At 34.9% G+C, this 268,096-nt stretch overlaps 27 protein-coding genes, 1 long non-coding RNA gene and 1 pseudogene across 56 annotated transcripts; 14 read left to right on the forward strand and 15 right to left on the reverse strand.

The window, feature by feature from the left end:
- Positions 1-1,759: 1,759 nt before the first annotated feature.
- LOC122300933 (probable phospholipid-transporting ATPase 4) lies at positions 1,760-8,492 on the forward strand. Of its 5 annotated transcripts, none has more exons than XM_043111934.1 (12): positions 1,760-2,055; positions 2,234-2,400; positions 2,494-4,407; positions 4,496-4,606; positions 4,982-5,258; positions 5,349-5,437; positions 5,569-5,656; positions 5,743-5,952; positions 6,096-6,221; positions 7,030-7,128; positions 7,256-7,447; positions 7,571-8,492. In XM_043111934.1, the coding sequence occupies exons 3-12, from the start codon at positions 2,603-2,605 to the stop codon at positions 8,222-8,224; spliced, it is 3,651 nt and encodes a 1,216-aa protein (XP_042967868.1). In that variant the 5' UTR covers positions 1,760-2,055; positions 2,234-2,400; positions 2,494-2,602; the 3' UTR covers positions 8,225-8,492. The 5 variants fall into 5 exon arrangements, with proteins under 5 accessions (XP_042967868.1, XP_042967871.1, XP_042967870.1 ...); XM_043111937.1 differs by having other exon boundaries at positions 2,234-2,379; XM_043111936.1 differs by lacking the exon at positions 2,234-2,400 and having other exon boundaries at positions 1,760-2,085.
- A 476-nt stretch (positions 8,493-8,968) lies between these two features.
- LOC122300934 (casein kinase 1-like protein 1) lies at positions 8,969-14,816 on the forward strand. Of its 2 annotated transcripts, XM_043111938.1 has the most exons (14): positions 8,994-9,511; positions 9,591-9,631; positions 9,960-10,029; positions 10,140-10,288; positions 10,385-10,480; positions 10,573-10,643; positions 10,827-10,888; positions 11,027-11,090; positions 11,173-11,257; positions 11,337-11,463; positions 11,591-11,673; positions 11,760-11,823; positions 12,658-12,761; positions 14,196-14,816. In XM_043111938.1, the coding sequence occupies exons 1-14, from the start codon at positions 9,436-9,438 to the stop codon at positions 14,487-14,489; spliced, it is 1,386 nt and encodes a 461-aa protein (XP_042967872.1). In that variant the 5' UTR covers positions 8,994-9,435; the 3' UTR covers positions 14,490-14,816. The 2 variants fall into 2 exon arrangements, with proteins under 2 accessions (XP_042967873.1, XP_042967872.1); XM_043111939.1 differs by lacking the exon at positions 14,196-14,816 and having other exon boundaries at positions 8,969-9,511; positions 12,623-12,757.
- A 1,616-nt stretch (positions 14,817-16,432) lies between these two features.
- On the reverse strand, positions 16,433-17,082 carry LOC122300935. Its single transcript, XM_043111940.1, has one exon. It carries the CDS (start codon positions 16,954-16,956, stop codon positions 16,603-16,605), a length of 354 nt encoding a protein of 117 aa, XP_042967874.1. The 5' UTR covers positions 16,957-17,082; the 3' UTR covers positions 16,433-16,602.
- A 2,957-nt stretch (positions 17,083-20,039) lies between these two features.
- Positions 20,040-24,981, forward strand: LOC122300937 (glycylpeptide N-tetradecanoyltransferase 1-like). Its single transcript, XM_043111941.1, has 2 exons — positions 20,040-20,279; positions 23,456-24,981. Exon 2 carries the CDS (start codon positions 23,464-23,466, stop codon positions 24,766-24,768), a length of 1,305 nt encoding a protein of 434 aa, XP_042967875.1. The 5' UTR covers positions 20,040-20,279; positions 23,456-23,463; the 3' UTR covers positions 24,769-24,981.
- Positions 24,982-28,691: 3,710 nt separating this feature from the next.
- On the forward strand, positions 28,692-37,569 carry LOC122300938 (dihydrolipoyllysine-residue acetyltransferase component 2 of pyruvate dehydrogenase complex, mitochondrial-like). The gene is made up of 19 exons (XM_043111942.1): positions 28,692-28,867; positions 30,012-30,105; positions 30,939-31,015; positions 31,231-31,328; positions 31,459-31,502; positions 33,569-33,624; positions 33,707-33,781; positions 33,908-34,000; positions 34,551-34,796; positions 34,902-34,974; positions 35,109-35,209; positions 35,719-35,804; positions 35,886-35,961; positions 36,288-36,355; positions 36,446-36,512; positions 36,620-36,715; positions 36,805-36,907; positions 37,035-37,130; positions 37,234-37,569. Exons 1-19 carry the CDS (start codon positions 28,829-28,831, stop codon positions 37,302-37,304), a joined length of 1,659 nt encoding a protein of 552 aa, XP_042967876.1. The 5' UTR covers positions 28,692-28,828; the 3' UTR covers positions 37,305-37,569.
- Positions 37,570-39,223: 1,654 nt separating this feature from the next.
- On the reverse strand, positions 39,224-40,180 carry LOC122300939 (mitochondrial import inner membrane translocase subunit TIM23-1-like). The gene has a single exon (XM_043111943.1). It carries the CDS (start codon positions 40,033-40,035, stop codon positions 39,463-39,465), a length of 573 nt encoding a protein of 190 aa, XP_042967877.1. The 5' UTR covers positions 40,036-40,180; the 3' UTR covers positions 39,224-39,462.
- Positions 40,181-41,149: 969 nt separating this feature from the next.
- Positions 41,150-47,379, reverse strand: LOC122300940 (U-box domain-containing protein 52-like). Of its 2 annotated transcripts, none has more exons than XM_043111945.1 (9): positions 46,952-47,379; positions 46,543-46,640; positions 46,095-46,216; positions 45,520-45,741; positions 44,709-45,030; positions 43,752-43,850; positions 43,229-43,642; positions 41,788-42,558; positions 41,150-41,591 (listed from the first exon to the last, which is right to left on the reverse strand). In XM_043111945.1, exons 1-9 carry the CDS (start codon positions 47,130-47,132, stop codon positions 41,538-41,540), a joined length of 2,283 nt encoding a protein of 760 aa, XP_042967879.1. In that variant the 5' UTR covers positions 47,133-47,379; the 3' UTR covers positions 41,150-41,537. The 2 variants fall into 2 exon arrangements, with proteins under 2 accessions (XP_042967879.1, XP_042967880.1); XM_043111946.1 differs by having other exon boundaries at positions 46,948-47,379.
- Positions 47,380-49,986: 2,607 nt separating this feature from the next.
- On the forward strand, positions 49,987-54,110 carry LOC122300941 (protein phosphatase 2C 16-like). 4 transcript variants are annotated; one of them, XM_043111947.1, is made up of 5 exons: positions 49,990-50,166; positions 50,325-51,712; positions 52,334-52,681; positions 52,782-52,887; positions 53,398-54,110. In XM_043111947.1, exons 2-5 carry the CDS (start codon positions 50,873-50,875, stop codon positions 53,730-53,732), a joined length of 1,629 nt encoding a protein of 542 aa, XP_042967881.1. In that variant the 5' UTR covers positions 49,990-50,166; positions 50,325-50,872; the 3' UTR covers positions 53,733-54,110. The 4 variants fall into 4 exon arrangements, with proteins under 4 accessions (XP_042967884.1, XP_042967881.1, XP_042967882.1 ...); XM_043111948.1 differs by having other exon boundaries at positions 50,328-51,712; XM_043111949.1 differs by having other exon boundaries at positions 50,473-51,712.
- Positions 54,111-54,346: 236 nt separating this feature from the next.
- Positions 54,347-56,119, reverse strand: LOC122300942 (EPIDERMAL PATTERNING FACTOR-like protein 6). The gene is made up of 3 exons (XM_043111951.1): positions 55,354-56,119; positions 54,919-54,962; positions 54,347-54,823 (listed from the first exon to the last, which is right to left on the reverse strand). Exons 1-3 carry the CDS (start codon positions 55,460-55,462, stop codon positions 54,596-54,598), a joined length of 381 nt encoding a protein of 126 aa, XP_042967885.1. The 5' UTR covers positions 55,463-56,119; the 3' UTR covers positions 54,347-54,595.
- Positions 56,120-82,967: 26,848 nt separating this feature from the next.
- LOC122295324 (transcription factor MYB26-like) lies at positions 82,968-84,694 on the forward strand. The gene is made up of 3 exons (XM_043104345.1): positions 82,968-83,311; positions 83,501-83,630; positions 83,718-84,694. Exons 1-3 carry the CDS (start codon positions 83,179-83,181, stop codon positions 84,538-84,540), a joined length of 1,086 nt encoding a protein of 361 aa, XP_042960279.1. The 5' UTR covers positions 82,968-83,178; the 3' UTR covers positions 84,541-84,694.
- Positions 84,695-87,544: 2,850 nt separating this feature from the next.
- On the reverse strand, positions 87,545-89,931 carry LOC122300943. The gene is made up of 3 exons (XM_043111952.1): positions 89,612-89,931; positions 88,283-88,382; positions 87,545-87,789 (listed from the first exon to the last, which is right to left on the reverse strand). Exons 1-3 carry the CDS (start codon positions 89,877-89,879, stop codon positions 87,717-87,719), a joined length of 441 nt encoding a protein of 146 aa, XP_042967886.1. The 5' UTR covers positions 89,880-89,931; the 3' UTR covers positions 87,545-87,716.
- Positions 89,932-90,738: 807 nt separating this feature from the next.
- LOC122300944 (5'-nucleotidase SurE-like) lies at positions 90,739-95,785 on the reverse strand. The gene is made up of 10 exons (XM_043111953.1): positions 95,150-95,785; positions 94,556-94,650; positions 94,252-94,319; positions 94,127-94,170; positions 93,813-93,890; positions 93,569-93,722; positions 92,592-92,741; positions 92,281-92,388; positions 91,855-91,920; positions 90,739-91,221 (listed from the first exon to the last, which is right to left on the reverse strand). Exons 1-10 carry the CDS (start codon positions 95,452-95,454, stop codon positions 91,123-91,125), a joined length of 1,167 nt encoding a protein of 388 aa, XP_042967887.1. The 5' UTR covers positions 95,455-95,785; the 3' UTR covers positions 90,739-91,122.
- Positions 95,786-98,464: 2,679 nt separating this feature from the next.
- Positions 98,465-105,213, forward strand: LOC122300946 (serine/threonine-protein phosphatase 7-like). Of its 2 annotated transcripts, none has more exons than XM_043111954.1 (11): positions 98,465-98,636; positions 99,027-99,644; positions 99,725-99,775; positions 99,856-100,683; positions 100,976-101,443; positions 102,218-102,358; positions 103,290-103,394; positions 103,708-103,830; positions 104,481-104,717; positions 104,791-104,862; positions 104,935-105,213. In XM_043111954.1, the coding sequence occupies exons 2-11, from the start codon at positions 99,492-99,494 to the stop codon at positions 104,974-104,976; spliced, it is 2,220 nt and encodes a 739-aa protein (XP_042967888.1). In that variant the 5' UTR covers positions 98,465-98,636; positions 99,027-99,491; the 3' UTR covers positions 104,977-105,213. The 2 variants fall into 2 exon arrangements, with proteins under 2 accessions (XP_042967888.1, XP_042967889.1); XM_043111955.1 differs by having other exon boundaries at positions 98,467-98,636; positions 104,511-104,717.
- A 136-nt stretch (positions 105,214-105,349) lies between these two features.
- On the forward strand, positions 105,350-107,577 carry LOC122300947. Its single transcript, XM_043111956.1, has 2 exons — positions 105,350-105,942; positions 106,887-107,577. Exons 1-2 carry the CDS (start codon positions 105,492-105,494, stop codon positions 107,375-107,377), a joined length of 942 nt encoding a protein of 313 aa, XP_042967890.1. The 5' UTR covers positions 105,350-105,491; the 3' UTR covers positions 107,378-107,577.
- A 7,554-nt stretch (positions 107,578-115,131) lies between these two features.
- LOC122301893 lies at positions 115,132-120,174 on the forward strand (annotated as a pseudogene).
- A 1,778-nt stretch (positions 120,175-121,952) lies between these two features.
- LOC122300948 (beta-fructofuranosidase, insoluble isoenzyme CWINV1-like) lies at positions 121,953-125,606 on the reverse strand. Its single transcript, XM_043111958.1, has 7 exons — positions 125,375-125,606; positions 125,213-125,221; positions 124,188-125,050; positions 123,856-124,014; positions 123,474-123,712; positions 123,229-123,319; positions 121,953-122,201 (listed from the first exon to the last, which is right to left on the reverse strand). The coding sequence occupies exons 1-7, from the start codon at positions 125,547-125,549 to the stop codon at positions 122,022-122,024; spliced, it is 1,716 nt and encodes a 571-aa protein (XP_042967892.1). The 5' UTR covers positions 125,550-125,606; the 3' UTR covers positions 121,953-122,021.
- A 16,232-nt stretch (positions 125,607-141,838) lies between these two features.
- On the forward strand, positions 141,839-144,778 carry LOC122300949. Of its 5 annotated transcripts, none has more exons than XR_006240095.1 (4): positions 141,839-142,605; positions 142,723-142,826; positions 143,188-144,309; positions 144,512-144,778. It is a non-coding gene; the product is annotated as an uncharacterized LOC122300949 (long non-coding RNA). The 5 variants fall into 5 exon arrangements; XR_006240098.1 differs by having other exon boundaries at positions 141,843-142,118; positions 142,437-142,605; positions 143,188-144,778; XR_006240096.1 differs by having other exon boundaries at positions 141,844-142,287; positions 142,437-142,605; positions 143,188-144,778.
- Positions 144,779-150,075: 5,297 nt separating this feature from the next.
- Positions 150,076-156,719, forward strand: LOC122300950 (protein indeterminate-domain 11-like). 5 transcript variants are annotated; one of them, XM_043111960.1, is made up of 5 exons: positions 150,076-150,597; positions 150,629-150,904; positions 150,989-151,385; positions 151,841-152,868; positions 156,478-156,719. In XM_043111960.1, the coding sequence occupies exons 2-5, from the start codon at positions 150,697-150,699 to the stop codon at positions 156,573-156,575; spliced, it is 1,731 nt and encodes a 576-aa protein (XP_042967894.1). In that variant the 5' UTR covers positions 150,076-150,597; positions 150,629-150,696; the 3' UTR covers positions 156,576-156,719. The 5 variants fall into 5 exon arrangements, with proteins under 5 accessions (XP_042967894.1, XP_042967893.1, XP_042967895.1 ...); XM_043111959.1 differs by having other exon boundaries at positions 150,078-150,553; positions 150,642-150,904; XM_043111961.1 differs by having other exon boundaries at positions 150,560-150,904; positions 156,365-156,479.
- Positions 156,720-157,318: 599 nt separating this feature from the next.
- LOC122300951 lies at positions 157,319-161,419 on the reverse strand. The gene is made up of 2 exons (XM_043111964.1): positions 161,227-161,419; positions 157,319-157,786 (listed from the first exon to the last, which is right to left on the reverse strand). Exon 2 carries the CDS (start codon positions 157,772-157,774, stop codon positions 157,583-157,585), a length of 192 nt encoding a protein of 63 aa, XP_042967898.1. The 5' UTR covers positions 157,775-157,786; positions 161,227-161,419; the 3' UTR covers positions 157,319-157,582.
- A 2,600-nt stretch (positions 161,420-164,019) lies between these two features.
- LOC122295340 (LOB domain-containing protein 22-like) lies at positions 164,020-165,575 on the forward strand. Its single transcript, XM_043104346.1, has 2 exons — positions 164,020-164,876; positions 165,319-165,575. Exons 1-2 carry the CDS (start codon positions 164,167-164,169, stop codon positions 165,467-165,469), a joined length of 861 nt encoding a protein of 286 aa, XP_042960280.1. The 5' UTR covers positions 164,020-164,166; the 3' UTR covers positions 165,470-165,575.
- Positions 165,576-175,519: 9,944 nt separating this feature from the next.
- LOC122300952 (NDR1/HIN1-like protein 13) lies at positions 175,520-176,880 on the reverse strand. Its single transcript, XM_043111965.1, has one exon. It carries the CDS (start codon positions 176,494-176,496, stop codon positions 175,735-175,737), a length of 762 nt encoding a protein of 253 aa, XP_042967899.1. The 5' UTR covers positions 176,497-176,880; the 3' UTR covers positions 175,520-175,734.
- A 3,347-nt stretch (positions 176,881-180,227) lies between these two features.
- LOC122300953 lies at positions 180,228-187,720 on the reverse strand. Of its 9 annotated transcripts, none has more exons than XM_043111972.1 (8): positions 187,363-187,719; positions 187,191-187,240; positions 186,456-186,598; positions 185,742-186,146; positions 183,246-183,553; positions 183,086-183,142; positions 181,267-181,679; positions 180,228-180,713 (listed from the first exon to the last, which is right to left on the reverse strand). In XM_043111972.1, the coding sequence occupies exons 4-8, from the start codon at positions 186,143-186,145 to the stop codon at positions 180,447-180,449; spliced, it is 1,449 nt and encodes a 482-aa protein (XP_042967906.1). In that variant the 5' UTR covers position 186,146; positions 186,456-186,598; positions 187,191-187,240; positions 187,363-187,719; the 3' UTR covers positions 180,228-180,446. The 9 variants fall into 9 exon arrangements, with proteins under 9 accessions (XP_042967906.1, XP_042967905.1, XP_042967908.1 ...); XM_043111971.1 differs by having other exon boundaries at positions 187,191-187,259; XM_043111974.1 differs by lacking the exon at positions 186,456-186,598 and having other exon boundaries at positions 183,246-183,349; positions 183,449-183,553; positions 187,191-187,720.
- A 2,542-nt stretch (positions 187,721-190,262) lies between these two features.
- On the reverse strand, positions 190,263-195,456 carry LOC122300954 (protein HOTHEAD-like). Its single transcript, XM_043111975.1, has 6 exons — positions 195,280-195,456; positions 194,572-194,980; positions 192,139-192,449; positions 191,671-192,056; positions 190,792-191,360; positions 190,263-190,667 (listed from the first exon to the last, which is right to left on the reverse strand). The coding sequence occupies exons 1-6, from the start codon at positions 195,353-195,355 to the stop codon at positions 190,613-190,615; spliced, it is 1,806 nt and encodes a 601-aa protein (XP_042967909.1). The 5' UTR covers positions 195,356-195,456; the 3' UTR covers positions 190,263-190,612.
- A 5,267-nt stretch (positions 195,457-200,723) lies between these two features.
- On the reverse strand, positions 200,724-211,469 carry LOC122300955 (protein ROOT HAIR DEFECTIVE 3-like). Its single transcript, XM_043111976.1, has 23 exons — positions 211,264-211,469; positions 210,183-210,332; positions 209,648-209,714; positions 209,461-209,563; positions 208,709-208,779; positions 208,528-208,591; positions 208,375-208,440; positions 208,161-208,208; positions 208,003-208,065; positions 207,855-207,911; positions 207,455-207,613; positions 207,308-207,376; positions 207,126-207,217; positions 206,305-206,383; positions 205,489-205,654; positions 205,054-205,178; positions 204,081-204,343; positions 203,900-203,996; positions 203,647-203,811; positions 202,885-202,989; positions 202,615-202,709; positions 202,159-202,255; positions 200,724-201,439 (listed from the first exon to the last, which is right to left on the reverse strand). The coding sequence occupies exons 1-23, from the start codon at positions 211,265-211,267 to the stop codon at positions 201,212-201,214; spliced, it is 2,433 nt and encodes an 810-aa protein (XP_042967910.1). The 5' UTR covers positions 211,268-211,469; the 3' UTR covers positions 200,724-201,211.
- A 5,718-nt stretch (positions 211,470-217,187) lies between these two features.
- LOC122300957 (WD-40 repeat-containing protein MSI4-like) lies at positions 217,188-223,265 on the forward strand. The gene is made up of 15 exons (XM_043111979.1): positions 217,188-217,449; positions 218,300-218,363; positions 218,920-219,006; positions 219,130-219,192; positions 219,301-219,366; positions 219,532-219,606; positions 219,908-219,983; positions 220,311-220,536; positions 220,862-220,943; positions 221,170-221,243; positions 221,363-221,474; positions 221,558-221,632; positions 222,340-222,419; positions 222,595-222,694; positions 222,902-223,265. Exons 1-15 carry the CDS (start codon positions 217,322-217,324, stop codon positions 222,995-222,997), a joined length of 1,404 nt encoding a protein of 467 aa, XP_042967913.1. The 5' UTR covers positions 217,188-217,321; the 3' UTR covers positions 222,998-223,265.
- Positions 223,266-224,612: 1,347 nt separating this feature from the next.
- On the forward strand, positions 224,613-229,645 carry LOC122300956 (transmembrane 9 superfamily member 7). 2 transcript variants are annotated; one of them, XM_043111977.1, is made up of 7 exons: positions 224,613-224,864; positions 226,018-226,182; positions 226,304-226,413; positions 226,584-226,692; positions 226,766-226,878; positions 227,974-228,124; positions 228,221-229,645. In XM_043111977.1, the coding sequence occupies exons 1-7, from the start codon at positions 224,751-224,753 to the stop codon at positions 229,376-229,378; spliced, it is 1,920 nt and encodes a 639-aa protein (XP_042967911.1). In that variant the 5' UTR covers positions 224,613-224,750; the 3' UTR covers positions 229,379-229,645. The 2 variants fall into 2 exon arrangements, with proteins under 2 accessions (XP_042967911.1, XP_042967912.1); XM_043111978.1 differs by having other exon boundaries at positions 224,702-224,864; positions 226,018-226,153.
- Positions 229,646-231,167: 1,522 nt separating this feature from the next.
- On the reverse strand, positions 231,168-234,067 carry LOC122300958. Its single transcript, XM_043111980.1, has 6 exons — positions 233,292-234,067; positions 232,618-232,670; positions 232,189-232,276; positions 231,999-232,097; positions 231,554-231,678; positions 231,168-231,458 (listed from the first exon to the last, which is right to left on the reverse strand). The coding sequence occupies exons 1-6, from the start codon at positions 233,937-233,939 to the stop codon at positions 231,428-231,430; spliced, it is 1,044 nt and encodes a 347-aa protein (XP_042967914.1). The 5' UTR covers positions 233,940-234,067; the 3' UTR covers positions 231,168-231,427.
- A 1,064-nt stretch (positions 234,068-235,131) lies between these two features.
- LOC122300959 (beta-galactosidase 1-like) lies at positions 235,132-242,803 on the reverse strand. Its single transcript, XM_043111981.1, has 19 exons — positions 242,269-242,803; positions 241,971-242,066; positions 241,768-241,880; positions 241,599-241,665; positions 241,387-241,479; positions 241,088-241,231; positions 240,552-240,640; positions 240,306-240,411; positions 240,123-240,210; positions 239,027-239,145; positions 238,739-238,903; positions 238,352-238,530; positions 238,130-238,239; positions 237,871-237,980; positions 237,628-237,738; positions 237,442-237,552; positions 236,821-237,026; positions 236,297-236,633; positions 235,132-235,713 (listed from the first exon to the last, which is right to left on the reverse strand). The coding sequence occupies exons 1-19, from the start codon at positions 242,446-242,448 to the stop codon at positions 235,603-235,605; spliced, it is 2,535 nt and encodes an 844-aa protein (XP_042967915.1). The 5' UTR covers positions 242,449-242,803; the 3' UTR covers positions 235,132-235,602.
- A 10,539-nt stretch (positions 242,804-253,342) lies between these two features.
- Positions 253,343-260,302, reverse strand: LOC122300960 (mini-ribonuclease 3-like). 2 transcript variants are annotated; one of them, XM_043111982.1, is made up of 7 exons: positions 259,979-260,301; positions 259,472-259,602; positions 259,203-259,292; positions 258,627-258,679; positions 255,303-255,405; positions 254,823-254,928; positions 253,343-253,669 (listed from the first exon to the last, which is right to left on the reverse strand). In XM_043111982.1, exons 1-7 carry the CDS (start codon positions 260,193-260,195, stop codon positions 253,650-253,652), a joined length of 720 nt encoding a protein of 239 aa, XP_042967916.1. In that variant the 5' UTR covers positions 260,196-260,301; the 3' UTR covers positions 253,343-253,649. The 2 variants fall into 2 exon arrangements, with proteins under 2 accessions (XP_042967916.1, XP_042967917.1); XM_043111983.1 differs by lacking the exons at positions 253,343-253,669; positions 254,823-254,928; positions 255,303-255,405 and adding an exon at positions 255,616-255,748 and having other exon boundaries at positions 259,979-260,302.
- Between the last annotated feature and the right edge of the window lie 7,794 nt (positions 260,303-268,096).

Consider the following 268,096-nt stretch of genomic DNA (forward strand, 5'->3'; position numbering starts at 1 on the left):
TGGACTAAAAGGTAGGTTTAAACAGCATATATTGGTAAATAATGTTTAAATAATACCTTCTCGAAACTAATGGTCCCCAGCATTTCTCCTTATAGTTTTTTTTTTTATTTAGTAATTAAGTAAATATTTTTTATTAATATCGTTAAAAATATAAAAAAATGTATGGAAAAAAAAGACAGTATGCCTCGGCGAAAGAATCTCTCAGCGGAGATTCTCAGTAACTGTAGTGCCACCCATTAAGAAAACCCCGCTCTAAATTTTTTTCCAAGGAATAAAGATATTATTATGGTAAAAGAATATTATTTTTGGCATTTCCTATATCTTTTTGTTTTTAATTAAGAAAGAGAAAAATAAATGACACTTTTTAAAAATTTGATGATTTTATTATGAAGACAGAATTTGCAATTCGATTTATTGAATTGTTAAAAATAATATTAAACTAAAGAGTAAACATCCACTTGAGCCATGGTCCGGGTCTTTTAAAACGGTCGCAAATGTTGAATGAAACGTACAATCTTTTAATAATGCCAACAAAATATGAAAAATAAAAAAGAAAATCTTGTCACGTAATAAGAAAGAAATATCAGATAAGTTTGAAACACGTTTATCAGGTAAATCGCATTTGAGAAAATCAATGATTATTTTTTTTATGAGATTTTTGGGTGTTTAGCCAGTTTACGTGTACCTCGACTATTTCACGGGATCTTGAAGTTAACGACCAGGTAAACCTTCAGTAACTTTGAAGGGACTCGAACTAGTGACTATTGGAGAGCAAATCCAAGACCTAACCAATTGAGCTATCCCTCAAAATTAAATCAATAATTATTATTAGAAAAAATAACCCAATGTTAATAAGTGCTTCTTTTTTTTATTCTTTTTCTTTACATTATTTTTGTAATAATTATAAATATTTTTTTAAAAAAAATTCACAATATAATTAAAGAATATTTTCTTAATTGCTAAATAAAAAAAATTAAAAATAAACAAATAAGAGCGGGATTGGATAACAGAATTCCCAGCAGATCCCAATCGTTTTCCTTTTTGTATTGTTGCACACGCTTTCCATTCCAAATTGGCCATCAGAACACGTCATACATACATGGAAACAGAGGTGCGCAAGCCACATTATCATATATTGTTTTAATCACATATTGTGTGCTATATTTGATGCCCATTGTTGTTTTCTACTTCAAATAAATAATATTAATTAGAATTTGGATAGCATTTTTATAAAAGCGGATATGTAATTCTAAATTAATGTAATAATTTTTAGTAATGATTTATATTTGTATAAAATATACAAGTCTTGTATAGTTTCTTTATAAAATAAGAGAAATATTACAGTTATAAATAATTTTATAAACTGACATATTTTTATGTGATTCATTAAAATTATTTTATAATAAAAATAAATATATAATCTTACAAATTTTAATAAATTATGTTATAAATAATTATTTTTATATGATCACAAATAATAGACGCTATCTTAAAAAAAAATAAGAAAAAAATATATATATATTTTTACTATGAAATCCATTATTTTAGAAAAGTCTCGGCAACTTAGCAGGTAAGTATCATTTTTATTTTTTCCTCTGATTGGTGGGGAAAACAAGAGGTGGGAATGCCACGTGGAAAGAGATGGGACCATAATGTGGGTTTCAAGGACTGCTTCTCCATTGAGCTGTTTTTTTAGGGTTCTAGATCGCGAACTTTAGGGAAGAAAGAATTTAATCACAAAATAATAAAAATTATAAAGTAATAGTAATATTTACAATAATGTTAAAAATGAATCGGAGAGACCGGAAACATATAAACAGAGGAGAGGAGGGACGAGAGAATCCTGGCATTAGTTCGGACTTGCTTTCTTGGACGAAGAGAGAACCTTCACTTTGGTCTAAAACCCTGTCCTCTCTCTCTGCCTCTCGCTCTCTCAAGCTCTATCTTGATTCTTGACTTTTGTTGTCTTCTTCTTTGATCTGCAACTGTGAAGCTCTTTCGCCAGATGTGTTCTTGCTAATTTGTCTTCAACATCATTGAGGCTCACGTTTCCAGGTGCGCTTTCCTGTTTTCTTGTATGCATAGGTATGTATATAGAGCTTTTTCTGGGCTCTTTTTCTTTTTCTTTTTCTCCCTTAAGAATTCTTGGGATGTTTTTGGGTTCTTTGTGAATTTATAGCATCTGGTACGAGGAATCTGCACTTTTATTAGTGATTGTTTCGTCAATTTTTAGCTGGGCATTGAAAAGGCGAAAGATTAATTCGATCTGTGCTCACCGCGCGGCTGCTTTATTACTCAAATGTGACGTTTCAGATAATTTGCAAACATGGATGTGTGAAGCATTTATTTGCAAATTTGAATAGGAGCTCCTTATGGAATGTGGTGCTCTTGATCCTTGAAGTCCGTTTCTTTGTGTTATTCTAAGAATATTGTTTGCTGCCTATAGTCAAATTTATGTGCTTCTCAACTAATTCTCTTCTGCTTTGTAATCAGGCGTTAGAAGAAGAAATTGGACATAAGGGAAAAGTCATTAGCGGAAGATTCAGGTTTTCTCTCATTGATATGTGCCAATTATACTTGTTTTGAGCTGAAATTTGGAGAAATGACAAGGGGAAGGATAAGGGCAAAACTCCAGCGGAGCCATCTTTACTCATTCTCATGCCTCCATCCAAGTAACACGGAGGCCGAGAGACCCAATTCAGTTCAGGGCTCGCGAATTGTACACTGCAACCAACCACATCTCCATCAGAAGAAACCTCTGAAGTACTGCTCAAATTTTATATCGACTACGAAGTATAATGTTGTTACGTTCTTGCCCAAGGCAATCTTTGAGCAATTCCGGAGGGTTGCTAATTTGTACTTTCTTTTGGCTGCGGCTCTTTCCCTCACAGCAATTTCGCCATTTAGTGCTGTAAGCATGATTGCTCCTCTTGCATTTGTTGTTGGGCTTAGTATGGCAAAGGAAGCCCTGGAAGATTCACGTAGGTTCGTTCAGGATATGAAGGTTAATCGTCGGAAAACTAGTGTTCATAAAGGGAATGGTCTTTTTGGCTATAGACCATGGCATAAGATTCGGGTGGGAGATGTGTTGAAAGTGGAAAAGGATCAATTTTTTCCAGCAGACTTGCTTCTCTTGTCATCGAATTATGAGGATGGGATTTGCTACGTGGAGACTATGAATTTAGATGGTGAGACAAACTTGAAAGTAAAGAGATGTCTGGAGGCGACCTTGCCTTTGGAAGATGATGAGGCTTTCAAGGATTTTGCTGGGATAATCCGATGTGAAGACCCAAACCCCAGTCTTTACACCTTTGTGGGTAATTTGGAGTATGATCGGCAGGCTTTTTCTCTTGATCCTGGCCAGATTCTCCTCAGAGATTCAAAGCTGAGGAATACAGCTTATGTATATGGTGTGGTGATCTTCACTGGCCATGATAGCAAAGTCATGCAGAATGCAACGGAGTCCCCTTCAAAAAGGAGCACAATAGAAAAAAAGATGGATTACATCATATATGTCCTTTTCACTCTCCTCGTGGTGATCTCATTGATCAGCTCAATTGGCTTTGCCGTGAAGACCAAGTACCAAGTGCCAGATTGGTGGTACTTAAAACCCCAGAATACTGATAGTTTATTTAATCCTGGCAAGCCAGCCTTGTCGGGATTTTACCATCTAATTACTGCTCTCATCCTTTATGGATATTTAATACCCATCTCGCTCTATGTATCAATTGAGGTTGTAAAGGTTTTGCAAGCAACCTTCATTAACCAAGACATACATATGTATGATGAAGAGACTGGAAATCCTGCTCAAGCACGAACATCAAACTTAAACGAGGAATTGGGCCAGGTAGACACAATCCTCTCTGACAAAACAGGTACTTTGACCTGCAATCAGATGGATTTTCTGAAGTGCTCCATTGCTGGTACCGCATATGGTGTGCGTTCTAGTGAAGTTGAACTTGCTGCTGCAAAACAGATGGCTATCGAGGAGGAAGTAGACCTTTCCAGTTTTCCCATGCATAGAGATAATCAACAAAGTTCCAGGAAGAATGTCGGAAGAGTGTCGGAAATTGAACTGGAAACTGTCATTTCTTATAGTAATGGAACTGGTCAGAAACCTGTAATAAAAGGGTTTAGCTTTGATGATGGCCGCCTCATGAATGGAAATTGGTTGAAAGAACACAATACTGATGTTCATTTACTTTTTTTCCGGATATTAGCCATTTGTCAAACTGCAATTCCTGAGCCGAATCAAGAGACTGCAAGTTTTACTTATGAAGCAGAGTCACCCGATGAAGGGGCTTTTCTTGTTGCAGCGAGAGAATTTGGTTTTGAGTTTTGTAAAAGAACACAATCAAGTGTGTTTATCCGCGAACGATATCCTAATTCAAAACAACCAGTTGAAAGGTAAGAATATGACCGAGCTATAGATAATAGAGGTTTTTAGTTAAGCTTTTTCAGAGTTTTGTTGTCTTAGGGTGATTTATCTTTACAGAGAGTACAAACTTCTGAACCTACTGGAGTTCACCAGCAAAAGAAAGCGAATGTCTGTAATTGTGCAGGACGAGGAGGGGCAGATTCTGCTTCTGTGCAAAGGTGCTGACAGGTAAGGCTCACGAATATACTTCAAATTGTTGAATTTCCTTAAGAAGTATGATAACCATATATAAGGTGTAAATGACCTGTGTAGAATCTTCAATCCGCCTTTGCACGGTGCTGAAAGATAGTTATTTTTTTTCCCTTCTTGTTAAGTATTATTAAGGCTAAACTACTTATAAAATAAAATAAAATAAAGGTTTATGGAGGCTAAACTAAACTATTTGGTACAATATCTACCTTTTGATCCTTTAGGTTTATATTTAGTTGTTTGCCTCTTCTAGTCTTTCATCTAAACTTCTTTGAAATCTTTAATTGATTGGGAGACTGAAGCATGTTGATTTTTGACACACTGCATCCATCCATTGCTTTTTGTACCGTGCAGCATCATTTTTGATCGCCTTTCAAAGAATGGAAGAATGTATGAGGCAGCTACTACTAAGCACTTGACTGAATATGGAGAAGCTGGGTTGCGTACATTGGCACTTGCTTATAGAAAGCTTGAGGAGTCTGAGTATGCCACTTGGAACAATGAGTTTCAGAAAGCCAAAACATGTATTGGGGCTGATAGAGAAGCAATGCTTGAGCGTGTAGCAGAAACGATGGAAAGAGAGTTAATACTTGTCGGTGCTACTGCTGTTGAGGACAAATTGCAAAAAGGGGTAGACATACCCATTCTTTATATCCACATTAATACTAATGCATTGCTCTTTTGGTTTGCTTTGAATTAGTTACTATTGTCTCCTTTTTAGGTGCCCCAGTGCATTGATAAACTTGCACAAGCTGGTCTCAAGATCTGGGTATTGACGGGGGATAAGATGGAGACGGCAATCAACATAGGGTCTGTCTCTTTCGAATTGATGAAAGCACCATCCATTATACACACTTATTTTCTTAATGGGTTTACAGAAACAGGTTTTTTTACTTAGAAATATCTCGTGAAACTAAGGTAATCTTGTTTGCATGATGCAGATTTGCATGCAGTTTGCTCCGACAGGGGATGAAGCAGATCTGTATAATAACAACAAATTCAGACACATTAGCCAAAGACGGCAAAGAGGTATATCTCTTGAGAATGATTACAGGATTCACTTTCAGAAATTTGCCATTATTAGATTTTAGAAATCAATCTTTGTCATTGATCAGGCTGTGAAAGAGAACATTTTGAATCAACTCACCAATGCCTCACAAATGATAAAGCTGGAGAAGGATCCCCATGCTGCATTTGCATTAATTATTGATGGAAAAACTCTGACTCATGCTTTAGAGGATGATATGAAGCATCAATTTTTAGGGTTAGCTGTTGATTGTGCATCTGTCATATGTTGTCGTGTCTCCCCGAAGCAGAAAGCAATGGTAGGATCTTCTCTTGTTTGTTAATATGCAACTTTCTTCAAGTATTTTTCTTATTTCTTTTGTCATCAAATCGGTAATATTCTTGTGAATGTATACTTATGTATCTGTTGGTTTTGTTTTCATTTGTTTAATCTTGGCACCAGGTAACAAGGTTAGTAAAAGAAGGAACTGGGAAAACCACCCTTGCGATTGGTGATGGTGCAAATGATGTGGGAATGATTCAAGAAGCTGACATTGGTGTAGGCATTAGTGGGGTCGAAGGTATGCAGGTTGGTAACAATTCTGAGTGGCTTTTCTGCACAATTTCTCTCAAAATGTGTATGTACATTCTTTTTTTAAGTTCTGGAATTCTTACAGATATCAGATGTCTCAGACCTTTTTGCAAAATTTCTTAAATTTCTTACTGCCCGTGATTCCCAAATTTGGTCTAGGTTACTAAAATAGGGGTGGGGGCATTCTCGTTTCCTATATTTGGTCTCATATTTGACTCTAGCAGACAGTAACATGAACATTGAGCAGAAAGGAATAATGTGAAGGAAATTGGGGGACTAGTTTCTGTCTAGTCTTACACTTCCTCATTGAAGGGAAAAAAATCCACTCCCACAGAATTTTCCAGGGATTTGCCCTAATTTGCCATATGACTACTAGAACTCGTACTATCCAATTGCATTTTGATTATTTCTCTTAATCGAAGGTGGGGGAGGGGGCTGTTTCAAGATTATATTTCAGTTGCACATTATCTGCCAGCTGATCATTAGTGATGTATACATGATCTTTTTACTTATTTTTTTTTTTTAAAAAAAAAAGAAAAAGAAAAAAGAATTGTATACATGATCTTTTATGTGAAGGCAAAGAGATGTTGTCTGGCAGGTTCTATTCAATCCATCTCCACGGATGTTGATCGACAAATCTGAATTGCTTTTATTTGATATAGGACTAATTATCTAGTTTTTTTGTAATTATTAATGTCCGTTCTTGTGTGGATAAGTCAAGAAAATGTGCATGAGGTTTTTCCTTTAGAAGCATGTGTTTTCGTGCTTATTTAATGGACGATCATAACGGGCAACTTTTTTACAGGCTGTAATGGCTAGTGACTTCTCCATTGCCCAGTTTCGGTTTCTGGAGAGACTTCTGGTAGTCCATGGACACTGGTGTTACAAAAGGATTGCTCAGATGGTAACAGTTAGCTTTCATGTCAATGTTTGCTTATCATTTATTTGATTTATTGACAACCTTGTGCATTTTCATATGCTTGTTTTATCACTAATTCATCCTCGTTTAACCTGGAATCTTTTGCATTCAGGTTTGCTATTTCTTCTACAAAAATATAGCATTTGGTCTTACCCTCTTCTACTTTGAGGCATTTGCGGCCTTTTCTGGACAGTCAGTTTACGATGATTGGTACATGCTGTTGTTTAATGTTTTGCTTACCTCATTGCCTGTCATTTCACTTGGAGTTTTTGAACAAGATGTCTCTTCGGAAGTCTGCCTACAGGTTAGTTCTGTTGATAATGCAACTTATCAAAAAAAAAGTTCTGTTGATAATGCCCACAGCATTTTTCATCTATGTTCCTCTCAGCCCTGTCGATATACTGACACATCCACCATGCCTTTTCAGTTCCCTGCGCTATATCAGCAAGGGCCAAGAAATTTGTTCTTCGACTGGTACAGGATACTGGGTTGGATGGGCAACGGTCTATATTCCTCCCTCATTATTTTCTTCCTCAACATTATCATCTTCTATGATCAGGCATTCCGTGCTGGAGGCCAGACAGCTGATATGGCCGCTGTAGGTACAACAATGTTCACTTGCATTATCTGGGCTGTCAATTGCCAGATTGCACTCACAATGAGCCACTTCACATGGATCCAACACCTCCTTGTCTGGGGCAGCATTGTCACTTGGTATTTGTTTCTCTTGCTATATGGCATGATATCACCGCTTATTTCTGGGAACGCCTACAAACTTCTAGTTGAAGCTCTCGGTCCTGCTCCTATATATTGGGCAGCCACCCTTCTAGTGACAATCGCGTGTAATCTTCCTTACTTTGTGCACATATCTTTCCAAAGATGTTTTAATCCAATGGATCATCATGTCATCCAAGAAATCAAGTACTACAAAAGAGATGTTGAGGATCAACATATGTGGACTAGGGAGAGTTCTAAAGCAAGACATGATACCAAGATTGGGTTCACAGCAAGGGTGGAGGCAAAGATCAGGCAGTTGAGAGGGAGGCTGCAGAAGAAACACTCGAGCTCGGTTGCATCATGACCATATCCATGACTTTTAATTTTTGATATATATATTTTTTTCCTTAGGGTTTTTGGCCAATTGTAGTTTTATGTTGTGGCCCCCTCTTCTAATTCATTTATTTGCTTTCTTTTTATCTGGTATATTGAAGTTGGTTGGAGTTTGTCCATTCATTACAGAAACGTGTTAGAGCCTGTTGTATGTACAATATTTATTGAGGTGAAGAATGAATAGCTTGTGAAAATTGTTGATTTTTATATAAAAAGTTGCTCTGGGTAGCATTGACTAATGAGAGCTGTCATACATATCAACTGTGGCTGTTTATAGTTTCCACTTTGCACATCCTTGCAGTGTTGAGGGACAAATTCTTGGATCCAACTCTAAAAATGACCCTGAACTCAGCTGCCTAAACTAGCAGTCATCGAAAAGGGAAATACTCTAGTCACAAAAAAAATTATACAAAAATAATCCTACAAACTGACGTGGCTTAATTTGGTTTATTAAATTGTAAAGTTACTTTTATTATGAAGTAGAATATTTAACAGATCAGATGAAGTCACTTCAACTTGTAAGATTATTTTTGTGTGATTCATTTGTGGATGCAGCAGTAGTCTTGATCAAGCAAGTTGATCTTATGATTTTTCATATTTTTTTCTGATTGTTTTTTTTTTTTTTTTTGGTTAATTTTTATATTATAATAGTTGGTATTGTTGTTGTTGGTGTAACTGCTGTTGTTGATGCAATAAGTTTTAGGTTTGTTACCCACTCCCCTAAAGTCTAATATTTATTTATGGTAAGGGATTTTACCCAACTACGTCGTTTGGGAATTAACCACCTTAAGGAAGTAAAACAACGTCGTTTTCAGATGAGTTACACAACCAAAAGAAAAGGAAAGAGAACATTTTTCATTTATAAAAGGCCGTAGGAAATTTCGCTTTGATTGAATCAAAGCGTTAGAGTGAGCGATATCACGCTATCACAATGCCTTCACTTTCTCCTCCTCCTCCTCCTTCTTCACTCTAATCCCAATTTCGATTGATGTTTTTGCCACCCACTCTTTTCTGTTATTTGCTTCCCTGTCCCATGCCATCCTGACAGCTTTCGTCGTTGATTTTTATTGTTTGCCGAGACTTGGACTCGGTCAAGGCTCTGGAGGTCCCTATTTCTCCAATTTTCGTGGAAGGGCTTTGAGTTGGAGCTGGGGTTCGGTCTGATCGTGGATTTTGGGAGTTATGGAACCTCGCGTTGGGAACAAGTTTCGGCTCGGCCGGAAGATCGGTAGTGGATCGTTCGGCGAGATCTATCTCGGTCTGTAAATTTAATTTCTGTTTTTTTGGGTACTATTAATTTTTTTGTGGAATATCTTAATTTTTTCAACTGGTTTCAGGTACTAATATTCAGACAAATGAGGAGGTTGCGATTAAGCTTGTGAGTATTTTTTTTCTTTTTCTTTTTACTTCTTAGCCTTGTAATACGTTTGATTCTGTTCGTGGAGTTTTAGAATTCTGTACTCCTCTCGATCAATTTGTTTCTAATTCATAGAATTGATTTTTTTTAAGGTTTTTTGCTTGTAGATTTCTGAAGGTTAATGCTGATAACTTAACTATTTTCTGAGTCTCGTTTTGTGGGTTTTCATGCTGTTGAAACTTATTGGTTATTTCGAGCCAATGTTTCTGTGGGTTTAGTTAGTTTAACACCTAAACATTTTAGATTCCTATATGAGTGCTTTCTGAAACTCCTTTTATTTTTAACTCAGGAAAATATCAAGACAAAGCATCCCCAGTTGCTTTATGAATCGAAGTTGTATAAAATACTACAGGGAGGAAGTAATGACCTTTATCGCTGTCCTTTTTTTCCCCTTGAAAAATCTGAAATTATGATGGTACTCATCCATCTGAATTGTACATCGGTTGGAAATTCTTTCCTATTTTGGCAGCTGGAATTCCAAATGTGAGATGGTTTGGCGTTGAAGGAGACTATAATGTTCTCGTTTTGGATTTACTGGGACCAAGCCTTGAAGATTTATTCAACTTTTGCAGTAGGAAATTGTCCCTTAAGAGTGTTCTTATGCTAGCAGATCAGATGGTAGACTTTTTCCTATCGCATGCATGTTCTTCTAGAATTTCACCTGCATTACAGTTTTGGTTATCGATGGCAACCTAATCTTGATATTCCTGTCAGATAAATCGAGTGGAGTTTGTTCATTCCAAATCATTTCTGCATCGGGATATTAAGCCTGACAACTTTCTTATGGGTTTAGGGAGGCGTGCAAATCAGGTTTTACTGATGAGCCCTCTCCTTTCTTCAATTATCAATTTATGCTTTCATGTTAAATAATGATGCATTACCTGATATCTACTATCATATAGGTCTACATCATTGACTTTGGTCTTGCCAAGAAGTACAGAGACACTTCAACTCATCAACATATCCCTTATAGGTTAGTTGGTTTGCACTAGTTATTGATGACCTTAGTTGTTTCACCTGTAATGTTGTTTATTTTATTTTTCCGGTTGTCCGTTTTCTGTGTTTCTTTTGTATGATTTCCCCAACTCCCATCCAAAAATGCCTTGCAGTATATTCTCCATCTTTATATCAATTGACGTGCTCATATACTCTGCAGAGAAAATAAGAATTTGACAGGAACTGCAAGATATGCAAGCATGAATACTCACCTTGGCATCGGTATACATTTTAATTCCATTTTCTTGCTGTTTTTTTCCTGATAAATATGTGTTGATCTTTATAGCTAGCTTCCACCCCCTGCTTTTTCTGGGCCTTATGGTTCTGACTATTGACTCTGTTTGCTTTTGTGTTACATAGAACAGAGCCGCAGGGATGATTTAGAATCACTTGGATATGTTCTTATGTACTTCTTGAGGGGAAGGTGAGGATTTCTGACTGCCAATGTTTTCTTAATTTCTTGTTTCATTTCATTGGCTGTTTTGTTATGACCGTCTTTTTTATAGTCTTCCTTGGCAGGGACTGAAAGCAGGAACTAAGAAGCAAAAGTATGAGAAGATCAGTGAGAAGAAAGTATCAACTTCTACTGAGGTATGTTTTAGAATTTATGATGTTTTTATGTATGTAATTTATGTGTAATTGACTGGAAAGGTTGTTGTTTCTTCTTTAGGCCTTGTGTCGCAGTTATCCCACAGAATTTGCTTCATACTTCCATTACTGCCGATCCCTACGGTTTGATGATAAGCCAGATTATGCTTATCTCAAAAGACTATTCCGTGACCTCTTCATACGTGAAGGTTTGGACTTTCTGTCTTCTTTGGTTTCTTAGATATTTCACCTGTTCAAATTATATGACAATAATACTCCCAATTTTGCTGTCAACTTTAACAAATTGTCTCAAATAAAATTTTTCTATGGCTGAAGGCTTCCAGTTTGATTATGTGTTTGATTGGACTATTTTGAAATATCAACAATCGCAAATGGCCACTCCACCTACCCGTGCTCTTGTGAGTGACCCTCCTCAATGGCCTTTGGTTTTTTCCACACACACAAAGTAGTATGTTTTATCTCCTTTTCATTTGTCATCTCACAGGGTCCTGGTGCTGGACCCAGCTCTGGCATGCCACCTACTGCCACAATTGCTGATAAACAGTCAGGTAATTCTCTTGTTTCTTCCTCCCACCTCCCTTTCTGATGGATTGTGCTCATTTAGCAATCCACTGTATTTCTCAATCTTATTGGTTTCGCATATGCTTCCTTTAGTTGATATATACTGGCTATTCCAGTGGATATTATGGCTTCTCACATTGGTTATTCATTGAAACAATTATTTCTTCAACCTTCCTCCCCCCTCCCCCCCTCTCATGAATCCTCAAGGAATGTGAGGAATAATGGTAAAAAACTCCTCGAGAAATATCATTCAAGATGGCTGAATGATCTTATGATTGCACAACATGTTTTAATTTATTTAGTTAAGCACTGAAAACCCCAATAGGAATAAGTTAAGATTACAAAAAACCCTTGAAAGGTAACTAAACGTTCAAAATAAAGCAAAAGAACCTTAGCTTCCATAAATCTACGAGTGGGTTCGAATTGGCATTCAAACAGTGCTTCCAGTGGCACAATCTGGCTGTCTATTGTCCTAACGGTGTTTCCCTTGATGCATTTTATTTTACCACTGATCAGATCAAATACTGCTCAATTGGTCCTCTTACAGGCCCCAATCTGAGCCTTGTTTCTCTTAAACTAGTCCATAAAAGCTTGTGCAGCTTGTTCTACATCACTTCAGTCCTTTAAGTGAGTTCAAACAGATATGCACTTAATTTTTTCATAAGTTAACCTTTTTTGGTGGTCTATATATACCTTCAAATTTTATTTCAGTATTTTAAGAACCTTTTCACACTACCTACTTGAGTTGAGATATTTCATATGCTAAATTAATGCTGTTGTAAGTAGGGAAGAAGGTAAGCTGACTGGTTGGTCTTCTGTAGATCCCACTCGTAGGGGACACTCTGGACCAGTTGTAAATGCCGGAAGCCTCTCTAAACAGAAAAGTCCAATTGCAAATGATCCAACTGCCGCTAAAGATTCTCTGGTATGTACTCTCTGACTGATGCTAGATTTGAAGGAGTTTTTTTGCCTCCGGGCATGTGCTTACAGTTGGCCGGTGTGAGGGTTTAGGTTCACTATTGCAGAAACTTACATTTCATCCCATTACTCATTATGGCCTAGTAAACCATTTCAGATGCCTCTAGCCCCATGAGATGGATGGGTTTTTCTAGGATTTTGACTGGTGTAATTTTGTGACTGATTATCTAGGATAAACAATGATGTTTAAGATGAAGGTTATTTAGGCTGGTTAAGTGGGTGAGCTTTTTTTGTGATAAATTGGTTCTTTTAATGCGGAGTAGACTTCTTCTAGAAGAAAATTATAGACAGTGTTTGGTGGCTGCTACCAAGTACATCTAAGGGATGCAAAAGACCTAACCAACAGTTAAAGAAAATCAAAGAGGACAACATCTTAAAGAAGTATAAGAAAAAGTAGTTTCCACGCCACCTCTACGGCTCTACCTACCATTTGAACAAAGCTTGCTGAAAAGTTCCTTCAGGCACCATAATACTTCACCCTCTTCTTCGTTTTGGCTATTGCACTCCAACAAAGTGCACCACACACAAACGATCTCAGTTTATTGGCTGCAGAGTTGCCCCTCCTGCCAAAGTCCATGAAATTTGAGAAGAGTCTTGAGGACTGACTACGAACAACCCACTAAACCTCAAATAATGAGATTTTTTAACCTTCACATCAAGTAAGCTACTGGAAGATGAGATCTGCAACCAATTATTTTTAAAAATTTTGGGAAGGATAAAGGAGAGGTATTCTAATGTCAGCTTCTGTATGTTTTATTAAAGCATCTGATGAAGGGTTCATTTTTTCGAGTAATCATGTGCCAAGAGTATGTATCTTGAGAGCAGTCATTTCCTGCAAAAATGCTCAAGGTTGGCAGCATAACAAGATTTGCTTTTCAGGTTCCTACTTTGGTGGGACCAACATTTGGTGAGAGTTTGTTTTTTCGTATTTCACTCAGTTGCGATCAAAACCAGTAAAAAAAAAAAAAAAAATCAATCTTTTAAAATTGGTGTTTAATGGAATAGTTCATGAATTTTTCACCCTTCACGCTTGCAAATGTGTATCCACTCGTTCATCAAGAATTTGTCTTTGATGATTTGGAACCTCACAAAGACAAGGGCCTTCAGAACTGCCAGAACCGTGTATTATAAGAATTGAAGTGTCCTAATGTAGAATTGAACCTAGGATGTTTCAGTCTGCAGTTCATCAAGAATAATTAATTTTTTGAACCCTTGAGTATGCTTAATAGGTTTACTGTGTCATGGCATACCATTAGTACAAATGACTGCAAGCCTCTTTGGATCATCATAATGAATTGTGTTTTCTTTTGCATTAATTAAGTTGCAGTTTGGTTCTATTTTTTTACTTTTGTCCTTGCACTTGGTACTTGGGTTCATGCAGTTACAAAGTTCTAATTTTTTACGGTCAAGTGGATCGTCAAGGCGAGCTGCTGCTTCTAGCAATCGTGATGCAGTAATTATTAGCAGTGAAGCTGATCTTTCTCACCCTAACGCCAAAAATGTAAGCCCAGGAGCTCTTCGTAAAATTTTTAGTGGCCAAAGAAGTTCACCTGTTGTATCATCAGAGCACCGTACACCTTCTGTTAGAAATGCCTCAACCATAAAGAACCTCGAGACCACTCTCAGGGGTATCGAGAGCCTGCATTTTAACAATGACGAGAGGACCCAGTTTTAGCAGTGCCAGTTCTCAATTCCTTTCCCATAGAACGAACCAGGTTGAGGGGACGGTCTCGGGCAATCACCCTCCCTCGCATGAGAGGTTGGGAAAAAAAAAGGGAGACGATAACTTTCTGCATTATTCTTTCTTAACTTTCTGTTAATGTCTCTGTTTTTTTTTTTTGGGGGGGGTTTTCTGTCGTTTTTTCTTTTATTTGGTTGTAGTTCTCCCCAAGCCAAATACGAACCTCTAAATACAAAAAAGCTGATGTCTTTTTGTGTGTAAATAATTGTAGACAGTAACGTTAAAGATTATGAATCACAGGCAACGCTTTGGTGTGGTTCACACTTGGGGTTCTTTTGTAGCATCTTCCAGATTTAGTGCCCATTTCACCTGAAAAATGGACGTATTAAACTGGAAAAACAAATTTGCCATCATGACAAGAAGTTCTGAATATTGCCTCTGCTGCTCCGAGATATCAATAATTGCCTTTAGCAAAATGCCACCATAAATCAATTTTCAGGAACAGAAACCAAGTATGCAGCATCCAACTTTATGCTGCATTGCATACCAATAAAACCATGTTATTTTGAGTTTCTGGAGCTTCATATGCATGCACAAAACTATACAGTCACACACACGCACATCTGAATCTAAGAACACCCGACCTCGAATGTTTGAAGTAGTTGGTACTCCCGACCTGATGCCTAAAGGTCACATGATATGTTTTTGGTTTTTCGATCAATTTGAAGTAGGGAATATGTTAATAATTATTACAAGGGATGATACCCTTTTTCGTCGTCTGTCGATATGTATAATGTTGTTGATGTTGCAACAATCAAGATAATTTTTTTATGGTTAATATGATAGATATATCAATATGACAATATTTATCATATCAATGACGTTACGCAGAGCGTTGTGATTGTGATTCTATCAAAGGAAGTAGGAGAGGTATCTTCCCATGAAATTTTTTTGAAAATTGTTGTTAATGATCATTTCACGTTGAATTTTGACACAACCTTGTGTCTTGTGTTGGAATAGTACCCGATAAACAGCTTTTAACACCCGATTTATTTTTCTCCAGTGGGAAAACATTCCCTTGATGTAAAATCCTGACGAATGAAAACGTTAGTCAAAAGAAGCAGTGGAACCTCCAAGAAAAATTCCTTTATGTCTCCTGTCTTTTTGATCCTTCATCTTTCCAAGATTTCCAAATCACTTCCCTTTCTTCCCTCTGTATCCTTCCTCGAATCTAGAAATCATGAGCTTTTTATAAGAGATGTTGGTCGTTGTGCTTCTGAATGAAGTTGCAGAGTTCGTTCGGACCTTTATCTGAACCTTTTGTTATCGCTATATATCATAAATGATCCAGAGATTTAGAGGGGAGAGCCATAGTGAAATACCTTCTGATTTTACTTCATTCATAATGAAAGATAATCAAATTTTGAAGTACTTGGCTTCAATACCAATCCAATTTATGAATCAGAATCAATCTGGGGAAGATGCTGACATTTGTGGCAGTTCAATAAACAGGGAGAGTGAACATCCTAAAAAGATCCAGAAAGAAAATCTTCTCAATTCTTTTGATCTTTGATGAAGTACAACAAAAGGGTTGATTATCTTATATGTAGAGCAAAATTCAATCCAATTTAGTGCCCAGTGCTCAAGCTACCAAAACATGCAGCCCAGAACCGATTGAAGAAGAATTTACAGGTTTCCCCAGATAAATTATGCAGAAAGCCATGGCCAAGCAGAGTTCAGTGCTAAACTAACTCTCGATGATGATTGCCCACATCCAGATTGAAGTCAGATCATAGTATGGAAACTGTGATGCCTAAAAATCAAATCTTCTTGTTCATCTTAATGATATTAACTTGAGAATTTCAAGAATAGCACAGAATTTTTAGAGTTAAGCCTCTTAGAACAAAGAAAAACATGACAAGACTCTCACACACATGTAGTTTTAAGGTATTGCTATAAATAGTTATAGAGGACTATAGTCCCATGAGATTTAAGATTTTTCAGACACAGAATACAACTTCAAATCCGTTACAGAATTTGTTGACCACAAACCAAAATAAAACCTTAAATTGCCCCCCAAAAAAATGAAGAAACATGTACCCATCTGTCACCACCATCCATCCACCACTTGGGTGTATGATTTCTTGATCCACCTAAAGCTCTTCCTCAGGGACCCTTTCATCTTGCCCTCCACAGAATAGACCTTGTATCCAGCAACCCTCTTCTTCCTCTGCAATTCTGGGTCCCCGAAGCTCCAGCTTTTAGAAATAGACCCAAGACTGCTTTTCTCTTTCTTGATCTTCACTTCCTTTGCTACCTCATTCGGCTGTGCAGATGAACCAGCATAATTAACACTGAAAGACCTTAGATCTTGCATGCTAGTTGGGGCAGCCCGGCCTCCGTAGTAGCTCCCCAGCTGCATCCTCCCATCCCTGCACGACTTGGATCTGAAGTCCTCCATAGGGAACTGGCAAACAGATGTTGAAAGGTTCAAGGAGCAATACTGAGACTTGAGAGACAGAGGAGGAGGAGGAGAGGAGGAGAAGAACAAAGAGAAACTCGTTGGATTTGGTTATTTAATTCTTTATTTATTTTCTATTTAGTAACTCGGAATAGTTTAAGATTCGTTTACATTTAGGGTCGGTTGGGATATTAAATATAATAAATAATTTAATTTTTTTAATCTTAAAATATTAATATTAAAATTTAATATTTTATTTAACTTTCGTTTAAAATCTTTCCGTCTTATTTTAATATAAAAATTTAGCTTTATGTTATAAACAATTTTTAATTATTAAAAATTAATTTAATTTTAGTTATAAAAAAATTATAAAATGATCAACATTAAATTATCTGAGGTAGCTATCTACTTTTTCTTGAATGCGACTTTAAAGTTTCGGCTTCACACGGTGGGGTAATTGCATGAGGCTGCTGCTAGCAAAGTTTGACTGATTGCGCAGGCTTACACGAGTGAAACGGATAGCTTTGACTATTCAGATCGAATATATAAATAAATAAATAAATAAATGCTACCGCCATATTTTACAAAACTAATATATAAATTAATATGATTTTTCGATAATACATTAAATTTATTTTATAATAAATTAATATTATATTAAGTCTTTGAAAGTATTTTGTGAATAAAATATTTTTCTAAAAAATTAAAGAGTGTGACGGTGCTAAATCTTTGATCATGACAAGGAATAATATGATATTCTCTCCTAATTAATGAAAATAATTGGGTAGGTTGGGGGGATTTTTTCTTCTTCTTTTTTTTTTTTTTTTCTTTTTTATCTTTGAGAACAGATAATAGAAAATGTTTAAATTAAATTATAATCGAGGTGCTAATAAAAAGAAAAGATAAATTATACTTACAGTTATCGAGTATGTAAATCTCGTATAATTTCTTTAAAAAAATTAATTTTTTAATAATAAATTAATTTTTTTAAATAATTATTGTATTATATAACATAATGTAGCATTATTTAAAAGAAAAATCGTAAGTAAACGTTAGTTAAAGTTAGATTAACGAAAGGTTGGCGCATTGTCGACATCAATGGAATCCCAAATTAATCAGATGGGACTTGAAAATGAAATCAGGGATAATTTAGTTCCCATTTAGAAAGTGAAATACAGTTATCTTATCTCTAGATCTTTGTATAGATTGTATTTTCAAAGTTTCGGATCTCTCTTTTATTAATCAATCATTTTTAATTCTATATAAGTTTATTTTTTTACAATTTTCTTAATAGATAAAATATTTATTTTTCTCTATTATTAAGATGTTTATTCTAAGAAATATTGTTTACTACACTGATTCCACCTATGGGTGTAAAAAAAATATGGAAAACCATTGTGTCATTTTTGGACTGGTCCGGTCCAGGACTGGTTTCATAAAATGGAAAAGCGGTCGGAACCAATTCGATTTCAATTCTAGTCATTTTTAGATCGGATCGGTACTATTTAATATATATTTTTATTTAATTTTTAATATTAAACAATATATAATAATATAAATTATAATTATATATAAGATAATGTTATTATAATTTATAAAATAAAAGTTTAATTTTAAACATGAAAATTTAATTAATCATATGCTTTAAATATATAATATTATAAATATATATTATTTATTAATAACATTTTATCATATGAAGTAAGAACCAAAAAAGAAAGAAAATCACTCAAATATTATTACTAAATTTTGATGGCATAATAAACTTAAAACTCTCTGTATTTTTTTTATAAGTACATAAATATAAATTATATATATTAGTATATAATTTATATTAATACAATTTACCTTTTATGATCTAATACAAAATACTAATAGTCTAATACTATATTACTATTAGTATTATACTTTAAGTCTATATATAAATTAGTATATAAATCATTATACTCAATAATCACATATAAAATGATCACTATAGTCTATCGATAATATAGTTATAATAAACTAAACTCACTGTAATAATTAAATATTAACAAATACTAATTATAATTAATACTAATATTTATAATGATACTAATAGTCTAATACAATATTACTCTTAGTAATATACCTTTAAGTCTATTTATATTTTATAAATTAGTATATAAATCACTATACTAAATAATCACATATAAAATAATCACTATAATCTATCAATAATATAGTTATAATAACCTAAACTCACTATAACAATTAAATGTTAACAAATACTAATATATAGTTATTATAATCACTATAGTTAATACTAATATTTATAATGATACTAATAGTCTAATACAATATTACTATTAGTAATATACTTCGAGTCTATTTATAAATTAGTATATAAATCACTATACTAAATAATCACATATATAATAATGCTAATATTCTAATATAGACTATAGTTATACTTATACTAATATAAATCACCATAACTACTACTAATATATAGTTATACTAATAGTCTAATATTAATACTATTATATAGTCTAATATATTATATAGCTATAACTAATACTAATATATATATATACACACACTAATACTAATAGTCTATTATATTATTGAATGTATTATGTATTATATGGTCTATTAGTCTATTATATATATAGTCTATTATATTATTTAATTTATATATTATTTAATACTAATAGTCTATTATATATATAGACTAATACTAATAGTCATTATATTCTTTAACGTATAACTATGTAGTCTATATATAGACTTATAGTATTAATATCACTATATGTAATAGTAACACTAATACCATAATAGTATTAGTTATTGTTTTGTATTTAAATTGCTTTGTATTTAATAATATAATTGTTGTTTGGTTTAATCATTTTATTTTATTGATATTTAGTTTTAGTGTTTTTAATTGTCTTGTATTTATTTTATTGGACTCTTTATTTTCGGACTGGATTTATTTTGGGTGCGTTTTTATTCTGTTTTGGGCCAAGCAATTCCAGTTTTCGGGCCTAGCCCATTTTAGCCCAACCCTCTATTTTCCCTCACACTGATACGGTGCGTTTTGGTCTTAGGGCTTGTTTTGTTTCAATTTGTTTTCTTCCTCTCCTCAGTCCTCGTCTCCTGCTGCGCCGACCCGTGCTTCTCAATTTTCTTTTCTTCTTCTTCCTCCTGGCTCCTGCTGCGCCGTGCTTCTCTTATTTTCTTCTTCTTTCTTCTTCAGTTTCTCTTCTCTTCCGCAGCCCTTTCACGCACATATCCTCGGCCTCCCCTCACTCTCGCCGTGGAACCTCCCCTCACTGAGTCACGACTCACGCAGCCCCTCTCTCAAGGTAATTTATCTCCATTATTTTTTTTTTCATTTCACTTATTTAAGTTATTTGAAATTACTTTGAAACCTGCTATGAATCCGAAATTTAGGGTTGTTATTAGGGCTGCTGAATCTGAAATTTAGGGTTGTTATTAGGGTTGTTGAATCCGAAATTGAGGAATTGTGTTATCAGGGTTGTTAATCCGAAATTTAGGATTTGTGCTATTAGGGATGTTGAATCCGAAATTTAGGATTTTTGTGATTGTGTTTGTATAATTGTGTGTAATTGTAATTTGTAATTGTAATTACAATTTCTCTTGTACACTGGGCTAGGCCTATTATTTGAGTAATAATATTTTTTTTTACTGATAAAAAAAAATTGTAATTTGTAATCTGTGTGATCTGTTTTAATTGTGTGATTGTAATTCGTGTATACTGTGTGTGATTGTAATCTATGTAAATTGTAATCTGTTTTATAAAGTTATACTAATAGTCTAATATTAATATTATTTTTATAGTTATTGCTGCTTTTATTAATTTTATTGTTGTTACTATAGCAGTTTTAGTTTTTTTCTATAGCAGTTTTATTTTATAGCATAATTTTTAGACTTATAAGTTTTTATTTTTATTTTTTTATTTAATTTATTTTATTTTTTTATAAACATATTTTTGATATGACAAAGTTGTATTTTATTAAAACCGGAAAACTAGACCCAACCGGACTGGAAACCAGTAAAACCGGAGTACCGGTTTAGGAAGGTAACCAGTGCGTAATCGGTTTTGAAAAATGCAAAACCGGTGTCTACCGGTTCGGTTCTAGATTTTATTCAAAACCGGACCGAACTGGATCGGTTACACCACTGATTCCACCAGATAGATAACGGTGTGAGATAGCATTTTTTGTGATTTAATAAGTGATAGTTGGAGCTCACAAAGAAAATAATGGTAGTTGAGATTTTAGGGGCTGTTAAGGGTGTAATCTTCAATGTCTTGCATCTTTTTTTTTTTTATTAAATCGGATTTTTTTAATATAACGTATCGTATTAAGTAATATCAGTTTGTAAGTTTATTTTTGTTTAATATCTTTATAGATCAAATATTTATTTATCTATTTAACTGCACCGATTCTATCAGATATATAGTATACACGTCATATGGTACGATAGTATAAATGGTGTAAAATAGCATTTTTGGTGATTTAATAAGTGGTAGTTGAAGCTCCCAAAGATACAATGGTAGTTGAGATTTTAGGGGCCATATATTAACGTGTAATCATAAATGAAGTAGCATGTTTTAACCATGGGTTAGAAGAGAAAGTATGGCAGAGATGAAGGGCCACACTCCTCCATCCCTCCCTAGCCATTTGGTAAACACAGACAGGATTTAAGTTCTTTGAATGAAGTTTATTGTCTTTTTTCAATCAGAATTTCAGCCTTTATTTTTAGAAATGATATTTGCTGTCATGGAGTCTGTAAGTGCTGCGCAATTATTTTGAAAAAAGTGAGTAAATATGAGACTTACATAAAAAGAATGAATTTTTTAATAGTGGACCTCACTTTTTTTCAAAGCGCTTGCACACTCTATGACTGCACATAATATTACTCATTAGGATACTGATCCATAAAGTGGATGGCTTATTTTGCTATAAAAACTGAGGAAAGATCAGTATCATTTGTTTCATTTATCAGTTAGTTATATTAAACAGAATCCTGCAGTATCTTAAGTGAAATAGAGAAGATCTTATTCCCTCAAATAAAATACAACAACCCGGAACGAGCCATGCATCCAATCAACTGTTGTATTGATGAAAATAAGAAAATATTAGCTCGATTGATTACACAAAATCAAATCATCTTATCTCATCTCATCTTATCTTATATCTCATCTAATTTTTACAATTTTTTTAAATTTTCGCATAAAATATAATAAATAATTTAATTTTTTCAAATTTGAAAATAAAAATAAAATTAAAAAATAATATTTTAATAATATTTTATTCAATTTTAACTTTTATCTCATCTCGTCAATATAACCAAACGAGGAGTCTAAAAGCTTATATGTAAGATCAAGTAGAAAATTACGAATTCATGTTGATGAAGGATCGAAAAGGATCATATTCAGATACGTTTGGACTGGAAATCATTTGGCATTGGAAATAGGGAAGAACCACGTGTGCTGCTACCCATCTTCTTGCTGGCTGCCTTCACAGTCCCAAAGTTCACTCTATTCAGTCATTTCAACAGTCAAACATATATAGAGGAATTATATTCGTTATCTCACATTACACACTTTACATATTTTAAAATTATTTATTATTAATTTTAATTTTATTTTATTCTTGTTAAATTAATTGAGTTGTTCTACTTATCATGCATACACTACATATTTGTTATAAGAAAAATGAAAAAATAAAATAAAAATTGACTTGAGATTGGATGATTAACTAATTGATGGCTCAATAACTTGACTTGAGATTGGATGTTTAACTTATTCAGCTATTGAGTGAAGCTTTTCATAAAAATTGTGTTCTTTTCAGCGAGCTTGATTGAAATGGCATCCCCCCATCCAAACAGAACGGGAGAAATTACTTAGAATTAAACCATACTAGGGGCCTATGTAGCTCACAACATAAATAGGAAAAGCTGCTCTTATTTTTCAGTAGCCGTAAATATTGCTGTTAATTTACTTTTTGTTTATTTTATACTCTGGCTATGGAAAAAGCCGAGGGAGAGATTGAATGCTACCTTGAGCCAAAAGTAAAGGGGAGCCTCAGCTTGGCTGTGCCAAGATGGTTCTATAAAGCACGTTTTGGATGTAATTGAAGGTCAAAAAGAAAGATTTCGTGAATCTCCTTGGTAAACAAGTCTATTGTTCAGGCCGTTTTGTTATTGTTGTAGGTCCTCACATTCATCACATTGGTGTGGATTTCCTCACAAAATAGCGGTGGAACTTCACCGGCCAATTGTTATTCAGTGCCTAGTTAGACAACATCTTGCTTTGAACATAGAGCTCATTTTATAACTAAGGGACTAAGGGTGTACTATAATTATTTCTTGTTTTGCTTTTTGCTGCAGTCATACATATAGTTATGTTCCTACTTATCTAAAATTACTGTTTTGTTTCCACTTATGCTTAATCACGATTTTCTTAATAATAATGGTTTATCTTGTGCTGTCTTTCCATCTGCCTTGTAAAAAGAAATCAGAATGGTCGATAGCAATGCATCATCTGGATCACCTGAAGAAACTCAAAACCCTATTCCTGATGGGAATGAACCTTCCGAGAATGACCTCACACTTGATGCTCTAACTCGAAAAGTTCAAGAATCTCTATCACTTGGAAAGAGACATAAATTTTGGGAAACCCAACCTGTTGGGCAATTCAAGGATCGGGGGGACAGCAGTTTGCCTGATGGTCCAATTGAACCCCCAACTCCCTTATCTGAAGTCAAACAAGAACCCTACAACCTTCCCAGCGCATACGAGTGGATTACTTGTGATCTTGATTCTGATGAGATGTGCAGTGAGGTGTATAACCTTCTCACTAATAACTATGTCGAGGATGATGAGAACATGTTCAGATTTAACTATTCAAAGGAATTTCTTCGTTGGGCTTTACGCCCACCAGGCTATTTCAGGAGTTGGCACATTGGTGTCCGTGCCAAAAGTTCGAAGAAGTTGGTTGCTTTCATTACTGGCATTCCTGCCAGAATTCGGGCCCATGATGATGTTGTCAACATGGCAGAGATTAATTTCCTTTGTGTGCATAAAAGGCTCAGATCAAAGAGACTTGCTCCTGTCATGATCAAAGAGGTGACCAGGAGGGTTCACTTGGAGAATATATGGCAGGCAGCCTATACTGCTGGAGTGGTTCTTCCAACTCCAATTTCAACCTGTCAATATTGGCATAGATCATTGAATCCAAAAAAGCTGATTGACGTCGGGTTTTCCAGACTTGGTGCGAGGATGACAATGAGTCGAACTATTAAGCTTTACAAGCTGCCAGATTCCACAGTCACTGAAGGTTTCAGAAAAATGGAGCTCCATGATGTTCCTGCAGTGACACGGTTACTAAGGACTTATTTGAACCAATTTATTGTTGCACCGGATTTTGATGAAAATGATGTGGAGCATTGGCTTCTTCCAAAAGAGGACGTCGTCGACAGTTACCTGGTTGAGAGTCCTAAAACTCATGAGATAACTGATTTCTGCAGTTTCTACACGCTGCCTTCATCTATCCTTGGCAGCCAGAATTATACGACTTTGAAGGCTGCATATTCCTATTATAATGTTGCCACGAAAACTCCTTTGCTTCAATTAATGAATGACGCTCTTATTGTGGCAAAACGGAAGGATTATGATGTTTTCAATGCATTGGATGTCATGCAGAATGAATCTTTCTTGAAGGATCTTAAATTTGGGCCAGGTGATGGGAAACTGCACTACTATCTTTATAACTACCGGATAAGACAGGCACTGAGGCCACCCGAGCTTGGGCTGGTGCTCTTATAGTTTGATTTCGCAAATTTTGATTGAGGATTAGAACTGCTCTGCTAAAGTTTTCTGCTAAGTTTGTTTGTAAGTTTGCATCGTTTTTGGGAATCCACTTAATTTTATTGTGTCAATGAAAAAAACAAAAATTGTGGAAATTTGTAGGAATTTGTGGAATGCAATGCTTTCCACATTTTGTTCGGAAATTGAAAATTCTCAAAATTATTCCCAGTATTGCTGTCTCATCGTTGTATCCCTACTGAGTCATGTTTCTGCAGGTGGAAATTATCGCTTATAAGCTGCTCTAGTCTCTGGCGTTTTACAAAATAATGATCCTTGTGGGAAGCGTGAAAACTGAAAAGACAACTCCCAATCGAAGACGCTAAGAATGACTATGATGAGAAAATAATGGTTCTTGTGGGAAGGGTAGATGACTAGGATAAGAATGAAATTTATGCTTCCAGCTGTCTGTGGACGAGCCGTGAAAATTAATCGAAAGAGAGGCTATAGACGGATGCCAGTTACTTGTGCCAAACGGGGATGTCGTTTTGCTAGGTGGCTTGTTGCCGGAGGCGCGAGGCATAGATACAGTTGAGACACGAAAAATTTTAGACTACAGATTTCATAAATCATACAATCTCGATGTTTTTTTAATCAAGGATAAATTTACAACCTTTAACCTAAGCCAAGAGGACAATTTCCCCATGCGAACCTGCAATGATAAACCCAAGGAGACAGCTGAATATTTTTGTTGAATCATCATCATCATCAAGATAACCGGCAGAATGAGAATTATGATTGAGGAGGTATAGTGTCTTCAACATTACATCTTTGGTAAATCTCTTTCGCTAGCTGTAAGCCTGTAGCAATGTATCATTATCTTCTGCCATCTTTGAGATCCTTTCTGCTTCTTTAACCGCTTCGGCAGCCATATATGCTTTGTTTCCTGCATCAGCTACTCTGTAGACAGCAGCATTGGTCGCATCATCCACTAGTGAGAACCTGGAGCTTGTCGACTGCCACGGCCTGACATCCTTTTCTTTTGGGCTAGGAGTTTTCATTCCTAATACAGTCTGTTTTCTGATCTTGTAGAAATTTTGGACCTCCAATTTTGCAAGAAGAAAGTTGGGAGCTTACATAAGATAACAAATAAGAAAACAAAGTTCGATTCCAGAAACTTCATGATAGCGATGCTGACAGTAAACTGTATGCAATCAGAATATGGTACTCTACTTTTACCTCCTTAGAAGATCAGGAATGCCAGGCCTGAAAGTTGCTTCAACTAAGGTCATTTCACAACATAAATAGATAAATAAGAGAATAGAATTAAGGAAGGAGTAGTCATTGCCATCATGATTCAAAGAGTAAAAGAATGTTAGTTTTTATAAAAATTGAATTTATTTTTAATTAAATTACATAATTACATTGGTTGATTAAATTTATTTTATGCTAGATTATATAAGAAAATCACGTTATGAGAATTTTAGTCTAGATTCAAAGAGCAATTGGAGGAAAAAAAAAAAAACTGAATAGTAAAGAAGTAGTAAATGATGTGTAAGTGTATCATTACCCATTCTTAATTGAAGAGTGATGTAAGAGTTAGTACTTTTAACAAGAGTTTGATGAGAGGACTTGATTGTAAATTTAAGGGAAATAAATAGTAATATGTAAATTTTAAAAATTCAAAGGGTTTCATGTGAGCGAGTGAAAGTTGGGAGATTAATTTTCGTATTTAGCCCTTTTTAATTTCATATAAGTAATGTATTTAGCCTACATTTATTTCCATATGAGAATGTGAGACTTTAGCCTAAGGAATAGACCAAAGTGTCCTGGCTCCTTAAAGCTAAATAACTATGATCGCAAACATGTTACTCTTATAATCGAGGGGTATTCTTTTACTTTTATTGGGTTGAGAGTCACCTTTTTTATCTTTCAATTGAACTTAAAGCTAAATAATTATGATCGCAAACATGTTACTCTTACAATCGAGAGGTATTCTTTTACTTTTATTGGGTCGAGAGTTACCCTTTTTATCTTTTAACTGAATGAATTTTTGACAAGATTGGGATATAATCTAAGGGCTGAATAGTAAAGAAGTAGTAAATGATGTGTAAGTGTATCATTACCCATTCTTAATTGAAGAGTGATGTAAGAGTTAGTACTTTTAACAAGAGTTTGATGAGAGGACTTGATTGTAAATTTAAGGGAAATAAATAGTAATATGTAAATTTTAAAAATTCAAAGGGTTTCATGTGAGCGAGTGAAAGTTGGGAGATTAATTTTCGTATTTAGCCCTTTTTAATTTCATATAAGTAATGTATTTAGCCTACATTTATTTCCATATGAGAATGTGAGACTTTAGCCTAAGGAATAGACCAAAGTGTCCTGGCTCCTTAAAGCTAAATAACTATGATCGCAAACATGTTACTCTTATAATCGAGGGGTATTCTTTTACTTTTATTGGGTTGAGAGTCACCTTTTTTATCTTTCAATTGAACTTAAAGCTAAATAATTATGATCGCAAACATGTTACTCTTACAATCGAGAGGTATTCTTTTACTTTTATTGGGTCGAGAGTTACCCTTTTTATCTTTTAACTGAATGAATTTTTGACAAGATTGGGATATAATCTAAGGGCTAAAGCTCGTATGGATACACTACTTCGTGAAAATAATTCCTTGCAACTTTCTTATATCTATCTTATAACTTCACGTGAAATTGATGATATTTTTATAAATTTAACTTTTTTTAATGAATTGGTATCGTTATATTAGTTGATTATAAAATGAGTTATAAAGTAATTTATAAAAAAAGAGATATGTTATATATAAGCTACTATTCACCCCACATCCCATACCTAACATGGATTTTTTTTTTTAAATATTAGACCTATCATCACCGAACCTATCTCTCATCTCTCTCCTTTAACACACACACACTCTCTCTCTCTCTCTCTCTCTCTCTCTCTCTCCTTTAAAACTATTGTAGTTTCTGTCTTCCCTTGATCGCTCCTCACCAGAAGATCCTCTTGCACCAAATTCACCTCTAATATCCTCGTCGATTACTCTTGCCTATTTAGCCAAAACCCCCTTTTTTTTTTGAGTTTTTTTTCTTCTCCTTTCTCATCTTTTTTTCTTCTACATCCTCGTCAAGACCGCACAAGACTAAATCTCCGTACTCACTACTAAACTAACCCACCAACTAAATCTATCACCAACAATCGTTTGGGGTGAATTTTGAAGAGCGTGGTTTTTATCATCCTAGGTAAGGTATGAGATATAAAATGAATTAAGGAGTTGATAAGAAGAATAAATCATAAAAAGAATTATAAATCTATCATTACTCTTTACTTTTTAGCTCTACGAGGCAAGCACATACATGGATACATCAGAGTATGCTTAGTGCAAAGATCTTTTTTTTTTTTTTTTTTTAATAAAAGTAATGATCCATAATAATATATTTTTATCAAATTTTTATAATTTTGTGTAAAATAAGAGATAATTAAGTAAAATTTAATACTCAAATTAGATAAAAAAAAAAATGCTATTGTTACGTTGGCATGTAATAAAGTTAATGCAAATAAAGAATGCAAATTCAAAACACATTTTGGTTGGTCCATAAAAGTGGCCGCCTACCCGCTCGGATGGTCCGGGCGATTTTTCTTTTTGTTTTTTTAAAAAGGGACTAAAATTTATTTATTAACTATCTCTGTTCTATCACTTTAAATAAAAAATAAAAAATAAATATAAATTCAGTTCGTTTGACGGCGATTGTTCCACCTAACCAAACACGCGGGTAAGTACATCTTATGTATTCCGAATTTTGTTATATATAAATAAAATCGTTATTAATCTATTTATTTATTAATTAATTTATTTATATTAAAAATTTAAATTAATATTATTTTTAATAAAATTTACGAAGAATCAGATTAAATTGGTATACATGTTAAAATATAGTTGTGATTGAACTAGATTTTCCCATCTCACTTTGCTCTTCTCCTAGTCGCGAATCCTTTTTTGCTCAACTCTTCTGTTGATTTCTTTTTCTACTGAATAATTTCTCTCCGAGATTAGGAAAAATGGCTTACGCATCCCATATTATCAATCATTCCAAAAAGGTATGCCATTTCTTCCTCTTCCCCTCTATTTTCAATCTTCGTTTTTTATATAATATGTGTATATTTACGTATATATACACATATTCAGATTTTATTTGTTGGTTGTGATTGCATATGTGTTTGATTTTCATTTTCCCTCGTTTTATAATTGTAATTCGACTTCAATCCGAATCATAGACCCGATTACATTCTGTCGGTAATTTGATGTTGTTTGAGAGTTTAGTGATCTAGTTCTGTAGATAGCGGTGATCTCACTTGAAGGCTTATTTTGTAAAGAATCCATTTATGTGGTGTTCAGTTTTAAGTGATTCGACTTTAAATCGTGGACTCGGTTTTGTTTTCTGGGTAATCCAATTTCGATAGTAGTCGTATTGGCATCTGTTATTTTTCGCAGATTGCGTTTCTTATAGGCTCAATTCGTTTGTGGGTATTAAGGTATCCTTGGTGTGGATTTTCCTGGCTTGGAATTGTGGCTACTGCTTAATTGGCCTGAACCAGTGATTTATCTTGGTATAATTAATAATCACTATGTGGCTTACTGCTGGGACATCTTATAGTTGAGTTTTTTATGCGAGCTTCAATTTTCAGTGGCTGTTATGAAAATTTACCATGCACAATATCTCGAGAAGTTATACGGATCTGAATGGGTTGATACACTCTTTATTCAAGACCCATCCACGAATACAGAGGGGTATTATTTAATTTTTAAAATTTCATACAGGTTTCTTTACATGTAAATTGTAAACTCCGACTAAGTTTAATAAGCATGTTGTATCGTGTGAGGAGTCAGGAGTCATTATTTTGGTTATGAAGGTGAGGGAAAGCTTGTAATCCAGATTTCACAGGTTTAGTGAAAGTATCTCTCATCATTTTGGAAATAGTCTTCATTTTTCAAACCAGTTGGTTCCTGTGTTATTTTCTTTTATTTGCTTGCATCAATTCTGTCTGTTTTCAACAACACCAAGTGGCACCCTACCCCAAGATCACAATGTCATCGTCATCATTAGTTATGCTGCTTCATGCTCTTGACTTGACCTTGTTTTAGCACACCAAATATATAATTCTATGCTTGTTGGTTCTATGCTGTTTTATTTTACTTGATTTTACCTTACCTGTTCTTGTATTTTTTAATAACTTATTGCAGTTAAGAAATGCTCCAAAATTTCTGTGGCATGAGCATGCAATTTTGGTTCGGTGGTTTTCAAAGGATGCTCAGCCCTCTATTGGTAAAAGAGATGGTAAGTTTCTGTTTCTTTGGGTTTACTCTCTTGTTTGTAACCAACCAAGTATCAACTAGCATTTTATATCGTTTCTTGTTCTTTGCTTATCTTCAAACAGACCATGTCCATGAGTTTTAGATAATGTCTCAAACTTCCTGTCTTGCATGCATTTGAGAATTTGCTTGTTCTCAGCTGAAGTTTATAAGATACGTCTGAAATGGCGGTGGTGGTGTTGTGGTGGGCTTAATGAGGCTGATCCTTATCTTTCTTGTCTTTTTTTTCTAAAACTATGATGCGTCCCAGACCTATGCAGTTGCGATGCATTGATTGTGTGTATAAAATGTAGGAATGCATTCTTACATTTATCAATGCCGATGGTCCATTGCTTACATGGATGTGTTTGTACATCCAGGAAGATTACTATGAACGGAGTTCATGCCAAATATTTCTTCTCTACCACAAATCTGTTTGAATGAAATGAGGGAGGGTTAGATGACTATAGAGGTCCAATTAGTGTGAGGGTTTTGGATGCTTAATGTGAACAAGAGGTTGCTCGAGTTGAATTTGAGCTTTTCTGCACATGCTCTGTTTGTTTTGGGTAAAACTCCCTTAAAGATTTTAATCTCTTGGATAGATATCTTTCCACTGTTGTCTTGTTATGTAGTTATTACTCACAAATTTCTGTGTATTCTGTTGACGGATGCTAAAGTTGAGTTCTTTAGGTGATAGATAAATCATCATTCAGATAATCTACCTAACTTAGTGATTAGGTAGTATGGACTGGAAGATCCATATCTTGGTTTTTTGTACAAGAGATAAGGCATAACCTCATGTAGTTATTTTTTTTTCAGATATTTGGAAGATCCGTCGTCGTTGTTATTGGTCTTCAGAAAGAGAAACAGCTTCCAGATCTGCCACCAATGGCACGGTAAGTACAGCCAAATTTAGTTGCATTAAGGTTTTATACATCACTACATCATAGCAAGGCCTACAATCATTCTGTTTTACATTCTATACTTCTTCCTTCAAATTACTTCTGATATTGCTTCATGATTTCCTGTCAAAATTATTTATTTATTAAAAGAAAAAAAAAACTTAAAAGTCTAATTTTAAATGCTTATGGTCGCTCATAATGTTATGTAGATAGCAATGTTTGGCATACAGAAGAGAAATATGTCAATGATGCCAATGGAAGTGAGAAATCCGACTGTTGGACTGGCTTTCAACCAACGGTTTTCACGGTATGCTATCCACCCTGTAGTTCCCTTTTTATTTATTTTTCCCTCTGAACAGGGATTCCAGGTTATCAGATGTTTTCTTGATGATTAGAGTTTCCTGATTTCCTTTTTTTGTTTGGTTTTCCATTATCAGTTCACAGGTATACTTGAGAAGAGGTTTCTCATCTGATTCATCAGGTAAAGTTCAAGATATTCTCCTCCTAATTTTCGCAGCATACTTTTTTGTCTTATTTTTTTTTGTTAATAATGTCTTTTTCCCACAGTTTTCCTGCTTTTTTATTTTTTATTATCATATATGTATATATATTTATACACCTTGTGGCATTGGAAATCTATTAAAAGGATGTTGAGGGAGACCTTCCTAAGTACAGAAATTTGAGAGAAACAGAGGGAGGGGGGGGGGGGGGGGGGGGGGGCGATCTTCTAGTAAGGAAAAAACTACTGCTATAATCTGGATTCTTAACTGAAGTTTGTGTTGCATGCTATGAGCCTATGGCTCTTCACATTTTGTTGAGGGCTTCTTGAACGTCATTGCTGTTCTTTGGAGAAACATTGTGCCACTTCATTGTACCTCGTCCTTAAGAATTTACATTATCTCTGAGGCTCTTTAGATGGTTCATGCCAATGGTTTAAATACTGTACCGGCCTATGCCGTACCAGCCACTAATCGAGTACAGGTATTTTGCCCAATGTTTTGAATACTGTACCAGATGCCGTATTGGTCAAGGCACTGGAACGAAATATTTCGATACCGGTACCATTTCGTGTACCGTTTTGGGATAGTCGATATATGAATAAATTATATATATAAATATATATTAATTATATTCCAAAATAATAGTCTATATATGAATAAATTATACATAAATACATATATATAAAAAATATAAATAGTCTGGTCTGAATTGGGGATCAAAATATGAGTTTGTAGTTTGAAAAAAAGAAAAAAAAGTAAAGGCCGAAATACCGACCGGTATTTGGACCGGTACGAAACAAGTAAAATTTCTGTACCAGACCAGTGGCAGATACGGTACGAAATTTAAAATACTGATTTTACCTGTTTCGTACTGGTCTAAATACGGGCCTTACCGGCCTACGTTCCGGCCGGTATTTCGGCCTTTACTTTTTTTTTTTTTTCTTTTTTTCACTTCTTCAAACTACAACCTCATTTTTGACCCCCAATTCAGACCAGGTTATTTATAATTGATATATATGTATGTATTTATGTATAATTTATTCATATATAGATTATTATTTTGGAATATAATTTATATATATTTATATATATAATTTATTCATATATCGACTATCCCGAAACGGTACCGGTACCGAAATATTTCGTTCCAGTGCCTTGACCTGTACAGTATTCAAAACATTGGTTCATGCCCTCATCTGGTAGTGCTTTTACATTAGCATGTCATAGCTGTGACTATGGAACGAGTCTGATATTTTTTGTTTAATTAGTTTTTCAGATAGAAATGTTTAAATTTATTGTATTTTATTGTGTAATGTGTACTTTTTCAAATTTTGTTCACTTAGTTAATTATATATAAATTTCATGAATTATTTAATTCGTATCTATCTTGGAAATCTTTCTTTTCTTTGAGCTTGAATTTAGATTTTATTTTTAATTCTTGGGAATTTGTTAATAGTGCTTTTCAGAAAAGTTCAAATCCAATAGCTGATTTTACCCACAAAAATCCAGACCCCCAAGATTACATTCCTTGCATTGGTCACCTAGTTTTCTTAAAAATGCCTATTTCCTTCAAGCTTGAATTTGTTTTTATTTTGGAGAAAACACACTTTCTACCCTTCAAATAATACATGTTTTACGCTTTGCACCTTAAACTATCAAAATTGATACATTTCACCCTCCAAATACTACCAAATGTCAACTAACACTCTCAATCAACAATCAACATTGTCTCACTCACTTATTTTTATTCATCTTAATGATGAGACTTGGACTAAAATGGTAGTTGAACGGTGCGATATGTTAGTTTTAGTGGTTTAGAGTATGAGGTGTAAAGCGCCTATTAGTTAGGGAGTGAAAAATATATTTCTTTTCCTTTTAATTTTCAATTTTCAGAAAATTCGAATTCAGTAACTTCTCAGAAAATTAGGCATTGTGACATTTGAAATTATAAATACCCGTATCCTTTGTAATAGAGCTTCATTTTCATATGTCTGACCTTGCTAATAAATTGATGTTATGTTACTTTTTGATGTGCAACATTTTTCAGGCCTTCCTCCTCACCAAGAGATCGGAATGCCTTCTCTATCACCTACAATGACAGAGGTTTGCACCTTTCTGACATGGAAACATCACAACAATCTAGTTCGACAGTTTACTGCTAATTGATTCTTTTAATGGCATGTAGGGTAATATTGCAAGGTGGTTGAAGAAAGAGGGTGATAAAATCTCTCCTGGTGAAGTGCTTTGTGAAGTTGAAACAGTAGGGTTCTTGTACTGTTTGTTGGTTGAAGTCCCTCAATTGACTAAATGTTGGGTTATATTCTTTACTTACAATGGACAATGGACAATTGATAATTTTCTTTTTACATACATTTGATATTGAAAGGATAAAGCAACGGTTGAAATGGAATGCATGGAGGAAGGCTATCTCGCTAAGATTATACATGGAGATGGATCAAAAGAAATTAAAGTTGGTGAGGTATCAAGTTTATACCACTATATTTCAACTCAAATGCAGATTCTCTCTCTCTCTCCCTCTCCCTCTCTCTCTCTCTCTCTCTCTCTCTCTCTCTCTCTCTCTATATATATATATATATAATTGCATGACCCAAGGAGAGCCCAAACTACATATGGGCTTATATTCCAAAAAGACTAATCAGTGGTACGATTAGAGTTAAATTGAATTGTAAATCGTAAGGACGGAGATGTGGGATCTCATTCACCATCCACCCATAGATATTATGGCGTGTTTCAATGTGTGTCTTGCAGTTCTTAGAGTGAAAGTGTAGTAGGATGGGGAAGGGAAATACATCTTGGTCATTTCACCCTACTAATAATCTTCATCAGATTTTCTCATGCATTAGTACACAACTCATGTGCCAGTGGCCTTTGGCCTAGTGACACTGACCTTGTATCTCGGTGGCGAGATTGAGGGGTTGAATCCCCTCTCCCGTCGCCTAAAAAAAAAGAAGGGAGTTTATGTGGAGTTTTGTATTGAATGTTAGTCGTGTGTATATGCTTTTGTATAGGTGATTGCTATAACTGTTGAAGATGAGGAGGATATTGCAAAATTAAAAGATTACAAGCCTTCAGCATCAGATGCTGGTGATGCTGCTGTTAAAGGGTCATCTACCTCATCTCCCCCAAAAGAAGAGGTAGCAGAACAACCAGTCAGTTCATCAGAGCCAAAGACATCCAAGCCTACTGCAGCACCTCCTGTGGAAGATCGCATTTTTTCTAGCCCTCTTGCCAGAAAATTGGCTGAAGAACACAATGTTAGATATCATGAACTCTGTAACTGGAATTTTTGTTCAGTGCCAGGACTCTTTCAATCCTTTTCTAATTGACGTGTTGTTTGAATTCTTTTTTCTCTATTCTAGGTGCCTCTGTCAAGCATTAAAGGAACAGGTCCAGATGGACATGTTTTGAAGGCAGATATTGAAGATTATTTGGGTATTATGCTTATAATGTCTATTATGGGGGTCTAGTGCTGCTGTGATGTCTTTTTATATGGTCAGAAAGTTTATGTTGCTTTAGATAGTCCATTGATCTGATGATTAAATTCTCTTTCTCTTCATATGATGCAGCCTCTCGTGGGAAGGAAGCTTTGGCAACAGCCCCTAAGGCTAGGGCTGCCACACCTGCAGCATTAGATTATACCGACATCCCTCATTCTCAGATAAGGAAGGTAACATGATAACCTTCAGGGCTTTCGATTTGCAAAGTTGATTCTATAGATACTTTGTTTAAGCTCATAATGTAGTTTTCATGTTTTCAAAATTTATGTTTGTAATGTTCTCAGCTCATCCTATAGCCCAACAAAACGTGGAGTCACCAGTATTGAGATCAATTGCAAGAATTTAATTTGGTTGCTCTTTGTATACCTCCTGTGTACTTAGGCTATGCCTACCTTTCTATCAATAAAATATTATTTTACCTATAAAAAAATTGGTCATGTAGCGCCAATAATTTGCAATTCATGTGGCCACTTCATCTTGCATTATATTTACTCAAAATCTTTTTCTTTTGATTTGCATTGTGGCATCCTTCCCTTACGATATCAGTTTAAAATGATAGTTTGGTCATTTTGTCTGTCATTGGCATCACTCACTTCCATATCTCTGTTGATATAAATTCTGTTAATTTCATAATTGAATTTTGGCTTCTGCAAGCTTATATCTGGTGTTACTTTGGCAGATCACAGCTTCACGCTTATTACTCTCTAAGCAAACTATTCCCCATTATTATCTAACAGTAGATGCATGTGTCGACAAACTCGTGGAGTGAGTATTAGTTCCTTCTTCCCTTAAAAAGTGAGCCTTCAGTTTATATTTTTTTATGGTGTAACTCTTACTTTTCTGCAGTTTGCGAGGCCAATTAAATTCATTACAAGAAGCATCTGGTGGAAAGCGGATCTCAATTAATGATCTTGTTATTAAGGTGCATCTTGCTTCCAACATCCACATACTTAATGCAGCATTGGGACCTGCATTATTATTATTCTTCTGCTTTAGGGACCACTAAATTACTTACTATGGCCAATCTAGAAGAATTTCACACATATGCCAACCATCTAACTTGAAGTACACTTTTTCTGTTCCCTCCACAAGATTAGGGTGGATGTTGGGGTGTAGATGCAATTGGTTGGAACAAACATGAGCTCCATTCATGTGCCTCTAGCGTTTCGTCGATGGGGCTTTTACCACCTATTCTAGGTGGCACCTTCCTTTTGCCATTGATTGAATAAATCTAACCTTTTACTGCAGGCTGCTGCTTTGGCTCTTCGTAAGGTTCCTCAGTGCAATAGTTCATGGACAGATGAGTACATCCGCCAGTAAGTACATAATAATTGACATTGTGATGAGTTCTTCTATGAAATTTTATTTTTGACTCTATGACAATGCTTCTTTGGCTTCTTATCCAGGTATCACGGTGTAAACATAAATGTTGCTGTTCAGACAGATAATGGACTCTTTGTTCCAGTCATCAGGGTGAGTATTTTGACTGGTAGCATTAATCTAGTCTTGTTGATAAGTTTTGCCGCTGGAGTTTCATTTATAGTTCCTCTCCAGTGAATCCATCTATTTAAAATTTTCAGGATGCAGACAAGAAAGGCCTATCCAGGATAGCTGATGAGGTCAAACAATTAGCCCAGAAAGCCAAAGAGAACAGCTTAAAACCAGACGATTATGAGGTCAGAATAGTGTTTTGATGTTCTTTACTGCTCATTGATGGATGATCGTCTCATAAGATTGTTGCCGAGTATGTTTACTGTCTTTGCAGGGAGGTACATTTACAGTGTCAAATTTGGGAGGCCCCTTTGGTATCAAGCAATTCAGTGCCATCATTAACCCTCCTCAATCAGGCATTCTTGCTGTTGGATCTGGTAAGTCAGACACTTTCCTGATATATATATATATATATATATATTTATATTAATGTTTTGGGAACAATGTGGTCATCCTTTTCATCTTTCGTCATCACCATTGGAACTATTTTCTGTCCTTGAGCAGCTGAGAAAAGGGTTGTACCTAGTTCAGGCCCCGAACAATTCAAGTTTGCTTCCTTCATGTCTGTAACGTTAAGCTGTGATCATCGTGTTATTGACGGTTAGTAGTTTATACATGCCTTTAGTATATATAAAGATCAATCTAAACTAGCATTATTTATCTGACATGTGAGACACTGATGGCATGATTTACTCGTGTTTAGGTGCAATTGGTGCGCAATGGCTGAAAGCATTCAAAGCCTACGTCGAGAATCCCGAGTCCATGTTGCTTTAGAATGACGGCTTGCATGTCTTTCATATAATTCCTCCCTCGCACAAATCAGCCAAGAAGAGGGATTTGACTTGAATTCGGCAATTCCATATGGACTTGTAATATTGTAACAGTGAGCAGGTTTCTTCCTTTGTACCGTAGTTTTTAGTCTCTCAAACAAAATTTGCATACATTTTTTTCGGAAATAAAAGAGTGGTGGGTCAGGCATGAGTGAATGCACTGAATTTTGTTCAGGTTGTATAATGATTAATGTTCCCTTCTGTGCTCAGTTTGTTTGTCTTTCTAGATTTGTGCGCATCTTTTGAGAAATTTGTTGAGTCTGTCATCCATTTAGATTATCATGGCTTATCAAAATGCATTTCTTGTTCTGCCTTTATTCTACTTGGAAGCCGTCGAGGTTACCTCGCAAGCAGAGACATTTTGTTCAAAACTTGATTCTGTTTTTGCATTAGTTCCATTATTCTCCATCTCACGTTCACGCTTTTCAGATGAAGCAACACTCGTCAGGCAGTCAAAGGCTTTACCCTAATGTCATTATTGGCTTTTATCTCTAATACCCCGCTCCATCTGAAAGTATCGCTCAATCACATGGCTTCATAAATCAAATAACCATTACTCAATGGGTTTATGCCGATCAAACTTCACAAGAAAAAAAAGCACTCTTCTATTCTCCTATCCAGTTTATCTTGTAAGCATCCCCCCGATTTTCTTTTCCTTTTTCACCCTAGTTGATATGGGGATTAGCCCATACACAACAGTGTCTTGTAGCTCCTATCACATAGAATATCTCCTCACAGTTGGAGGAGAATCACTCATGTGAATTATGAGATGCCAAATTAAGTTTTTTAAGCATCCTTATCATCATATAGCATAAAAGAGACTCAAATCATTCTCTATCCTATATGCATTATTATTGCTAGCATAAACATGATCCTTTTCATCTGCAGAAGATTACTTTGAATGCATGCATGGCTTGTCCCCATCCAAGGTAATAAATACTACAGGTAATGCTTGCAGTAGACCTTAAATAAATTTGCTAGCCAGTTAGAAATCTGTAATAATGAAATTACTAAAGTCCTCCAGGATTTAGCACCAGACCACCAGTTAGTGAATGACTATTAAGTGAAAAAATATAAACACTAAGCATTTCGAAAAATATATACACACCAAGAGCTAAACCCCAATGATGCTGCTTCCACTAATAACTATTCCATCAATCGGAAAAAAGTTGCACAATATTATGTTAGATCCAAGTCCATATCAATCCAAAGCAATCATGATCCAACAAATCATGCCTAAGAAAATGAAGACATTCCCATAACCTTTTTCTCCTTGCACTGAATTACTTGTTATTTCAGTTGCTCCAAAACAGCATAAACTGTTTCACAAAAGCTTGGTCTCAATTCCCAGAATACCATTAGTTTTTCTTTTCGAGGCAAACAAGAGAGATCACAAAAAACAAGCCACAACACTCTACTCATCATGCTTACCCTTCTGCAATAACCACAGCCCACAAAGCTTACTTCAAAGACAGATTGCCCTCACTAAAAGCCCAACTCATGGTTGGTTAGTGATTCAATACCAACATAAATCAGCCTATTCGCTGGGACACTAAGAAATTCTACAATAGCAGAAAACTCAATTCATGCATGATGCAACTCCGTTTCAGGAAAAACTAGACCAAGATATGGCTAACATTCTTAACATTAAAACCCTTCCATATAAACAAGAAAAGAAGCAATCTGAATGACCAAATATCAAATGACCTGCGCACATATAACAAAACGCTATCATTATGTACCCGAGTCACTAAAGTATATCAGTATTAAGATTCTGTCTCAGACAACCGAAGCTATCCAATTTATATTGAATAACATAAAACTAATCATTTCACATAAAACACAAAATTATTGACTTCCACGTTAAGCCGAAGTTAGTATTCATTCCAATTTTTTTCTTTACCCGAAAATTCGACGAATTACAATAGTCAAGGAAATGAAAAATAGCAAGAGAAAAAGACCACAAAATACCGTCGCTCCCATGACTCCACTATCGATTACTCCAATCATTCAACCTATTGCCGCATATGAACTGTCAAAATTCCCAAACTTTTTATATATAAGATTTGCTCAAGCCAAAACAGAGAATCGAACCAGAATTCTCATATGGGCGCGTAACGCTTCATCGCCTGCTTTGCCGTTACGGCGAGACCAACCAATACTCCGCCGACGGCGCCCGCCACCGCTGCGGACCTCACGCCACGCGCCGCGCGATAAACGGCTCCAGTTCCAAGCCCAGCTGCCACGCTATTCCAAACGTCGTCGGTGTCCCTGAGGGCGACAATCCCGCTCTCCATGCCAGCGAAGATGAGGCCGATGATGCCTACTCGGTTGCCCCAAGCCCGGCCAGCGTGGCCCGAGGAGTTAAGGACCCGGTTGAGGCGGAGCTTCTTGGTGTCCTCAGGTTCAAAGGACCTGACGCCCGACACCAACCCGGAGGCGCCACCCCCGATAGCGCCGGTGAGGTAGCCGCATCCAGTGAGGAAGGTGATGTTGTCGCTCCAGCCGCGGCGGTTGCGGCGAGCCTCCTCATCGAAGAGGTATTGGGGTCCGGTTGGGAGCTGATAGACATTGCGGGCCGGGATGGGGACCTGGAGGCCGTGGTAGGGGTCGTAGAACCGAGCCTGTGACGATGGATCGGATCCTTGCTCGCGATCCGGGAGTCTGTGAGCCATCCTCTCTCCCTTTTTCTTCCTTTTTGGTCTCTTTCCGGTTATTAGGGTTTTGTGACTTTGTCGTCTTAGAGAGAGAGAGAAAGAGAGGGTTTTGGTTTTACTTCTGTTGATGCAGGCTTAAAACGCGTGCGTTGTGGAGATTTTGTTCGGGGTTGGACCGGTTTTTATTTTGGGTGGAGTAATATATGCAGAATTTTTTTTAATGATTTTTTGTATAATTATATTTTAAAAGGAAGATATTGATGTTATTTTTATAAATTATTTTATAAAAATATTTAAATAACAATATCTCTTATTTAAAAAAAAAATATTTAAGATATAATTATATAAATTACTTCCTAGTTTCTTTTTTGTGATTTGTGTTCTATTCTGTACCTTGGTCTCGTCTTCGCTTATTGCCTTGCCTGACATCGTGGGAGGAAGGTGTGGGCCGGATTGTTGGGCCTGAACTAAATTAGTGGCTTTTTTTTTTGGTTAATAATGTTATGTTGTAGAATTGTACAATATATAAATATTATATAATTATTTTAAAAAATAATAAAATCTGTTAATTAAAAAATTAATTTTTTTCATATAAATTTCGTATATATTTATTTTTTTAAATTATTGCAAATATTTACTTACTCACGATTGTAATTATTATTTTTTTCTCTTTTTAATTAAACATTTTTTCTTTCTTCAACCCATAACTGTCTTAAAACGCACAAATAACGCGAGTTTAAGCACAAAATAATGTAGTCGGTTACAACAATGTCAGGAACAGACGACACTAACGGGGGGAAATTAAGAGGAATGCTTAGTGAAATATGTAGAAGAGAAACAACTATTTCGAACAAATTTATTTATTTTCGTTCATTTTCCATTTTTAGATATTAATTTATTTAATAAAAGGTAGATAGGAAGTGGATGGGGGCAGCTTTACAATAGTCAATTGCCCATACTTCAGATATATATATACATATATATGGGCAGTAAGTATGGAATGAGCTACAAGAACGAGATAGGTGTCTGTGATTGAGAAATACCATATGTTAAAGAGAAATTATATTCGTAGTTATACAGTTCACAAGCATCGCATATTTCATTTGAAGAAAGAGTAAATATGAAATTTACATGAAAAAATTAATTTTTTAATAATATATCCTATTCTTTTTCAAAATAAGTGCAAAAGTATATAGCATTATTCTATTTTAAAAGTTTAGAAAACAAAAGCTCTGTACTTTTGCATAGTTATCCACATTCTACAGAGCATTCAGCTCCACCATAGCAAGAACGTGATGTTCCTAGTTCATGCAAACAACACCACTTTGTTTAGTTGAGTATTAGTTGCAGATCAAACAACTTACAAATGTCCAACAGCCGTCAGTATGCTCTTTGTTTAGTTTTCAAACTTGTTTTTGGCCAAGTGTAAATAGAATCCGACTCTTTCAAAGCTACTCCATATTTTTGGTGCTCTCAGCTCTACATTTTGGTCAAGGACTTCAAACGCAGCCACCCTTTTCTTATATGGATCTCCACTGCAAATCCACTTCTACATCGGGGTCAATCTCTCCGTCCTGGTTTTGCATAATCAAACACTGTTATTGGAACGGTATTTCATGGAGATTTTACACATTTTGTAGACAATGCCAAGGCATATTTCGATTGTATGCTTTAAGATTCCGCATTCATGATTCTTGAATTGAGAGCAAAGTTGACTGCAAGCTTAGATGTATATGTTAATGTAAACGGTAGTTCCAAATTGTAACTAACCTGCTTCACGGTTGGTCGAACCTCTGGAACTGAGTTATAAGGGCGTCTTACATCATCAATAGCCATATTTTTAAGGGACCAGTACATAATCCCAAGATCCCTTAACCGTTCAAGCTCTGGCAACAAATCAGAATCAAGGTCAGGTCTATCCCTCTTCCTCATCTCACAACATTTGAGAGCAAGTTTAGCAAGTGATAGAGCATCTTCAATAGGCCAATCTGTCACTGATGGATCGAGCATCTCTGGAAATTTGTCTTTCTTAATGGCCTTCTGGATCTGGTGAGCTAATCCAATTGGAGGCTTTGCTGTAAGGAGTTGTAACAGCATTACACCCAGTGAATATACATCTGATTTCACACCCAACAATCCTGTTTGTTGATACTCAGGGTCAATGTAACAAAATGTACCAGCTGCTGAAGTCACATGATATTGAGTGATACTATCAGCAACAGATGGTGGAATTAGTCGGGCTAAACCCACATCACTGATCTTGCTTCGGTAATTAAGGTCTAGGAGAATGTTCCCAGGCTTGAGGTCGCGATGAACTATGGGTTCTGGTTTTGTTTGGTGAAGAAAAAGAAGACCCGAGGAAATTTCAGCAGCTATTCTGAAACGGGTTGGCCATGATATTGGGGGAGTGCTGTCTTTCTGGAAGAGCCGATCTTCTAAGCTGCCATTGTCCATGTACTCGTACACGAGGCAACCATACTCTGGACAGGCACCTAGAAGCAGAACCATGTGGGGATGTCTGATACAGCTTAGAACTTCAACCTACATGGAGAAGATTGACAGCAGAAATTGTTCATATTAAGTTCGTTCCATATCAGTCTTAACATACTTCAAAAGAAATTTTTTTGATCATGCAATTCTTCCCGTTAAGTCCTTACTTCTTCTTTTTTTAATCCGTATTTTGGCAGAGAAAGGTGATGGTAAATCATCTGAAGGGGCTGCTAACTTCAGAGGTAACTTCACTTCACTTTTGGCATATAAATAATCAAAACGAATTTAGTTCCAGCTATTTCAGCATATTTATAAAGGCCAAAAAAAGATGAAATCATTTGAATTTTGCACATTTTCAGTTGTAGTACAATTTACAAGGTACAATGGGAAGTACGGACAAGAAGACAGCATTTCTCTGTAACTGTCAAGATGACAACTGCCGAGAACTGTGAGGATCCAGATTGTTTCATCACTAGCAGTCTTTCCACTTGCGTCTATTCATTTATGGTTCATTGGTGATGCGTTTGGGTGGGACTGGAAAATGTTATGTCTATTCTTCCAACAAAGGTTTGTATTGAAGAGGTTCAGGTATATCAAGTACCAATTCTCATGACCAAGAATTCTATTCAGCAAGAAACAAACCCACACAAAGTGAACAACATAAAATCTAATTAATTGCTATACCAAGTTTTCTCCCAAAACAACCAAAGAATGTAATTACCTCTTGTTGGAACTGTTTCTGCCCCTGTGATAAGTCTGGCCTCAAGATCTTGATGGCAACAGCAGTGTGATCAAGCAAGCCTTTATAAACAGGTCCATATCCGCCTTCACCGATCTTCAGTGAACTGTTAAAATAGTCAGTTGCCTTTTCAATCTCATCGATAGAATATCTTCTATATATGACATTGTTTTGGGTCAATGCATCCACTGCTCCCTTCTGCTTGGCCTGCATTTCTATATTCTTTCTCTTTTGTGTTTGCACTTCTGCTAGCCTTTGTTGCATCTTGGCTGCTTCCAAGGCAGCCATTGTCTTTTGCCTCTCGACTTTTGCCAAAGCTAATGCGGCCTCTTCAGCAAGCTGGGCCTCCTCTAATTGACGTTCTTCTACTAATCGCCATTGCTGAATTTCTCTTGCCTGGATAGAGAAATAGTGGCCTTCCAGGTTTTCATTACAATGGACTACTAATAGGATCAACGATGGATCAAAGATATCAGATGTAGGTGAAGCTATAACATTATCTTACCTTCTGTCTGGCTACAATAATTTCTTTGCAAGCCAAGTTATACATTTCCATGGCTTGTGTCAGTTCAAGCTTCAATCTGCTCTTCTCGGTCTCCAGGCCCTGTTAAGTAACTCATAAATCAGAACATAAGTTTCAATTATCAATTGTTTAACCATTAAAACAGAGATTTCTAAGATATCTCTAAGCCAAAGGCATACATGCACAACCTAATGCTGAAGTAAAGTTCTGTATGGATGTATGAGTACAAACTACAATGATAGCATCAGTCATGATTATTATTGGAACACTTGCTTTCATGCTTGAATGTTAAATGTGTGCAATATATCTAGCAGTTCTGAATTCTCGAGTGAAGAACAAGCAGAAAAGTGAATTTTCAAATACCTTTAGATGTAGTAGTAAGTTGTAAGAATTTTGAGAACATAGTCAACTAAGTCAGAACAAGATACAAACAAACCTTTCGTCACAAAAACAAGATGGGTCCAGTCATTGGTCAATGGGTACACATAATTCCATTGCTTGGGCACACTTGCAAGAACCCATCGCTTAAGAGCATTAATCTCAGCAGATACGCTAACTTCTAAATTTTATTTCTTTTGGTCATTCTGTTTCTGTATTATCCTGCCGGCCACGGTCATGTTCATGTGCAATATACACAACAATGCTTACACTATCAGAATCTAGATTTCTTGTATTTGGATTCCTAATGGAGAGAAAAAAAAAAAAAAAAACAGAAGATGAAAATAATTGAGCAATATGCACCATTGATATAGCATACGCGACTGTAAATAATCATATGATTGTTCAATTAGTAATTCACTTTCTCCAGAAAGATTATGGTTAAGCTAAAAAACAGACATAAATCTTTCTTTTTCCAAGTCCATGATCCTGCAAATGCACTAGTCAAGTAGTCATCATCTCTGTCGATGATAAGTGTGATCCTGCAATTTTTTCACTTACTGGGGTTTGTGACAAGGCAGGGCTCCTGGGACTCTCCGAGGCCACTGAAGATTCTAAATTGTCAGAGGATGCGGTGTTTGAGTAAAAGAAGTTAAATGGGGTGTCAATTGATGATAGAAAGCTAAATGCATCCGAAGAATCACTATTTCCTTGGGACGAATTTCCTGATGTGAAACTGTCTGCTGCTTTCGTTGGCGAATCAGTCCAGATGCCATACCCTAAGTTGCCTTGTGGTGTTATCTGCAAGGACTGATCACTGCTTCTGTCGAAAGATACTTTCTCAGAGGCTGTAATTTTCCGTTTCCCAGTACCATAAGACGTTCTGCACTAGAAAGCAATTGACAAATTCCAAGCAACACATAACTTGTAAGTTCATGGGAGTGGTAAGATTATCAGGCAATTACTGGACAACAATTTTCTTTGATTGACTTCAATGGCACTTTGGAAACTAATGCCTCGTGATCCTCTATTAACGTTTTTCTTAGCCCAAGAAAGGGAGAGAAATATGAAAAAAATATCGGGAAGAACTGGAATGTCTCATGGGGAAGAGAGATAGATGAATCAAGAAGAATGATTCTTCGTGAGCTACTAATAGTCAAATTCCTGTCTTATTGGTTTATAACGTAAAGCCACAAGGAAACTCTCCCCTCCCCTTCTTTTGCCTTAGGCTATTATTTCATTAGTTGAATTGGGTAAAAACTTGTGATTAAACCATCCCTGAGAGTTTTGATCACAGAAGAAATGGTAACCTTTACGACCCTCCGAGAAATTATGTATAGCTATATATGTCGTTTCCAGTTTCTAGGAGTACCTGTAAGTATCATCGGGGTCATGGGTATCAGGAGTAAGATCATCATGTATAACTTCCTTTAGAGAACGACTCCCAGGATTAGATGATGCACGAGCAAGTGTCTGAGGTTGATGATCTGCTATACGGACTGCCTGAACTTTTCCTTTTGATATGACATATACCGCACAGGATGCTGGTGCAGCTTTGAGTAAGGTAGATGGTACATCTGCATCTTTAAATTTCCTGCATGGTGACAATCACCAAGAACTTCTGTTAAGAAGGGTGGGGGGAAAAATACAAACTTTACAGTCGTACCTACAAATTAACCACTGGGAACCAAGCCACTGAACTTTGCCATTTATAGTTATTTCATTGAGACTAAAGAAACAAATGCTTCCAACCAAAAGTACTCTCGCAAAAAAGGCAGGAAAAGCTCCCAATATTTTAGCCACCGGACCACATGAAGGTTGTGGCCGCTTTGCTTATCTGTTTCCCTGGCTAATTAAAAGCTTTTTGTGGGAATTAAAATATGTGAAAGAAAGCCCGACATCGTGGGATTTTTGGAGAGCAGGAAAGAAACACACACACACACAGACCTCGTGAGAACATTCCGATTGGAAGCCCCAACGACAACATTGCTGATGGAGTTGCGAACAATATAATCGACTAGTGCGCTTGGAACGTCGATGTCATGGAGGATCACCTCCTTTGCTTCTATCTGAGATACTCGAATATTCATGAAAATATATCAGATCCACTTGAAGACGTGAAGGTTTGAAAAGGTTAATTATGATCTATCTATAGCCTTCTGGCTTCTCGAGAATTATATTTATATTCATGCATGTAGTTTCATGGTTCTGGAGTGAAATGATCATTGCCTCTTATTGAGGAACTTTTCTGCAGCACGTACGGGTTGCTGCCTCCCCAACTAATTAACCAAAGTGAGATCAGATCGATTCTCAATTAAACCTCGGAGATTCATTTGCATCTATTTAAATTTGTTTAGGTTGTCAAAAAATAAGGTTCTGGTTGGCTATAACTCACCCCTTTTCGAGCGCAAAATCCACGATAAGGAAGGAAGAATTGTTGCAACTCCTGTTCAGTTGGCGGGCGACCTTCTCCGTGGTCAGTTTCATGATTGTCTACGAAAATCAAATAGAAAACCTTAAACACAACGAAAAAGTGAAGCTAAATGCCCACGATATTGCATGCCAATCATAACGATTCATTTGAATTTTTGATCATGGCTAGGCCAAGTCAATCAAAGCATCTTGGAGGCGAATCGATGACCGGAGAATAATATGCATGGTTAAAGAATGAAAACGAACAACACGTACGTGCATCGATCATGAAATTCCAAGCGATTTAATTAGTTTCCCATGGAATCAAATCCTTAGTGAATTTATAAGATGATGCAGATCGATGATGATGTATGAAAGAGAAGGGTACCTACGAGGATCCAAAAAACTCTGATTGCGAACATGGACGAGAATGCAGTGAGAAGAATTGCTCAAAATGGTGTCGACTGCCCATTTAACGGCAAATTGGCTATTCTTAGTTTTGTCAATGGCGATGACGGTGGAAGAACCCACGTCTGCTATCTCCATTGAAGATAATGTTCGCGACAAAGCCATAATAATATTATTGCCGGCACCACCACACGGCGGCCAACCCAAGGCCAGTGGTCATGCAGGGGCCAACAATATTGATCAGAGATGAGGAGACGGGAAAAGAAAATTAGGACAATAGCCTGATGCTAATTGCAACGTACGGACGTTACTCTTTTCACCAAATTTGGAGAATCGGAATGCATGGTTAATGTTCAATTTTCTGATGACCTGGACGACGGACAATGGACATAAACTAACTAAAACATATCTCCTCTCCTCTCCTCTCCATGGATTCCGGAAACTTGAGCAATTATATATAGGGTAATGCTACGTACATTTATTTTTACGTATTTTTTATATACTCTATTGATATAATTGGTTGAATTATTTTTTTTAATACACAACCAATCATATCACTGGAGTGCACAAAGAAGTCCGCAAAAATAATTACACATAGAATTTTTCTTATAATATATATATAGATGTATTTCAGATTTTATGAAAATGAGCGATGATATTTGTAATTTTAAATTGTGCGAATCTTGCGTATTATTTTTAAATATTAATTTTCAAAACATATTATTATTTTTTTAAATGCAAGTATACACTAGCTAGCATTTTTCATTTCTTTAAAAAATATTAATTAATTAATTTTAAAAGAGTAATGTTACTTATTATAAAATAATGAGATATTAAATTATTAGACATTATTTATTATATTTTATTTATGAGTCAATCATTAGATGTTATTTCAAGATATATTAAAAGGATGATGATAAATAGATTTAATTTATATTTGTAATTTTTGGTTAACATTATTTGAAATAAATAATTCTATTGAAAATATTTCAACCACACATTATTATAATTTAATTTTAAAATATAAAATTTAAAACTTTAAATTTTATAAATTATATTATATTGTGAGCGATATATACCTATCGAGAAATATAAGAGAAATGATATATACATAACATATTTCACAACAATTTATCTAATATAGGTTGTAAAATAAGATTTTTTTTTTTTTGTAAAGTAATGTTAATTTTATAAGATAGTTTACAAAAATATTCATCTTTTTAAATATTGTTATGTAAAATGTTATAAAATGTAATGTGTATTTATCATTTTTTAAAATAAAAATTTTATTTATAAATCTTATACATCACATATTATTATTTTTGTTATTTTTTAATTTTTTTTCTTATTTAATGTTTAGTATATAGATAATAAATAAAAGAATTAAATTATTTTAAAAAAATATAATTAAAAACAAATTTATATAATGTGCGTTGTATGGTACTCATTAGGGGTGAGCATCGGCCGGTCCGGACCGGCAAAACCGACCGGACCGGCACTATTTGGACCGGACCGGACCGGACCGAATTGGGTCCGGTCCGGTCCGGTCCCATTTTTAAGGGACTGAAAAGATTCGGTCCGGTCCCGGTCCGGGAGTTTTTCACCCCGGACCGGACCGGACCGGACCGAATAGAAAAAAAAAAAAATTATTTATATATATTATTTATATAATAGTATTAGCATATTACTAATATATATAATAGTATACTATATGTATATATATTAAATATATTACAATATAATTACATAAATATTAAAAAAAATGTCATTAAATATTAGCATATTATATAAATATATAGTTATCACTATTACTATTATTACATATAGTTATTAGTTATAGTATAGTTATTATTACATATATTTATTAGTTATAGCATTATTACTAATAGACTAATAGTATTAGCATATTACTAATATATATATAATACTATATGTATATATATTAAATATATTACAATATAATTACATAAATATTAAAAAAAATGTCATTAGATAAAAAAAAAAAAAAAAAAAAATCAACCTTGGACCGAATGGACCGACCGGACCGAATAGGATCGGACCGGACCGGTCCTGATGGAGTTCGGTCCGGTCCAGGGTTGGAAAACCCTGGACCGAATAGGTCCGATCCGGTCCACAAAACCTTCCCGGACCGGACCGGACCGGACCGAACTCACCCCTATTCTTATTCATGAGTAGTACTCATGAATAAGAAGGTTATTCTCAAAACGGAAAATGAAAATGAGCTCATGACTCACGAGTCCACGACTCACGACCGACACCGTGAAGATGCCACGTCATGTTTGTATCGAAGAACATCCAAGGAAAGTCCAAGCCATTGTACCACGTGGGTACACAGAAATTATCGGTCTGCTGTCACTCATTAATCCACGGACGCGTGTCCTTTCCCAGAGCTTGCATAGTGAGATATCCATGAGAGGAGTAGTTGTGTTTAGGTAAGCGCGGTCCTAACCGTTGTCTTAAAACTTAACGCTCCGTTTGGAAGCCACGATTTCAGGAAAATCAATTTTAAAAATAGATAATACAAAATTAATTTAAAAATTTATCAGATATTTAATATTATTTAAAGATTTTAATATTTTCCATAAATAATAAATTTTATAAAATTCATTTTAGGGGTTTATCTTTTTACCTCTAGAAATAAAAACCTTTTAAGTCTTGGATTTAAAAGTTTGATATTATGAAGAATTTTGGTTCTTAAAGGAAAATATTTATTTCATAATTAAGTTAAATTATTTTGTTTATGAAAATAAAAACTTTTCTTTTTTTTCATTTTTTTTATAATTTTTAATTAAAATATTATGATATTTTTCATCTAGTCTTTCAGCTATAATATTCAGTATGTATAGAAAATAAAAACTATAATTTGATGTAATTTATCATAATTATTTTATAATTAAAAGGTTTAAAAATCTAACAATCATATAAAATAAATTTTTATAATTCTTTTTATAATCCTCAATTTCTACATTTTCCGTTTCCCAAGCAAACACAGCCCAAAGCCATTGACTGATGTAAGCTAATCGCATGTATACGTGTCCCCGAAAAGAGTGCATGGTAAAGAAGGATACAATCTCTCTCACTCTCTCTAAAGCGTCATCCAAGCCCAGAAACAAGGGAAACAATTCTAGGAAACACTCAGAAGCCAGATTTTCGGACAAGTTCTTTTTAGTTTCAACTGGTAAGTACCCTAGAATATGTTTTCTAGATATGTGTTTTTGTCCTTTGTTATGAGGGAATCAAAATCATGTAGTTGCGTACTCAGATAATGGTTTAGTTCTATATGTTTATGACTTTGATTGTTATTGACGATTTGGGTTTGGCTGTCTTCATTGGAAGAAGAAGAAGAAGAAGAAAGGTAAAAAAAACCCATATTTTAAGAGAGGCGGACATGAGTTGCCTCAGATCCAGGAAATCCCAGTTTTACAATTAAGGGTTCAACTTTTTAAGGATCTTGTGACTATATGGGCTGTTTCCTTTTCCCCAGGCTGTTTCCCATGACACCTTTAGCGTTCTCTTCTCGGATTTGTCGTTAAAGATAAGATTTTGGTCATTTTCATACGGGTGTTATTTTTGGGTTGGTGGTCTGGATAGGATTTATGAATTCTGTGGTCAGTTCTGTGCCAGAAGGAGAAGAATTTGGTAAGCTTTGGAGTCTTTGAGAAGTCGAAATAACTTGTGAAGGGTAGGAGTATTTATACTAGGAGATCGGATCCATTCATCCTCACTAGATCTGATCATCCCGATTTATTCTGCAAATGTTAGCTCATACCCATAATTAAGTTTATCTTGGTGGTGTGATTTGTGATCCAGACAATTAAAGTGGTTATCGAATTTCAACGTAAGAGTTGCTTGTTGATACACATTCAGGGAGAGAGAGAGAGTTGATGGAAGAGATGTCTCCAGCAGTTGCAGTGACTTTTAGTTTAGGTAATTCTATTTGTGATAACTCTGGAATCGCAACCCACGTGGAAATAACACGGCTCAAGCTGGTAACAGATGCGGCAAATTTGTTGTTGGATCCTGCTCTGTTGGTGTCTGCAGAGTCTGTTTCTAGTGGCAATGGAAGTTCCAATGATGCTAAGAGCATAGTTAACTTGGTAACCATGTCAACACCAGAAGGCAGTGGCAGAGAAGGGGTGGATTTGTTGCCAGAGAATGGAGTCAATTTAATTGCTAATGATATTATGATCCAGGAAAGCGGGGAAGATGAAATCTTGTCTATTGCAGATGACAGTAATGGGTTTATTAGTGAGGAGTTGTTAATTGCTGATGTAAGCTCTCAAATAAGCTTGCCAGATATTCGGGAAGTTGAAAATGTTGACCATGCTCAGATCGTTGCTAAAGCTATTATCTTGGTGGAAGCAAGTATAGGGCAGGTACCTTCCGGTGAACTTATTGTGGCAGCAATGAGCCCAGATTTGGAGATATCTCATAAATCTGATTTAAAGGCATCTACTGTGGTTTTGCATTCACACGTGCAAAAAAGTGTCAGCAAGGGAAGCACTCGAAGTGTTTTTGAGCTGGATTGCATTCCCCTTTGGGGTTCTGTATCTGTTTGTGGGAAAAGACCAGAAATGGAAGATGCCATTGCAGCTGTACCTCGATTTATGAAAATTCCAATTAAAATGCTTATTGGTGATCGTGTGCTTGATGGAATGAACCAGAGTTTGACCCATATAAGTAGTCATTTTTTTGCCGTTTATGATGGCCACGGGGGCTCTCAGGTAAATATTATTCCCTAATGCTATGGTTTTTTTGTTTGAGTCTGATTGTCGGTTTTTTTAACAATTGGATGTATTGTGTTGAGATCATTCTTCCTCAACTATCTGAAATCTTATTTAACCCCAAGGGGTTGGCCAAGTGGTGAAGGCCTTTGTCTTGGGGTATCACTCCCTTTAAGGTCCAAGGTTCAACACATCATGGGTTCAAACAATCCTTTGAGGCCTCATCCCCCAGTGAAAAGCCAGTGATTTAACCAGTTTCGTATAGGAAAACTTTTGAGGTGCGGTGCACGGGACTGGGGTTTACTGTGCAAGGGTGTGTCCGACCCCGCCTTAGAGAGATTCCCTGACATAAAAAAAAAATCTTATTATTTAAAGATAATGTAGAAACTAGCTTATTCAGCCGGATTTTATGCTTTATAGGCAAGGCTTAGAAGTCATTAACCTGATCAATTTCTTCAGGATCTGCATTGCCTTTTCTGTTGACTCACATGTTCCAATTATTACGAGGTTTAGATATTCCAATATTCTGATCAGCTTAAGATATAGATGTTCCTTATGGTGAACCATTTTGGACTTTAGAACATATTAGCTAGCTTGATTGGAAGGGTTCACCTCTTGCAGGTTGCAAACTATTGTTGTGAGCGCATCCATTTGGCTTTGGCGGAGGAGATTGGAGCCATTACAGACGACTTAAGTAATGTAATGATTGGGGAAAATCAGCAACTGCATTGGGAGAAAGCCTTTACGAGTTGTTTCCAAAAAGTCGATGATGAAGTTGGAGGAAAAGTTGGTAGAGGCATTGATGAAAGCATCCGAGATACTTCTGACCCTGTTGCACCAGAAACTGTTGGATCTACAGCTGTGGTTGCAGTAATCTGTTCATCCCATATCATAGTTGCTAACTGTGGTGATTCAAGAGCAGTCCTGTGTCGCGGGAAAGAGCCCATTGCATTATCAACTGATCATAAAGTAGGGCACATGTTTTTATTCTGCTATACCGTGATTATGAACCATAGTTTTCTTCCATGGAAACTAATGTTCTCTCATACTTTAATTTTATTTGTCCCAGCCAAACAGAGAAGATGAATATTCAAGGATTGAGGCAGCTGGAGGCAAGGTAATCCAGTGGAACGGCCACCGTGTCTTTGGGGTTCTTGCAATGTCAAGGTCCATTGGTAGGTATACTTTGCACCCAGATCTTGTAATCACTTTGTGTATCATTTGTTTTCTAAATTTGTGCAGAAAAGGGTAGGGGTACATTGTTATGAAAGCTGCTTATTTGGTGACACTTTAGTGTCCAAATTAACATGAATGTCAGTCTCAAATTTAAGCATAATTCTGAGAAAGTTTTGGGAAAACTTGTGAAAAATTAATATTTCAAAGTGCTCATTTATCAAAAATATCTCAAAGCCTTCATCGTTATTCGAAAGGAATGGATATATGAAATTCTAATTACTTGTTGAACTAGATCTATGAACTTAATTTCTTTATAATGACCTGGTTGTTGTAATAGTGGTTGTTTTGAATTTAAACCCATCTTGATTTCTTTGTCTGAACAAATGCATTGCATTCCGTTGGTCAGCATCAACTGTATATTGTACCAGAGTTTTATAAGTATCACATTTGAAGAAAACGAAATGAATAAAAAGGTGAGATATTTATGTTCTTTTTCCTCTAACTTACAGGTGATAGATATTTGAAACCATGGATTATTCCAGAACCGGAAGTCATGTTTATTCCTCGAGCTAGGGATGATGAATGCCTTATTTTAGCCAGTGATGGATTATGGGATGTGATGTCAAATGAAGAAGCCTGTGAAGTAGCTCGAAGGCGGATTCTGCTCTGGCACAAAAAGAATGGGACTGCATCTCTTGTGGAGAGGGGCACTGGAATCGATCCTGCAGCACAAGCAGCAGCAGATTACCTTTCGATGCTTGCCCTTCAAAAGGGAAGCAAGGATAACATCTCTGTGATTGTCGTGGACTTGAAAGCTCAAAGGAAGTTCAAGAGCAAGTCTTAGTGGAGAAACTTCACCATGACTGGTGAAGTCCATTATATTAGAGAAACTACATCTACTGAATACATAGCATGGTCCATTCGTTTTTCCTTATGGGCTATATGTGTGTACAATTATAGAAATGTGTATGTACTATAGCAACTAAGATGGAATGCCATATCTCTGTCTTGGTATGCATTATGCTGAGTTTTAGCTGTGTAAATTGGAGTTCGCTGCAACTAGGGAGAGAAAATTGATGTTTTGGAGGGCTTTTGGGTTTTCAAGTGGTGGTCCAGGGAAACTTGAATTAGACTAGTCAGGATGCTTGTTAAAGCTCCCAGCCTACTAAAACTCCATGTTAGCATCTTGAATCTGACAGATACGAAAGGGCATTTCCTGTCATACCGTCTTGAGCTGAAGACGGTGGGTGAAATCCTATAGCCTAGTTGGTTGAGGACACAGCATGTTGTATTTTGGATGGAAAATACAGTTCTGTGTCATCAGCTTAATGGTGGATTTTGAACTTCTCATTTTATGTACAATCTCCATCAGTCTGCGGCAACAGCCATAAACAAGAATTTTTACACATTCTCCGAAGTATCAGTGTGCCCAATGGGTATTGAAAATTGAAATTCGAAAACATATGGCATTTCAAGAAAGCCGCAATTACATTTCTCCAGCAAAGCATTACCATCCACTCAAATGTAATGCTAAAAAATTCACATTCTCCGATACTTCAGCAAAACCCATTTTCTTTATCAAAACTTTTCTTGCTCTTCTACTTTAATCTTTGTTCAGGCGAAGATTCTCTTGAGCTAATCTAGAAATAACTTTTGTACAATGACATTACATGTTAATGTTAATGGAATTCTTCCTCATGGAGGATTTCATGGGCTGTAAAAGAAGGGACCACATTTGCATTTCCAGCCCTCAGGCTCATAGTTTGCATACTGGATGCCCACATTGCTGTGTCTGGTTGTGGTGGGTACTTGAATGGCATCACAAGGAATACATCCACGACACTTGTGCTCGCAGCTCGGTGGAATTGACCCTATTTTGCTAGCCCCTTTGTACATTACTTCTTCATTTATCTTCGCTTTCTCGCTTTTGAAACCCTTTAAGAAACAGTAATTGACTGATTAATATCCATGGAGAGAGAGAGAGAGAGAGAGAGAGAGAGAGAGAGAGAGAGAGAGAGAGAGAGAGTAACCTCTTCTGCCTTCAAGGTAACGGTTGAAGACTCTGAGTTCTGGTCTGGCCGTGATCAAGTGATGGAAATAGCAGGGTTAGTTTGAGAAGTTATAATTGGTAAGGGAGGTAACAATAAAAGTAAGCTATAGCAGGAAGTAAAAGGTTTCCATTCAGATATCTAAAGCAGCTTCTCAGGTAGATGGCATTCAATAGCCGAAGCAAAATGTTGCCGTAATCATTCTAAAGCAAAACTTCTAGCTGTTCTTTTCATAGTGGTAATAGCAGTGAAGTCATGGTGGAGTCACGGGAGTAAACAAACAAGCATGAACCCGATGAGTTTTAGGGATAAGCTATGAAGCTAGTGAAACCAAATAGATATGATTATTGCAGCAAAAAGTGGACTTTTATGGTGTTGACTGAAAAGGGAGTCCATGAGGAAGGGCAAGTGGCTCACCTGGTTGATGAGCACCAACGCTATAATTTGATGGATAAGTCCTGCTTGTTGCAGATGCCCAACTCACCATCTGCAGAGCTATCATAAAACAACAAATTCTTCCCTTCATCTTCAAAGCTCAAGTGATGATGCCGATTGGCAATTAGAGAGAGAGAGAGAGAGAGAGAGAGAGAGAGAGAGAGAGATTTCGTGATCAATCCACTTTAGAAATGCATGATTGCCGGGATATAAGAAGGCGAGAAAAGCCAGCCAAACTAATTTCCATTTCCCTAAAAGCAAAAGCCAGATGCCGATCTCTTTTCTTGGATTTCTCCTACTATCTTGTGTTGGTGGAGAGATTTTGCTTCACAAGCAAATGATCTTCGTTTCTTGTCAATTAGTTAAAGACGCTGCTACGTCTCTCTGTCTTACTTCCTTGTTCTGTTTGATTTCTTATCTATCAACACAAGCCAACCCCTATCAAGCTCTTTCCTTCTCGCTCGTAGAAATCAATCTCAGTACCATATGAGGCAGTCTAGTACCCCAGAATAACAGCTGCTTTCTTGGGGTCTGTGCTAAAAGTCCTGCAAGCCTGCATGCATACTCACTGCAATCAGAAGAATAGCTGCATAGACTGCAGAAGGCCCCCATCCCGTTTTCCTTTTATTTTTTATGGTATCTTTCTATGTCTGACATTTTCATTGCTATAAAAGGTAGAAAAAATCCATTGCAGAGTCCTATTTGTACACAGTACATACTTGGAAAGAGCATCACTGTCTGAGACATTCACCACCAGCAAAATTTCATTTAGAAAAATGGTAGAGTTATACTGATACAATTATATTATTTATTTATTTTTATTTTTATTTAATTTTTTTAATTTTTTATTTTACTTAATAATTAAAAAAGTGATTGTTAATAAAATTATATATTTTTTAATTTTTTTTAATAATTAAAGATGTTAAAAAAAACTTTAAAAAAAAAATTAACTTTTTAATAAATGAGCAGTGATAGAATTACCTTTTAATTTAATACATCTGAATTATGTACCCGACTCACCTTTATGCAGGTTGGTAGGTGGAAACACAGGATTTGTACCATCATCCAATCTGAGCCGTCTATTTGTGCCATCAGTCGGATGTGCAATTAAGAATTTTGGTGGCCCTGATAACCTTTTTGGGGAAGTCCAGATGATCAGTTTTAATGAAGAATGGAATAGATTCCACCGTACATTATCAAACTACGTATTTTTTTGGCCTGCATGTTTGTTTTCTGAAAAATCATTATCATGGCCTTCACAAAATATACTATACATAATTTTTTTATTTTTTATTTATTCTTTTCTCTTACAAATGTTAAATAGAAAAATTTAATTAATTTAAAAAAATAATAAATAAAAATATAATATATAATATATAAAGATGATAAGTAACAAATCTCTTATTTTCTTAGGTGGTCATGGTTTAAAAACTTTAAACAATATTCACCCATTTCTTTTTAGATTAATATTAATCATCTCTTTTAACATCATTTTTTCATTATTTTATAATATATTATTAATAATTAAAAATTATTTATTACATTTAACTTGTGAGTTTATTATTTAATAATAAATATTGAAAGGATAATAATAAAAATAACGATAAATAAATTTTTATTCTTTTTAAGACTTCTAAGAGTGGATTAATGGATATGATCTTATTTATTCAAAATATTTTAACATTTTTAAGCAATCTTAATGTGTGTAAATTCAGTACACTCATATTAAAAAAGTACAAAATATTATTAAAAAATTAATTTTTCTAATATAAATTTTAAATTTATTTATTTTTTTCAAAATAAAAACTTACCATTTTAAAATTATATAAACTATTTTTCTTTTCATATTCCCGATGAGCTGGTCAATCTCTCTATATCAGTCGATATCTTCAAGTATGGCAGTTTCATCCTAAACCATTTGTTGCTTTTTTTTTTTTAATAAAAATTTTATGTGTAATTATTTTTATATATTTTTTAAATATTTTATTAATATAATTGACTGTATTATTTATTTTTAATATAAAATAATTATTTGAATTAATTATATAAATAAAATATAAAAAAATACGTAAAAAATAACACTATATAACATAACTTTTTTTTACTATTGTCTAAGAGTATTAGTGAGGCAAAAAGAAGACAGAAAAAAATGCTATACGAATATAAAAAAGCTTGATTACGCCATCCATTGCTATCTCTCTCAATCTCTCTCTATAGCTAGAGATGTAGGATGTAGCTAGGCATCGCTGTACTGAACTACTGGAGCCTCTGGCTAATTTGTCCTTAACAGCAATATTCAATGCTTTATTTATTGAGATATATGGTTGGGAAAAGTCGAAAGCTATCGTATAAAAATGGAACCTTTTACAGGTCAAAGGTTGTTGATGGATAATATAATCAACAAAAGCGAAATAGGAGTAGAATAGGGGATGGCATATGTCATTTTCCATGTTTCATACCTATAATGCCTTATCTTAAGCAAGTACAGACAATTGAAGTATTAGTTCCCCTTGGATTAAGGCTTATGGTATGAGACTGAAAACATCAATCTGATGAAGGAATTTATATGACATATAACACCCTATCAGAAATCTCAGCTGCCATGGATAACAATCCAGTATACTGAGGTTGCAAAGACATCACTAGTTCTCAGAAAAATTGATATTGCACATTTGATATGTTGGTGTCTGTGCGACCAAAATCTTGACAATGCCAACCACCTCATATTAGGTGGTGTTTTTACTAAAACAAGTATATTATTGTCACAAATAATTTATCATAAATGCTCGATGGATGGCACGTAAGTATCAGCATTTAACACTAATATTAGGTGGATAATGCCACCTGTGATGGAGCTTTGGCAAGGTTTGGCAATGTTTTGATATCTGTAACTTGCATGTAAGTGTTTATAGTTCCCATCCAAATATCCATAGGACCATAAACTATAGAATTTCATGGCAACATCATGATCATTTGAGAAACCTAGCTGCATTTTTCTTACATGGTTTCTCTCCAAATGAGAACTAGAAACATGTAAGAAAAGCAAGCAAATAATTCCAGTAGTCAAATTGAACAATGAAAGAACCAGGAAAACTTGAGCACAGCTGCACAATCGTTCAATTTAGATGGTTAAATCACATACATATATACATACGTAGAAACCAAGAGAAATTAATCATCATTCGATATTTGCTTCTCCAGCTTTCTAATCACATTGACTGGAATTTCTCAAACCTTCTAATGACTGGGGCTTGACCAACTTCTCACTTCTAAGATGGATCATGATTTTTGGATTCTTTCTTAGGATGAATTGTTTCAACAAGGGCCTCGACCTCTTCCTTTACTCGTTCAAACACATTAGGCCCTTTGACTTCATCAACCTGGATGTTCTTGTCAATGTCATCACTCCTTCCATGTGTTTCCTTGTGGTGGTGGGGTGATTTTCCAGTGTGGGTTATTGCTTCAGTCTCTTGCTCATTTACATCCTTTCCTTCTCCAAAAAAAAGGGAAAGAAACCAAGAAAAAAAAATGAAAAAAGGATCACACTTAATTATTTTACTCCCATATGTTAAATGCATGCAAATAAATAAATATATATACACGATTTAAAAAAAAAAAAAAAAAAAAAAGCAATGAAATCTAAAGCCCCTGCTATCCAATGGACACTACCCCCGCGAAGCGTTGGGCAAAAATATATTTACTATTTTTGGTTTACTTCAGCAAAATATCTTTTCATGGAACTCTTTCTCGGCTCTCCTTTTGCTTTTTGTTTTTCCCCATAGGAGTGAAAAAAGTATCCAATTGAAACAAATGGAGCGCATGATGCCGAGTTGAGTATTTGCATTTTCGACATAAATTCAACTAAAAATGGATAAAAACCCATAAACGCGTAAAGTAGATGTTTTCGATAAGAATCTCATAAACACCAAGAGCAGGAGACCAATGCAAATCCAATCAAAATGGAAACAACAAGGATTTTGAAGTTTATTAAACAAGGATAAGACATGCAAGTTAACAGTTTTACACAGAACCCTATTTCCAGAGTTAAGAAGATTGATGCAAATTAAACTTCTTCAAAGTAACCCATGTTGCAGATGGAGACAAAGAAGTAAACGGTGCATGGCTCACCGTTTACTATTTTGGCAGATTAGGCACCGAAGTCACCGTTCGGTGCTTTTGTTAGGCACCTCCCCACCTCTTCCTAAAATCATGCAGCAATTTGCTGCATAGTACTGATATGCTCTCCTATAAATAGGAGAGCTTAAGTGAGTATCTGAGTGCAGCAAGCGTGGAAGAAAAAAAAAAACAGAGAGCTGTGTGTGTGTAGACAGTGTAGAGAGTGGGTGAGAGAGTTTTCTGTAAAAATCATTTTATAGTGAAATTACAGCAGCTGTGGACGTAGGCAATTGCCGAACCACGTTAAATTTCGTCCCTCCTTTATTTAGAATCGTCTCTGTGTCAGAACAGCTCCCAACAACTGGTATCAGAGCACCGGTTCGAGCTGTCCGAAAATTCAAGTTGTTCAAAATCAATTTTTGACAACTCCACGGTGTTCTTCGCGTCGAGACGAATCCGTTGCCGCAAATGGAATCGAAAACGGAGGTCGGACGAGGCTACACGCGCCCCTAGAAGATAGGCGCGTGCATCTGCTGCAAATCCACGCGCCCCACGCGCTCCAGAGGTTGAAGACGCGTGCACCACACGCGCTCACGCGCCCCCACGTGCGCCAGAGGTTGAAGACGCGTGAAAGACACGCGCCCACGCGCCCACACGCGCCCTAGAGAGGTTCAGCGCGTGTAACACACGCGCCTCACGCTCCCCCCCACGCGCACAGCACTGTAGGCGCGTGTATCTCACGCTCCACGCGCTTGCCCACGCGCACTGTACAGCGCGTGTATCTCACGCGCCAGACAGATCAGAACCGTCCATTTTTTCATATCTGTTTTTGGCTAGATCTAAGCCATTCGGAGTCCAATTTCGACGATCAAATAGTGCTTTCCAACTATTTGGATCATTCCGGACTCATCCGTACGGTCGAAATTTTGATATTCGGCATCAGTATATTGGATCCGAACCATCCACGTGTTGCAGATCATTTTGGGCTAGATCACGCCAGTTGGAGTTCCATCGCGACGATCAAATAGTGCTGACAAACTATTTGGATCATTCCGGACTCGTTTCCAGCTAATTCGAGTATTTCAGACGTAACGGTGATCTTTGTTTAAATTTGAACTCATGGCTGGAGAAGAAGCTAAAGGTGCTGGTATCGAGAAATTTGACGGTACAGACTTTGGCTACTGGAGAATGTAGATAGAGGATTATCTCTATGGGAAGAAACTACATCTTCCACTCCTAGGAAGAAAGCCAGATGACATGAGCAATGAAGATTGGAGTCTCCTTGATAGACAAGTGTTGGGAGTCATTCGACTAACACTGTCAAGATCAGTTGCACACAATGTGGGAAAGGAAAAGACCACGGCGGATTTGATGAAAGCTCTATCGGACATGTACGAGCAGCCATCAGCCAATAACAAAGTGCATTTGATGTATAAGCTATTCTACTTGAGAATGGCAGAAGGAACTCCAGTTATTCAGCATCTGAATGAGTTCAACACCATCATCAATCAATTAGCTTCAGTGGGGATTGAATTTGATGATGAAGTACGTGCACTGATTGCTCTGGCTCAATTGCCAAAAAGCTGGGAGGCCATGAGAACAGCTATTAGCAATTCTTATGGCAAAACAAAGATGAAGTATCAAGAAATCCGGGACCATATTCTTAGCGAGGAAGTTCGCAGAAGAGATACAGGAGAAGCATCAACTTCCAGTTCTGCCTTAAACCTCGAGACGAGAGGTAGAGGAGCTAGTAGAAGTTCAAATCGGGGCAGATCGAAGTCCCGAAGAGGCAGAAGTAAATCTAGGTCCGAAAAACAAGTACAGTGCTGGAATTGTGGCAAGACTGGCCACTACAAAAATAATTGCAAGGAAGCAAAGAAGAAGAATGAGCATGACTCTGTTAATGCCACAACAGAAGATCTCCAAGATGCCTTACTTCTTTCAGTCGACAACCAAATTGAATCTTGGGTGTTAGATTCAGGAGCCTCGTTCCACACTACAGCACACCGAGAAATCATGCAGAATTATGTCACTGGTGATTTCGGGAAGGTGTACTTAGCAGATGGTGAAGCGTTGGAAATCGAAGGCATGGGAGATGTACCAATCAATCTGCCCAATGGAAGTGCATGGTTGCTACAGAAGGTGCGACATGTTCCTAAGCTCATGAGGAACCTGATTTCTGTAGGACAACTTGATGCTGATGGGCATTCGGTACTATTTACCGGTGGCACGTGGAAGATAACAAAAGGAGCTATGGTAGTAGCTCGAGGCACAAAAACAGGTACTCTATACATGACTTCAAGTATTAAAGATACTATTGCAATTGCTGATGCAAATGCCAACCTATGGCATCAAAGGCTTGGTCATATGAGTGAGAAAGGAATGAAAGTACTATTATCCAAGGGGAAGTTACCAAAGTTGGAATCAACTGATTTCGACATGTGTGAAGGTTGCATTTTTGGGAAACAGAAAAAAGTTAGTTTCCTGAAAAATGGTAGAACTCCAAAATCTACAAAGTTGGAGTTGGTGCACACAGATTTGTGGGGGCCATCCCCAGTCGCTTCTCTTGGAGGATCGCGGTACTATGTTTCATTTATTGATGACTCAAGCAGGAAAGTATGGGTTTATTTTTTGAAAAATAAATCTAACACATTTGATACTTTCAAGAAGTGGAAAGCCATGGTTGAAAATGAAACAGGCTTGAAGTTAAAATGTCTAAGGTCAGATAATGGAGGAGAGTACATCGACGGAGGGTTCAAAGAATTCTGTGCTGCAAATGGGATTAGATTTCAGAAGACTATTCCCGGGACACCGCAGCAAAATGGCGTAGCTGAACGCATGAACAGAACTCTCAACGAACGTGCCAGAAGCATGAGGCTGAATTCAGGATTGCCTGAATGTTTTTGGGCTGATGCAGTTAACACTGCAGCCTATTTGATTAATCGGGGATCTTCAGTTCCCTTAAAGTTCGATCTACCAGAGGAAGTCTGGAGCGGAAAGAAGGTAAATATTTCCCATTTGAAAGTTTTTGGCTGTTTATCATATGTTCACATAGATTCTACTAATCGTAACAAGTTAGAAGCCAAATCTAGAAAATGTTTTTTCATCGGTTATGGTGATGAAGAATTTGGCTATCGATTTTGGGATGATAAAAATCGCAAAATCATCAGAAGTAGAAATGTGATTTTCAATGAGCAGATTCTGTACAAAGCCAGGTCACAAGCTGAACCTGAGGAGCAGCCAAAGAAACCTGAGGTTGTTGACTTTGATGTTACTCGAGTCAACACTGATCAGAACGAGGATCAAGAGAATGATGATCCACAGATCGAACAACGTACACCACTCACTGTTATTCGAAGATCTTCAAGGACGATCAGGCCACCACAGCGGTTCTCACCATCTCTATACTACATCTTGCTAACAGATAGTGGTGAACCGGAAAGTTATGATGAAGCTCTACGAATTGAAGATTCGATCAAGTGGGAGAAAGCCATGCAAGATGAGATGGAGTCACTGATGTCAAATCAGACATGGGAGCTAACTAAGCTTCCAAAAGGCAAGAAGGCTTTGCACAATAAATGGGTGTATAGAATTAAGGAAGAGCACAATGGTAGCAAGTGCTACAAAGCCAGAATGGTCGTGAAGGGGTTTCAACAAAAAGAAGGTGTCGACTACACAGACATTTTCTCTCCAGTTGTAAAATTAACAACGATCAGGCTAGTGTTGGCAATTGTGGCTGCAGAGAATCTACATCTTGAGCAGTTAGATGTGAAGACTGCATTCCTTCATGGTGATTTGGAGGAAGACATTTATATGCACCAGCCACAAGGATTCTCAGTGAAGGGAAAAGAGAATCTAGTTTGCAAACTGAAGAAGAGCTTGTATGGCCTAAAACAAGCTCCACGACAATGGTACCAGAAGTTTGACAACTTCATGTGCAGTAATGGATTTACAAGACTGCAGGCTGACCATTGTTGCTATATGAAGAACTTTGACAACTCTTATATTATCCTACTGTTGTATGTGGATGATATGCTCGTTGCAGGGTCAAGCATCGAGGAGATCAATAAACTGAAGAAGCAGTTGTCAAAGCAATTTGAGATGAAGGATTTGGGTGCTGCAAAACAAATCCTTGGTATGAGAATTATTAGAGACAAGTCTAATGATACTCTCAAGCTCTCGCAGGAGGAGTATGTGAAGAAGGTGCTCAAAAGGTTTAACATGGACAAGGCGAAACCAGTGAGCACACCCTTAGCTAGTCACTTTCGACTAACTAAGGATCAGTCGCCAAAGACGGAGGAAGAGCAAGAATGCATGAACAGAATACCCTATGCATCTGCTATTGGTAGTCTTATGTACGCCATGGTCTGTACAAGGCCAGATATTGCACAAGCAGTGGGAGCTGTGAGCAGGTACATGAGTAATCCAGGAAAGCAGCATTGGGAAGCAGTTAAGTGGATTTTGAGATATCTACAAGGCTCTTCAGATATGTCACTATGCTTTACGAAAACAGGTTTAAAGCTACAGGGATATGTAGATGCTGATTTAGCAGGTGACGTTGACAGCAGAAAAAGTGCTACTGGATTTGTGTATACGCTGGGTGGTACAGCTGTATCGTGGGCTTCTAAGTTACAGAAGATTGTTGCTCTCTCAACTACAGAAGCTGAATACGTTGCTATAACTGAAGCAGGGAAGGAAATAGTTTGGTTGCAATCATTCTTGGAGGAATTGGGAAAGAAGAATGAAAAAGGCATTCTGCACAGTGATAGTCAGAGTGCTATTTTTCTTGCAAAGAATCCAGCCTTTCATTCCAGAACAAAACACATACAGTTGCGATACCATTTTATCCGATCTCTTCTCGATAGTGGACAGCTGATACTTGAGAAGATTCGAGGAGCAGAAACCCCAGCAGACATGTTTACAAAAGTAGTTACTGCTGACAAACTGAAGCTGTGTATAGCTTCAGTTGGCCTTCGTACTTAAAGGCATGATTTGAAGTTGCTGTGATAATTGCTATGAAGATATGTAGACTCATTTGTCTCCAAGTGGGAGATTGTTGCAGATGGAGACAAAGAAGTAAACGGTGCATGGCTCACCGTTTACTATTTTGGCAGATTAGGCACCGAAGGCACCGTTCGGTGCTTTTGTTAGGCACCTCCCCACCTCTTCCTAAAATCATGCAGCAATTTGCTGCATAGTACTGATATGCTCTCTTATAAATAGGAGAGCTTAAGTGAGTATCTGAGTGCAGCAAGCGTGGAAGAAAAAAAAAAACAGAGAGCTGTGTGTGTGTAGACAGTGTAGAGAGTGGGTGAGAGAGTTTTCTGTAAAAATCGTTTTATAGTGAAATTACAGCAGCTGTGGACGTAGGCAATTGCCGAACCACGTTAAATTTCGTCCCTCCTTTATTTAGAATCGTCTCTGTGTCAGAACAGCTCCCAACAACCCAAAGCGCTCTAAACGAATTAGATCTGAAATTAAACTCGTTTACATCAAAGCCCATCACTAAGATCATATTTTTATACATATTTAAGGGTACTCACAAAATATATAGCAATAAATACAGGTAATGAAAATTTGCAATAACTACAAAAGAGGAATATGTAGAAGTGGGTACATATTAAGATCGAAGTGAGATTTAGCTAGGTGTGGGCAGCGGAACCCCGAAACCCGTTGCTCCGCCCCGTTTGCCCCGCCCCCGCATATGCAGGGAGGGCATCCGCACCGCAAGGGTGGGGTATGGGGGACCCCGCTTGTATGGGACACCCCCAGCGGAGGCGGGGGATAGATACGCCGTGACCTCGGTCTGGTTTTCCCTCGCCCCGCCCCGTGTTATATATATAATATTATATTATATATTTATATATAATAAATACAGTTTATAGATGAAACAGTTTCATTAAATTTTAACCCTAAGGGGTTAAACCCCCCCCCCCCCGGGGGCATCGCCACCTCCCTTCGGCAAGCTTCTCTCTCTCTCTCTCTCTCTCTCTCTCTCTCTCTCTCTCTCTCTCTCTCTCTCTCTCTCTCTCTCTCTCTCTCTCTCTCTCTCTCTCTCTCTCTCTCTCTCTCCTACCCCAGTACCCCGTTCTCTCCTCCCTCTTGCAGTCTCGGTTGGAGACTTGGAGTCGCTCTCGTTCTCTCTTCTCTCTCGCACGACGCACGATGCCGAACACACGCCGCACGGTACACAGTAAGTTAGCTCGTATGCTTTTTCTCCGTTGTTTTTTATTTTTTTATTTTAGTTTTGATCGGAGATTAGAGGAAAGATGGGTTGAATCAGAAATGGAGAATGGGATTTGTGACTTGTATGTTGTGGATTCGTGATCATTGTGCATGTGCATTCAGTGTTAGGGTTTTCTTGCTGTGATTATTTCAGATTCCGTCTAAATTGACTGTTTTTTTGTAAATTAAATTATATTGAAAACCCCTAAATTGATTTAGGGGTTTCAATCATAAAACCTCTAAATCAATTTAGGGGTTAGGGTTTCGGATTGGAACCCTAAATTGGTTTAGGGTTCCAATCCGAAACCCTAAAATAATTGAGGGGTTTCATTGATTGAAACCCCTAAATCAATTTAGGGTTCCAATCCGAAACCCTAATTTTTTTTGGGGTTTGAGAATACAATTTAGTGCCCAAATCCTAAATTAATTGAAAACAAAAAAATTAGGGTTTTTTGTTAAAGTAAATTAGTTACTTTTATTATGATCTAATGTATCTTATAAATTTATTTAAGTTCGTAAATTTTGTTAAAGTATTTTTCTATATATAAACTGTACTTAATTTCATTTGGATTGCATATGAACCTTTTCATATAATATACAATCACTTGTGTGCATGTCTATAAGATGAAATGGTTACTATCATTTTATAATTTATTTATTTATTGGATCCAGCTCAATACATTTTGAGGCTTAAGGTTAAAATTTTAAATGAGATTTTTTTTTTAATTTTTTAAAAAACAAAATTAAATAAATTTATTTTATTTTTACATTATATTTTTATTTAAAATAACACCTATATATAGTTTTGCAAAGTAAAATTATTGATTAAGATTTTATACCACATTTTCAACTTATAACTAATTTTATTATAAAATTTTTTATTTAGAAAGGATTTTATCAAATCTAGTTTTACAATAGTTTTAAACTCTTAGAGCCTATTAGGGAACAAAACTCTTCTTAGGTATTTTCAAATATTCTCAAATTCAAATTTTGCTCTCTTATTTCACAAAATCTAATAAAATATCTTAATTCAAATTATTTTACTAGTATTTACAGATATTTTAAGATATTCTTAGTCTCCAAACAAACCTTAAAAGTAATTATAATCATTATTGTCAATAAAGTTCTATAAACAACCTATAAATTCAAGAAAAAATGGGCTCTTACCTAATCAAAGGATTATACAAAAAATTTTATGAAAACTCAAAAAATTAGGTTTTGCTATTTATGATTTTTATATTATATATTAAATTATTAATGACAAAAAGAGAAGTGTATATTTAGAATGAGAGTACCTGAAATAATTATTATGTGAGATAATTTAAAAATTAATAATGATATAATATATATTTAATATTTTTAGTGTTTTCTTATTAAGTTAATTAATTTTTTTAGTTAAGTTTTTAAAAGAAAATTATATTTAAAATTTTTTTTGGACCTTTTTTTACTAGGACCCCAGGCAATTATCTAATTTGCCTAAAGGAAGAGCCGGCCCTGGGTTGGGTCCTTGACTCCTTCGGCTTCAAGGAGCTACTCTTCTCGAGGATTGTCTTCTACAGAAGAACCACGTATATCAACATCATCGTTCTCTCTTTGATGTACAGTGAATCACTTAATAATTCCATCTCCTAGCAATCAGAAGAGAAAATCGACCACAAAATCATACTGCACGTGGAACTTACATCTCCTAACCAGCATCTTTCCAATTATGGACAACACAAGCAACTGTTCATGTGTCAATTCCAAACCAGAACCGAGAGGAATGCTTTGAGAGAAGTTTGAGACAGCGCGGACCCGTTGAAGTTTGACTTCTTTTTTCTCTAGTACTGCATCATGTACTCTACGTTACTCGTGATAGGAAATGAAGATGATTGTAATGGTAAAAATTAATTAGTATTAGATGATTATATGATAAGATTTATTTTATTATTATATTTAAAATTATTAAATAAATATAAAATAATTATTGATTTATTTTTAAATAATATTGAGTCTATCTAAAAGTCTTAGAAATTGTTTAGATAAGTCATTGAGATAAAAATCGAATTCATGAGGATCTGCATTTATCTAAAATAGAAGTTGAATAGAAATCAATCACTGCAAAAAATAGTTATCGCGAAATGTCAACAATTCGTCAAAAGATGTTCTCTCGACAGATTCTATCCGTCAGTAGAATCTTATTTCAATAGGAACTCTTTCCAGATTATTTATTTAATAAATCTATTAGTTAAGATCTGTAGAGATTCAGATCTACATATTTTTTAGAGTACTTTCTAGTGCATATTTTGGCAAAAAAATCTTTTAGTGAATTTTTATATTTGTGATATCTCATTGTGTGTGATCGTGCTTCAAGTGTGAATGATCATTGATTAGATTTCAGTCACGAGAGTTCTAGAAAGGAATTTAATAGTTTAAAGATCGTCAGACGTTCTGACTACTATTGCGATAGAAGAGAAATATGTCATTTATCTGGACAAGTAAGAGAGTTAAACTGTAAAAGTTTTGTAAATGAGAATTATTTGTAATTAATTTTTAAACAATAAAATTGATTTTCCTGCATTTGGCTGTCCCTTAAGATTTTATCTTTAATGAATTCTTTAAAAGATTTTCTTTCGTAAAGAATCGTTACGTTTTGTAAGTTTTGATTATTTTCTTTAAGTATTTCTTATTTAATAATTATAATATTGAGATCTAATCAATTTATTCAAGAAAATTTGGTGATAATCTCGTGATTTTACAGAAATAGGTTAGAAATTAAAATCGTCTATTCTCAGGCTTTACACGTGGGTTGATGGGATGCATTGCCGGCCTCCAAAAGCTGTAAAATTTGTTGGATGTCAATCTTGATGGGTAATTCACGAAGTGAAGGAAAGAAAAGGAACGGGAGGCTTTTCTTCAGTTTGGAGTAAATATGGGAGCTTTCTTTTTCTTTTTTCTTTCATTCATGGGGAGGTTGCCATGAAGAGAAGGAAGGCTGAGTGGGGTCTCCTTGGATGACTATTTTCTTGTATATCCGTCGACCTCCTTTCTATTTCTGATATGTGTGATAAGTACGATGTAGTTTTGTTTGCATCGCTTTATATGGATCGACTTTTGCTTACGGTTTCCCATAATTATTTGCATTAGAACAATATATGTTCTTATGTAATCAGTTTCTATGATTTATGATCGATTACTCATCATGAACAACCCAATTTGATATTTTTTCATCTAATTTTTGTATGCGCCATCAATTAACCAATTTTTTTTTTTTTTTTTTTTTTTATTTATTTTGTGATTGTCAACTCGAAAACAGAGCATGTCCTTGATTATTTCTTCTTATTCGTGTGAATGGCAGGAAGACTAGAGCTCTGCGAGAGAGGTAGAATCTTGTTACTTTCATGTCAATGTATGTACATATAATATGCATGAATGCATGTGCACATGCACTCTTCATTACCAAGAAAGATGTGCAGAATGAGCACATTTTGTAAGCATTCTTGTGATCTCTTGATTTTCCTTCGAAAACTCTCATGACTTTTGGGTTGCAAAAGATCAAGTCTTGAAAGAAATTGTCTCCCCTAAGTACAGAAATAGTCTCATGACATTTGTGAATTCTAATGTTTCCTCTCTCTCTCTCTCTCTTGAAAGTACACGTCTCCTTGTGGGAGACTTAAAGATGGCTTACATGTCACACCTTTTTAATATGTTTTATATATTTATGTTAATAGTTTTATATTTATATTAAAAACTCTGGGTAATTAAAAATAAAGATATTACTCATTTAAAACCTAACAGTTATATTTATTGATGGAATGAAGCAACTCTTAGAAAATAGTGAATAAGGGTCTTGGCCTATATATATATAAATGTCTGTGATTCTCTATCAGTCACAATTTTTCATTAACGTAAATAAAGATAGGCTGAAAACTCCTACCTAATACTCTCCATATAAAAATCTATGAGAGTTCACAATTCAAAAACATTCGGTTCTTGTGAATACTTTATCAACGATGACTAGAAGTTAGTATTTTAACGATTCTTTTATTATTAGATATTCTCTCAAATCTTACAATACTGATATTAGAGCCAACTCTCGTGCCACGTTGTTTAGTATAAATTTTGATAGTTGTGTGGATTGTTTGTTGAAAGACATACTAGGCATATATGTTGATTTCGATATGTGGGCTGTTGTTATTTGTTAGAGTTTATCAAAATATTTATGAATTTGTTAAAATAAAAATCTTTTACAGATCTTGTGATTTCAAAGATTTGATTATTAGGATCAGAACTGAATAAAGCACCGTGAAGATTTGATTTCGGATCGAGATCCTTAATAGATTTGATTTCAGTTTTTAAATCAAATTGTTTATTTCGATTTGTATTTCAAAAGTCCTTAGATCTGAAATGTTTGACTTTGCAAATAAAAAGAACAAAAAAATCCTAGTGAATTTGTTGATGAAACGAGATTTATGTTCAACATCTTATCTGTAATCTGGTATGATCTATCACAAAATCTTTTAAGAAGAAAAACCAGAATTTTTTCGTTTCTGGATGGAGGTTAGGGATGAATTTTTCATCTGTTTTCATCCCACTCACGGCGCATACAACGGATAGTTGGAATGAACCGATGCCTCATTTGGATTAAAAAAATAAATTTGAAGAGAACGAAAAGGTTTGGATGGAAGTTAATGGTGAAACGACTATTGGTAGGTGAAGCGGTTCTTTCTCCTCATGAACATGAGTTTTCATTAATTGGCATGAAATGATTTTTCTTTGCTTTTTTTTTTTTTTTTTTGAACATCTGACTGTGGGATAAATATTGGAGGCCGATTACCGCTCCATGTTAATCTTTTTAACTATTTGATGTTGTAATATATCATTATGTTGTGATGATTTTTTATTTTTTAAACGACATATTAGAGTATAAATATTAGAGAAAAATTTTAAACCGGTGCTTCCTATAAATTCTAGTTATCGGAGTCCAATAGCCAAATGATACGTATGGGCTGCAATTTCACAACCAAGAGCTACATTGTTGGGGATCGAATTAATCTCTCTCCTTTTAGAACTCTCTCTCTCTCTCTCTCTCTCTCTCTCTCTCTCTCTCTCTCTCTCTCTCTCTCTCCCCCCCCCCCCCCCCAAAAAAAAAACATCTCTCCTTGCCTGTACGAAAATCATCCCTAACCTAGGAAAGCTTCTCTCTCTCTCTCTCTCTCTCTCTCTCTCTCTCTCTCTCTCTCTCTCTCTCTCTCTCTCTCTCTCTCTCTCTCTCTCTCTCTCTCTCTCTCTCTCTCTCTCTCTCTCATGATCAAAGTTGAGTCAAACACAAAAAACTTTCGCGCGAAAATGAATCCAAAATCTTTCAAGACCTGCAACTTCACTGCCGAGGACCTCAATACTGGTTCACGACGAGGTCGATAGGTGAGTTATTTTCTGTGTTTCAGTTTCTCTAATCCGTAATTTTCTTCTCATCTCTAATTTGGGGAAAAGTATGATTTTGTTTCTCTAATCTCTAATGGGCACTTCTTGGATGATCATGAAAGCAAAAAAGATCCTTTACTTCCTTTCTTAAAGAATGAATTATTATTATTAACATTACCGTTACTACCTTGCCTATTGAATTTGGTCCTCGTTAAATTTTCTAATACATCTTCATCTTGGCTTACCTTTAAAGTTTGATTACCAAAAGAAGGGGTTCCTGTGTTTGATTGACTAGAAAAAGAGAGGAAAAGACAGAAAATAAAAGATAAACGAAACAATTTTCTTGCCTTTCTTGGGGAAAATATTTTCCCCAAAGCTTATCCCTTTTTGCACCAATAATTTGCGCCATGACCCATGAGTGGAAGGTTTTAACTTCAAACTACTTTCCTGCATACTGTTCTTGAAAACGAAAGCATTACAAGCTAAAAAATGGTTTTCATTTCTTGATAAAGAGTTTACGGTAAATATTAATAATGAATACAGCAAAAGTGAAAGTGATCTTAAAACAATTGAAGATTATCCAAAGATGAGTTTCGTTTTGAGGGAGAGGGAGGGGGAGACCCTTTTGTGAAGAAGAGGGAAGGAGAGAGAGAGAGAGAGAGAGAGAGAGAGAGAGAGAGAATTCGAAAGAGAGCAAAGTTTGGGAGGCGAGAGATCGAATTCGAGAGACCCTTTCGTGTAGTTTGATCCTCTGCTATGTTTCCAAAGCCAACTCTTAAGGAACCGTTAAGTGGCAGTTCTCTATTGGCCTTCGATAAAACTAATTTATAAGAGACACCGGTCAGAAGCGTTTATCTAAATATTATTATGAATTGAGAATGACCACAACATCTTAAGACATAACAGTGTTTTCATATATTTTTTTGTATGATTTTATAATGGCATGAGATTTCCTATACCCATAGGTGCAGGATCTCTTTTTCCTAAGTAATTGTAAAACAATAGTCTTATTATAAAGAAAAATATAAGCAAATCTTATGCATATTGCAATCTTTACCCACAGGAAGATTTAGATTTTTTTTTTTTGAATTAAACATTGGTCAATTCAAACTATAGTTATTGTTTGATTCAAAACATTGATATATGTTATTGGTTATGTTATTGCAGCTACTATGTCTTTTTTTTTTTAAATAGTGAATCTTCTAATATTCCAATTCTAAATGGGGATAATTTTTCAGACTGGAAAGAAAAAATTCTTTTACCATTAGGGTGCGTGGATTTGGACTTGGCACTCCGTGTGGATGAATCACCTATAACTACTGAATCAAGTTCATTGATAGATAAAAATACCTATGAAAGGTGGGAGCGATCTAACCGATTAAGTCTAATGCTCATCAAGTCACATGTGAGTAAGAGCATTAGAAGTTCAATCCCAGAGTGTGATAAAGTCAAAGACTACATAAAAGCTATTGAAGAGCAATTTGTTAGTTTTGATAAGGCATTGGCTAGCGCCCTAATGAACAAATTATCATTTATGAAGCATGGCAAATCCAAAAGTGTGCGTGAGAACATAATAGAAATGGAAGATATTGCAACCTAACTAAAGTCTTTAGAGATTGAGATTTCAGAGTAATTCATTGTCCATTTCATACTCAACTCTCTTCCTACAAAATATGGATCATTTAAGATTTTCTACAACACACATAAAGAAAAATTGTCTATTAATGAACTTTTAACCATGTGTGTACAAGAAGAATCATGTGTATACAAGAATAAGAGAGATTGAAACATGAAATTATTGATAGTGCTCATTTTGTTACTCAAAGGAATGGACAATGGAAGAAAGGCAAAAGTGTCGGTATTAATCAGTGGAAGAAGGAAGGGAAAGCGGCATTCAAATGCTATAAAGACAATGATACATGCTTCTCTTGCAAGAAAAAAGGGCACAAAAAGAAAGATTGTATAAAGTATAAATCATGGTTTGAGAAGAAAGGTAATCTCAATTCTCTTGTGTGCTATGAATCCAATTTTGTAGACCCTCATCATAATACATGGTGGATTGATTCGGGTACCTCACTTCACGTTGTCAATATCATGCGGGGGTTTCTCAACTTAAGGAAACTGATGGGAAGTGAATAAGGCATCTACTCAGGAAATGGGATGCGTTCGCACGTCGAGGTTGTATGAACTTTTAGACTTATTTTAAATAATGGTTATATTTTGAATCTTGAAAACACATTTTATGTACCTTCATTTTCTAGAAACTTGGTCTCTATATCTAGATTAGTACCTTTAGGATTTAAATTTAATTTTGTGAATTCAAATGTTTATGTATTTAAAAACTCCACATTTGTAGGTTCTGGAACCTTGGTCAATGGTTTGTATAAATTAAACTTAGATTCTATTTTTTAAAATAATTTATTAACTCTGCATGATGATGTTGACACTAAACGTAATATTATTGATGAGTCATCCTCTATATTATGGCATAGGAGATTGAGACATATCTCCATGGAGAGAATTAAAAGATTGGTAAATGATGAAGTCCTAAAGACTTTAGACTTCTCAGGTTTTGGTACATGTGTGGATTGCATAAAGGGCAAGAAAACCAACAAAACAAGTAAAGGTGCCAAGAGGAGTGAGGAAATTCTTGGGATCATACACACTGACATATGTGGACCATTTAGTACCCCTTGTTTGATTGGTCAGAGCTATTTTATCTCATTCATTGATGACTATTCACGGTTTATGTATCTTTACCTCCTTTTTGATAAATCTGAAGCACTAGTTGCTTTCAGAACATATAAAAAGGAAGTAGAGAAACATTTAGAAATTAAAATAAAGATCGTAAGATTTGACAGGAGTGGAGAATATTATGGTAGATATATAGAGTCAAGGCAATGACCAAGTTCATTTGCAAATTTTCTCAAGGAAGAATGCATTATTGGTCAGTATACAATGCCATGTTCACCTCACTAAAATGGTGTCGCTGAAAGGCGAAACCGTACCCTTATGGATATGGTAAGAAGTATGCTCAATAATTGTAATCTTCCTCTATATTTGTGGAGTGGGGCTTTAAAAATGGCAATGTATATCTTAAATAGGGTTTCATCTAAGATTGTTTCCAAAATGCCATTTAAATTATGGAAATGATGGAAACCTAGTTTAAGGCATATGCGCATATGGGGTTGTCAAGTTGAAATTACGGTCTATGATCTACAACTAAAGAAATTGGATCCAAGGACAATCAGTGGTTATTTCATTGGCTATGCAGAAAATTCTAAAGGTTACAAATTTTATTGTCCCTCACATACACCTAGAATTGTGAAAGTCAGAAATATAAAATTTATTGAGGATTTTGGAATAAGTGTGAGTAATGTTTCTCGAAATATAGAGTGTGAGGAAACACGGAATTTAGATATTACATCCGTGAATGGAAATGAAATGATTGTGATTCAAGGAAATCAATCTAATATTCTTGAAGATCAATCAATTCAAGAACTACCACCACCTCATGAGGAACATACCAACTTTGACTCTACATTACAAGATCTACATAATATGTGATACTCTGTTTTTACGTGTATTTTAACTGAATGAGTGTTTTTAATTTAATTAATATGTTAGCTCTTTTATTTTAAATTATTATATTTTAATTGGTTTTATTTTATTTGATGTGGTGTTTACTTTATTTTAAGTCGTTTTATGATTTTTTTTTAAAATCGTTTTCGTCGGATCAGTTTTTGGATTCCGGAAATGAGGACTGGACCTTATTTTCTTTCTCCATCTTTTCTTTTCTCTTTTTTCTTTTCCTTTTTTTTTCCTTTTCCTTTTCTTCTTTTCTTCTTTCTTTCTTTTTTCTTCTTCTTTTTCCTCTTCTTTCTCGTGCGCACGCAGCAGCCCTCTTCCCTCTTCCTGTCACCGATCTGTCACCCGTCCAGAACCGCCGCCACTGGCCGGCGTGGCTAACACCGCCCCCACCAATTAACTCCCCTCCAGCCAGTGAGCACCCCCACCGATTTCCAGCCTCATCCGTGCCGCTGATCACCTTCTATAGCCCCATCTTTTTGCACGGTTTTGAGCTGTTTCCGACGCCGTCGCTCCACCTCCGGTCACCACCTCTTCACAATTTCATCTCCTACCTCTTGCCGACCTAACCCACCTTGCCGGAGCAGCTCCCACGAGCTCAACTCCGTTCAGCCCCTTTTTGCACTTCCACCACCGTTTCCACCGCCATCCACGGCCAAAGCTCACTTCCATTAGCTTCATAAATATCCCTACACCATTCCCTATCAATTTCGTGTCTTGATTTGTCCCCGTTCAAAAGTGGGTAATTTATTACCCACGGCCACAATGTAAAATACACTGTTACGTTACTTTTTCTCCGTCGTTTGCAACGTCGTAAACTTTCAAAAAATACCTTATAGCGCTGTAAGTATTTTTCAAACTCTATTTTAGATTTAAATATATTTTTACTCTTATAATAAATTATTGGACTGGTTGGTTGATTCCGGACTGAGTTCGAGGAGTTCGGGGGTCGGATGGATTGATAATGGAGTTGTTTGGTTGATGTTGATATTTGTTGGAGACATTTGTGCCTTGATGATTGCATTGTATAGTGCACGCATGTTCATGTTTAAAAAAGGAAAAATCGAGTTTTCGTGCAATTGCATGCATGTACATGTGTTTGTAAAATGGAAACTGGGCTTGTAAGCGAGAAATGATTTATGGTATATGTGAACGGTTGGACTGACTGGTTCGAGTCAGAGGCACGTGTAGGGATGGTGGTAAGCAGGGACGGTGGTAGAATCCCGCCTGTGATTCTCGCCTACGGTGCACGCGTAGGGATGGTGGTAAGTAGGGACGGTGGTAGAATCCCGCCTGTGATTCCCGCCTACTGTGCACGCGTAGGGACGGTCGTGAGCAGGGATGGTGGTAGAGTCCCGCCTGTGATTCCCGCCTACAGTGCTTTGACGGTCTAGTTTTTGGGCCATTATCGGGGATAATGGCGAGGTTATGTTTAAAGAGTATGTTTTGGGCCAAATGGGATTTTTTGGCGTGCATGGAAAAATATGGTTTACAAGTCATGTGCATTTGCATTCCTTTATGCATATTGTTTGAGTTTTAATATACTTTTATCTAGTGGTGTTTGGATCTTACTTACCTGCGGCACCATTTTTGGTACCGTAAATTTTGATGCAGAGATCGAGGAGGAGGAGGAGGCTGAGCCTGAGAATGCGGCTCCGCCAGAGTTTTGAGTTGGAATTTATGCCTTGTTGTTGGGTTTAAAACTATATTTGTAACTTGTAATATTTTATTATGTATGTTTTGAACCGCTTAGTATTAAACTAAAAAAAATTCTGCTACTCAGTTATATGACTTTGCTATCCGCTGCGTGTTTCTTTTTGCATACTTGTTGCTTATACACACACTTGGTATTTGGCGATAGGGTGGTGACCTGTGTTGTCATCATCCGGACATCTCGATTTTCCCGTATCCGTATGTGGGATTTGGGGGCGTCCCATAATATGAATGAAAATGTAGAATTAAGAAGATCCTCTAGAACAAGGAAGCATGCTATTTCTGATGATTATTATGTGTACCTACTAGAGTTCGACTTTGATGTGGGACTTAAAGATGATCCCATCTCATTTTCACATGCTATGACCGGAGAAAATTCAAAATTTTGACATGATGCTATGATAGAAGAAATGGAATCCATGGCTAAAAATCAAGTTTGGGAAACTGTCGAGTTACCTAAAGGAGTTAAAGCCATTAGTTGTAAATGAGTTTATAAAACCAAAAAGACTCAAATGGTAATATCGATAGATATAAAACAAGACTTGTAGCTAAAGGATTTACACAAAAAGAAGGTATTGACTACCACGATACTTTCTCTCCAGTTTTTAAAAATGATTCATTTAGAATAATCATGGCTTTAGTAACTCACTTTAATTTAGAGCTACATCAAATGGATGTAAAAATAATTTTTTAAATGGGACTCTTGAAGAAGATGTATACATGAAGCAACCTAAAGGGTTTCATTCTAATAAAGGTGAACATTTAGTTTACAAGGTAAAGAAATCAGTTTATGGACTAAAACAAGCATCCCGTCAATGGTATTTGAAGTTTCATGATGTTATTACTTAATTTGGTTTTATAGAGAACATCGTGGATAACTGCATATACCATAAATTTAGATGGAGTAAGTTTATTTTTTTAATCTTATATGTTGATGATATTTTGCTTGCAACTAATGATTTAGGTCTAGTACATGACACCGAAAAATTTCTATTTCGAAGCTTTGAAATGAAGGGTTTAGGTGAATTTTCTTATGTTTTAAGCATAGAGATTCACCGAGACAGGTTTAAAAGAATTTTAAGACTTTCTTATAAAGCTTACATTGAAAACCTATTGAAAAAATTCGGAATGAATGAATGTACACCCAATGTAGCACCCATATTAAAGGGTGATAAATTTAATTTAAATCAATATCCGAAAAATGCTTTGGAAAAGAAAGAAGTAGAAAACATTCCATATGCATCTGCTATTGATAGTTTAATGCATGCACAGGTTTGTATAAAATCTAATATTGCATATGTTGTAAGAATGTTGGAATGATACCAAATCAATCCTGGAATATAATATTGGAAGGCTGCTAAAAAAGTTATGAGATATTTACAAGGAATCAAGAATCATATGCTTACTTATAATCATGTTGATTGTCTGGAAGTGGTTAGATATTTAGACTCAGATTTTGCGGGTTGTCAAGACTTCAGAAAGTCCACTTTAAGGTATGTCTTCATGTTAGCAGGAGGTATCATATCATGGAAAAGCACCAAACAGAAAATCATTACATCATCTCCTATGGAGGCAAAGTTTATAGTATGCTTTAAAGTAACTTCACATGCAAAATGGTTGATGAGTTTTATCACAGGGTTTCAAGTTGTGGATTCGATATCTAAGCCATTAAGAATTTACTGTGATAATTTGGCAGCAGATTTCTATTCTAAGAATAACAAGAGTGGGAGCAAAAGCAAACATATTGACATAAAATATCTTGCTATCAGATAGAGATTTAAGGAACAAAAAGTCTCAATAGAGCATACAAATACATCCTTTATGATTGCAGATCCCATGACAAAAGGACTCTCAATAAAAATATTTTTGAAACATGTAGAGAGCATGAGATTAATGAGCTCATTTTATGTTTGATTTAATTATTGTATACAGTACTTGTTGTTGTCAGTAATACTATTTTTATTTATGCATATAAAGTATTTGCTCCTAATCTATAATGTATAGACCCAGAATGATTAATAGGAAATCATTTGTAAAGATATATATCACATATGAAAATTTATTTAGAGAGACTAATACAGTGTAATACATGGAAAGAAATGTTACAATGTAATATATGGAAGGAAATGTTAATATAATAACATAACCGCTATGATTCATGTATTATATCTTTCTACTAAAGTTAATGGTTTGAGTAATTTTATTTGTGGCCATATTCGGTTTTGATTACCCAGATGATTTTAAATAATTGTCACGTAAGCCAAGTGGAAGAATTAAATAACACGCCTCCTTGTGGGAGACTTAAAGATGGCTTACGTGTCACACGCTTTCAATATATTATATATATTTATTTTAAAAGTTTTATATTTATATTAAAAGTTATAGGTAGTTAAAAAATAAAAATATTACTCATTTGAAACTCAACAGTCACATTCCTTGATAGAAGGAAGCAACTCTTAAAAAACAGTAGATAAGGGTCTTGGCCTATCTATATACAAAGGCTTGTGATTTTCCATCAGTCATATTTTTTTATTAACGTAAATAAAGATATGCTGAAAACTCCTATCCAATGCTCTCCATATAGAAATCTGTAAGTGTTCACAATTTAGAAATAATCGATTCTTTCGAATACTTGATCCTAACGATTATTTTATTATTAGATCATATTCTCCCAAATCTTACATCTCTCTCTGTGTTTTTTTTTTTTTTTTTTTGGGGTGCATTTTGTTGCACGTACGTGAAGGGATTATGCATCTATAAATTCATTTTCCCAAGGAAGAAAAAAGTCTCTAATTTCTTCAAACATGGAGTACAGAAAGTGGCCTATACCGAATCAATAGTCTTAAAGAAAAGACAAACAAATTTATAAATAACCTGGCCATTTCCTCTATGTACTTGTTTTGATTCCTCAATCAGTTGGGAAAAAACAAAAATCATTTGCATCTTTTGTCCTTTGATGGCTCAACAAATAAAGCAACCTGTACATAAAAGCTTGTATTAATGCTTGCATCATGTGCAACTACGTTAAATCAAGAATCTCGTTTGGTTCTATTTCTTCAATCATAAGCATTGCTTTTTCTTTCAGAAGCGGCAAATAGTGTGAAACCATAGATGCTTCTCACCCCTCATGTTTTCACTGCAAGAAATTAAAAGCTTTAATTGCTTGATGACAGACTGAAAAGGCTGGCAAGATCATGCATGAATCCCTAAAGTAGTGGGAAAGTAAACGTTTCAGATTTCCTGGGAAGATTGACAATATTGAGATGGCTCAGATGCATGTTTCTGGGAAATTTGAGATAAATTAAAGTGATATGTATTTTTTGGATACCTTTTCATGGTTTCAAATTTATGTGCAGGCCCATACACAGAAGGTTGTTTTACATCATGATCTTCTCCGATTCATGTCCCCATTAATTGATACCTTTTGGTAAAATGCTTTGTGTCTGTAACATTTGCGAAACTTGTTCACAATAATGCATGCCCTAGCTAGTTTTAGTAATCGATATATATAAAAAACAAAATTCATTGGCTAAATAATATATATCTTTAATGGCCGGGTAGCTCTACAGCTACTGCTGGTAATTACCGAGTAACTGATAACTAATGCTAGTTGATTTTGTATATGCTTTTTTTTTTTCACATATAGTTTTTTAACACTTTTAAATATTTTTCTAAACAAAATCACAACATTATTTAAAAATACTTACTTAATTATTAAATAAAATAAAATAAAAACAACTGGAGCTTAGGGGGGAGCTCCAGCATTTCCCATCTTTAATTTTCTCTAGCTAGAAAACATTCATGTCTCGAGACCGCGATCAAGATCAACTCAATTAATTGCTGTTCAATCCACAAAAGTGTTTGATTCAATTGTACTCATGCTGCATATATGGGGGAATCTTCATCTAGCTAGCTATCTACCTAATTCTAGCTAGCTGCATACATTTCAAATTAAAGCTTCATTTTTATAAAACCACACCATCAATAATATTGTACGCATGCACGTTATTATCGCCAATATAAATGTCACTTTCTATCTTTATTCTTTGTAATTATACACACACGTGGATAGCAATTATAATATTAATGCTTGAAAATCAAGTACTAGTTCTAGAATCACAAACATTAAAAAAAAAACAATTAAAAATATTGCTCACCAGATGATCATGATCATGATCATGTATCACGTTTTTCCCATGTAAAAGCCGCCTCTTATATGTAATATTAATTTATATATTTGTCATAAGGAATAATCATGATTTACAGATTCTTTCATCCACGATCATGATCCTTATGCTCCCCGGCCCGTCATATTCCTCGTCAAAATTCATAATCATTATCATGATCGATCGATCCCATCTTTCTGATTGATCATGTATTGGTGATCTTCTCCATCATCCTCTTGAAGACTTTCGCGGTTGGAAAACTTATTAATTAGAATGATCAGAGTGCATATATGCATCATTGATTAAAATGATTACGGATGGAAAGGATTTATTAATTTTACTATAAAAAATCTATTTATAAATAGATTTTTTATATATTGACTATGTGAAATTTTTTTACGTCAATATGATTATTGTTATGATTTTTTTAAAAATTATAATACATCTCACTATAAGGAATATGTTAATACATCGATTTATATATATCAAAATTCTTTTACTATATACATACTCATGTTTCATGTAAATCTAAATTTAGTTTAGCGAGAACATGCACGCACGAACCTCGGTTTTCCATCCTATCTTTGCAAAGATGAGCCGATTTAATAATTTGGTATATTATCTCCTTATTTAAATATGGTATACCAAATATCTATATGGATAGAAGAGAAATGGTCATTAATTGATCCTCATTATCGATATATATATATATATATAGAGAGTAGCATATGAAAGTAGTTCAGAATGCTTAGCTTCTCTGCTAGCTGCATGCCTGATTCTTTTACTAAGTATCTCTAATTGATGGGATGATCACCCGAATTAGTCTAGATTATAAACAAATTAATATGTAGCTTGAATTTAAAATACATATATATATATTGAATAAAAAATACAAAACTACTTGAAAACGTACTCATGTACGTTGAATGTCAAATCAATGTATCGATAAAACTCATCAAGCGAACATCGCGTAATTTGAGCAAACTAAAAGATGAACGTACGTACAGCTAGTGATTGACATGCGTGCACTCGTTTTTCACAAAACGACAAGGTTCTTGGTAGGTCAGTCTACCGGCTCAGCAGCGAACCAATGATGGAATATTAAACCTCGACTTAGGTACAATCACAAACCTAGCTAGGATATGATCATTAGATGCCTGGCTAGCATGCAGCTTGCATTGAAAGTTATGTATTGCTGTTTAATTCGATTGATCCTTACGTCCAAGAGGGCAGCGCCGCAGCAGAGAGGTTGAACCCTCCCCGATAACCTCGATCGATCTTCGTTCATCGGCTACAACTAGTACTACTGTTTAATTGGTTGATTAAAAAGTAATCTTTTATATATATATATATATATGTATGTATGTATGTATGTATACATATAGATAAATGTAGTGTCCAAATCTATTTCAATTCATTTTATATGATTATTATAATTTTTTTAAATTTTAATATAAAATATAATAAAAAATTTAATTTTATAAATAAAAATTAATAATATTATTAAAAATTAATATTTTATTCAACTTTTAACTTTTATCTCACCTCTACTCAATTAAATTCGATTCAATATTCAAACGTACCATAAAGCTCTCGAATTCGGGAGTTTTTTTTATATCATTTCTACTCAATTTAATTCGGTTCAATATCCAAATGCAGTATAAAGCTTTCGAATTCGGGAGTTTTTTTTATCGAATTTTTTTATTTAGTAATTAAGTAAATATTTTTAGTGATGTTGTGAATTTTTTTAGTGATGTTGTGAATTTTTTTAGTTTAAAAAAAAATCTTTAAAAATATAAAAAAAAAAAATGAATGAAAAAAAAAAGGTAACTGATTTGGTGAGAAATTGAAACCCAGATTCGACGACTGTAACATCGCTCATACATATGTATCCAAAGTGGGACCCGTCAAATAAGAAGCTAGGTCGGGTCCACGTACTCTTCTGCATGCATGTGTGTGTCAAAAGATTCCAAGCCATGCCCAAGTCCGTCCCGCTGATGATCAGTAAATGAAATTAGTCAGGTTTCGCAAACAATATAAAACATAAAATTTTTATCTTATTTTATTATTATAATTTTTTTATAAAATATAATAAATAATTTAATTTTTTTCAAATTTTAAATTAATTTTTTTAAATTTTAAAATAATAATATTATTATTAAAAAATAATATTTTAAACTTTTACCTTAAATTAAAAATTAACATCTCAGTTACCAACGGTCCAAACCTAACAGGATCCTTTATAAGCAATACAGCTGTAGAAGGGTGCTGAAAGTTTTAGCCCTTTGCGACTAACCCTATGTATCTGGTCCACCATTGTACAGCTCCAGCCTCCATCATTTAAATTCATGCATGGCCTCAGTCATTTACCCACGATCACCTCACTCCCATATCAAACATCATGTCTTCTGTTCTCCTAATCTTTTAACACATTTTTTTTCTTTTCCTTTTTGTTCTTTCAAAACCTCCCCTAGGCTAGAGCTAGTAGAGCTGCCTTTCTCTGTCCTTTTCTCGCTCTATTTCATGTTTTAAATATATTGATCTTGATTGCGCACCACTGCTTTTAGAGCGAGGGAGATCAAGGAGATCCATCAGGATGGGACATCACTCATGCTGCAATAAGCAGCAGGTGAAGAGAGGGCTATGGTCACCGGAAGAAGATGAGAAACTCGTCAATTACATTTCAACCTATGGTCATGGTTGCTGGAGCTCTGTCCCAAAAAATGCCGGTAACATTTTAACTGCACTCTCTCTCTCTCTCTCTCTCTCTCTCTCTCTCTCGGCCATGCATTTCATATCAGCTGCACTATTTTTCATATATATGTTGCTTCCTCTACATTGTAGGTTAATTTTCGTTGTGCTATTTCTACTGATCTTCCCCCTCCCCTTCTCTTTTTGTCGTTTGGTTTGTAACGCAGGCCTGCAGAGATGTGGAAAGAGCTGCAGATTAAGATGGATAAACTATCTCAGACCTGACTTAAAACGTGGGAGCTTCTCTCCTGAAGAAGCGGCCCTCATCATTGAACTCCATAACATTCTAGGAAACAGGTAGCTTTCTTCATGATCTTTTTCTTCATTATTGTGGATTATTGTAAGGTTTTCAAGCAAGACTACTGTACAATATTTTGTGGACAGGTGGGCTCAGATAGCCAAGCACCTACCAGGAAGAACAGATAATGAGGTTAAGAACTTTTGGAATTCAAGCATAAAGAAGAAGCTTATCTCTCAAGAGGTTTCTCCTGCAGCTATAACCACCTTTCCCGATACGTACTGTTATCATGGTAATTCTGATCAGGAAAGTTTCCTCTCTCTAAATGAAAACCCTAGTTGGATCCTTAGTTCTCAACATGAACAGAACCAGCTCTACCTTCCCAATCCAACCCCATTGTTACAAGAAGTAACCTTTGACCATGGAGATATAAACTTAGATCAGAACACCAATTTTGGTGCCAATTTGATTCATTTTCCTTTCCAAATAGCACCACCATCAAAATCTGTCTCTAATGAATCCCAATGGTCCCATCAACTTGATCCAAGTCATGAAGAACATAAGAATTTCAGCACAGGGGCAACAAGGCATTATCTCGAAGATAACCTTATATTGGATCCAACCATCGCAGTACCGCATTATAATCATGAGGATTCGTTAACGGTGCCTGCGATGCCAAAGCTTTGTGCGATCATTAATGGTGATGTTTGTAGCATGACATTTTCATCTGCTACGCAAGATTGTGAATTACTTGATCACCGGCTTGCTAGATCAGTACTTCCATGTTTTCCAACAACTGGTTCCAATTATCCACCTCATGATCCAGTACACATGATGTCCAATCATCAAATGGAGTACATCAACGCCATCACGACACCATCATCTTCTCTATCGGCATGTTCCTTCTCACCATTTTCAAGCGGCCAATTTGTCACAAACGCTCATTTTCCTCCAAGTTGGGACCCTTAAAGATATGGTACTTAATTGGAGTTAGGTACCATGCGTGCATGCATGCATGCATGTATTGATAAACCTATACATAATTGGCACAGTGCATTTATTATCGACATTTACACGAAGTAATCTGCATATATATTGGCTATGAGAAAGCCTAAATGTTTCTAGTTCGAGACGTTGATCAGTTATAATTACCTTCATGCGGCGCGCGCGCGCACACACACATATATATATATATATATTTATATATGCTAGTTGATCAGTTAGTTGGACACTAGCCGTTGACCCCAGATTTCACGGAAATATTAAATGCTTTAACGGAAATGTAATTGTTTAGTTTCTTTTATTTTTTTAACTTTATTCTATTTAGTCATGAATTCAAATCTGCTTCTATATATGGGAAGATACGGATTGTTAGATGTAGGAAGAAAAACTATACATGTAGGAATAATATTCTTAATTTATTTCGTTTCCTTTAAGGTTGAAAATGAGGATCTACAGTTCTCCGGCCCTTCTTGTAAGGCACTAGCAGCACAAGATGCATCCTGAGCTGATCGTTGGGAAGATAAATAGTGGCGAATCACCGGATTAGATCGTTTAAACATAATTTTTATGGCTGATTTCAAAGTCTATTGGAGCATATCTAAATTGTAATTCGTTATTTTCACATCTATCTTTCTATTTTTATTGTTGTTTCAAAAAAGAAGAAGATCGTCTCTTAAACGTTTTTTCCATAGAGGTTAAGTCCTTTCCTCATATGGAGGGTGGGGTATGAGTCCCTATTTTAGACAGAGTATTGTCTCTTAGACAGTTTGTTTATAGAGAGCTCTAAATGTAATAGTTGGCTTGTTATCTAAGAATTTTTTTTGTATACATCTGGTTATGGATGTAACTTTTCTTTAATGAATGAATGAATTCAATTTTCTTAAAAAAAGATTTTGTAAGGTGTTGTATATAAGTAATTCTCATAGATTGTATAAAATAAACTTAAATTTTATTATATTTTTAAGAAGAGGAATAATTAATCAAAAATGCTGGATACAAGCAGCATTTGTAACCGCGGCACAAGCGAGGCCTAGGTGGATTAAATTCAGCATGAAACAGTGCGTTTCATTTAGCATCCCTCAGCCTCCACTTCGCCCGTTCCCCTTTTCCTTCTCCACTCTCCTTCTCCCATTCTCCTTCACCTTCTCCACTTCGCCTCCACTCTCCTTCTCTCCTGCTCTTCAGACGCCATCGGCCGAGCCAATTACAAGAAGGCAAAGTAGTGTGCACGCTGCACGATCGAGCCACAAAATAATGGGGTTCTCAGCAAAGTTGAAGACGAAGAGCAGCACCGCCAGCAACAGTATTTGTATCCCAAAATTCCATAACCCACCACCATTTCCAGAACCCATCCAAACTCCCCGTGAAGATTCCTATCCCAAAATCCTCGACCTCCAAATTACATTAACAACCCCAAGTCCAAACTCAAACCCAAAATCAATACTGCCCACAAATCTATACTCAGTTCTTCATGGTTCTTCAATACGTTTACAAAAAAGTCATACAATACATCAAAGATTGCTCTCTTGCCAATTGCGCTACAAGGAATGGGAATTCTATATGGGCGAGGCACCAAAGCCATGAACAATCTTGTCATTGCTTATGTAATGGAGGATGTGATAGAGGATGACTTCCAAATGTTTTTGAGAGCTTTGCATAGGTCTGGCATCACAGCTAGAGCCCACATAGTTTTCCTATTTGCTTCTTTATCGTTTTCTTCAAGATTTGTTTCCGTTATTCAATAGGAGAATGACTCATTCTTGAAGCTCATTTTCCATTACAAGGACTCGAACATTACTACTAGTCCAAAGCGGAAAACGGGTTTTGATGTGACTCATTTCATGAAATTGAAAAAAAAAGAGAAGGAATTTGGGGAGATGAAGATGAAGCAGAAATCAACTCGCTTCAGATCGACGAAGCACACAAAAGGAGCCGTTGCCTGTGTTTCCTTTCCTATTTCAGTTCTTCTAATTTCTATTTTCTTTCTCATTTTGTTGTATTTCAATTTTTTTTTTTTAATTCAATTGACATGGCCTACATGTTTACCCCACGGTTACACATCCAACTGTGCGTAGAACTGAAATAATTAATTACTTGATAGAGCAAATGGCTTTGAAGCTTCTAAAATTTATTAATCGAAGTTCAAATTTGAGAGTCATAATTAAGTTTAATTAATCTTTAAGAAAAATTCTATTTATAATTTGGTCATGTGGATAACACGGCTAGTAAAAGTGCTTACATGCATAATTAAATTTAGAAGAAAATTTTTAAAATTTGAAACTTACAAATCAAACTTTATCATTTAAATTATGTGAAAAGTATAATCTAGACACTGAATTGAGAATAGAATAACTCAATCTTTAAACTTTTCAAAATTTATGATTAATTAGGAAATAACGAGGCAATTTTATGAGACTAACATTTCCTACCTAGGTCTAAAATTATATAGAGTACTGATTAATGCATAGGTTGGGTCTCAAGATTGCGTGATCATGTTTAAGTTTAAATCCTTATTAATTTACGTCCACAATCTACATATGATTTAGAAAATGACGACGTAGTTTTACATGAAAACAAGTTTCTTTACTCCAAAATTACAATATCGATTGATTATTTCTAGTTTTATATTACACCCATTTTCATTACTCTCTCTCTCTCTCTCGCCAACGCGTAGGAATTAATTTAGGCCATAAAGCTTTTAGCAAAGAGTGATTGCCACTTATGATGTACCGTACGTGTGATGAGTAAGATGCATGTTCGAATCATTACAATTAAAGCATACAGAAAAACAATCATTCGATGAATTTGTCTATGGTTTCCTATGATATCTTTAGAAAGAGGAAATATAAATTATTAATTAAACCATATACGTTTTCGGTTTTTTCTCCAAGTCATCTCTTTTTTCTTTTTTTTTCTCTCTACCTATACAAATTACGAACTCCTCGTAAACACACATAAGAAAAAGAAAAAGTTATCAAAATAATGTCAAATATTGCAAAGTAAAAGCTAATTTGTATTCCAAGGCTTTCCGGCCCATCTTAAACTACACGAGGTACGAAAAAAAAGAAGAAGAATCAAATAAAGCTACAAGTTCATCAATATTAGGACCTTATTTTACTCAATACCAGAGGCAAAGATGCTAGCTAGGCCGTAATTCTTGCCCGGCCTTTCGCTATTCTTCGCGCAATGACTCTCCTCCCACCCTTTGTTGCCTTGCTGTTCCCGTGATCAGCCAACATGCAAACAAAAAGTGAAACTTCTTCCTTTCACCATTCACAATTTTTCATACAGAAGTAAAAATAGTCATAAAGCCAGTACTTTAACACATTCCAGAAGCCAGATACTTGACCATCAATACGTGGAAAATTTTTCAAACAATATCCGATTTAGGTTGCAGATTGATCATATGAGCACTTGAATAAGCTCTATCTAGCAATAAAACAAACTGTACATGCAACACTAGCTATATATGATTTCCCAAGAAGTCCAAATATGGTCAACATGAAGCACACTAGGCCCACAGACCCTTGTAGTTAAAAGCTGATAGCCTAATGCGTGCACTATATATCTCATGTAATTAGCAAAACCACCGAATGTTTTTGATAAATATTTTATGCAGCGTCTTTTCTTATGTGGTTTTCTTGATTTTTCTTTCTTGGGGGAGGGGACTGGAAGAGAGGGAGAGATAGACAGAGATTAAGAGATGTACCGAGCAAAGAAGCCATGATTCCTCTTACGCCGGATGATGCTAGGTTGGAAAGTCCTTTTGGGAAATAAAAGCATTGGCTCATTTGAAGAAGAAACATCTCCTGCAGGACATAACACCTACCAGTTATGCAGAAACCAAAAGAGAACAGATAAAATAATGTAGATTACTAAACTTTTAATCCAACGCCCAATGAGTCTAGCCAATGTCTTATTGGGATATGACTTAAAAAAAAAATAGTTCCCATATCGCAACAGTTGCCAGCATGATCTAGTAATTCAGACCCTCACAACACGCACATAGAAATACAAACATAAAACGAAAAAAATGTTCAAAAAATATATTACAAAACCCTGCTTCTGCATTAAACTAGTAGTGGAAGCAATTGTTTATGGCAGAATTTTGAGATGACTTTGTACATTATTAATACTTAGGCAAATGTGTCCCCGCAATAGCCAACATCCTTCTGCCATAACAACAGTTCCCAGATACTGCACCATGACATTTGAAAATCTCATCGACTCAACATGTGTATACCTGCATGGCAATACCACTTAAATTCTGAACCTTGCCTCCAAATTTATTTCTCATTAAAAAAATGCCTTATTAGCTATCTGGATACATGACTATCAGCAGATCCATCCTTCCCAAAACCAGAGGAAAAGAAATTAAGGAAGAAGCACAATTGCAAATGATCAAAGTTGCCAAAGCGAATTCCAAGGTAAGATTATTACTGCAGAGTCCAAGAACTTTTCCCTTTACGAAAAAGTAACGGCAGCAGAGTCCAAGAAAGCAACTTCTAGAGTTTTATGGAAATTGGATCGTCTTGTTCAGTTATTAAAAACAAAATCAAAATTAATGGAAGAAACGTATTTGTTTTTTTTTTTTTTTATAAGTAAATGGAAGAAACGTATTTGTTGACGATTATATATCCAAATGCACTACTATTCTCTTTCCCTATCAGGGAAATGGAGAATTGCAGAAAAAATTAAAAATACTTTTCATTGGAGCACCATCACGATCATGCACTGTTTACATCGCAACCCCCACAAACCAAAAAAAAAAAAAAAAAAACAATTATCTCTTTAACACGGTAAATAATATCGGCAAGCAAACAGAACCCAAATCTTTCTTATTAACAAACTCTTCAAACATACAAATTCATCCTCCGATAATTTTCCGTATTAATTAGGAACTATAGAATCATTTGCAATGTACTCTGTTTCTCTGTTTATCAAGCAACCAACTGAGCATTAACAAAATCTACTCGATCCTTATACTTCGAAACTGAACACCCGCACGCACACGCGCACAGAGAGAGAGAGAGAGTACCGTCAGGTAAGAAGAGCCTGAGAGAAGGGAGGCCGCAGGGGTAAAGGAACCCCTCAGAGGTAGCTTTTCTCAGAGATTCAGCGTCGTTTTGCTGCGGCAATTGGAGGGAGATCTGGGACTTGGAGAGCGATGGAAGGAGCTTCGGACAGATATCGAGGACGTGAGGTGCGATTTGGTTATTGGGATTCTGGTTTGGGTGAAGAAACGGGTTGACAAAGAATCGGTTCAGAACAGAAGCTCCGGTTCGGAATAGGGTCTTGGAAGCCATTTTTCTTTCGCAAAGAAATGGTAATGGTTCTGCTAAAACCCTAGAGAGAGGGGTGGGGGTATATGTGGAATTTTAGCTGGGGACGATATTGGGCCGTTAATGATGGTGGGCTTGATGACAAAATGTGGCCGTGTTTGGTTGCAAGGGCTTTCAGAATAGTTCAATTAGTTAAGTTTTAGAGTTTTACTACATACAAATACAGTTACGCACTAATCTGTGTACCAATACTGATTTATTCATATTTAAAATTTAAATTAACACTGTTTTTAATAAAATTTACTTTTTGACCAATTACACCACATTGGTGCACAGATTAGTACACAATTGTACTTACAACTATATTTTTCCTAAGTTTTATATTCGATTGGGAATGGTATTTAAGTAATGCTGTGTATAGTTATGAAGTATACAAGTATCGTATAATTATTTTAAAAAGTAAACAGATTTGTTATTAAAAAATTAATTTTCTTTCATGTAAATCTCATATTTATTTACTTTTTTTTAAATAATTACGCGGTACTTACATACTCGTAACTGCAAGTATCATTTCTATGAGAGTATTACATCCTAAACTTAGAGAAAAATTTATTTTATAAACTTATTTATTAACATGCCAAATACAAGAAAAATATATTTGAGTTTTAAAATCTTTATTATTATCTTCGTTCCATAATAAATAATATAAATAACTTGTAAGTAGCAAAACTAAACATTATTAAATTCAATCATACTTTACTACTGTTCACACCAGATTCTTCCGTTCATTTCAAATCACTGCCAGTACTCAACAGGAAGTTGAATAGAGGCTAGAAAACACAAGATTCTTTTGTTTGATAATTCTCTTTCTGGGAAAAAGGGGAAAACACAAAAGTCAACTGTGTACTATATAAATAGAAACTAGCAGAAAGAAGAAACCGTCCATTTACAAGCTGATCCACAATTTTGGTACGGAAAAGACAACTGTGTTACAAAGAAAAAACCAACAAAAAAACAAAGAGAGATAAAAACAAGACACTCTAAAACATGCCAAAAAGATTACAGGAAGCATTTGCTTCTCACATCAGAAATAAGAGATTAAAGAACTTAGAATAATGGAGAGGACTAAGGGAAAAGAAAAAATACTGATAGAGAAGGCCAGCACAAAAATGGAAGTAAATTGTTCATCAAATGACTAGACTATCAGATCCATAAGAGTTTTTATACATCAGAATTCCAAATGCACACTGCTGGACTGAGGAAGCTTTTATTGCTCTCCATGAAGTGCAGCAGAGATCCAGTCTGAGGCGGCTGTTAGAATGTCCCTCTCAGTATGTGGAGAAACAGTAAGAGGAGTTACTGCAACCTGTCCCACCAAGGAGACACAAGAATCAGCAACCAAGGACGATAAAGGTAACAACGAAAAAGACAGAAAAGCACCCAAAAGAGAGGAGGATGCAGATGCTACAAATACTAAAATCTACCCCCCCCCCCGGCCCTTTCTCTCTCTAAACAGCAAGTAAAAGTCCCTCATGTCCCAAAGGAAAAATCAGACTAAAATTGATCATTTGTGTTTTATACAAAACTTGTAGAAATTCCTCACTGACATTTCAGCCAAGAAATTAAATATGACTACAGCGACGTTCATTCAATGATTATGGCAAGTAGGCCTGCTGTGACCACATGCATTACAACTTTTACCTGCACATGCTAAGAATAACTGAAGTTTTCTAGGATGGCTTTCCCGGTACTTTTTCTTTCATCCCTTTCCAGTACAATCGTACAGGCAAGTGGAATCCACTCTTTCATTGGGAGCATTAGCCATTTATTAAAATTGTTTGAACTGGAAGAGTTAATGGAGAAAAAAACAGTAGGGAAAGTAGCTGACCCTATCCAGAAGGTACTTGTGAAAATCTAAATCTGGTCATTTCATTTATAATTTATCAAATGATACGATAACATGAAAAAGAAAATCCTAAAATACATATTCTCTACTTACAAATCCACTTTCAAGTGCTCTGAAATCCAGATCGTCCTCAGTCTCTTCCTGATCCTTATCCAGGAACTGAAAATACAAGTATGCCCATGCCTTAGTTCATCACTTCATGAAACACTTCCAAATACTTTCATTGGGATGGACTTATTTATATATTTATTTTGGGTGGAAGTTTGAAGCCCTACAGAAACACGGAAAACTCCTTTCTTGAAAAATTTTAGAGACCTTTTCGACTATTCAACTATAATAATTATCAAAAAGCATTTTTTTTTATTAGTAATTATAAAAAAATCCATATTTTACTTATAAAAAAAATAAGTAATTATAAAAAAGCATTCTCTCAGCAGTCAAAACCACTTGTAAAGTTGCTTCTAAAAGTAGCCTAAAATTGATAGAATTTTATTTTATTTTATTTTTTTTTGTGTATACCTCGAGCCGGAAGTGCTTCTTCACTCGGTTGGAATCAGATTTTCCTGCAACTCCGATCGATTCAATCTCCACATTCTTCTTTTGTGTGGTCATACGGCGAGCTGCACCCTGAATTACAAAAAACAATAGTCCAAAAATGAAAACTGAAAAAAAGAAGTAGAACCCTTCCATTATTATTAATATTTTACTAATCCATTACCATTATAATTATTTTCCTTTTTTAATAAGTAATTTTCGTTATAGAGTTCTCGATTATAATAAAAATATTTTTTAAAAAAACAATTCCAAGATGCTCAATAAGAGCTACTGACTGCAGCAGAGGCATCTCGGCCAAGCTGTGCAAGCTGAATGCCAAGGCTCTGTTGATTGGACATGAAATGTCCAGCAGGATACCGGTTAGCTGAAACGGCTTGCCAGTTAAGGGTGGATCTCCACATACTTTGCTTGGTCAATTTGAAACCCTGTCAAAAAAGAAAAGATTTCAAGTAAAGTAGTTAACCAACCACAATAAGTAGTTCATCGGTCCTCCCTCCGACACCTCCTGTTCATCAAATATATTAAAAGGGAAAGTAAAATAATTAGTCCCAAAAGAATTTAATATCCTCAGGACCTCAAAGCAAGGATTTATATAAAAGTGACCGGAGGTGGGGGGAGCGATACTAGAACAAGTGACGAGAAACTCAATTGGTCATGGCAGATTAAGTCAGAGTGGCTTCCCAACAGAGGATCTAGAGGAATTAGAAGTGGCAAAACACAAGCAATCTAGCTTAGTTGATAAAGTTATTCCAGGGTTTAAACATGGGACAAGGGCTAATGTCTCGAGCATGGAGACATTTTTCTTTCAAAATTTCAAACATAAACATAAGGCTACTTCTCCAAGAATCAAGATAGGGCATTTGAACATCTGCTTCCACCAACTCATATAATACAATCAAGAGCACTTCACTGGCAACAAGAAGCAAGCATTTTGAACATATTTTGAATTCTTCTCAAGTGTTCGTTATACAGATTCATTGACCAATAAATAAAGGTTGCATCTACCATTAATAACAACTTTTTTCATACCCTTTCACCATATGATACGTGGTTCTCACTCCTAATAACCTCCCAAAAGAGTATACCTTCACCTTCACCTTAACTACAAAGACAATTGCCTAATGAAAGGCCATTTTCTTGAAAAGGGTTTCAAAATACACCTTAAACACATCTATGAAATGAAAATAACATACCAAATAAAACTTTGAATTAGAAACCTATATCCTTAATATGGTACTTCAAGGGTCCAAACCTTTTTTGACGAAGGAGAAGTAGGAACCTCTATATTCAGAGAGCAGCTTTTGGGGAAAAGCCCTTTTTCAATATCCCTGGTAGCAGCATTTATTAAAGGTAAGCAAATAGTAACTGCCTCCTTAAAATCAGTCTCTTGACTTTCATCCTTCTTCCTGCAATAGATTATACCACCAGAGAATTACTCTAACAACTAAATAAGAGATAAGAGCTCAAATTCCTAAGAGAGAGAATAATCAAGTCACCAATTCAGTGATATTGACAATGATGGCACACCACATATCAATGCCTCCCTAGCTCCAGCAACAACACCTGAGTAAAACCTGGTTGAAATTTCAGTTATTAAAAATCCTGGGTCTTCAGATTAGGGCTAGAAGCTACCAAGGAAAAGAATTAACACCAGACATATATACCTAGGGCAAACGTGATTAAATCATTAAACATTAATCCCAAACTTCACCCCAATTTAGAGTAAAACAGGATAAGACAAATAATAAAGAGGTACTCCTTCCCAACCCTGTCATACTAGGAAAAGGTCAGCTCACTGCTCTAAACTTACATGTGATGGCCACAGCTTGGTCCCCGATTAATTCCACTAATCACCTGAAAATCAGATCATTTATGAATCTTCTAGGCACCAGAATCTATATATAGTCACATTGACGATATCATATAAATGCTAACCAGAAGAGGCTTTGACCAAGAAAATAATGCCCCTGATAATGCTAATGAGACACAATCCACGGGAGTTCCTGAGTGAAAGAATCACGATCAGGCCTATTACCATCAGCAACCACGATGAAATCACAAGCCCACATCATGATTGCCCCATTTTTTAAGCATAAATGAAAGTAAACAAGCAAGAAATCAGAAGTTCAAAAAATATAAAACAATTTCAATTGTAGCATATCCGAAAAGATTGATTACAAAAAACTTGGGACAAACAGAACAAGGTACGAGAATATAAGGAAAAAATTATGCTGCATACCTGAAACTTCAAAAGCTGGAGCACCATCAAACTCGGCAGAACTCACAGAAACCGTTTCTCCAAGAGTCACAGAATGACCCGACAGTGATTTGTCCCTAAAGCAACCGAATCATAAACTGACAAATCATAATAGAATCCCAGCTTCAATACCAATACTCTAAACGAAAGAAAACCATATAACACTATAAAATTATAGGAATACGAAACCAAAAATAACTTAAAAACCAACATAACCTTAAAAGGCAATTAAGAGAAACAAGCACAGAAAGTAAAGTAAACCAATCAGTTAATCACCACAGAGAACCGCATGTCAAATGATTAAACTGACATAAATAAGCAACAGAACATAGAGGGAAAAAAAAAAAAATCAAATGCCGATGCCGAAAATGAAAGACGCCCACGTGAAAAAAGCGCAAAAAATATACTAATAAGCAATCAAACAATCAAAAGGAACATTCACATGCCATCGCCCAGATAATAAAATAAAGGAAAACAAGAAGTAAAATGAAAAAAACAAAAAATGAAGAAGCACGGGAGAAAATTAAGCGAAAAAGAAAAACAATGGAGAGCGGAAAATCGAAAGGGATAACCCACGATTGTGGAGCGCAGACATGGACATTGTATAACCCTTCACGAACCAGAGCTTCAACGAGGTACACAAGGCCGGGGGAGTCAATCCCCTCAGCATTGGTGACCAGCACAATGGGCTTGGAAATGTCTATAGCCTCCTCCGTGGCATCAGAAACCGAGGTGGAAGCAGATGGGTCAGTGGATTCGACGTTGTCTTTGGCTTGGTCGCTTTCTCTGTTGTCTTCATTGTTCTTCTTGCTGAGAACTTGTTGGAGATTGGAGACGAGACCGGGGGGGAAGAAGTTGTTCTTCGCGGAAGTAGAAGTCATAGGATAGAGACAAGAGATTCTCTAGAACAGAGGCGAGGGAGATTAGGATCTTTTGTGTCTAGACAAATGGAATCAAAAGCCTAGAGAGATATGCAGGGGAATAGGAGGAGGAGGAGGAGGAGGAGAATGATAAAAAGCGCTGAAAATGCACAGGATAGAATAGATGGACCGCTTCAAACGGAGTTAGTTTCGAAAGCGAAAGAGAGAGAGTAATTACTTGCAGTTGCAGTTAGTGTAACTTTTGCCATCAGTCAATGTCGGATTCAGATACCTACAACCTTTATCAATCTGCTCAGTGACGGCAAGAGATGCATCTGCAACAAGTTTCCAACTGTTGGAAGTGTTGAGCGTACTCTTTTGAGTGGCTCTACAGCTACAGCCACCGACTCGGTTCCGACAAGGTTAAAAAAAAAATTATGTATTTTTAAAATATTTAAAAAATAAAATAAAATTTATAATACCAATAAAATATTTACTTAATTACTAAATAAAAAAAATAAAAATAATCGAGAGAAATGCTCGGGAGCCATTATTTACGTCCCAAACATTTCTCTACTCTTTTATCAATATGGTTGTTATAAATAAAATTTAATTTTAAAGAAAAATACAAATAAGAGCATGTTATCACATGAACTTGTAACAAGAATGCTAAGGGCATATCATGACATATGTCGTGTAATTTAATTTATATGTTTTAAAAATAGAAGTATTATAGTCACAAATAAATTTCATAAAAATAAATTTATAAAGTAACATAATTTTTTATAATATCTTAAATATATTTTATAATAAAAATAATTTTACAATCTAACATATTATATCAAGTTATATCAGTTTATAAATTAATTTTTAAATTAGATAATAATAGTTGATAGTTTCACTTTTAAAAATATATACACAAGGGAAAGTACAATCGGGTTTGTGAAACTAGTTTACCAAGTTCGAGAAGGGATGCCAATGTGTATCAAAGGTGACACGTTCCGATAATAACAAAGCTATTGCTGAATTATGGCAAAACTTTCAAATGAGTTAATACACTATAAGAGGAGAAGCATAAATCATTGATTCATGAGTGGGATTACAGACAAAGATTGTTGAAAATAATCCATTGGTGTATTATTAACAAATGTAAGGATGTCAATACAACTCGTAAAAAATAAGAAAAAACCTGATTGTAAGTGATTTTACACATCAATATGCACACTCATCTAATGTGATTGGTCAGAAAGTCATGTTTTAATCAAAATAGTAAAAATTTAAATTTTGAATATGAATACAGTAATATTAATATGCAGATTAGTATGTAAATTCGCTTGTATATAACAAAATTCATAATAATAAATATTGTTGCAATTGGTAAAACAAGTTACTCTTGATTATTGAAGTGGGCGACGTTGAATAAATTATATGAAAAAACATCACTTATAAGTAATTGATCGGTTGGGACTTGGAAGTTGACATTATTGCAAGTCCCCAAATTTGGTTTTCATATATTATTTGTGATAAATTGACATTTATTTTGTTAGAAAATAAGAAATACATTTATTGACCAAGCCACGTTTTAAGATGTACATGTGATTTTTTCCCCCTATTTTTAATACAAAAGAAGTAGATGTATTCTGTATAAAAATTTTTATGATTAGTCAATTTTATATACTTTTTATATGTTCTATTAATATGATTGACTCTATCACGTTTTTAATATAAAATAACTATTTTAGTCAATCACATAAGTGGAGTACACAAAAAATACAAAAAATAACTGTATGCAGCAAAACTCTTTTTATATAGTACCTAGACTAAGGGGTCACCCAAAGTTGTAAGACAAAAAGTTAAGAGCTTTTAAGTCATTAAAAATTCTTAAAATAAAAAATCCAAGGGTTTTTGTTATTATTCGGCTGTAGATTTTATTCAAAAATAATACTATACATCGCATTATCATCTCACTTTCATCATATTATATAAAATATGACATATTTATCACTATTGAATAATAAAGAATTATTTAAAAAAATGTCATATAATGGTAATAAATGTATCACATCTTATATAGTGAAATGAAAATGAGATAGTGACGTGGTGTATAGAATTTTTCTTTTAAAAAATGTAAATAGTTATTCTCTAATAGCGATGCATATTATTCTGAAATTAAATAGAGTTGTATTACTAACAAGCTATTTATAAGAGAAAAACTTTAATAAAAGAGAGATCGTGTAAAATTAAATTTATAAATTGATATGTTATATTAGATTGTAAAATTATTTTTATTGTAACATAAATATAATATATCACAAGCTAAAAATGTCGGTTTGTAACATCCTTTTGTGATGGCAATATCTATCTTTTGTAAACATAATATTTATTATGGGTCATAGGCTTCTACGTTAAATTTAATGATGTGTTGGTGAAATTGATTACAAGGGGACTGTGACACAAAGGTAATAGTTAAAGTGCTATATATTATTGGTTGAATAATAATTGCTCTTAAGTTATGATACAGTGTCCTTGTCCCTCAACCATGATGCATTTGGTTCCAAATGTAGCATAGCTTAAAGAAACAAAGAAATCAGCAACATTGTCAATTCTCTGGCATTCAAAGCATTATCTCTCTCTTTACAGAGCTCTAAAAGGGTCTCTTAATACATTTTTTTTTAGATGAGATAACATATTTTGTTAAAATTAAAATAAAATATTATTATAATAAAAATTTTTAATATTATTTTTATATTATAATGATTATGTAAGATGAGATGTGATAGTCTAATTTTATGTAATCAAATCAGTTTAAATGATTTTTTGTAGCATGACTGTTTAGAAAAAAAAATGATCTTCTTTGTTCAATCATTTTTAAAATTATGTCTTAAATGAATTTAATTATTTAAAATTTTAAATTTAAATAAAAAAACTCTAATGACATTACAACATAATTAATTGTAAAATAATCATAGGAATAGGAATATCAGATAAATTGCTCCTCGGTTCAGCAAAGTTTGTAAAGCTACAAGTCGGCGAAGTTGCTGCCTCTTCAAGTGTTGTAAGAATTACAACAACAAAACATCAAGGGTTCGCTTGTCGTATTATCGTTTCTAAGTCGTAAGGGCCATTAATTTTTGAAATCCTAGGGTTCCAACGATCCCCAAATTCAATTCCTGAAGCGAGTTGAAGAACTAAAACCAGATCAGGTACATTTTCACTATTTTCTTCTTCTTCTTCTTCTTCCATGTTTGAGAAAAGAATTCACGGCCTTATTACTTCCACAATATCCAAACAACGGCTTTCAAAGGAAAGAAAGGGAGACCTGGATTCTGCAACATTGGGATCCGACGCTCTGTGCGATGTTTATGAAGCATCGTGTATATCCATTCAGATACTCCCGGAAATGGAGGGACACTTCTTTAATTTTTTTTTAATAATTACAGCTACTACATCCGTATCCTAGATTTTCAAGTATTGATGCATCACTGTCGTTATCATTATTGTATTCGTATTTCGTATCCGTATCCGCATCGGTGCTTCCTATTTATAAATGTAGCTTAGCAACCTGACGATGAACTGTGCGTGTCTAATGGCAGATTTGGATATGGCGGATCATAAGAAGCCTTACAGTAGAAGACTTGCTTGGGAAATCGATGTTTGAGTGGAAATTAAATTGGAGTCCTGATTTGGGCAATAAATGGGGTTTTAGCTGACATGAGATTTGTTCCTAGACTAATGAATTGCTAATGATGCATACGCCTAACACGTATTCATCGTCTTGAACGCGTCAAAGGGAATTTTGGTTATTGCCTTGTTCTTACGGGAGCACTTTTTTTTATCGATGAGTAAAGAAGAATTTTATTAAAATAGGTGAAGCCAGGTACACGGGACATTCACAAGAGCAACACCTGTGCAACTTACGGGAGCCTTTTATGATCTTCATAGAAGATTTTGTTCTATTCGTGTGAGCCATTAAACCAGCTTATCAGCAAGCCGTATGGGCGCCTGCGTTGAAGTGTAAATACTTTTGTCCTTATTTGGGTTGGATTACTGCCTGTGTCATGGACCGTGAAGGGAGAATTCAAAATGCATGCAAGAAGATTGTGGAGTGCATAAATGCCATGTCTTTTGTAAACTTAGATGACCAACGGGTGCATTCTCTAGTGTTAATGAGAGAAATAGCACGTGGGGTTGTTGAAAATCGAGATAGAAAGGTAAGGGAGAGAAGTGAGTATGTGGAATTTATTTGGTTTATCACACGAATCACTCTCATTAATTGTTTGTTGTTTTATAGGTAACAAAGAGTGATGTGACCAGGGCTTTGCACACTAGTATTGAGAATATTGTAAGCACTACTTGTACCATGGCAAGTTGTTTTACCTTTTTTCATTGTTACTTGATGATTGATTCAATAATGCCACGCAGGCCAGTGCATGCAGGGATATCGTGTATAAGTTAAGTAAGATGTCATATAATGGCTTAGATGACCAACGGATTCATTCATTATTAAGGGTGAAGGAGATTGCGGGTAAACATGCTAAAGTTGCAAGTGTTGGGAGTGACTTGTGGATTAGAGAAAGCTTGGCAAGTGAGGAAATGCGACCAAGTAACATAGATGTTCTGGTTGGAGGTGCAGAAATTCTGATGATTGAAGGGTCGCAGGAGGTGGAAATCGAGTTGAGAAATGAAGATGGTCATAATGTGGTGCAGAAAAGGCCTGTGACTAGGGCAAAACGTGCCAGCGATAATGACGTGCAAGATAGAGAGGGACAAACGAAAATGTTTGAACATGAGTCATTAGAGGGGGAAGCTCAGTTAAGAAATGATGATGCTGAAAATCAGGTGCAGGGGATTTCATCACGACCGCTGCTTCTGCAGTCTCTTATCTGGCCTCCAGATGACCACATTACCTTAGGTTGGATTCAAAATATGACATCCACCCTTAAGCAGTTATCACAGGATAACACCCCCTCTGAGTTTCATGCTATAATGCCAATCACTGTGGTGGACAAACTAATTGATAATGCTTCAAGTATCTTTTCCAAAGAATTAAACTGTGTGAAGATTGATTGTCAAAGAGAGGATTCGAAAGTTGTTGTAGTGGGTGATCTTCATGGACAGTTCCATGATTTACTCTATCTCCTTGAAAATGCGGGTTTGCCTTCCGAGAATCAGTTTTATGTATTCAATGGTAATTATGTAGATATAGGAGCATGGGGTTTGGAGGTATTTTTGCTCTTATTGGCTTGGAAGGTATGATGAAGTTAATGACTAATTAATTTGGTAGTGGTTGTCTATTTCTTTAATTTCCGTTTCTGTTCTAAAAAAAAAAAAAAAGAGCATTCTTATATTTTACTATTGGCTGTTAGCCGTTAAATGAGTTGGAAAAATAACTTTGCGATGTGCATTCTGTCTTGCTTATCATCTCATCTTAATAATTGATTGAAAATGCTTTAGCTGTTTTTTCATCAAAGAAATAAGCAACAGTACCGATTCTATAGCTTATTTATCTTTCACTTTTCATTTTTAACTTGTTGATGATTAGGTCTTGATGCCTCATAGAGTATATTTGCTCCGTGGGAATCATGAGTCAAAAGAATGCACATTGGCATATGGTTTTGAGAAGGAGGTGAAGACCAAATTTGGTGATCAAGGTGAATATGTCTACAGTAAATGTCTGGATTGCTTTAAATTACTCCCTTTGGCTTCAGTTATAGCTGGGTCTGTTTATACCACACACGGAGGGCTTTTCCGTAGTACACACTTTGCCTATTCACGGAGGTCTAGAAGAAAAAGGACACAGAGGCTAGAACTTGGCTCTTTGGAAGAGTTATCCGAGGTTAAAAGATCTCTAATAGATGCTCCAATTGAGGGCTCGAATACAATATTAGCTGATGTGCTATGGTCAGATCCATCACACAGACAGGGTCTGCGTAAAAATAAAGCTCGAGGACGGGGTTTATGGTGGGGTTGTGATTACACTGAGGCTTTCTTGAAAATGTCCAAGTTAAAGGTAGGACTTGTCTATATCTTATTTCGTTACAACGGAACTCATTTTAGATGTTCTATCTGTATGAAACAAATATCACATATTTTCTGATTTATCTTATTATTGCATCTCTCTCTCTCTCTCTCTCTCTCTCTCTCTCTCTCTCTAGTATTGGATTATGCCTTTTCTTTCCAAGCTTTGTGTTACTAGTGATGACACACTTAAATGGTCCCTGCTCAACAAATTGTTGAGACTTTTCTCAAATCTAAGTAAGGTTGAAGTTAAGATTGTTCTTCTGGAAGGAATTTTAGACCCAGGTTCTGATAAATTGGCAAGAAATAAATCCACTTGGTTTAGGACTTGGTGCAACCCAAGGTCATCATTCTCTTTGCTTTGTAGGGAGTGAAGTAAAGATAACTCTAGCAATATAGACCTGGCCTGTTTTCCATTCATTCTTTTATAAGGATGCTGGGCATTTCAAGGTTATGTCAGATCAAATAAAAGTATCAGGGTATGAAATGCTTTGAGTGTTCTTTTGGTTGGGACATTTATTGCTGCAAAATTGCACCACTTACAATGATGAGCTGCTCAGAATTTTCAACACTAATAACACAAACAATCGTGAGTACCTATTAGGCACTAAGCAAATATTTTATAAATTGCAGCGACTCACTAAACTTAGGTCTTGGTTCAATTTTCTTGCTTTAGCTCTCACGTCTCCTTGTTTCGCACATGGAAAGAGACTAACTCATAGACTTTGTGATGCTTGTATAACGCTATCTTTTGTCTCTACTGTAGTTGATCATAAGATCACATGAAGGCCCTAATGTGAGGTCTGGTCAGTGTCATCTTGGTGATATGCTAAGTGGGTACAGCATGGATCATGATGTAGGTTCAGGGAAGCTATATACCCTGTTTAGTGCTCCAGATTACCCGCAGGTTGAGATTTCTATCTCTAGCTTCCATTTTTCTTGTATTACTGATCCTGTGAGTAACATGCCATTGTCATATAGGGAGAACCTTTGCAACTAGCTACATATTGTATTTTGTTTTGCGAAATTACAAGCATGGTGTGTGTGGACGGTTTACATTTAAATTGTTTTAGTCTAATATTATGCCCATATAGCCAAGTGTAAAATTTTAACTGTGAACTTCAATATATAGGGTGCGTGAATTTTTATAATTAATTAATATTTGTCTGTCATCTAACTTTTCATTTGAGAAAGTAACTGTAGTTGTCTATAATTAGGACTAGAATTAGTGACTTTGATGTTGAAAGTAGGATGAAAAATTTTATGCTTGTCCAACTGGTTCCCGTGTTTAAGTTTATTTTACATGTAAAGTCCATCTTGTAGTCATGTTAAAACAAAGTTTGTCTCAATTTCAGCAATTGGTGAAAATCTAACACCTGGATGGTGGGTGGTGGAGGCCTATTCTCTAAATATAATGCATTGTGAATGCCTTGACATGTTGGATCTTGTCTGATACCGTAACAAACAATGTGAATGGACTTCCTTAGCTAATATTTAACTTAAAATTGCAATTGTGCTAAAACCATAGGGATATTGCAACAGTTAGTATGGCTATTTGATTAAATCAGTCTGTCAAGATTTAGAGGCCTCGTACTCATATTAACAGAAAATGATGAATCCAATGCAATCTTGTTCTGCTCTTTTGGTGTTCTTACATAACAATTTTTTAACTACATTCAACTATTCATTCCCATAATATTTCATATGTTGCTTATTGCTAGTTTTTGTGTATTCTACAGCGTGCATTACTAATGACAGCTACAACCTAAGCTGTAATATTTTTTGGTTTAGCACAGGAGTCGTATCCTATCTCATCCAACTACTTGTGTATCTTGCAGTTTGGTAGAAAGATGTATGCCAATGAAGGAGCGTATGCGGTACTTAGGTCACCTAATTTTGAGATTCCTTCCTTCCACTCATTCAAAGCTGTAGAAAGACCAAAGGCATGGAATCCAACCATTTAAGAACATGTGTACTTACAAGACACTATTTCTTTCTGAAGTGAGGAGGCAAGAAGAAAAAAATGAGGGAAAAGGAATTACAAATGGGAAAAAATATATTTATATTACAGAAAATAATGCAATAATTATAGACTGAAACTTTGTCTCTTGGGAGGCTTGATTTGGGCCTCTTGCACGCTAATATGTTTTCATGCTCAATGTGCATCTTTTAGTTTGAGGAAATGACCAATTAAAACTTTTTAAAGGTTCTTCCTACTTGAGCATATACTATTAACCAACGCAACTTGCTTTACAGGCAGATCCTTTTGTCACTATTGACGACGAAGATAAGAAGGCATCATCTAATCATGAAGATGAGATAGGATCATCGGATGATGAATATGAAAGATATTTAGTTGAACAAGATCTCAAACCAATGGTAAATTGTTATAGCTTCTTGAGGAAAATCGCGCATTTTTATTTTGTTTGGTTGTAAGTAAATATATGGTTCTGCGATTAACATGTATTGAGGCTTTTATTCTCTTAGTAGTTCATTATCACTTTTTTGAAATAATCTTTCCCTTCTTCCCTTGTTTAACAGAGATATTCGATAAACAGACATATTGGATTTACCTAAAGCATGATTGTGTTTTGTTAGAAGCACGAAGGGTAGGATTATTTGAAAGTAGAAGTAATTAGGTTCCAGTGCTGTTTTAAGTAATTGTACAATTAAGGACCGACCCCTGAAGACCTAACTACACCTTTTTGCTCAGGATGAAAGCGTCCAAAGTAGTTTATCATCAAAGAGTTGGGTTTTCTAAAAATCCATATAACAAATAGGTTTATTTTCTGTGCCCCATTCTTGTGCGATTTGTTAGAAAAACTAACCAATCTCAAGGTTGGTAACTCTTGCTTTCACAGATACAGTTTGAATTTGAGAGGTTTTTCCTTGTTTATTTTAAGGGTCCATTGCCTTCAGGCATGATTATGGTGCCCCTAGCAGCTGTCTCTCCTTTTCACCTATGATATTATTTTTTGATCGGAAATAAAAATATTTGTTAAACACCAATGTTATATTAATTAAATCAGATGAAGAAATGGACTTTCTTTGTTAATCAGCATGGAGAAACCTCAACTGCTGCCATCTCTCCATCTCAAGATTATTCTCCAGTTGAGATGACTTCTGGGGTTGACTTCAAGGAGCTGGGCATTTCTAATCCCCCTTCTTGGAGTGTTCTGTTCCCAGATGATGCGGGTGGCACCAAGCTTGTTCAAGTTCCCCAGGTTCCTGAGGTGGAAGGACTGCCGCTTCCTCCCGGCATAGAGGTAATTGCGTCTGTTTTTATTACTCATACTATACACTCCATTAAAGGTCTAGACATAAGGTGTTTCACCGCAGGAGCCTCACAAATCTGCTTATGAGTACTCTTTCAAGCTTATTGCTGGCCTAAAGCATATGCTTCAGACAAGGGTGAGTTTTGTTCACTTTTTATCTTCTCTGTTCGTCTCACTTGAGAAACTAAACCTGATTTTCATCGAGTAGGAAGCCGAGATTAACGGCCAAAAGAGGCGGCGACATGACTAGGTCAGCTCCGGGGTAAAGGCAGTTGTGTCACAGTGGCATGAAATGTCAGGCATCACCAGAATGAAGAATTTCTGGAAATGTAATTACATCACATGCCGATGAGTCTAGAGTACCAACTTGGCTTACTGATTCCCCAAAAAGTCTTTATTTATGTAATTAAAAATATTCAAACTAATTGATTTTGTATTTCTTATTCATTCAAATGGTTTACTAAGATCTTCTGTGGGTACTTAAAAATTCTCTCAAATTTTTTTGTATTTCTGTCCAAGTATGGATTAATCTATTATTAATCTCAATATTCGTGAAAAAAATAAAAATTACTTTCACAAAAAATCTAAAGATATACATCTGGTAACATTTTGGTACCAAGTATTTTTCAATATTTCCAAATATAAAAATATAAACATGTTGTGTTGGTGACACGACATCAAACTCGACCAGACAGCGGCGAAGGGGATGTAAAATCGAAAGGAAAACTGGAAAAGGCATTGCGAAGTGGAAGCCGTTGGAAAGCTATGGAGGTCGAAGGCGAAGACGGTTCAAGGATTGCACTACAGAATGCCCCTAATCACAAGACCTTTTTTGGACGAGGCTTAGGTTTCCACACCGACGACAGAACCGTGTCTCGTCGTCACGTTCTGTTTGAAGTTAAAACCTCGGACGACAAAAGCCGGAGCCAAATGGGGACTACGGTTTCGTTTGAGGTTGTTGGGAAGAACCCCATTTGGGTGAAGAAAAGTGGGTGTGGAGAGATTGGGGTTTATAGAAGCGGTGAGAAGGGTGAGGTGGCTGCCGGTGATTGTTTCTGCTTGTCTGGTAAGGTGCCTGTTCGGTTCAGTGTCCGGGGAAGGCAATTTGCAGCGGCAGAGAAGAGGGTTTTGGGGAGTGAGGATGAGTTGGATGCAAGTTTGAAGAGTGGGTTTGAATTTGATGGGATTGATGCTTCAGAGATTGACCCTGTTAAAGGTATGCCTTTTCGGATTCTGACATACTTCGCTATAATTTGGTGTGTTTGGTTGCTGCGAAAAATGTAGGAAAACAAGTCGATGTAAAGGTTAGGGTATCTGACTCGGGATTTTTTTTCGTTATTTCCAAATTATTGGGGACAAACTTAGTTTTTATCGAAGTAGAGAGGATCTATATGCTATGGAAAATTAGGAAATTCCGATTACTTCTTCGTGCTGGCGTGTGTCGTATCAACTGTCTCCCCATTTTGTAATACCGATATTTTCAGCAATTAGCTCAGCATATACATCTGAATGATCTTCTGACTCAGTAGCCGATATCTTTCAAGAGGTTAAGCGGTTTATGGCTACCCAATATGGGGTCGATTTTTGTTTGTCATCAGAGAATTTACATCTATACTTTTATTCTTTTATGCTAAATCCATGGCTTAACATTCTCTCCTACTTCTTCCGCTTAGGAATTGTATAATGATTTGAGTGAGGAAACGATCATTGTTGTTAATAAAGATGTATCATATATGTTAATTTTGCTTTACATTTTCATGGTGGCATGGATTCTAGCTTGGCAGTAGCACCTCACATGTCACTTAGTGTTACCGCCTCATCGCCATACATTCAATACGAAGCCTTCTTTTCTAAAATATTGACCTTAACGTCACCATTCAAGAAATATTTTTCCTAGTAGCTATTTCTGGCATCGATGCTTTTTTCTTTATAAGTGTGTATGTATGTGAGCACACGCATATGGAGAACCTGCGATTCCTACAACCTATCCGCAACGCTGAATCGTGGTTTGTTCTATTACCTTCTTAAGAAACATAATTGTGGTTCTGCAAATTTATTCTATTCAAGTGTCTGTAATGCAGGATTACTGGATGAAGTTATTTAAATTTTAAATTTTATGCCACGATGCTTTGATTAATTATTCTTGTCCGGGGACTGCAGAGTTCGGTTTTCTTATGATGGGGCATGAGTTTGATCACTATCCCAAGCAAATGATTCGGGATATAAAAAATTGGGACTGGTTTCTTGAGGAACCTGAAAGAAATAGTGATGACGATGCATATCTTGAGAAGAAGGTAAAGAGGGGTGTGATGAGAAAGAGAAGGAAAGCTGAAGGCTATGATGATGACAACTGGACTGGTGAGAGTGATGATGACGCTGAGCTTGTTGCAAAAATGAGAAAGGTTGAGAGACCTAAGTATCCCACAAGATCAAAAGAGTGTGAAAAATCTCGCAAGTATGCAAAAGCTAGCAGAAATTTTGCGCAAAAGAAAGCTATAGGTGATGCAAATGATGATGATGAAACACTTGGAGGCTTTATTGTTGATGATGATGATGTGGAACATGAAGAGGAAACTGATGAAGATGAAGAAGAGGGAGAGGAAGACTTTATTGAAGATGACAATAACAGTGACCAAGAAATAGATGATTAATGTCAATAGAAGGACCAGGTACATAAGTTTGGAAATGATACTCGGGATGAATAGTTGCTGTCAATTTCAAGGGATGAATAGTTTTGTATATGTAGTTTGTTTTGCATCCTGATTAGCTTGTCTGGAAAGAATTTCATTTTATGTTGTAAAAGATGGAATCTTTAAGGTTAAAATGTTGAAAGAGAAAGTCTTCAACATCATGCTGCATTTAGTTTTGATGTTTTGGTTAGGTGCAGTGGCTCCATCTCATTCTCTTTATGTGATATAAACTTATTATTCCTCAAATGCTTGATTGAGACATATTCTAGGTATGGCTCTTGAAAAGGTTAACCGTGGATCCATCCTTCAAAATCTTTGCACAGGAGTTACCCCACCCTTGTATGCTTTAGAACTTCTCATCAACGATATATCAACTCCTGAGAGCTCCATTCTGTCGATGATAGTACGAAGGGTGATCCCTGCCTCATTTTAGAATAGTTCCCCTTAAATAAATTGTTCCTTTTGGGATCTCCCAAAGAAGGTGGCATAATTCTTAAATCTTTGAATGTCATCAAGAGTAATGTTATATATAGTCATGGGCTGTGTAAGCATGACACTTTTTTATTTTTATTTTTAGAAAGAGCACAATACTCCAATTCTATTGATAGCTCTCACTTGCGGCGGAAGAAAAATCATGGTTACAACTTGAGGCCTGAGAGTTAAAAATATTAAAATAAGACCAAAACTCAAACCTAAAAGAAAATTCTTAGGAACTCAACCACAATACAATTGCCACAAATAATACAAGAAAATAAGATCAAAGCAACAACCTGCAAGAAAAAAAACTTGCACGAAAATAAAATAAGATTAGAATTAACCAATTGCAAATTAATACATACCTCATGAGGAAAACCTCAAGTAAGACCAATTCTATCTGTGCGAAGAATGCCTCTTAATTTATTGATCAACGAATCCGATCACCAACCCATTCTAGAATTAATCCCCTCGCTCTTTGATTACGCTCAAAGAATAACACAGTAGTTGTAATACAGCTTTGGGGTGTCGATTTCACATGGAAACAAATTAAAAGAATAGCAAGAAGAATAAAAAAATTTTAAAAAAATATTAAATAAGTAATGGAGAACAAAAATTAATTTTAAATATAAATTAAAGTGATTAACAAAAAAAGTATTCAAATTTGACGAACAATAGAGCGTCGGGAATCCCTTGCATAAATTCGATATTTTAATTATTCTTAATTCATTAGATAACTAATTAGGAACTCAATTTACGAAATTCTCAATCGAAAGGTATAGATTTACAAACCAAGATTAAATCAAATTTAACCATTTGAAAAATCATTCACCACTTTTAAGATACGTAAATTACTATCCCTATTGAGAAAATCCAATGACGACAATATACTTAGGGAGCGATATTGCAGCAAAAAATAAAATCAATATAGATAAATAATTGATCTAAATATAATCAAAGAACTAATCCATTCAATAAAAAAAGCATGACTGAATCCATAAACAGAATAAATTCTATGATTATTCGGAGAAAAAAAATCAACGATGAATTAAGAATGATAAAACAAAAGAGTTTTAGTAATTGAAAATCAAATACATAAATTAAAAATAAATTAGAAATATCATCTAATGTGCAAGTTCATCCATAACCTTACTTGAGAATTTAGTTACCTATAAATATACTGGACAACAAAAATCTCCAGAGAAAACTAAATCGAACGGTGACCATGGAAGTAATTTTCTCATCTCTTCAGATCTGTCTCTTGTGCCTCTTCCTCCTCTCTCTATTTCGTGCTAATGATATGCTTATATAGGGTATGAAAGAAACCCTAATGTCCTCTTAATTTCCGCATAAAACATTGCCTAAATTTTAGGACTTATCTTGACAGCCATGTACGCCCCTCAGGATTTTGAATTTGGAAATTCTTATTAGAGACGAAGTTATAGCCCTTTAAAATAGATTTCTAATGCATCAAGAATTGCATCAATATGATATGTGAGTAAAAATATACAATCAAAAGACTAAAGTATGTCCAGACTATCTGCTAACGAATTTCGGACTTGGACTTCTTGTGGTTTCATTTTGTGATTTTTTTTCTTTTTCTTTTCTTCCAAATTGCTCTCAAATCCCATGAATGTCCTCCTTTGAATTTGACTGGGCTTGACTGGGCTTGACTTGCTCTTTTATAAACTCTAAAATTAAACATAAAAAAACTGCTTAGGAGTATCCCAACGTAAATAGAAATTCAATTTAAGAATACACATTAATTCCTATGATTTCTATTCACATTTTAGCATTTTAGTCCAATAATAGGATATTTAAAGTGCACTTTAGCACACTCATCACTCCTTGTTTTGCAAGAAAATCTGCAACAACATTACTCTCATGAAAAATATGCCGCACTCTGTACTCCAATTGATCAAGACAAAGTTTAAGTTCATTCCAATAATCCTCGAGATACCAAACATTACACTCACCATATCTAATCCAATTAACAAGGATTTAAGAATTAGTTTCAATTTCCACCTGTTAAAAACCTTGTTAACAACACCTTTCAACCCCTTCAAACAAATTCCTCAATTCAGTAAAGTTATTAGAGCCCTGACCTAAAAAAATAGAGTAAGCTGCACACATTTGACCACCAGCATCACGAATGACACCCCAGCATCGGCAGGCCCAAAATTACCCAAGCTGTTGTTGTCCGTATTAAGCTTCAGAATCCACTTAAGCACAGAGACCTTATTAGCTTTAGGAACTAACACCGGAATATCCATCCTGTTCAAGATAACAATATCTTGTCTAGGGAGTCTTAAAGACTTTAAATCCAATTGCGTAAGTCTACGGATCCATAACTGGATGGCATGCCAAACCGACTGACTGGAGTCCATCTTGCCATCATACCTAGCTCTACACTTATGTTCCCAAAGTTTCCAAGAGACAATGGAGGGGATAAGTCCAAAAATAATCCGTACCTGAGACAACTTGTCAATACGACGAAACAAAAAATTAACTTGCTCCTGCCAAGTAAGGAAAACACCCATATAAACACCTAATTGAACCGAAGCCATCCTCCAAACTTGCCTAGCAAAGTTGCCATTGCAAAGAATATGATTAAGATCTTCAGTATGTCCAAAACAACAACAATTACATTTAGAAGCCATCGGGATGCCAACCATTTTAATCTTCTCATCCACACTCAAGCAGTTATTAGTGGCCTTCCACATCATAATAGAATTTTCTTATGGATAAGATTATGCCAAATCTAGTGAGCCCAGGGTAAAGGAGACGCCTGAACTTTAAACACTCCTAAGCACTTTTTGTGGTAAACTTTCCATCGTTCTCTTTCATCCAAATTAACACATCTTGTGTGACGTCCCCAAATTCAGTTTGGGATAGGACGGACATTTGAAACGTCGAGACATGCAACACAAGGTTACCTGCCCCCGTTCATGACATATATGATGCAATGTTCCTAACATGCATATAACATTATGCAATATTCGCAGCGGATAATTTTTTTCTTTAGCAATACTATGTACCAAATTGAAAATATCCCAAATGCTTAAAAGATACTTCATACATAAAAACCCATTGAATAGATCACAACACTAGTCCAAAATGGTTATGATCCAAAAAGAACTAAAAATGCAACTCCATTGTATAAGTAGTAATTTACGTTAACTACTATATTAACATTGACGTCGCACCGTCGCTTAGTCAACTGTGTCTAGTTGATGAGCTCCTGATTCTCCTTCAGGTCCTGTAACAAGATTTACCATTCGGGGGGAATGGTAGTTGGGACTACCAAAGTGAGATTTGATTACAAATCTCAGTAAGTTAACAAAAAACTTCCACACAAGCTAATGATGCATGGATGACAGTAAAAGCATAAATGCATAATCAAATTCATAAGTAATTAAAGCATAACTTGGCGTACAACATAACATAATTGACATAACTTAAATTGAAACATGAACTGAACTTGACTTGACATGAACTTGATCTGAAACTTGACTTAACATGAAAAATACATACTCCACAGTTGTTGTGGCCCCATGTATTCTACGTGTAAATACATACTCCACAGTTGTTGTGGCCCCATGTATTCTACACAAACTTGACTTAACATGAAAAATACATACTCTACAGTTGTTGTGGCCCCATGTATTCTACGTGTAAATTCATACTCCACAGTTGTTGTGGCCCCATGTATTCTATGGAAACTTATTCTTTAACTGCTTAAATACATACTCCACAGTTGTTGTGGCCCCATGTATTCTACGTGTCACAATTGCTGTGTCTCACGTAGTGTATGCGTCACAATTGCTGTGACCCCATACATAAGTAATCAAGATGAAACGTGACTGGAATACGAAATGACTGAAGTCCTGACGTAACATAACGTGACTTGAATATAACTTGAAATACATGACCAACTTGAGATAGAAATATTTCGTAACATTGCATAACATATAATAGACAACATATTTAACATGACATACTTGCAACAGTGAATATTACATGACTTGACATACATGTAATAGATGACATACTTAGCATGACATACTTGTAAGGTACAGTAATACATAACAGAATATATTATGTAACAGATAAAAATTGACGACAGAATAAATTCTGTATAATAGACAATTACGTGATAACCTGGCATGGCATGACATATATGATAACATACATACATACACTGTAGTTCCTTTACTTAGCACACATACACAGTAGACTGCTAGTAAGTTAAAAGCTAACTTACCTCGATCTCCGCGTTTCTTATAAAACTTCAAGTGCGATCACGAGGGACTGTAATTAGTGATTTTAAAAGTTAGAACTAAATCACTAATAATTTGAAATATGAAAAATACTAACTTAAAGAGTAAAATTTTCATTTTACTCTCTACATGTGAAAAAATGACCGTTTTACCCATAACTTAAGGATTTTGCATACTAACTCCAAAAGTTTTCAAAATTTACATTCCTCATGTAAATTTTGTCCTAAACTTAAATATCAACCCAAAAAAATTTAAAACAAAACATAACTATGAAAAACACACTATGGCTGAAACATCCATAGGTCATTTCCCTTGATTTTTGTTGCAATTCCTTCCAACTTCAAAACTCATGCTTAAACCAAAATTTTGCAACAAACATCTTCCAATCCTAAGTTCAAAACCATACTTAAAACATCCATTTAGAAAAAGCTAATAATTAACACCAAACTTTTTTGTAAAAAGATCCAAGCATTTGAATCACAAGTTTTGACATTAAATCAAAACATCTCCAAGAATTTCAAAAATCAAATCTTACTTCTAACATATTCATAATATCATCCTAACATCAACCATGCTTTAAATCATCAAACTAAAGTCACCAAAATCACAAAATAACATTTGGAGTTTTTGGTTTTACACTTAGTCCAAAAACAGAAACTTTTTCCTCAACTAGTTTTGATAAATCTCTTGATCTATGACTTATAAATATATGATCTTCAAACCAAACCATCACATGGTTTAAAAAGATGTCCTAAAACATATATAAGCTTCTAATTCAAGATCACATGGTTAGAAATTAACCAAAACATAAATTTAGCCAAGAATATCCACACTTTGGCTTATTTGAATATCTCTTTGCATAAAATTTCATATATTTGAAACTAACATCAAATATCTTCAAAATAATAATATAACATGTATATAAGATACTTAGGATCCTCCAATAAAATTATTAAAGTCATTAGAATAGGTTTAGACCACCAAATAGTTAAACTTTCTCAAAACAGAAACTGTTTTTCTTCTTCCAGTTTCTAAGTTTCTAAATCTAAGAAAATATTTCATCAAAATCTTTAATCATGAAAAAAATCCTCAACCAATAGTCACATATACATGTTAACAATACTCCATAAAAATTTCGGATCAATATCTATCCATTAGCTTGGTCAAAAACTCCAAAATATAACATATTCTCCAGTTTATCTTCCAGAATGACCTTTCTATAGTTTACACAATATTTGACTGACTAAATGATCTTCAAATGGGGCAAATAAGATATCCATGTAAACTAGACTAAAAAAAGAACAACTTATATGAATAAGACTTTATGATAAAACACTTACAAAAGCTTCGAAATGGGTGTGCAAAAGACCTCCTAAAAGCTGTCCGAGAGAGAGTGTTTGATATTTTTTCAATGGAAAGTGTAAATGAAGATAATTTCGTGGGGAGAGGTGGCTGGAGATACTTATGGATGAGATATGGAAGAGATGAGGCTGGAGTTGAGAGTTGAGTGTAATTTTCTCCTACCCAAAATATCTATAAAAGATTATCTCATAATATTCTATCCAATAGTATCTACAAAAAATCAACTTAAGATATTTTTATCTAATAATATCTATAAAAATCAACTCAAAATATTTTTACCCAATAATATTTATGAAAATTACCTCAAGATATTTCTTTTTATCCAATAATATCTACAGTTTTGAACAGACGTTTTGTCCAAAAATATGAAAAAATGTTATTGCGCCATAAGATTTTGAATAACCCTCCGAGTCTAATGGCACAAACCATAATACATTTTGACACTTCTAACTATCTCCAATAATCAAAAACACACTTCTGATACCATAGTAAATAATAACACTAACTATGTAGTTAGACAAAAACTTATACGATTAATGGATTCGTGAAAACTTATGAAATTTTCACGAGATTCCTAAAGTTAATAGAAATTTCACAATTGAATTTCTAGTAGACTGTTACATCTTGTCCCTCTTTATGTCTTACAAAAAATTGATACAACTCATTAGCTTTATCAAGTCCAATAAGCCTTTCTAAACAAGAAGTATTCCAACCATTATCCATGCAAAGCTCTTTAATTTTAAGCAAAGGTTGGTCAATCACAAGGAAATGCATATTAAGAGGACTCCCATCCTCCCAATTATCATACAAAAAAAAAAAAAAAAAAAAAAAAAAGAGGTTACCCTCATGAACAATCCATTTAGAATTGTTTAAAACATTTGGAATACTTTGGACAATCATCTTCTAAAACAAAGTACCCTTATTCGATTCCAATAAAGATAAATGATTATCCCTTACATACTTACTTCTAAATAAGTCCACCCACAAAGAAAAAGAATTATCTGAAATTAGATGCCAAGCTAGTTTTAAATGTAAAGCCATTTGAGTTCCCTCAAAGTCCTGAATACCTAATCCACCTTCTTCAATAGGTCTGCAAATCTTATTCCAACCCACCTATTTCCTTTTGTCTTTCCCCTCAAAATCACCCCAAAAGAAAGAGCTAAGGATTTTATTCAACTCCTTAAGCACTAACTTGGGGACATATAAGACCGCAAGGAGATGAGTGGCCATACTCGAAAGAACATGGTAGAGAAGAATAGTTCTACCATTGGCAGAAACATTTTCATCTTCCATCCGGTAATTTTCTTTTTGACCTTTTCAAGTAAATCACCAATACCTGAAACCTTCAATTTACCAATTGCGATGGGCACACCCAAATACTTAAACAAAAAAGAGCCTTGAGAGAAACTGGTAACTTGAATAAGCGATCGCTTTCTTACATGTCTGTGAGGAGATGAGTGGCCATACTCAAAAGAACATGACGGAGAAGAATAGTTCTACCATTGGCAACAAAGCATTTTTATCTTCCATCTGGTAATTTTCTTTTTGACATTTCCAAGTAAATCACCAATACCTGAAACCTTCAATTCACCAATTACGATGGGTACAACCAAATACTTAAACAGAAAAGAGCCTTGAGAGAAACCGGTAACTTGAATAAGCGATCACTTTCTTACAACTGAAATATGTTTAGAAAAATAAACGGCACTTTGTTCTTTGCTAAGAACTTGACCCAACCATTCTTCATAAACAACACTTGCATCAAACATCTCATCGACCCTTTTCCACCATTAACAAAAATAACAATGTCATTAGCATACATAAGATGGGAAACAATGAGAGTACCTCTAGTCTGAGAAAAATGTCCAATTTTTCCAATGCGAAAGAAGTGGTTTAAGAGACGAGAGGCAAGCACGGTGCTTGCATTTCTAAGAAAATGAAAATGTCAACATTACTTATTTAATCCGTGCATGACTGCCTTGCTATCATAAAAGAAAATGATCTATATATGGTATGTTACGATTTCACAAATTTTGATAAATTAATTTGATTTTATATAGTTTTCACACACTTCGAACATGTAAGCAGCTGAGCTCATCTAGTTGAGTTCAAATTTAAGTCTAGTCCAATATTCAAATATACAACTCTCAAATCACTAAATATCATTGAATTTAAGACTTCTTTACAATAGAGACCCACAACACTTTTCAATTCAACATTTATGCACAGGACCCACAATTTTTTTCAACTTCTCATAAATATATCTAAGAAAAAATCTAGTTGTAAGCGATTCTGTACACTAATATGTGCATCCATCCAAAGTGATTAGTCAGAAAGTCATACTTTAATGAAAATTGTGCCAATTTAAAATTTGAATATAAAGGCAAAAATATTGATATACAGATTAATACATGAATTTGTTTATATGTAGCAAAACTCTATATTTAAATTCATCTTAATATTTAAACACATTTAAACTTATTTTAAGTAATTTCATAAAACTCACTCAACCATTTTAACTCATTATTATTCATAAAAAAAAAAAAAAAAAAAACTTTACTTATTTTAACTTAGGCAAACTTAATATTTATAAAATTTTTATTATTGAAAATATTTTCATCGTACGATTGAAATTAATAATAGCGTAAAGAAATAAAAACAGTTGGTGGGGTCTAACTGATACCCACACGTAGTTACACCTTGAGTGGCCTGTGCACTGCACGCTCTACGTACGCACGTGACCCACAGTACCCTCATCATCATCGTCATCATTTTCTTCTTCTTATGAAACCCAGAGCTCCTAGCTCGAGTGGTTCGCCCCCTCTCTTTTTCTTAATAATCTACCCTCCCTCCTCCATATAAATTCCCTCGGTTTCCATCCCTTGGGGTTTGTTTTGTTTTTCTCGCCCTCTAAATCCCCATAGAAAAAGAAAGGAAAAAGGAAAAAATAATTAGAAATGAGTAACGACAACTTCGACTTAATTGTCTGATTTCGGCTCCGCCCTCCCCGCCGCCGCTGCTGGTATCAACCATCCCTGAATCCTAGTATCTCTCTCTCTAAGATGATTCATATAGCTCTCCTGTATCATTGAGTTGTATATTAGTTCAAAAACGAAAAGTTTATGCTAGCTTTCTGCTATTCAAACCGAAATAAGTTCTAAGCCACGTGTTTGTTGTTTTTTATAGCTCTTAGTGAGGAGGATCGAGCTGGTCTGGTTAATGCTCTCAAGGCAAGTTTTTTTGTGCAAAACAAACACGGTTTTGGTATAGTTAAGTTATTACCATGAAAAACAGGCTTGGTTTTCTGTTTTTAGCCTGTTTATGGCAAGAGGGTAATGAAAATGATGGCAAAAATATGTTTTTGTGGCTATTTTCACGAAACTAGTTTGTTTTAGCATTGAGAAAGTGGTCTTCAGCTTGTTCATTTTTAATGAAGGCGAATCAGGCCCTGGGGATTCCTTTTCGTTTTCAACGATCCAGTTTTAAATTGCAGTGCAATTGGGTGTTTTGATTTTGGTGGCATACTTTCTGATGGTACATTGTTGGATATATATGTTCTGATTGTTTTGCAGGATAAACTCCAGAGCTTGGCTGCTGGGCAATCAGATATTCTAGAAACTCTATCACCCAAAGTCAGGAAGCGTGTTGAGTTTCTGAGAGGGATTCAGGTTAGCCTGCCCCTAAATTCAATTCGTTAATGCTAAGATTAAGATTAATCAATATTCTTTATTGGAATTTGCATGATATGAGGTATGTATGTTATCCATATTTGGCCCTTTACACAGTTCCATGATTATTGAATTGGTGTAATAATGGGTTTGCTTAGCATGGTTTCTTTGACATACCGTATTGCTCCCTACCCACCCTGGCAAATGGGTCAATGTTTGTTAAATTATCATTTTATTTTTCCTCTAGACTTTGGTCTACAGAAGTATTGAACAAAGTCTAAGAATGTAAACCACACACTCAAGTATATCACTCAAATAATGTAACATGTACTTCGGTATAAATCTGGAACACTAATGTAAAAGTGATTAGAGTTGTTAGATTTATGCTTGTACCTGTAGTATCTGTACCAAGGCACTACTTGGCGCCGCTCTAAAGTTACCTCACCTCAAGGGTTTTCACAGGCACCCAGCTTTCCTTTGAACTCAGTGGTCTTTGTGGGTGGAGTGCTGGCTCAGATCTTCTAATATGGAGCTGAAGATAATGTTTCACATTCTAACTTTGCAGAGCCAACATGTTGAGCTGGAGGCAAAATTTTTTGAGGAGAGAGCGGCATTGGAAGCTAAATACCAGAAGCTTTATGAACCACTTTACACAAAAGTTATCTATTTATTCAACTCATATATAGTGCGTTACATTTATATATATATATATATATTTGGAATACTTTCTCAAAAAAGAAAAAAAAAACATCTGAATTACAAGGTTTTTGGTTTACAAGGTTTGCATGCATGTTCATTTGTTGATTTGATCTTTGCAGAGATACGAGATTGTGAATGGTGTAGTTGGAGTTGGAGTTGGAGTTGTAAAAGAGACTGCTGTGGATCAAGAAGGAGATAAAGATTATGAACGTGCTGCTCAAAACTTAAATTAATTTTCCGTTTACAAAGCAGAAAAAGGAGTTACCAGCCATTTGATTTCATCTGGAAATGCAGAGAAAGGAGTGCCTGACTTCTGGCTTACAGCGATGAAGACTAATGAAGCGCTAGCTGAGGAAGCGAGAAGGTTTGTTATCCATCTATTGAATCGATTGTTGAATTATTATTTACTGTTTCCTCGGGTAGATCAAGGAACGTGATGAAGGGGCTCTCAAGTACCTCAAAGACGTCAAGTGGTGTAGATCAATTGACAACCCAAAAGGTTTTAAGCTGGAGTTCTTCTTTGATACTAATCCGTATTTCAAGAATTCTTTCCTTACGAAAACGTATCATACGATTGATGACGATGAGCCTATATTGGAGAAAGCAATTGGGTAATTCAATCTCTGATTTCTTTCTTAAATATTTTGTTCTCTACTTTTCAGAGTCTCTATTTATGCCGGGGTATTTTGCAGGACGGAGATTGAATGGTATCCAGGTAAAAGCTTGAGGCAGAAGATCCTAAAGAAGAAGCCACGAAAGGGATGGAAGAAAGCCAAACCCACCACAAAAACTGAGAATTGTGGAAGTTTCTTTAACTTCTTTAATCCACCACAAATTCCCGAGGATGATGATGATCTTGATGAAGATATTGTAAGTTCGGTTTCCTTGTCTAGCAAGATGACTATGTAATTGTAAGTACTAAAACTAGTGTTCCGTAATTTTGTGATATATTGACAGGCTGAAGAGCTTCAAAATCAAATGGAGCAGGATTATGACATTGGGTAAGTCGTCTTTTATATTTTTTGCTTGGGCAATAAAACCTAATTTTTTAAGGTCTGAGAAATTGTCTCCCGGCAGCTTATCTATTGATGAGAAATCCTTTAACTTCAGTGAAAATATACATTTCAACATTTTAAGGCTTTTGCTGTACATGTGACGACCTGCTTGATTGGTTACTTTGGGAGTTTGATAGGCATCTTTATGAATCGATGTAATCTATAATGCTCTTTAAATCTATTCATTGCGAAGGAAGAGGATTGTACAAACATCGTGTTAAAACAGATTCCTGTATTTTCCTGATTGGTGACATAGTATGGTTTGTGTGCTTCACAAACTCTGAAAAACAAAGTGAATTAGGTAAGTGCTTAAAACAGTATATATCATGGGAAGGGGGGGTTTGTGTTTTGCCCATTGGTCTCAATGTATTATTGCTTCAGAAATGCTTGGTCTACAGAGTGATCTTAAAAAAAATTTACTAATTGTTGTAGCTTGATATGGTATGTAGAGTGTAAAGCACCTCTATTATAAAGTAGATTTGACATATTACATTGAGTCGCATAAGTTTGTAAACTTTCTTTTGTAAGATCTCTTACCTAGTACTTCTCTTATTTTTCTCCGAAATGACCTTTTGTTTGTGTTGCTGTGTAGATCAACAATCCGGGACAAAATTATCCCTCATGCAGTGTCATGGTTTACGGGGGAGCTGGCTGTACAAGGGGATGAGTTTGAGCGATATTGGAGATGATGACGATGGCGATGATGACGAGGGGGATGTTGAGTATGAAGACGATGACGATGACGATGAAGAAGAGGAAGGCAAGGGCAGGAAGCAGGCATAGACATCATCAATTAATATTTTCACTTGTCCAATACTGATACAGGTCCGGAATGGTGGATAAATGTTTGAAATGCTGATGCATTCTTTTCCCTTCATTTTCTTGATTATTGCAGTCATCTGCTGGACCCAAGGAGAGATAAGCTATCCGTATTTTCTGGTAATTTGATGTACAAGTCTGAGCAATTCTTATATATTTTGGGTTAGTGAGGGAGATAGTAACTTGTGTTAACGAAATGCGGAAAAGCAGAAAGCCTCAAGCTAGGGAGCAAGGTGAGCGCCCTCCTGAATGCAAGCAGTAGTAGTGTTATGCCTTTTTATTTCTGTATTTCTCTTTGTTCTTTTCACTTTAAGCTTTTATTGGGTCAACTGGGTTTATTACCTATGGTATATGTAACCTACACTAGACTATCAATTGATGCCGCGCCTCTTTTGATTACACATTATGTATATATATGATATCAACTACTTACAAAAAAAAATATATATATATATATATATATATGTATATATATGATATCATGAACCTGTTAATTTCCCATACAAAAACTCTTAGGGTTCAAGTTTACTAAAAGTGTGAGGTCTGCATGGCAATATCAAAAGCAGCCAGTCTACTTGTTTGTGAATGTTATGCTATCACCCTTTTTCAAATGGAGTATGCAAGACTTGCATATCTTAATTAAGATTGTATCTATTATTATTCTTTATAGAGTTGAGAAATTAGAGGCGTCATTACAAGTATCTTATGCTCTCGCTTCAAATTACGATGTACCCGCAGAGTACTTTATAGAGGCTGGCCTCTATCTCAACTCCAGCACCATTCATATAGAATCTTGTCCAATACCTCCCGCGATGCATTCGGACTCAATTCTTCCTTCATGATCATGCCCCTCTTTACCACTTTCCATGAATCATGATAGATATATATCCTTGCTGATACGGAGATCATGGATTTCCGATCCTCCAGTATCCCATAGTTTTGTCTTCTCTGAGAAAAATAGTCCAAAAGATCCGTACTGACAGTACAGATGATAAGAATACACACACACACACACACATATATATATATATATATATATATGTATAATGTATTAGCCATTTTCACAAAATGATCGAGAACCCAAACCAGACCTGACTCCAAATCGATTACACTGTAATGGGGCATTTGCTTTTTATAAGAAATCAATTAAAAGGATCGAGCATAGGAGACTATATATATAAGAACTCCGACATTTTTTTTTTCTCATGCAATACGAGAATGTTTGTTATGTTGCGAGTAGACCAAGTCATGAATGTCTTTGGATGGATCATGTATGCTTAAATATCATTCGTTAGATCATATACTGATCTCTATAACAAAAGAGTTTTATAATTTGATGCACCACAATAAATTACATCAATTTGTGAACTTGAATTTTATGAAATTTTTTTTGTGAAACTCACGTTTTCTCTTTTCTCTTATTAGAGATTGGAACTGATAAATTCGTCTGGGTACGTAGTTGGTGATAGATCGAGGAGAATGCCTTAAAACGATTGCCGTTTACGTACACGACAATGAATTTTGCAGTTTAGCAACTTTAGCTAGCTAGCTAACAGTCATCATGTCCTCTCTCTCTCTCTCTCTCTCTCTCTCTATATATATATATATGCATGGTTTGTCAAGCCATTAATTTGGACTAATTTAAATATCGATTCAGCAGAATCCTTCAGGAACTTGAGATCATGATCTCTCTCTCTCTCTCTCTCTCTCTCTCTCTCTCTCTACGTACGTACAACATATAGTTATCATCATGTATAGGGGCACGGGAATTTTTAATCAATTGATTTTATGAATAATTTTGCGATTTCACCTCGCTTATTTATTTATTTTTCTCATTTTTTTTTCCTGATGATCTCCTCCTCACTTTTCTCAGAGGTTTCTCAGCTTCAAGAAATTAAAGTCTCGGGCATCTTTGGAAAAAGTTTCCATTTAATCCTGTATCATCCAATCTAATCTCATTTCATTTTATTTCATTTTTTCAAAATATCATTTAAATAGAAACACATTTAAATTAATTATTATAACTTTTTCAAACTTTCAAATAAAAATAAAATTTAATTTTTTCAAATCTCAAAATAAAAATTATATTATAATAATATTTTAACTTTATAATTTTTTTTTAAATTTTTCTCTCATTTTTTCAAAACTCAATAAATACTTAAATCAAACTATTTTACTATTGATCACAAACTATTTTATTATTATTTATAAATTTCTTATTTCATCTCATTCTCCAAATATGATCCTTTTAATAGATTCGAGCCTTCTTCATGCTCCAAGCACTGAGTGCTGTGATCTGGACATTCTGAGTTCCATTGTTGAAAACATGCAAGTGGGCCTTGTCATCAATTGCCAATGTGGGGTAAACTCTAGCCGAGATGCAAACTTTTCCTTCTCCCCCAAAGCTCTCCACTATCGAATGATCAATCTGTGCATGGGAACAAGAAGGCTGGCTGAATAAAACTCTGTCCTACCCATCAAATGCATTATATTGGGACAAAAAGACACAGAGGAAATAGCCAAAAAATAAAAAATAAAAAGGAAAGGAATAATCAGACTAAAATTGGTATGCCTGCACAAAGCACAAAGTTTAACAACTCGTGCATTTGCTGTGCATGGGCCTCATAATTTTTGGCAAAATTTTAGTGCGTGGAACATGTATGAAAAGTAGCTGATGTGTAAAGAGGGATCATAAAATTCGATAGAGTACGATAGATAGATTGTAATTTTTTTTAATTGTTATTAAGTAAATATAATATATTATATTAATTATTAAGTTATTTAGATGTGTTATTTTTTTTGTAAGATCTATTTATAGAACTAATACTTCTCAACTCATTTATTCAAATTTAGTTGTCAGGAACCAGAACCTTATCACCTAATGAAAAAATGGGGTGGCCGAGACTTATCAAAATGGGACATGAAGGGAAGTCACCAGGTGGATCCTTTGATCTCTATTGGTATCTACCGTTCAGTAATGAGAAGTGCTACAACTATAAAGAGATTTTATAAAAATAATCTTACAAATTGATATGAATTGATACGATACATTAAATTAATTTTATAATAAAAATAATTCTATAAATATCTAAAATATCACATAAACTCACGTTATGAATTGATGAGTTTGTTTTTATAAAATCTCTTTTTGATCAGAATATTTCTTAATGTAGATTATTATAACATGCAGTCTTTTTTATCTTCTTAGATTAGAAAATATTATGTCCATCTTAATAATATATAAGACATATAATTAATGAAAAGAATTGTTATAAATATAAATAAATTATATAAAAATAAATTCATATTTAATCGATATAATTTTATATAATCTGTGAATATATTTTATCATAAAAATAATTTTATAAAACCACGTAATCATTTTTAAATCAGGCTAAATATCTATGAATTTGTAAAGTATTTCCGGTACAAAACGGAATAATCACCCAACTTACCAAACATCGAAGTGACAGTTTCTCGCGAACAGGGTCCACGTTCAGAAAAGCCCCATAAGTTGTTTTGTCGTTATTGTTGTTCAGGGAAGACCTGCTCACCACATAAAATGATCATCATGATCAAACAGATAGATCAAGTTCAAAAGCTCACTATGGAAGTTTTTGAAAAGGCATTGTAAATGGCGAAAGTAGCTAGAATCTGGGAGAGAGAGAGAGAGAGAGAGACTGCATGCGAGAAATTAAACCTGCTTTGGTCACTGCACATCAGCACTACATATTTGTCATGCCCTTTGAATATTCTAAAGAACACTGCCGTGTACTCTTGCATACCCTTTGAAGCCAAAGCCAAGACTCCAAATGGTCCTAAACTCCCATCAACCAATGCGCCCTTTTTACTGCAAAGCGCTTGCGGATTTTTCCAACTCGGATCCAGCACTTCTGCCTTTGCCAACTCACTTATTCCGAATGAAACTTCAACATCAGCCTGGACAAGACATTTAAAACAAAAACCAGTAAAAAAACACACACACACATATACGTATATATAGTACTAGGTCTATATATATATATATATATATGTATTGTGATTACGTGCATGCTGCAAAATCTATGAAAAAGAAAAATCACCTGTGATGCTGTGACACCAGAAACTTCAAAAGAGAATCCTCCCTTAAGCACTTGCTTAGGCAAGCGGACTTCATTTCCGCGCAGCTTTTCAATTTCTCTAATGGGCCATTGCACCAATTGTTTTTGGGATATATCAAGCCAAAGAGCCCTTGGAATTGCCTGCAAAATATGCCCAAAAAGAACAAAAAAGAAAACAGCTTTGATATATACAATATATATATATATATAATAGAACTCCAAACAGATCCTAAGTTGTACGTACGTGCTGTAGTCTAACTTTTGAGAGTTGCTAAGCCTAGACCTCGTTACAGCAATAATTCTAAATGAATTACCTGAATTCCAGCCCATCCCTTCTTAATATCATCGTTGACACTCGAAGACTCATTAATCCATCCCCACAAAATTCTTCTGTTCTTTGCACTATCAAAGAAAGTTTTTGAAGCATAAAACTTTCCATAATCGTATCTCAAGCCCGAGTCGCCGTCCACCTGGCCCTTGTCAGGAATATAGATATCCTTATCGATGTTATAAGTTCCAACAGTATAGTAATCGTGTTTAGTGTCATCCAAGCTCAACTTAAGCACATATTTAACATCTGGGCCCATAGTTGATGTGTCAACACCAAGTTTGGAATTAATCAAAACCGGGAAAAAGTCGGGGCATTCCCACATTCCGGTGCCTTCTGCAGAGTGAAGTGGGTGCTGGGATTTTACCCAGTGAAAGAAATCTTTAGACCTGTACAGAATAGCTAATCCACGGGAGTACCTTTTGCTTCCAACGATCAGTCTCCATGACCCATCAGGACCTAACCAAGCAGTGGTTGGGTCCCTGAAGGAGCTTACATTAATTTGGTTAGCTGCAGTTGGTGCCATTAGTGGGTTTTTGGGAGACTTGACCCATTCCCTAAGGTATGGGTCAGAGAGGTTTTTGGGCATGGCCATGTTCTGGACTTGCCTATTCTGGGGGTCAATTCCTGTGTAGAGGATGACTGGGGTGCCCCAGGGAAGGATTGTGGTGGAGCCCGACCAGCAACCGTTGATATCCGACGTCTGTGATGGGTAGATAGCCGGCTCGTGTGGGGTCCAGTTCACCAAGTCCGTTGATGTGGAGTGGGCCCAGACAATATTGCCCCAAGTTGCACCTTTGGTATTGTATTGGTAGAGCAGATGGTAAAGCCCCCTGTAAATCATTGGTCCTGCATGCAGACATGAATCAAAATCAATTCATTTACTTTAGAACAACATAGGAAAACGAGAGACGACCCCAAATCTTTACTAAATATATATCACATTTGTCGAGATTAAGATCCAAGGGGCGGCTAAAAGCCGTTGGGAAAAAAAAATAGAAATGAACTGACCATTAGGATCTGCATATATATCCAAAGCCATGCACCCATTTATCATCAGTTTCATAATCAGGCCACGTTAAGATGATAAAAACAAAAAGCAAAGAAACGGAGTTAGAGATATAAAGTACGAGAGTGAGACAGCCAAGAAAGAAAGTATGGTGAAAGGAATACCATTGATCCAGTTCTTGGGGGGTTGGAAGTGAAAAGATGTTCGATAAGGCTGATGTTCAGGAGGAGACGAAGAAAGCTTAAGGTCTCTGTAAACCTGGTGGGAAGCTTCAAGCTCAACAACACCATGGCCGAGAAAGAGAAAACAAAAGACTAGCCAAGCAGGAGAGATGGCCATGGTTGGCTTTTCAGGAATGAGAGGGAAGATAATACTTCTATGGCTATTTATAAGGAGAGTTTCGAACTTTTGAAGGCACCAGTGGTCCACTACCCTCACTCTCTTTACAAGGTTTAAATAATGGAAAAGCCTACAGCCACAGACTGCTCCCGAGACTCCATCCCGACTGAACAGCCACGTGGCTCCTTTAATATTCAAAAAATGCAGCCGGCTGAAAAAAAAAAAAAAAAAAAAAAAAAAACAGATTCACGTTAAAATAATGGAAAAGTAGTACTCTACGGCCGCCGACTAATTCTCCCGAAGACTCCATCCTTATTGACGTGGCTACGTGACTCTTTTATGGATGGTTTAAAAAGTGAAATGAGACCAGAATCTTATAAATAATAAAATAATTTATAAATAATAATAAAATAATTTAAATTAAATAGTTTTTAAATTTTGATAAATAAGAGAAAAAAATTAAATAAAAAATATTATAAAATTAAAATATTGTTAGAATATAATTTTATAATATATTTTTTTATTAGGGATTTGAAAAAGTTGTAATTGTTTTTTATTTAAAAGTTTAGAAAAGTTATAATGATTAATTTGAAAAAATTATAATGATTAGTTTAAAAATTTTGTATTTAAATTATATTTGAGAATAAGATGAAATGAGATCATATGAAAATTTTGTATTTCATCTGAGGTCCCAAACTTGCTCTTAATATTAAAAAAATTCGGCTAATTGAAATTAAAAAAAAAAAACAGATTTATGTTAAATAAAAAAGAAACGAAGAAGAATTTATATCTCAGATCCAAAGAAACCCTAAGCATCTCATCAATTTAATTTTCATGTTCCCTCCATTCCTCCCTCTCATCCACCCTCTTCCAAATCAAAAACATTAAAACCATCGTCGACTCCCCGAGGCCTGGAGGGTCACCATGAAGCCACCATTGCCACCATTGCCAATCCAAAGAAATCCCAACCGTCTCCTCTATCCCTCCCTCCCGTCCACCTCTCCCAAATCAGAAACCCTAAGCCATCGTCGCCTCCCCAAGGCTTGGAGTGCCACCATTGAGCCACTATTGCCTCTATCCCTAGGATTTGTAACTGTAGCCTCACCATTGAGCCACTGTCGCCCCATCCCAAGGCATGAAACCCAAGCCCCTCACCATTGAGCTACTATCGCCTCCATCCCAAGGCCTGAAGACTTTTCCATTTAATTAGTATACTGTTGCCTTCCCATTTAATTACTGGTATCATGTTGAAGGATGAAGCGTGATTCATGCTTTTCTTCTTTGGCATACTAGTTCAAGACTGAGATTCAACAAGGAGGTGTCATTTTTGGCAATCACAACTAGTGACGATGGTATCAAGATTTTAGCCAACAACAAAGGTGTGCGCTTGATAAGGATGTTGGACAGCCGGGCCATTGATAAGAATCAAGGGCCTTCTGAAGCCATTAACTCTAAGGTAGTCGAGTGCTTTGATTTTTTTTACTTATCTATATAGTAACTTTGGACAATTTCATGTACCCCAATACAGAGTAATGTTATCAAGAAAACCTTTGACCCGTGTGTTAATTAGACCCTACTTAAAGATGCAAGTCTAAACCCTAGTACCACTTAGGTTGTACACTTATGGGTGGAACGTCAAATACCACTTTGATTGTCTTGTATCTGAACCCAAACAGATTTTTTAACTAACAGAAGCAGTGTCAAACTTCTTTGATGATAGCTAATACAGATGGGGTATCTCAACCTCTTACAGAAGTCTCATAATTAATATATTTCCCAACTTATGATTTTGATTTGGTGAAAAGTCTGTAGTGGACCACAGGTTATAGTTAATATTGTTGATTACTGCCAATTGCTTTGTAATTTGATACCATCAACCTTCAATATCATTGCCTTTTGTATTCCAGTTTAAAAACCAATCTCAATCCTAGCTGTTGAAGTAGCATACAGATAATTTTAGGAGGCCTTTTTATTTTTATTTTTATTTTTATTTTTATTAACTAAAGATACTTATATGTGATTTTATTCAAAGAATACTCTATTAATCTTGAAAAACCCATGTTAAATTTTAAGCTTACATATGTATATGGTTTGGGGCCACCCCATTTAGCCACAGCTAGCTCAATCAAAAAGTCTATTTCTATGCTGGATTTACAGTGTAACATGGTTATTAAATTACCTTCACGCTTTTTGATTATGCGAGATAATATTTGAAATTTTCTTTTGCTTAAAGCTTAGTGACTGTTTACTATTTTTTGTAATATCCTCGTTGATTCTATGGTTCATGTGATATGTTTTTGGGTTTGGGAGTTTTTTGGTATCGTGCGATGGTAGGTGTTACACCTAAAGTTTGATTCAAACTAGTGAATTAAAAATTCAAATCAGTTTTACCTGTAAGTATATAAGTGTTGTAGTACTTAATAGAGTCGAATTCACATGGATTGACTTATATGATAAGGAAAATAAACTTAAACAAACAAAACAAATTACTAAAAAGAACGTGAAATCAAATAGAAAAGAAAATTATTGAGATGAAGATTTTTAAAGTAACAAGATACAATTAAAATGATAAAATAAATCGACATGGAGAACGACTAAGGTTTCAAGGATTCATATAATAATTTAGAATATTGTCTCCTATCGATTTATTTCAATTAAACTAGAATAATGATTCTATTTAGTTGAAAGATTTAATATTTAAAGTCGAAAACCTAGTCACTAATAATTAAGCATGTGACTAGTTTGTATCAAATGACTACTATGCCCTCTGTTCTAGGTGCCGCAGAAACAGTTTTTATTTTTTTTCAACTAATGAAACAAATGCTAAATAAACAAGAAAATATTTTGCAGTTAGTGCTTTTAGGTTCCTGTTTGATATATATTGTTTTCATCCAAAGGAGTACAAGCAATCCATCCTCTCTGTACACAAACTGAACAAAATATGCTAATTATCATACTCATCTTATGTACAAATTTAAACATAGGATATCGTTAAAAAAAAAAGAAAAAAAAAAGAGAGAGAGATCAAACTTGATCAATAAAGCATTGAAATACTCGAGAACAACAACATCTAGAATTTGCAATAGCCATATGTTTATGGAGACAAGACACTCTAAAAGTAGTCATCTCCACCAAAAAATATGTCATCTCCACAAATGACACTTCATGAAAAAATAGTCATGATCTCCACCGATGAAATAGTCATCTCCACTAATTATACTTCACCCCTAAATAACCATCTCCATCAATAATACTCTGCCAAGAAATAGTCATCTCCACCAAACCTACATTGTTTAGCAATAATGTCTAGGAGATGCAATCCTCCTCTTTACATAAACGTACAAAAAGTCACTTCTATCGTCTCAAAACAAAAGCATATTATCACTCATATTTCATGTCGACACTACCTACATGGGAGGAGTTGTCAGTCTAATATGAAGAGCCTCCATAGTGTATCCTTCAAGTGTGTTCTGTGGGGGGCATAAAATAATGTTAAAAGTGGCGACGCACTAAAAATATGTTTGGTCATTCATACACTTCAATCATGACTCAAATAACTACTTAAAGGTATGTGCATCCTCATTGGATATCAAATCCCCGAGTGATTATATGTAGCTCTACTTTGGGCATCTAGCCAAAACACATTCTTTAATCGCAACTCATAGTCCATGTCTATCTGATAGTAGAAATCTGGATTTTTTTTTTTTTTTTGCATATCTCGAAAATAGTTACATAGAACTTCAACACCTCCAACCCTAAGGCGAAGTTGTCGTGCTTTGTCAATATAGTTTCGACATTTTTTCTCCCCGAATGACAGATTCTCTTAACCCTCCACCTCAACAACCATAACCTTAAAATTTTTGGACATTCGTATTTCTATTTCATCATTTATTTCGAGTCGCTTAACCAGATAAGCATCAATATTCTTAAAACACCTGAAATGCCTTACCTTTTCTGGACTACAAACGTCATGTGTGTGATCCAAGTACTTTACTTTAGACAAGGTATATCCACATTCAATGTCGCATTAATCCTATCCATACATCTTATCTTTTCTTTTGGTCTCGACTTGAGAACATAGGCAGCCTTACTCTTTGATGTGCATTGTCGCCCACATACCAAGGTAAAGCATCTAACATTCACATTGTCATCCTGTTTAAAATTCTTTTTACACACCTTAAACCCCTTCTACTTACCATACTTCAAAAAACATGGACCCGCTACCCCACTCTTTGGATTAACACAAAATAGAGTTGCAGATCCCATAAATTTAAAAGTGTGGAATGAAAAGAAAAAAAGAACTAGGAAAAGCAGAAAGATGTGAAAAGAGATCTTAGATAAACAAAGAACATCAAGTACTGAATTATCCTCTGTACAAAAACAAGTTGCAAAGAAGCTATGAATTACAGGGAGGTAGGTGAAAATCTACAGCTCGGATTCATGGGGGAAGTGACGCTAGATGGAAGGGAGTCGAAAGACAGTGCTAGAAATGCAGCTCTGTTGCCGTGTGGACTAGAGGGACATGGACGATATCGGTTGTGCATACATTGGGAAGGGTTTTGAGTTAGTCATCGGTATGGGATGGTATTTCAGATGCATCCCCCCTTCCTTTTTTCAATTGCATGGCATGTCACGTCAATCGGGAGAATATATCAACACCGAACATTGGTGGCTATAGAAGAACTCTAAAATAATCTAGTGATGCGTTTGGAGGCTGGTAGTATTGATTTGGAGTAAAAGACTGATTTGATTAATGTGGGCAATTATAATACAAATCTACCATGTTTTGAGCATATATATATATTAAGACTTAAATTTAGATTTGACCAAAGTCAAATAAGTTTAAATCTTTGATTTGAAATCATGGTCAAAGTTGAAATCTAAATCTAAATGAATTCTTCTATACAAAAACAGCATAGAAGTAAAAGTACTATAGTTTTTTAAGAGAAAGTATGAATACACAATATTAATTCTCGCTATATATATCTATATATATATATATATCATATAATAGAATGTTATATATACTAGATCAGGAGTATGTGCAAAGTATATTTGAGTAGTGGGTTAAACATGTATTTTATAAAAATAATATTTAAAAATAACTTGATTAATGAATAATTTAATGCATAGAAACAAAAAAGAATAAACTTTAGCAAATATATTTAGATAATGATAAGTTAGTAAGTATAATAATTACATATTTAGATACATTTGAAAATAAAAAGATTATTTTAAAATTGAAGTTAAGATACATTAGAATAACATATACAAATAAAAATAGCATCATTGTCACTATAATAAATATTACCACTACACTCAAAGAACGCATAGGATTTGAAATCTTTTTAGGATATTGGACGATAAATCCAAATCGTGTCTTTTGATATAATTTTTTTTAATTTTGACATATTTGAACAGATCTTATTCAGATCTGAGTATTTTTCTTTGTGGGTTATTTTTCGTTTTGTACTGTTGCTCTTTATTGCTTTTTTCCTACGAATCTAAACATTTATACTCAAATTAAGATTTGAATGTTTAAGGAAAATATGCAAGAGAGTGGGTTTTAGGAGGTAGATATAGAGATAGACATCGAAGAGTGTGAGAGAATGAATCAGGAATGTGAGAGAGAGAAAAAATAATAATTATATCCCTAAAATAAAAAAATAACAGACTTAATGAAAAAATAAAAAAAATTAATGAAAAAATAAAAAAAGTTATTATAATAATTAAATAATCACTTATTATAATAGAATAGATGTAATTAAAAATATAAAGTTCCTAAAACTGTTGGCAGATATATATAATTGGAAACAGGTAATTATCATAAACAAAGAACTCGTGTTGATTGAATATTTACCAGAAAACGAATTAAAAAACTGTACGTCGGTCTAGATTCATTTCCATTACAATACAAAATTTTATAATAATTTTTTTTCTACTATTTATATACTATATATTATATTATTATTATTATATTAGTTATGTTAATTATTGATCGATCTATATATTTATAGCACTTCGGACAAGTCCAGGCATGCTAGATCAACATGATCTGCTGTGTATGCTTGTCCTGATCATGAACAGACATCGATCCTTGTGGCCATCTTATCTGTCCAGCCTCTAGGGTGAATAAATATATATATATAATATATATTATTCGATCGGAATATTGTTGTCAGTTCTATTAATATTCATATAGAAATAATTGGCTAGCTTCTTCCGACCACCTAATAAAACATAAAAAGAGATTAATTCTTATATACGATATATATATTGTTAATATACGTATATTAACTTTGGCCACTTAAATAAAATATAAAATTTTTATTTTATCTCATCTCATTATTATAATTCTTTTAAATTTTTACGTAAAATATAATAAATAATTCAACTTTTTCAAATTTTAAAATAATAATAAAAAAATAATAATATTTTAAAATTTTATTTAAAATTAAAAATTACAATCAGCTCGCTTACCAAACCTAGCTAGATCTATATATATATATATATATATAATATTTTCGAGCCCTTTATGCTATTTCACCTAAGTCACTTTATTTCATTATGTAATTAGATGATAAAAAAATTTAATAAAAGATCATCTAATGGTGTAAAATGTGTCAAATTTTATATAATAAAATATAAAAGATGATAGTATAGTGTATAAAATTTTTCATATTAATTATGCGTTACGAAGTGACTTATATGTAAGAGGCTTAAGACTATACAAGAAACTAGCTTGCTAAACCAACCGTAGGACTCACATAACACATATATCCTACCAATATATCAATTACATGGCCACTTGTTCTCGTCTCGTGTCACGTACGTATTTATTAGTCATATTATTCAGATTTAGACATATCTTAAGGACGGTGCTACAGGTATTACTGGTGACTCCCATTAGGAGCCATCGTAAGGCAATTTTTTTTTTTTTGTTTTGTTTTTTTTTTTAATTATTTTTAATACTTTTAAATATTTTTAAAAAATATAAAAAATCTATAATAATATTAAAAAAATTTCTTAATCATTAAAAAAAAAATAGCTAATGGTAACTACCAACAGGGCCATGGGAGCCAGCAGCGGTAGCCATAATGTTTTCCCTCACTTTAATTTAATGACGATATATTCCTGATCTGCTTAGACCTACCTACCACCCATGCAAACTATCTGTTGCTTGTCGTCTGAAAAAGTTATATATATGTTAATATATATAAAAGAGAATGTGACATATATAATTATATAATGCCTGAGTTCAGCTACATATAGCTAGGAATCTCATAGTGTAATATATATATATATATATACTTTTTTATATATATAGTTTTAATATTTTTAAATATTTTTTATAAAAAACTTATAGTATTATTAAAAATATTTTTTTAATCACTAAATAAAAAAAAAAAAAAAAAATACAATCAAAATCTACAGTCGGGATCCACCATGGTTCAAAATTCGCGCACATAATTAACCTCAGGATGCACGGAAGGTGGTCAAACAGTATGGGCATTAATCTTGTTATCGACGTGTAAATGTGTACGTACGATTTTATTTTTTTATTTTTTTCACTTCTTTTTATGGGTAGTGTACGTACGATTTGTCCACCCTATATGTGAAAGAATCTTTTACTACAGTCGACAGAAGACCACCAGAGAATGTTAGGGTTACTATTAAATATATTTATTAATATATTTAATTTTTTAATATTTTTTAATTATTTTTTAAACATCATTAACTATTAAATAAATAAATAAAAATATTTAAATTCATTAATAATCACTTTTTTAATTATAAAAAATAAAAAATAAATAAAAAAATTTTGTGGACATATTTGATAATTATACTAATATTTATATATATATATATATATAAATTATGTTACTTATATTTATTTTTACGTAATTTTTTATCTATACTATTGATATAATTGATTAAAACAGTTATTTTATATTAAAAAAATGATGCAACCAATTACATTAATAAAATATAAAAAAAATAAGTAAAAGTGACTGCACGTAAAGTTTTTATGTGTATATATATAACTGTTACATATACGAAAAAATTAAAAAAAGTAAACCTATAAATTGATGTGTTTTTATAAAATTCGTTAGATTTATTTTATAATAAAAATAACTTTATAATCTGATGTACCACATTAAACTATATTAATTTATAATTTATTTTTATATAATTTTTTTATGATTAAAATATTTCTCATATATATATACACACTATCAAAATGTAAAATAATAAAAGGATATAGATATTAACCAAATAGTAAAAAAAAAAAAAAAAACTTGATAACGTGAACCCTACGTACGTAGATCATTTTGTTTTGTTCTACGAAACATTGCATTTGTTCTAAATGGATCATCTCGATCGAGCATTAAGAACAAAAGCTGCAAACTCAAGATGTGCTACTACTTTTTTGTTTTTTTATTGGATTTACGGGGCTATATATAATGATCCAAAGTGCACGTACATGATGACAGCTTGAAAAACATGAAAAAAAAGCTGTAAATTTAGGTAAAAATATGGAGGCCTGACTTGAAGCGTTAAAAGACGATAATTGTCGGTTGGAAAGATGAGGAATATGCAGCTAAAGTTCCGATTCCGATAGGTCAACATTAGAGTGATCTGAAGCAGCCTGCACTTACTTCTTTCGTACGTTTCCATTGTTTTCAACGCGTGGAGCTGGAGAGCCATCCATGAAAAAAAAGTCAGTAGTTTTTAAAACACGTCATGAATCAGTGTAAATGGCTCTTGTTCAAGAGATGGGGTTGATTTTATGTACAATATTACTTATTGAATGGTAGCGACTGATCTCATTTTATTAATATTTTTCTTTTAATTTGAATTTCAGATTTTGAATAATTTCCACGTCAATACGTATAGTTAAAAAATCGTGAAATGATATTTTCATTATTAAGATATGCAAATCTAGTATATTCTATTTAAAAAAAGAAAAACAAAAAGTGAAGTAATAGAAGTTATATAAAAAAAATTATTTTTTTAATAATAGATTTAATTTTTTAAAAATAATGCAGAAACTTTGTATTTAGAATTATATATAGCATTATTCATACCAATAAAGTTATAAGTATAGATAATATTTTTGAATTAAATTTAACGTACAACTTTGTCTTGCAATAAGCTCCACATGCTTTTTTTTTTTCCTTTTATATAAATATATATATATATATATATCTAACTCTATTAAATAAGTATGAATAGAATGGTATTTTCGTCCATTATTTTTTTTCCTATTTTACCCCTAATTTTATGACAAAATTCCCTTTTGTTTTCTTCTGCTTTTTTTTTATTATTTTTATTCTTTTCTATTTTTTTCTTTCTCTACCGACTAATTTTTGGATGTTTTCCTTTCGTTTCATTTTCTCTCTCTTTATTTTCTATTTCTCACCTTTCCACACAAACGTTTCTGTCAGCTTTCAATTTATTCGCTTCTTTTTTTTTTAAATTTATTCACTTCTTGTTTGAATGTGTGCAAGTTCAACCAAAAAATCATACCCACGTAGACGAAACTATGGGTGAGATACGGTCGGTCCGTATCTTAATAACCGATTAGACTAGTCATTTCAGTCCGGATCGGATCAAACTCTTTTACCGATTAGACAAGTCATATCAGTTCAGATCGGACCAAACTAAGATTGAGACCGGTTAATCTTGGTCCATGTTTTAGAGGACCGAAAATTTATCGGTCGGATCCCGGTTTAGAATTTTTTCACTCCGGATTAGACCGGATCAGACTGAATAAAATATAAAAATAAAAAATATATTATATATATTATTTATATAATAATTATACAATTTATTATATAGTTTTCATCTAACCTATCATTATTAACATTATAAAATTTTAAATATGTTATTAACAAATTAATATTCTATCAATTAACTAATTATATAGTAATTGTATAAATTAATAATATAATTTTCATCTAATTTATTATCATTGACCATATAAAATATTTTTTATTGATTTAGTTACATAATCCACATTAATAGGTCACTTAATTTTAATTTAGTATTCTAAATAAAAAAAATTTATTAATCGATTTTTAAAAAAACAATAAGAATTGGGTTGGATCAAATGGACCAACCAAACAGAATCGATAACTACCAGTCCGTGAAAAATGATGAATCGAAAATTTTGGTCCATCACCTCTCTCAGACTGGACCGTTTTCACCTTTAGACGAAACCAAGGAAAATTCAAACAAAATCACTTAAAATTTCTAGAAATTCACTAAATAAATCATACCCAGATGCACGAAAGGAAACCAAATCTTTAAAAAAAAAAAAAAAATCTAATGCGTGTAGACCTAAGGAAGAGGAAAAAATTTTATCAAACCATTACAAAATTAACACTCGAATTTGTACGTAAAGAAAATCATACCCATATACACATGATCTTATGGCAACTCAACAAACTAGAACAAAAATCAAATGGAATAAAACTCCACACACAAAGAAAATCATACAGTTGTACACCAGAATAATCCAAATTGAAAAATCATTAGTAATATGTGTAAATCTAAGACATCCTTATATCCGGACGCAATGACTACCGTTTTCATTGTCTATGTTGAATTTAGAGGTTTTTTTCTTTGATTTTTTGCAAGCATTTGGTTGATTGCCGGCAATGTGAAGAGAGGAGAAGCATCGTTGCTAACTAACACACACACAGACAGAGAGACAGAGAGAGAGAGAGAGTGTGTGTGTGTGTGTTATTAGGGTTTTGGTGATTAAACGCGTGTAACATTGGGGAATGGGCTGCCTTTTGGTGTAAAATTGGGGCGGGAGGGTTTTGCTTTATTTTTAATTTTTTTGGTTTTAGATGTGAGAAATAGATGATGTTAGAGATGAGTTTTGAATTATGTTATAGTCTTTTTTTTTACTTCTAAATTCATACCAAATATTCTTCAAAATCTAATAAAGAAAATTCAAAAGTTAAAATTTATTATTGTGCATCATTTTATTTCATCTAATTTTGAATTCTACAAATATTTAACTTATTTCGTCTCTTTTAAATATGTTTAAATCTTTTTATTTATATGCTCATTTATCATTTAGTACAATTTATTTTCTCTCAACTGAGTGCACGTGGTGCCCTTTGTCACCATCCGGATTTTTCTAGAGAATTTTATATTATTTTAGAGTCTTCTAGATTTTTGTAGAATATTCTAGAATATTGTAAAATATCATAGAATTGTATAAAATCTTCTAGAAGATTATAGAAGCCCCAAAATATCATTTTGTAGATATATTGTAGAGTATTCTAAATTAGTGATCTAGAATGTTCTTAACTCTTGGATTGATGACAAGTGTCACAATCCTAACCATTTTTTGTACCAAGAGGTCCCTATAAATAGAGGGAGTCCTCATTTGTGGAAGGCACCAAGCAATAAGAACAAATAAAGTTCTCTAGAGCTTCTCTCTCTACTTTCTCACTCTAGATTTGTTATCTCTTGTCTTGAGTCATTTAGAAGGCTTATTTAGGAGTTTTGTGGAGACAAAACCTCCTAAGGCCGCACGGGACATGTGAAGAAATTTTAAATCTGTGACACCTTCCTACTATATATATATATATATAGGTGTAGTCCTACTATATGAGTTCCTTGTGATGCCCTTTGGCCTCACTAATGCACACGCTACATTTTGTACTCTCATGAACAAAATTTTCCATCATTACCTGGATCGATTTGTGGTGGTTTATTTTGATGATATTGTAATTTATAGCACCACTCTTAAGGAGCATGTTGAACACCTATGAATTGTGTTCAAAGTCTTGAAGGAAAAGCAACTCTATGTCAAGAAGGAGAAATGTTCTTTCGCCATGGATAAAGTTCACTTCCTTGGCCACAAGATTCATGATGGGAAACTTAGCATGGAGGAAGGAAATGTGAAGGCTATCAAATAGTGGGATCCTCCCACAAGGGTTACTAAGCACCGTTCTTTTCTTGAGCTTGTTAACTACTATTGAAGATTTATCAATGGATACTTTACAAGAGCTTCCTCCCTCACGGATCTACTTAAGAAGAACAACTCATGGAAGTAGAGACCTAAGTTTCAAGAAGCCTTTGAAGACTTGAAGATGGCCATTATTGAAGAACTGTTCCTTGCACTACCTAATTGCACCAAAACCTATGAGGTACACACAAATGCTTCCGACTTTGCCATTGGGGGTGTTTTTATGCAAGTGGGACATCTCATTGCCTATGAGAGTCGCAAGCTCAATGATATTGAAAAGAGATACACGGTGCAAGAGAAAGAGATGACGGCTATTATCCATTGCCTTAGAGTTTGGTGACATTATCTACTTAGCTCCACATTTGTAGTTAAGACAGACAACATTGTCACGAGCTACTTTCAAAGCCAAAAGAAGTTGAGCCCAAAGCAAGCAAGGTGGCAAGATTTTTTAGCTGAGTTTGACTATGTCTTGGAGTATAAACCCGGCAAGGCTAACCTTGTTGCTGATACATTAAGTAGAAATTGTGAACTTTCTACTATTATGCAAGCCCAATGGGAGCTACTTGACATAATCCGTGAAGACATGAAGCATGATCCCTTAGTCAAGAACTTGGTAAACATAGCTAAGGAATGGAAAATCAAGAGATTTTAGGTAGAGGACGGTCCTCTCTACACCATAAGGCGGTGAATCTATGTTCCAAAGTGGGAAAATCTATGGAGGAACCTTATCAAGGAGTGTCATGATTATTTGTGGGTTGGACATCCGAGCCAATGACACACTTAAGCTTTACTAGAAACTTTTTACTATTGGCCTCAATTGAGAAATAAGGTGGAACTCTATGTGAAGACTTGTCTTGTGTGTCAATAAGATAAGGTGGAGAATTAAAGTCCAGCAGGATTGCTAGAACCACTACCCATTCTTTCTCATCCATAGGAAAGTGTGAGCATGGATTTCATAGTGGCTCTACCTAAATCCGAGGGGTGTGGCACTATTATTGTAGTGGTAAACCAATTCTCCAAGTATACCACCTTCATAACGGCCCCTAAGGATTGCTCAGCCAATGAGACAGCAAAATTATTCTTCAAGCATGTGGTGAAGTATTGGGGTTTGCCACAAAACATCATTAATGATCGAGACTCTCGCTTCAAGGGCAAGTTTTGAACTGGACTATTCAAACTTATGGGATTAGCTCTTCATTTTTCTACTAGCTTTCACCCCCAAACTGATAGGCAAACCGAGACGGTGAACACTCTATTTGAGTTATATTTGAGGCATTTTGTGAGTGCCAATCAGTTAGATTGGATCAAATTATTGGATGTGGCTCAATTCTCATACAACTTGCAAATGAGCGAGTCAACTAACAAGAACCCATTTGAGATGGTGTTGGAGCAACAACCACTCACTCCTCATGTTCTTGAGGCAAGCTATAAATGCTCTTGAGGCAAGCTATAAAGGAGATTGCCCCATTGCATTCAAAGTTGCTAGATCTTGACATGAACAATTATATGTAGCATGTTCCTATCTAGATAAAGCAACTAAAAAGATGAAGAAGTGGGCTGATCAAAAGAGAAGGAACGTGGAATACCGAATTGGTGACTTAGTGTTGGTCAAAATCCTATCAAGCCAGCACAAGTTCATTAGGAAGCTATACAAGGGACTTGCTCGCCGATATGAAAGACCATTCTCGATTATCAAGAAGGTGGACAAGGTCGCCTATAAGTTAGACTTACCCCCACGATTTAAGTTACACTTGGTTTTTCATGTGAATTGCTTGAAGCCGTATCAAAAAGATATAGAAGAGCCAGCTCGAGGGTAGTCTAAGTGTGCACCATTTGGCATCATGACTACCACCTATGACAAAGAGGTTGAAGAGATCTTGGTAGGCAGTGTAGTCCAACAAGACCCCGCCAAGAGTACCTAGTCAAGTGGAAAGGGTTGCCTGCAAGTGAAACGACTTGGGAGCCTAAAGAGGCCCTATGGTAGTTTGAAGATCATATTCGAATGTTCCATGAAGAGAATGCGTCGAGGACATCGTGAAACTAGGTGGAGGAGAATGTCACCACCCGAATTTTTCTAGATAATTATATATTACTCTAGAGTCTTCTAGATTTTTGTAGAATATTTTAAAATATTGTAGAATATCATATAATTGTATAGAATCTTCTAGAAGATTATAGAAGCCCCAAACTATCATTTTGTATATATATTGTAGAGTATTCTAAATTAATGATCTAGAATGTTTTTTACTCTTGGATTGATGACAATTGTCACAATCTTAACCGTTTTTTGTATCAAAAGGTCCCTATAAATAGAGAGAGTCCTCCTTTGTGGAAGGCACAAGCAATAAGAACAAATAAAATTGTCTAGAGCTTCTCTCTCTACTTTTTTACTCTATATTTGTTCTCTCTTATCTTGAATCATTTAGAAGGCTTACTTAAGAGTTTTATGGGGACAAAACCTCCTAAAACCACATGGGACGTGTGAAGAAATTCTAAGTCTATGACACCTTCCTACTATATATATATAGGTGCAGTGCTATTATGCCATCTCAATTTATCCACTTGGTGAGTGCAAATTATAATTTTTTTTTTTTTTTGCTTTTTATTTTAAACATATTTAAACATTTTTAAAAAATAAAAAAATGTCAATACATTAATAATTATTTTTTTAATCGATAAGTAATTTTTTTTTTAAAAAAAAGTGGGAGGCGCTATTCTCACAAAAGGAGGCCATTGAAATACTCACCGAATAGGCTAAATTATTTTATCTCTTTTTTAAAATATTTTATAAAATTTATTGAATATTTGTTTTATAAAATACATAAATTTATTACAAACATTTACTTAACTATTAAATAAAAATAAAATAAAATAAAATAAAAACCTACAGTTAGTGACCACCATTAATGATTATCTTATGCGGGAGAAACAATTATTAATGATAAACTACCAACGAATTTACTACTCTTAAATTATTATTCAATAAAATAATATTTTTTAAAATTTTAATTAATTTTTTTTTTTTGAAATCCTCATTCATTCATAACTTGCTCTATTACATTGTCAACAAACCGTTAGGAAGATCTTCTATGTCAATTATACATTCAGTTTCGCATAGAGTACCTGACTTGTGGACAATCTCATTCCCTTCACGACCTATGTGATTAAAATAACATTACTCTATTTCATTGATTTTGATTTGATTTGGTGTATCTAAAATTTGAAAATAAGGAAGTGATAGATAAATTGCCGATGGCTTGTTACCGTATCATTGCTCATTAAGTGGAGGCCCGACAATGATACCACATAGTTACAACTTACAAGATAAGCAGCACATGTTTGTTCTGACATTTTGAATAGTCTAATAAAGAACACTTGTCTGTATATGTATATTCCTCATCCTGTAGCTCCCTGACACCCACGGTCCCACCAAATGTGTAAGAGTGGGGCTACTGTACCATTGTTACGCGTGCCCCTCAGGTTTTTTTTTTTTTTTTAGTATTTTATTTTAAATTCATTTTTTCATATTTTTTAATATATTTAAATATTTTTAAAAAATAAAAATATATACCAATAAATTTAAAATTATTTCTTTAATTATTAAATAAAAAAATTATGAAATCATACACTTGAAAAGTCTCATAGTAGTTTTATACAATGTGACAGATGTGAAATGGCCTTACACCATCTCTAACTGTTGTATAGGTTCTGTTGAATCCCGTAATTTATTTAAAAAAGTCAATATAGAATTTATAAGAAAAAAATTAAATTTTTAATAAAATATTATATATTCTTTTAAAATAATTACATTATAATTACGTATTATATAAGGGTTTTGCTAAACGCAGTCGGCAAATGCAGTTGACATGCAGTCAGCTGTACGGAATAAATAAAAAAAATTATAAAAATATTTTTTTTTCATGGTTGTACAGAATGAATAAAAAAAAGTTATAAAAATAATTTTTTTTTATATAGGTCTCATATTAATTTATTTTTTTCAAAGCGACTGCACGCCGACTGCATTTACCGACTGCAAAAATTATTTTTTATTATATAACTATACGTAACATTATTCTATCTACAAAGCGCATGGGTTTGCCCAACTTGAATCCAACACTACTATTTCAATTTTAATGGACTCCGTCAATATTTTATTTATATGCGCTAAAGTTTAATGCGCTGGCCCAACCCAAGTTAAGCTTAAGAAGCCCACTTATGAAAGGAAAAGTAATAAATCAGACAATCCCGGCCCAAAAAGTTCTAATCTCCAGAAGTTCAGTAACTGTGCAATTAGATTCAAACAAAAGGATTTGCAGGGCGTTAAAATGACAATGATCAAAATCGTGGGGAGGTTCTTGTAATTAATCCTTTCGCTGTTGATGCTATGAAAGCGCTGGCACTGGGGAGTGGCAGCTCTGTTGACGTTTCCAGATGAACAAAACGAAATGTTTCCTCAACCGATTGTTTTCTGGACGCTCTGATTCCATATGAACGTAAGGGAACATTTTGGTCAAAGCAATTGCTGCGTTTCATTTCCAAAAAACTGGAAGCTTTTTATCAAATGGTTCTGTTTCTGGGTACAACTTGCCTCCCTTCTCTTATATCCTGAGCTCATTACATACGCCAAACCTTACTAAAAAGCTCTGCGCTTTTAGTTCCCAGAAATGGGCTTTCTCCCTTCGGACGATTTTTTCAGGCATACCAAGTGTCTGTCAAAAGCAGTAACTTATATATACAATCAAAGGGGTATTATATTTACTGCCTTGCTTTATGCATTGAATTGAGTCTAACTTAATAATATTCAATGCGCACTTTGGAATTTTAAGCAGTATTGCTCTGTGTTTGAATGGAACTTTTTGGATTGCATGGGTACCAATCTCAACTCTTTCGCGCAGCCTCTTGGGAACTAGAATTGTAAGTGTATTTGAAGTGATTTTCTATGCATCTGCCATGGCGTGATTATGGGAATTCAGAGTTGAATTGCAGTATGGATTTTGTGGGGACGGAACTAGTGAAGGGATTCAACTTGTTAGCTACCTGACAAATCCTTTAAAGTTATGTGCGGTAGGGCTGCAGAACTGTTGTGCTTAGGGCACTTTGTTATATTATTTGAGGGGATTGATCAAAGTTCTCACAGAATATATATTGGATTGTTGGAATATTGCTTTTTGGTTTTGGCAGGTTTGCTCAAAAGCTGTGGAACCAGGTAATAAAAATAGAAGACTCAACACAAGCTGCATCCTTATTCGTTCTGGATGGTGTGACATTCTCATAAATGCTGGAAAGTAAGTGAAACGAGTTTATATTACGACTATGTCTATGTTTCTACAACAGAATTTCTTTTTGATGTACTATCTTTTGCTTGAATCCCACGTTCTCATCAGCTGTATTATAAACTTGGTTGGTTTGGAGTTTCACCTATGTTGGGGTATCTTTGTAATAATAGTGATACTAGTGAAGTATTATTGATGATAAGTAATTGATATAAAAATAGTTAATCCGTCATCCAAATGGGGAGAAAAGAACGACTTACATATGATGAAAGGAGTAAACATATGATCTGCATTATTTTTTATTTCCATACCGTATATCTTTCTTATGAGAGTTTTATTTTATTTTATATTTTTTTGAAATACTGCATTGCAGGTTTTTCTATCACAGTACTCTTCAATGGTTTCCTGCCTTCGGGACAATCGGAACCTGGGAATATTCAAGGCCCTGTTACCGGGTAGGGTAAAACCAACAGCACAGAGGCTCTGCAGAACAGGAGCCACAAAGATGATTGTAGAGATCAGATGCCAGGATTGCACTCAAACAATAGTAGCGGTACTCTCCCAAGTAAGCCCTGAAAATAAAGGTGCTACACCATAGTAACCAGAACTGGGCTGCTTATCCTCCCTGCTCAAATTCCTTGAGCTATACTTTATTTATTCTTTAAAGGCTTCAAAATCTTCTATTCATGCTTGACCACTTGAGGTAGATGACTTTAGCTAGGAGAAGATCCAGATACTGTGTTCATTTTAGGAAATTCAACATAAGAAAAGGAAGAAGCCCTTAACCAATATGCAGATTATTATCTATCACGTGTTGGCCAGAATATGATTTGAGTAGAACCATCTTCTTTTTCATACATAAGAGATACAGAAGCGTTATAAGTTGGTTTCATGGGGTTAAGGGAGTGACATCATAAAAAATGCTCAAGAGACGTTAAAAGACATTCTTTTTCATACACAACTGTATATGCTAGACATATATAGTGAGTGACATCATAAACAATGCTCAGGAGACGTTAAAAGACATTCTTGACATCTGTGTTCTTATTGTTTGAGTTCGTTATACAGGATTTAGTGTGCATATAGACGTTGGCTAAATGATCATGAAACATGGATCAATACATAAATTGACATCATAACGTGAATTAAAATAAACCATGTTCCAGAATACAAGAATAATCTGAATTCTATAAATGCCTTCGCATTTGCAAAGTACATTTGGCACGACAGTACTTCTCCACACCAATGGCTGGCAGATGACGTTAGCGAGATACCTTAAGAAACTTACCCACTTCTGAAGCACTGTGAAATCAGGATTCCGTTCTCTCTCTCTCTCTCTCATAGAAAATACAAACAAATACGTTGTTTACTGTCATGAACACACATCTATAGAAATCCATGATGAAAATCTTCGTCTGGTTTATATGTTAAATGACTTCTTCAGGATGCTTTAACGCCAGATCGGTGTTCTTCAACACACTTCAGACTTCCAAAGGTAAACTTCTGTGACCTCTTTCCATACAGACCCGCATTAGCAAATCTTAAGCTTTTATTTAACCCTATATCAAGCTTTGGAGAAGGTACGGAAAATCCAACCAAAGAAAACACTTTTCACATGTATGATTAGCCGGCATATTGCTTTCCCTTGGCATTCCAATTTGCTCACTAGTTTGTAGACCACTTTCACCTTGATACAGGTATGGGAGGGAAATGATGAGTTTTTAGAGAGATTGAGATGTATCATCTTAAACTACAATATTCAGTGTGCTCACATCCTAGGCGCTCCCTCCACCGCGCGGCATGCAGTGGGTGGGGACATAGTCTCCTATCCCACCCACCCTGTGTGGGATGAGCGTATCTGCCCCTTTGTAGTTCTTGCACAGTCAATTTTATTTTTTATTTTTTATGCTTCATGATTTGTAACATAATTATGTTTTGAATCATAATAATGCGGTTTTTGTTCTTGTTTCTAGCTTGTCCTCGGAACATTTTTCTTTTTCGAAGAAATTCCGATAGCAAGCGGCAAGGATAATTGGTTTTCTTGAGGTTCTTGTCCAAGTTGTGTCTCTGCAGCATGAAAGTTTACACTATTATGTGAGTCTGGCATGGAAAAACCTTGAGATCATAGCAAGCCCGGGACAGGTGCAGCTTTGACATGACAAACCCAGATAGCACATGTTCCAGAGCTTAAAAGAAACAAAATTTTAAACTCTTGTTATTTACAAGTTAGTGTATAAAGACATTCCTTATTGTGAGATTCAAAATATATATATAAAAGAAATAAAAAAAATAAAATATTTTTTACACAAAAGTGACGTAGAAGGTTTTCACATTAATTGAGTATTCAGAATATGAATAAACGAGTTTGTAAATAATGTCTTTTAGATTAAATTGGAGAATAATATTAGATATAATATTAGGACAAATAATAATCGCATACTTCTTTAAAAAAAGTGAAATTTATCATTAAAATAATAATATTTTTTTATAAATTTTACATTTATTTATTTTTTAAAATACAGTATGCAAATTTATATATTTTATTAGTACAAATATCAATTCTCAGCTCAAAATACTGAAGGGAAGGTTGTTGGGAACACTAACATACAGGCCTTTTTAATAATACTATGTTGCTTCGTAACATTCTTATTACATAAACAGTGTTGTAAAAGTTATTTACTTTACTTTATGGAAGAAGAGAGCACACATTTAAGTGAAAAGTAGGCCATGACAGGTGTCGAAAGGAATTTTGCCGCTTCTGACAACGAACTTTCTTGTCAGACTTGGAGAGAGAGAGAGAGAGAGAGGAGGTCAAGTCACGCACCTTGTCTAAGTCTGTCCAATAGTGAGTGACCACGTGGACTTGTCGGGACAAGGACGGGTGGGTCCTCGACTGGTCCTTGTCACTGGCGTTGTGGAAAGCAAGCGTTGTAAGGCTGTAACAGTAGCATAATAACGAGATAGGGGGAGATTACTTATGAGCATGCTCCTCGTATTCACATATACTCTAGGCAACTTTGCCGTACACGTGGCCATCTTTATTCGACAGTTCCGACCCCACCCACGCGTCATTTCGCGAGGCGTTGTGGTCCTTTTATTTTTTATGGGTCCCAGAGATGTCAATCATATAGGTATCGTGGGTCCCATTCCTTGGGCATATGATTACGATACGTGAAAATCATTCATTACTTTTTTTTATTTTTTATTTTTTTTTATTTTGTAATAGGCTCGCGATAAAATAATAGTACTGTATAATATCCCACACGTGAACTTGTACCACGTAGAGGTCCGGTTCCAAAGTGCTTCATGGTTTTTAGCAAGTGTAGCGATAGTCTTATAGCTTATTTATAATTTATATATAATTTTAAAAATAATAATATTTTTTATTATATTTAAATTCATCAGATTCAAAATAAAAATCAAAAAATTCTATGTATAAATATTGTTTTATGACTTCTGACGTGATCATGACATATTAATTAATATATTTATACACCGATTTGTAAGCAGTGAAAATTGAAGAAAATAAAAACTAATTAAACCAACTCGGTGTAAACTCAGCTGGTACGTTGCATATCCATCGCTTGGTCGAGAGAGATCTCAAAGTCAATGCCTAATGATATAAGAAGTCAGTAATTAAATAGAGCGCTAGAGGTACACGTTTACTCTAAATAATTGTTAATTTGACAGCCACATATATATAGGTCACCTAATTATTCGCTCAAGAATTCCACACGTATCACCTGTTGTTAGGAATGCGCAAACATTGCGTACATCTAAAAAAATAAATAAATAAATAAAGAATTTATATAAAAAAATTATATTATTTAATAATAAACTCTATTTTTTTAAATAATTATATAACGCTCACATATTTAACGATTATATATAATATTATTCGTGAATAAAAATGTGTATAATATATAAAATGTATTTACGTAAAAGTAAGCTAGTTAAGAGCACTCTTAGTGGCTCATGTATAATACAAAAAATGTAAAATATTTGAAAGAATGTTCATAAAATAAGCTCCATCTGATTAGATAAAAGATTTTATAAAATACAAGTTTCTACAGTAATTATATAGCGGGTACAGTTCATCTTTCAAATAATTTTTTTATTATTTATACTTCATTTACTCACTCATTTCCTTATACTTTTTTTTATATTTCAATACAAATTATTTTTATTGTTTATCATTTAAAATATCTCAATTTTATTTTTTTCTAAAAAAATCTTGGAAATATTATTTATCCCATTTTTTCATATTTGATTTGATTTTTTTATTTTTATTTAACTTATATAATTTTATTTTGTGTTTATAGGATTGAATTATATTACATTATATAATAATATATTGTAAATATAAAAGAATATATAGATATTACAAGTTTATTGGTAGAAATAAAATGTTTAAAAAAAATAAAAAAATTATTATTTAAATGATATTAAAAAAATAAATAAATTGATATAAGATTTATTATAAAAATTAATATGTAAAACATAAAAAATAAATTTTAATGATGTATTTTAAAAGATACGGTGAGATTAAGATTGGATGATGGAACATTAAAGAGTGTTTTATATGAGTAAGGAACGAAGTTTGAAAAATGGCTGAAAATGACTAGCAATATCTTGAAATCGTGTAATTAATTTGAACATTAATGGCAGCGAAAAAACTTACGTACGCATGCAGGGGGGCCCCTTGCACCGACAGATTTAATTCGATTCCCACACACATGACAAGCCACCAAACTTCTATCCATAACCATATCTTCTAATTCCTAATAATTCCTCGACAATTCTGTTCATCGATCTAATTCGCATATACGCATTATGCAGCATGTATTGTATTTTGATATATAATTAAGGGTCTGTTAGCAGCAAAAAGAAAATCATAAGGTTTAATAGTTATCTCTTTTTCAAAAATAAGATATATAATCATGCCGTTTGAGTCTTACGTGCTATCTGCTTATATAATCTAATACTTCTGACTTAACTTATATAATTTGATCTAATATTTATGATTTGACAAAACACGAATATTGTATATTCTTTGTTATTACCAAGGTTTTAAAAACCGTTCCGTTTCGGCCGGAATGGCCGGAATTTTTCGTGCCGGAACAGTGACCGGAACCGGATAGGTGTCTATTCCGTTCCGGGTCAAATTCCGGCCGTTCCGGTCAAATTCCGGCCGTTCCGGTCAATTCCAGCCGGAATTAAAAAAAAAAAAAAAACTCTCTTGTAAATAAGTTGAAAAATAATGAATAAAATTGTATTTTTAGAATTCAAATACCTCTTTCCGTTCACTAGAAGTATTGTTACTTTTAATAATCTGTCTATTCTTTAATTTTTTTCCTTTATTTTTGTGTCTTAACTCAAGTTTATGATTTTTTTCAATATGTATTCATTTTATAAATCTTTAATTCTTCTATATATATACACATATACATATCACACACTTACATATATATGTATTTATTTTATTAATTGTTAGTTTATATATACATATAAATATTTATATATAATATATAATTAATCCCGAAACGGTACACCGAAATGTTTCGGTATCGAAATATTCCGTTCTAGTGCCTCGACCGGAACGGTCTCCGGAACGGATTTCAAAACTTTGGTTATTACAACAACGCTGATTGACTCAACAATATTAGTACTAGTACAATTATTTTGAGAAATATTCTAATCATAAAATTAGTATACAAAAAGTTTATAAGATTATTTTTGTATAATTGCTTTATGGTTGGTAGCGGTCCTCAATTATTCCAAATGGTGGACGATGCATGGCATAGCACTGAAGACAGACTTGACTCAAAACAGGCATGAAATATTTCCCTTTAGTACACGTACATCTTTTGTTTCCCATTAGTTTAAAGTTTATATCTTTAATTTATAAATTGCTCCTCCACACTTACATACATGAACTCAACATTATTTTAAGGCAAAGATGAGCTGGGAAAGCATATCGAGAGACTACTGTCGTGCGAGATCCCATTTCAAAAACTAAATCATTGAAGAATAAAACAAGAAAACGACAAAAGGAAAATCATTTCTATATCCATTATTATATATTTTATAAAAACGAACCTCTCTTTTGTGGGGTATCTCGAACGTACAAATCGATCGAAAACATGAACCAACAGAATGACATGAGTATAGTACTTCCTATATGTTCTCGCATTAATGTATATTCATTACACAAGTCATGTATTCATATATAAATATACAATAAATTACGATCCTCAACTTACTTTGAAATATATGATTCATATATCTTTGGAAACAAAGGAGTTCTCCAATTGCTGCAAGAAAGAGGAGAGGCACTATTTAAATATGAGAGGTACTACAATTACAAATAGATCACATAAAAATAAACTTATAAATTGATAATGATTTTATATAATACGTTAAATCTACTTTACAATAAAGTAGTTTCATAAGCTAGCTAGCTTACCATATCTACATTAATTTATATATAGATTTACTTTTATAAATCTTTGTATGGTTAAAATATTTTTCTTTCATTATATATTTCTTCATTGTATATTAATAATATACATAATATCATAATAAAAGTATTGACACTACTCTAGTTTAATTACATATTTCACCTTAATAAAGAAAAATGTTATAATTTACATTTGCCGAGTCAGTCAACTTAGGCAAATATTACTTCAACACAAAACTTAATGGCTCTCTCAAGTTTCGATTTGAATTTGGATGATGGCTTTATTTATATATCAATGATACTGAAAGGATAAGGACGAAAGGTACAATTCTTTCATACTATGATTGAAATGAGAGTGAAGGAAGAGGAGGTCAATTGGTAATTTGGGTACTAGCCACGCATCCTACGATTCCTTGTCTATTAAATTAATTATAATCCACTGCATTTATTATCATAACTTTTTTTAATTTGATAAGCCATGCAAAAGGGTCAGAATTTCCAGCTTTGTTACAGTAAATAGTGATAATGAAATGAAAGATGTAAAAATGCTAACAAAAAGGTTGAAAAAGCTTTTAGCCATGAGGTTAGCTAGGAATTAATCAATTGATCAATCATGTCACTGTAATTGAAGAAAGCTGGGAGGGATCTTCTACAGATTATGTATAAACAAATGAATAAGGGATCTCTCTCTGTGCATACTAAAAGGATACTTTCTTCTTGCATGGTGGCTTTCTATTTTTCTTTTTTCATGCTTGCTTTATGAGAGATGGGAAAGGTGCGAGTGGTAGTGATTAAACAAAAGATTTTAGCAAAAGATTAAAATATTTTTAAAAGCAAATACAAAACAAATAAAAAGAGATTTTTCTGGGGCTGGGAAAGAGAACAGAGGAAAAGACAGAAAGTGCGACGTCAGAGTTAGCCGTAGGGCTAGGATTGTGGTTTTGGGGGTGCTGTTTTGGACTGTTTGAGGATCACAGAAGGGAGTCCGTTCACATCCACGTCTCTCTCTAAATCTTAAGATCAAACTGGGTATTTGTTTTTTGTTCATATTTGTGTGGCTATTGTTGGATTTTCTTAGAATTAGCAAGCTTGGATATTGAAACATGAAGGAGAAAAGTGGCTAGAGGGTCTGGTTCAGCTCTCTCTCTCTCTCTCTCTCTCTCTGCTTGTTTCTTTTTAGCTCTGAAAAAACAAAAGTTGTCTCTTGGGTTGGTGCCAAATCGAGAAGAAACCATCAGGGTATAGAGCGGGGATTATGGGTTTCACACACTATACATAGGTAATCAATTATTGCCTCTATTGGGTTCTCTCTCTAGTCTTCACTTAATTAAATAATTAGCCTCCTCTTCTTTGGTTTTTCCCTATAGATCTACGGCCATGGAGGAACCTTAGGATATTCAAGAATTTCTTACCTGCTAGAAGATGATGAAAGGTTTGATGTTCCAACAACAGATACAGCAGCCCGTTGTGGAGGAGAACATGTCTAATTTGACTTCTGCGTCAGGTGAGGCAAGTGTTTCTCCAGGCAACAGAACCGAGATAGGGACAAACTATTCTCAACAATACTTTGCTCCAACGCCACCCCAAACTCAACCAGTGAAGAAAAAGAGAAACCTTCCAGGCAACCCAGGTCTTCGTCCAATCTGAATTGTGTACTTTATGTGTTGTTAAATTTCCATTTTCTCGTTTAATTGTTTCCCTGGTTTTGAATCAGACCCAGATGCAGAAGTGATAGCTTTGTCTCCCAAGACTCTCATGGCAACAAATAGATTTATTTGTGAGATCTGTAACAAAGGGTTTCAGAGGGATCAGAATCTTCAACTTCATCGAAGAGGGCATAATTTGCCATGGAAGCTAAAGCAAAGAACAAGTAAAGAGGTAAAGAAGAAGGTCTACGTGTGCCCAGAACCTAGTTGCGTGCACCATGACCCATCAAGGGCTCTTGGGGACTTGACTGGGATCAAGAAACACTTCTGCAGAAAGCATGGTGAGAAGAAATGGAAATGTGACAAGTGCGCAAAGAAGTATGCAGTTCAATCAGATTGGAAAGCTCACTCCAAGACCTGTGGCACTAGGGAGTACAGATGTGACTGTGGAACCCTTTTCTCAAGGTAACTAATTCCAGATCCTTTTAGGGATGTATATGAATTACATGAGTCCTATTTAAAGCACTGCAGTCGGATTTTTTCGGTGAGAGTATGGGATTTCTCTATCCCAGAGAGTAAACCATAAATATATGCGTGCAATCATTTTAGTCTCTGGATAATAAATTTACATTCTTGTATCTGATACATTGAAGAATCCATGACTATACCTACCAGACTCCTACTGTTACACCTTAGAGAGAGAGAGAGAGAGAGAGAGAGAGGGAGTTGGGGGGGCCTCGGTATGTAGAATATTTAATATAACAGCTAATGTGGACTATCTGTCCATGGCTCCTAGAAAGCCAAAAAGAATGGTTGCAGAAAGAAATAGAGAGAAGCAAAGAGAGAAGGTCAATACTTTTGCAATGACTTAGTGACATTTTGCTTTTGTTTTCTTCTGTCCGTTTCTTTTTGGTTTTCAGGAGGGATAGTTTCATCACCCACAGAGCTTTCTGTGATGCATTGGCAGAGGAGAGTGCAAGAGCCATCACAACAAACCAACTTCTGTCCTCTCAAGCTGGCCCCTCATCGTCTCACATAAACCAGCTCCCACCCCGATACAATCCCCAACACCTCCCCGCATTTTCATTGAAGAAAGAGCAACAAAGCTTCAGTCTAAGACCAGAGATACCCCCATGGCTAGCTTCTTCTGGCCCACCACCTATGGATATCACCTCCTCATCTTCATTCTTCTCGACGAGATCAGATTATCAAGAATTCACACAGTCCCACCAAGATTTAGCCCTCCATGAAACACCACCAAACCCTAACCCTAGTCTCGGCCCCACTCTCCCTCCCTACCAGGCAGCACCCTCTCCACACATGTCAGCCACTGCATTGTTACAGAAGGCAGCACAGATGGGTGCAACCGTGAGCAACAATACTGGCTCATCACTAACCATGATGCAGAGGCCCACCCAGCAAGTTCACGTGCCTGCTGCTGCTGATTCTCGCAGCAATACAACTGGGAATTTTGGCTCGAATTTGTCCTCACGTGAAGAGATGGCCACTGGGTTTGTTCATGGTCTGGCTTCTTTTGAGTATAAAGCTGCAGGCCCTTCTGCCAGTACTGCAGCGACCACAGGAGCAGGTACTTGTGCGGCCTCAGGTGTTCCACCTTCCCTTCTTCATGACATGGTGGGCTCTCTCTCTTCTACTACTGGGTTTGAAGGAACTTCTTTTGAGGATGCCTTTGGTGGGATCTTGAATTCAAAGAAAGACGGTAATTCGCACGACACGCTCTCAAAAACATTCACCACCAGCAGCCATCTTGGTAGGGCTCATGAAAGCGGTGGTACTGGTGGTGGAGGTGGTGGTGGTGAAGGTTTGACTAGAGATTTTTTGGGTCTTAGAGCTCTCTCTCATAGCGAGATTCTCAATATTGCTGGTCTTGGTAATTGCATGAACACTTCTAATGAGCATCAAACCCAATCCCAAAAACCTTGGCAAGGTTAGCTCCTACATATCAAACTTCTCTTCTTTCGTTTTCTACAATTTAAATTTTTCTGTTTCCTTTCTTATCTTTTTTCTTTTGGTTATCAATCTTCCCAAAGGGAAGGACACATTTGAAATATTAGTATTTTAATGTTATATATTAGCTATTTTATGAATATTTTTGGTCGATCGGTCTTTTACTTTAACGTGTTGTAACTTTCTCATCATGTATGATTGTATATTAAAAATAAAATACTTGGAAAAGAAACCCTAGCTAATTAACCTAGCTATTTTTTTTCATTAAAAACAATCATACTGAGCAACTTCAAGGGAAAATGCATGGCTTTTCTCATTGAGTACGGAAAACACTTCAAGAAATATGACCGGCCGGGGCTAGTTTGGTTAGATAAAATCAAACTATCTCATATGATATAATTATTTCAATTTTAATAAATTTTTACATAAAATAAAATAAATAATTTAACTTTTTCAAATCTGAAAAAAAAAATTAATATTAAAAAATTATATTATAATAATATTTTATTCAAATTTTAACAAAATATCTATTCTCATCTCATCTGAAATGTATAACGAGACTAATTGGTTTTCTTATATTTATATAATGTTGTCAATTATTGAGGTGATCTTTATACTGCACTCGATTAATTTTGAATGAACTTAAATCATGAACTTGTAATCAACATAATGAAAAGGGTACTTCCAATTTGAGAAATATTACATGCATATTATATACACCAGTACTACTTAAGGAAGTGGTGTTTCAAAAGAGAAGAATATATGATCCTCCACAAACTACAAAGCTGCATGTTATAGAAACATCGTCATTTTTTGTGGGATTATTCCATTTATTTTTCAGAATAACTTTGGTATATTCATAACTAGCCTTGTGATAGTAGTTTCTTAATTCCACAGATGCAAGTATATATATATAGGATTTGAATGTAAGAGATTATAATAATGAAATCATGAGTTTAAATTATCATGTGACGTCAAATTATATGCGTGTGTAGGGACTTTTATTGGCATATCTTAACTCATTATGGATTATGACTGGATATATACTTCATGAAGAAACTATAATTATTGACCTGACTTTTTGGATATCGCCTAGATGTGGCGCCCAACGTGTCTTTAGTTTATGACACTACATATATATATATATATGTGTGTGTGTGTGTGTGTGTGTGATGTCATGTGTGGCTCTTAATTATTTTAGATATTTTCATCGATAATATATATGCATGATTGAGTTGCAATGGCTTATACTCATTTCTGTCTATAATTTGTGTAAAGTACACTTTTTGCATTATGGGTAAAATTTCTTAATTTAATCTCACTTCATATATATATATATATATATATATATATATATAAACCTAGTGACGTAACTTTATAAAATCCGTTAGATCAATTTTATAATAAAAATAATTTTATAATCTGACATATTACATTAAGCTATATTAATTTGTGAGTTTATTTTTATGTAATTAATTTGTGGCTAAAGTATTTTTCAATATATATATATCTAAGTTAAACCAAATCGTTAAACTGATGATCCCCAATCGATGTCTAGCTAACTCTAGGGCTCTCTTTTAAGCAAGGCGCCAATGTGCATACATGTCTGTATAAAGTTTTGAGGGATATGCGGATGATGGGTACAAAAGGCATTGGATTCTATAATGGAAAGATTCGTCTAGTGTGCAGAGATTTTCAAGTCAGCTTAGTTTAGATATTGTGATCTATTTATTCCAAAAACAAAACGAGATGCTGTTTGTCACATGATGTGGGTCCGAATGGGATTCAATCCCGAGGGATCGATCGATCGAGCTGGGTCACTCGTGTTCGTTTGGCTTATATATACAGACATTCTTACCATTTTACACTAAAGAGGTAATTAATGCTCTTTATATATGCTTAGCGAAAAAAAAAAAAAAAGGCTTTATGTGTTTTTTTTCCTTTATTTTTACGTGCATCTTGTGATCTTTTTTAATGCTTGATCGCGTGGCCCAAAAAAAAAGGAAGCTCAATCGAAAACCTCGATTCAGACAATTGATCAATTTCACAAAGGCAGATTTGTATAAATAGGATTTAAAAATAATATATATATATATTAACTCTTGAATATTCTAATAGGATGTTCACGTAGTGCATGTGAGTTTTGAACAAATTAGGGACCCAAATGTCTCTTAATAATTTTGAGCTTTACTTCCATGGAAGCGCTTCTTGCAGTCTTATCGTTTTTATGGAACCATTCTACTTAATTACAGTTAAAATTTTCATTATATGTAGAAGGATATATATGTAGAATTACTGTTTCTGGCCGGAACATGTTCTCATGCAGAGTTGCCTGGCCTCATTCTTTCAGGATGCGCGTGAGAGAGAGAGAGAGAGAGAGAGAGAGAGAGAGAGAGAGAGAGAGAGAGAGAGAGAGAGAGATTTAAGCAATAAAAATGTGGGTGTTATCACAAAATTAAGGTAGGTAAATGTATCATGATTAGCCTATCATCAGGTAAAGTGGTGCAGTGAGAGCTTTATATAATGAAGGATGCAAAAAGATGCTCATCCCTAAGACTGCAGTGTTTGGTCAATGGGGGGGAGATGTATGCTAAGTGTAGCTTTGAAAGTAGTGTTGGCACCTGTCAATCACTAGCTTTAATAGTCGAAAAGTTAAGATAAATTACAGATTCCTGATCTGAACCCCCACCGCCCCCCCCCCCCCCCCCTCTCTCTCTCTCTCTCTCTCTCTCTCTCTCTCTCTCTCTATGTGTTACTGTATAGATAATGTGTGTGTGTATAATATATATATATATATATATATATATATATATAATCATGGAGAATGGGAGAATGCATGCATATGCTCATGATAAGTGATCCTCTCGCTTTATCTATCTGTCGTGAGTTCATGCCGGAGTATCAAGCTTCTAGCTAGAAAAATGAAATTAATATGTATATTAATTTATTGTGATCGGATAAAAAGTAGATTTTATTAAAAATATATAGTATTAATTTAAAATTTAAATATGAAGAAATTAGTATTAATACGTAAATTAATATGCAATTTTATTTATATATAGTAAAATTTTAAAAAAATTCAAAAAGTATAATCCACATACGTTAAAAAACTCATCGAATAATTCATTCAATTTAATAATTAGAGCTAATAGTTTAAATATTTGGGTAAAATTGTGTTTGATATTAAATGTGCTAAATACCAAACAATCTCCTGGACCGGATAGTTTGCTCTAGAGTACTGAAGATATATATGAGATCGGGTAAGACACAAAATCATGAGGAAGGAACTTATATATATATAATTCTCTAGGACGCTGAAAACGTACAATTCCATGTTTGTCATTTATTCATCATGTATACTCTCTCTCTCTCTCTCTCTGCGAACAATTTCTGTGAAGAATAATAAAAAAAGAAAATTAACGTTTGGAAATTCATAAAGCAAACCCACTAACTAGCTATCTTTGATCACTACCTAGACATGAAGGTGATTGCAGAAAAGTGTAGGATGGTGGGGACATGCATGCATGGTTCCTATTCCTAAACCCATGTTCGCTCTTTGATATTCGGCGCCGATGCCGTGTTAATGTAGGGTGGCTTTTTGTCGGGCAGAGATGGAAAAACAAACATTATATGGTGGTACCTCCAAAAGCTGGTGATCAAATTAAAGCTGAGCGTTGTCAGGAATGATCGATCGATGAATGGCTGGCTAGCTGTTTTTTGCGTATTTCGATGGCCAGGCAGTTTTAGTACTCCTACTACTAATGCCACGAACGAATTGAACGAGTTGACTTGTCATTGAATAAAGATGCATGCTCGCTCTCCTTCCTTTTATATGCATGTGTTAATAATAATGCCACCTTTATATTTGACATTAAAGTACCTCTCGACCCTGCTCCCTTTATATGGTCGGACCGGTTACCTTGTATTTTCAGATATCATGCATTATGGTAGCATTTTGCCCTGAAATATTTTAACTTTCTCAAATGCTACTTATTACTACATGACTTCTCCTTTTTGATAGGACGGATGGGGAATCTTAAGAGGTATACTTTAGCGCTCATAAAAAGTTACAATCATTATTTAGGATGATGCCAGGTGGTCATGTTTCTTTTGTATATTTAATGCATGAAATTAAAGAAAACAATGGCAGAACTTTTGGGTGGTTTGCGAGGTTTAATGCATGAAATTAGCACTATGTACCCCAAACAAAAGGGGGATAAGAGGAATTGAATAATTAGCTAATACCAATGAAGTTTCTGATATTTGATTGTATTTTCTGAAACGGATCTTAAAGACAGAAATAAATATTGTAAGAACTACTACATGTTTTCAGCGAGTTCTATTTTTTGAATGAGCCAAACTAACTATATTCTCCAGTACTACCATGGAGTTCAAAATTAATTGCCCCATCATGATCAGTTAAGGCAGACTGCGCAGATAAACATCTTGCATGGGGGGAAATTTTATTTTTCACTGGGAATAATGTCATTAATTTCTTTTCTTTCTCGATGTGACAATACAAAAATTTCACATATAACCAAGTTGAATGTCTATCAACAATGTCATTTCTCTAATTTCAGAAGGTTTATTATACATTGTCTTTACCATCAAGCTAACTAACCCCCAAATTACCTCACTGGGAATGCGGCTGTGCTTCATGATTAATACTGATTAACCATTCTTTGGAGTCACTTTCATGGATGCTTCGAAACATCCTTTGGCTCCTGTTTTGTTGACACTGCTGCAGTTGCTGCTGCTGTCATGGCAGCTGCTGCCGCTCCCAACTTCACGCCACCTGCAGCCTTCATTGCACCGGCTATTTTTGCAAATGCGGCCACTCCTCCCACAAGTATTGCCCGCAAAGCAACTGTCGGTTTTATGGCCATACCTTATGTTTCCTGCAATTTCCCACACCATTAACATGGATAGTTGAACATTCCACGCACACTGAACCATAAATAATCTTTACAAGGTATAATAATTACACAGGCATTGCTTTTCCTTTTTTCTTATAGGTCTGACAAATAAGTATATTTCTAATAAAGGTATCTGTTCTTTTTTGTTGATAAATACTAACAAAATATTTATACTTGAATATCTCAATTGCCAAGGCCATAAACATTTTGAAGACTACATGTAATCACAGACCTCAAGATCTAACATAGGGAGCTGATGGTCCTCATAAAATATATCATGATTGTCAATACAGGCAGACGCCAAGGTTCACTGGAGGTTCAAATTAAATGGAAAATTTATTTAACTGGTATCATTTTCATCTCTTGCATGTCTTACTGACAAATCAAAGCGAATGATATTGTCTCTTATAACAAAATCATGCAGCTCATAGAACCATCAAATAATGAGTTTCGATGGGGATTGGCCTCCAAATCCACCTTTTTTACATGCAACTGAACTGATTTAAGGCATTGAACGACTAATTAATTATACTCTAGAAATGCAATATCAAATCCAAGGGCCCAATTGCATGCAACCAATCACAGCCTTGATGGTCAACCATACTTTTGAAAAATGTAAAATTTGAAAAGTAAAAAAAAATGACTACATCCAATTTTATAAAATCTTTTTTTATAAGTATTTTTAGAAGGGAGCTGTTAGAGACACAAAAGGATCCCACACACTGATGTGGTACAATATCAATATGTCACGTGTCCATTTTCCCTAGCCCCTCTTTCCCACTTTCCCTCTCTCTCCTCTTTCCCCTAGCCCCTCTTTCCCACTTTCCCTCTCTCTCCTCTTTCCCCTGTGCACCCCCTCCCCTCAGCAGCGCCCAGCACCACCACAGCTCGTCAACAGCCACCACCAGTTGCCGTTCCCCCCTCACCGGTGACCCCCGATCGGACCCAGCCCCCCCCCCCAAACAGTGCAGCCCCTCTCCCTCTCCTCCTCCCGAAATCGAGCCGCACGTCCCCTTCTCTCTCCCGTCGTTGCCAAAGCCGTTGTCGCAGCCCAACTGCGCCACCGCACCCAGCCCCTTGTCAACATAAGCTTCTCCCCTAGCCACCAGAGCCCTTCTCTCTCTCCCTTCTTCTAAGCAGCGCATCCTTGTCTCGGTAACTTACTTATTGGTGCTCCACGCCGGTGTTGCTGCTTGGACTGCAGGCGTCTTCTGCCACCATGAGGTGGTCAGATGGTGCGAGGAGGGGGCACGGGGGAGGGGAGGAAAAAAAAAATAGGGGACATGTGGCACACTAGTAGTGTGCCATATCAGTGTGTAGGATCCTTTTGTGTGTATAGTGTTTTCCTTTTTATAAAAAAGATTTACAACCGGCATTATCAAAATGCCCATAGAACTGCATACATCCAACTTTACCTACCACCCCCATCCATCACCCACACGCTGTTATAAGTCTCCACCACTGGGTTTCCTGAAAAACCGGAACATGTACTTGCTAAATTGGATGGCATCTCAGCAGCAGTTCTTTTCAGAAGACTCTACTATTGACTATTAAAAGCAGTTGACAAGCCTTCTTCTGCCATTTAAGGTGTTTTAACTCGTTCAGTTCATTATGCCACATAATTTTGACTGGAAAATAACATCAGGTGCCCCAGGGCAATCAGAAGGGAACTTCATGCATGGTAGAACCTAAGGACCTATGATGTTAGCTACCAACAAACCAAAACAAGAACTAAAGAAAACGAGTCACCAATTTAAAAATTTTGGCTCTTTTTGCATGTCTACCATGTTTTCCATGCTCTCCAACAAGATCATTCATCATCACATATTCCAGTTTTCAGGAAACCAATGGTGGAGGGTGAAGAGTTCCTAACAGTGTGTGGTGATGGATGAGGGTGGCAGGTAAAGGTGGATGTAGTTACTGACAAACCAAAACAAGAACTGGTCTTTTTGCATGTCCACCAGGAAAAGTCCATTTTTTCCATGGTCTCCAACAAGATCCATTCATCTCCCACCTTGATCTCTAAAAATCATAAAACACTCTGATCAAGATTCTAGGTGTTGACTTTCAAAGATGAATTGATTTCATTTCTGAACCTGTAGTCCAGTTCAATGTTTCAACGAATAGCAGAACCTTAAAGTGCAACAGTGACATTGTTTTCCCTTGACCAATCCCACCAGCAACGTTGTACCCACTCTAGAAAACTAACCCCAATAAGCATAAAAAAAGGACAGGGGAATCTACAAATACAGTGATTAATGGCTCCCCTAATTGTGGAGAAACTAGGGCTATCTAGCAAGCAACTACAGGGACACAACTTACCCTGCTCCCTCTATTTTCTTCCAGAAAACAGAAGAGTCAAAGATGAGGTATTCTGGAAAGCACTTTCATCATTTTTTACAGCAATTTGATTCTTGCTCAAGAAGCAAGAAATTTTTTTATGCTGTAGTAAAGGCGCGCCCATAGTGGGCAACCCTTACGCTTCATATGCCCACATATGAAGAGGCTATTAAAGGGCTTTGATGGTTGGGCCTTTAAGGCCAGCCAGGGGTTACAATTGGAGGGGCTATATATATAGCTCCTTCCCCTTTAGAGCGGGTTATTTCTTCTACAAAAACGAAAATCTTTCTCTCAAAATAAGTGTCTCTTAGTCCTGACATTTAGGTTGTGGAATATATGAGTGTTGTCTGGTGGTTACCACGTGACACATATACCATCGCTGAGGATGAATTCAGACAAATAGCAACGGTGGATAAGTCTATGGAACAACCGCACCTGATACAAGATTTGCCACTAGAGGTAACATCGTTCTGCTGTGTCTGATCTAGAATTTCTAACATATACAAACCAAACAACACCTTAAGTTTTCAGTCTCCCACTTCGGTAACTAATGGTTCAAAGCTCCAACCTAGACAAGGCATTTTTACCAAAGGGCCAAAATGGGGAAGAATAAAACAACTAAAATATTTCATTTCATCTGATATTTAATGAAAAATGCATAGTTGTTGCATAATGCCAACACGTACATTTGCTTGCATTCGTAATTGTTAGGTTTAACTATTTGAGCTTCTATTATATCGAACAAGAATCACAAATACATAAAAAATTATACAGTAAAGCCTGAAATTGGCTGGCAAATGATATATTCGAGACGAACATTCTTAAAATTGATGTTCTATCGCTCCGTAGAACATTTCCCATATAAAAAAATAAAATAAAAAATCATATTCTCTTATTTGTATCTCTGTTAACTGCAAATTAGTCGATTATTACAAACCCAAGACAAATCACCAAAACCCAGAAAATATGTCAGCTCATATACCAGGTTTCATCCATCATGAATAAAATTCAAGCACAAATTTCACAACCCAACAACGGATACAAGAAAAGCATATGTAAGAGTTAGAGACTCAAGAGCGAACCTATATTTTAGGGAAAGACGCCGATCCCGTCGAAGAGTTGAACCTCTTTGGCACAGAGAGAGAGAGAGAGAGAGAGAGAGAGAGAGAGAGAGAGAGAGGTGTGCACGGATGCCGCGGGCTGTACCGTTTTGCGCTTTTTTCCTCGATGATGCTAGAAATGAGGCCTGCGACGAGCACGGGGCTCTGTGAGTCTGTAAGACGGTAACATTTCATGGCTGAGAAGCACAACTTGTCGTGGTAAAACGACGACGTTGAATCGGTGTTCAGTACATCCAACGGTTCCTCAAGATTCAGTAAATCCAACGGTCACAAGGGTAAAGCACTTTATGCGATCTACGCGCGACATCGTGCTTTTGCCGTTTTATTCGTCTCTTTTTATCTCTAGTTTCTATAATTATCTCTCGAGTAATGATAATCTTGTAACTTTTTTTATAATTTTGATATAATCATGTTAAATTAAAAGTATTTACGTAAAGTATAAAGTAATATTATTTTTATAAGTTGTTTTATAAAAATATCATTCTTTTAAAATATAATTGTATAAAAATTATAAAAAATAATTGTAAGTATATCATTTTCTTAATCTGTCGAGGGGGTAAAGAGTCACTCAAGAGTGTAGGTTAGCAATAACCCTTTAGATTCTTGTAATTGTACCCGGACAAGAGAGAGAGAGAGAGTATATCATTTTCCTAATCTGTCAAGGGGTAGAGAGTCACTCAAGAGTGTAGGTTAGCAAGAACCATTTAGATTCTGGTAATTGTATCCTGACGAGAGAGAGAGAGAGAGAGAGAGAGAGAGAGAGAGAGAGAGAGAGAGAGAGAGAGAGAGAGAGAGAGAGAGAGAGAGAGAGAGAGAGAGAGAGAGAGTTTTTTAGGAGGAAGCTAGACGATGATTGTTATGTTTGGTTGTTAGAATGAGCTCAATACATTCCAAACCATTATTGATAGGACCTATTATTTTTCTAACTTTTCGTAAAAATGTTAAATCCATCTCTACCTACTTCATACATTCAAACACATTTTAATAGAATTTATAAAAATATTATTATTCACATATCAACTTAGATAATATGAGATCACCTCAGCATCCAAACGCAGACCTAGTCTTTGTCGACCCACCCGCAGCAACACCTCAACACATCATGGACCCCCTCTACCTTGGCTCACCAACTGCAACAACGTTTGCTTAAGAAACAACAACATCAATGCAGCATCAACATCACCAATCACTGGTCTCTCACTTGATCCCCTTGTTACATGTATTGATTGGGCTAGAAATTCGGAGATAAAATATTAGAGTGCAATGCAATGGCCTGTTCATAATGATATAATTTTAAACCTGATTGTTATAAATATATGCATTTGGTGGATAATCATGTAGACTACACCTTATTATGTTTCTTGTACATGTGATTTGGTTGGCACAATAAACTATGAGTCCGTTGTGCATGTGACTTGATTGACACAACAAACTACTATGAAGTTGCCTATAAAAAAAAATGTCTTGATAATCATTTGTGATACACAAGAAATGAGAGAGAAGTAAATGATATTAAACTCTTGAATAGTTAAGTACATTGCAATCTCTCAATCTTCCTATTTCTCTTTTGCAATCTTTAAATAATTTGTTACTTCTTTATAGTTTTATAACACTACAGATCCATATATGATCAACATCTATATATAATATATATAAAACATACATTTGTTTAATTGACCTGTAAGTTGCCTATTCTATATGGCGACATGTCCTTCATTTCTCGATCCCTGATCATGAAGTGAGAAATTCCAAACCCAATTTACCTGAATATCACATTTTGAGTCTTGACTGAACGTACCCGGCCCATGCATGCAGATTGTACGTTTCCGCAAGGGCTTTATCACTACGTACGTTAATTGTGGCACGTTGCATGCAATTTGTAATAATATTATATATCCATGTACGCGCGCGCATATATATGTATATGTGTGTGTATATATATATATATATATATATATATATATATATATATAAAATAAGATCATGTGACAAATTAAGTTTTATACGTGCTCATGATCATGGCTGTATCAATCCGAGTTACTAGCTTTTTGTTGGATCCTCCCATATATATATACATGTTCTTGACCATATCAAAGCAGATCATCTAATCTTACACTCATGATCTTGCTAAATTTTATCTTTAATTTGGAAAAAGTCAAAAAATCCTCCGCGTTTTGCGATTTTCTGTTTGTTTAATCAGCATTTGCTTAATTATTATAATTTGAAAGAAGAAACTTATGAATTCTGAAAACAAAGAGCATGATTATGATCATCAGCATCCAAATTAAGCTACAGTACGATTGAATCATCCAGTTAGTCGTTAGAGATATATGACTTAATTCATTTTGTTTTTACTGATCAAGATCACACAAAAAAATAACGTGGAACTTCTTTTTTAGTTTCTTTTATTTCCTGCATGCATGGATGGTACTGCATGGTCAAATGAGATCAGAACATTTACAATCATAGGGCTAGTGACAATACAAATGGCATAAATCCGATCGACTTTCCCTTGAAAATTAAGGGAAATATGTGCCAATTACAACAAATTACTTAATTCTTTTTCACATCCTATTTTCGGTTGACATTGTCTAGAGATATCTAAAACAGAACTCTTTCACACAATATTTTCGTTAGGATTATAAATTAAATATATATATTCTGTCTTTGATAATATATATATATATATATATGATTTGTTTTACCTTCTCCTCTCATTTCTCCCAGTCTTACATATGAGAGAAAAGAACCAGATCGAAAACCAAGCCCCATCATCAAGCCAAAAAAGCTGCAATTCGATCCATCTCCGCCGGAAACGCAGCCGATATCTCCACCCTTCCCAATACGCACGACCCAATAATACAACAAGAAACAAACGTACAGCCTACAAATTTATAAGGCATGAACCTTCATCCAAGACATGGTAACGGCACCACCCAAGCTTGCGCTGCTTGTAGGTACCAACGCAGGAAGTGCGCTCCCGACTGTATTCTCGCCCCTTATTTTCCTCACGATCGCCAAAAACAATTCCTCAACGCACATAAATTGTTTGGAGTGAGCAATATCACAAAGATCATCAAGAATCTTGACCAACCCGACAAGGACGAGGCTATGCGCACCATCATTTTCCAGTCCAACGTCCGTGCCAATGATCCTGTCGGTGGATGTTACAGATTGATACGGGATTTGCAGCGTTTGATCGATTACAACAAGGCCGAGCTCGATATTGTTCTACACCAACTTGCCATATGCCGAGCTCAGGCTCATGATCAACAGCCTGATCACTCCCAAATTCCAAACGTATTAGATGCTGCATTCAACTCCGAGAATGATCATATTAATATTAGTGCAGATCCGACTCTGGGTTCATGCAACGCATCAGAGCAATATCATAATCTTGGACAGCATCAAGAACCATACTTTGTTATTAATAATGATAGTTTGCAAGAAGATGTTAATGCATGGGCCGTGCAAGATTCTTTGTCGTTGTCATCTTTGCACATTAAGCATGGCGCTGCCGATGAATGCGATGATACCAAGCTGATTTTTGAGAGATCTTGTGAAAGAAACGAGATGAAGTTCGAGGCTGAAGATCAAAGAGTCGAAAGGAGGTTTGTACCATTGACCCTACTCTAGCTAGAATATAATGCATCGATATATATAGTTAAATACAACAGATCATCACTGCCAATAGCTTAATTTACATGCATGCATCATCTTCTTATTAATCGTTTGACATAATTAACAAGTTACGGATGATCTTAAGAGTCAATAAATGATGGCCTCTGCTCGATCGGGAATTATATTTAGATGCTACTAGAAAGATCTAGGACGCCCTCAATTCCCCCCAGCTCTAGGATGATTTTTTTCAAGATTTGCATTAATTCCTGGTTTTATTAATGGAATTGCCTTGATGGAGACACTCTTTTTTTTTTTCTTTTTTTCTTTTTTCAAAAAAAGATGAATTATTTTCAGATCATGAGTAGTACTCTTGACTTTGTCGTTTTCAGTTCATATTAAAACTGATCATGAATCCGAAAAAATTGGTTGCAGTTACGAGGCCATTTTAAGGATAGGCAATGAAGAAGATGGCTCTTGCATCCAGCAAGATCATGATCATCACGATGACATTCATGATGATGATCAGGACCATGATCTAAAAGGTGCAGCTACTTTATTTACCCTCACAAATTGTAATAGTTGAGAAATTAGTAAGTCGTACGTACATGTATTAAAGAATACGCGTATATATACACATAGCATGCAGGATATTATATATAAATATACTAGTAGAGAAGCAACGTGCAATACACGTTTACCTAGTTCGGATAATTAGTTATTTAAAAACATAATAATATTTTCCATACAAAATTAATCCTAATAAAAATTTTAATATATAGGCAAGAAAATCTTAATTCTACCATTTGTTTTTATAACAATAGTTAAAGTGGAGTATAGTAATTACATGTTTGCACATATCAAAATAGAAAAACATTAGTTCAAATTCAACATAAAGTTTAGGACAAACTTGATTCAAGTTTAATTAAAATATCAGTTTAAAATGTTTTTTTTTTTCATCATCATTATAGCTTTGGGCCATGTTATAGGGAACCAATCGAGACTACATTGAAGTTTTCGTATTGTTGGTTGAACTTGTCTGGGTCTGCAGCAAGTTAAATAATCTAATAATTTTGTGAAACTTGTGCTGCAATATTCTCAATATATAGTAAATGCTCCTACATAATAAATATTTAATAGCATCACATGATTAATAAAGAAGTAAAAAATTAATATGTAGAAAATTGAAATATTGTAAATCAATATAAGTTTTATTATGTAATGAAATTAGTTTGTTGAGATTTTTACTTCTGAGAATAAGAGTTATTTTCTATGTCGACTATCTTTTATGTATCTTGTAGATAAAAATAACATTTCTGAAAAAGTGATAACAAGGGAGTGATGAAATAGACTTTATTTTTTTATTATACACTCAAACAAAATATGACATTATATGTAAATTTAAAACATGGTAAGTGTAAAATAAATTAAAAGGCAAACCAAAATAAATAAAAATGACAATCATAAACATTTAAGAAAAATAGAATTAAGCTATCTGTATTTTTCAAAAATCTGAAAGGGAAACCCAACAATATACAAACTCAGCTAAACATATTAATAAAAAAATATACAAATCCAAAAAACAGAATCAATAAGAAAATATATAAATCCAAACCGAAAAAAATAAATCTAAAAGATATACAAATCTCAAAACACCATCAATTCTAAATCAAAAAGTACATATTCCCTATCAAAAAGTGCAAATTCCCTGCAATAAACAAACCAAAAAATCAGATTCCAGTTATAGGTTATACATGATCAAAACATGATATATATATATAGATATAATTTCCTCTTTAATTTTTTCTTTTATTTGAAAACTTCCACTGCGAGAAAAATATTAGATGATTTAACTTTAATATATTGAGAATAGCAGCTAGAATTTGAACTTAAATCCCAAGCAATCCGACCAATCAAAGCTCATATGTAAATTATGTAGAATTATTTCTACATTCTCTTTTTAATTAATTTGCATAAAGTTACTATGTAAGTATATATGTTAATTTTCCACGTACGTTATCATCATCTCTCACCTGCAACGGCCACTGGTATATTAAAAATATACTTTAAGGACACTCAAGCAAACTGACATTAACCCATTCGGCCTATTCCGATATGTCTGTATCTTTTCATGGGAACGGAATTTTGCTTTCTCGTCGTCGTGTCACTTAGCAAACAGCTAGCAAGTAATTAATCCTATGGCCAAACAGATCAAAAGTTTGATGGAGTACTCGAAAGGCGATCTCCTCTGATTCCTCAGTCAAAGCCTTCAAATCTGAGGCTCCATCGCCTACTACACGTGAAATCCTTTAAGCCCGACAACGCCACTCCAAGCATCATCTCACCTTCTTAGCCTGGATTCACCACACAGTAATCTCGGTTGGAGGAGAACCAAATTCAAGAACCACCCAAAGTGGTCAGAAGTCCCAGTTGCCGTGAAGCCAACCTCCACACCGTGAGTCCTCCTTCCACTTAAAACCGACACCACAACTCAGCCACAGCCCAGCCCTCTATCGTCCCGTAGCGTCACTACACCAGTAGTGCACCACCGTAACACCCCTCTACTCAGCCACCATGTGATAGCCACTGTCCAGCTCCACGCACGGCAACCACCTGCATGTAGAAACAAACGTATGCACCTCTGTTTTCGTTGCTCAAAACAGAGCATGGTCAAAGGAAGCAAGACCCCACGTACCTCCATCATCAGCCACTTTCTCGCTGGAAACTTCCACACGACACGGCCACAAATCGGTCGTACTATTCACGGGATGAGGAGTTTTGGTTTTTACCGGTTGATCAATCTCGGCTTTCGTGAGATTGGCGACGAGACCCTTGATTTGGATTCCTATCCTGCCGGATGGATGTAAAAATAGATGCCTACAAGTCATTGTCAGTGATTTTGATTCGATACCAAAAAGATAGGAGGGAAGAAAAACAACGGAAGGGAGGAGAAAAGATGAATGGGTTTTCGAGGCTCTGATTGGTTAGTGAGAAAATGACAGGCCGAAGCATTCACTGGCGACCCAAGTCACACGGTGAGTTTGAGATTGGCGATGAGACCCTTGATTTGGCATCACATGAGGATTTATTGGCTTCTCATGGGTCGAACTTCATGCAATCGATGAAGCCGAAGCTGGCGAAGCGACTGCGGAGTTATTCTTGAAATCGGAGATGGAGATCGACATCTTGAAATCAGAGATGAAGATCGCAATAAACGGACGTGCATAAAAAATATTGACCGACATTTATAATTAAATTTAACTGCGTTAAACATTTCCGTTAAAAATATAAACTTCTGTTAAAATAACAATTTTCGTTTCATAGCCTCCTTATACTTATACATAGACTTATTCTAAGCACCCACAACTCTAGCAGGTGCACACTTTTGCACACCATACGTGGCGTCTTCTTATTTTTTTTTTTTTAATAATTCAAAATGTGCATTTTTACAAAGCTTCATATTTCGGTTGAAATACAGCATTTCGAATTCCTCCCACGAAATCCCTCCTCCCTCACCCTTGAGTCACCTTCCTCCGCCCAACGCCACCAGAGACGCCATCTCTCTACCCAGTGCCACTAGCGATGTCGTCTCTCTGCCCAACAATACCGAGAGATGCTTCTTCATCTTCATTATCTCCTTTCTCAAAGGTAGAGTTGACAGCTTCCCTCTCAGAAGGTATGTCAGTTTTATTCACATTCAAAGCAGTATGATCTTACAAAATTAGAGACGTGGATCAAGTAGGTAGGCTCATTACCCATTCAACAATAGACAAATTCCTATCTTTAGATTTTTTCATAGCTTTCTGATTCGCATGTGCTGTTTTTTGGAGAAGTGGCCAACCAAGTGTTGATTCTGGTAGCTCTTTTTGGAAAAGAGAAATCGAGTTCAAAGGAGCTTCCTCCTTGTATTCATGATCATTTAGGCCGCAATCCCCAATTTTCAAGGCCCCATGATTATCTCCCAGGACACGTTCAGCTTTATGAATTGCATGTAAAATCTCCGATGCCTCTCCGTCTCTTAAGCAAATATATTCTTCCATCCTCGTGGGTTTCTAGCTCAACTTAATATGGAGAAAACTCAAAACTTCTCCGGTTTGTTTTTGAAATTACTGACTTGGCTAAAGAATGCTTTCACCCTCCTTAAAACTTATTCAAATGGACTTCCTTGTGTTATTGCAAAATTGATATCAATTTGAAAATAAAAGAAAAAAAGTTGAGGAGATCCTCAGTGGTTACTTGGCTTCAAGCGTTGAGATTGAAGAAGACAAAATGCTGAGGAGATTCGGGAAGGGGAGTTTGAAAGGATGAGCGAGACGAGGGGGAGAGTGGACTAAGAGTGCACACGGAACGACAACGATTTTGGGGGTGTTGGTGCAGGGATGCTGACGACGGAACGACTCGGTATTGGAACGACATTTGGGAGAGAAGAGCTCGAGCCCTATCTCTTCAAAAATCAAACGTGAAAATTCTAAGGGAGGAAACGGAAATCTGGGGATAAGTTCATCATTATACTAGCGCCACGTATGGTGTGCTTCGGCTGATCCCAAACAGGGGCTGCTCCCAATATTTTCTAGCAATTTAACCCCATAATCATTTTGTAATCAGTACATAGATCAATACTACTTGCTAGCTAGAATATTGAACAGTACATACGTATGTTCGTATACAGTATTTTTGTGGTATAATTGGTTGATCACTCGTGCTACTACCAATCAATATATACATACGACATTAGTGATTGCACATGTAGACTTTTTATTAAATAATAAAAAATATCATTTGAAAAAAGATATTTTTATAATTTTAAAAAATTTTAAAATAAAATTACTTAAACCTACATTGCAGTCTCTAAATAAGAACTATACGTAACATTGCTCTATATATATATGAGTTAGTTTACGCACAGTTTCCAAATAGAGACTATTGCCCCCATACATCAATGGATCTACACACAGTCTCCCACCTAAACTGCAAATAGAATTTATATATATATATACAGATTAATTTTACATATAACTGTAAAGTGCATAAATGTCACGTAATCACTCTGAAAAAGCGTAAGATCTACTATTAAAAATTTAATTTTTTTCATGTAAATTCCATATTTTATTTATTTTTTTTAAAACGATTACACAACGATTATACAATTCATGATTATAAATATTTTTTCTCATCCATGCATATATATACTAGTAAGGGCAACGTATGCCCAGTTGATACATATAAAGAAACAATAAAAAATAGTACAAAATAATAAATGAGAATATGAAAAAAGAAATTTAAACAAAAATTGAACAAAATATATAAAGTGAAGAAAAAAGTATAGACTTTACATACAATTTAATGCCTTAATTATTTATGTATATAATTACAATAGTGAGAAGTTTAAGAAGAAGAGATTTTGAGTGCTCATGACATAATTTGATTTATAGGATGGGCAGAGAGTACATTGAGTTTATTTTAACGCAGTTGTCCATATTGATTCATTTTTACACGCAAGTATATAATTCATTCATTTTCTGAAATTGTAATTGCAATATTTGCTCCTGTAATAATAAAAAAATATATAAAGACATAATGCATTAAACATTCTATCTCACCTGTGTGTTCGAACAGATCAACAATTGTACAATTCAATATTTCTTCTGCCATCAGTTTGAAGATAACAACCACTATACATATAGTATTTTTCTCTATTTCTAGATAGACTCAACAGCTAAAATTAATGAGAATATTAGTAATTACATAATTTTAACAATTACTATGTTATATTTATCATGTAAGGAATGATCATTTAAAATGATGAGATAAAATGATTTACCGTAGCTATAAGATCATGTTTTTGCAATTATAGCACATAAATTTTTCGTTGTAGTCATATCCAGTTGCTTTATTACAATTTGCACGGGACAGTGGAACTTCAAGGTGAAGGAAATGTTGCCGATCTGTCCCTCAGTTAAACTTTATCCACTTTTTATTTCCATTTTTATCCCTCAATTTTATTTGCATATACGCTTTTGCCCTTATTTTTGTTACATTATTCGCACAACTAATGTCTATAGTTGGAAGTACATTATTTTCCAAAAATGCCCTTGTTTTCCTAGCTATTTTCCATATTTTTATTGTGATTTTTTCTCTGTTTGTATTCCTAAATTTCGTTCTGTTGTTTTCTTTTTTCTTGTTTTGCCGACCTATTTTGGTCTTTTTACAATTCTATTACTTTTTTTTACTTCTTTTGTCGGTTGCTATTTTTGGTCTTTTTGCCCATGCTTTGTATTTTTCCCTCTGTTCCTCGAGTGCATTCACGAGCAATTTTGCCCCTACTTTTATATTTCTTTTTCCGTTATACTTGTACTTTTTTATATTTAGTTCTTTTTTATGGTTTTACATCTCTATTTTACTTTTTTTCCGCTTTGCAGTGTTTTTGTTTGACGTATTTTTATTCCAATTTTACCCCTGCTTATATTATGAATTTCCATTTCTATTGATTTTTTTCTTCTTTAGCCGTGTATTTTATTTTTATTTTATTTGTCTTTTTACATTTGTAGGCATTGTCTTCTCTACTTATTTTTTTTCTAATTTTATCCCTAATTTTACAAATAAATTGAAACCAACTGAAAGTTTTTATACTATTATTGTCTTTTTACACTCTCACTGACTAACAACTCACTTTTTCGTCTTTCAATATCTTCTACTCACAGCAATCAACTTCCTAATTCCTTCACTTTTCTTATATATACCTTAGCTACCCAACCAAGAATAATAAAAAACAAAACCCTCATAAGGAATTTTTAGAGGAAAAATCGGTATTCTTGAGCTTCGCATAGCCACCAGGGGTGCCTCTGGGTTGGCTACAAAGTGATGCTGTGCTTTGGCTATAGGTTGGCTACAGTAGGAGTATGATATCCTACTGTTTTAATTAAATAATTATTTTATTTATTAGTAATATTAGTTCTCTTGTTTTAAATTTAATGTAATTTTCATTATATTATTTTATAATTTCTAAGTCGTGAAATTTATTTTATCATGCCTTTTTTGTTATTGATTATTGGTTATTATTTAAATTTATCTCCACCTTAAATTATTTTATTGTTGTATTTTATTAATTTTTAATTTTAGTGTTTTATTTGTCTTTTATCTATTTTTATTCTACATTTTTTTAGTTTTTGGACTTTCTTTTCAGTTTGGACTCGTTTTTAGTGTGTTTTATTTCATTTTGGGCCCAGCCCATTCGGTTAGTAGAGCCCAGCCCGTTGGTTTGCATCCCAGCCCCATTTCTCTCCCAAACGGCGCCGTTTTGCGCCAACCCTTAGGTTTTTGTTTCCTTTTTCCTTCTCTATGCTGAACAACTCCTTCTTCATAATCATTGTGTTTCATCTTCTTCATCTGAAAGTCTTTGTTGTGTCGCAGCATTCATCTCTTTTCCTCTACATCATGTGTTGCCGCTGCTTCTCTTCTTCTTCCTATTTTTGGTTTTTTTTTTTTTTTCCTACAAATGCTTGTTGCCGCGCAGCTCCATTCTTTTTCTTCTTCGTCAGTTATGGTTTTTCTTTCTCTCTCTTTGATTCTCTTTTTCTTCTGTTACGAAACCGTGCCTTCTCTTTTTTTCTCTTGTTTTATTTTTCATCTGGTTTTTCTCCCTTTGCAGGTCTGATGTGGGCCTCCATGCCCGCCTCCTTCTCTCTTCGTCGTTCCCTTAGCATTTCCGAATCCAAGTTTGAGAAACTCCCTTTTTATTTCCAATTTTTCTTCCCCAAATCCGTGTGCCTTGAGTTCGGTTTTGCTATGTTTTTCAGCTCCTAAACTGTGAGCTTCATTTTGGTTTGCTTGGTTGTGTTCTCTCACCAAATCCATGTACCCACTGAAACATGCAGTGGCCTCCATCGAGGGCAGTGGCTTGTTGGGCAACTTTGGCTGACGTTGGAGAGAATTCCTCTGTTTCGATTACAGACAAAAATAGAGGTATGGCTGGCAGTTTACGTGGCTGATCTTGTGCACAACAGGAGTGTCTTGGCAGCGAGGGGTGGTCTGAGCAGAGAATGGAGGTTGAGTAGCTAGTCATGGCTGGTTCTGGGCTGTCCATAACAGTCCATGCAGGAAAAATTGGGGACTGAAAGTGTAACCGTTTGTTCCGATTTTGAGCAACCAAACACAGACTTTAAAAAGGTGAGGCTGCGACGATGAAAACGGGTTTGGGGAGAGGGCAAAAGGGACCGGCAAATACGTACACAAAGCATGGGTAAAATAAGAAAAAAAATATTAGACAAAAATATTGTAGCATCGGGATTTCCACTTATATATTCGGTATATATATACACACACATCAACGGCATCCCTAATTGTCCAATATATGACAGATTGAAAAGTGGAATAATGATGTCCTCCATCTCATTAGTACTGTATTGGATACTATGAAAACACGTGTCAACCACTTAATATTCATATTCATCCTAAACTCATTAAAGAAATGCAACTATTAATAAAAAAATCATATAAATATAAATTCACCAATTGTTATCGTTTAGCAGAGAGTAATGTTAGGTACGTATAAGTCTTACGTATATAAGTTTTGGGCAAGGCTACCATGGCACCCAGTCGAACGTTGAGCGTGCGGCCCAGGTAATATTTTTTTAATATATTTAAATATTTTTAAAAAATAAAAAAATATATCAATACTTTTAAAATTACTAAATTAGAAAAAAAAAATTACCAGCAGGGAGGGACTGGACGGTCAAACTCAAGAGGCATAGAAGTTTCTTCCAATAATTTTTTTTATAGAAGTGTGAATTTTATTAAAAAGAAAATTATACTTTTTAAGGTTACGTCCACTTATTTATAAGAGATTAACTTCAAACAATTTATGGCGTAAAAACATCCTCTTTACACTGTCCAATAAGTAACTGCCACCTTATAGTTCTAATAGAATAAAAAAAAAAAATTTTGTTACATACAAATATAGTTGCGTATTAATCTGTGTATCAATATTGATTTATTCATACTTAAAATTTAAATTAACACTATTTTCAATAAAATTTATTTTTTAACCAATCACATCATATTAATATACAAATTAGTGTATAATTATATTTATAACTATATTTTTTCTAAAAAACCTCTCAAAAACTTCAATATTTTTTTATTTCCCTCTTTCCCTCTCTCTCATCGAAAGAAAAATTACCTTTTTAATATGAATGAGAGAGATGACCAAGGGAGTTTTTCTTTCAATGAGAGAGAGGGAGGGAGGGGAGAAAAAAAACATCCAGGGAGGTGTAAGTGTAAGTGGGGTGTATTTTAATTCATGAGTTAGGTGGGTTTATATATATATATATATTTTTTCCATGGAACGGCCACGGCATGCGTGCAGTTGCTTATTGGACGCCGGACGGTGTAGACACCATTTTTTCAACATAACCGGTCTCTAGCGTTTTTCTTTTTATAAAGGATTGTTCGAGATTTGTATATTTTGAATTTATATATATCATTTCATAATATTTTATAATAAAAAATATTTTACAAAGAAAAATGTTGTTTGAACATATATTATATATATGGTTTATCCATGATTTACCAATTTTTGTTTCTAATTTTTTTTAGTTTTTTGTTAGTGATTAAGTAAGTGAATATTATTAAATTTATAAATATTTTTAAAAAATATATATTTAAAGATGTTAAAAAAATAAATAAAACAAAAAAAAAATCTAAAATGCATTTATCTATTGATTATCGGTAGAGATTATATATTCCTGTAGCATGATCGATCCTTTACGTACAAATCAGCATATCATAAGAAATAATGTGAATTTATAATTTGATAATTATCGGGTCATGAAATAATGATGGAGTTAGTACCTATCATGATCTAATTATAATTAAGATTTGTGGAGCGATGTGATAATTTGGACCTTTTGAGTTATTCCAAATTAAGAAGAGTAATTATGGCTTCATCTTATTTTTTTTTATATACATACATATTTGTATCGATAAAAATATCTATTCTGGGGCCCAACTGCATATTATATGATGGTACTACGCGCGCATGACTGCATGCACACCAACAGCAATAATTCAACCCCACCGACACAAAGTGATGAGACGATGCATGCACCAAGTAATGAGTCCCACTAAACAACATTAAATAATTCAAGACTTTTGCAAGCTTTCGAGTGATCGTCGACCTAATTTTCACAGCGATTTAATTAAAGCCCCCATCAACCCCAAATGCCTTTATTTTATTAATTATGAATATTGTCAATCACGCAACGTGTGTGTTGGGATTTCAGAATCCACCAGATCATCCTCACCATTATTGCTACGTATATTATCAAAATATCAAAAGCTCATGAAGCTGGCGCCAGTCCATTATTTCTTTCTTGTTAATATATACATATACATACTGATATTCTTCATAAGATAAAGTTAGATTATATAATTATTTTTATTATAAAATAAATCAAACATATTATATAAATTAATCAATTTATAAAAATAATTTTATGAAATTTTTTTTTATAAGTATAGCACTTCTCTTGTATTAAAAAATTTGATTTATATTCATGTGCATATAAGAGAAATTAAATAGTTAAACCGACAACTCTTAAGTCATTTTCAGAAATTAATTAGTATGAAACAAAGAAAATAAAGGAAAAATTAACAGACTTTTTGAAAAATAAGAAATTTCTGTCTCCTAATTATACAATATTCAACCCACCAATTTTTCTTACATTTACTTAACCACAAAAAAGGAGGTAATTAGACAAAAAGAATAATAGAAAATTATTTAAATAAAAAAAAGTAAAGAAAAAGAAAATAAAATAAATTCCCTCCTTTCACTTTTCCGTTTACTGTCCCAGCTCAGAAAGTCCATTTCCAGATCTTAATTCTGATGTCAACCTTACACTTGGCGTTCGAAGTAGAAGCAGTCACCGCCGTCTTACCAGAAGGAACGGTAGCTTTAATGCCATCACAAGAAACCCTAATTCCAATCTTTGGGGTCTTGATTCCTCCCATCTTGGCCTTCACTTTTGTGTCGAGCTTTATCTTCAATGGCAGACCCTTGTTACTTTTCATGCCCCTCTTCAAAGTAGCAGCAGACGCGCTGTCCAGCTCTCTGCCACTGCTCGTAATAGTAGCCTTCAAAAGGGTTGTGTTCTTTTTGCCATGCACGAAGGAGGGAACAGTTCCGTCGCCAATATCGATGTCGCTGGAGAGAATAGAGATGATGAGGGGGTTATAGATGAAAACGAGCTTCTTGTTCGGGTTCTTGGCGTTGATGTTGAGGTCGAGCTTGGAGTTGAGAGTAGAAGAGGTGACGTTGAGGTAGGAGAGTTTGAGGCTGGTGACGGAGAAAGACGGGCGGTGGGGGCGGTAAACGAGGTAGAATATGGCGCCAGCGATGGCGACTAGGAGAAGGAGAAGAATGATGGTGAAGGTGGACCAGAGGCAGCAGGAGCACCAGCAGCTACGGCCGTGGCGACGGCGGTGGTGGGGTTGGGGGCGGTAGGCGGGGCGTGTGGCGCCGTATAGTTGTGACTTGGTGGCCGGGAAGGTTCCGTTGGCAGCTGGGGCGGTGCCGTTGGTGGCGGGCTTGGAAGAGGGAAAGACCCTGTCCGTCATATTGGCGTTTGTCTGTACGGGCTTGAGAGAGAGAGCGAAGAGAGGGGGAAGAAAAAGGTTGTAATTGTTTGGTGTAAAAGGGATGAGTATTTAAAGCTGCTTGTTTTGGTTGGTAGAGAGAGAGAGAGAGAGAGAGAGAGGTCCTTCCTTTGGAGTTCGGAAAATAAAGACAACTAATTAAGGAGTCTGATTTTGTTCTGAGTTTGTAACTAAAGGAAGGAAGGAGAGCCGGAGAGGTGAGACCGTGAGAGCTCTTTGTTTTGGTTCAGAGAGAGGGTGACGGAGCTTGTGTTGGAGCCCAAAAGGCCGAAAGGTGTTTGTTTTGACGAGAGAGAGAGAGAGAAGGGTGGAATTAAGGATGTGATCGAAGTGATGAAAGGGGGTGAGGTGGAATGGTGATAGAGAGACGACAACATGATAACAACAACTAAAGACGACCATGCCACGTTCTTACGGCAACTTTAATTTGCAACTTGCACACATTCTCATCTGTAAGAACTAATTATAAATAAATATTCTATTTACAATCTTATAATTTAGATGTATAAATTTATCACCTCAATTATTAATATAAATCTTATTATTTTTACACATTTAATGAAAAGAACAGCTAGCTTCTAACAAATAATGAAAATTCGTACCCAAAAATCAATTAGCCTAGTTTGGATTAAGATTTCATCTAATTCATTTTATATCGTATAATTATTATAATCTTTTTAAATTTTTATTTAAAATTTAATAAATAATTCAGTTTTTTTAAATTTTAAAATAAAAATAATAATAAAAATAACATTCTAATAATATTATATTCAACTTTCATCTCATCTCAATTCACTATTTAAATATTTCTTTATTATATTTTGTGTGATATTTTATAAAAATTATAATGATGAGATAAAATTAATTGAGAGATTCACTCAATCCAAACAATTCTTAAAAACAAATTCTTGTATGAAAAATTAGAAAAATTATTTTTTTTTCCAGCTGTTTGGTAATTGACCTAATTAATTCCCAGGTGAACGTGGATCTATACCGACCCTCAACTAACTCAGATGTTTCCATCTCACCAGCTTAGGACTCACTGATCTCTCTCTCTCTCTCTCTCTCTCCGGTACGTCAAATTCTCGTGGAATAATTTTCATTAGGAAGTGGAGGCCTGCATGTTTTTCATGCCCCTAAACTCTTTAAGGTCTTTTTCAAATAAATACATGTTTTAAATATATATCTTGAAAAATAATAAAGAAATAGATTTAAATTCAAAGATGAGAAGAGATAATGTTAGATAAAAATTGAATAAAATATTATTAGAATATTATTTTTTGATATTATTATTGTTTTAGAATTTAAAAAAATTGAATTGTTTATTATATTTTGTGTAAGAATTTAAAAAAATTATAATATTAATGAGATGAGATGAGATGAAATACTTTTTGAATCCAAATGAGATAAGTTTTGAGAATATATGTCTATATATATACACATAGTTGTTGTAATATCACATCATGATCATAAGGTTGACAATAAATTAAGAAAGAATAAAGTGTACAAATAAAATCCGAGCACTCTTTTTAATTTTCTCTCCATTATTTAATGGAAGTGGAAAAAAAAACCAGCAGATTGATTCCTTGCTTAGTCTTAGAGATATTCTTGGCGATGCGACTAGAAAGACATAAACCAAATGAAATAACCATTCTTTGTGGTTTAATTTGTCTGGCTTGTAACCATATATAGTGGTCAAGTGCAGGAAGGGAAGAAATGGTACTGAAAGCAATGGAAGAGTCATTTGCGCTTACCCCAAAGGTCTGGGCAGGGCTGGGTGCTTGGGAGTTGGGATGATGAAGCTGAGCATGAGTTGAGTTGATTCAGAGTATGCATGCCTCGTAAGGTTAACGGGATATTAATCTTGAATTCTTTCTGTTCGCATGTGGATGCATGCTGATCTAACGATCATGTTATATATGAGGGCCGAGAGAGTACTAAACAAAACAGTCAATCAAAGTGGAGCCACAAAATGATGGAAAGTATACATGTCATGTTGAGAAATTTGTATGCCATTGATCAATGAAAGGTGGAGAGATCATTGCTGCATGCACAATCATTTGATCCTCTCATTTTCTCCTAAGCCCACGTGTATGCGTTACTTATTTACCATAATTAAGCATGCATGCGGGCTGTTTGAAAAATGGAACAAGGCAGAAGATCAGTTAGAGATGATCAGGAGGAAAGTGCTTCTCGATCTTATCGAGGGTGTGTCAATCCCAGCTAAGGAGGCAGACTCAAATGATGCTCACCGGAATAGTAACAACACTTCCAGCAGCCATGGCTGCAGAGAGAGCCGGAGAGAATGTGGCCCAGCTACAAATGATCAATACCATTCCCATTGTCTTATTTGTAGGATCTCAACTCTGTTAATTTCAAAAAAAGTAATACTACATACAGTCTTAGGATGTGCGAGTCCCGCGTACTATTTTTGAAAAAAAGTTTAGTCCATCATTTAAGAAATGATTTTTTTATATGAGTTCCATATTATAAAGTTAAAAAAATGATTTGATTTTAATTTTTTAATATTAATATTTCTATTTTAAAGTTTGTAAAAATTGTATTGACATTTATATTTTGTTTTAAAAATTGTAAAAGATAATAATTTGGGTCATGCTACGGAGACCGATAGTCTACCAATATATGATATTGTTTTATTATTTTTTTCTTTTTTTCTTAAACATTAAGAAATATTTTTTTAATATGTAAGTAAAAAAATCAATTAAATACATTTCTTAACATATAAAAATTCTTAACATATAAAAAAAAAAAGAACCTATCGGTGCAAATGCTCGGTAGACCATTGCAACATTTTCCTATTAACTTTTATGTTTGAATAATGATTAGATAATGATTAAATGAAGGTTTTGAAAATTTAAAATTTAAAAATATTTTTTATTTTAGTGATGTTTGGAAATAAAATTATGAAGAATTTTAAAAAGTTCTGCTTGAATTTTTTTTTTTTTTTTTTTTTTTTGGCAAAGTAAAATCAATGTCTTTTTTTTATCGATAAGAGTAAAATTGATGTTAAAAGTTGAATCACCATTATCAAGACAACGATAATTATTCCATTCTATTCCTTAGGGTTCCTACATAGTTGGTCTCATCTCAATATTTAAATCTTATTCAAACAATAAGCACTTTTCAATTTCTCTTTCATACTTTTTCATTTAATCATTATAATTATAAAAAATTTCAATACAAAACATAAAAAATAATACAACTTTTTTAAATTCTGAAACAAAATTTATATTCTAACAATATTTTAACATTATAAAATTTTTATTCAACTTTTCCTCTCTTTTCCTAAAACCCAATAAAGATTTTAACTCAAACTATTTCACTATTATTTACAAATTATTTTACTACTAATCACAAACCATCTCACTACTAATTACAAATTTTCCATCTCATTTGACTATCCAAACGAAGCCTAAAGTCAAGAGATCAAAGCTTAAGCTTGAAGGAATCATGAGAGGAAGGATAACCAAAAACTTGCAACAGAAGCTAGCCCAAGCATACAAGGAAGGGGAAGGGGCATCTTGACATCCCAAAAATAATTTCACGGTGAACTTTATTTTATAAGGCATCTAAATAGAGTGGTAAGGGGGATACGAAAGCATCGGGCTAGTCCTACAGATATTCCAAACTGCTCTCAAGATATCCACCAAAAAGTGAAAAAACACGTAAACTTGGCAACAAGTTCAAATCCAAACAGATTAATAGTGCTTACATTATACTTGAAATCAATGCTACAAGTGAGAGGGAGAAGATATACAGTAAAACTGTAAAATAAGCAGCATATACAAATTCTGAAAAGCAACGGAGGCTGTTGACATCCTTGTTGAATATTTTGGTTTTACATCCTTAGAACAAATAAGATAAAAACTATATTGGCTTGTAAAATTCAGCTAACCTAAAGATCTCCTGCTCCACCTCTTTGAGCCAGCTTTTCTCCGCCCCCGTCTTCTTGTGTGCCGAGGGAAACTTGACTTGGAAGGGGAACGTGATTTTACATTAGATTGAACCTTGGGTGTCGCTGTCTCTGCGGGCAGGTCAGGAATAGTTTTCTGCTCTTCCAGCGGTACCTGAGGCTTCTCTATGAGCCATCCTCTGACTTGGCCAAAACCATCCAACTCTTCCTTGGCAGCCTGATTATGTATCAGAATTCCTTCCTTCTACAGGCATGAAGAACAAATTAGTTGCGACATATAATAAAATGTTCAAGCAACTTTGGCGATTCAACCAATATACAATTCAGTCGCAAATAACGGGTTCATTTGGAATCTGTAACTACCAAATGAAGAGAGGTGCACGCACAGGATATCAGTGTCCCCATAGGTGCATGTATGAGTTACATCGCAGGAAAACTCCAAAGACGAGAAACACCAGCCAGCTAAATCACCGATAATGTGACAACTCGAATAGCTTTCATGTACAGCAAAAATTGAACTTGCTCTATTTCACTGAGCAACTTGCTCTATTTCACTGAGTGGCTGATAAAATGGGACAGCTTTGAATAGTTTTATGTCACAGATTATAACAAGTGAACTAATAACCAAAACCTCTTCTCATTCTCAGTTTGCTATCCATGGGCTACCAATGACAGGCGGAAAAGAAGTCTTACATGATCATAGTTACTTACAACAATATTCTACAAACAAAAATTACGCAGATACCTGTAAATCATGCCACAAAATAAGCACTTGCATTTTCATATAAACCCCTCACCTGAGACTGGTCAATGCTTTCAATTATATTAGAAAGAGGGTTTGCCTCCCCGAGACTGAAAACTGCATTTTCAGACATAGGTACATCTCCCATGCTACCCTCAGATATATGCCGAGAAGTAAATCGAGATTTAGCTGGCAATCTATGTCCATTATCAGGAGGAGAGGCAGGACTTTGATCAGAAATGGTCAATGCTTCAGATGGTACAGGAAAGCTCAACTTATTTATGGAACAGAACTTTCCAGGATTTTCACTGAGCACCTTGTCAATTTGGGTCTTCAGCTTGCGAACTTGAGAATGTGCCACTTCAATCTTCGAGAGAATCTGTTCCAATGAATTATCACCATTTCCAAATTCAAGAGATGACCATCCATCATTTAGCCCAAACTCATTACTGCCATTAGCAATCTTATCTGCAGAAATCGGCATGAGAAAATTAGTGCTGATAAGTATTGGTGGAGAGAGTCTAAACAAAACGTTTTCAAAAGAACTAGCAGAAAATCAATATGCTCTTTCAAAATCTAAGATCCTGCTGGAAGACATTAGATGCACTGGACCCAGTCAAATCACCATGTTTGATATTTCAAAATACTTCTGGTGCCTCAAGAAGTAAAAATACAAGGAGATATGATTATGAGAACCATATTCAAGTCCAGCCAAGCCAAATATTGAAGGTCCAAGATTAGTTGTCAGATTTGATTCAAGTATGCACCAAGATCGAACACATGACCAAGCTAGATTAGCTTTTTAAGTTGGTTCATTTAACTTTTGAATAAGCCCAAGCTTGTTCACGAGCTTCTTAATTAACTTATTCTTTCCTCATAAAAAGCGAATATTAATCAGTGAAATTTTATACATTTTGTGAACCCAAGTTAATTTTATTTAATTAATGATTATTAAAAGCATATTGTTCAAGTTAATTAGATATTTTTTTTATAAGTAATAGATATAACTATTTTTTATGGACTCATAAATATAAATTCACCAATCATATATGTATAACAACTCATACATAATCTTTATCATATAAAGGAAAAATGAATATTATATTATAACCTTGGTCTGGAAATTTAGGTAGTCTAGTCATTAGTCTATATGAGTACATTCAACAGTATATATATATATATATATATATTTATCCATTCATACAAAGAAACACACACGTTTATATCAAAACTCATGCTCACAAGGATTTTAGGTATATTTCCTCAAAGAAAATGGCTAGTGCAAGTCTATGACATTCATGCCCCACCCGAGCCTTTTGAAAAACTATGGGATCAGTGGGTCCCACCTTTTTCCCAAAGGACCTATGTAAGACTTGTACACTATAGGATTGTATTTAGCACTACTCAATAATAGATATGAAGTTGTACAAGCTCATTCGAACAGGACCAAGCTTATACAAACTGAGTTCCTTTAATAAATTATTCAAAATGTTAAAGCGCAGTTCTTTCAGTTAAGTGCACTGAACGGTAGTTGATTTTATATAAAACAAGCTAAATATTTTCATGGATGGCGCAGTTCATTTACAGTTATAATCAAAGATATATTTTTCATTAATTTGTTGCTCGCACACACACCCGGACACACATAATTCTATAGTTGCAAAATGCCACGTAAAAGGCCATCTCTTCTTGTCTCATTAACATTTTGACCATCAAATGGTTTCAACTAATTAGATCGACCCTACCAAATATACTAAACACAAGCAAATGCACATTTTTTTGTCAGTGACTAACAGAGTTACAAGCAAATGGACATTGATACAACATCTACAGCCTTACTAGTAGTATATTAAATCAACTTTAGTACTTCTTACCTAGATTACCACAATACCCTTCTATAGGAGCACCATCAGCAATAGACCTCTTACTTTCTGGGGAAAAAAGAGAGAGAAGTTCAACAAAGAAACATGAATTATACTTATATGAGGCAATATTAAAATATTGAAGCAAATGACAAAATTTTGAACTTCATACCATAGTAGGAGAACAGGTTATGTTGTGATATATATGGCGTTACATCAGCCGTCTCTTCAACTCTCTTTCTTTTCTTCCTCGCCATGACCTTATTTCTAAGTTGTCTGGAAAAGGGTAGGGACTTTGCATCAAAACCTTCTAAGGTGAAGTTTTCAAATTCAAACTGCTTTCTTTGATCATAAACTGCAAGTTCTCTATCATACTTTAGTGCCTGGGACTGAAGCTCCTTAATTTGAAGTTCGATCCATTTACAGCGCCACATAAGAGGACGAATAAACTGCCTCCAATGGACTGTTAACTTTTTCTTCCTGGATGTTAGAAGCACAGATAAACCATGTGAATGTGAGAGATTTTTTCAGCTAATAGAGGCAACAATATGTTCTCATGCATGGTAAGATAGATAATAAGAAAGAATAGGTATCCCATTCCCACTTGCTTTACGTGAACAGAGAAGAAGCAAGTACATTGTATCAGTCTAATTTGGCTGAGAAGGTCTTTGTGTTACTGTGGTCTGCAAACACTATGTTGGTTTGCGGCAGATGTAGTATATGACATCGCAGTGGATGTAACAGTCCAAGGGCAGGAGAAATGGGACTGAGAAGAATAGAATAAAGAGACTTGACTTTCAGGGATTTTGAGAAAAGGTATCTCTTGAGATTTGACTATATCAACAGTTTAAATAACAGCAGAAATCACAGGAGATTTAAAAAAGAGAAGATTCGCATAAAAGATTAAATTCATTAGTATGTAAATGACCCTAGATACTCTTCACGCTAGTAATGGCAGAACGGTTCGAGGTGATGCATGAAAGTATGATGCCAGCCTATGGTTGACTTCTTTATAATAGTAATCATCAACCACAACCTTAATGAAATTAAAAATTACGAATATTGCGCATGAACATTCTATCTTATCTATGTTCCCTACATAGTTGGGGCATTCTTTGTACTTCATATGGCTTTGACTATTCTTTTATTAATACACTTTGATTAAAAAAAAATCTATCTTATTTTTAAAGGTCTTTGGGCACTAAATATTCATCCTCCAAACCATATATCCCAGTTAGCTTAGTGGAATTGAGAAAGCTTGATCAAGTGGGCTTGCCAGCTTAGTTAAATCTCAGTTAGGGTGTATTTGCATGATCACAATGAACAATCCCATGAATGTAAAATAATTGCGTTGGCATATTTAATTACAAAACTTGGTCTCATTCAGTTGTAAATATGTTCAAGACATTCTAGACTGAAATTAGATCACAAATTACAAATATTGAGAGTTCACTAGACTCTCATTAGACACTCACTTGACACTCATCGGACCTGCTTGTTGAGCCCAATTCCAACAAGTTCGCTAGACATTTCATGAAAACAGAGGTGAGAAAAAATTGCTATTTTGGGCTTGCTAGACACATGAGACCCACAATCAAGCACACATTTGAATCCGAACATTTTTCTTATAGGTAGAATCTGAACGTTAGAAGCCAATTTTATAAAGTGGGTTTTTTTGAAACCTAAAACTAGGCAGACCAATTCGATTTACTTGAACTACCTCAAACCAACCCAGATTCAACCAAACAACTTGGGAAAAACCATAAAGATCCATATCCATCCAAGAAAATTACGGAGCAGAAAAAAAAAAAAACATTTCACTGTAGGCACCCGGTGAGGTAAGGTCCTTAATGGCATCCATTCACTTGATTAAGTTTTCATTTCCCCTCCCCAAGAGAGAAGATAAATTCAAAAAAAAAAAAAGTAATGACTACAATTAAATGACATCATTCTCTTCTAAGAAAGCATAGAAATTTGCAAGAATCTCATCAGATTAGTTTATGATACCCAATTACAAAGAGTTTTGCTATAAATCTAAGACCAACCAGAAAGACTGGCTCAAGTCCTGAAGTTGAAGACATCAAAGCAAACAGGCCCAGACAGGATAAAATGATATGGGTAGGCACAGAAGAAAACCACCATTTCACAAACCTTTTAGTTTTAGTACAACAGTATCATTTTCCTTAAAAACTTGAAAGTATTACTCAACAACCAACATAAAAAGGTTAATTACAATTCTCACCCCTAAACTACCACATCTTTTGTTTGCACCCTACAGTATAAAAAGTTTCATTTTGCACCCAAACTATATATTGTTTTCCATTTGCACCATGAATACAATATGGCCATTAAGATGAACGAAAAAGATGGTCACATGGCACGATCTTAATGGTTAGGTTTGAATGGAGGGTGCAAAGAGAAAAATCTTGGTAGTTTAGGGTGCTAATTGAAACTTTTGCAGCTTATAATGCACAATGAGAAATGTGTGGTAATCTGTGGGTGAAAAGTGTGATTTCAACTCTAAACATACATAAAGTGGAAAAAGGAAAAAACATCTCTCTAAACTTTATATGGATACCATGATATTAGGCTCATGGACTCTATAACTGCTACTCAATAGATAAGAAATAAGCAATATATGCAATAATTAATTCAGACCAGCGAGTACCTTATTCGAAAGGCATCAAAGCATCCATCAAATACTGAGGCATTACTTGCACACACATGTGACTCAATTTCGTCATCAGTCAACATCAAACCACTCTCCGTCCTGGATTCTGTACCACCAAAAGAACTTGAATGCTCAGTCACATCTTGGCATTCACCTTCAACCGGTACAGCATCAATTGTATCAATAATGTCGGTTATATTAAGCTCCATATTATCAATTCCATTATGTTCACCAGCTCGCTCAACTAATAATCCTTCCACGCCAAAGGTGTTGTCCTCACAATTACTTGCACGTTGCAGAAGTTTTTCTTCTGAGCCTTCGGAGGCAATTACGTTGTCCTTACTAACCGAAAATTCCATAGCAGCTTTCAAATTTCCTTGGAGCTCTAAATCAGGGCCCATACTGCAACATGATACAAACTCAGTTCATTATTTTTGGCAGTCAAGATCTTACAATATACCAGCAGCACAATAAAAAAAAATTCTGTCAAAAATGAATTTACATGAATTCCAAATTAACTCAAAATGACCTATTAAAATGCTGAAAATTGTTGATAGCCCCCACATATAATTCAAATGCTGAAAATTGCAAGCTTTGTGACAACCTATCTTTATCAAGCCAAATTCGGATTTCTTATGTTTCTTAATTTGGAATTTTTTTTCCTCTCATTTAAATAGGCCTGAATCCCATTATTCTTGCTTAGGCATATACCAGTTCTGTCGCAGGAGTAAAGCCAATGTTGTTGCCCAGCAGGCCCCATTCTGGAAGCGAACACAGATCTAATTCTGGGTCCCATTTTTTTTCAAAAGGCTTGGATTGGGCATAAATGTCCTAGACTTGCACTAGCCATTTTCCTAGAGCAAATATAAATAAATCCTTGTGAGCATGAGTTTTGAAATAAATGTGCATGTTTCTTTGTATGAATGTGTCTATATATATATACTGTTGAATATACTCATATTGACTAATGGCTAGACCAACTAAATTTCCAGACAAGGTTATAATAGAATATTCATTTTTCTTTTTTATGACAAAGATTATATATGAGTTGTTATACATTTATTAATGATACATTTTTATTGATTTATTGTAGAGTAGGGCATAGAATAGGCAAGTGTTTGGTTGCACCAAGAGAAAAGAGAAAGGAGCCAGGCAATATTGTCATCAGTACAACTCTAATCCATATATGATAAAGTCCATCTGACTAACCAAGAACCAGCCAAAAAAAAAAAAAACCAAACAGCGAAAAAGTCAGTACAAAGATTGACAGATTCACAACCAGCGAAAAAATTACCACCCAATCACAGATTCACGTAGCAAAATAAAAAATTTAAATCGGTACCCAGATTCAAGTGGCAAAAAAATTACCGAAGCCTTAAATCACAACCACCATATCACAGATTCAGCAAAAAACCAAACATGGCGAGGGGCAGTGGAGCGACTTACTGTGGAGAATAAATTTCCAAAAATCTGGAAGCAAACTTGGGTGTGCAACACTGCAAGAAAACCCCAAATCTGGAAGCAAAATAATGATAGTCTAGAAACCAAAATGGATTTCTTCACGGGCTAATTTACAGAGGCACAAATCTGGAAGCAGATCGGAAGATGTGGAGCTTACGTGGTAAATTTCGCAGTAGATCGGTAGATTAGCGGTTCCCGTCCTTAGATGTTCACCAACTCAGGTAATGAGGAGAGACGGGAGGGTGGTTCGGAGGAAGGGAGAGAATGAGGAGAGAAAAGAGGGACTTAGGGTTAGAAGCGGAAAACATGGTTAGAGAGAGAACCCGACGAAGATGTGGGCGGACGCCGACCACGGGCTGGGTGGTGGCCGAGGACGACGGGCAGGGGCAGTGACGGCGACGGGAGAAGAGGAGGGATTTTGAGAGCCAGAGGGAATGACATGAGGTCCCGGGGGTAAAACGGCGCCGTCTTACCAGCATAAAACGACGCCGTTTTTCTGAGCAGTGAGTCCGTGTTGACGTTGTGAGGTTTTCTATGACAAACGACGCCGATTTAAACATTTTGGGCCGGGCTTCCAGGATTTTGGGCTTTTCTCCCCTAAACCCTGTTTTGGGCCTTTTTTTTTTATCCCTAAACCCTTAACCAATTTTAATATTTATTTTAGCCATAAGGTCTTTTATTTATAGTTTTTATAATTTTTTTATCACTAAATTTAATTGTTAATATTAATTATTAATAATTATTATTTAAATAATGTCTAATTACATATTATTATACTATAGTATTACATGTTATTATATTAGTGTGTAACTTATTTATAATTTAACTCTATGCTAGATATATTTATAGTATCTTACATGTTATTATACTATATAGTATTACATGTTATTATAATATACTAGTTTCTAACTTCTTTATATACTAGACTTATTTCTAGTGTCTAATTAGATATTATTATTCATTAGTATTACACGTTATTATACTATAGTCTAACTTATTTATAACTTAATTATATACTAAACTTTTTAGTGTCTAATTATATGTTTCTATTTATATTTTTTATTACAGTTGAAGGGAATCACATATCCCAAGTCCAAATAACAAGCCTAGTTTATCAAAGGTCCCCACTAGGAGACAAAAAAATGAGAGGGGAATGGAAAACAATGAGGGATAAGGGAATAAAAAGTGCCAAGAGGAAAGTAAGGAAAAAAGTGACTGTTCTTCACCACTTTGGAGGGGCATGCGACCAAACGACTGACGTAGACTTCAACTTCTTTTTCGACTACTTTATCATTAGGAGAAAGATACCAATGATGAAATTTTTTACATTAGAAGATAGAATTCTAATCTCCATAGTTCAGTATGGATGAGACAATCTGAGAAACTGTAAAATAAATATATTATAGTAAATTTTTTCTCTATAAATATCTTGTAGATATAGGTAATATACCAAACTACGTAAATATGAGTGTCTCCCTCTTTGTTATTTTCTTTATATTTTTTTCCTATTCACCATCATGGATGTATACACTAACCTCGTATAATTGTACCGGACCACTGCCGAGAGCTCCAAACCACACCAATCGATGCCCGGATTGTCATAACGGGCCGGAAATAACTCTTTCTCTCATTCTAACCTGTTGTGTCATTTTTTCAACATCAACAATAGTACAAATATATTATTTTATAATAGTTAGCTATACTTCTATATTATTGAATTTGTTTATATATATAAGTTATAGTTATAATTATATATAACTATACTAACATATATTATCAATATATATATATAAATACATATTTTAGAAATATATGTTCAATATCGAAGTCGGATATGATCGAAGGAGTCGGTCTAGTGACACCTCCGACTCAAACGTAAAATTGAAAAACAAATTCCAACATAAAATCGTAATCGTAATCTAATTTTCGAATTTTTACTGGACCTTACGGAACATTGTCAAATTCATAAGTGGCAGCTTGCATTAACTCTGTTAAAAGTCCATAGTCAAAGTATAATTATGATTTTTGAGGAGTAGAAATCGCTTCCACAAGCTAATCAAATCGTCTATTTTTATTTTCTCCTAAGTTAGTCTCTCAACACCAAATTCATGTGAGTAGCTAGAAATTATTAGCCTCAACACTTAAAAATCAGATTTAAAATTGTAAAAATTGTTATAAATACTTTCTGTAACATTCATGCACGAGTTTCTAAGAATTTTATGGATCTTTCTCCTAACGATAGTATGAGATGAACTATTTGATTGATGAAAAGGAAAACAAGGCTTTCACAGTCGAAGACTGATCAATAGTGAATGAGAGTACCTACTGTATTCTTGTTGTTCAAAACAAGTTGACCACTACTAGAGAAGCTAAAGGTTATGATCTAGATATCAAAAAGGATATGTGGATACCAAAAATTTTAGAATCCTTGAGAACCTTTTCTGCTATACTGACATTCTATATTCATTTTGGGGCAGGCATTGGGGCCACAATATTCACAGACCTTTTGAGCAACTGGTCTGGCTCTCAAGGATATTGCGTGTATGGTATTATATTTTTTTTTTAAAAAGAGTGGGGAGGGGTGACCAATATAACTTTCTCTTCTGGGCGTGACCACAAGGTTCTCCACGTGCTGCGACATATTTAGATTGAGCCATAGCTATTAACCCCTATGAGAGGCAGTACTCCGTCACAGCAACCCCACCAAAGTGGCAGCATGCAAGGGCTACAAGCCTTTAATTCACAAGTTTTACAAAGATAAATCGTTTTGAATTTGTGACCTCGGGCAAGGGAGGGAAAACAATCCCAAGCCTTTGCGTGGTGTATGGTATTATTTTTCAGTTTATTATGTTTATGATTTATTCTCTGTTTGATAATATATCAAACCCTGAGCCAATGTCTAGGCCATATATCCATGTCGCCTTCTTTTTCCTTACCTGCAAATGACACCTATGACTATATATTCAGGGGGCTGATCCCTCCAGGTGTAGACAGCTGCCTCTCTGTCTCTCTGGGCATAAGATGATCTATATCATGTACCAATTAAGGGACTGATCATATCAAAAGTTGGTAGAGAATACATATATAATAAAATCATACATTTTATTTTTCTCATCTTAAGTCACACGCCATTTAATGTGATATATTTTAAGTGACTTTATAAATCAATCATTTAAAGAAAAAGTCACTTAAAATATATCACACCAATTATTGTGAATAAAGATAAGAAAAGTTAAGATGAAGAACGATACTTAGTATCATTACAAAAGGCTAGCTAGCCAGGCCAGATGCATTTCCTACATAGCATTGCTGCTTTTAAAGAACTAAAAAATACTGGATACATTAATTCCACCATTACCTGCCAACACTTGTCTCATCCCAGCTCCTACCTGAACTTCCAAGCTTCCTTATATGCCAGCTTCTCTTCCTAACCTATCCCTTAAAATCTTCATTCCCATATACCTGAATATCACCAAAAAAGCACGTTGAGAAAATATATATATATATATATATATATATATATTTATAGCAGAAGACATTAGTACTATAAATACGTTGTGACGTTCTTTCTTGTAATTAATCTTACCTGCCCATCATCATGACAGTGGCTTGAGGATTTGTGCCTGGCGATTCGTTAAAGATTGAGCCATCAACAACGCGGAGTCCGTGAATGCCAAGGACATTGTACTCAGGGCTAACCACCTTGCCCACACGGCACCCACCATGGTAATGCCAAATTGTGATAACAGTATCCTTGCAGAACTGTTCTATGGACTTGGTGTCATTGGCATGTTTAGGGACGAGGTTAACATTAGCCCTGACACTCATACCGAGTATCTTCTCCAGAGTTTCCTTGTTGCATTTTGTGTAGTTTGTAACGTGTTCAGACTGCACAATCCTCGTGGCCAGCCGAATCCCATCAACGCAGCGTTGAAGATCGTAAGGATGCTTGAAGTAGTTGAAGGTGACAGAGGGGTTATCATCCACATTAGTGTTGTTCAATCTTAGCTTGCCTGTTGAAATGGGGTTGGCAATTTTTTCTAGAATGAAGCCTCCCCTGAATGCTTCATGGGGTAAATTCTTCTTGCTTTTGATGTAAGCTCGAATGGCCTCTGGTGTTCTTTGCTTTGGGGGAATCGTGGAGAGTTGTCCAATCTGGTCATGCAGTTCAGGAGGAGGAGAATTAGATCAAGTTCCTAGACAATATTATAGCTCAACTAGTACTTGATTAACGGCCCCATTGTTTTTGTTTTCCATAATTAATGCTTTAGTTGTTTCTGCATTGGGTTTTCAAAGATATCTTATAAAAATATAGCTAGCAAGTTATTATGCCTTGTTGTTCGGATACATTAGACAGTAAAATATTTTTATTATAAACTATATCTAATATGTATGGACGTAGCAAGTCACCTCAGCTCGTGATTTTTAGTTTTTTGTGAACCAAACATTTTTTCATATTTCTTACCTCAGCAGACATGATGCCATGGTGGCAGTGAATGCTATCGTTGGACTGTCCAAATCCACTGCTAGTTTCAATGTACACGCCCTTCTTTGTAATCCCTACAGTTTGGATGAGAGACTGCTTAACTGGCCTATTAGTGGGAACGAAAATAGCATTCATGGGATTGTCCGCCATGCCCTTTCCAACAAACTTGTTATCAAGCACTACAGGAATGTTCAACTTTTCAAGCTCAGCTTTTGGTCCAATACCACTCAGCAATAGCATTTGAGGGGTCCCGATTGCTCCGCAAGATAATATGATTTCACTCCCTGGCCTATTGACAAGAAGTGCTTGATGCTGGTCACCCTTCTCGTCTTTGAAAATGACCCCCACAGCCTTGGGTTGCTTTCCTGCATCATGTGTCAGACATTACCGGTCTCATGAAACTCTTATGTAACTTGAACAGTAACATGAAATTCTTAACGTACGTACGTGTTTTTTGAAACACAATCTTCTGTACAGTCGCGTGGACCAAGACAGTGAGCTTGTGAGGGTTGGCGGAAGCAAGGAGTTCGGCGGCGCTGTGGCGGAGGCCAAACCTGTCGAAAATGGTGCCGCCAATCTTGGTTCCATATATGTGATCGTATGTGAATCCATTAAAAGGAGACACCCCAACATCGAGAAGGCTATCCCTTACTGCTCTCTGCCATGGCGCAAGCTTAGGGCGATGGACAATTTGCTTCTCGACCCAAGGGTAGGACTCCTCAACTAGCTTCGCATCCCAGCCCATTTTCTCTATAAAACTGCGTATATAACAGTACAATTGCTTAATCAAGCTGTATGTAATGTATGGCCAAAAATGCATTATGTGTTCCTTTTTTGTGTATTCAAACGCCTTTTTTTTATTAGAGTAACGATAGATATACTCTTAAATAGACAAATTTCGTACAAGTTCTTTATAAAAAAGTAGATTAAATAATTTTTTTTAGACTTTTTCTTGGTAAAATCGACTTTTTTACAAAGATTTATATATGATTTATCTATTTGGAACTTACACAAATCTTTTCTCTTTTTATATTTTATCACATCAAAATGACTATGTAGTTTCAAATGGCCGGTAATTTTCAATTTTACTCTTATAAAATCTAAATTACATAATGAGTCATGTTACAGCTATCGAACAATTCACTTGAAAAATTGTCCCGAACAGTATTTTTTTAATGCATTTTTTAATCATTATAAATATTTAAAAAAATAAAAAATCACAATATTATTTAAACACACTTCGTTAATAATTAAAAAGAAGAAGAAGATGAAGATTCAGAACACTCATTCAAGATAGTATTTCTCTTACATAAATAGGATTCTATACATAGTTTGGGCCCGTGTCACTTTTACAGCACATGGCAAACGGCCCAATGATGTCATTGTCAACTTATGAACCTCTCATAACTTAACCTAATCTTTGGGCTCTGGTTCCTGGAATGTGAACGGGCTTTACGAACACGTTTTTGGGCTAAGGTTTTTAACCGGGCTGAGCCTACCTCTTTAACACAAGGTCCGAGAACCTCAACCCGGTCCAACACTAATATCAGAATTGAACTCTCTTATCCCTAGGGGTCAAAAAAATTAAAATGCAGTAGAAATTAAGCTTCATTAGCCGTTGAAAATGGGTAGGTGCTTAGAAAACATATAAAATAGGTAGGTGGATTGGTAATAAGAAAATTAAAAATTAAAAATAGAGGTGAGTTGCAATGTCCTAGGGACCACGTATTCAATAGGTCATGTTAAAAATTTATGACTGCCTTAAATGTTCAGTGTCCTCCTAGATCTAATAAGTAGACATTGCTGGAAAAATTTAGTGGAAAGGGACTATGAGTAGCCTTTAGGGCTCGTTTGATTCCTTGACTGCACACAGCTTGGTTCAGACTTAAACCTCTTCTAACATACAAACACCGGATGAGTTTGCATCCATAAATAATTCACATGATTCTAGATGTGTCACGTCCATGACATGAACTGAACTGATCCCATCATATGCGTATAGCACCATCAGCTATACTTTCCTGATAGAGACGTGTTAGGGACCTTGATGAATTTGCATCAAGGACGTATAGCACCATCAGAACTGATCCCATCAGCTTCATGCAGTGACTAATTTGATCCTTGCTCATAAAATATATATTTATTTAAAAAAAAAGATGCTTCCTTGCTACAAATGCCAAGTTAAGTGAACAGTATTTTTATTAGTGAGACTCGTATTTTTTTTAAATTCTTATAAATATATCTGAACTCGTCTTGATATTCAAACGCATCTAAACTCATTTTAGGTAGATCTTATAGAACTCATTCAACCACCTTAACTCACTACTATTTATAAAAGAATTCGAATCAGTTCAAAGTCCAAATGCAAGCTTAATGGACTCTTTCTTTCAAAGATGAAATCATAAATGTTCTGTCACATGGTACAATGACATTGTCATGTATCTCAAAAAAAAAAAAAAAATAGCATTTTCATGACCATAATCCAAACCATCAATACTTTTAGAAAATACTAAGAAATAAATTATTCCGAATTAGGCAATAAATTATAATAATTACTCACCACCCACGTACACCTATTTGTTTTTTGTGAGACTTGCAATTACGGATAATAAATTTTTCCACAATCTAGTTGTAGACGTAGAGTTTATACTTTCTAGTCACTGGGATCGGAATGCTTTTTCTTTCTTTCAAGAATTTTTATTACCTCAATTCATTAACTCTATTTTTTCGTCAAGGAAAAAAGAAAAATGTTAGATTTATAAAATAAAATTTATAAAATCACGTGATATATATAGTCTCGCTTAGATTTACGTTAATTTGTAAGATTATTTGTTATGAGATGTTTGAGAATCATATATTTTTAATATAAACCATATATACCTTGAGCTTGCTCTGGTGTAGAAGCCAGCATTGATGCAAGAACCACCACCCAAAACTCTAGCTCTTGCATTAATGACCCCATCTGTGGAAACAAAGGCTTGGGAAGCAGAAGTTGGAGAAGTGTCTGCTAGGGCAATGTGGAAGTTCCTTAGAAATGAAACATTTGCATTAGAGAAAGGAACACCCCCTCTTTCAAGCAACAGAACGCTGAAGTTTTGAGACAGGGTGGCAGCCAAAGGACACCCGGCTGTGCCTCCTCCCACAATTATGTAGTCGTAAGCATTAATGTTGCCTCCACTCGGCGGCGATGTGAAGGATGATGATGATGGTGATGGTGATGGTGATGATGATGAGAACGAGCTCGCTCGTTTGATAAATGGATATCTGAATTCCCAGATATCCTCCTTACCTGCATTACAATTTCCATGCATTTCATATTTTTACTCAGAAAAATTTCAGCTTCACTCCATTTTCAGTACAGAAGCTAGAACTTCATAATTATTCCTACATCTTTTCGATCAAAGTAGTATAAGAGCCAATTAAAGGCAAAGAAAGGATACCCAGAACTAAAGGAGATTTTGCTAGATAGTTATGAACAGAAAAAACAAAGAAGTATATATACTTTCAACACAGATACATGGAAAACGGTATGGCCATAAGAAATTATATAGCTTGAGATGCTGAAAGAAATATGAGCAAGAAGAAAACCTTGAGAACGAGAGTGTGAGTTCAAGAGACATAGAACCAAACAGAAAACGAGCTTCCCTGCCCCAACTAAAGCCATTGAAACCACAGACAAAGGCTCCCAGAATTAACTCTTACAGAAAGAAGGCTTCTGATCTTTATGGCATCAATCTGGCTGCCTCTGGTTGGCCTGTGTTTTATGTGTACACGGTATATATATACGTATAAATATATACAAAATTCAGCGGTCATTTGCATTTAAGATGACCGAAACTACAACCAGTTATTTAATGAAATGAATGGCACGGTCGGAGTTAGGAATTCGTGGCCGTTGGATAAACTCCTTTTGTAATCTGATCATGTCCGACCATGCATGTGACAGCTCACTTACTAGCCTACATTATATTGGATGTATTAATTTAGGCAGATTGATATACTTTTTGAAGACTGGAGTAGGGAAAAATTATTAGGTAATCCATAATTAAAATGATTTATATAAGCATTAATTTTAATTGATATGATAAAAATTAGTACTTCGAGCACACCTAATAATTATTCTAAATTCGGTGCTAATATTTTGATTTTAGAACTGCTATAGATATAAAAAAAAATTACATAAAAATAAACTTATAAACTGACATGACTTCACGTGATCTATTAGATCTATTTTATATTAAAAATAACTTTACAATCTGACGTGTTGCATCAAATGCAATTTATAAATTTACTTTAATATAATTTTTTTTACTAAAGCATTTCTCTTTTGATTTAAGTTACTTTTTATGGTTTAGTTTCTGGAGGCAATGCATATGATCTGCGGATAGAGCTTTTGTTTAATATTTAATTTATATATGCAATTTTTAAATACACGCAAATTCATTAGTGATAAATTTTTTAAATATTTAAAAAATAAAAACAAAATACAACACTTTTGGAAACACTTTTAGGGGACAACCACGCATTTTCTTTTGGAATTCTTGTATTTTCTATGTTTTTATTCATGTGTAAATCCCAATGCTCAGTGCAAAAGTCAAAGCTGCTCTCTTTTGGTGTTTTAAGATTGTTTCCCTTATCAAATAGAGAAGTTAGCAGTTCGTGCCTGCAGGTTCATTTATTTCATTCATGTCTGGACCCAACCTTGACACCAATATTGCAGTGAACAATTTTGCAAGACCGGACCTGTCTCATTGATGTACAGAGCAATCTGTAAAAAGGATTGATCATTGTGGGGGCTGTCTGAAAAATGATGAGTGTCTCTAGATGAACATGAATTTCCCTTTGCTTTAGAGTATATCTATTTGCAAAATGGTGTATTTTACTCGTACACATGCTACACTCTTCTTCACAGATCAAATCAAATCTTGTCATGTCAGTAACATAGCAACACTACATTTGGACATGGTGGAAATTGTGATCCTGTATGCATCCAGACCATGCATACAATTCTGAATTCTCATCTACCTCCAGCTTACATATTTTTCTCCAAAGAGCAAGACAACATTGCCACGAATACAGATGCAGCAGCAAATTTCTGAAATATTATGCTGGAAAATATATTTCATTTAATAGCTTTATTATCTATGCTGAAAGTCCCTGTTAAAACCACAAGCTCCCCTACCTCACTTACCTTTCCGAACATCATAAATTCCGTCTTAAATGTGTCCTGGAAACAATAATATCAGAGCTCATATTTTCATGTCTTATGCGAGGGCGTTGGGTTTCGATGCCTGGTCGCTCTTTTATTAGGTGTTTTAACGCGTTCCCCAGCATGAGAAGCGAGAACAAATGAAGAGTGCAATCCCATATTGATAAGAAGCAAAGATATTCAATACTTTATAAACTCACAACAACATTGGATTGCTCGCCGGGCTCAGCAACGCGAGCCTGTAACCTGAGTAGGGGCAAAAGGGTTATGGAACGGTGGCCTAATCCGTCTGATCGGATTCCGGGGGCTTTCTATTGGCCCGCCCATTCCAAGCCGAGAGCTGGGCCATGTGACTTGAGCGAAGGCTTGGGTTACGTGGCTCCTAAAGTGGAGGGCACAGCGTGAGGCTGGTTCCACAGAGCAGCGACTACCTCCCGCTCCTGGCGGTGGAAGGATAACGGGCCGGTGCCATCCGGGATTCAATAAGATCAGCCCGATTGACCCCAGTTGGACCATAACTTTTTTTATTTTTTTATAAAATTTTGAAGATTCATTAATGGACCGGCTAGCTATTCTCTATCAATAAAAATCTATATTATTGGTGCCATCCCAAGTAATCTGAGTAGTCCACTCTCGCAGCTTGGTGGCCTTAAGTAAACAAATGTCATGCACTATATCATTACCTTTATTTATTTTATTTTCTGATACGCAAGCATTTAAATGTCATGTACTCAGCTCTCAACTCAAACTAGGCTTCAAACCCAATTTAATTGGGGTTGGCTCCATGGATCCTTATCAACCAATTAGGTACGACCCCATCTACTTTTTACTGCCATTCTATCCTATCCTTTGTTTAGACATACTGTGTACTAGGTTCACGCCCCTTATGGTGATTCTTTAATTAATTATATTACTTAAAGAAAATACATGTCAAACTTGTGCTGAACTAGATCAACCCACTATTGGCAGCAAGGACCTGTTGACTTCAGCTGGAGCTAAAAAGCACCAAAAATCGAGTCGTTTACAATTTTTCATAAGATTTTAGTCAAAAAAAGCTTTTAGAGTCAATTATATCAGCAAGATTCAAGAATTAACTTGTCAGCACAGAATTATATAGTTTGGAAATAAGAACTTCAGCATAACCAAAAGTCACCTCTTCCCAAGTGCTTGATGCCAGTGGATCAAATGTTGTGACGCTCCTATCTTTTAGGGGTAGCATTTGTAGAATCCACCAAAGACAAGAGTGTTCTCGATACTATCGTTATCATCATCATCCAAACGGATGATAGCCATCACAGACAGCAATTTCAAGGACTGGACAAGTTAATAGAAATAATTAACAAAAATACAATACAGATTCAAAATACCAAAAAAAAACTACATAAACTATGGCATACTGCAGAGCGAGCAGTTTTGGTGATTGCACGAATGTCTTCCTTCCCAGTCCAAACCCGTGGCATTGAATCAGAATCATGACTAAACAATGTCGAAAACCTGTTTGCAACTTAAAGTCAGTCCCCTCAAAATAATCTGAGAGAGAACAAACAATCGAATTTGGATGTTGCTAGGAGCTGCTACCTGTCCTTCATACAGATCAGGACCCCTCTTGCATAGCTTTCTATACTTTCAAGCATCTTATCCTTAGATTGTCCATCCATGTCAAAACCAGAAAGTGCACCAGAAAGCCCAGAGACAGCATCTTCAGTCTCACGTCTAAAAAGTTTTCTTATCGCTGGCCAGGTGTCACGACTAGCTCCATCTAAAAGAGCTTCAGACAGGTCCTGATAATGCCTCTTTCAATTTCGCCTGCAAACTTGTAAGTATCATCAGCAAGGCTTATACGGCCTATTTTGCTAACTTCATACATCCAAGAGACTGAAGACCACTAAAACAAAGTTCACCATATTATTATGAAAGCCATGACCATATGAAATGGTCATTAATCACAAAGGCACAAACAGTTCTGTGTAAGGACAGTGGCCTATTGAAATTCAAAAGGTAAAATTTGAAAGGGACTTGTTCGGCTATAATCAAATTGATTACCAATGATGTTGCTAGTAACTTATTGATTGGGCTAAAAACTTTCTAGCTCATACTTATTGAGTCAATAAAATACACATGCTACACTCTTCTTCACAGATCAAATCAAATCTTGTCATGTCAGTAACATAGCAACACTACATTTGGACATGGTAGAAATTGTGATCCTGTATGCATCCAGACCATGCATACAATTCTGAATTCTCATCTACCTCCAGCTTTACATATTTTTCTCCAAAGAACAAGACAACATTGCCACGAATACAGATGCAGCAGCAAATTTCTGAAATATTATGCTGGAAAATATATTTCATTTAATAGCTTTATTATCTATGCTGAAAGTCCCTGTTAAAACCACAAGGTCCCCTACCTCACTTACCTTTCCGAACATCATAAATTCCGTCTTGAATGTGTCCTGGAAACAATAATATCAGAGCTCATATTTTCATGTCTTATGCGAGGGAGTTGGGTTTCGATGCCTGGCCGCTCTTTTATTAGGTGTTTTACGCGTTCCCCAACATGAGAAGCGAGAACCAATGAAGAGTGCAATCCCATATTGATAAGAAGCAAAGACATTCAATACTTTATAAACTCACAACAACAAAGGACTGTACGCCGGGCTCAGCAACGCGAGCCTGTAACCTGAGTAGGGGCACTAAAGTCATGGGACGCTGGCCTAATCCAACTAATCGGATTCCGGAGGCTTCCTACTGGCCCGCCCGTTCCAAGCCGAGAGTTGGGCCATGTGACTTGGGCGAAGGCTTGGGTGACGTGGTTCCTAGAGTGGAGGGCACAGCGTGAGGCTGGTTCCACAGAGCAGCGACTACCTCCCGCTCCTGGCAGTGGAAGGATAACGGGCCGGTGTCATCCGGGATCCAATAAGATCAGCTCGATTGACCCCGCTGGACCATCACTTTTTTAAATTTTGAAGAACAATCATTAGTGGACCGGCTGGCTATTCTAAAAGTCAAAAATCAATAAAAATCTAATTATTATAATTAAAATAATAATTTTATTATTTTTTATAAATACATTTCATATATTAATTAATGGTTTAATTTTTATTTAAAATTATTTTTTTCTCAACCTAATTATTCAACAAACACGGTGGAGAATATTTTATTCATAAAATAATGTTGAAAAGATGAATAGTGGCTAACCAAATTTAAAGAAACATATGAAAATACTGTAGCTCAAAGCTAAGCCATTGAGTTTTAGCTATTCCAGTGCAGACTAATTTTGCCATAATTAGCTATAGTTTGACTACTAATCACTAACATTTGGTTAGGCGAATGTCAATACTCTTAAAATATTAATCTTTCAGCCGTGTTTTGTTGCTTTTAGGGAGATGATGCCCCCAATATTTTGATTTTTAAAAGGTGCCATTGCGCTATTGATGCGTCTCTGCAAAAGGCTATTGAAAAGTTGAAATGAATTGAGAAATAAAGCTTTATGTTGGGTTACACGGAGACTCATCTCATACAACTTTCACATGATAGGAGATACAATGAATATTTTGGTGTCTCACGTGGTGACATTAAAGAAATAAAAATTGGTACAAAATAATATTCACCCCTACTTAATTTATAATTTATTTTTTCAGAAAATGATGTTTTGATATTAATTTTGTTTTCTTTCAAAAGCTCATCGAGTGCATCCCATTGATGTAATATTATCGCATCATATGAAGATACAAAGCAATGTATACTGCTTAATTCAAGAGTTACAACACAGTAGTTTCAATTTTCCATCCACACTTCAACGCAATTACACAGCTGTGAAGTTTATCAATAACTGATCTTTCTTGCATAATTATACTGCCAAATTAGTTTCCAGCTGGTTTCTGAAAGGAGAATAATACATAAGAGTATCATCATTTAACCAAATTCGGTAAGTTACAATCACACAACATTACAACTCACAGTACAAAATTGAATACAAACCAGCATAATGAACGACCATCAGCATGTGACAGAAGAGACCTGTTGCTTAGCCAACAAATAAAAAATCATAATAGAGCACCTAACTTCTATGTAAAAACTAATAATGAGGCTTCCTTGCGGCAAACCCGCAGCGTCACCTCCCCCCCCCCCCCCCCCCCAACCCACCACAATATGCGGCACATCAACAAAAATCAATGCCTTCAAAACCTATTCCTCTCGCTCTTGCAGGCTCATGAGAGTTGAGCTTCATGGACCATACAGATGCAACAACCTGCCAAGGAGCGCGTAGAATGCCGGGGATGCTACTTAATCAAAAGGATTAGTTCCCTTAGTCTTCTTTTGAGTTGCTGGAGCATTCAGTTGAAGTTACTTCAGATGAAGCACTGGATGATGTATCACCGCTGGAACTTACTCCATTCCTGAAGTTCTTTGATGCTAGTGAAGGGTTTCTTTGTGGATCGTTAGCTGCAGGCACTTGCCCCTCCTCTGCTAATCTTTTAAGAAGATTCATTACCGTGGGAAGGAACTTTGAAGACAAGGAGATAAGACCAGGAAGCTGTTGAGTTACGCAGTCACAGTAAACCTTGTTAGAATCTTTTGCAAAAACACAAAATGAATTGTCAAAGACACAAAACAATACTCAAAAAAAGGCGTTTTTTGTGATAATTGGAAGGAAAAGGACTTCAACTTAATTGATATTAATGGCCGTTGCTTTTTGGTGTTGCTCTTGTATACAACGTGTATACAGAGGTTCCTTTCTGCGATTTCCTTAATGAGTTATTATTACTTAATATTGGTTGCCTATAAACAGAATTTGTTTGTTAAAATCTCACTAAATCATTCAGAAACGGTCAACTAACCAGCAGAATCAACTTACAAAGGTAAGTTCTGTGAAATGATTTTTCTAAACCCTAATCTTCAGATTAACAAACAGAAAAATGAGAACAGAGGAAAAACTGCTCATTCCAAACTGATTTGAGTAAGAATTCAATTATGTGATTTGCGCTTATCAGGTCTGAACTTTAATTCAAGAGCCTATTAGTATATGAAACAGAAATTAGTTGAATTAGAATTTGAGTCTCAAGTTCTTTTCTCTTTTTTATGATATGTAAAATAAAATTTTCTCGACTCAAGTAAATAGGTGAAACCCGAGTACACAGGACTTGAGTTTTATTTTCCTGGTGAGAGCTTTCAAAAAACCAACATTGCTGGAACCAACCACAGATTAACAATAAAATGGGGCTTAAACAGTCACAGTAGAACAATGATACTCACCGCACCATTACGGAATTCACCCGAAATATCCAGTTGCACCCATAAGGCTTTCATGAGTAGAAAAGCAACAAATACCACCCCCAAATACAAAGGATTTCTGCCATGAAAAAACAAAAACCAGTATAAATTAAATCATTTTCTTTTATAAGTAGTATGAATTAAGGGTCCGGCTACTATGCCAGCCCTTCAGCGTACCGCCCAGCATTATTTTTTTTTTTTCATTTCATATTTTTTTAATCACTTTCTTAATCATTAAGTAAAAAAAAAATACACCAATACACTTAAAATCACTTTCTTAATCACTAAGTAAAAAAAAAAAAAAATTTGCCCAGCGGTCAAACTGGGCGGTCAACTCCAGGCAGCAAAGAAGCTTTATCCATGAATTAAATCATTGAACATAAGGATAGGACATTAACCTGAACAATATAAAATTTCATAATACATGAAACTATGTACCTTAGGAGCGTCATAAATTCATTGAATCCCAAGACTATCAAAGCAACAATTGCCCATGGTGGCGGCAACCAGTTGTTACTACGCTTGTTGGCTTCCTGAAAGAACCAATAAGAATGAAACAGATTTATAATTATTACCAACTAAAGGGAAAATGATTGATAAATTCGTCAGAAATATGAACTAGCCGTCACAGAGACAGAGAGAGAGAGAGAGAGAGAACAGAATCAATATTTAAAAAAAGAATGTCGGTTAATACGTAAAGTATCATGCCTGTGCAGCAATGGCCTGAGAGACACTATATTCAGTCTCTGCCTTGAATTGCCTCCACAAAGATTTGCACTGGATAGGTGTAATCAATGTTTTTGCAGGTGAAACCTGTATGGAAAAGAGCAATCACATTAACTAATTAGAGTTTAAGGGTAAACCAATGGTATTAAACAATGAGATAGAGAAATTGAATCATAAAGCCTCAAGTCCACTCTCACAGCTTGGTGGCCTTATGTAAACAATTTCCGAAATCAAGACCATATTTGTTTTTATTACTATCATTATCTTTATTTTATTTTATTTTCTGATACGCAAGCATTTAAATGTCATGTACTCAGCTCTCAACTCAAACTAAGCTTCAAACCCAATTTAATTGGGGTTGGCTCCATAGATCCTTATCAACCAATGAGGGACAACGACCACATCTACTTTTTACTGTCATTCTATCCTATCCTTTGTGTAGACATACTGTGTACTAGGTTCACGCTCGTTATGGTGATTCTTTAATGAATTAAATTACTTAAGAAAATACATGTCAAATTTGTGCTGAACTAGATTAACCCACTTGGCAGCATGGACCTGTTGACTTCAGCTGGAGCTAAAAGCACCAAAAATCGATGGTTTACAAATTTTCATAACATTTTAGTCAAAAAAAGCTTTTAGAGTCAATTATATATGTTTTATACCATCAAGATTCAAGAATTAACTTGTCAGCACAGAATTATATGGTTTGGAAATAAGAACTTCAGCATAACCAAAAGTCACCTCTTCCCAAGTGCTCGACGCCAGTGGATCAAATGTTGTGACGCTCCTATCTTTAAGGGTAGCATTTGCAGAATCCACCAAAGCAATAGACAGAGTGTTCTCAATACTATCGTTATCATCATCATCCAAACGGATGACAGCCATAACAGACAGCAATTTTAAGGACTGGACAAGTTAATAGAAATAATTAACAAAAATACAATACAGATTCAAAATACCAAAAAAAATAAAAACTATATAAACTGTGGCATACTGCAGAGCGAGCAGTTTTGGTGATTGCACGAATGTCTTCCTTCCCAGTCCAAACCCGTGGCATTGAATCAGAATCATGACTAAACAATGTCGAAAACCTGTTTGCAACTTAAAGTCAGTCCCCACAAAATAATCTGAGAGAGAACAAACAATCGAATTTGGATGTTGCTAGGAGCTGCTACCTGTCCTTCATACGGATCAGGACCCTTCCAGCTTCTTCTCTCGCTTTTGCTTCAACCACCCCTCTTGCATAGTTTTCTATACTTCCAAGCATTTTATCCTTAGATTGTCCATCCATGTCAAAACCAGAAAGTGCACCAGAAAGCCCAGAGACAGCAGCTTCAGTCTCCCGCCTAAAAAGTTTTCTTATTGCTGGCCAGGTGTCACGACTAGCTCCATCTAAAAGAGCTTCGACAGGTCCTGATAATGCTTCTTTCAATTTCTCCTGCAAATTTGTAAGTATCATCAGCAAGGCTTATACGGCCTATTTTGCTAACTTCATATGTCAAGAGACTGAAGACCACTAAAACAAAGTTCACCATATTATTATGAAAGCCATGACAATATGAAATGGTCATTAATCACATAGGCACAACCAGTTGTGTGTAAGGACAGTGGCCTATTGAAATTCAAAAGGAAAAATTTGAAAGGGACTTGTTCGACTATAATCAAATTGATTACCAATGATGTTACTAGTAACTTATTGATTGGGCTAAAAACTTTCTAGCTCATACTTATTGAGTCGATACAAAAACGAATCTTCTTTTTATAAGTAATCGAAATTCAGTAAAACCCAAAGGGTGTACACAAGCACAGAAAATTTTATTTTTGATAGGTGAAATAAAATTTTAATAATAGAAGAGAGTAGGCGTTGCCCAAGTATCAATAACAGCACATACTTCTTTTGTCAGCAATGGAGACATTATCATGTCATAGGCACTTAGTCTTTTCCAAGTGTTTTTTTCCTTTTCTTTGTTGGTCAATGTTCTGACTTAAACTTATAATTAACACTAGTGAACATGCTATTTTAATATATTTTCCATCAACTGTAAAAGTTACCAATTCACCAAATTCTGGAATCTTAGCATTGTCACTTAGCTTGAAGACAGTCAGTTGAGTCAAAAAGGGTGAGTAAATAAGGATAATGTAAACTACCTCATAGTAAGCAGTAATTGCAGCAAGCTTGGCAGTACGGACAGAAGTGATATGTGCATCTATATCACGTTGAAGTTTATCCCTGACTTTAGATGTGTCCCACTTCGCTTGTTCAATAACAACATCTGCAAGGCTAATGTGTTAATATACACATCGTTCACAAATTCCTTATCCATAAAACCATCCAGAATACTAAACCTCCCTAGTCTCCAAGTTTTATCACTTTCCTATCATTGATTCATGAAATGAAGTAAAGACCAAACCGTTTTGTTCAAAAACATGTTTCAAAGACTACAATGAATATTTCAACTTCTTTTGTCCTCACAGTTTTGTAATTTAAAAGCCTCTCAATTTTTTGCTTCCTTTGACCTTTGCTTTTGTGTTGATTCCAATTGATTTTAATTAATGGAACAGGAGTTTCGAATTAAACCATACCTGCACATCCTTCATCAAATCGAGCCATACAAAACTGTGTGCAGTTACGAGAGGCTGAAGAAAACCCTTCCCCCCCATTCATAGCTTTGTCAAATACTTCCTTAAATTTTTCTAAAGTTCCCGACCTTAGGTGTCCAAGCATGAATTGGAATGCCGGTTGGATAAGCTAACAAATCAGGAAGTACAAGCAATGAGAAAATAGAACATAACTAAGTGATTAAATTAAGTAAATCCAGAATTAGAAAGTATCATTGACCAAATCTGCCATGGGGTGGTTTCCCCGTCATAATAAATAAACAAAAAAAAGTATTATTGACCAAAAAAAGAAGCATATAAACATTTTGTGTTCAATCAAAAGAAAATCATGCAACAGCAACTTCACTTGCTCTTAAAAGACCTACAAACTTCTTTTTTATAAGTAAAACAAAAGAGCTTTTTTAATATTAAAAAAAAATCTATAAAAACAAAACAGGGTGCAACCCTGGCACACAAAGTATACAAGAGATCCACTTAACAATATCTGCTGCACAGGGTTTTCATTTGTATCAATTTAATAAGCAAGCAAAACTATAAAAAATATAAGCAAGTATAAGTCACCAGCTCATGGGCAAATACGAGTCAATTTACCAACTCGAGTGAAATGTACTGCTAATAATCCAATATCCTAAATTCTCAGTTTCACTTTGATACTTCAGTCACCTACTGAACTTGACAGAATCAAGATCTAATCACAACTAATGGTGGCAGAAACATAAATGCCCAAAGCAGGTGGGAAACTGCCAAAGACCGTGCAAAACTACAGCAGAGATGAATTACCTGTAGCAATTTTTCTTCCAGTTGCTTCCGCTTTGAAGATCTGACACCTTCATCAAAATATGTAGCTTCCGCATCATACCTAGAATGACAGGAATAATATGCTCAATACTTAAAAGAAAACCATATTTAACAATATTTCTACAGACACGAAAGAAGAGGGGGAAAGATGATTTTAAAGGATAGTTTTCAAACCTCAGTTTATAACTCAAAGATGGCATGAAAAGATATAGTCATCATGGTGGTATTAGGCAAACTAACAAGACAGTCAACTCCACTCAAACCAACTAAACCATAAGCACACTTAAATTGGGGGTCAGCTATGGAACCTCATCAATTAATTGGGATCTTCTACCATGTATTCTTTTCCATCATTCCCTCCCATCTAATAAACATATCCTTTTTCATACATTCAACCCATGTATTCTAATTCTTCCTCTACCTCTTTTCACTCCATCATCTTGAATTAAATCAAACTTTCTCAACGGTACATTACTTGGTCTCCTTCAAACATGACCAAACAACCTGAATATCTACCATATGCCACCACCCTCGTTAATAATGCTTTAAGAAATATATCGGTTATAATTGAATATCAATTATCAATCTATATGAGTATACGAACACATAGAAATAAACAAACAAAAGAGAACATGACCCATCAAAGTCAAAAGATACTTCAGTCAAGCATGTTAATTTGCTTTCTTCTTTGGGGGGGTCCCTTTATGAATGACCAATGCTCAGAAAGCCACATCTATCATAAAATCTTATAACTCCTTTGCTATGGTGCTAAACCACCAGTAAGGTACATGAGATACACTTACTTTGATAGAAAGTCATCAAGAATTGAACTGAGCTTTTTCCCAAAGCCAGGAATAAGACCAGATTGCACAGCCTCTTCCAAGTGGCACCAGTCCTGTGGTCATTTAAAGCAATTTGGATGTTGGTGGTTCACAATATTGACCAGGATTGTTTAAAAACATTGGATTATATGAACTGCAGGTACCTCATTCGCAGCAAAAGATGAATACTTTTCATCAGCGATCTCTTCACAGCGTACAGTAGCCACCATAACCTAAAAATGGATGGATCTTGCATGACATAAACAAGATAATAAACATGCGCCAATGGGCCTCTGTTGAACAAATTTTACCTTGTGAGCAGGAAGGTCGAGGTCCTTATTCTCCTTAATAACTTTCCAAATTTGCTGTGCACTAAAGGAAAACCCTGAAGCAGGAACTACACCACGTCGATCTCCCGCAAGCCCACCAGGCGTAATGGAATGAAAGAATCGTTGTCTTAAGTTAGCAACCTACATTACACGAGTGTATAATAAAGACACACACATATGAAGTTTTTAGATAAGTTCATCTGGCCAATGTCTTTGCACAATGATCCAGACTGACCCCAAGTTCTATATACAGTAGGCAAAGAATATTTCTATTAGAATTCAACAACCGGACACTGGGAGAAAATTAAAAATAAATTATTTTATTTCAATAACTAAAATAAATAAATATTAATCAGGGCAGTCTCAATAGGTGAATGCATACCTGCTCTTTAAATTGCTCTTCTTTTTCTTCATAACTAGAAAGAGCAACAACTTCAACCTGAAAATTCAATCATTAATAATATAAACCATAAATGCATTAGAATTATTCTCACATGAGAACCTATATAAGCTGGACCGTGACATCTTACATTGAAAAACTCATTTAGTGGAGTTTCCTTGTGCGTGTGGGGCTTAGGAACAGAATCCCATATCTGCAGTTAAAGAGAAAAGATAAAAATAATGGTAATAGTAGCTTAAAGAATCATCAAAGATCAACAAAATAAGAAAAAATGCACAAATCTCTTACCTTCTGAACATCTTCCCTTAGAACAGGTTCTAAATTTTCCAGTGGTGTCTAAAAAACACGATTTTAAATACAATTAAAAACTCATCTCAACTAAACAAAGAAGCCTTGAACCACTTAACCAAAAATTGACAGCACTAAAACATGAATGAGAGACCAATAAAGAAAGATCTCCCTCAAGCTTCAGCATGAATTACTCCAGAAGAGAGGAACACACCCTTGTTTTATCACGTATTACAAACATCAAAGTTGTTTTGCGTGGACTGAACAATCGCATCATGACCTGTAAGCAGATACCACCATAAAGTTGTTTGAATGAGACTTTCAAAATTCTGAATAACTGCTTATAGTCGCAGGTCGACAGAAATACCTGGAATACAGTCTTTAGAAGAGGCTTATTTGCAGCTTGCTCACGACCGATATCATGACACCACCTGCATTAGAAAAAGGGTCAAGAAAATAATTTATAAACTACAGAAGCCACCACGCAAAACACTTAACTAAACAGAAATAATCATAAGTTTTAGTAACTCTACACCAGAATAACTTACATGTTTATGAGCACTATATCTGAAACAGCAAGAGCAAAAAGGGCACTCTGCTTCTCGAATGCAGTATCATCCTGAAAAGAAGATAAAAAATAATTAAACAGATGCACAAAGTTACTGCTATCCATATCTCTTCCCCTTTTGAGAACTACCTTCTCTTAACTTCAACAGAACAAAAATCAGAAAAGGATCAGTAAGCATCCATATACACACTCCTCAATTCAAAACTCTATAATTATAACATATTGAGAACAACCTCTACTTCCTTGTAAAAAATTTTGACAGATATTGAAGAATTCTGATGTTCCTTACAAAAAACTACCAGGTCAGATACTTAATAAATTTAAAATGTAATGTCAAATGATGGATGGTAAAATAACCAAGTAAAAACTTAGTCCCAAATAAAGATAGCATGTAACAGTTTTAAAAACCTGCAACGAGTCTTACAATTTAATTATGAAATTGAAGAATTTATCTCCAAATGAAAACAAAATATGACTATATAAGCTTGATAAATTAAGGACACAATTGCTCCATAATTTAAGATGTTTTCTTGTTAAACTGCTTGTATAGGGACAGGCGATGCACAGAGAATGCAAAATTAATTACTTACAAATGACAGCGCATTCAAAAAGTGATTAGTGCATTTGCAAACAACCAATAATAAAAGAACTGGCAAAGACAATAGGACATGCCATGATAGAAACATTCGGAAATGGAAAGATTTATTTGGAAAATGTGGGACAAAAAGGCACCTCTCCACGTTCTCTTCCATCTGTACCCTCCAAATCCATAACAAGGGTGCAAGGCTCGATACCATCACATTTTGCCAACCAAATACCTTTAGTTGTTTGGGACCTAAAGAAGTAGCAGATCCAGTCAGTCTAAGTTCTCGGATCAAAGTCTAAAGTAACATAAAGTAAGAAAACTGTGATATCATGCCTTCCTCTAAAAGCATCCATCTCCCTGAAGTTGGTACCAAACAAATGATTTAGTAGAGTGCTCTTCCCTGTTCAGATAATGGAAAATAGTGTGAAAACGCTAGTTTTCCATGTGCTAAGACAGATGTAGGATGTGATTTACAGTTACAAATGAAGATGAAGAAACAAATTAAATTTCCATCACAGCAAAAAGGTGAAATCCTAATATCTAAAAGCAAAAGACAAAAAGAAACTAAACCATATTCAGTAACAGCTCAGCAAAATCTGGTAAGAAGAGATGTAACATTCAATTTCAGTATGGCAGCCATGCCTCAGATTCTGCAAGATTAAAGTAAAGCCACTTCCAACTTATCATGCTTTATCAATGCACAAAGTCCCATCCAAAAAACCCATTTCAGTCACAAGAACAGCATTCTTAAAGCTCAAAAGATTAAAATAAAAATGCATTTTATTGCATGTAAATCCCTCCCTAAAAAGCATGACTGGTAAAGGATAAAAATAAAGATCAATGGGCTTATAAAGAAAAGAATGCATACCGCTACTTTGTGGGCCCATGATTGAGACTACGGCATATGATAGTCCACATTCACCTAATCTCACCTCCTTGATAAAGTTTTCAAGTCCAGTAGCATTGAATATGCCATCTCCATCAATAAGTTGAGTTGAATAACACTCGTCACTCCTTGCTGTATAACAAAATGGTCCATGTATCAGAGAAAAAAGTAAAGGTTCTGAAGCTTCAAATTAGTCATACAAATGACTTAGCAGAAAATAAGTATATTAAACGTATATAAAACTATCCATCATCATCACAAGTATTGTTGTGATTCGTGAATTGAATTCATGAAGAATTTTTTTTTTTTTTTTGGGTAAGTAATTGAATTCATGAAGATTAGGGTGGAAAAACACTCTTGCCATCCTTTTCAGTTCAAAAAGTGCAGCCATCTGATTATACAAGCCATTGATAACTACATCATTGCCTTCCCAGAATAGATGCTGGGTCTTAAATCAATGCCATCTTCTGGCACCAACTAAATAAACAGGGCAATTAAAATCACAATATTTTCCACTTGACCCTATATTGAGTCGTGGAGAAAACTGAGAAACCCCCAGAAACCAGAATAAATTCAAATTTCAGCATGTAGTTTGGTTCCTCACTGATCCAAATAAATCATATTAGGACTTAGCCTTGCAATACCAAACATGCAGTTCCACACCCTAAAAAGCAACAAATATTAAAACTCACCAACCCAGTTTCTTTTCCTACATTTTCTCACTAACCAAACAAAAGAAATGCAAGAATCTGTACGGCGACCCACAAGCAAATAATTAAACTGCTCAAAACCTTAAACCTAGATTAAATTTTCCAAAAATTAATACCATCAATAAGTAATCGGACCCATTAAATGAACCGGCTTCGAAACACCAACCAGACACCAAACCCAAATAAAACTTGACAAGCCCAACGCGCATAGGTATTGTAACTTCAATTTTCCGTTACATTCGGAAAAAAAAATCCAATCGATCAAATGCACGGGAAACGTATAATTAATGAAAACTAGTCACAACTATGGGATTGTAGTATAAATCAGACGGATCAAAGAGTCAGAAATTTACCCATGTCGTAGAGGTTGATTGAGCCTTAGATTCCGAGCTCGAATGCGGGAGACACAGATCGATTTGATTTACGGAGAGAAAAGGGGGGGCTGGACAGGGACCAATCTCAAGAGAGGAATTGATCTCTTTTCTTCTCTGAAAAGAGTGGGCTTGACTATCTTTGTCCAATTGCTCATGGCTTGCTACGATCAAATCAAAGCATGTCCTCTTTTTTTTTATTTTTTCTTTTTGTTTTAAGTTAACGGAGGTTTTTTTTTTTTTTTTTTTTTTTTTTTGGTAAGTTAAGGGAGGTTTGGTTTCTAAACCCGACTCATCATTTTTAATTATTATAATTTTTATAAATTTTTATTTAAAATATAATAAATAATTTAATTTTAAAATTTTAAAAAATATAATATTTTATTCAATTTTATCTCATCTTAATTTACTATTTAAACCTTCTTTTGAAATAGGATAATTAATTGGTTAAAAAATAATTTTATTTAGAATATCCTTCTTTTAATTTTTTCAATTCATTCTATAAAATAAATTAAAAAAAAAAACTCGAACTTTCGCTATAAAAATAAATAAATTCTAAAAAAGATAATAAACTTTCAAAATATAATTTATCCATAATAAGATTTGTCTAAAAACATAGAATTATTAGGATAATATATGAAAAAAAGGGTGAATTAATCCAATTTAAAAGGTCAAAATAGATCAACACTTGGATTATAAATTTTTAAAAGTGGTCGTTAGTCATCAACTGATATATAAACTATGATCACGTTGGGCCCATGGCACAATGGACGCCCCCCATTTGGCAATCCCAATTCCCAACTCCTGCACTTCGAATACAATCGAATGTACCGGATCTTTTCCCATCACTGCATTGGGTGCTGACTTGGCATGAATACATTGGATGGATGATGGAAAGATAGTACGACCATGGCCGACATCAATGAAGCGAATTCCAGCTCAGAAAAAAAATAAAAAAATAAAAAAATAAAAAAAAATTAAAACAAAGAATAGGGCGGTTAGGTTGGTAAGCAAGACTCTGGGGAAATGGCCCCCAACTCTCGTCCACCGACCATAGTGGGCCCACTGGCCGCCCAAGTTTCTTTCCCCCAAAAAAAGGAAATGGGCGGTTTAAAAATCCACGCTTCAAGGGGCTGCTTTCGGTCCAGTGGTTCCCACACGTGCAAATCTCGGATTGCCATGCACAGACCCTACCTACGTTCCTCTGCAAGAAAGAACAGGCAGTAACCCTAGGTCCCCCAACTATACGAAACGTCATATATTGGTTGTCAAAAGTGCCCTCGAGAGCTTGAATTACAAATATAAAATCAAAGAACTTTAGTCACCATAGCAATGCATATATTGCATGAACTGCATGGTTGCTTTTGCTTCTTTTCTTTTCTTTTTAACCACATACAACATCACCCGAGAGAGGTTTCTCTCCCTCAGGTTACCCAGCCAAGCTTTATTACTAAGAAATGTCCTCTCTCTCTCTCTCTCTCTCTCTCTCTCTCTGTGTGTGAGAATGCGTTTTATTTCTTTTTTGTAATTTTCATAGCTAAGATTTGATGGTATTAATTGCAGAGGAGTTCCCTGAATTTCCAACTTATGTTCATTTGTTGTTTTTTTTCTACAATGCTAACATTTATTCTCCGAGAGAATGCTTGCTGAAAAAATTGGAGGAAATGTGAAAAAAAAAATGCAAAAAACATTCAAAGTTTATTTTATATTTTCTTTTGTAAATGAATGATAAAATTCTCCGGCTCCCCCTCACCATCAATGCCACCGACCACCTCACCAGCTCTCCCTAAGACCGGCGACCCTCCAACCACTTTTGAGCCTCCATGAAAGCCCCCGGCCGCAACCCCCTCTCCTTTCTTAAAATGGGTCTCACGCACAAATTTAGCCATCTTGCCACCATGAAACCCAAGTCATGGCAACCCCCTCCTTCCTCTTCATAACAACTCACAACCCAAAAATGGGTCTCCCCCTCTCTCGCCACCATGCAGTCGCTATACGCTAACTCAGCCACCACCATCAAGCCTCACGACCTCCCAACAACCCTCACCATCGAACCCAAGTCACGGCAACCCCCTCCTCCCTCTCCATTGCAGCTCACATAATCACGACAATCATTTGCTGTTGTTAGGGATTTCGAATTCAATTGGAGATTTAGGATGAAGGGGCTTAGGGAGAAATTGGTCAATTTGCTTAGGCCATATCATGCGTGATTCAGCTGCTGCAGAATAGTGGCTGCTTCCCATATATTTTTTTAAAATCAATTGGATTGATGTGGTTTTTTCTTACCTACGGTTGACACTAATAAATAATGTTAATAAATCATGTTGCAGAATAATCTCAGCATACTCCACTATTATTTATTATTTTATCTATTTTTTACAATTTTATACTACTATTCAATATTTTGCCATTACTTTTTCACTATTTTTTTTACTATTCACATAATATATGAAATTATCTCAATACCCAAATGCAATCTAAATAAGGTACTGAGTGGAAAGGTCACATATATATTTCATTTCTATTTATAACTTTTCTATTGTGGCATAAAATCTGGTTTTTAATGAAAATAACTAGGGATGTTTTGAGTAATATAGAATTTATCATGGGGAATACATTTTATATGGTGAGAAATCTTGAAAATTATACAAATACAACTTGTTTTATACCAAGTTAAACGTTGAATTGGTCTAACATCTTCATATCATATAGATTGGGTATGTCATTGACTTTTCACTTATGAAACGTAACTCCGATAATTTATGTGCATGTAAAGGTCCAAACTTTAAAATTAAAATAACATATCCTATGAGGGGGGTTAACCCAGGACCAAGCCCAACCAAACGGACCCAATCCATGGGGCCTAAGCTAGGGATGGGTTGAGCTAGGTTGGTCCAAAAAGCCTAAAGGAAGGAGCAGCTGGACAGCACATGTCAGTCGGGGGCTGAAAGACAAACAGTTTGACATCCTAGTTGACCAACAGCCCCAATCGCACAAGGTTAAGGATAGCCCTTGTCTCTGACCCTAACGGTTGGGCAAATCACAAAAATGGGTACACCTAGCAAAGGCTACACCACATGAAATGAGATGCAAAAATGGGCACGCTACAACGAGGGAACCACGCCGTATTCAATTAAGCCCAATGGTGCACACGCCACGATGTGCCTCCTAGGGTGTTAGTGGTCACCGCGATCATGCATTGCAAAACTATCATACAACAAGGAGCTAACAGGAATATGTGACTTGAGTACCAAGCAATACCCCCATGACCCCCTTGCAGTGGTCATCCTAGCCAGGTATATATACCCTCTTCCTCGGTGAAGTAAGGGCTCTTAGATATTTTATACACTCAAATTTTTCATAATTTTCATATCAAAAATCATATACTGACTTAAATATCAAATGTGTCCCCCACCACCTTGAAACTCTAATTTCTTTATAGTTGCAGATTTGCGAGTTGGATTTACGTGGAGTTGCTCGGGCTGCAAAAAATGGCATCAACGTATCTTAAAATCAAAGCCCTTCCGACTCAAGTCAACCTCTATTTATAGCCTTTTGAGGTGAAGAATACTTGGTCCGTAAAATATGATACAAGCCCTTTCAATTTTAAATATAAGGTAATATATATAATTTGATAGTCAAAGAAAAATTTTAATCCAATCATTTGATTGATTATAACATTAGTTTTTTAAATAGTTATTATCAATGTCATTATTCTTTCTTATTTGCTGAAGTCTTATAAATCGGTTACTACCGATTCGACTAGTGGGATTGTCTCTAGGTTTGTTCATGCTTTTATCCATTGACCTATTTTATTTTACTTTTTATTATTTTAATATTTATAAAAGTTACTATAACAAGTTTGTGTATTTTTTTAATATTTAAAAAAATAAAAAATACATAATACCGAACCATCACGCCCGATGGTAAGTCTGGACGGCAAAATAGCATGATACTTTGAAAAAAATGTCTTTTCAAATTGTCGTAACTTATCTTATTATATTTAAATGCGGGTGGTCTGATTAGCATAATTTATAAGTCTTCAAAATGGAGTTCTTGAATTCGAAACTCTCTCCCTAAATGTATAAAAAAAAAAAAAAAAAAAACTTATCACTTAGCATTCATCTTGATAAATAAAATACTTTATATCCTTAAATTACCATTTTTAACATTTTAAATTGAAATCACAATCTCAAGATCTGTAACGTCACATCCAAATTTATCATTTTTAGAAAATGTAAATACTTTTTGGCCATTGAAATTTTTCATCTCAGACATAAAATTTTCATCTTATCATACAGCTTTTTCAAATCCTTATACAAAATATAATAAATAATTCAACTTTTTCTTAACTTTTTCAAATCTCAAAATAATAATAATATTAAAATATAATATTTTAATATTTAATCTTAAAACTCAAAATTAGAATTCTCGCCAAAATTTTCTTCTAATTTTTGAACTTTTTGAAAAATTTGGGAGGGGGGGTTTGAGGTGCAAATAAACGATTTTGAAAGTGTAAGAATAGCTTTTGAAATGAAAGAATTTATTCATTATCTAATTTCCAATCATCATATGATGTGACATTAAATGATAAATTTATAAGTAAAATATAATAAATAATATATAATTATCTAATGCTACATTATGAAATGATGATAAGAATTGAGATGATGAATAATATTACTCGACATATATTTATAATTTTACTTGACATGTATTTATAATTTTACGTACGATACTCTTAATTTTATAATTTTTAACATATCAATAATAAAATAAACTAATTTTAAGTGAAAGATAAACTGCATTAACACAGCTTAAATATTGGTTTTTAGAAAAAAACATAGCTTAAATATTTTGTGGGCACATAATAACTTTGTCATCTATTTTTATTCTCTCCCTCTCCAACAAAAATCTATTTTATAATCTTATAGAGACAAATATTGTACACAGTAACTTAGGTTGCTAGAAATTATGAATATATGAAAATAATGCATCAAAAACTTAGATAAACGGACAGTTAAAAATAAAAAGGAAAACACTGAGGCCACCGCTGATGGCTCTTGCTGGGGCCACCGTTGGCTCAAATTTTTTTTTTTAATTTTTTCTTTTCCTTAATGATTAAGAATTTTTTTAATATTATTATAATTTTTTAAAATATTTAAAACTATTAAAAATGATTTGAAAAAAATAAAAATTTTTTTTTCTTTCTTTCGCCTAACGGTGGCCGGAGCCACCAACGGTGAGTGTAGCACCGTCCAAATAAAAAATGAGTGAGACGTCATTTAGTCCTTATTTTCTTTTTAGAAAGGTTAAGGGTTATTTTGGTTATATAAAATTAAATTATTTTATTTTATATAATTATTATAATTTTTTTAAATTTTTATATAAAATATAATAAATAATTTAAAATTTTAAAATATTAAAATAAAAATAATATTAAAAAATTATATTCTAATAATATTTATTCAACAAAATATCTTGTATCATCTAATTTGAATTGTGTAATTAAACGAGACCTAAGACGTCTTTTGGATAGTAAATATGTTTCATCTCATCTAATCTCATCATTATAATATTTCTAAATTTTCATATAAAATATAATTTAAATTTTAAAATTTTTTAATTTTTTAATAATAATAATATTAAAAATAATATTTTAATAATATTATTTTTAATTTTTAATTTTCATTTTAATTTATCTCATCTCAACTCATTATTTAAATAATATATAAATATTATCTTTTAATGCGTAAATTTCGTATATATTTTTTTTAAAAATAATAAATTTAATATTAGAAATAAAATTTTTTTTTCTCAAGTCCTAAATTTATTGAATTAATCTGTGAAATTGTAGAAAACTGGAAATTACTTTCCTCTCTCCTTTTCCATTCGCGCCTCTGCACTGCAGTATTGACAGACTGTAAAATAGGACAAATACACTGACAATCAAGACTCGAACGCACTCGGGTATTCTGGAGGGAGAAGGAGGCGAGAGAGCTACCGAGCTACCAAGAGAGAGAGAGAATCGGGGAGTAAAATGAAGGACAGAGGTAAAGACACTGAACCGTCGGTGGATGAGAGGTACACGCAGTGGAAGTCCCTTGTGCCGGTGCTCTACGACTGGCTCGCCAACCACAACCTTGTCTGGCCTTCTCTTTCTTGCCGGTCTGTACAACTCACTCTAAAACCCCACCTTCTCCATTTTTCATCTCTCTAGGGTTTCTCTTTTATTTTGTCCCGCCCCACATATCTCTGGTTTATTCCGAAGTTACGTTTGTTACCCTTTGGGTTTTAAAGTCAGGTAATATTAGATTTTGGTGTCTCTCTTGGAAGCTCGGAACTGTTTTTTTTTTTTGGTGGGGGGGGGGGGGGGGGGGGGGGGTAGGAGGGAAGCAGAGGAAAGGAAAGTGAAGTAGATTGAAACGGTGTTTGTTGGTTTTACGATGCGTTCGTTTTGGGAATTTGATGCAAACTTATGAAGAAAGTGCAATGTAGCTGCTCCTTACGACCATCTTTTTTTGAAAAGTACTTTACGCCTATCTAATATCTATTGAGGGTTTTCTTTAAAGACCTCCTACTCTTTAATGCATTTACTTTTCTGGGGGTTTTGTAATGTTGATTTTTCTGTCTCTTTGAATGCTGGGAAAAGGTGGGTAAAGAAAAGAAAAATAGAAGAGAGGAAAATAGTTGGATGATTAGCGTTGGTTTTTAGTTTTATGAGGTATTGATCTCTAAAATGGGAGGAGATGAGGAGTTGTCAAGACCCTCTTTATTTCTGTCTCTGGGTTTTCTTTATACCACCCAAAATTCATTAATTTTCAGATGTTCGACGATAATTTATTTTTCAGAATGCTTACGAAAAAATTGGCAGATAGGAAAATGTGGGTAAAGGAAAGGATAAATGGTTTGTTATGTGTAATGCTCACTGCTTGTTAGGTGATGTGGCTATACTTCATTTATACTCAAATGTCTAATAGATATTAAGCGATCCTTTCTATGGCTTTTGTATTGATAGATGGGGTCCGCAACTAGAACAAGCCACTTACAAGAATCGTCAACGTCTTTACCTTTCTGAACAGGCAAGATGATTTTCTCTTGTAGCGTTTGTATCTGCATCTCATTAATGATTGTGTCAGCGTTTTATTGATCTGCAATATTTGTTGGAAAGAAAAGGAGTAGTTACCACTTAGTTGATTTAATTATTATAATTTCTGGGAATTAGTTCGATTTGTTTATTTTGGAAAATGAGTAAATCCGTAAGTAAAGTGCATCCACAAGTCTTCTAGGAACTTGAAGCACCTACTTTTGGTGGCATATTTATGCAAAAAATAAAAAAAAACCATCACGAAAGTGCTTTGTTGAAAATATGTTATGCATTCTAGATTATATCATCCAACGGCCAAATCTTTCGAAGGTGTATCACAATTATGTGTGATATGAAAAATGGTCTGCTTTGTTGAACTTCTTGCATGTATATGCAATAATAAAAAGCACTTTTGTTGCCTGCTAATATGGGTTTGATGTTATGTCACTGTGCGATATTGTTTTCTATTGTTGTGCATAATCTTTTTTACAATGGAATTATTTATGTGGATTTATTCTAGTGGATTTGTCTACCTTGGCCTTTTTACTCAGACTGATGGCAGTGTTCCAAATACTCTTGTCATAGCAAACTGTGAGGTTGTTAAACCTAGAGTTGCAGCTGCAGAGCACATATCACAGGTGATATACCGACCAAATATATTATTCATAATTCCACATCCCCCCTTTTTCCTTGTTCTTCCATGAAGATTTGATCTCATTTATTGGGTGCTCTTGGTATCCCTTGGTTGCTTGATCTCACAGTTCAATGAGGAAGCACGTTCTCCCTTTGTGAAGAAGTTCAAAACTATTATACACCCTGGCGAGGTACTCGTAGCTTTCAAATAAAAGTACATTCTTTTAGAATGACAGAAAATGAGGAGCTTTGAGTCCTTTACTACAGAATATCAAATTATTATTATTATTTTTTTGCAGGTGAACAGAATCAGGGAACTCCCGCAGAATAGTAAGATCGTGGCCACACACACCGACAGTCCTGATGTAAGTGTTTCTTTTTCATGCTCACTTGCTATCTCTCTCCCACTGTCTCTCTTCTTACCCTTTTTATTCCTGGTTTCAAGCTATGTGTTATCTTTGAATTTGAAGTTAAAAAGCTAGGGGAGCTCCATACGCATCCATGCATTAAGTTTTCATATGATGAGACAGGTTTTAATCTGGGATGTTGAGGCTCAACCAAATCGTCATGCTGTTCTGGGAGCTACAAATTCTCGTCCAGATCTGGTGTGCCCTTTGTACATTATAGTTCTTAATATATTCTAATTTATTTAGGTTGGCAATCTGAAACCGCGCCAGCTGTTAGCTGTTAATGGCCATTAGTAAATTCTAGGATTGGCCTTATTTTTATTTCAAATAAACTGGGAATTCGTTTCTTCTAATAGCTATGTTATTTGTTCTGTCTTTTTTTTGGAAGAGAGAGAGAGAAGGGGGGGGGGGGGGGTTTACAATTTAAGGCAGGCAATTATTAATTAGCTCTTTTTTATGACAGCAGGCAATTATTAACTTTAAACACATCATCTTGCAGATATTGACTGGGCATCAAGATAATGCTGAATTTGCTCTGGCTATGTGCCCTACTGAACCCTTTGTGCTTTCTGGAGGTGTGATTTCTTTTCATATTGTTAATTCAACGATACATGATACAGCATCGATGAATTTATAGTTTATCGTGTCTTCGCTGATGCCATTTTGTTTCTAATTAGTGATGCCAACTAATTAACCATATGGTATGAACTTTTTCTCACTTATTTTTGGAGGAATGTCAGCCTTTGTAATTAAATAACTTTACTTCATATTATCTCAAATAGAATTAGAACTCACATCCCCTTTGTGATGTTGAACTGGAGTTGGTAATCTTTTTACTCTTTGTAACTTGTTAATTATTTTTTCTGAAATCATCTTATTGATTGGAGAAATTTTTGTGATAGGCAAGGACAAGTCTGTTGTTTTGTGGAGCATCCATGATCATATTTCTACTTTAGCAGCAGACACAGGAACTACAAAGTCTCCAGGGTCAGGTGGCACCAATAGTAAACATGCCTCTAAGGTCGGTGGGAGTACTGATAAACCCATTGACAACCCTTCTATTGGTCCAAGAGGTATCTACCAAGGGCACGATGATACTGTAGAAGATGTGCAGTTCTGCCCATCGAGGTAGCTCTCATCAATCATGGCCTAATGCTTCAATTATGTATTGTTACATGGTTCTGTGTCCATTATTTTTTCTTCTTGGGGTATAGGTGTTCATATAATTGCAATTTTGCATTTTCAGTTCCTGGTATGAGCATGCTCTTTATTTTTTATTTTTTTATTTGATATCTATCTCCTGGAAATTAACACTGTGAATACATTTTGAGAATAAATGAAGATCTTCCCTATTTTGCGAATGTTATGTCCCTTTTTTTTCAACAGATATGTTAGATAATGCTTTTTTCTTATTTTCTGATATGCATTTTGTTATTTTCCATGTGTGTTGAAGTGCACAGGAGTTCTGTAGTGTAGGTGATGATTCTTGTCTCATACTATGGGATGCCAGAGTGGGATCTACTCCAGTTGTCAAGGTTGCAATTCTCCCTTTTATGTCTATCAGTTTACTATGACCTGGAAAGCTGTGCTACAGTACTAAAGCTTTTCTACATATGCATGGTTTTCCTATACACAAGTTTCGGTTCTTTTCTTGTCTTGATCGTTTTAGTGATCTGATCCCACTTCCTTCTTATATCAAGTAGGTTTTGTGTTGTAGAACTGAATATGCTATTGCCTTTTCGTTGGCTGTCATTTGGGCAGGTTGAGAAAGCTCATGGTGCTGATATACATTGTGTTGATTGGAATCCTCATGATGTAAATTTCATCCTGACAGGGTATTAAACTATCTCAGGCTTTGCATCTTTGTCAGTTTCTTAACTTATTTTAAGTTAGCATTTTTATTTGCTGAAATGGCCTATTTTGTTTACTTGCATTTGCTTTTTTCCCGTCTCAGGTCTGCTGATGCTACTGTTCACATGTTTGATCGCCGTAATCTCAGTTCTGGAGAAGCTGGATCACCTGTTCATAAATTTGAAGGTCACGATGCTGCTGTCCTCTGTGTACAGGTGACAGGAACATTTGGGCTTATTTTCTCAGCTTCATATTGCTAGGTTTTAATTTTAACAGAAATCATGCATTTCTTTTCCAGTGGTCTCCAGACAAGTCATCAGTCTTTGGAAGTTCTGCTGAGGATGGCATTCTGAACATCTGGGATCATGAGAAGGTGTAAAGCTATGCATTGTATTTTATTACAGCTTTGTGTTCCCTCTCTCCCTCTCATGGATACCCAATTATTTAGTGACAGCAATGAGGAAAGTCATTTTTTTCATGGTAAAAAAAGCAGTGTAATGATGGATCTACACATGGGAAGATTTGTAATGGGGGAATAACCGGTAAAAAAAAAAACAGATTTGTACTCGGGGAATATGGTGAAAACCTTCAAGTTCAAGCTGCTTTCCACTGACACAATTGTCTTATAAATGTGGCTTGAATTCTCTGTTGGAATTGGTCCTTGCACCAGCTGATTTCCTAAATAAGGCTGTTTTAACCATTGATTGGTATTGAGGGTGGTTTTTTTTTCCATGCTTATTCAGAGTGCTAATTTTCTGCTAATACCAAGCTCCTGGCAGTGTTGAAAATAATTTTGTTTAGTACATACGCCGGATGCTGTGCTTTGATATCAAGGGTATCATTGAAAGGGGTGGGTAGGGGGGTGGAGTTGGGTGGGGGAAGGTGATGACTGTCCCCCTACTTCTATTTCTTGTTCTTCAATTGTGTTTCAAGTGAGCTAATATGAACACCCTGTTTCCTTGAAGAATCAGGAAATGAAGAATTTTTTGTTTGTTGATGGTTTGCTCATCCCTGGTCATTTTAGCAATTAAGTTTCCCATGTTATATGAATAACTGATTCTATTGCCTTTCGGCTTTCAGGTTGGTAAAAAGGATGACTCTGTAGGATCAAAAATGCCAAATTTTCCTCCAGGCTTGTTCTTCCGACATGCTGGGCATAGGTATGAATTTTTGTATCTTCTTTGTATGTGTTTGGCTATCCATTAGACAATGGATCTGTATTGAAATGTTTGACTACTTTTGGTCTTATTACTAGTTTATTCGATGAACAAGTACTTTGCGCTTTCTGACTAATGCTTCCATACTCAGTTGCTGACTTCTATTAAATGAATGTAGGGACAAGGTTGTTGACTTCCATTGGAATGCATCTGATCCATGGACTATTGTCAGTGTGTCTGATGATTGTGAAAGTACTGGAGGTGGTGGCACACTACAGGTAATTAACATATTTCTCGACTGTAGCATCAGGATGTTTAAGAACTTGTAATTTTTTGTATGGTAATATAACAGCAAAAAGTATCAAAGGATAGCTTTAATAATATACGGCTTGATGAATCCGAGAATGTACTCGAAGATAAGATAATGATTTAGGTTATGGAAACAGTACATTCCCTTGGATGAAAGAGTGATTGTTTTGGTGCAGATATGGCGGATGATAGATTTGATATACAGGCCTGAGGAAGAGGTTCTGGCTGAGCTGGATAAGTTCAAGTCGCACATCTTAACATGTTCCTCTTGATTCTAATTAAAGAAGTTAAAAAAAAAAAAAACTTTGGATTTCTAATTTGCTCAGGTCATTGACTTCCATGTCAAGTATGGAAAGAAACCTTGTTAGTATAGTTTTTGGTTGGCTCGTTAGGTGCAAAAACTGCACTCAATTCTGTCATGATTTGTGTCTGTGAGATGGATCTTATTCCAATATTTACTTGGATAAACGACTTGTTAATGATGCTTTTCTCGGGCTGCTCTGTTTGCACTTATTCATAAAATCTTTGATTATCTGTCAACAAAAAATGGTTTGCTCATGAACCTTTTTATATATTATTATTCTAATGCACAAGTGGTTTGCCATCTCGTGGTAGGAATGGAAACAAGTGACCTTTGGACGCTTAATTGTTAATTTCATCCTCTACAAATTCAAATTGCAATGAAACTGCAAAAATCATATTTTTCCTCTTTAAAACTTACTTTTTAACGATTTAGATGCATCTCAAGTAGGTTGCACAGGTGATTTTAATAAGAGCTTTATGCTATAACCTCACACGCCACACAGGCCACACTTTTTTTATTAATTTTTTTAAAAAATATTTTTTAGGTTTATTCTTCTTAAATTAATTAATTTTTTTTTACTTATATCATATACTACATATTTGGTAAAAGAAAATTTTCTTTTAATAATCTGCGAGTCCCCTTGATTTTATGTTTTTGCACAGCTGTCACACTTTTAATGCAAAATTTTTTCACATCAACTATTCTAAAAAATATGAATTTTAATTTTTTTTTTTTAAATTATAATAAGTTAACACATGAGTTGATCCCACCTGAGTTAATTCAAATACAATTGCCAGTACCCGATAAGCTAAATAGGTTAAATAAAATAGAGACGATTTTTCTTAGATTAAAATAGATAAATTTGGCGCAAGCGTTTGTAAAAATATGGATCCCATCTTAAAAAGTATATAAAGAAAAAGAGTATTACTTTTTAGTAGAATTTATTTTTGAGTAGTTCTACATAGACTTACACTTTTATTTACAATTTTATAAGATTCATCTTGTTTTTTTTTTTAAATTTAATTTTCATAATTTTCAATGTATTATTAACTGACATCCGAAAAAAGTATTTTTTTTTAAATATATTTAATATTTTTCTTTTTTTTTTTAAAAAATGGCCTGTATTCTTAGCATTGCCAAAAAAATAAAAACCAAATACAAAGCAAATAATAAAGGAAAAAAAAAAGAAAAGAATGCAAGCGAGACAACCACTTAAGATGGTGGTTTAGTGATCCATGAGTTTGATAGTAGGCATTAGATCCTGAGGTCAAATCTTACAACGAGAAGTACTCAGAATTATTAGTGACCTATTATCTTATAGACTATTGATATTCTCGTGAGTTTGGGTTCATGCTATAAGTCAAATTTGACTTGTAAGAAGCACTTGTGGATCTTGTTGTCTAGGTCTCTTGTTTAGCTCTTCAGCGGATTAGGTACTACTATGGTCACGTCATGTAAGAAAGTCATCTCTAATTGTCCACTCTAACCTTTTTTTTTAAAATAAAAAAATAAAAAAGAAAAAAAAGAGGGAGAGAAGACAGAACCAAAAAAAAAATTAATATATATATATCATAGGTCGAACCGTGGAGGCAGTAGAAACCAAACCTGTACGTTTCGTACGTAGAATATACATCCCAATCATCCATCTCTCTTACCACTAATCACTCCAGAAATACCTCAGACCCTTTCCCATCTTTCTCCCTCTCGCAGAAGAAGAGGATATGGGTACTCTCCACTGCCATACGACGACGATTATTCTTTTCTTGGTTCTCCTGCTCGTCCCCTCAGCCTACTCCTTCTACCTCCCTGGCGTCGCTCCTCGCGATTTCATAACTGTATTGTTCCCGAAATTCTAACCCCTTCATTATTTTTAATGTTTCGTTCTTTGAACTCTGCTGATTCTTGCTTTGCTTGTTTAATTGTCTATTGTGGGTTTCTTTAGTCTTTGTGTTTTGTTGCATTGTGGGTTCTCTCTGCTAGGAGTGAGACAGTCTTGGATCTGGGTATGTGGGTTTGATCTAAATTTAATGTTTTTTTGTGTTATTGTATCCATGGAGTTGTTTGTTTTTGGATTTTGTGTTGTTTGGATCTGGGTGTTTTTTGAAGTTACCCGTTTGTTTGCCTTTAGCGTGCCAGATGGACCTCGTGATTTAAGAATGGGCTTTTTTTAACGTTGTCAATTATTAGATCTAACAAATAAAGAACTAGTCTGATCTATGCGCATGTTTTGATACCACTTAACGCCATGCTTTATGGTTTTATTGGTTGAAAATTAAACATGCTGTAGAAATTGTGTGCAATTTCGTAAAAAGAAGAAGGTTGAATTAAGAGGCTGAATAAAACATAATAAAATAAGACACAAAACTAGTACAAATCCGTAAATAGAATGCATGGAAGCTATTTGGGATTTGACAGTGTTGTTTACTCTTCCATTTTTCTTGTTTGAACAATGGAATCTAAGTGTTGAGCATATTTCGTTGAAATGAGGTGGTAGGATTGAAGGGTAATGCTTGGAGAATGAGCATCTCATGGATAAGATATTGAACGTGCATGGCTGGGAATTTAGTGTAGCCGTAGGACTTATTACTTATTAGCAATGTGGATAACTGTATGATGCATATGGTGGTGCCACCCAACAAACCCAAGAAAGGATATTATGCAGGTGGTAGGAGTGTTCTAATACGATTAGTTTAGGTATCCTATCTTTTTTTTAGAGATTCCTTTGTGTATTACATGGTACTTGAAGCCATTCTTATTGGAATGAATTTTACAAAATCAGTGCTATCATCACTATTGGCAGAATAAGAAGCCTTTCTCAATATCTCATTATTTCAAGTGCACATTAAGTTGGACAAGTAGTTTGAATGTACATTGACTTATACATTCTGTGGTGTTCTTTCTGTCTTATATGAGGAAATATCCTCTTTTTTGTCTGTGCCATCATTTGAATTTGGCTGCCTATATTGACTTACTGCTTACTTTGAACAGGGTGATCCACTGCCTGTCAAAGTGAACAAATTGTCATCTACTAAGACACAACTTCCATATGACTACTACTACTTAAAGTATTGCAAACCTTCAAAGATTTTGAACAATGCAGAAAATTTGGGGGAAGTTCTCCGAGGTGACCGCATCGAAAATTCTGTCTATACTGTGCGTATTAATACCATTTTTTGTGTTAAGAATGCGAATTGCAAAGAAATCATTTGCATATACTCAATTTGGTTCTTGTTCAATGTTTATCGTTGGTCTAAATTTATGAATTATACCCCAGTTCGAAATGAGGAAGGATCAGTCGTGCAAAGTTGCATGTAAAAGTCATCTTGATGCTGAATCTGCCAAGAATTTTAAGGAAAAAATTGATGATGAATATCGCGTTAACATGTAAGCAATGAACATACTGCCTGTTTGATCTATACAACTTTCTTTGTCACCTTTGATGGTTTGCCACTGTTTTGTTATGGATTTTACCTGTTTTCATTGATGACAAGCATTAAATAATACAGAAATGCCTAATATATTCCCCTTTGTTCTGAAATCTCCAAAATGTGCAGGATTTTAGATAACCTTCCTGTTGCTGTTCTTAGACAGAGGAGGGATGGAAGTCAGTCAACGACATATGAACACGGTTTCCGTGTTGGGTTCAAAGGAAATTATATTGGGGTATGCTTTGGAATCCAATTTCCAGTTAGAATAAGTGCTTTTATGCTATCTTACACATTTATTTGTTCTACAGAGCAAAGAGGAGAAATATTTCATAAATAATCACTTAAGCTTTAGAGTCATGTATCACAAAGACCCGGAGACTGATTCTGCTCGGATAGTTGGTTTTGAGGTTATTCCATACAGGTCAGGTTCTTTTTTTCTTGCTTTTGTTGTTGGTTGGTGTTGCATTTTTCTTGCAGTGCAATATTAGTTTAGCTCTATTGAGTCTATGTTGTGTATGAGCAATGAGTAATTAATCTTGTTGACTGCTACTGCACCTTCAATTGATAAGTGCTATTAGATGGAAAATAAGAGAATAAAGATGACTTCATTGTTGATTCTTTAGAGGGTCCTTTCATTCAAATGGAAAGGTTTTTGCTTGAGGATGTTTTTGAGGGTAAACATGTTTTTGCTGTTATTGATGTGGACAAATGTAACATAAAGAAAGATACATGAATGGGGATAATCTAAATGATTTTTCGTTTAGCATTTCCTAGCTCCTAGTCCCTAGCTTGTATTTAGGTGTTTCCGCTTGCATACCCTTGTGTGCTTGGGCTATGCCTATTTATTTGCCTTAATAAAATCTCTTATTACTTATATATAAAAAAAAAGAAAAGAAAAAGAAAGGTACATGTGTTTGTCAGAAATACGAGAGGGAAAAGGTGGACGGATTTGATGATCCTACCAAGAGATGATTATTCAGAATTAGCTACTTCATAAATAAGGTTTGAACTAGGGAAGAGTTGTCTATGGAATGAAATGCTATAACTTTTCTCTGTTTGTTTACAGCTTTAGTGTAAAATTTAATTTGAAACTGAGCTAGCCTTTATCCCACAACATGATCTTTTGTTTATTAGACGCTGCAATGTTGTTTGAAATATATTGTCCTTTCCTTTTTATATCATATTCTATCATGCTACATTCTTTCCAGCTTTCAGTGTTTTTCATGTAATTGAATGTTTCTTCTGATTTTTAAGAGTATGTGGGAGTTTCATTACAGATGCTTGTTTATGCTGTTTTTTTGCATGCGGTTTGCTGCATCTTTTTGGAGTGTCCTGCTGAACTTTATAGAAAAGATGAAATATAGGCGTTCTATGTGATTTGATTTGAAAATAGATTACAGAATGAACTATAGCAAACTTTTTATGAAGAATAATGCAAATTTGCCCGCTATCTTCTGTAATAATTAGATTAGTTTGTTGTTCTCTTCTCATTTGACTCTTGTAATGCTCCAAACAGCATTAATCATGAATACAAGGATTGGGATGATAAGAATCCTCAATTAGCAACATGCAACAAAGACACCAAAAATTTAGTACAAGGTAACAATGTGCCACAAGAAGTTGACACAGATAAGGATGTTGTTTTTACATATGACGTTACGTTCAAGGTACCTGCTTATCAAGCCTTTGCCTATTTTCCTCCATTAGACATCTTCTTTGTCCCTAATTAGGTGTTAACTTGTGCTGCTCTTGTCTTTTCTCAGGAAAGTGAGATCAAATGGGCATCTCGTTGGGACACATACCTCCTCATGAATGATGATCAGATCCATTGGTTCTCCATCATAAACTCTCTGATGATTGTCCTCTTTCTTTCTGGCATGGTGGCAATGATCATGATGAGAACTTTATACAGAGATATTGCCAACTATAATCAATTGGAAACCCAAGATGAGGCTCAAGAAGAAACAGGATGGAAACTAGTCCATGGAGATGTTTTCAGGCCACCAATCAATTCTGGTTTACTTTGTGTCTATGTTGGTACGGGTGTTCAGATCTTTGCAATGACACTTGTGACAATGATATTTGCATTGCTTGGTTTCTTATCTCCTTCCAACAGAGGAGGGCTTATGACTGCCATGGTTCTGTTGTGGGTTTTCATGGGCTTGTTTGCTGGTTACTCCTCAGCACGTCTGTACAAAATGTTCAGGGGCACAGAGTGGAAGAGGAATACCTTGAAAACTGCATTTATGTTTCCAGGTATTCTTTTTGGAGTGTTCTTTGTTCTGAATGCATTAATCTGGGGGGAACAATCTTCTGGGGCCGTGCCCTTTGGGACAATGTTTGCTCTTGTCTGCTTATGGTTTGGCATATCAGTGCCCTTGGTCTTTGTGGGGAGTTATTTGGGTTTCAAAAAACCAGCCATGGAAGACCCTGTGAAGACTAACAAAATTCCTAGGCAAATACCGGAGCAGGCATGGTACATGAAACCGATCTTCTCTATTCTCATTGGTGGCATTCTTCCATTTGGGGCTGTTTTCATTGAGCTCTTCTTTATCTTGACATCAATATGGCTGAACCAGTTCTATTACATATTCGGCTTTCTCTTTATAGTGTTCACGATCCTTCTAATCACTTGTGCGGAGATAACGGTTGTTCTCTGCTACTTCCAGTTGTGCAGTGAAGACTACTACTGGTGGTGGAGATCTTACCTGACTGCTGGCTCCTCTGCACTCTATCTTTTCCTCTACTCTGTCTTCTACTTCTTGACCAAGTTGGAGATCACAAAGCTGGTTTCAGGCATCCTTTATTTTGGATACATGATAATTGTATCATACGCTTTCTTTGTCTTGACGGGTACTATTGGCTTCTATGCATGCTTCTGGTTTGTTAGGAAGATCTACTCATCTGTTAAAATCGACTGATCAAAAGATGCAGTAATATGGGGAAAGATGAATTTATGACCATCAGAGAGCAGAGAAGGGATAAAGGATAAAGATTTAAGAGAAATTTTCTTCCCACTCGCCAAAAACCGTTTCTATGTTGTTGATAGTAGCATGAGGCTTGGCCTGTTATTTTGTTTTACACCTTTGTTAATTTCATGAACTGTACCTCAGTAATTACCTTGCAAGCATCTTGAGCAGGGACCTTGATGAATGGATACTTGTACGATATCCATATGCTTACAACAATTATATGTCCCAAATCTTATTAATACTGCTCTAGTGGCATGCCGCTACCCGAGTTTGCGTTTGATGTCAATAGCATGCCGCTTAACAGAAGTTTGCAAACGAATTGTCAAGATTTTATGTCACAGACCATTTCAGTACAACAAGGGAGGGCTTATCTACATTAGTCATCAACTTGGCAGCAAACAAGAAATCACACCATAAATGTAACGTCGCTACTTATTTCTGCTACAATCAGCCCGGTATAAGCGGAGGAATCTCATCATTTGTATGGGACTACTGTGGAGTGAAGGAAATGTGAGGTTTATTTCTTTGTTGCTACCGACAAACTTTAGCTTTATAGTTTTTAAATTGGTCCAGCTTTCACTTTGTATCTTTTCATATTCGTGACATAACCCACTTAATCGACCCACGTAATTGTTAATTAATCCCACGGTATGAATAAGTGGTGTCCCTATCATATTATAATTATAATATGTGATGCCAATTAATTTATATTTTATGATAATTACATTACATATCATGATGAGATAAGTATGCCATGCCATCCATACTCCAGTCTCCAGGAGTATTTATTGATTTTCCTATGCACTACATGGGCATGGACTAACATAAGTAGGGATGACAATACGTTATACGACTCATGAATCCAATACAAATATGATACAAAATTATCAAATTTGGATTTAATAAAAATAAGTTCGGATCAAAATGGTTGATATGTTAAGATGCGATTAATAAACAAGTTAATAACATGCCAACCCATTTAGTCCAAAATCAAATGGCAATAACTAGTTTAAATTTTATTTCAAATTATAGTTTTATTATTGTTAGGTTATAATATTAATATTTCTTAATATGTTTATGTTTTTATTGTTGAAATTGTAATTCTAGATTTATGCTCATTTGCTATTATATGATTTGTAGTATTAGTTTTATTATAGGTTAAAAATTTGAAAAATATTGATATTTTTTGTTTGTAGGTAGCCTTATTATTATTTTTAGATATTGTGGCTAATAATAAATTATATTAATTAGGTTAAATAGATTAAGCGTGCTAGTTCAACCTATTTAAATGAAATGAATTAAAATGAGTTGTATGGTGTTGAAATATTTATAATTAATTATTAAATTAGTCAAAACAAATGACACAACACAACCTGTTTTTTATATGAATCATATTACAATTTGAATGTTTGCATCGTTTATATTAAAAGATCAGATTGACTCATATATTCAAATGTCTATGACTTGATACAATACAAACATGACCCCTGCAAACACGACCACCTTGTTACATAAGTTTTACCATGGCAACCTTTCGAAAGCCGCAGAGAATTTAGAATTTTAGACGGGTGGGGCAGATGGCATTGCCCCAGGTAATAATCCTTTCGAGATGGCTCTGTTGCATGGTCCCCTACGGCTGCAGGTAGTCTTTGTACAAGACACACAAGGCCCCTGCCTAAAACCCATACACAACTGGAAGCTCAATGCTTAAAGTAGTTCATTCTCCATGGTAATCCTCTCACACAACTGGAAGCTCAATGCTTTCAATAGAATAGAATGCACGCGGCATGCTACATTTCAGATACACAAGATTGACTAGCTTCCACCGGAAATTCCAAAAAGGAAAATTTGAACACAAGAAGTTATGGCTATTTTCCTGTTTAAAAGGGTGACCAAAGAATCACAGGCAGCCAAAAAGTCCCCGTTTCGTAGCAGTATTGAATATACAAACAATAGAAATGAATCTCGTGAGCAGAATCAGCAAAACCAATATAGTTTTCACCCCAAGCATGATCTCGATTTTCTTTGCCTGCACATGTGATGGAAAATGCATTAATATAAGCACGGTCCAAACAAGGTATTTTTTTTGGGGGGGGGGGTGTGGAAACCATCACTCGAGCATACCAAAAAGAATCCTTCTTTTCTCGTGCTAGTAACTCTTCAAATGAAATGTCAGCAAAGTCCGTATCTGTGGTTTCCATCAGCTCACTAGATTTCTTCGACTCCATGGAAGCACTAATTTCAAGCATCTTATGAAAGAGAGAAGGTCAGAATCATCAGCATATCCTATCAGAATGGGTGTGGTAAAAGACATTGCAGACTTCATCTGGTTCAGTAGAAGTGAAGCGAAGAGAGAGAAAATTTTGGCAATTGTTTACCTTGTTTAAAAAAGAGAATCAGGAAAGGAATTTGGAAAGTTCAGTGGGAGTAAAAATATTTCTGTGAAACATCATTCGAAACGATGGAAGGAAAATATGGTAGTGAAAGGAGACAAGCTTCACTAACAATTTCTCGGCTACACAATTAACTTCTATAAGCAGGCCATCTACAAAAATAAAATTAAAACTACCTTCTTGTATGCTGGAGAGAGTTTAAGCTGCTGTTGAAGCCAATTATAAACAAATGCATCATCTTTTAGCCTCCGTTGTTCTAGTTCTACTTTGTATATCTGAAACATCAATTCATTGATCCACTTATGGATTTGTATACAATACTTAATAACCTCAATTTCCCACCAAATTCAGAAAATAGGTATTAACCTGCTGGTGAAGGCGGTCGAAGGATGATCTGTCTGCCCTGCACAGTAGAGCCTTTGTTATGGTGAACTTACGTTGGATGACCTCAGCCCTGTTAGGAAAACAATCATTGATATGCATATAAGAAATAAGGATTAAATTGTTCAAGGAATACTTTGGGGATTAGAATTACTGGGAAACTATCATGTCAAAGTACGGTATTCAGTGCTTGTAAAAGTTCGACATTTGGAAAACCTCAGCAACAACAAAAAGCTATACTGTAATCACGAAAAAGTTGAAAATTACTGAACAGAAAATAACAGTCAAGGTTACATATACTTAAAGAAGTTATACAGGCTAGGATGATTCTACAACAATGGTTACCAACAACATTTACAGAATGAGAAGTGTAAGAATACAAACTCAGTTTCCTAGAAATGATTTCGAACATACTTGTGCTGTAGCTCATTTCTAGCCTCAATCAAGCAATTAGCAAACTCTCCAACCTGCAATATGAGAGTACAATATGAATAATAACATTGAAGATGCCGGTGTGCTTAAATCAACAATATTCAAACTTTCGAATTTTTGCAGGAGTCTCCTGAATAACAATAAATGTTGTAGGACCTAGTTTATATGTCTATCCCACTCCCACTATAGGTTCTAAATTTGTGCGTGAATTCTAGGGATCGTGAACCTAATTCTAGGGATTGAGAGTTGTTTAAACAACTCGCTCCAAAAAGGGACCAGGCTATCATGTCAAACAACTCTCTTCTTGTTTTGGGTTAACGTAGAAGAAGAATTCCTTTTCTATCACAATATTCAACATTGGTAGTGAGCTCAGCACAAAAACAAACACCATCCCGCCAATGAACCTATTACAAAGTAACAAACACCCACTTACATATAAAAGAAAAAGAAAAATAAAAAAGTAACGAACTCTCAATGCTCTTAAAAATGCACAATCTTTACACAACCAAATATATAACAAAATCCCTATAAATATATGTATATATATATTTATAAAAAAATCAATTTTAAGTTATCCAATAGCAAATGTATTCAACAAAAAGATTTAAAAAGTAAATTTTTTTTTAACCATATATATCGGGTAGAAATTAGAAAACCTGTGCCAGTGTTAGTCCCTTGGTTTCATTGCACTTCACAAGCTCGTCGTAATGTTGCTTGATCCTCCTCTGCATGGCACTACTTGACGAGGTAAAGGGATAGAAGCAAACCAAATCATTATTGACCTGATAACCCGAATCCAAAATTTCTCTCCCCACGCACCTGTCTTCACCACCCTCGTCAGCTTGCAAATTCAACCTCTTCTTCCTGGCCCTCTTCTTCTTCTTCTTCTTCTTCGCCGTCTGATCTCCAATCGACTCCACCCCCTTGTCATGCAAACACGACCCGTCTGAATCCTGGTCACCACTCTTTTCTTCACTGAACAAACACTCCCAATTCGGGGAAGCAGAGGGCAAGATCTCCAAAAGCAGCGGAAGGCCCCAATGGGTCGGGTCTTTTTCACGGCTTTTACCCACAGTTTCTGCCGAATGTCGCTCCAATCTCAAAGGGTCGCTCGGAATTGGATTGTGGATATGTACCTCGTCCAGCTTCTGCTCGGTTTTCTCCAGTCTTTTGTACAAAGGGTAAGAGAAAATAAAGAGAACTAAGCTGAAGAAAAAGACCAAGAAGCAAAAGTAGAACATAGTTTCGTATATTTGTGAGAGATTCTCCATTGCAAATAGACAAACTGATTCAAAATTTAACATGAACGAACGTATAGCCGCCCTTATAGCGCGTCATTTAGAGAGATTGAGTGAGAGAGAATTTTGTGGGTAATGTTAGAATCGCTGAACTTTGAGATTATTATATGCGCGAGGCAGGGTTCAAACTTCAGATGAGGGTGAAATTAAGTTCCTCGTACGCAATGCTACGTAGGTTCTTTTTTTTTTTTTTTTGAATTATGTTTAAACAACCATCCTTTTATTGCAGTTACAATGTTTTAATATTAATTTTATTTTTAATCACGTGTATACAGAATTCAATTTTAGTTATAATAACAATGAAGTTTTTAATTTTAATCATTAAATATATTTTTAAAACTAGACCCTATTTTTTTAAAGAATTTTAAAACTGTATATAATATTACTCATGTTACATAACACGCTCTCGTCTCATTATGTAAAATATGACACTTTTAGATCAATCTTTTAAACAATTTTAAAGATTGATGAGATGGTATCATATTTCAATAATTAAAATTAGAAAGAGGCATCGTGCATTAAACTTTAGAAACTTCTAATCCTATCCATACCGCTCGACTTGGACTCTCTCCCCATTTTGTAATTAAATAAAAAACTGTGAGGGCTGTGTGCGCATGAGTCATGACCAATCAATGGGTCATGCAGTCAAACATTTGTCTCCATGGTATCCGTTTGGGAGGGGATAAGGTCTGCCTAATAAGGTTTTATCAACCTTGATCCTTCAATGCGTCACGTCCTATAAAACTAGACATTCGATGTTAAAAGTAGAGTCCAATGGTTAACGTTTTGGAAAGCATTTATGGTATTATTAATGTCAATGGCCGACTGGTACACGACCACCTAATGCAGCGACTTTCATTAGAAATTATATAATCGGTCGAAATTGCAGTGAGAAAGACGCAATGTCTTCTTATGTTAAAAATGGAGTTAATCTATTGCATTACGGAATCTCTACTGGTCCCTTCGAAAGCTCAGGCTGCTGAAAGAGTGGACTTTTATCACATGCAATAGTCAAGGGAAGTTAACAGAAAGCTAATACTCCTGTGCCGATCACTAGAACACAAAGGACACTTCAATCAAACATAAAAGTGGCATGCATGAGGAATGGGGTTTGGTTCCAGTTTGAATAAAGCGGCTTCATCTCTTGTGTAATGTTTTGTGTCCCTTCATGTGCAAAGACATGCCCAACACAGACATCTACAAAGTTTCAACATCATTATAAGATGCTCAACACACAAGTTGATATAAGCTTTATAACATTATTTGCTTCCAGGCCATTCTTAGAACAGAAACCAATGAAACAATTGCTTCCTAGAAAGTTGCAAGGAAATTCAAATATAGCATTACCGGAACCAGAGGCTTCCAGTTTCTAAAACAAAGAGGTTGCACATGGACTCAATTTTTTGTATCATCTCAATGTGCTTTGACTAAACACTTTCTCTTCTACCTTCATATAGCTTGCATAAAGCTAATCCACAATCATTTTAACAATCTGTATAGGCTTTCAACCAGATGGTGTGTTGTATATTTGTACAACTTCACCTTGGAAACGCCAAATGAATGGTCACGCTGATCTGGATGTGTTGATAATTTATCTGAAAATAGATGGACTGAAGACGATCTATTGGAGTCCCAGGAAAATCAATCTACGACTTTTATCTCATTTACTTCAACTGCAAATGGCCTCCACAGAAAGTTTCTTCATGACATTTGGACATGGATCTCCTCCGAAAATTTCGGGTGCCACAGTTACCGAGCAGAAGTTCTGCCCAACACAATTCTGCAAGAAGCAGTCATTGTTTAGTATGCATCCAGGAAGGGAAAAAGGACATTAGTACAAGAACCCAGTAGGAAAACATAATGATTAGAGATAAAAAGTTCAGTTGGCCTGAAGATTCGACATTTTAGAGGATTCAAAGGTTGAAAGTTTTAAGAAGTTTTGCCTCTTAACTCGGTCCTGTTGGAGCATTTGTTCAAGCATTAAAAGTAGAAGTATAGACCTATTATAGCATACTACTAAGAATATGGGAGTTTGATGACAATGATGAGCAGAGCCATGAAACCCATCTCTCAAACTTGATACACCCAACAGGGATTTTGAGGTTAAGTTACAGATAAGCTAATCAATTTTCCTGCTAAAAATATGGGGGGCTTAAGGATTTTTTCTCCATCACCGGATAGCAGCATCCTCGAATTTCTCCAACTTCACTTTTTCGGAGTGTTTTATTTTCAATTTTTCTCACTCTCCACCCAGGTGTTTCTAATGTATATAGTGTACCTGGTTGCACCTTTGGTCATTGCTAAAAGTATCTTACTTATCGAAAAGTATAGATGACATAAGTAGTGAAAGGTTGTAGTAATACCCTTTGAAAAGCGTCATATGATTTGTGGGCATGACAGCTTCCCTCCTGGAAGCTTCCACAGACCCCTTCTGGTGTTCCAAAGCTAGCAAACTTTATCGATGAAATTTTCTGCCCAGGGCCACACCATAAATGAGCTTTAGGTCTGAGAGGTTTATTGACTTTGCCAGACGCTTGCATCTGCCAATTCATGAGGGTCGGCTGCCACTCATAGATATTAGCACATACACTATCCATTTCTCTTCTAACCAGAAAGATCCCATTTGGGTCTCCACCCCATTCTTCAAAAACAACCAGCAGATTCCCGGTTGGTTTTAGCCATGAACGAGGAACGTGATACCTGAAATTATTAGCCATTATTCAGTTCACTAACAATTCATTACCAGCATAACAAAGCTCTAAGATGGGCGAAATTTTAGGAGGTATATTAAGTTGAGTATGGTTTGAACTATTGATTTCCATAATTGGAAGCAAGCAATTATCACTGCAAATGCTAGCTTGGCTCATTATTAGAGTTTTTCTCTTACCATCTTTGGGAAGCCTCCCCACAATTGCTTAAGCACTTCTTCTCATTATATGTTCCAGCATAATTGCATTCACCACAAGTACCAGATGATTTATATGCAGGCCAGTAGCGGCCAAGACTTTGTCCATTTATCCACACTTGACCTTTAGCCATGCTGCCCATATCCAAGGCTAATGGAGAATTTCCAGCAGGAGCATTGAACATAGTCTGAAACATGGAAGGATGTCAAATCTAGCCTTAACAGAAAAGTGCCGCTTAAAAGGATGTGCTTGGATGCACTTTCTCATTATGTCCAAAGATATCTGATATATATATATTTGTAAATAGATTTCGACTTAATTATCTTCTTTTTTTCAAGACAAGCATATTTTGACAGCTGTAAGTCACCCCTGGCTTAAATGGCAAACATATATGTTTTTCTTTTAAGAACCTTTCTTATAGGTATGTTTTTGTTTTCAGAACTAAAACCAAGATATAAGAGTGCCAAGTCAAGAATGACACAATTACCCAAATAAATATATTTTGATGCAACCCTAAGTAACAGCTGACAAAGTTCACATGCATTTCATTTCCAGCCTCAGAAGAGTAACAAGAAACATTGCTTAAGGTTTTGGGTGCTTACTTTGTACCACATCATAGGCCGCCTTCGGGCAACAAGAGACCCCTCAACCCACTCGACTGAGGAACTCCCACTAAGCGAATGAAGACTCAAGGATTCTCCTTTAAGACCAATCTGATGACAACGATGCAATCAAATGATCTGTATAATTTCAGGGAAAGAAGACAGTAGATATCTTTGAAAACAAACCTTGTAAGACCATTTCTGCCATGACAAGTCTCTTCTCCCGTCATTGAGGCCATTCAATGTTATTGGGCCAAGAACACCAGTATTCCATCTCTCAAAATGTGGACCAACATTCTGAACTTAGATCAGACAGGAGAAAGAATAACTAGGACAGTTAATTCAAAATTCCATGTCACAGAAAATCAGATGTGTGAATCAGTGTGTGGGTGTGGGAGAGAGACAGACAGAGAGAGGAAAGGGACAAACCGGGAGACCAACGGCAACACTTAGAAGTGAGATTTTGTTAATTCCAGCTCTCAGCTTCACACCCTCACTATATGTTACTTTAGGAAATCCTAAACTTCCATAGGCGGTTCCTGATAAAAAAATAATCAAGAAAGTAACATGATGGCAGAAATGGTCAAGCTATAAACAAGCACACTCCTGATTGAAGTCTTGAAATAAAATAGGTTAAAATCTTCCATAAAAGGAAAGAATGCCCTGAAAATGGCTAAGTGCAGCCTACCTGAGAGTTGACCGTTGATGAAAACATGCAGAGCATCACCAGCAGATAAGACTGTAAGAACAGGATATTTTCCGGTCTTCAAAAATCCTTCATTGGAGTCAATCTTAACACTGGGGATTATGGGACATAAAATTTATAAGAAAATATTTAGTGAAAAGAATCACAAGGAAAAGAATGGAAAAAAAAAAAAAAAAAAAAAATGAATAGATTTATGTTACTCACTCTGTTGAGTACCACAAGTAGTCAGAAGCATCTTTTGTTATATTTATCTGCTCCAACAACCCAACCATCGTGAATGAACTGTCATCATAGGAGGTTGTCTCTTCATCGTATGCCTGCCAAGAGAATCCTCCATGAACAGGAACACGAGTCATCTTCATCTGTGCACTTTGTGCACCAACCTGTATGGGAATTTTGGCACATAATGTCAAAAATGCATCTTCCAAGGCAAAATCCTCTTTTTCTTTTTTGAGTAAGAATATGACAAATAAAAAAACACCAAACATTTAGACACTACTCATGACAATCATGACTAAAGAAATTTAACTTAGAGAGAAGGTGGAAGAGGGAGAAGAGAGTTCAATTTATCACAAGGTATTTTTTCCTCACCCTGGCAGTGTTGTATACAGTGTTCTTGCAGTCTGGAAGAATGCTGATAGACCAAGGAGGCAGATTGTAATGCAAATTCCCAAATGCCACTTTTGCAAAAGATCTTGGATTGTAATTTGCAAGGAATGCAGCACAAGCTCCAGACTTTGACTTGAATACATGAGCCTGTAAGCCAATAACGAAATTTTAGGAGTATGTTTTGGTTCCAAAGTAATTTAAAGTTGGCTGGATGATTCTTGGAAAACTGAAGTTAGTTTAACCTCTCTTTAAAAAAAAAACAGGTCTGACCTCTTGATAATTTCCAAGTGGTGTCACAGTGGGCTCTCCAGATACTAAAGCTGGTTCACACAACTTTATTGCTCTATGCAAATCTTTCAAATGACCCCATTTAGGTTGTCTCAAAAGTCCTGCATAGAAAGAGAAATAGTAACCTTCAATTCATCCAGAAACTACAAAGCGTTTCAGACTTTTTGATGCAGTTAGTCTTATATAGGAAAAAGATTATGAAGAAAAAATAAGGGAGGATTTTTCTATCTTTCCATGTTTTTGGGTCGAAAATGGTTAAATAGCCAAAGAACTTTCAAATATGCTCAGTGCAAATATAAAAATACTCGATAAATATAATGAAAACTAATTTTGATCATTTGACAGCTTAAGGACCCACCAGATAACAGGTAGCATCCATCCAAAATTTTGCATTCATATCATGGTAAATTCTTGAGCTATCACAAACTTTAGTCATCTTTGGCAAACTTTGGTCACAAGATGATTATATGATCGAAGGCTGAAGAGGAAAAATATAACCAGGCCAGTTGCAGTCACCTTTGTCAAACTTTGTTTATTAGATAAATGGTTTCACCATTCTTTGATCAATATAATTTATTTATTTATCAAAAAAAAAAAGGATAAATGGTTTCACCAATCAAATGATTGGCATTTGTTTTGCTTACAAGATGTTATCATTAAATTCTTGTCACCTATTACAATGTCATTGATATCATCATAATATTGTCATCACAAGCACAACACATAATATGGACAGTTATAGTCCCTATTTCACTAGCACAAAAGGACTGAAAAACTGAATTGTGCCTTGTTTTTATGGTGAAGTGACAGCAGCACCCATTCCACGGTGATGTGACAGATGACTCTTGGTGACAGCTTAAAAGCTAATCAAGTATGAAGGAACTGAACAATCAAATAAATCTACATAATATGAAGGAAAAATTTACGGAACATACAAACTCCAAATACGAAATAGTCAAGAAGAGAATAAATTGCCAAAAAATTGATGTCAGCTTCTAAACATAACCTTTGAAGAAGAGAGCTATAAATGCTATAGTAATAAACATTTCTTCTGTGATGCTAATTTCATTGCACATACCATATTCGTCCAGAGGAGCATCATAATCATAACTGGTAGCAATGAAAGGACCACCAGCAGTTCGGCCAAAATTTGTTCCCCCATGATACTGCAAACATAAAAACAAAACAAAAAATGAACATCAGTTTAGTCAGTTGAATTATTCAGGCTATTGGGCCCACTCCGTACAAGCAATTAAGTTACCATATAATAATTAATGAATGATCCCCCCTTTTGTATAAATCTTGCAACTGAAAATGCCAAGTCTTCAGCTGGTCGATAAGGAACTGGACCTCCAAACTCAGTATACCTGTATGGGTGACAGGGAAAAGAAAGGATAAGCAATCAGAATTAGTTCTTGGTCAGTGGTACAAGGATAAGAAATTGATCTGTTCATCAGAGAACGAAGGAATATTGTGCGAAATTCAAGCTATAAGCACAAGAAGTTACCAGCCAGTCCAGGCTTCTGTCCACATCTTGGGCTTATAAGCCTTGTTGGGAGAGAAATAGTCACAATAGAAACCATTGCAAGTGTTAATCTGTTTGGAAATATTAAAAAATTAGGATGAATTAACCTGCAGAACCCGAAGACGTGATACAACTATGGTTTGAACAGCCAAATATACATCACTCACACAAAGTACATTATGAAAATATGGCTGGGTTTTAAGCTAGGGAAAGGTACAGGAATTTTTCATATGACCCACTAGTTAATGAAGTTCAAAAGTTTATGTGCGTGCGAAATAATCAACTAGTAAACAGAGCCATCAATCTGTCATTGAAAAACTCAAACGTCAAAGGGAATTAAATAATGACAACGGTAACTGAGGACGGCTAAAGAGTGATTTTTTTTTTTTTTGATAAGTAATAAACTTTATTGATCGAATGCAACTAGGCAAAGCCCATGTACACGGGCAGTGAATTTAGTGAACACGCTAAGAAGAGATAAAGAAAATACTTAAAGGAATGAACTTGGCTGCCCTTACAATAGGATCAGGGGCATCATCTTGCTTGCACATGATCCATGGAACACCGGTGCCAAGCCCCAGTGCCATATGGGCTGCCCATTTGGTGTAAGCTTGACCAGGTGCGCCGATTTCATACTCCATGGGTCCATATTCATTTTCAATCTGTATCAAACATTTGCAGAGAAAGATACTTCTCTGAGTTTAATAGCTCATGATGGTATTGACGAAGTTAGAAAGGTCCGACTCAAATTCAATTGGAAAAGATTATAGCAGTTCATTGGATGAAGAGAAAGACCAGAATAGAGTGCTATGCGAACCTGGGATAGAATAATTGGACCACCTTGAGACTCGAACAACCTTTCAGCTTTCATCATATCGACAATCTTCTTTGTGAATTTTTGCATTTGAAACTGCATTATAGCAAACGAAAAACCAAACTCAGTACAGAAAATAAATCACAATCGACGAAAACAGAGAGAAAATGACATTCATTACGTAACATTAGGTGTAAGAATCGGAAGTCTCTAACCTTGAAAGGCCCATTGTCTGTTCTGAAATTGATACCTCGAATGTACTTCAGCCAAACAGGGAATCCCCTGAAAAAGAGAAAAATATAGAAACTTCTGCTTATTTTTCAAAACTTCATAGTAAATTAAGAGAAATTTTCACACTTGCAAACCAGACAATTATAATATTACCCAAAGTTCCACTCAGCACAAACGTAAGGACCAACCCTGAGATTAACATAAAGGCCAGCTTGCTTCACCAACTTGATAAATTTAACCAGATCATAGTTCCCCTCAAAATAATACTACAACAGATAAGAACTGTCAGTAAAAATAAATGGCAATGCAAATAAAATTTCAAGCGCATTAAAGAGAAAGCTGCCATTATCCAGTACCTGGCCAGGTGAAGGCTCATGCCCATTCCAGAAGACATAAGTTTGAATCACGTCCAAACCTCCTTCCTTTGCCTTCTGAATAAGATCCGGCCACATCTGAAACAACCCAAAAGACTCAAAAGTCAAAACTTAAAAAACAAAAGAGAGAAAAGCAGAACCATTTTTAAGAATAGAAAATGAAAAACTAAAAGGGTGGAAATTTCAGAGGTACCCAGTTAAGGGAGAAACACCAAAAAAAGAAAAACTGGGAAAAAATCAGAAAATCACTGAAACCCGGTAAGCACATTTGGAGTACAACCTCGGGAGAGCTTCTTGGATAGTGAATGGATCCAGAAATGAGAATCCTTCTCTGCCCATTGATGGTGATAGCCTTAGAGTCATAGGACACAGAGGCTTTGGCAGAACCAAACCACAACAAACCAAACAAAACCACCGTTATCGCATCCCACACTACATGCTTCAAGGCCATGGTGACCATGAAAAAGCAGCCCCTCTTTGTTGGGCTTCACAAAACAATGTTGTTATTCTTTCTCTCTCTTTCTCTCAGCACTTTATTCTAAGCTTCTTTTCCTGGAGATAGAAAGAGGAAGACAAGGAAACCAAGCCAGCTGGGTATGTCTTTCTTGGCTCCTTATCTTTTCTTTTAATTTTCCTTTCCTCCGAGGAAAGCTGAGCAGGGAGGGAGAGTTACAGAAAATGAATGAGAAAGTTTCAGTCCTTCACACCCTACTAACCAAAACACGGAAAAACGAGTTTCCGACTGCATAATCAGAGCACATTACTGTGGGTTTTGCGCTGCGATTAAAAATGGTTTGGCAAATTCGCAAAATGAAGGTGCTCTCTGTCTGGCTTTTAAACACTGAAGGATGGACAGCCTGTAAGTGAAAGCGGGGCCTACTTTGAAGGTGCTTTTTGATCTCTCACAATTTATTTTCGCTTTTTTTTTTTCATTTTAAAAAATAATTAGTGAAGACCAACTTTCTGTTCGGCAGTTTGTTAACGTTTTGACAACGAAAAAAAAAAAAAAATCTCAGCCCAATTTAAACATTCGCGGTTCAACTACAAAATTACAAATCATCAGCAAATAATTACGAAGTTTTTTTTATTTTTTAAAAAAATAATAATTATAACGTATATAAGTATCATATAATTATTTTAAAAAAATAAATAAATATAACATTTATATGAAAAAAATTAATTAATTTTTTAATAATAAACCTTACTCTTTTTTAAAATGACTACACGATGCTTATATATTTTACGATTATATATGATATTATTCTATTTTTATATGTGAGATGTGCTACTATGCCACCCAGTAGTTATCATTGGGTGTGGCACAGATCAAATTCATTTTTTAATTTTTTTTTTTTTTTTTTCATATTTTTTAAATATATTTAAATATTTTTAAAAAAATATATTAATACAATAAAAATTATTTTCTTAATCATTAAATTAAAAAAAAAATGATAAACAATCAACTAAAGCGATACACTTGGGCAACAGAGTAGGGTTTTCCTTTTTATATATATGTTTTTGTAGGTTGTCATCATATCCCCGCGCCCCTCTTTTTTTATTGAAAGCTAATATTATATTTTAATCGGCATGGCTTTAAGATGCAATTACCATGTTAATAATTACACCCATGTGGTTAATTTTATGGGACACGGATCTGATTTCTGCAGTAAAGTTTAGGTCGAACAGTTTATGGGTGTTAACTAAAAAACAAAATCAAACATTAAACATCTTTACCGGTAATTACGTTCCAATGTTTTTTTGTTTTTGTTTCCATCTGTTCGCGCGGCTGATTTTCATTTTACAATATCTGATCACTACAAACACGACATGAATTTCAACTTTATAAAATTAGCATTCATTTATGAAATTAACTCCACCTAATGATAGCTTGATATATAGTGATATATACATACAGGGAATCAAATACTGAAATGTTGTGTATATGAATATGAGTATCAATGAAGTTACTATTTATTACTATTCATATTTTTCGTGCTTTGAATAATGTTACATATAGTTATTTTTATATATTTTTTATACATCTCACTGATATGATTAATTGGATTAATTTTTTTTAATATACAGCCAATCACATATTTTTTTTTAATTTTATAATCTCATTTTGTCACAAGAAAAATAAATGTGATTATTTTCAATATATATATAATGAGATAATAAGATACCTCTACTAATTAAGTTGGTGTCATGTGCATGGAAGCAACTTCATTGCCAAAATTACGAACGTAAGATCAAGCTGGACGAACATTAATGACAATATTGGATGTTTTGCTTCCGGCAAAAATGAAGGATTTCCAGACTGATTGAAAACCTGAAGGGGAGAAGAGACGTAAAAGCCGTACGTACGTGAGATATATGGATTTTCTATTATATTAATAAAATTAAATAATGACTACATTTAGCAATTTATTTTTTCCTATTTCTATATATCAGCTTCTTCTCCATGGCTTGGTTATTAAATATCAAATAAGAACAAATCTAAAGTAGATACTGTCGTACGCAATGTGGCACACACGTTAGAGATCACCATCTTATAATTAAATATTGAACGCACGGCCCCATGCATTTGATTATATATATATATATATATATTAGCAGTTGAAATTATGATCCTAATTAATTACAATGGATATATATATCCTGATCTTTATATCTATCTGATCTCAAACACTGAAGCTTTGATCAACACAATCGAAAATGCATGCATTTTCTTCCATGCTCGTGTCATGGTCATCTTAATTCCATAAAGGAAAATGCATGGAGGAATCGTTCGCTTTCCTGAGCAACCTGCATAAAGGAATAGATAGCTTACTTGCCGATTGGATCGAAGGAGAAAAGGATATAAATGATCAATGAAAAGAAAAGAAAAGCAAATTCTAGAAAGTGCATTATGCTAGCTTAATGAATAATATATACACATGATGAGCATCTCTATAATGTCGTCTGTTAGCTAGGAGTCCCATTTCCAAAGCAAAACAAATAAAATATAAATATATATGTAGCCTGCATGCACTTACAACCCCAACTCAACCGTGCAGGGTCATTGATTACTAACACCTACCTCCATAAATGACCATATCTCCCAAGTTTTCCTGCAATGCAAACCTTTTTATTTTTGATGATATAAAACTTCTTTCTTTTTAATTTTTATGTGTTTGAAGAACAAGAACGCGTTAATTAATTTGATGAATCTTTTGGCTGTAAATTCATTTATCTGGCAAATATCGTTTACATGCAATTCTAGATATCCAAACGATGCGAAAATTTCCACAACGTTTGATCATATATATAATAGAGATTTTTAGAAAATTGTATTTATAGTCATGAAATACGCATGCAAGAATAGCTTAATTTCTTCACAAAAATGTGAGTAAATATGCATGAACTCACATGAAATAAATAAATAAATTTTTTAATAGTAGACCCACTCTTTTTTAAATTAAGTGAATGCACAGCGCTTATGCACTCTACGACTATATATATATATATGTAGCATTACTATTTTCTTTATTTTTGTTTTTTATCTATTGTCTAACTAGATATATATATAGGGAGAAATGATATTTGCAGTCGTGGTTGTGTAAGCGGCGTGCAATCGTTTTGAAAAAAATGAATTAATATGGGACTTACATAAAAAAAAAAATTTAACTTTTTAATCGTAGACCCCACTCTTTTTCAAAACGATTGCGCGGTATTTACAATTATACGACTGTATATAATATTATACTGTGCACTGTCAAATACGTAATGGGACAAGAACATGGTAACTAGGAAAGCTGCATTGTGAATTAAGGAACCATAAAAAGGTGAAAAAAGTATATTAATTTATGTATTAAAGTGGAAGAGTTAGTGACACATGATTTCTTGCAAGGGAGAACTACTACCTGTGATATGCATCATGGAATATCGGAGTACCACTTTAATGCAGCCTCAAGTCCCCAACCGTGGCATTACCAACCGTTTATTATTGCATTAGGTAGGCATTTTTCATTGTGGGTGGTACCACAATTAATCATTGATAAAGGTGCTACATCATCATCATATAATTGCGTTAAATTTTTCCTTCACACTACTAGTACAACCTCAGAAAGGAGGAAAACATTAGATATTTACCAGGACACGTATATGAAAACTAATGTCTCGGACATGCATCATGTGTCGACGACGATGATCAAACAACATCGGTCCCCGGCCAACTGGAATACGTACGTAACAACATCTTTTACCTACCACCAAGGTGTAGCATTCATGTCTAGCGCTAGCCCTGAACTATATATAAAACTGTATGATGATGCAAGCAAAGTCTCGTGAAGTTTTGAGGAATGTGCATCAAAATGGCATAATTAAAAGGGGCTGCACGAACATGATCTTTACCCAAAACCAATGCGTGGTGCTAAGTGGCAAAAACCTTGTCAGACAGGCAACGATGCATGCATCGCATTCTGCTCTGCTTGCTAGATCTGACGACCTTACAATTAGCGAAACTATATTTTTCTGCGGACATAAAATATATGTCCCAATATTCAAGTAATAATTCACGGGTGCTAACAGTACAAAGTTATATAGGACGCGAACGGTTCACGTGCTAACCTTCGAGCTAATTAAAAAGTTACAAATGGTCATGGTCAAAAAAATAAAAGAAGGGACAAAAGAAAGGTTAATTGGCCAAACAAAACTGCGCTTTGAGGTCGGCGCCTCGTGTGTTTAAAAACGGAGGGATTTTGGTACTATTTTTATTTTTTATTTTTTATTTTTTTACGGAGATTTCGAATCTAAACAGTAGGTAAAAAATGTCTAAAGTAAAAATTAATAATAAAATAATAAATAATATTGAAATATATTAAGAAGTATTAAAATATTTTCAATATATAAATATACTTGATATTGAGTTGAGATGAAAGTTAAAAATTAAATAAAATATTATTTTTTAATATTATTATTATTTTAAATTTAAAAAAATTGAATTGTTTATTATATTTTATATTAAAATTTGAAAATATTGTAATGATTAGATAAAATAAATTAAGAGGAGTTGAGGAACCAAACTACTCTCATTTTGAAAATTTAAGGATCATGTCAATCAAACTAAAGGCGGTCCTGTTTGGTTATACGGTTCAGATGAGATGAGATGTTTTGTTAAAAGTTGAATAAATATTGTTATAATATAATTTTTTAATATTAGTTATATTTTGAGATTTGAAAAAGTTAAATTATTTATTATATTTTATATGGAAATTTAAAAAAATTATAATAATAAGATGAAATGAAATGAGATAGTTTAAATTTAGGTAAACAATCTGGCAAATATTTCTCTGTCTTTTTCTTTTTTTCCATTACGGATGCTAGGATTTTCATGACTTTTCAAATAACTAACATTTTGCAATTAATGCTTGATAATGCTCCCATAATTATTTATGGAGCTGAGAATATTGTTGTGGGACTGAGGATCCCTCCAATTTTTTTGTTTGTTTTATAGAATACTTTCTATAATTCAGAAAGATGAATATCAGATCATGAAATCCATCATGTGGGTCAAAACTTTATGTCTATTTCTATTTAAATTGTAATAAATATTTGAGATGGATAATACAATATAGCTAGGTAGGCTAGCTGATCAACCGACCTTTCAATGCGTTCTTTTGATGTATATTTCAGAAATTATCACACAGCTAGCGTCTTTATATAATATGTAATTGTCAATTGGCCGGTACGTATAATATAATTAGGAGTCTCCATCAAGAGAAATCAAGACTTACAAAAGAATTTCAAATAAATGGATCAAAGGGGGGCGCTGGTCTCGATCGTTTAGAGCATCCGCATCAATCTCGCTAAAGCCTTCTTCAAGTTTTAAATAGCCAGAATTTTAAGTATTTTTCATCTGCAATGGCCTAGTCAAACTTTAAAAGTTTGACATAAAGGCTACAGTAAATCTTGAGTCCTCGCCAGACTTGAAGAGGCACTGTACTGAGTCTATTGTATAATTTATATTATTTTTCGTGTACCGGTTTCTCTTCTTCCCTCGGTTTACCGTTTTCCCCCAAAATCATTTCTTTTCTCTGCAGCTTCCCCCGAACGAAGCTCTACCCCCATTCGGCCTTCTTCTCTTCGTCCAGCTCACTCGAATCAAATCCACCGGTTGCCTTCTCCAGCAGACGCCGTCGTCTCCGAGCTGTCGACGGTAAGTTTCTCTTCTTCTCTCTTCCTCTCTCTTCCTCGCTCTTCTCTCCCTCTTCTCCGATTTACTGATCATTTTTTCCTGCCCTATTTTGGCCAGCCATTATCGAATCACTTGATCGAACATCAGCAAAATACCCCACGATTTCTGGCATCGGTTCGCTCCACCATTCACGCCGGCGGTTCGAAGACCCACGAATCCGACGCTACCGTCGCCCCTGTTTGGTTAATCGTCATATTTTTTTTTTTTCTGTTTTGAAGATGAAATCGTATACGGTAGTCCACATTGCTTGTATTTTTTCCTGCGTTTGGGCGAGAAATTGGTGGCATAGTGTAATCTGGAAGTGCTTGGTGTCTTCTGAGATGTGTTTGACGTTGCTTGATCATGTTGTTTGGGGTTTTTGCTTGATAATGTTGAAGATATCCTGTTGTTTGGCTCTTTTATTTTTCTTCAATGTGTTGGGAAATTTGAAAGTCTGTAGTTGTTGGCAAGAACTCGTGCTGGTAGACCTAACAGTCTTGAGATGGCAGTGAAAAATTGGGTTGACATGCACGAGTAAAAAATTATATTATTAAAATATATAATATTTTAATATTATTTAGATTTCAAGATAGCTAGTCTAATGTGGACTAATCTATCTAAAAAGCTATTTTGAATAGATTTATTGACATTTTAGCTAAATTATGGATTTGGCAATGGCTAGGCCATTGCCCATGCTCTTAGTTTGATGGTAAGGTTTAGAAAATGACATGTTTAATTTACACGACGATATTGATCTCAAACGAGCTAGCAATGAATTTCGATCTATAATTTTTTTTTTCACTAAACACTTTATATAATTTAAAAAGAAACAAATATACAAAATATACGTTTGGAATAAATCATGTTAAAATATAAAATAAATAATAAAATCTATATTTTTCTATCATCTTAAGCTTTAATTTTGATATAAGTGACGATTTCACATAGACATAGTCATATTAGAATAAAAGCCTTGAATTCGAATCCTAATTGTACACTCGAACTCATTTAATTAAATTTTTTACGTATTAAACTATATATTCATTAAAATGGAGTATGGCTTACACGTGAATGAGACTGTTAATATATAAAATAAATAATAAAACTTACTTATTTCTATTAATTTAAGCTTTTATGACAAATGATAATTTCACGTATTAAAACAATTATTCAAGTCTTTTTCTTTTCGTACCCATACAAAACAATTGTATTAATTACCCAATAATAATAATAATACTAAACATACTGAAGATTGACGTTGTTAAAGTTTGATCATCAGTGTGTTCCTTTAAAAAAGTTAATGCCTTTGAATATAATGCATGGGTTAGGAAGTGGCAATTCAACAATCTTTGGTGAAGGATGATTATTCTTTTTCGTTTAAATTCTGAAAAAACAGCCCACGCTCTATTTTGCCACTCTTGTCTGCCAATGGATGATAATTGATCAGAACCGTGCAAACAGAATCATCAACAGTACTTCAAACTTGAAAAAGAGTGTTGATGAACTTAATTTCTGGGCTACTTTTAGCCTTTTGATTAATTGAAAGGGTGATCGGATAAATACATGTAATTTCCAGTACTAAGTTGATGTGACAGGATGATGTTAAATTAGTTGTCTTCCAACTTGCATAATTAGTTGTCATTGGTGTTGTGTAATTCACAAACAAAGGCATCAATCATGTCGAAAATCTTGCAAACCCACTTGAATTTAAAGCAAAATTTTCCCACCCCACCTCTCTCTCTCTCTCTCTCTCTCTCTCTCTCTCTCTCTCTCTCTCGTATTAGGTTAAAATATGATCAGTAGAATTCCGAGTAGGAATATATGCGACTAATTCAATTGATTGATGGGTCCCAAAATCTTGTGCAAAGGTCAATGCAAAGCACCCTGTACACACTGCCTTCCATTAATTTTCATGGTTCGTTAATTGGTGTACCATTATTTCAGCATTGTATAATTTCTCAAGTTGTTGGGAAAAAAAATAATGGTATTTACTGTGGTAAATATTTAAGTATTGCATAATTATTTTAAAATAAATAAATAAATATGAGATTAATATAAAAAAATTAATTTTTTAATAATAAACCATATACTTTTTTAAAACGACTATATAATACTCACATATTTTATAATTATGAGAAGTATTATTCATTCATTTTTTTCTTGGATTTGGTTTGGAGTTGGTAAATTAATTGTGCCTTTTTATTTAAGTTTACCCATTAAATTGATATGAAATGTTGGATGCTTCTTTGACCCTACTTAATTATCAACTACAACCACTCCCCTTTTTTTTATTTTTTAACAAAACATAAGGAGGGATCGGAGGCAGTTGGACTGTTGGAGTTTGATCAATGGGAAATGAATATATCTAGCAAAAGATAACACGATAATTCTTAAGTACTACTATATAAAATAATGAGTATGGCACATCAGCATTCAATACAAATGAGACAGTGGGGCCACAAAGAGATGATCATGACACATCGGCACATGCAACCAATGGGACCATTAGACAAAACACAAACATTTTAACAGAATATAACATGCTATTGACGTTACATTTTATTTTTTTATGAGTAGTTGCCGTTAATTGAAGGATGATATCATCATGATCGATCAAACCGAAAGAACAAGGAGCTATCTGAATAGCTGTTATATATATATATGGATGAGTTTGCCACATATGTTGTTTAGCCATTTCTGTCACCTTTTTGGTCCTCATGAATCACATTCATGTACGTGTGGGGTCATCCTCAAACCCTTAAAACACTGGTTACTAGAATGTTAATTACAAGGAAGTCTTACACTATACATCTCCACTTAATTAATATGTAATTTTTTATTTTTATCTTTCTATTTAAACCCATATATATTTAAGCATAAATATAGAAGAAGAAAAATGAAAAATCACATATTGATTAGATAGAAACGTGTGATATAAGACTTCTATATAAAATTTCTCTATACTCTTGAAGGACAAAATTAGAGCCTCATAGGTTTTTCTGACACCTGGTTTCAAATTTTTTTACTTATTTTATAATTCTAGGTGTCGGTCTGTAATCACAATTTTTTTCACTATAAGTGAAGGTATATTAATAAAATTGGGACGGACTCACTCAAATATGTGATCCTCGACTCTTCTTTTTTTTAAAAAAAAAAAAAAGCCATGAAATAATTTCATTTTTGCTTGATATATATATATGCCCTTAATCTGAAGATTTTTCTAACTGCGAGAGATGAAAGTCTCCTAAAGTTAGAATTAAAACTTGCAAATCTTAAATGAAAAAGAGATAGACACGTCAAGTAAGGTCTTAAACTATTTATTACTCATTTAATTTTGTTCAAAATATTTATATCAATAACAATAATAAATATAATTCATTTCATTATTTTTTCTCTTTCCCACTTTTAAAAAATAAAAAATAAAAAGTCAGAGAATCTTTTTCGGTCGCTAAAGTAGATAAGCACCCATGCATACACACAAGCGACGTTCTGTTCAAAGGTCCATTCCAACAATAAACAGTGTTAAATTAAATACTTAATTTATTGACAAAATACGTAATCCATATAAGACGTGTAGTACTAAAATTGTCCTCGATCGTGTTCCACGCAGCAATCAAAAGTACTCTAAAAAAAGGATAAACAACACGATGTTTTTTCTATTATTATAATATGAGCAATATTACATATAATCGTAGAATTATAAACATCACATAATTACTTTAAAAAAAAGTGGAGTTTACGATTAAAAAGTTAATTTTTTTTTCATGTGAATCTCATATTAATTTCTTTTTTCAAAACGACTGCACGTCGTTTGCATAATCACGACTGTAAATATCATTTCTCTTATAATTTATACGGAGCAACCATTGGTACATGCTACATAATCAATCTCAGACGTCAGCGTTGTCGTTTGGCTATAAGGATTCTTTTGTCCAACCTCAGATGTGTTCATCTTAATTGTCATTCTCTTCTAACATCCATTAATTAATATTTTCTTTTAAGTTGTACTTGCATGCACGCTGCTTTAGAATAATTTGAATTAGCTTAATCACTGTGTCTCTTTTGTTCCAATTCATTGTGGGAATTTCGATGCTTACCGGCTTCATCAAGCTAGCGCATTGCAATTTTTTGTTAGTTTGAAATATTGATAACCCGAGAGATGATTGCAAATTGGATGGTAGTTTGAGCAAAGAAACATCGTCAAACAATGGGTGGGATATACTCTCATCAAAACCTTCTTTCAGTTGAGAAGACTAGAGAATTGCCTTTTGGTCGTACTAATACTAAGAGTTAGAGAAGATCTCAATGATCTTAATCATTGAGATCAATAGGTTAAAGATGAAGAATAATATATTTTAAAAATCATCGAAGCTAATTGAACTAGCCACTAATTTTTGGAGACTATTGTTGTGAACAAGGCCTGCTTAATCAGAGGATGAGTATGACACCTAAGCTTATCTATATAGCGAACATGCCCCTACTTCTCTATCACCAAACAAGATAATGTTTATGCTTTCATGCATGAAACTTGTTAGCAGTTATCCCTTTGAAAACCATACAGTTTCAGTGGTATTGACCATATAATTATTTAATTTCTTTAAAAGCTTGAAAATGATCGTGTAAAGTTGATCATGCTCTTGTATTATTGATCAACTTTATAAAATCAACTTCAGATACTGCTACGGATAACATGCAAATGATGAATCGGACTGATCTTTGCATATGGATTGTATCACCGCATATTCAATCAGCTCATTTCCGTAGCCATATCCATAACGCTTGTGCTCGGCCCTACATTATCCTACTAAAAATTGTCTCGTAAAGAAATCCTAAATCTTAAACGTACAAGTCTCGCACTCTTTTTAAAAAAATGTGAATCTACCATTCTTATCAATTTTTTTTCAAAAAGCGTACACAAAACTTGCATACTTTAAGACTGTAAATATCATTTTCTATAATTTTAAATATCTTGGATCAATCGATTGAATACAAATAGCTCAAAACAGGAACCCCAGGTTTTTAACCTTTTGTGTATTACTCTTCTTGTTAAACAAAATGCGAAAAACTAAATGCATTTTGTTTTGCTGTTTAGATGATGTTAGTTCGATAGAACATGAAAGAAAAACAAGCGACCTTCAACTTGAGAAATTGTGCAAGATAAATTACTTGGATAACAGGGCACTATTACATGTAACTGCAAACTCACCGAATATGCTCTTCTCACACCAAAAAACAGGGACACCATACCATGCAATTTACTACTAGGAAACTCAACAATTATTATATCATGCCGTTATCTTTAAATAATCTCATTGATAGTATGATGCCAAATAAGCCAATTTTTTGCATGATATACACAGAGTTTCCAAATTGCTAGCAAAAGGCAACAAACTAATATTAATAGGGGTCTATCAGCACTCCATGTAAGCTGGGATTCAATGCCCTCTTCATCCACTATCCTGCTTGCCTGCATGCGAGGGGGGAGGGATAACAAGACAGACAGAGTCAATTAGTGAATCAGATAGCCATGGACCAGCCTAGAGATCTGGCCAATTAATAAAGCTAGCCATAGTTGGAATAATCACTTTAATAGGATAGAGGATGCACCTTGAATAGATGCACTAAAAATCCCATTCAAGGTAGTTTTGCTACCCTGCTTTTTTACTAAGCAACTTCCAAATATAAACTTTTTTGATGCTATTGTATTTCTACAGGATAGATGTCTAGAGATATGCACAAAAGCTTTTGAGTTAATATATAATGTAAACAGTGCTGTGGAACATTGTCAGGAGTCTGCAAATTGTTGGCAAGTAGCAATATTCATCCAAATTTGACTGCTAAGATGAAGAAAGATAGGCAATGCGACGCAATCTTATCATTAGATCTTAATGGAGGGTGCCATTTGAAGTCAACTATAGTTGGGGGTTACAATGTGTCAATTTTAGTAGTTTGCAGTACAAAGCATAAAATACCTGGGATTTTAGAGTTGGAAAAGTGTATTCAACCCAAAAAAAATGCAAAATCCCCAAATTGTTGAAAATAATGAGAAGATTTGGAAAGAGAAACAAAAAGAAAACAGTACAGAAACTCTTTTTTTATTGGCACCGGATGTCTGAGATAAAGTCTCGACTAATCCTGGGCATGCACAAGCCCTTGACAAAAAATTTCCCGCAAGTGCACAACTACACAGAAACTTTCATATCTAAGCCAACCACATTATTAATTATTCAAGATAAAGATCCATGTTTTATTCGAGAGAATCACCGAGAAAGATTAAAAAAAATTATGCAATGCTCAAAAAGTTCTAGCAAGTGTTTTGCTAAGATAAAAAATGGCTATAGCCTTGAGTTGAATTCCCAAAGCAAACAAAGCATTAATTCATGATACAGATGCAGCTTTGAGTCAAGGGAAATCTGAACTGGCATTAGGGTGATATTGTCTATATAAAAACAAGAGAGAAGCATAAGTTACTACACAGGAGTAGGTGTATATAAAATGGCAGGAGGTTAAGAGTACGGTGTAAGAAGAGCACTACATGACAGCTAGCATACTTGATATGAATCCCCCCATGAAAGGAAAAAGAACAAAAAAACTGTACTCTCAGATAACTGTAAGCTTACTCTTTGCTTCCTCCAAAATCAACTGCATGGAAGAATCTGTCGTGAATCCCAATTTTAGCATGATTTCTTCCAACCGCTTCACATTTGTCAAGTAGAGATAACCAACCTACAAAGTATATAATTGCTCAGTTAAGAAGAGAAAACAACTTCCTGATCACCACTTGACTTCTCAAAACATCAAATTTAATCGCAATAATATCTCTCTCTCGCCACAACGAAATAAATGTAGTCAATTTCATTTGTAAAATTTCCCCGAGTGAAAACACAAATAACATGCTACAAATAGATATATCTCAACACAACTTGTCAAGCTGAAAACAATGTTGATGGTCAAATTCCTTGATGAACTGACATTTCAAAATAATAAAGCAACTGTCAACCAAATGTGCATTTTAATATAGATCAGTATTATCACTTATCAAAAAAAAAATATATAGATCAGTATTATCTGAAGAAGGCACGAAGGAACAAGAAACAGACTAATGTTTCCAGTGAAGATGCTCTATTATAAACTGCAGCACCAGCACGTCTCTTTGTCCGTGTTTTAGCTGAACCGATATTCTTTCCCCAGCGAAGAACATCCCTGCAATTTAAATTAGAAATGCCGCAAGTTAATGTAGCAGTCTATTACACACAAAGAACATGCCTACATAGTTTTAGCAATAAACTCATAAATGATTTAAGCAGGTGTTTTTTAAAAGATTACACAAAGCATAGAACATACATAATTGTTCTTAGGGCAGAACAAATATGGTTTTTCTGGTGAATGGATCCAATCCTACTCTTCAATACTCCACAACTTTTGCTGCTATTTTTGTATTGTAGATATAATACCCAAGTTACTAATGGCCACAACATACATTTTCAAAATTGTGGAACCCCTGAATGTCATTCTTCCAACCAATCTGCCAAACCTTGTACTTCGCCTGTTACCCTCAAAGACCGCCATACACAAATTAATGAAGTATTAGTATTTACTATATGCCACAACATCTTTGGAGATGTTTTCAATTGAATTTTAGAGAGGTACACAATATTTGAATCGCAATCAAAATATTACATGTATGAAGGTTAAAATCAAATCCGAGTGACAATTGAGCTTAAAAGTCATAAAATCACTCTTAGCTTCTTCTGAAGAACCACCCAACCTTAATAGTGAGCCTATTGAGCTTAAAAGCCTTGTCACCTGAAAACCTTGTCACTTATATTTCAAAGTTTAGGTTCTCTGTTTTGGTGAATGGTTGGATTTTTCAGTAGTTCTCAAGGTTTGCGACAAGGGGATCCTTTGTCTCCTTTTCTTTTTTGTTATTATTATGGATGCTTTGAGTAGAATGATTGAAGAGGCAGTGGATGGGAGTTTCTTGTCGGGATTTTTGGTGGGAGATGAGTATCGGGGCAACATAAAAGTCTAACATCTTCTTTTTGCTGATGATACATCAATATTTAGCGAGATTAATCAAGACCATCTTCGTTCATTGAGAGCCCTCTTGTTATGTTTTAAAGCTGTTTCTGGTCTTATAATTAATTTATCTAAGTCGGAAATAGTTCCAATGGGTTCTGTTTTGAATATCTTGGATATGGCTAATACTTTGGGTTGTAGGTATCATCGTTGCCTATGAAATATCTTGGTCTTCCTTAAAGAGCTCCCCATAAATCTTTTCTGATTTAGGATGGTGTGATTGAAAGGATTGAGAGGAGGTTAGTTGGTTGGAAAAGGATATATTTTTCTAGAGGAAAAATTACGTTGATTAGGAGGGAGTACGTTGTCTAATCCTCTATCGTATTTTCTTCTCTTTTCCCTTTGCTTGCAGGGGTGGCTAATAGAATTGAGAGGATTTTCCGGAATTTTTTGTGGGGTGGTAATGGGGAGGAAAGAAAGTTTCACTTGGTAAATTGGAAAAAGGTTTGCTCACCGGTTTCCTGTGGAGGTTTGGGGATTCAAAGCTTGAGACTTTTCAACAAAGCTTTACTTTGAAAATGGCTATGATGATATCACCTTGAGAGGGATGCATTTGGAAGAAATATTATTGATGTTAAATATGAGAGGTTATGGGGGAGGAGTTGTTCTAAAGAAGTCAGAGGAGTGTATGGGGTGGGTTTGTGGAAATCTATTCGGATTGGTTGGGGAAATTTTGTCAATCATTTTAAACACAAGGTGGGTGATAAGATTAGTGTTTGGCATGAAATTTGGTGTGGGGATACGGCTCTTAAGAATGTTTATCCTTCTCTATTCAGAATTGCAAGAGATCAAGATGCTATAATGGCTTATTCCTTTATTTTGTTAAATGATAATCTCCAATGGAATGTAAATTTCATTAAAGATGTGCATGATTGGGAAGTTAACATTGTTTCTGAATTTTTTGGAAGATTATACGACATAAAGATTGTTCAAGAAAAGAAGGATAGTTTGCAGTGGATACACGCTGGAAATTCCAGATTTTCAGTTAGCTCCTTTTACAAGGTGTTAACTTGTCATTGTGCCAATAAATTCCCTTGAAAGAGCATTTGGAGATCTAAGGTGCCAAGTAAAGTTGCATTTTTCTGTGGGTTGGCGTCCCTTGGAAAAATCTTGACCACGGATAATTTGAGAAAGTGTGGATAATTTTTGTGGATTGGTGCTTCATGTGTAAGAAAGATGGTGAATCTATTAACCACTTATTTCTTCATTGTGAGGTGGGTAAGACTTTGTGGGATGAAATTTTTGGTAGGACGGGTATTACATAGGTGATGCCTAAGCAAGTGGTGGATCTTTTAGCAAGTTGGCAAGGTTTTAAGGGGAATCATCGCATTGTTGCAATATGGAAGATGACTCCATCATGTTTGATGCGGTGCTTATGGTTGAAAAGGAATGGGTGACACTTTGAAGATAGAGGATGCTCGATGGGAGAACTTAGAGAGTTTTTCTTTAGTACTTTGCGTATTTAGGCTAAGGCTATTGTATTGAAAGGAGATAATCTTCATTATTTGCTTTTAGCCTATTCTAGTTCCCAACTTGTATTTAGGTATTTTCTCTTGTATACTTCTTGTGTACTTGGGCTATGCCTATTTATTTGTCAATAAAATTTCTTATTACTTATCAAAAACAAAAATTCATGTCACTGAGAATATATTTCCCCATAAATAGCACCATCTAAATAAGCTATGGACTGTCTACTTACTTATTTGTAAACAAGTTATGGTGTTCACTGATGCTTGCATATCATTTTTCTACAAGAATTTCATCTACTACACGATCTCCTTAAGCCACGAGATGCTTCAAAATTACATGTTCTCCTTAGTTTTAACTAGGGAACCAGGTGCCCAAGTTGTCCATTCACTTTCAGTCCATACTCATTTATCATTCTCATCTTCCACAGAACAATTCTTCCTTAAATTCAATTCCTCGACTTTAACACAAATCTCTTCTTCCTACTACCACTCACTAAAGATTCAATATTTGACCTATTCCTGTCCTTGGAAACTCGTACAATCTTCAGGCAGCTTGGGATTTGCCATGTCTAGGTGAAGTGATCCACCAACCTTTACTTTACCCATACACTAGTGTTCCCTCAAAACAAATTGTCAACCAGAATCAGCTTTTCTCCTACAAATGGTAGCTTTAGCAGACCCAGATACTTGATCATTAAATCAATAATTGCAAGCCCACTATTTAAGATAAAGACCATGCCAGACTACTCTTTTCCAGCCGTCAACATGGAGAACAGGCATAAAAGAGAAATTTCACATTCCATAATTCTTTACAAGATGGAGGTTCATGGCAGCAAAAGTAAAGTAAGATAATAAAGACCATAAATCTTCTAGTACCTTTCTTCTTCTGATAAGTAGTTCTCACTAAGAAGTTTCTGGAGCAGTGCATCCTGAAAGAAGAAACACAAGTGTTAACATTCTTGTCTATTTTCATCCGCCCAACAGAGAAAATGCAGAACTTATTTTTTAAAAAAAAAAAATAAAAATCGCATAACAGCAGCATAAAAAGATTCAGGAATGAGCAAACAGTCCTATACAAGTTAGAAGTCATAAAGAAATCAGGAACTGGACAGCTACATGTTAGCCTGAAAATCAATAGCAGAAAACATAAAGGGCAACCACACCCTATTACTTCCATCTCCCCAAGACATCTATTGGGAGCAAGCCCACATCTGACTCTAACAAAGATTACTTCAAGAAGAAACAGGACATTTTACGTGTTGAGGAGAGTGGGGGTTTGGGTATAGAAACAGAGTAAACTGCATTAGACAGCAAAATCATCTTCAGCACAGGAAGCTCGAGTAACAATTATACGTAAAAATCCCAATCCAAAAAAGAAGAAAGGTTCATAACACCCCCATGATCATGCTTATTCAACTCAAATGTTCAAACAATGCCGGAACAAAATCTTACTTGTGCTTCACAACGAACAACTGCTGTAACACGATCATTGTATTCTTCAATATTCAGTGGAGGAAACAAAAAGTGCCTGCGAGCATATAGCTGCATATTTTCAGAATTAGTGGAAGTAAGATGTACAGGAAGATAAAACTTCACCAGAAAAGAAATCATATTAGTCGTTATGTTGCAAACTTCACATTTCATTAAATGTGCCTTTAAACAAATTTCTACAGCAGCAAATCGTAGTTACCACATGTCAACCACCAGAATTAGAAACGAACCTCATAGATGCAATCACCAATATATGCTAATGACGCTGCATTAAACGCGGATCGAGGCTTCTGCACTTTTGGAGGACTCGGTAACCACCGCTCGTATCCCATATAATATTCATCCCGTTCTACTATTTCTTCTACAAATCGATATTCAATTAAAAAACCATAACGAGAATACTTTGTTTATATCATGGTGAAAAACGTATTAAATCAAAGAATTTGACTGCAACTTAAAATATCAAACCATCTGTTTCTTTCCAATAACTATTGTTTATAAAAAACAAATATCCTTTTTTTAAAAATAAACAAGCGCTAACATGAAGAAAAACGGAACAGACAAAAAGATTAAAAAAAAGGAAAGAAAGATGGAGGAAATTGGATTGCATGGGGCTTCTGGAAATTCAACATTCTCCGTCACCGTTTATTTCCCTTCCCACAATTTTTTCAGCAACCCAAAATAACGCAGGAGAAAAAGCTCACTAAAATACCAAATTATGTACAGAGAGTAATCACCTACACTGCTGGGGCGCTTGAGGAGGTCCAAAACGGAGGGTTCAGAACGGGTCGTTGCGACAGATAAGGTAACGGTTGGTAGGGTTTTAGGCTTAGATGTGGTGTTGGGGTTTTTGGGAGGCTTTCGTGGGGCGTTGGGGTTGTAAGATAGCCTCTGTTGCGTGTCCCATGAGGCTCTGACCGCCACTCTCGGCGAAGGCACGGATAGTGTTTGCATTCTTCTTCTGGGTGTGGTGTTGTGGGCGGGACCGGGGTTTCTCTGAGACTCCAGGCCGTGGAGCGCTTCCTAAACCCAACGGCCACGTTAAGCCCTCGATTGGATAACGTGATTCAAAACTTTTTATAATTTCTTACTGTTATAAACTATCTTATAAACTATCTTGAATTGTATGATCACATTTATCTAGTCGTCAAATACATAATACATAGTACTAACATAGTACTAGCATAGTGAGTTGGTCGACATATGCATAGTGCATAGTACTAGCATAGTGAGTTGGCCGATATATGCATAATGCATAGTGCTAGTATAGTGAGTTGACCGACATATATATAGTGCATAGTGCTAGCATAGTATAGCATAGTAAGCTATCATAGTTCCCTTTGTACGCCTATATATATCGTTGAATTCTTTAAGAAATTCATAAGTTTCATAACCTTTCTGAGCCCTATCTCTTTCTCTCTCCTTTTAAAAGTTTTATAATACATTATAGCTCTCTCTTTTCTATGATTTCATAACACGTTATCAGCACGAAAGTTCTGACGATTTTGAAACTAGTAGTCCTCAACTTCAAGTAAGTTTTTCAATATATTTTTATATTCCTAATTTATATATGTAAAAAATGTCAAATCTTACAAAAATAGAATTCGTTGCTCTTGACATTTCTGGAAAAAATTATTTATCTTGGATCCTTGATATTGAGATCCATCTGGATGCGATGAACCTGAGAGATACAATTAAATAAGGAAATCAAGGGTCCCTGCAGGACCGTGCTAAGGCAATGATTTTCCTTCGGCACCATCTTCATGAAGAATTAAAAACTGAGTATCTAACGGTGAAAGATCCACTTATTTTGTGGAATGATTTAAGGGAGAGATATGAACACCATAAAACTGTAATCCTCCTAAAAGCTCGTCATGATTGGATGCACCTGAGGTTGCAAGACTTCAAGAGTGTTAGTGAGTATAACTCTGCACTTTTTAAAATTAGCTCGCTATTGAAATTATGTAGTGAAAAAGTCACTGATGATGACTTGTTAGAGAAGACATATACTACTTTTCATGTCTCGAATGTGCTCCTGCAGCAGCAGTATCGAGAGCGAAAGTTCAAAAAATATTCTGAACTTATATCTTGTCTTCTATTAGCTGAGCAAAATAATGAGCTTTTGTTAAAAAATCATCAATCACGTCTTATTGGTTTTATATCATTCCCTGAAATGAATGGTACTAGATTTACATCATTCCCAGAAACGAATGGTGCATTTTTTCAAAGAAAACAAGGGCATGGACGTGGTAGGAAAAACTATGGAAGCAGAGGTCCTAAAAGGGACAATAATAGATATATACCGTACCACCAGAAGTGGTTCAACTCAGAGAATGGCAAAGGTCCCCAAAACAAATTTTTAAAGAAAGATGAAGATGGATGACATAGATGTGGTATGACTGGACATTGGGCTTATATCTGTCGTACAGATAAGCACTTGGTTGACTTATATCAATCTTCTATAAAAGAAAAAACAAATAAATTTGAAACAAATTTTACTTAACCATCATATGCTTTAGATTCTATAGATGGAGAAGATATTACAAGTCTTGATGTTTCTGATTTCTTTGAAGATTCTAGTGGTAGAGTTGATCATGAAAGTGTTCCTTTTTAATTAATGTATTTCCTTTATCTTATTATAAAATATTTTTATATTTTGCAATATTTTGTAATAATGAAAGTTTTATTTATTCTTTTATACTTGTTATAAATTATTGATGATATGATTTATCTGAGAATGGAAATGGAGCATTCTTGAAGGATCGCCCTAAATCAATAATTTTATTGAGTATCTCATATGAGTGATACTTGTACTAAAAACTCATTATGATTTATGCACCTGAAGTTGCATAATTGAAATTGTGGAAAGAATATATATTTGAATGAATGTCTCGAATGTACTCCTGAAGTAGCAATATCGAGTATGCTCCTGAAGTAGCAATATGAAATGCAAACGTTCACAATATATTCTAAATCTGTATCAGTGACTGAGCAAAATAATGAGCTTTTGATAAGAATCATTATTCACGTCTTACTAGATCTACATCATTCCCTGAATTGAATGATAATTAATTTATATCATTCTATTCCTTGAAGTGAAAAGAATGATGCGTTTCATTCAAAGAAACTAAGAGATTGGACGTGATAATGAATATCTTTTTGGGCCAGAAGCTCGTATTGGAAAAGCTGTAAGCTTTCTCTTTGAGATAATATTATACAAATTATTGAATGAAATATTATGATGCATCAAAATGTAATATGATTCAAAATATTTGTATCTTTTCATGGTTATCTTGATCATCCAAAATCAATTACGATAAGTCGAATTATTTTCATATGGACGTCCATAAAAGAACCAGAAGATTCTTCTACTATAAAGTTTTACCACCAGAAATGAAAAGAAAAATTTGCTTGAAGCAAATAAGATGAAATTATTCGACGTTATCTTGATTATCATATGTGAACCAGAAGTTCAGATGATAATTAAATTTTGGATACAATAAAATAAAAATGTCTCATATTCTAGCTGCTAAAATCCCAGCGAGGATTGAAGTCCCTGTAGGACAATTAAGAAATTCAGCAGTCTAAAGACATGTATAAAGGCATGTGAGACTTATCGATACAAAAGATAGAGTATCTCAAAAGAGAAAGGTACAAATAATTTGGTGCTCCTGAAGAGGCCATGCCCACAAAACAAGCAATAAAGTCCATCCAAATTCTCTGTATAAAATTCTCCTATATAAACTTTTGAAGAGTACCTCCTGAAGAGGTTTTTCATGAAAATGTCTTCCCTTGAAGAGGGACAGGTACCTGAAAATAACGAGATCTCGTTACATTTCATGAATAATGGAGAAATTATGGATAGAAATAAAATTGTTGTCGACAATGTATTTCCATATGAGATGACAATTGACATTAATAGAAGTAATGATGAAAGTGAATCAAGAATCGTCGAAGAATACGACGTAAAATATTGGCCAAATTTGAAACAAACAATTCCTGCAGAATTGATTCACTAGTAAAATATGATGCATCGGGACTTATAGTCCAAACACCTAAAGAGGTGATGCTTGTTGAATGTCAGTGGGTATTTATGGAAAGGAAATAAAAATGTGATATATAAATCATGAGTCAGTTTCTCAATTCCTGCAGAATTGATATCACTAAGTAAAATGTGATAAATATGGACTTGAAGTCCAAACACTTAAAGAGGTGATTTTTGTTAAATATCAGTGGATATTTATATACTTGATATAAAAAGCCTGAAGCTTTTAATATGAAAATGTGATATAGAAATCACAAGTTAGTTTCTCGAAGAAACAATATTGATATGATTTTAAAGTGGTTGAAATCATATTGAGATTTTTATTAGCTTGAAAGTTACCGAGAGTTTGAATATGCATGATTAACTGCATATTTATATGGATCATTGGATCATGATATATATATGAAAATCCCTGAAGGATAAAAAATGTTTGAAACTTCTAATATGAATACATCTGGAAATATGTATTCTATCAAGTTTCAAAGATCCTTATATGATCTAAAGCAATCCAAACGCAAATGAAAACAAGCTATTATTGCAGTTTATATATATGATTTAAATGTCATTGAGGCTCCAGAAGAACTCATAAAAATTGCACATATTTGAAATATAAATCTGAAACCCTTGCGGCTTCAAGGGGAAGATAGATGATGTTATTAGTCATGAAATACCATCTTTTAATACAATTAGTATTTCAGATTCATATTATGGTTTGATATGAAGTGTACATTATTAAAGAAGAAATAAAAGGGAGCACATAGAACATCTACCAAAAGATAGAAACACAAATATGAATATTTGTGAAATATTATTTTATTATCTTGAAGCAAGAATTACAGAAATTTGAGGCACTTTGCCTCATTCTTTAAACGCTCTTGTTCTTCAAGAATCTGCATGGCATCCCTATCTAAAGGGGGTGGGCAATCGAAAAGAAGATTTAAGTAAGGATTTTAAATTCCTATTCTTTTGTTTTATTGATTCTATTTTCATGTTGGACTCTAGAAGAAGTCGCTGAAGTATAGCAATATTCTCGTGGAGATTGTCAACTCCACAAATTCTGGATTGCAGTCGCTGAGAAAATGCGACAATGGATGATAAGTATCGGGTACCGAGACTCACAAGTTCATAGATAGCTTCATTATCTGACCTATGAGTCAGATCATTATATTGCATAATAGCACCTGTGGTAGAAGCAGGTACAGCTGATGAACGAGGTGCAGAGTACCTCATATATTGGTCATAAGAAGATTGCTAAGCCATTGTAGGATAAGAATGCAGAAAGAGATTACAGAGTAAAAATGCAGTATGATTACAGAAAATTGAAGAAGATGAGATGCGAATGAAGATGAGCTGAATATCTCTTTTATAGAGAAAATTATGATACAGCATCTCTCGTGAAACAAGAGAAAAGAGACGAAATATAGCTTCATAGCTCTGCGGCGCCTGACAGCTGCGGTGCCTAACAGCACGCCTGACACCTACAGAGGAGTTGAAAATCCGCGGTGCTTGTCTGATCTTAAAAGGCTGGCCACCGTTTTTATTAAAAAATGAGGTTAGCGGTTTAATGTTGATGAATTCTCCACTAATTGTGTTATTTACAAGAACTCCAGAAGAGTACAACTCCAGAAGAGTAGTGATGAGCAGAAAGATCCAGTTGTGATTATTTTATCAACATGGATCAAGTCCACAGTTATTTGGATGTACAGATGCGAGTTATCTTTCAGATACACACAAGAAGATCATTGCAATTCATGAGAAGAAAGTTGAAATTGATATCAAGAAGAATATTGGAATGCGGAGGTTTGAAGACCTGTTATCATGCACTATCAATTGCAACATTTAAGAAGATTATGCAGAACATTGGAATGCGGAGGTTTGAAGACCTGTTATCATGCACTTTTCAGGGGAAGTAATGTCTTGAAGATTTGTGCTGATTGTACTCTTTTTCCTTCGCTAAGATTTTATCCCACTGGGTTTTCTTTTGCAAGGTTTTAATGAGGCAATCCTAAAGCACTCGACGATACACATGAATACTGTACTCTTTTTCCTTCGCCATTGGTTTTTTCCTACAAGGTTTTTCCTTGGTAAGGTTTTAACGAGACATATTCTTTAAATATGGTCATCCAAATGGGAAGTGTTATAAACTATCTTGAATTGTATGACCACATTTATCTAGTCGTTAAATGCATAGTGCATAGTGCTAGCATAATACTAGCATAGTGAGTTGGCCGACATATGCATAGTGCATAGTGCTAGCATAGTGTAGCATAGTAAGCTAGCATAGTTCCCTTTGTACGCCTATATATATCGTTGAATTCTTTAAGAAATTCATAAGTTTTATAACCTTTCTGAGCTCTAACTCTTTCTCTCTCATTTTAAAAGTTTTATAATACGTTATAGCTCTCTATTTTCTATGATTTCATAACACTGACTAATATAAAATATTTTTTAATTTTGAATCTTAATTTTATTATCTAATTATTATCTATACACAAAATTCAGTATAATTTCTTTAAACTAAACAAAACAAAATAAATTATAAATTTTTTTTAATTTTAAATAAAAAATTTAAAAATTTTATAATATTTTTATTCAAATAATGAGATTTGCTATATTTTGAAGATTTCATTGAAATTAACTCTGATTTTGAGAAATTGAGTAGTTGGATGCAAAGTGGCATATGCAAGATTTTAGACATGTTATTGATTATTGCCAATTTCATGGGTTAAACACAATGGATCAACTATTTACTTGGAGTAATTTTCGAGAGAGTTATGCATATGTTAAGAAGAGACTGGATCCTATTTTGGGTAATTGGCTACTTGATAAATGATATTTACAGTTGTAAATGGGCAAGTACCGTATAATTATTTTGAAAAAAAATACGAGACTTATATGAAAAAAAAATTAATAACAGATCTAATTATTTTTTAAATTGACTGTATAATACTTGCACGCTTCACGACTGTATATAACATTATTGATTTGTGAATCATTTATATGGTGGACGGAGGACCTAGTTCTTGTGGACAATTCCATAACATGTTTTGGAAAAAAATTTGGAATCTGAATCTTCCTACTAAGCTTAAAAATTTCACTTGGCGTGCTTGTGGAAATAGCTTATCAACCAAACAAAATTTAGTGTCTAGATACATTCTTGGTAATTCAATGTGTGAATACTGTTACATGGCAATAGAAAGTGCTCTCCATGCTTTGTATGGTTGTTCTATTATATATGGGTTGTAGAGAACGTTTTTTTAAAGATAATAGGTTCGATTTTGAGAAGCATTGTCGTTTTGATTTGTTGGTTTAGGAAATGATGCAGCTTACTGATTAGTCTTTCCTTGAAAGTTTACTGACTATAGTATGAAGTATGTGGAAGTATGGAAACACGAGGGTGTTTAATGAATCTGTTGTTGAACCTTATGATCTTGTTGTTAACAATCTTGCTTATGTGGATAGTTTCCAACAAGTTAAATCTTATCACGTGGTTAGTAAACAACTCCTAGTACTATGTTCGCAGTCTCCTCCTTGTGGTCAAATGTATGCTTAACTTTGATGGCTCTATTTGCATTCTTTACAAAAATCTGGTGTGAATGCTATATTAAGGAATGAAAAATGTGAAATGCTCATGGCAATGTGTCGTAAATAGGAGGAAATTTATGGGGTTAAAGACATTGAGGCTTCAGCAGCATTGCGGAGTATCCAAATAACAATATCTATGGAGATTCTTGAAGGTGATTCAAAGATTATTGTAAAGGCCTTGGTGTCACGAGGAAGAGTCTTTCTTGTCTTACGGTCCTTCGATGAAGGTGATCATAACCTTGCTATCTTATTTTTATTCCCTTGACATTTTTCATGGTTGATCAACATGATAATGAGGCTGCACATCTTTTGGTGCGTCGTGCACACATGGTGTCTGATATTTTACAATAGTGGCAAGATCCTCCAGATTTTATCATTAGCCGATTTGTGGACAAAGCAACACTCCTCAGTGTTTAACTTTTATTATTTGTTTGTGAAGGGTTTTATTATTATTATTTATTTATTTATTTTTTCTCTTTATTAAATGGAAAGAGGGCGGCACGTCCTATTAGTGACAAAACCCTCACTTGGGTAGATGAATAACCATAAATACATCAATAATTAAAAATAACATTACTCAATAATTAATTTTGATTATTTTTTTACTACTATTAACTACTATTTAATATTGTATTATTATTTTTTCATTAATATTTATAGACCATCTGAGATCAGTTCACTATACAAATGTAGCTAGATTGAGATCACTACTATAAAGTGCTTTTTTTTTTAATAAATTTACCAAGCATACCCTTTTTTCCATTATTTTTTTCATATAAATATCTTTTTTTTTTTTTTTTCAAATTGCCAATGCAAGGATAAATTATTAGAGATTCCGAAATGATAAATGCTACTTATAATTCTCACACCATATATTAATATATGATTTGTCATTTTTATTATTATATTTAAACACACATATTAAGTTAGTTTGTGTGTTTAAATATAATGATTAATCACATATTAATATAAAGTTAGTTTATGCATAGTCCTCAAATGGGGAATGTTCACGTAAGCCCATACAGTTGTTATTAAAAAATTTTAAAATTATAATAATATACTTCTCAAAATGATGCTTTTTAGTTTTTTTTTTTCCATTTACCCTATATATCAATGAGTTTACACACGCAGTCCCTTACCTGAGACTGTAAATAGAATTTCTCATTAATATGTAGTACATGAAATGATAAGTAGAATTTCCCTCCCTTTTCTCTGAAATTATATA

This window comes from Carya illinoinensis, chromosome 2 (assembly GCF_018687715.1).
Source record: "Carya illinoinensis cultivar Pawnee chromosome 2, C.illinoinensisPawnee_v1, whole genome shotgun sequence".
Taxonomy (NCBI): domain Eukaryota; kingdom Viridiplantae; phylum Streptophyta; class Magnoliopsida; order Fagales; family Juglandaceae; genus Carya; species Carya illinoinensis.

What these genes read in the sequence shown, in the direction of transcription:
- LOC122300933 (XM_043111936.1), top strand. Translation starts at nt 2,603, where the DNA reads ATGACAAGGGGAAGGATAAGGGCAAAACTCCAGCGGAGCCATCTTTAC. An exon ending in GTGGGGTCGAAGGTATGCAG is followed by an intron (nt 6,222 to 7,029) that starts GTTGGTAACAAT and finishes ACTTTTTTACAG; the next exon opens with GCTGTAATGGCTAGTGACTT. An exon ending in CTTCGGAAGTCTGCCTACAG is followed by an intron (nt 7,448 to 7,570) that starts GTTAGTTCTGTT and finishes ATGCCTTTTCAG; the next exon opens with TTCCCTGCGCTATATCAGCA.
- LOC122300934 (XM_043111938.1), top strand. Translation starts at nt 9,436, where the DNA reads ATGGAACCTCGCGTTGGGAACAAGTTTCGGCTCGGCCGGAAGATCGGT. An exon ending in TAGGGAGGCGTGCAAATCAG is followed by an intron (nt 10,481 to 10,572) that starts GTTTTACTGATG and finishes ACTATCATATAG; the next exon opens with GTCTACATCATTGACTTTGG. An exon ending in CTCCACCTACCCGTGCTCTT is followed by an intron (nt 11,674 to 11,759) that starts GTGAGTGACCCT and finishes GTCATCTCACAG; the next exon opens with GGTCCTGGTGCTGGACCCAG.
- LOC122300935 (XM_043111940.1), bottom strand. Translation starts at nt 16,956, where the DNA reads ATGGAGGACTTCAGATCCAAGTCGTGCAGGGATGGGAGGATGCAGCTG.
- LOC122300937 (XM_043111941.1), top strand. Translation starts at nt 23,464, where the DNA reads ATGGTCGATAGCAATGCATCATCTGGATCACCTGAAGAAACTCAAAAC.
- LOC122300938 (XM_043111942.1), top strand. Translation starts at nt 28,829, where the DNA reads ATGGCTTACGCATCCCATATTATCAATCATTCCAAAAAG. An exon ending in TATCACCTACAATGACAGAG is followed by an intron (nt 33,625 to 33,706) that starts GTTTGCACCTTT and finishes AATGGCATGTAG; the next exon opens with GGTAATATTGCAAGGTGGTT. An exon ending in AAGAAATTAAAGTTGGTGAG is followed by an intron (nt 34,001 to 34,550) that starts GTATCAAGTTTA and finishes GCTTTTGTATAG; the next exon opens with GTGATTGCTATAACTGTTGA.
- LOC122300939 (XM_043111943.1), bottom strand. Translation starts at nt 40,035, where the DNA reads ATGGCTCACAGACTCCCGGATCGCGAGCAAGGATCCGATCCATCGTCA.
- LOC122300940 (XM_043111945.1), bottom strand. Translation starts at nt 47,132, where the DNA reads ATGGCTTTGTCGCGAACATTATCTTCAATGGAGATAGCAGACGTGGGT. An exon ending in GATTTTGCGCTCGAAAAGGG is followed by an intron (nt 46,217 to 46,542) that starts GTGAGTTATAGC and finishes CGAGTATCTCAG; the next exon opens with ATAGAAGCAAAGGAGGTGAT. An exon ending in GACCCCGATGATACTTACAG is followed by an intron (nt 45,031 to 45,519) that starts GTACTCCTAGAA and finishes TTTCTAGTGCAG; the next exon opens with AACGTCTTATGGTACTGGGA.
- LOC122300941 (XM_043111947.1), top strand. Translation starts at nt 50,873, where the DNA reads ATGGAAGAGATGTCTCCAGCAGTTGCAGTGACTTTTAGTTTAGGTAAT. An exon ending in ATGGCCACGGGGGCTCTCAG is followed by an intron (nt 51,713 to 52,333) that starts GTAAATATTATT and finishes CACCTCTTGCAG; the next exon opens with GTTGCAAACTATTGTTGTGA. An exon ending in CATTATCAACTGATCATAAA is followed by an intron (nt 52,682 to 52,781) that starts GTAGGGCACATG and finishes TATTTGTCCCAG; the next exon opens with CCAAACAGAGAAGATGAATA.
- LOC122300942 (XM_043111951.1), bottom strand. Translation starts at nt 55,462, where the DNA reads ATGAAGGGAAGAATTTGTTGTTTTATGATAGCTCTGCAGATGGTGAGT. An exon ending in CGTTGGTGCTCATCAACCAG is followed by an intron (nt 54,963 to 55,353) that starts GTGAGCCACTTG and finishes GATCACGGCCAG; the next exon opens with ACCAGAACTCAGAGTCTTCA. An exon ending in TTACCTTGAAGGCAGAAGAG is followed by an intron (nt 54,824 to 54,918) that starts GTTACTCTCTCT and finishes TGTTTCTTAAAG; the next exon opens with GGTTTCAAAAGCGAGAAAGC.
- LOC122295324 (XM_043104345.1), top strand. Translation starts at nt 83,179, where the DNA reads ATGGGACATCACTCATGCTGCAATAAGCAGCAGGTGAAGAGAGGGCTA. An exon ending in CTCTGTCCCAAAAAATGCCG is followed by an intron (nt 83,312 to 83,500) that starts GTAACATTTTAA and finishes TTTGTAACGCAG; the next exon opens with GCCTGCAGAGATGTGGAAAG. An exon ending in CATAACATTCTAGGAAACAG is followed by an intron (nt 83,631 to 83,717) that starts GTAGCTTTCTTC and finishes TTTTGTGGACAG; the next exon opens with GTGGGCTCAGATAGCCAAGC.
- LOC122300943 (XM_043111952.1), bottom strand. Translation starts at nt 89,879, where the DNA reads ATGGCTTCCAAGACCCTATTCCGAACCGGAGCTTCTGTTCTGAACCGA. An exon ending in CAGGCTCTTCTTACCTGACG is followed by an intron (nt 88,383 to 89,611) that starts GTACTCTCTCTC and finishes TATGTCCTGCAG; the next exon opens with GAGATGTTTCTTCTTCAAAT. An exon ending in AATCATGGCTTCTTTGCTCG is followed by an intron (nt 87,790 to 88,282) that starts GTACATCTCTTA and finishes TCACGGGAACAG; the next exon opens with CAAGGCAACAAAGGGTGGGA.
- LOC122300944 (XM_043111953.1), bottom strand. Translation starts at nt 95,454, where the DNA reads ATGACTTCTACTTCCGCGAAGAACAACTTCTTCCCCCCCGGTCTCGTC. An exon ending in CCAAGCTGTGGCCATCACAT is followed by an intron (nt 93,891 to 94,126) that starts GTAAGTTTAGAG and finishes AATTTCAACCAG; the next exon opens with GTTTTACTCAGGTGTTGTTG. An exon ending in TTGTCAATATCACTGAATTG is followed by an intron (nt 93,723 to 93,812) that starts GTGACTTGATTA and finishes AATCTATTGCAG; the next exon opens with GAAGAAGGATGAAAGTCAAG.
- LOC122300946 (XM_043111954.1), top strand. Translation starts at nt 99,492, where the DNA reads ATGGACCGTGAAGGGAGAATTCAAAATGCATGCAAGAAGATTGTGGAG. An exon ending in AAGCTGTAGAAAGACCAAAG is followed by an intron (nt 103,395 to 103,707) that starts GCATGGAATCCA and finishes CTTGCTTTACAG; the next exon opens with GCAGATCCTTTTGTCACTAT. An exon ending in AACAAGATCTCAAACCAATG is followed by an intron (nt 103,831 to 104,480) that starts GTAAATTGTTAT and finishes TAATTAAATCAG; the next exon opens with ATGAAGAAATGGACTTTCTT.
- LOC122300947 (XM_043111956.1), top strand. Translation starts at nt 105,492, where the DNA reads ATGGAGGTCGAAGGCGAAGACGGTTCAAGGATTGCACTACAGAATGCC. An exon ending in AGAGATTGACCCTGTTAAAG is followed by an intron (nt 105,943 to 106,886) that starts GTATGCCTTTTC and finishes CGGGGACTGCAG; the next exon opens with AGTTCGGTTTTCTTATGATG.
- LOC122300948 (XM_043111958.1), bottom strand. Translation starts at nt 125,549, where the DNA reads ATGGCCATCTCTCCTGCTTGGCTAGTCTTTTGTTTTCTCTTTCTCGGC. An exon ending in AGGGATGGGCTGGAATTCAG is followed by an intron (nt 124,015 to 124,187) that starts GTAATTCATTTA and finishes CATATTTTGCAG; the next exon opens with GCAATTCCAAGGGCTCTTTG. An exon ending in CTGGTGTCACAGCATCACAG is followed by an intron (nt 123,713 to 123,855) that starts GTGATTTTTCTT and finishes TGTCTTGTCCAG; the next exon opens with GCTGATGTTGAAGTTTCATT.
- LOC122300950 (XM_043111960.1), top strand. Translation starts at nt 150,697, where the DNA reads ATGATGAAAGGTTTGATGTTCCAACAACAGATACAGCAGCCCGTTGTG. An exon ending in AAACCTTCCAGGCAACCCAG is followed by an intron (nt 150,905 to 150,988) that starts GTCTTCGTCCAA and finishes GTTTTGAATCAG; the next exon opens with ACCCAGATGCAGAAGTGATA. An exon ending in TGTGGAACCCTTTTCTCAAG is followed by an intron (nt 151,386 to 151,840) that starts GTAACTAATTCC and finishes TTTGGTTTTCAG; the next exon opens with GAGGGATAGTTTCATCACCC.
- LOC122300951 (XM_043111964.1), bottom strand. Translation starts at nt 157,774, where the DNA reads ATGGCCATAAAACCGACAGTTGCTTTGCGGGCAATACTTGTGGGAGGA.
- LOC122295340 (XM_043104346.1), top strand. Translation starts at nt 164,167, where the DNA reads ATGAACCTTCATCCAAGACATGGTAACGGCACCACCCAAGCTTGCGCT. An exon ending in GATCAAAGAGTCGAAAGGAG is followed by an intron (nt 164,877 to 165,318) that starts GTTTGTACCATT and finishes AATTGGTTGCAG; the next exon opens with TTACGAGGCCATTTTAAGGA.
- LOC122300952 (XM_043111965.1), bottom strand. Translation starts at nt 176,496, where the DNA reads ATGACGGACAGGGTCTTTCCCTCTTCCAAGCCCGCCACCAACGGCACC.
- LOC122300953 (XM_043111973.1), bottom strand. Translation starts at nt 186,145, where the DNA reads ATGGGCCCTGATTTAGAGCTCCAAGGAAATTTGAAAGCTGCTATGGAA. An exon ending in TTTGATGCCTTTCGAATAAG is followed by an intron (nt 183,554 to 185,741) that starts GTACTCGCTGGT and finishes TCTAACATCCAG; the next exon opens with GAAGAAAAAGTTAACAGTCC. An exon ending in AGGGTATTGTGGTAATCTAG is followed by an intron (nt 181,680 to 183,085) that starts GTAAGAAGTACT and finishes CGATTTCTGCAG; the next exon opens with ATAAGATTGCTAATGGCAGT.
- LOC122300954 (XM_043111975.1), bottom strand. Translation starts at nt 195,355, where the DNA reads ATGGCTTTAGTTGGGGCAGGGAAGCTCGTTTTCTGTTTGGTTCTATGT. An exon ending in GATTGTGTTTCAAAAAACAC is followed by an intron (nt 192,057 to 192,138) that starts GTACGTACGTTA and finishes CACATGATGCAG; the next exon opens with GAAAGCAACCCAAGGCTGTG. An exon ending in ACTGTCATGATGATGGGCAG is followed by an intron (nt 190,668 to 190,791) that starts GTAAGATTAATT and finishes GGTGATATTCAG; the next exon opens with GTATATGGGAATGAAGATTT.
- LOC122300955 (XM_043111976.1), bottom strand. An exon ending in CATGGGCCCACAAAGTAGCG is followed by an intron (nt 209,715 to 210,182) that starts GTATGCATTCTT and finishes TTATCTGAACAG; the next exon opens with GGAAGAGCACTCTACTAAAT. An exon ending in CTGATCCGTATGAAGGACAG is followed by an intron (nt 203,997 to 204,080) that starts GTAGCAGCTCCT and finishes AGTTGCAAACAG; the next exon opens with GTTTTCGACATTGTTTAGTC.
- LOC122300957 (XM_043111979.1), top strand. Translation starts at nt 217,322, where the DNA reads ATGAAGGACAGAGGTAAAGACACTGAACCGTCGGTGGATGAGAGGTAC. An exon ending in CTATTATACACCCTGGCGAG is followed by an intron (nt 219,193 to 219,300) that starts GTACTCGTAGCT and finishes ATTTTTTTGCAG; the next exon opens with GTGAACAGAATCAGGGAACT. An exon ending in CTGCTGTCCTCTGTGTACAG is followed by an intron (nt 221,475 to 221,557) that starts GTGACAGGAACA and finishes TTTCTTTTCCAG; the next exon opens with TGGTCTCCAGACAAGTCATC.
- LOC122300956 (XM_043111977.1), top strand. Translation starts at nt 224,751, where the DNA reads ATGGGTACTCTCCACTGCCATACGACGACGATTATTCTTTTCTTGGTT. An exon ending in TCAAAGGAAATTATATTGGG is followed by an intron (nt 226,693 to 226,765) that starts GTATGCTTTGGA and finishes TTTGTTCTACAG; the next exon opens with AGCAAAGAGGAGAAATATTT. An exon ending in CATATGACGTTACGTTCAAG is followed by an intron (nt 228,125 to 228,220) that starts GTACCTGCTTAT and finishes GTCTTTTCTCAG; the next exon opens with GAAAGTGAGATCAAATGGGC.
- LOC122300958 (XM_043111980.1), bottom strand. Translation starts at nt 233,939, where the DNA reads ATGTTAAATTTTGAATCAGTTTGTCTATTTGCAATGGAGAATCTCTCA. An exon ending in TCTCTCCAGCATACAAGAAG is followed by an intron (nt 231,679 to 231,998) that starts GTAGTTTTAATT and finishes CTCTTTCATAAG; the next exon opens with ATGCTTGAAATTAGTGCTTC. An exon ending in GAAAAGAAGGATTCTTTTTG is followed by an intron (nt 231,459 to 231,553) that starts GTATGCTCGAGT and finishes TCACATGTGCAG; the next exon opens with GCAAAGAAAATCGAGATCAT.
- LOC122300959 (XM_043111981.1), bottom strand. Translation starts at nt 242,448, where the DNA reads ATGGTCACCATGGCCTTGAAGCATGTAGTGTGGGATGCGATAACGGTG. An exon ending in CATCAACGGTCAACTCTCAG is followed by an intron (nt 237,981 to 238,129) that starts GTAGGCTGCACT and finishes TTTTTTTATCAG; the next exon opens with GAACCGCCTATGGAAGTTTA. An exon ending in GGCCTATGATGTGGTACAAA is followed by an intron (nt 237,027 to 237,441) that starts GTAAGCACCCAA and finishes TCCATGTTTCAG; the next exon opens with ACTATGTTCAATGCTCCTGC.
- LOC122300960 (XM_043111982.1), bottom strand. Translation starts at nt 260,195, where the DNA reads ATGCAAACACTATCCGTGCCTTCGCCGAGAGTGGCGGTCAGAGCCTCA. An exon ending in CAAGCGCCCCAGCAGTGTAG is followed by an intron (nt 259,603 to 259,978) that starts GTGATTACTCTC and finishes ATCGATTTGTAG; the next exon opens with AAGAAATAGTAGAACGGGAT. An exon ending in TACTTATCAGAAGAAGAAAG is followed by an intron (nt 255,406 to 258,626) that starts GTACTAGAAGAT and finishes TTTAAATTGCAG; the next exon opens with GGATGTTCTTCGCTGGGGAA.